General features: G+C 38.1%; 2 protein-coding genes across 11 annotated transcripts in view; both read left to right on the forward strand.

The window, feature by feature from the left end:
* The first annotated feature begins 8,264 nt into the window (after window positions 1-8,264).
* On the forward strand, window positions 8,265-221,082 carry LOC127423773 (homeobox protein cut-like 2). The gene is made up of 22 exons (XM_051668331.1): window positions 8,265-8,332; window positions 107,903-108,013; window positions 114,200-114,247; window positions 160,561-160,639; window positions 183,697-183,837; window positions 185,874-186,012; window positions 186,607-186,668; window positions 186,750-186,816; window positions 193,406-193,454; window positions 195,136-195,240; window positions 195,468-195,653; window positions 198,645-198,703; window positions 198,791-198,839; window positions 199,137-199,236; window positions 200,748-201,392; window positions 205,206-205,304; window positions 209,118-209,944; window positions 212,228-212,387; window positions 214,457-214,741; window positions 216,108-216,296; window positions 216,896-217,172; window positions 219,624-221,082. The coding sequence occupies exons 1-22, from the start codon at window positions 8,270-8,272 to the stop codon at window positions 220,336-220,338; spliced, it is 4,455 nt and encodes a 1,484-aa protein (XP_051524291.1). The 5' UTR covers window positions 8,265-8,269; the 3' UTR covers window positions 220,339-221,082.
* An 8,191-nt stretch (window positions 221,083-229,273) lies between these two features.
* The window catches only part of LOC127423720 (myotubularin-related protein 3-like), a 60,567-nt gene continuing 1,482 nt past the window's right edge, over window positions 229,274-288,358 (forward strand). The window contains exons 1-20 of one of the 10 annotated variants that reach the window (XM_051668244.1): window positions 229,274-229,436; window positions 241,556-241,637; window positions 245,289-245,367; window positions 250,612-250,701; window positions 251,201-251,317; window positions 260,428-260,510; window positions 261,957-262,123; window positions 262,279-262,375; window positions 262,558-262,671; window positions 264,018-264,220; window positions 266,739-266,870; window positions 267,273-267,384; window positions 270,999-271,194; window positions 272,811-272,996; window positions 273,112-273,282; window positions 273,612-273,757; window positions 273,964-275,428; window positions 276,178-276,288; window positions 283,131-283,219; window positions 284,195-284,221. In XM_051668244.1, the coding sequence (XP_051524204.1) occupies window positions 245,365-245,367; window positions 250,612-250,701; window positions 251,201-251,317; window positions 260,428-260,510; window positions 261,957-262,123; window positions 262,279-262,375; window positions 262,558-262,671; window positions 264,018-264,220; window positions 266,739-266,870; window positions 267,273-267,384; window positions 270,999-271,194; window positions 272,811-272,996; window positions 273,112-273,282; window positions 273,612-273,757; window positions 273,964-275,428; window positions 276,178-276,288; window positions 283,131-283,219; window positions 284,195-284,221 (3,509 nt within the window). In that variant the 5' untranslated portion in view covers window positions 229,274-229,436; window positions 241,556-241,637; window positions 245,289-245,364. The other 9 variants (XM_051668253.1, XM_051668248.1, XM_051668250.1 and 6 more) reach the window with 9 other exon arrangements.

The raw sequence follows: 288,358 nt of genomic DNA on the forward strand, positions 1-288,358 counted from the left end.
CGGTCGTTAAGACACTAACAGCTTACAGATGGTAGACAGTTAATGTCACAGTTATAAAAACTTAGGACACTAAAGAGACCTTTCTACTGACTCTGAAAAACACCAAAAGAAAGATGCCCAGGGTCCCTGCTCATCTGTGTGAACGTGTATTAGGCATGCTGCATGGAGGCATGAGAACTGCAGATGTGGCCAGGGCAATAAACTGCAATGTCTGTACTGTGAGACGCCTAAGACAGCGCTACAGGGAGACAGGAAGAACAGCTGATCGTCCTCGCAGTGGCAGACCGCATGTAACAACTGCACAGGATCGGTACATCCGAATATCACACCTGTGGGACAGGCACAGGATGGTAACATCTACTGCCCGAGTTACAACAGGAACGCACAATCCCTCCATCAGTGATCAGACTGTCTGCAATAGGCTGAGAGAGGCTGGACTGAGGGCTTGTAGGCCTGTTGTAAGGCAGATCCTTACCAGACATCACCGGCAACAGTGTCGCCTATGGGCACAAACCCACCTTCGCTGGACCAGACGGGACTGGCAAAAAGTGCCTTCACTGACGAGTCGCTGTTTTGTCTCACCAGGGGTGATGGTTGGACTCGCGCTTATCGTCGAAGGAATGAGCGTTACACCGAGGCCAGTACTCTGGAGCGGGATCGATTTGGAGGTGGAGGGTCCGTCATGGTCTGGAGCGGTGTGTCACAGCATCATCACACTGAGCTTGTTGCAGGCAATCTCATCGCTGTGCATTACAGGGAAGACATCCTCCGCCCTCATGTGGTACCCTTCCTGCAGGCTCATCCTGACATGTCCCTCCATCATGACAATGCCACCAGCCATACTGCTCGTTCTGTGCGTGATTTCCTGCAAGATAGGAATGTCAGTGTTCTGCCATGGCCAGCGAAGAGCCCGGATCTCAATCCCATTGAGCACGTCTGGGACCTGTTGGGACCTGTTGGATTCCCCAGAAATGTCTGGGAACTTGCAAGTGCCTTGGTGGAAGAGTGGGGTGACATCTCACAGCAAGAACTGGCAAATCTGGTGCAGTCCACGAGGAGGAGATGCACTGCAGTACTTAATGCAGCTGGTGGCCACACCAGATACTGACTGTTACTTTTGATTTTGACCCCCCCTTTGTTCAGGGACACATTATTCCATTTCTGTTAGTCACATGTCTGTGAAACTTGTTCAGTTTATGTCTTAGTTGTTGAATAAGTGGCTCAGCAGTTATGGCTCTGGGTTACTGATCAGAAGGTTGGGGGTTCAAGCCCCAGCACTGCCAAAATACCACTGTTGGGCCCTTGAGCAAGGCCCTTGACCCTGTCTGCTCCAGAGGTGCCATATCATGGCTGACCCTGCACTCTGACCCCAGCTTAGCTGGGATATGTGAAAAAAAAAAGAATTTCACTGTATATGTGCAAAAACATATAATGTGTGATAAATAAATAACAATTATTATCCATGTATTTTTTATGTAAATTTTGTGATAAAAAAAAAAATGCTAGATGGATATACGAAGATGTGAAGAAAATCTCCAAAATGTGCATAAAAAAAAAAAAAAACGTATACGCTCTCCTTGAGGTGGATATACTTTTTATTCAATAAGAAGAGATGCGCATAAACTATGATGAAAGCACATTTACAGAATATTCCTATACAATTTACATAGGAATAGAGATCAAAAAAGTCATGTGACTTTGCTTAAACAAGCCATGTGAATACATAATTCGCTCAGAAAATGTAATCAGTATCATCTGAAATGCAGCTCTGGTTATTCTGAAACGCCGGACACAAAGCCTGTCATAAAAATTAGTAGCTACTATTACCTCCCAGAACTGCCTGACACGCTTTCACATCCCAACATAATACATCTTAAGAAACATGAAGTTAGTCAGAGCATTTCATCTCTGCGCTTTAAACCCCAAGTAATTCATTATATTTATTAAAAGAGCCACAGTGGCTTCAACTTCCATTTTCATTTCTATTTTGTGCCTATTTCCCCAGAACCAACGGTTTTGATCTCTTAAGCACATGGGATGGAAACGCTGCTTTATTCACAAATTGTTTTAGTGATATTCCAATTTTGTGCATAAATTAAATTCAAACTTGGATGGAAACCTGATTGAACAAACTTAACTGAGAAGTCTCCTGAGCAATGAAAGAGCAACCTCTTAGCTTGAAATGTGTCTCTGGGTGAATGCATGAGAATGGAAAAATTGAAATGTTTGCGTGGCCCTGCAGGATGTTTAATTAGCTTGGAAAGAGAGAACTCTGCCAGTGGATCAGATGTGGGATTACACACTGGCAATGAGTGTTGACAGTCTCGTCTTTGAGCCTGTTGATAGGTAATCCTACAGAGACAGGGATTAATCGCCACTATTTACATTCCTGCCACAGAATTTGGAAAACATTGTGAGATGCATTTCTGCTCGATGACATCACAGGCTGTTTCCGTGGCAGTGTCGACAGCTGTGCATCTGTCCGGATTACATTTTAACATTTGTGCAGTCGACGAGCACAAAGCTGAGCGATGAAGCATGTTTTTGCGATAAAAGCAATGAGTCACCCCAGAAAATTTTTCCTCAGAGATTGCTTTTTCAAAGCTCAAGGACTTCTCAATGCAGTTTCATTTGAGTATCAACTTTGTCTCAGATGCTTCTCCTAAAATTCCTTAAGAGAAATGAAAATAGACACAAATGAGACAATTGTGGACATAGAGTAATAGTATAGAGCTATAAAATGAACGTGGATAGCACAGCTCTTGGGAGGATTTATTGAGAAAAGTTTGAGTTTATATTGAGATCTCTGACTTTTGATTGCAGACTTTAGGCAATTTGGCAAATCTGAGAACCGTTTGAAGACACTGTTGAGATCTCATCTAGAACTCAGGGGGAGACATGAGTAAGATTGCTGGGGTCTTTTTCTAAGGAGACTGAAGCAAAAGTCTCCATTTGCTCTTCTTTTAATCTCAGTGCTGTCTGAAAAACAATCGAGATATTAAAGAGATCTCATTTGATATTGTATTATGTGGAGCTATAAAACATCGTCGGTTTTTTTTCCCTGGAGGTATTTTCAATTGTTGTGAAAAGGATGAATCATCTGCCTCCTATATCTATTTTTACATATTTAATAAATAAGTACATATCTGTTTTTGAAAACAGAAACAGATTAGTTTATTTATTTGTTGAAAGTAAAATTAATAAACCTCAGAGGCAGTGGATGACTCAGTCAGATATAAGTGGCACTGATGACTCTTTAACACAATGAAAACAACAAATTTCATACTCAAAAACCAACTCAATCAAACTAACGCGCATTCTTTTTCTTTTCAATTTGAGGCTTTGATAACATGTTCATCGCAATGACTGATAAAGCATCAAGAAAATAGTGTTAAACAAATATTCCGGGTTCATTGTAAGTTTAGCTCAGTCAACAGCATTTGTGGCATAATGTTGATTTCCTCAACGAAAAACCAAAAAAAAAAAAAAATCAACTTGTCCCTCCTTTTCTTTAAAAAAAGCAAAAAATCAAAATTACAGTGAGGCGCTTACAATGGGACCAATTTTTGGAGGGTTTAAATGCAGAAATGTGAAGCTTAGAATTTTATTAAAGCACTTTGTGGATGTTTATGTTTTGGCCCCATTCACTTCTATTGTAAGTGCCTTACTGTAACCCAGATTTGTGCTTTTTTAAAGAATAGGAGGGACGAGCCGAAATACATTTTTGTGGTGATCAACATTATGACACAAATCCTGCCGATTGAGCTAAACTTGTAATGAACCCGGAATATTCCTTTAAAATTCTGCGGATAAGAAAGTCTGAATAAATGTAAATACAGATAGAAACTCACCATAACTGTGACCCTTGAATTCCAAATTTGTAGTGATATCAGACATAAGGGGTGAAATGCTGAATTATACACTGATCAGCCACGACATTAAAACCACTGACAGGCGAAGTGAATAACATATATTATCTGTTTATAATGGCACCTGTCAAAGGGTGGGATATATCAGGCAGCAAGTGAACAGTCAGTTCTTGAATTTCATGTGCTGGAAGCAGGAAAAATGGGCAAGCGTAAGGATCTGAGCGACTTTGACAAGAGCCAAATTGTGATGGCTAGACGACTGGGTCAGAGCATCTCCAAAACAGCAGGTCTTGTGGGGTGTTCCCGGTATGCAGTGGTTAGTACCTACCAAAAATGGTCCAAGGAAGGACAACCGGTGAACCGGCGACAGGGTCATGGGCACCCAAGGCTCATTGATGCACGTGGAGTGTGAAGGCTAGCCCGTCTTGTCCGATCCCACAGAAGAGCTACTGTAGCACAAATTGCTGAAAAACTTAATGCTGGCCATGATAGAAAAGTGTCAGAACACACAGTGCATTGCAGCTTGCTGCGATTGAGCATATATGGGATGTGCTGGACCTACAAGTCCGATCCATGGAGGCCCCAGCTCGCAACTTACAGGACTTAAAGGATCTGCTGCTAATGTCTTGGTGCCAGATACCACAGGACACCTTCAGAAGTTTTGTGGAGTCCATGCCTCGATGGGTCAGAGCTGTTTTGACGGCACGAGGGAGACCTACACAATATTAGGCAGGTGGTTTTAATGTTGTGGCTGATCGGTGTATATACAGTATTTATATAACCTCATTCCCCACCTCTTTCTGTCTATAAATTCATTCTCCATGGTGCTTAACCAGGTAGCCAGTTGCAGACATCATACAGTAAGTTATTATAAGAATCCTGATTAAAGGGGTTTAATAGATCAGCCAACGGGCTTTAACACAGAACAGAACTAACAGTTGTTGGAATGCAGTGAGAACTTTCCTAAAGCACAGGACGTGACTGCTAGTTTGATTGACAGCTGCATTTATTTGACTCAGTGCTCAATCATTGTCTCTGTAGGTGCATTTTATTCTATTTAAAGGGATATAAATTTGATGGAAGCTCAACATTTGCCTATTCAGAATGCCTTTCAGAGACCTCTGTGTGATATAGTGGCCAAAGCCACTTTATAAATGTCTGAATGTCATTGTATAAGATATCAAAATATCAAAGCAAATGACCTTTGACCCTTTTATGCACTAACGTCACATTTCTGACTGATATTTGCAATTACTTATAAACAACTGGTATCAAGGGGATTTTTAGTGGATGAATGAAGTCAGTTCACACAGGTTTCGGAGGCCAGAGGAGGATTGGCTCCCTTATCTGAGGCTGGTTCCTCTAAAGGCTTTTTTTCTTACTAAACAACTTTGAAATTTTCCCTCCGCTAACTGACATCATTGGAGTTTTTCCTAGTCACAGTCACCTTTGGCTTGCTCACTGGGGGCTTTAAATTGATGTGTTCAGACATGATATGATAGGTGTGGGTGAGAAACAGATCGATATTTACAGTAAGTAATTTTTTTGTTATAAGTTCTCCTCTCTGCCCAGTTTTCTTAAAAACAGAAGAAGGAAAAAGTGAAAGTGAAGGAAAAAGGACTTAAATATGTATCTGTTTTTCATCCACACCTATCATATCGCTTCAGAAGATATAGATTTAACCACCAGAGTCATCTGGAGTACTTTTATGTTGCCCTTATATGGATTTTAAAGCTTAAAAATGTTGGCACCCATTCACTTGCATTGTATGGACCTACAGAGCTGAAATATTCTTCTAAAAATCTTTGTTTGTGTTCAGCAGATGAAAGAAAGTCATACACGTCTGGGATGGCATGAGGGTGAGTAAATAATGAGATAATGGGTGAACTATCCCTTTAAGGCATTAAGGCATTGAAAGGATGTGTATTGTGAAAATCGCTATACAAATGAAATTGACTTGACTTAACCACGCAGTTAATCACATTTGAACAGATCTGTTGTTTTATTATTTCAAATCTACCTAATCTTTTTTGTGTGAAATGTTTTAATCGGAAAGAGTGCAATCTTTCTTTAAAAAATGGACACTTGGTTTGATGTATTTATATCTAATGCTAATGCAATGAATGACATTCAGACATTTTGAAATACTTTTGGGGGCCAGTGTTTGTATGACATAGAAATACTTGCAAAACATTGACCTAGAATATTCTGTTAATTTTTTTAAGTGATCAAAATATCATTTTGAAGATCTTTCCATTGGTTTCTCTATGGTGGTTGTGAATTACTTTTCATTGTGAAAACCGAAAGATATGTGCTACACCTGCTCGTAACTAAGTGATATTTTTCTGCAGTAATAAATTGAAAACTCTTGTGCTGAATGGAGCATTCCAGCCACCTGGTGGCAGACTCAACAAGCTTCTATTTCAAGGCCTTTTGCTCTCCAGAATCAATCAATATATCAGAGTTCAGCAGCTCTCACCAATATTCCTGGAATGATTTTCCAAGCATAGTCAAACATTCATGTGTATTTAGGCCATTGCATTTACACTGTCTATCCAAACGCACAACTGCAGGCCTATATCACCTCTTTATTCAAAGACAGTGCTGCCTTCAAATGCTTATTTTATTTTCACATCATTACTGTTATCAGTTTGTATCTCACAAATACATGTATTATACATTTCACAAAACCCTTACAAAATGCTCGCATTGTCCAGAGAATCATACAAATCACCCCACTGCTATGGAAAATCGACCATGTTGTGTTTTTGCACTCTTAAAATATCTACATATTTAGATTTGAACAAAAGTAATAAGTGTTGCATCGGGCTTGTATATCAGAACTGATTTAAATTTCAAATGCAACAGTATGCCACATCAAAACAAGATATATTATTCCTTCTAAGACCAAGAAGCAATAAATAAAAAGCAATAAAACAGAAACTTTTAATAAGCACCTTTTATATTGCCCGTAGGTGGTTTACAAAGTGCAAATACATTTCCACTTAAAAATAGACTTGAGTTTGGTTTTAATAGCAAAGAGAAGAATGACAGATGTGCTCGCTTGGTAATTGCTCGCAGTCCACAAGCCGCCGGAGCAGTTAACCTCTTAAACGGTCTCATTTCAAGACATTGTTATTCTGATATCTTTAATAGAGAGTATTTCAGATACATAAGTCAGACTGTTTTTTCTAAATCTAATGTGCTAGAGTATATGCTCACATGTGGTCTTCAGAATACAGTCCTCATTGTAAAGGCTTCCCTTGACTAGTTGAAACAAACTCTATGTTCCACAAGAGGGAGCATGTGTTAACTTTTGGACCATTCAGAACTTCAAATCATGGGTTGATTAGACAGTCGCACTATAACAATAACATTTTCTTTTTAGGAAAGGAAAGAATTTTGTTGCTTACAGTTGTCTCTAAAAACACAGAGAAGATTTTGCAAGACAGATGATTCTTGCATTTGCACACATTAACATCCACTGACCGTTCTACAGTAGATAAATAACTAATAAATAGTATTAATTAAATTCCACATATTGCTGTGCGGTGCATATCACAACTTGAGTTATGTGCAATGTAAATTAAACTAGCTGCATGGACTAAAGTTGCACTTTTTTAAGTGCAAGCTTGTGCAATTTTATTTCTTTACAAATCTTTACCAGGACATAACAGCTAAATTATTGATTGTTTTTATATTACAATTTAAAAAAAAAATCCAAGATAAAATAGTTGGAAAAGCACAAAAGGTTTTTAAATTGGTCATATGCTGTTCATGTGAAACCTTTCAAAAATGATTTCATCATTCTGATTTTCATGATGTATAGGCTATGGAAACATTCATCACTTCATTATTCATAAGGACTCATAGTACATAGTATCTCTTTATTTGTATTTATTACTCCAGACACAAAAGAGTCCTGCTTATATTTGTTCACTGTTTATTTTTCAAGTCAATCTTTTAATGCATTTGCCTTGCAGGTTTCAGATAATATGATATGGGACTCATTCATTATATGTAAGGTGCAAACTCTATTAATAATTTCACCATTTTACGCATTAAACATATGGCGATGCGCATTGGTTAATGATTGCGTTATTCTCCTTCCCGTTCCCAGACGTTATTGATCAACCCGTTACGTCAGTATTGATAACTTTACCAAAGCCTAAATCAAGTGCAAATGGCCAGTTAATCCCGGGAGCTCCACTTATGCATCTATATTCTTTTCATATCGCATGCACCGGCTCTCGTGCGCTGCGCATCCCATCAGTTTTCCTTAACTGTTATTTTCCTTACATTTTTTTTTCTTCCATGTGGAGTGTAATCGTCAACGCTGTTTAACGGGGGGAATCCAGCCCATATATTTATTGTAGCCGCTCTTGAATATTGTGCTCAAGATGGCCGCCGATGTGGGATCGATGTTTCAATATTGGAAGAAATTTGATCTCCGGCGGCTTCAGGTTGGTCTTATTTTCTCACCTTTTTACACGACGCGATCATGTACAAGATAACGAACCATGCATTTGGTGCATTTTCGCTTTTGGCGACTTTACAGGGACGGGATTGTGGAGTTGCATTGATAGTTATTAGTAATTGATCCTCTTCTGGCTTTTGTTCGGTTCAATCATTGATCAGGAGCGCGCGAGAGCAGTGGCGGCACCATTGCGCACACTAACGCGCTTTAACGTCACCTTTAACGTTATTTTAACACTTCTAACGCGAGGTTTGTTGAAAACGGAAACTTTTAATGCTTTGGCTTGTCTGTTGAGTTTAACTTTTTATCAGCGTAATGTGTTTTATTCTAATAGAAATACGGAACGGTGACGCGCGCGACTCGTGATTAGGTAGTGTCGGTTTGCGATTCATCTCAGACTTTAAAAAATCAAATATTTTCGTATTTATTAGACCTTTATGTTGATTTGTATTTGTATTTATCTTGTTTATTGAGTTTATTAGTGTTTACATTATGAGCGTCATGAACGGAGCACCATTTGCGTTTCTATTTGTGAAAGTTTATGAATGTATTATTCAGTGTATGAACACCAGATGTATCTGCTATGGTGTTAATAGGAAATATTCGTGATATAAAACGTAATCTTGATATATGCATATGTACTTTAAATGCATTTGCTGACAAGTCCGGTAATGAATGTCATATCTTTGCACATAGCTTGTCTTGGTGTGCATATATAGCCATTAAATATTACGTGAAAAATAATTTTATCTTAATATACATTGGCTTTAAATGGACTTTTAAGTGGGCTATTTTGTTAAAATGCTTAGGATTCATTATTGAACATCATAGCCTGTCATATCTTGTATTGAGGTGGACAGTGTTGGGTTAGTTACTCTAAAAAAGTAATTAATTACTAACTACTAATTACATCTACAGTGTAATTAGATTACTGTACTAATTACTCAGTCTAAAAAGTAATTGCATTGCTTATTACTAATTACTTTCTAAAACCCTGATCAACCTCGACCAGATGAACAATACAAGGATAGACATGAAACTGTTCTTTTAATTCTTTCAAATAAATAATATAAAATCAAATAAATGATTCATGAACTGGCCAAAGAATTTAAGGGGGCAGCGTTAAATTAGAAAACATATATTTTAACAGTAGACATTAAATTTCACTATTGTTTTATATAGAATTGTACTACAGTCTATACAGTATTTCATGCAATTACATCAGAAGTAACTGTAAATGACTGAAAAATTAAGAGTAATCCCTTACTTTTTTCCAATGAAAAAGTAATTTAATTACAGTAATTAATTACTTAATAATGCATTACACCCAACACTGGATGTGGATAATTCACTAGGTTTTGTGCACTTTGTTATGGTAAATATTGCTATTGTTTGTATTTTCATGAAAGAATATTGCTAGAGACAATCGCAATTGTCATGAGAGTGTACAGTGTAACAGTGTGTCCTTTTAAAACGAGCGTTGCGGGTTGTGTAGGCTACACTTCATCCACACTGCTTGCCACGCGTCAAAATGCTAGAACGCACGCTGACTGTCTGCGTTCTGGAGTCCGGCGGACGCTCACATTATAATCTAGTAGGCTATCACAATTAGCTGCCAATGCATTGTAAACGCGTTCCAGATCTGGCACGACGCGTCGCACGTGTTCGCACTTTTCGGACTGTGTAATTGCATTCCCTGCTAATGTTTGTAAATCAGCCTCGGCCATCGGAAGGGCACAGACTCAGCCATATGATTGATGTTCTGTAACATAAGAAATGACAAGAGCATGCCAAGCCGGAGAGGAATCAGATCTGTGTGTGTGTGTGTGTGTGTGTGGCCAATTGTTATTGAAGCCTTTCCAAAGCAGACCTCATTATGTAGGTTGCTGTTGGAAGGTCTCTCATGTTTTTAATTTATCTACAATACAGAGAGACAGCGTGTATGGGGCATGTTCATACTGAGGTTATCCAAACCCTGGACCTATTCATGGACATAGAGAGCAAACATGTTTTCACTAAGTGCTCATTGGCACCAATATCGGATGGCTATTGTCAGGACTGTTGTTTTTACAATGTTAATAGCGCAACACCGTTTGTCTAAGGGAGAAGCAAATGTAGAATTTTGAAAAACCCATTGATCGACTGGTAGTCTGAATATTTGTAGGGACGTGTCCCCCTCAGTGTCTATGGTGAGGACAAGACAAGGGGTTCTGTGAATTGGTTTAATTGTTAGCATACTAAATATTCAAGATTGGTAACTCTAATGTTAATGTTTAAGGATCGGTCATAGAGAAACCCATATTGATCGACTACTAATCTGAATGTTGGAAAACATGTCCACCTCAATGCCTAAAATGTCCATTAGAGGACAGAAAAATTGGGTTCTCTGAATTAGTTCAGTTTTTAAAACAAAAAATGTAAAAACGTTCAAGTTAGTAAGTTAGTTTAGGTCTAGAATGTTTGATATAATGGCTGAATATTAATTTAAGTGTATATGTCATGAAACTCTTTTCAGTATTCATTTGTGATCTGACTTTGTTTAATCTTTATAAACTGCATTTCCGAAATCAATCTGTCATTGTTGCTTTGTTATGAATCAGCTGGTAAAACTAAATTTAACTTTGACAACCACACTAGTGGTGAAGTCTTTGATTCATGTTATTTTCCATGAATCCAGTGGGCTCGATATATGAATTGGCCACATTTGCACATCTAAGTCTCATGGTTTTGCTTTGTTTCCAGAGTTAGTCTAGGTCACACCTGGTTCAGGTTATTGATGTGTTCACCTGCAGCTTGTGACAGTTAGAGTAATATTTAATGCAACGTGAATGCAGCCTCCGAATGCTTCCACAGCATCTTACATGTTCTCTTTTCTTGTTAAAACAGATTAGGCATATGGGTGCATGCAAAAGCATATTGTGTTGTACCTGTTGTTAACAGTTGCACATGCAATCAAAATTTTTTTCTATAGGATGACTTCTTTAGGAGTAACTTTTTAATATATGAGAAAGCAATCCGACATTTGCACAATTTTGCATCCCTGGTGGATGCTTAAATTCCATGTGTAAATGAGTGCAAATCTGTGTCACATTATTTTACATTTTGTTTGGGGCTCATTTTGCAGATTGGGCTGATTGTGTTTAATTAAAACCTTTTTAACTTTAAGCAATGCTTTGATAATGAGTTGCAAGACCACTAGTCAGACATGACATGCACAGTGGGACAATAGTTGTTACTGAGGAGCTATTTGCTCACAAAACATCCTGAATGTTGTTCTGCTTGAGATATTATGTCACAAATGAATCTGCACAGAAGCTAATCCAAAATACAAATGTGTAATTCAGGGCAAGCACAAGCATTCTTTGAAAATACAGTGATTCTGCTTGTGTTAACTTGCACATACACATTCAGTGGCCCCAAAAATATTTCGAGGCTAAAACAAATGTATGAATTTCATTGCATTTTACAACAAAACCAAATGCTGCTAGACCTTAGAACTAATTTCACTATTAGGTGTCGTTCGGCACATTAACTATGGACATGTTCCACTAAGTTTGGCAACCAGAAAGTGACTAATATAGTACAATTTTAATCCAAACAAACATCTTTTTTGTTGAATGTTTTGCTTGAAAAGTGTGTTTTTGCTATATTTGTTTAAAATAAATAGTACTTGATATTTTGTTATATAGTGAATGCAATGATATTCATACATTTTCAGGTGTGACGTAGGTGTCTAAATACTCTTTGGGGCCACTGTGCATATTTTGGACACGTTCTTTCTTTTTAAATATTTACGAAACATCGCCTGTAACTCCATTATGAGTTGAGTCTGATGCTCTTATTGCTCACTTTGATGGTCTTTGTTATTCTACCATTTGGCCCCTGTGGGACATCACGTCCACGGCATCCCCCGGGGGCCCCTCACCCATTCTTGAACTTGGACTCCAACCAGATTCAGAGATAAAGTGTGGATGGGTGAAAGGGAAAGGACAAAAAATATCCAGGATATCTAAATCTCTTTGAGTGCATCTAAAACTTCACATATATTAACATCAACAAAAGCCTCAAGTTCAAATGTTCATTCCCCGAAGATCTCAAAGCATCCCATCAGTTATTTCCCAAAACCCCAGACCCCCCCCCTGAACGGACAGCGACTGCTTGTATTGACCAGCGGACTGATAAGTTTAGGAGTGGGGGGTGAATCTGAGGCTGACAGTTGATTTATGGCGCTCTTTGTCTATGTTGGTCTGTAGCGGAGCATCTGGCCGTGTCAGATGATGTTTTCGCGGGGGTCTGTGGCTTTTGACAGTCGCCTTGGTTGCTCTCATATTACATCATTTCATACAGCAGTTTCTGTATTGCCATTAATCCTCAAAGGTGTTTTGCCGATATTCCCTCCTGAATAGACCTTGCATGTTTGGTCTCATTGGGGAATTGTTCGAAAGGGGGAGTTTGGCGTCCTTTCTTGATATATGTAGAAACGGTTGGGCTTGTCAGTGGTTTGTCATGATATTCTTCCTCTATAATGAGTTTAAATGATTTTAAGCAGCATATCTTTAGATGCAGCTTATGAGTTAAATGCTCATTTTGCAACCAGGGTTTTAATCATTTAGAAAATTTCACTAGTTTCTTTTTTTTTTGCAATGCATTTTCAAACCGACATAAATTCTGAATTGTTCATAAGGAGGAATTTGTCATCCTCTCTCGATAAAAATAATGAACGATTGGGGTTATCTGTGGTTTGTCATGATGTTCTTCCACTAAAATGAGTTAAAATGACTCGCAGAGATGTCGATATGCATTATGTTTTACAGCCTGGATTGTTAGTTTTGAAAATATTGCAAGTTTTTATATTATGTAAATATTTTGATTTTCATTTCAAGTCTAGTTTAAGTTAGTTTTAATTGTTCATAAATAAGTTTTGCTTGTTTCTTTGAAACACGGCTGTTTTTATTTTCTTGTTTATTTTGTTTCAGTTTAGTTTTCATGCCTAGTAACACATCTGCATAAATCATATCTGCTTACAACAACACAGTTTATCAGAAAATGCTGCAAGAGAACTGTGATTGTTTTTTTTTACATGTCAGTCACACTGCCTCTCTTGCCTGATTGGGTTGTTCCTTCTGACAGAATAGACTGACTATCTAAAATCGTACTTGGGAGATTAATTAAATCAGACCATGCAGTGTTGATTGAAAATATGGGAACCTGTGTTTGCTTTTGTATTTTAGTGCACATTTGCAGTTTCAGGTTAGTTTTCGTTCTTTTGCAAACTCTTGTTTTTATTTGTATCATATTTTTTCACTGCAAGTTTTTGTCTTTGGTGTAGTTTTTTTAACGATTACAACCTTGCAGCTGTGTGCTTTGTCGAAGTCCTCATGGACAAATCACACTGTGAACTAAGGACAAAACGGCAAAAAATATTCCTCATTTAATCCGTTTCCTAAGCGATAGGACATGTCCTCATAAGAATGGACGCTGGGTTCCTCTAACCTCATAAAAGAGAGGACACAGAAATAGACGGGCTACAGGTTTTGGTGACCTTGGTTTCCACCGGTCTCAGGTCACACTGCCGTTGCCGTGGTAATTATTCACACCAGCCAGATGGCATTTCCGTGGGCACCATTGGAAAGGACAGGCCAAAAGGGCTCCGCCAGACACTTTTAGGGTGGAATTTGACCAATAGGGAACAGGCCTTCGAGGTCCTTCTGCGAACAGGGTGTTCTTTTTTGTCCCAAAGTGCATAGAGCTTTGGTGACCAATTTGGAAGTTACAGAAATATGCAAAGTGTTTGTGTGGATAACAAAAAGCAGTGGTATTATTTTTTAGCAGGGCTGGGAATTGCCACAGACCTCCCGTTTCCATATTACAATGATGTTTAGTAGCCAATTCAGTATATATGGGGATTTTTAAAGTATTGCGATTCTGTGAAGATTGCGATTTGATGTTACAATATATTCAGCTGTGTTAACCCTTTTTTTTCTTTGAAATAAAATATTAACTGAAAAGTTGTCTTACATGACAGTTCTTTCACTTTGTAATACAGAATTTTCAGGCAAAAGGTAGGTCTGTACAAAATTACCAGTTTTCATAATCAACTATTTGATGTGTTGTCTGAGCTATTTGACTAGTCGCGTTAAAAAATCCCACGTATATTTAGGCTGGATTATGTCCATCTGCTTTAAGATGCGTTTCCTAAGGATATATAGAAGTTAAGCTAGGCCCTCAACAAGATGTTCAACAAATGAAAAAGGCTAAATAACTATAACCTCTTTATCGCACAAAACCACTTCTGCGCATCTGTGACGTGGAATAACACGCTTTAATGTAACTGGAGCGTTTGGTATCACAGGGGGATCCTCGCTTCACTTTCAAAATTACAGGACTGTTTATAAATATGGCGGGCACACAACATGTAGTTCACGGCATCCAACGTTTTGATGAGCCTTTTTTATTGCAACTATTTATATGGCAGTGTCAGAAAGGAATCTGCAGAATGACTCATGAAAAATACTCTTGACAACACCTCACAAATAAACTTGTGGATTATGCATAATAACAGGAACACTGATCACAGAAGAGGACTTGACATCTGATAGTGTACAAGCAGCACTTAGATTTTAGATTTTAACTAAACGTTAAAATTTAAATAGACAAAACTTCTCTGAGAGAACCTGTTCTTGTGGAACTTGGCACAGGCCATCCATCCATCCATCCATTCACTTTTTCATTTATTTACCTACATCCATCCATCCATCCATCCATCCATCCACTTTTTCATTTATTTACCTACATCCATTCTTCCATCCATCCACTTTTCATTTATTTATCTACTTGCATCCATCCACTTTCATTTATTTACCTACATCCATTCTTCCATCCATCCACTTCATTTATTTACCTACTTGCATCCATCCACTTTTTCATTTATTTACCTACATCCATTCTTCCATCCATCCACTTCATTTATTTACCTACATCCATCCACTTTTTCATTTATTTACCTACATCCATCCATCCATCCACTTTTCATTTATTTATCTACTTGCATCCATCCACTTTCATTTATTTACCTACATCCATCCATCCATCCATCCATCCACTTTTCATTTATTTATCTACTTGCATCCATCCACTTTCATTTATTTACCTACATCCATCCATCCATCTGCTTTTTCAATTATTTCCTTCCATCCATCCATCCACTTTCATTTATTTACCTACATCCATTCATCCATCCATCCATCCACTTTTTCGTTTATTTACCTACATCCATCCACTTTTTCATTTATTTACCTACATCCATCCATCCATCCACTTTTTCATTTATTTACCTACATCCATCCACTTTTTCATTTATTTACCTACTTGTATCCATCCACTTTTTCATTTATTTACTTACTTGCATCCATCCACTTTTTCATTTACTTACCTACATCATCCATCCATCTGCTTTTTCAGTTATTTCCTTCCATCCATCCATCCATCTGCTTTTTCAATTATTTCCTTCCATCCATCCATCCATCCATCCACTTTCATTTATTTAGCTACATCCATTCATTCATCCATCCATCCACTTTTTTATTTATTTACCTACTTGCATCCATCCACTTTCATTTATTTACCTACTTGCATCCATCCACTTTTTCATTTATTTACCTACATCCATCCATCCATCCACTTTTTCATTTATTTATCTACTTGCATCCATCCACTTTCATTTATTTACCTACATCCATTCATCCATCCATCCATTTTTTTGTTTATTTACCTACATCCATCCATCCATCTGCTTTTTCAATTATTTCCTTCCATCCATCCACTTTCATTTATTTACCTACATCCATTCATTCATCCATCCATCTGCTTTCGTTTATTTACCTACATCCATCCATCCATCTGCTTTTTCAGTTATTTCCTTCCATCCATCCACTTTCATTATTTACCTACATCCATTCATTCATCCATCCATCCACTTTCGTTTATTTACCTACATCCATCCATCCATCTGCTTTTTCAGTTATTTCCTTCCATCCATCCACTTTCATTTACCTACCAACTCGCATCCATCTATCTGTACACTTTCATTTACCTACATCCATTCATCCATCCATCCACTTTTTCATTTACCTACATCCATCCATCTATCTGTACACTTTCATTTACCTACATCCATTCATCCATCCATCCACTTTTTCATTTATTTACCTACATCCATTCATCCATCTGCTTTTTCAATATCCATCCATCCACTTTTTAATTTACCTACATCCATCCATCCGTACACTTTCATTTATTTACCTACATCCATCCATCCACTTTTTATTTACCTACATCCATTCATCCATCCATCCACTTTTTCATTTATTTACCTACATCCATCCATCAATCCATCTGCTTTTTCAATTATTTCCATCCATCCATCCGTCCAATTTTTTACAATTAAAAAACTTATTTTAGGGACACAATTTAATCGTTTGTCTCAAGAATCGTGATTTGTGACAGAATCTATTTTTCTCCACCCCTAGTTTATAGTATTCTAAAGTTCATTACTTTTAACAGTTATTGAAGTTTGTTTTTTTGTTTTTATCTTCCCATAATTCTATTTCATAATTTAGATGAAGATAATTTTTTTTTTAATAAATAAAAAAAAAAAAAATACTTCTATTACAGTTTAATATGCAGCTATAAACCATTCTTAGGTTGCCTTCCTGAAGAGTATAAGCACTGTGACCCTGTGGCACTTTCAAAAGTGTATGGGCAATCCAGTGCAGAAATCACACGCTTCATCTTCAAGTTTTATACTCTAGTGCATACTAATTTTGTTGTCGTTGTTTTGCTGGTGTGAGAGGGGCTTGGTTTATCCAGGGCAAGTGTGAATCAGATCAGAAACAATTGTAGGAAGGCTGCAATTGTGCCACACACTGCATGACTCAGGCGTTTGCATGTCAGCTTTATTCCACAGAATGTGTCATTGGTTTCATCAAACAGTACTGTCACTCTTCGGCCTATGTGTGTGGCCATAGCCGCTGGGCCTCTTTGTGTTTTTGTTTGCTGAGAGCTTTTCCCCAACCAACTCCAATTGGCTGTGAAAAAGACTCATTTCAAGTTTGTACTCATTCAAGGAGGAGGGAGATCTGTGTTTATTGCTGTTATTGTTGTTGTCAAATGCTCTGGATCTGGAAATGGTTTAGAGATACTCTGCAAGGCGCTCAGGATTTACAGGGATAAAAGAACTAGTGAGAGGAAACCTTAGATACCCTCAGCAATGCTAAGTAACCAGTAGCATAAAAAAAACGACCAGCTATTAATACTATGGTCACATCCACACTAATCCATTTCCGTTTGAAAACGGTTCATTTTCAGTTGAAGAGCATTTTCTAAATGCTCAGTTTTCTGTGGAAAAAATAAACGGCCTTCTAGTATGGATGAGAGTCATGAAAGCAGCTAAATTAATGGGTTTTCACAAGAAAATGTGGATGTGGCAAGATAATGCATAAAGGTGAAGTATAGTAGCTTGAAAGATACACTACATACAGTATTATTGGAAATCAATAATGAAATTCACTCAGATGACATAATCGATGACTTTGGGTGAACTGTTTCTTTAAACACTTAATTTTCTGTGATGTTTTGAACATTGTTGTTTTTACATTTTTAAAGTAACCAAGGTTAAAGTAATAGTTCACCCAAAAATTTAATTTACTTCATTTACTCATCCTCATGCCATCCCAGATGTGTATAACTTTCTTCTGCAGAACTCAAATGAAGATTTTTAGATGAATATATCAGCTCTGTAGGTTCATACAATGCAAGTGAATGGGTGCCAAAATTTTGAAGCTCCAAAATGCACTGAAGTCAGCATAACAGTTGACATATGACACCAGTGGTTAAATCAATATCTTCAGAAGCGATATGATTATGAAAAAGATCACTTTTACATTCTTCTTGTGTTTTTGGTGATTCACATTATTCATGCATATTGCCCCCTACTGGGCAGGGAGAAGAATTTCAAGCAAAAAAAATGACTTAAATATTGATCTGTTTCACACCCACACCTATCATATCACTTCTGAAAATACAGATTAAAACACTGGAGTCTTATGGATTACTTTTATGCTGCCTTTATGTGCTTTTTGGAGCTGCAGAATTTTGGCAACCATTCACTTGCATTGTATGGACCTACAGAGCTGAGATATTCTATAAAATCATAATTTGTGTTCTGCAGAAGAAAGTCACATCTGGGATGGCATGAGGGTGAGTAAATGATGAGAGAATTTTCAGTTTTGGGTGAACTGTCCCTTTAAGTTGTCTAGCTAACTGAAATGGAAGAGGTTTTGATGAAAAGGCAAGAAGCATTTGCGATTGTCTTCGAAGCATCAGTTAGGATGGGTTGAAATTATTAACAAATCACTATACGCATATTTTGCCAGTAAAAGTAGCTGTGTAATTTCAGCTATTTTTGCCAGCAGAAAAAACCTTGTTGAGCCCTGCTGACCATTATTAGATTATGTCGAATCAGAAACTCATATTTAAACTCGAGCTTCTGTCAGTGCTGAGAAATAAACATTGCAAGTATGCACCCTAATGTCTTACCCTTCGCAAAATAAGCTGCTTAGAACAATCTATCATCCATCAAACTAGCAGACTGGAAATTCCATCTCTCTCTCTGTGAACCTTCGGTGAAGGAAACAAAGAGAAGAGAAAAGCGTAGAGAAAAGGCTTTTATGGTGTGTGCAAATTGAGTTGTGAAGATCCTGGAGTCACATTCCCCCCGCTCCCCCGACAACATTAGAGGAGATGTGAAACTGACTCAAGATTTAAGCAGTTTAACCTTCCTCTGTAGAATTAGCGCTCAAGACTTCAAAGCCGATACTTCAGCGCGAGCAATGGAATGATAAACCGGTTTTCGCACGGCGCCAGACGCCTGTTCACGGAGAGAGAGAGCCAGTCTGTCATGAAACAGTGCCTTAATCGCTGTGACCCTCCTGGGGCTTGATTTTCATACCTGTCCACACTTATTTTCCCCCATTCACTGACACTGTTCTGGGATTAACCCTGCATACATGTGCTTTGGTACTGTAGTGCACTTTTTTATAACGTTGGTGGATTATATCTTCAACTACACAAAGCCAATGGTTCAACAGTGCTGTTATTCTTGGTTTCCTTGAGTGCATTGATCTTAAGTTAGTAGCATTGGAAACTCCAATTTATTTCAGTGAAATAGTTCATTCAAAGAGTTTGTGATTGCATTGTGCCACACTATTGTTAATATTTCTGCAGTACTGTATGTGTACTTTTTAGTATGCATGGAATACCTGGATGACAAAATGAGCAGTATACTGCGATGTGTAGTGCATGCCACATTGCAATGTGCTCAACTTGACCTTCCGTTTCCTGTGTGACTAATGAACTGAGTATTATCATCCACGACTGATTATTTGATCAGACTGCAAAAAGTAAAGATGTGTTTTTAATTACCGTATGTAGATTTTTAGGTTCAAGTTTTTTACACAGTTATTTACAGAAAATTTAATCAAAAATGCAAAATAACCATATTTGTATCTGTGATACTAACTCACACCACTCCACTCACTGAATTGAAAATGCAATTCAGTTTGAGGTCATGTGACAAATTTGTAGCCTACTGCTGTTTGAATTGTTTATCATTGGTTCACATGAATGTTGGAATTGGATGTGCCCAAGATGGTGAAAAGTACTTCAAATCAAACATTTAATATTCCTGCGATAATAAAAAAAAATGCAATGCAAGTTCAAGTTCAAAATGTCCTTGATAGACCTAGAAAACCTGGTGTTGAATGTTCAAATTCTTTAAATGATGGCCAAAAATACATAATCAAATGTTTCAATGCTCCAATGACAGACAAAAATATTTAACACGGAACGTTCAAACTCTGATGATGGGCAAAAATAATCAAATGTTTGAATGATCCTATGATGGACCAAATATTTGAAATTGAATGCTTAAACTCTTATTATGGCCAAAAATACTCAGTAACATATTTGAATGTTCCTGTGATGGACAAAAATACTTAAACACTTATTATGGCCAAAAATATGCAATCAAATGTTTGTATGCTCCTATGCTGGAAAAAAAATACTTAAAATTCAATGCTCAAACTCTCTTATGATGGCCGAAAATATTTAGAATCGAACATTCAAATGCTCCTGTGATGGCCCAGAATACTTCAGATTGAATGTTTGAATCTTTCTATGATATTTGAACATTCAATTTGAAACGTGCCAACAGTATGTGTTTCTAGATTGGCAGCTCTAGGTTTTGAAACACAGACAGTGTGTGTGTGTAAGAGAGGTGCAGCACCATACACACGGTAAAACCATGACAGACACACTTTCTTAAGCTGGGTTTTCCTCTAAATCCTTAACAATGTCCCAAAAGCTCCAATCCTCAATTTTTCCCCATCGATCCATGTTGGAGTCTGATAGTCCTTCATGGCAATGAATCTCTGCATTTTCATATTAATACCTGGTGCTCCGACACCCTTGGGTATGCCGATGGTCTCAGCACTTCAGTAAATAATGAGGTTTTAACAAAACTTCAGGGAGACATTAGTCTACCGCACCAGCGAGGTAAAGGCCCGGCTCTCAGTGGCAGCCTAAAACCGATAGCATCCACATTAACCACCGCATGAGAGTGAATGAGCTAATGGTTCATCTGTTGGAGTTTAAAGCTGTGTCTTCTCCCCGCTGGCAGCCAAAGACCAAGCCGGTGAAGTCATATTGAGCTGTGTACCTGTACGGCAGCCCTCTTTATTTGTTTTGACTGTCTGATGGCAGATGTATTGAGCACCGGCCTTTCTTGTTCATTTTACAGAGGGCTTATTGAATCCCTCCCATTCTTCTTTTTGCTCTCTCTCTCTCTCTCGGCTCTTTGGCTCTTTTATATCAGGCAGTTCTTCAGTCACCATAATTCAGCTTGCTATTGTCCATTCTGCCCTTCAGGGATAAAAGGAGACCCCATGATTGGGTATGTGTGTTTGTAAGTGGCTGCACGTGCAATGTGTTTGTATTTTGTTGTCCTTACCACCCGGTGTAGTAGCACTAACCCATGATTTTGTATTCCTTTATATTCGAATAAAAATAGCATTATAAAACAAACTAAATATTTTGTTTACAACTCTGCTATCAGAAGGGCTAAAGCAGAATCAAAATACCTCACTGTTTATATTTAAAGGTTATTAATGGTGTTAGCAAAGGCAAGCATCACTATTACTGTAGTTCATACTTACGGTTAGGGGTTTGTTCAGAACCTTAACCCAAAGTATTACATTTTGGGCCCACAGAGTTTGTGCTACGGACATCAGTCTTGCAGCTTGTTGAGAAGAGGTGTGCTATTACTTTTCTGATTTTAGTGACAAGTGGGGTGAAAAAAAATCCCACGGATTTGCAATACATCGACTTAACCAATGGTGTGAGATTGTCTTTGAGTCATTAAGTCATAGAGTGTGTTTACATGCACACCAATACGCAACTATCAAAAATCAGCTTATTCAAAACAATCAAACAATGCAAGAAAAACGCGTTTACATGAGACTTGAAATCAAGGGGTTATTCTTTGCTTTTGATGTCAAAACGCTGGTAAAGGTGTTTACTTGGAATGCGAAATGGGGTAGTGGGCAAAAACCTGCTTGTGCAAAGTGGTTGCTTAAACCGCTTATTACCCCAACAAAGGAAAACTGTTTACATGACCTTGCACGTTGTTGGCTCATTAAGCATATTCGGTGTAAGATTATGCATGTACATGTGCTCATTAATGCCCTCAAACTTATAATTCTTTAATTACTCAAATCAAATAATCTACAGAGAATTATAACTTTTGATTTAAAGTTTAACAAACTGAGTGGAAAAAGTCAACCATTGCTTAATTGCTCATTTTTTTGTTTCCCCCGATGGCTTTAATATGGTCAGCATGTTTCATAAAGAATATTGCACAAAACAGAAGTAAAACAGTTTGTTGATATAGATTACAAATGTGATCTTTGATGATAGCGACATTATTATGAGGTGAGCTTTCCATGTAATTTGGATTTGGGAAGAGTTTTCAATGGAATGGAGTAGTGCCTGGGAGCTCTTTGACAGATGATGGCATAATTTTTCATTTCAGGATGATTTTGATGAGTATGCCGTTGAATACATTGTGCTCGGTGACTGTGATCATCTCCGCTGGTATATAAGGAGCTCCAGGCAGTTGTTCTTCCTGTGAGTCTAGAAGTATTTCCTGAACTCTTTAATATGAATTAGCACTGGGGTAGGGCTTGGCAATATAGCTTAAAAATTACATCTGGATATTTCTCAGCCTTTTGACAATAGTTGATATCTTGATATTTATGTATTTGCTTTGAAAGTGCTTACTGTTATTTTTTTCAATCAGAGGAACCATGATTTCAACCAAACAGCCATTGTTGCGAAATAAATAAAACGATTTAGAACCAGAATACAATAAAAATCTGTATAGAAGTAATCAAGGAATGATTTACACACATTTGTTTTCTCCACAAAATGAACACAAGGAAGAACTGAATCATATTGAATCATTTGTATTTATTTGCACCAATGTTGTAATAAACAGCAATATTTTCGTACACATGATCTTTTTACTAAAACATTTTCATATATGAAAAATGTCGCGTGGAAACTTCTGTGATCAATTTTCGAGTGATGGCGCAAGCAAATTGTTGAATCAGAGTTTTGAATCAGTTCATTGAAATGATTCACAGGAATTAATCGAACTTGCCAATATTCAATGGCATTTTTGCCACTGCTAAGTTGAAATCTCAGACACTATTAAACCATCGGCCTTATCGATGTCATACGTGCGAGACAAGGATTGCGAAACTAGTCCAATGACTTGCTCTCTGAAAAACATAATAGCTGAATAAAAAGTGCACTAAAATCATAAGAAAAAAATGTATGTTGCGTAATTTTTTGGGCTGTCAGTCGATTCATTTTTTTAATACAGTTAATTACACGATATGCCGAATAATTGAATTAATTGCAATAAACCGCACATATAAATATTTGCAGAGAAAGCCCCTCAAAATAACAATATTTCAATAAATAATGATTAAATAATTATAAAGTTACATTTAAATAATTGTGTATATATATAATAATGAAATAATTATAAATAGTTATATTTACGTAGATCATTGTAAATATAATATGTATTTTAAAAGTAATAATTCAGATAAATAAAATGCATTACTTTGCCACAAGAATGTAATGCATTGATAAGAAAAAATAAAAAAGTGACTTTAGAAGGCAATATATTGTTTATTTCCATATTATTGAACAAAAGCCTATCATTGGCCTACTTACTTTGGTTGAATCATGTCATAAATACAGTGTTTTTAGGTTACTGTGTCAAGTTTAACATAGTTTGAAACTTAGATAAACATGCCTTGAGATCCCTGCATTCGGAATTGAACTCCATCCAGCGTATCAATGCAAGAATACTCATCTTGTGCTGTCGCTAGTCACTAATGTCAAGCAAGCATGAGTTTGGTTTGTTCTCTGTACAGCTGTGCATTGCCTATATAGCTGGAGTTTTGCTTACTGCCCCCTGTTGAAAACAGGTGGTACTTCAAGCTTGAATTTCTCAGATGGTAGGAATATTCCATATTACGGTACGGTAACATGATTAATTGCGTACATTGTTTAACGTGTTATTCGCACTGAATTAACGCAAAATCAATAGCCGTAGTAATTTTACATCACTAGCAAAATCATTGCAAATATATTGTGAAAATTCAGTACATCGCACAGCCCTACATTGGGGTCATATGTGCATGACAATCATGCCTGACAATAACGGTCTTAGGCATCGCCCACCCTCCAGGCGCAAAAACAAAAGACATATCAGGCTTTTTTGAATCTAGTAATAAAAAAAATAAATAAATAAAGACGCGGAGAGCAAAGCATCGAATTTAATTGTTCCTGTTCCATTCCCCTTGTTAGAAGCTTATACTGCATTTCCCCCCACTCTCTCTCTCTCTCTCCAGCTGAATTTTATGTTTTTTCTTCTCGCTTTCTCACTGCGGTTTTCCCCAGACAGGTTCCACAGTGTTTTAGAGGGGATGGATTTAATTGCTCTGTGGGGATTGGTTGGCGGTACTGGGCCCGGCTGTTTAATTAGTGTACCCTGCCGGGATTGGTTTAATGCTTCGTGATCTTGAAATTGTCTGATTGTTCAGCCCTCTGGGGACTCTCTTTCTCTCTCTCTTCCTCTGTCTCTCGCTCTTTTTCTCTCTCTTGATTCTCTGTTTCCCCTTGCCCCTACCGTGAGCAGCAGGTTTTGCTAAATGCTGCTTTAGGAATTGCTGGAGAGGACCAGGGCCGACCGTTGTCCCGAGGGCCCCACCGGCAGGGAGCAAATGTGTCATCACGATGGGGTCCCGCACTCAAGGCACTTTTGTGATGCGTGTGGCCCCTCATCCTGAAGAACATGACTAACGATGTTCTGGATTAAGGTGCGTTTACACTGAGGTCAACAAGTCGCTGTATTTGCTTGCTAGTTTGCTTTCCGACTCGACTGCAGTATTCGAATGAAGAGGTTTATTATATGTGGAGAGAGTTAGCATTTCCAGTTGCCCTGCTAGCACAATCAGCCCAAAAATGATCTAATACGTTAGGTGTGTTCAGAATGGAATAATACCTATTAGTTTTTGAAAAAGTACTCTTCAGTATGTAAGTACAATATGCAAGTTTTCTTATGCATGAAATACCTGAATGACCTACAACATTTGACAAAATGTGCTGTGTACAACCAGAACAGACTGCTATACTGCTATAATCCCACAATGCAATGCTCTTGACTTGATCTTCCATTTGGGCTGGAAATCGACTCCTAAAAAAATTCTTCGATTTCAAGGCGTTGGGAATCAAAAGTCGACTCAAGTTGGAATCGACTCTTGGAATTGACATCTTGCATCTCCAGTATGACAAATTAACCAGATGTAATCAACATTATAATTTTTTTATTGGACAGAGAAAAGTTAAGAATTGCTTGCTCTAAATTGGATTAAACATGCTATATAGTGAGGTCATGTGACAACAATGTAGTGCACTACCAGGGTTGGGCGGATTACTTTAAGAAAGTATTCTGGGCTGAATACTGAATACTCTCTCTTAAATGTATTCAGTAAAGTATTCTGAATACATCAAATAAAAAGTCATGTATTTAGAATACAAGAATACTTTTGGAATACATATTTATAAGGGGGTCTGGGTAGCTCGGCGAGTAAAGATGCTGGCAACCACCCCTGGAGTTGCAAGTTCGATTCCAGCCAGGTCTCCTAAGCAACCAAATTGGCCCGGTTGCTAGGGAGGGTAGAGCCACATGGGGTAACCTCCTCATGGTCATGATTAGCGGTCCTGTCTCAAAATGGGGCGTGTGGTAAGTTGTGTGTGGATCGCGGAGAGTAGCATGAGCCTCCACATGCTGTGAGTCTCCGCGGTGTCCTGCACAACGAGTCGCATGATAAGATGCAACCGAGACTTGTCCTCCGCCACCCGGATTGAGGTGAGTAACCGCACCACCACGAGGACCTACTAAAGAAGAATTGGGCATTCCAAATTGCGAGGAAAAAGGGGATAAAAAAATAAGAATGCATATTTATAAAGGCAAGGCACAGTTGGAGGAATTAAGTGTGATATGTAATTATTATCTTATCTGAAGTGCTACACCTCCACTTTTAACTAAGTAAATCTAAATAGCTTGTTTCTTTAAATTAGATGTGGAATTGGACACTAATGTTTTTCTTTATGAAAGGAAATGACAAACAGAAAGCAGTTTGTGGTCAACAACAATATATTAATATTTTAACAACATTTTAATCTTTCACTTAACCCATTATTTGATTGGACTGGCAAAGAATATTACATTTGGACTCAAAATTAGATAATAAATGCAAATAAACCGTATTTATTTTTTAGATGATAACTGGATGCCATAAAGTAGTGAGGTCATGCGACAACAATGTAGTATAATGATGATTTTTAACTAGGCTTGCTTGCATATTTCCTTATTTAGACCAATTTATTCATTTAGTTTTACACTTTTATTTTGGGTGCTTTTATTTTACTCATCCTTTGTTTTTTTAATTGTTGTTTTATATTTTTCATGTGAGATGTTTTTTTTAAAAGTGAGAAATAATATTTTTTTACCTATTCATAGGAGCCCATTATTGTCATTAATAACTGCTATTTCTCAAGAGTTCTGCAAGTTTCTGACATGGACGTGACTCACCAAATGCTGTATTGATACTGCTGCACAGATGACAGCGTGCTGATTTTAAGATGTGAGGTTGCCAGATATTAATTCCGGGAATCATTATACATGAATAAGACTTTGCATTTCTATTCTTTAGTGCCTACTATCAGACCTTTTGGTGACCGCGGTCCATTTTTAAAGTATCCCAAAAACACTACCCATGATTCTGTTTTCAAATTAGCCCAATTTGGCATGAAACCCTGGCAACACTGCAGTCATGCGCTGCTGATCTGGGGAAGAGAGAGCAAGAAGACGCGTTTGCAGCACGGATCTGTGCTGTTCAGAAAAACTGTTCAGAAAAACAATCAAGTTTCTCACTTGATTGACAAGAATTATTTTCTTTATGCCTTATTTTGTGGTCATTATGAGAGAAGTATTCAAGAAGTATTCTAACCAAATGTTATAAAGTAACTGTATTCTAAATACAGGTACTTGAAAATGCAACGGGGGCTGAATATGTAGCGCCGTTACACAGGGCCGTTTCTAGGCATAGGCGAACTAGGTGGTAGCCTAGGTTGCCACTTGCTTCGAGGGTGCCAAAGAGATCCCTATTGGCGCCCGATATTTGTATATACTGCACAGTATGCTAGTAGTTCATTCTGAACGTAGTCAGTGTTTATGAATGGAAGTGTAGTGTCATTTATACACACCAGAACATCACAGTAATAGTCACCTTTATCTGTGAAGGTACAGGTTTTCTAATGTGTTACTTGCACTGGTTTGGTTATTGTGCAGAGATGACTGATGTTAGAGCAACACAGGAATTTACAGCACAAATCACCTTTGTAAAATAAGAAAATCAATAGAAAGAAAATACATTTTGGTGAAAATACAATTTGCCTTCCAAAAGCATGACTGAATGAATGTTGCCAAAGCTAAAGCCTACTGCTAACTCAGTCATACTACACTGAACCCAAACATTTCACTGGTTTGTTTGGATTTTTTTCTCAAAAGGTAACATTTCTCGCTGGTGGCTCTGGCAATGCGCTGTTTATGTATTGACAGGTTATTTTCCATAAATGAGCTGTTATTTAGGTTTGACGGCATGTTCTATGTGTAGGGAAATCAGTGGCATTATAAATCAATGTCACTTCAGTTTAACCATTTGCTGTTCCTGCACCGAAAGCTCACTGTCTGTAAATACAGGAACTCTGTATGGATTCCACCAGCACAGAAGTGATCAAAGCGCCATATGAAGCATCTTTATCTGCTATAGACTTCTGATCTGTGCATTAATCCCAGAATGGGAATGAAGTAAAGGGGCGTTCATCAAAAAAAGTTTGAGAGGGGGGCCTGGGTAGCTCAGCGAGTATTGACGCTGACTACCACCCCTGGAGTCGCAAGTTCGAATCCAGGGTGTGCTGAGTGACTCCAGCCAGGTCTCCTAAGCAAACAAATTGGCCCGGTTGCTAGGGAGGGTAGAGTCACATGGGGTAACCTCCTCATGTGGTTCTCGCTCTCAATGGGGCACGTGGTAAGTTGTACGTGGATCGCGGAGAGTAGCATGAGCCTCCACGTGCTCCAACGAGCCATGTGATAAGATGCGCGGATTGACGGTCTCAGAAGCGGAGGCAACTGAGACTTGTCCTCCGCCACCCGGATTGAGGTGAGTAACTGCGCCACCATGAGGACCTACTAAGTAATGGGAATTGGGCATTCCAAATTGGGAGAAAAGGGGATAAAACAAAAAGTTTGAGAACCACTGGTTTAGATGAAAGTAGCCTTTTGCAGTTCCCTCCTTCAGGGGTTCACCCAAAAATGGATAATCTGTCATTTACTATACAAATTTCATACATTTAAGATAATGAAAATTACAAATACACACATTGAAAACATAGTGACCAGGGGCTGTCAGTCTCTAAAAAAGGGGAAAAACATAAAAGTAGCTCATAAGACTCGTGCACTAAAAAACCATACAATAGCTTTGTGTGAGGAACAGATGGAAATTTAAGCCGTTATTCACAAAAAATGGTCCCCTCCACCGCAACTCTCAGATCTCATTTGTGCATGCGTATAATCAAACTTGCTGCGTCAAAAATTCAGACTACACAAGAAAAGCGTGTTTACGTGAGAGTTTAAATCAATGGGTTATTCTCTGCTTTTGACGTCAAAATGTAAACAGGCATGTGCACAACACTTAGAGGCCCCTTAGAGGTGTTTACATGCAATGCGAAAATTTGAGGTATATGGGCAAAATCTACCTGTGTCAATAGTTTTTTGCTTTAACCATTTTTTACCTTACCTTGATGAAGGAAAACCATTTAAAGGAATATTCCGGGTTCAATACAAGTTAAGCTCAATCGACAGCATTTATGGCATAATATTGATTACCACAAAAATACATTTGGACTCATCCCTCCTTTAAAAAAAGTAAAACTTTGGGCTCTAGTGAGGCATTTGCAATGGAAGTGAATGGGGGCCAATCTGTAAACGTTTAAATACTCACTTTTTCAAAAGTATAGATACAAGACATAAAAAATATGTATGTTAACATGATTTTAGTGTTATAAAATCGCTTACTAACCTTTTCTGTTTAAGAAAGCCAAATTTACAACTTTGTTGCCATGAAGATGTCATGTCAAGAAACCCTAAAACCCTAAAACGACTGTAAAAATGACAATTTAAACAACTTTGCAGCTCAAATAATACACGAGTTTTAACAGAATAATGAATTAAATTGTTATTTATAAAATTACAAGCTTCACATTTCTGCCTTTTAAACCCTTTAAAAATTGGCCCCATTCACTTCCACAGTGCCTCACTGTAACCTCCATTTTGCTTTAAAAACAAAAAACAAAAACATGGACAAGTCGAAATAAATTTTTGTGGTAATCGACATTATGCCGCAAATGCCGTCAATTAAACTTGAGTTATATAGAACCTGGAATATTACTTTAAGTAGTTTACATGACCACAGAGGTTGTCAGCTTATTAAGCATAATCAGTGTAAGATCATGCATGTGCACAAATGTGAATGAGATTTGAGCTACATTTTATAGAATTTTTTTAATCCTTTTTAGAGCTTGACAGGCTCTGGTCACCATATTCTTCAGAATATCATATTTTGTGTTACATGGAAGAAAGTCATATGGGTTTGGAATGACTTGAGGGTCAGGTGTAATTCACAATGGCTAATTATGTTAACGTTGAAAATAATTAGTACTTGTTCTGCGATTACGGGGTTCTTTGCAGAAGTGCATGAATATTGCGGTGTGGTTCTTCCCCAGTGGTTTCTTTCAGACAACATCAGAGCTCAGATTAGACTTGTGTTTGCTCAGCTGTAACTGGTAGAAGAACCTACTGAAAGAAATCAGATTTGAGGCAAAATGTCTGATGTTATTTAAGAATATTAGGTGTCTCCTCTGGATAATACTCCTCTGTTTGTCATGTTCTTGCATTTTTTTCCCCATGTGTCATTACACACCCGTTGGGATTGCCCTCTACACTGATATGCAAGTTATGCGTGCAGTCACCTTGATGGAGAGAGCTTGGGAGAATTGTATTGAGGGTAAATGATGACTCCAGTTATATCAGCTGCCCTTGAGTTTAGCTCAGTCAATGCAGACACTGTTGACCTCAACAGATGATGCCAGACATCGGCACATTAAAAGAATATTCCTGATTCAGTTGCACTGGGGGCAGTGATTCGAATTTTGGTAAATACAGAACTATCTCAGCTGAAGAACTCTTCACAGATTCACAGTGTGATCAGTCAGCTTTCCAAGGGACCAAACCTATGGATGGCGTACTTATAGTTGCATATTAAACTGGGATAAACAGTGTTTTTTTTTTTTTTACATTCACAGTGCATTTAACATCCACAATGTGACATACTTAAGAGAGAAAATGAAAATATTCATTGGTATGTATTGTAAAATCAAGGGTGATATTATTCAGAGAGATTTTATTGAGCTTTGATATTATTGGTTAATCGGTAGGCCACTGCTGAGATGATAGGCAAAGCTTGTGCATTGCTTTCAAAGTGTTACAACTAACCGCAGTTGTACACTTGAGGTTTGGTTAAAGGCACCTGCTCGGGATTACCAAGGAGATGGGTTTCACGATGTTGCCAACCACTTCAAACCCCTCTCTCCCGCTTTTCCTGTTGATTATTAAACGGGTTGGGTTGGTGCTGATAGTGCAGTAACTGTGTCTGTAATGATAGCAGGTTGAGTATTGAGTGGCGAACGACAAGGGTCTCATCACAGGATGTTGTGTGGGAGAAGCTTTTTGACCCTTTTGGGTTTAACAGATTCGCAGCAGTCCTGCGTTGATGAATTCAGAACAGGTTTTACTATAAATTTGAAAACAGCGTTTTAGTTTTCAAAACGCTCCCCATCCACACTGCCTTTTCAAAGGTTTTCCAAAAGTTGCTCATCCACACTGAAACATATGAAAATGCTTTAGTCCCCTTGTGGTAAGGACCAAGGCAATCACAAGGAGAGACCACAACAGGAAGCAAGAATGGCATTACAAAGAAGTTTGACAGAATACAGAATTTTTCCCACCTTTACTAATTGGAACATAGCCTTTTGTTTAAATAAAATTAACCCTCACCTCCCCATTCTAACGCATTGCTGCGATAAAAGGTATCTTTTCCATGTTAATCACAGTTTTTGTCCTAACCAGCTGCAACACACGACGAGCGACAGCGACAGGGCTTTCTATTTTCCAATGGTTTCTATTTCTGCGACGTTGCGCCAGGCAGCGCAGTCAACAAATAGGTCTAAAATTATATTAAGTTTTAAAGCCGGCATCTCATTAGCCGGTTCAGAACAACTTAAATTTTGTCCGAGGGTGTCACACACCTACCGAATGATGTGCTTGAGGTCTCCCTCTCTTCAGTCGGAGCTCTGTCACACACACACCGGTTCAGAATGGCAGTGAGGAGACATACCGGCTCATTCCAACTTTCTCTCCACTTCCCTGTCACGTGGAGATGGGCGAAATAACAACAGGAGTACCGCGTGAACATAAACAATCGTAACAGACTGAAGAAGGATGCGATTCATAAAGTAACTTTTCCCTGTGTGTGTGTGTGATTGTGTATTTATCCCCTCGGGGCTTGCCGTAGAAAGCATTATGGAGCTTCAGTGAGAAAATTAGTTGCGTTCAATAAACACAATGTTCCGTCTGTGATTGCTCTGACTTCTATATTTTATTGTCAATTATCCTCATTTTAGTGTATTGATATCACGGCGTCACGTCTGGTGTGGACAGGCAGATAGCTTGTCGCTGGAATCTTGTCGCGTCTGGTTAGGACGAGGTGTTAAAATAACCCCTTACTGCACATATGAAAAATCGCTGTTTCATGCACTCTCTAAAACGCAATTATCCAGGTATTCCGCCACCGTACTCCAATTTCGAGTAACCTTCCAGTCGCCTTTGAAGGAATGCAATGATAAGGTGGCACAAAGTAACATTTGTCTTTAAAAAAAGATATCAAAGTGGATATCAGGCACAGCAACGCCACTACAACATGGACTGTCATCTTGATGTTTTGGGTTGAATGGATCACATGCTGCGTCACAACAAATGTCATCGTTTTCCAGTGTCTCTGTTTTTCCAGTCCAAACTTCAACGTGAAGACGGTGTTTCCAGATTCATCCACTTTGGAGAGCTTTTTCGAAAAGCTTCATTTTTAGCTGTCAAAACGCCATCTCAGTGTGGACAGAAGGCTAAAATGTAGAGAAAAAGATGTGTTTTCAAACGCATAGTGTGTATGTGGCCTTAATGTGAACTCAATAGAAAGATTGATAGGGGTTTTCGCACAGAATTTTGTAATGTCTTTAGATAGTTGTAGCTATACGGTTGATTATTGCGTTAGATACAGAACCATTTGGGTCCCAAACAACAACAGGATACTGATCAGACAATTGAAATATATCCAGTGACCATTTTATCTTTTTAACCCAAGCCGTAATTTCAGAGATTCATGTAATCACATTGGTTGAGCTAATAATGTTTATTCCAAATCTATGTAGAATGCCTCTTTAAAATGTGTCAAATGTGTACAATTTAAGCATTTTATAATGTATCTGAGGTTTACTGTGCAGTAATTATTTCTGAAGGGAGAAAAATCCTTTTATAGTCGTGAAATCCAATCCATGTAAAGGATCATTTAAATGGGCTGCATATTATTTGATTGGCTTAAACAAATTCAGTCTTGATACAGTGAAAATGTCATGTTTGATCTGTGTTCTGATTCACCAGGATAGAAATAACCAATCACCATAATATGCTTCATTCATTCATTTTGTATAGCATTGTACTGTTGTATATTAAAGCAATAAGCTACGAAAGGCCATGCATCAATTATTTTACCATGAAGAGTGGCTTATTGCTTTACATAATGACAGCAATAGCAATATAAGTCATCAGTGTTAAATAAATACATTTATTTTTAATAACCACAATAAGCAATTCTTCCAAACTATAGTTCATTAGCGCATGTCCACATCCACACTAATCCATTCAGTTTCTTAACGTTAATTCTTAACGTCATTGTTTTCCAAACTATGCCGTAATAGAGAGCGTTTTCGAAACCCTCCATTTTCAGTAGTGAGAAACGTCGTTCTAGTGAGGATGAGAGGCGTGGACATGGCCTGACTGTTTATGGTTGACAAGCAACAGAGTAAGTCTGGATGCATCATAGTAATGACAATATGAGGAATAATATGTTTAATTGTCTTTAAAATAATATCACAATGCAAAAAAGTCACATATTTTGCATATAGAAAATAAAGCATATTTTTATGGCCATTCAATTGTTTTTTAAATTGTGACATTATTTTCATGAAACATGCTGAAACTAATTGCTAAAAACGATAATCGAAAATGAACATCAACAACAAATGTTATTATCGTTAAGTTGGATATATGCGCGTGCACAGAGGATCTCTGACAGTGGGGTCACTTTACAGTTGTGAAAAATGCATTTGCATGATGAAACTTGTGTGGTAATGGTCGAGACAAGTTGAAGTGAAAAAAAAAAAAAAAAACAGTTGTCCAGTGCACACGTGAGCACTTTGTTAAACACTTCAAAGAAGATCATTAGCATACAGTTTAATGTGGACCGGTGTGTCCTCTCTGGTCCTTTAATATAGTAAAGACTCTGAAAGCAATAGTTTTCTGAATAAAGGCTTGAAATGCGATAAAGGACCAAAATTGTATAATTTTTGGTTTTAAAAGATACATGTACTGTGTGAACTTCTTTGTGAAAATACAAGACAAACATTGTGTCTGCATTGCTAGCAATTTGCCTGTTTTCCTCTTTTCTTTCTTTTTTGTGCTGTATCAAAGAAAAGAAGAATATAATTTGAATTTCTTTTCATCACTGATGTATCTGTTAAATGACATGACTGTGTCTGCCGGCTAGCAAAAAAGAAAATACACAAAATTATTTACGCCCTCAAGTTATCCCTCATTGTGTTTTATTTCCCCCTGTAGAATCTTAACATAATCTTTTCTTCAAGAACCCTAATGCTGCTCTTTTCCATACAAAAACAGTTCATATTGAGCACTACTGTCAAGGTCCATAGAAAAAAATCATTATTAATATACCATAAAAGTAGTCCATACAACACATAGCTGTTGTATGGCCCCAGAAAGCTTTGAATATAGTGCATACTGTTATATAGACTACTGTTATGATGTCTTTATACTGAACTTTTAATAGTGCTTTATAGTATTTGTCCTTTATGAAGCTTGACAGCTCCTGCTCACTATAACCTGTTATTCTATGGAATAAATGCTTAAAATATCTATTTTTATGTTCCAAGAAAAAGTAACAGCATTTGGGTTTTGAACAACATACGGGTGAATAAATGAGTGAACCTGAACTGCTGACACTGGGTTTCCATCCAAAATGTTTAGCATTTTTTTAAGCGCATTTCTAAAAATTTGTCTTAAGAAAATACGAATTGTTGCACGTTTCCATCCACTACATACTGTGCATTATCATGAGGGAGCCGCCTCGTCATGATGGAGCAGCTGAATGACCTCTCCCTGATTTGGGGACAGTTTTATTTGCAAGATTGGAGCAAGTATCTCATTTTTATTAAAAGCATCCACAAGACACTGCAGAATAAGTGTAATATCTGATATAATGTGGGCTGAAATAGCTGTGATGCCCACACACCGCCAGTCTCCACAAACCTTGGAGCGCCGACCTCAGAACTGTTCTGGCGGATTGTGAGCACCCACTTTATCAACCAGATGTGGGTTAAACACTTCCAAATGACAAGCGCTATGTTCAAAGAATTATGTGCCAAGGTCGGACCTTTCGGTGGGCTAGTCACATCAAGCTATCACACACTCATAACACACGCACGAATGGTCAAAACAAGTCATCGTTTTGCGAATAAACTGTTTCCATCACCTTAATGCGCATTTTTACTAATGTGAAACTCTAGAAAATCCACCTTCTCCTAGCGCATTAAATTTTAAGCGAATTTAGAAAGTTTATTCACATATCAAGAGTTTCCATTCAGGATTTCTTGTGCGCAATTTCAAAATGCGCATAAAAATAGTTGGATGGAAACCCACCGTGCGTGCTGCATGGCGCTGGAATAATCCACGAGGTTCCCGCTCAGCTTCTTTTTTTTTTTTTACTTTTTTTTTTTCTCCCCTTTTCTCCCCAATTTGGAATGCCCAATTCCCAATGCGCTCTAGGTCCTCGTGGTGGCGTAGTGACTCGCCTCAATCCGGGTGGCGGAGGACGAATCTCGGTTGCCTCCGCGCCTGAGACCGTCAATCCGCGCATCTTATCACGTGCCTTGTTGAGCGCGTTACTGCGGAGACCTAGCGCTTGTGGAGGCCCATGCTATTCTCCGCGGCATCCATGCACAACTCACCACATGCCCCACTGAGAGTGAGGTTACCCCAACGTGACTCTATCCACCCTAGCAACTGGGCCAATTGGTTGCTTAGGAAGCCTGACTGGAGTCACTCGGCACGCCCTGGATTCAAACTTGCGACTCCAGGTGTGGTAGTCAGCGTCTTTACTTGATGAGCTACCCAGGCCCCCCTCCCGCTCAGCTCCTTAAATTTGAGTCCCACCTTCATCGATTTGATTGGCTATCTCAAATGACATCAAGCGTTGTTAGACTACTGTCTAACAAGTACAAGGACAACAAGGATATCAATTATTGGGGGGCACATTCTGGCCATATCTGATTATTGGGGGGACTTGTCCCCCTCAATGTATATTGTGGTTACGGCCCTGTTCAAAACCATGGTACCATCTTGACACCATCATTGTACCATGGTTCTGCCCTATTATTGGGTTAAGGTCCTGTATATTTATAAATAATAATGACAGAATACAGAAAATAACATTTATATGAATATTAAAAGAAATGAAGAGAAAGCAATATAAGAAGGGTCAGTTATATAAAGGTGATGACGAGGTCAGAGTGGAAGCAGCAAAGATGAAAGTGAAAACAGTGATGAGACAAGAAAAACATAAGAGCCCTATAACAACAAATGACACTGTGCCGTTGTACTGAATGATTGATCATGTTCATATTTCATGATACTGTCATGGTACTCCAAGGTACTTTTAAAAAAAAATACCATGATTTTACCATGACACATGCCAAAAACATGGGGTTATCTCAGATCATGTCTGAAAATAAATAAACAAACAACTGTAATACCGTGGTGCTTTTTGTGAGAAATGTAGCAGAATAGGCTATTATTTGTGATAAAGGAAAAATGGACAAAAATTATGTACAGTGTATATACAAGAAAATGGTTAAATACTCAAAAAGAAAAAAATTTGTATTTGTAATTACTACTCAAAAAAAAAAAAAAAAACCTTTTTACCCTTCCGCCCCTGTCCCTGCTAATGTCTGTGCAGGTCACTTCATCCGTGTCAATTTAACTGATTGCAGCACGGCTGTGCATGTGAAATTTTGTGATGTCAAATCTTATTTAATGATATTCACCTCGCCTTTGGCACTTTAAATTGCTAATTATGCTTCTCATCTGAAACATGCATCGGTGCCTGCCGATTGAAGCCTGGTTTCATGTGAATGTCGCGCGATCCACCGCTGAAACCTCAGTAATGAGGAGCCATCCATGGTTTTACCTGTGTTTTTTTTTATTATATATTATTACAAATACACTATTAAAAAATTGGAAGAAGTATACAACATAAAGGACTTTGAAGTCTGGACCTTCAAGAATTATGAACAAATTATGGATAAAAGTTTCATCGTGTAATGTATGCTCTGTTTTAATTATGTTTGATATTAGGAAACTGGCCTGGTTTGACATCTGATATTCTTAAAGATCAATAATTAGAGCCTGATGAAAATGAAACAATATCTGATATGGAGTTGAGAAGTACAGCCTCGGTAAAGTAGTCTACTTATGGGTACGGTCATAATGTTATATCTCAAGTTAGTTTAGTTTGATTTACCACAGCACTGACTGTTGATTTCAAAAGGTTCCAGATGCTTAGATGATCAAAAATAACCCATATATACAATGTAAACATTGTACATACAGTATATTATATTGTTGCATTTATATTTTTTAAAACAAAGTGTATAGCACACAATCTTTTATGTTTGATACTAAATACATTTTAATGAAATACAGAAAATGAAATGTGGCTTTTTATCCGATTAATCGAAGAAATAAACGAAGATTATCAAAATAATTATAAAAAGTTAGTTGCAGCCCTACACATTTTACTTCCCAACTCTCATTATCGCAATAGGAAAAAAGATTGTCAAATTAAAATATTCTCATTACCTCAATGTAAAAAAAAAACAAAGTCTTATTTAAATTGTTAGTATTTATGAATCATAGTAGTGCTCCAGCTGGACTGCCTTTTAATTTTTCCTGATTTTTATTTTAAATATGATTGAACAACAGCATCTTTTTTTAACTGTAATATGACTGTTGTGGTAATGAGAATCATTATTGAAAACGATGTGAATAGTAAAATGTCCAGATGCGTTACGGTAATGAGAATTGGGGCTTACCTGTCCTGAAAATAAAGTCACAATGCAAAAAAGCTTCATTTTCTTTACGTACAATAATATTTTTCTTTTTTCTTTTTCTTCTCATTGATTTTTGGGGTGAAATATGACCTGCTGATGTTTTCACAAGATTGACGTGCATATTATTCAATGACAAAATTGATGCATCATGACTCGTGGTTCATACATATTAACGGTCCGTGCGGCATGGGAAGTGCTCATATTCCAAGCACTCCTGTCTTACTCGCAGCTGGCTGTCAGACAAAGGCCAAGAGCGCCGGCCGTCTAGACGCGTGACATCATTAACCTGCACTGACCCTTGCTACTTCGCTGATGAATTCGTTCTCACACCCCAAAGCTGACCCGCTTCATCTTGACACCCTCTCTCCCCCTTCACTGATCTTTTTTTGGGATCCCAGGCTCTCAGGGCCTTGATGATCCATTTAAAGCGATAGTTCATCCAAAAATTTGAATTGTCATCTACTCACCATCATGTTGTTACAAACATTTCAATGACTTTCTTTTTTTCCGTGGAGAAAGGGGTTTGTAACAACACTCATTTTTGTGTGAACTATCCCTTTAAGATAAGCAGCCCCTACCGTCTGCCAGCATAAATTGAGGTGAGGTGGCCATAGACTCTTTCCTCTTGCAGTCTCCTGAATTATTCAAGACGTCTAGGCTGCAGTCTGGCCATGGCCTTAAGGGACAGTGTTTGCAAGTGTTTGCTTGGTGGATCAAGGGTTAATAACAGGTCAACAACCTTGTGTCAGCAGCTGTGGCCTCTTCATATGAAAGAATCCAGCTCTGTTGATTAGATTTTTCAAAAGGGATCAATTTTTAATCAGCTGAGCATCTGACTGATCAATAATTACGTCTCCGGGAAGACAGTTGCTGGACAGCCGTCTTTATTTACAGGACTGTTTGTCTTTTAACTGTATGCAGATATCCTTACAGGAAATAGCCATGTCAGACCTTCACTTGTGTAGGAAGCTCTCTAGGTATGTGTTGAAGTTTATTTGCAGTACCCTTTTGCATGGATGTCATGCCATTTTGTCCCCTTGGTTTTGTTGTATGTATTATGCAGCTGTTTACTTAGATTTCATGTGTATACGTAGTTGCTGTATGTCTGCAGCAATCCTAATAACAGCATCAAATTTTCATTGGGCCACAGGGAAACTGTAATGTATTAAATAGTCATAAATATTGCTTGCAAGATACCAGAGTCTAGACTGAATTTTGGGTTTGATGTAAGTGCAGATGAATTCATTGCACAAAGTTTCCTGAACATTTACTTTTGGATGTCTGTGAATGTCAGTCTGGACGCAGATATAATGTATTGTAAGAAGAACTACATAATTGTGCAGAGATGAGGTGAAAATGTTGTGTGTACTCTTTAGACAAACAGTGCATTTTAAAAGACTTGTGTCCTGTTGAGTAGAGTCATGAAATCATGTTTCTTCAAGGAATGGTTTAGCTAAGAATGGAAATGTTGTCAATCATGCATAGACTTAAGTGCTATGTTCCAAGTCTTCTGAAGTCATATGGTAGCTTGAGGACCAGACTGAATTTTTAGTCATTATTATATGTCATACTGTATATCATTCTGCCATAGCCCTTAAATCTCATTCTCACTACTGCATATATAGACCATTTCAAGGATTTAAACAAAAAAGTAATTAGAACGCTACTGACCCTGAAGCATTTCCAGTATCATTACCAGATCCTTTAAATAAGGCTCTGAGTTAACATATTTTCCTCAAAGAACATCAAACGTTTACCTGAAGGGACTTATCTAGACATGTTGTTGATGCTGAGCGCCTATGCGAGAGAGGCGGTGAAATTATATTGTAGTTTACATGCTGGTGTATTTAAACAGTGTAGGGTTATTTCCTCAGCAGAAAGAACGGGAATATTGGATCGCTCCTATTAATAATCAATGAAGCTCTCTGAGTGACCTGCGGACAAGGTAAGGATTTCTGTTTTTGTGTTCCTAAGTTGTTTTGGATAAAAGCGTCTGCTAAATGACTAAATGTAATAGTAAATGATTTGCGCAGCTTCATTCATAATAATGGGAGCATAGTCTACCTCTCAAACTTACAATTAGTTGCCATAAATTTCCTTCACCTACCAGAGAGAAGACGTGTGCTACAATTGTTAGTACTGCATGTTTCCCGTTGTCTAGCTTCATTTCAGCGGTTAATGCGTTCATTTGTGGTTTCTCTTTTGGAGATCAAAACACTTTATTTATTTTCCATTAGTTCTAGGCATCCAGGGAGCAGCCAGCCACTGAACAATATGATCCACATATTAATAATGATATTTTATGACAAGCGTGTTAACGTTAGTCACGTTAATCGTGTCAAAGTCATTATAAATGAAGCACCTCCCACTGTTGTTTTGAATGAGTATGATAACTAGTAGGAAATGTTCAAGGAACAAAGACACGACTTCCTTAAACCGACGAACAGTCCTTGAAATGTTCAGTAGAACTGATTCCATAAAAATAAAAAAATACTGGAACCAAAGATTTTTGAGACTTTCGGTTCTGTTCGGTGCATTCTTCCGCTGATGTGGGTGGAACGTCGCACTAAAATACCCTGACAGTTTTTGCACCTCGATTGAATCTGTAGCACGAAACACACAGCGGCTAGTGTTGTCCGATTCCCGAACAAATTACTCCTATGAACCGGTTATTTTGAATCTACAGCACGAAACACAGTATGACCGATATAGTCCGATTCCCAAATTTCCGATTTCCTTACGATTCCCATCCCTAGTCATATCACATGTGAGAACCAATGGTGTCCGGCAGCATTGATCTTAAACCAAGTGCGACCGAGTCTTCAAAAAATTGAGGCTATTGAGTGACTTCAGAAGACCTGGTATATAGCGCACAAGTTATGTGGACTATATTAAGTCTGTCGTCTTTAAAAGCAAGGAACTTAGGGGGCCTGGGTAGCTCAGTGGTAAAGATGCTGGCTACCACCCCTGGGGTTCGCTAGTTCGAATCCCAGGGTGTTCTGAGTGACTCTAGCCAGGTCTCCTAAGCAACCAAATTGGCCCGGTTGCTAGGGAGGGTAGAGTCACATGGGGTAACCTCCTCGTGGTCGCAATAATATGGTTCATTCTTGGTGGGGCGTGTGGTGAGTTGGCAATGCGCTCAGCAAGCCACGTGATAAGATGCGCGGGTTGACGGTCTCAGACGCGGAGGCAACTGAGATTCATCCTCCGCCATCCGGATTGAGGCGAATCACAACGTGACCACGAGGACTTAAAAGCGCATTGGGAATTGGGCATTCCAAATTGGGGTGAAAACGGGGAAAAAAATCCCCCCCCAAAAAAAGCAAGGAACTTTTCGAAAGCATACATTGGCTACAGATGCACAACTGTCTATGGATTACATCTGTAAAATGTATGATTTGTGGAAGATTTTTCAGACTTCGTTCTTGAACCTCTGTGTTTTTAAGAACCAATCTGATCAGCACAGTTCAGCAGCTCTGCGCAAATCTCTGAACTGTGTCTCTCTCACCCACATTTTGGACTGCACATAAAAACTTGTACATGACCGTGTCGAAACGAGACAATAGCTGGCCTTGCTTTCAAGATACTTTTTATGGTGTCACATGGGAACATGTTTGTGTGTGTATATGTGTGCTTGCCGTGTAGCCGGTAGCACCGCACCCCCCATCTCATTCGCTTATTATAGAGCTCTGGAGGCCCTTCTCACGTTTGAATTCCACACTGATTGCTTGCCTATAGCAAATAAGCTCTCCGCACTCCTTTAGAACTTCCCCCTCTTGCGAAAGTGTCCTACTTTTAACATCGTACCACAATAAATCAGTCTACTCTCCTCCCCATGCACGGCGCAATAATAAATACGTCCCCTCTATAGATATTTTACTGTGTTTTGAAGTAGGGAGCAACTAGGAAATACATGGAAAAGTTTAAGGAAATACTTAGGGAGTGTGGTTTTTCTCGATGGTAGACGTAACGTGATGCCAGTGTGATGAACAGAAGATGTCAGCGTTAGGGTCATTTGAGTGTAGAACAGCCACATTGAAAAGTTTCAGAAATGTTTTGATGTTTATGGCTATAACTTTAAATAGCCAATCAGAATGAGGAAAGAAAGTGAGCTCATTATGGACAGGGTGCCCTCCTCTGGGCCTTCTGTAGGTCACCTGTCATTTGTGTCAAACACAGATGAAAATGATTCAATTGATGATAATTGTTATAATATGGCAATAGAGCACAACAGTGCATGCCCACTTTTTTTGCCATCTTAGTTCCGGAAGTATTTTTCCCATTCTCTTTTTCTTTTTTTTTTTATAGGGTTTTCATTAAATCATCCATAAGAGTTGTAAGCCGTGAACCATGCTGCCAGCTCCGAGGGGAATCACATTATTACCAAACTTTGATTTTTGCAACAAAAAGTATTTGTAGACTAGACAAAAAGGCAAACGTGCAAGTACTTAATGTCTTTAATTACTGTATGAACTACAATCCCATGAAGCATTGAGAATCAAAATAAAGATGGCAGAAAAATATAGAAGTGCTGTTGTTGATTGTAAGTATATAAACAATATGTTTTATTGCAAATATTCAGATATATCCAAATATATAAGTAGTTTGAGTGTGTAGGGAGTCTGACTCGATTGTGTCATTCACAGTTCGTCATGGGAGTGTGCGGTCGCTGCAGAGCTCTTTGGTGCTTTTTTCGACGCAATTCTCTGATTGGTGGATCGTTCCCCTTCAGGATTCAGGGGTAGTGTAGTTCTTCACCAGATATTCTGCCATGAAACCCAATTATTTATACCCAACACCATTTGTAAAGTTTTTGTTGTGCCATAGGCGACGTTGCTGTTGTTGAAGGCGTAACTTGGGTTTGACGACTTGCTCGGCACTCTACAGTATTGGCGACTACAAGCGTCTACAAGAGCGATCTCATCATTGGTGATCTCGTCGGTCTGGGGGGCGGCTTACACGTTGGCGCCCCCCAAGCTGATATCGCCCTAGGCTGCCGCCTACTTCGCCTAATGCCTGGAAACAGCCCTGCATTTACCATCAGTTAACAACCTTGGTGCTCAATGTAGGTCTGTCTTTAAAGGTTTATAAGTTATCATTAATAATCAATTAGTCTATTAAGAAAATTAATGGGATTTTTACTTCCGGAACCAGACTATTGCATTCTGTTTGAGTTATTTAGTGATCATTTACTCATCCTCACATCTATCCAAACCCATGCAACTTTCTTTCTTCCGTGGAACACAAATGGCAAAGTTTAGCAGAAAGGACGGATGCTGTTGAGCTCCAAAAAAGCACAACAAAAATGAGTTCACTATAGTGCTGTCAACAGGGCTGAGAAACTAAATTAGAATCTTTCACTGAAATATTTCCAATATTCAAATTATATTCAAATTTTAAAGACATTATTCCAGGTAGTGGTAAAAAACCTCCAAGACGTCTGATTTTTAAATTGGCGTTCTCTCTTTTGTCCACAAGAGGGCACAACAAATCAATGTAAACCACTCAGCACTGTTATAGCGATTGTTTATTGCAAAGAACATATCTGGCTGTTAACACATGTGTGTAAAATTATAAAGTCAAAAGATTTAGCTAGTTTATATTCTCAAATCAAATGTAAAAACAGGAAAAGAAATGCTTCAAAAGACAGTTCTATGCACGCAGTACCTATATCAGTGCCATAATAACCTACTACCACAGACTCAAGCTTTATAATACCTGTGGTACCAGATTGTTTTTCATTAAATACAGTTGAATGAGGGGGCCTGAGTAGCTCAGTGAGTATTGACGCTGACTACAACCCCTGGAGTCACGAGTTCGAATCCAGGGCGTGCTGAGTGACTCCAGCCAGGTCTCCTAAGCAACCAAATTGGCCTGGTTGCTAGGGAGGGTAGAGTCACATGGGGTAACCTCCTCGTGGTTGCTATTAGTGGTTCTTGCTCTCAGTGGGGCGCGTGGTAAGTTGTGCGTGGATCGCGGAGAGAAGCATGAGACTCCACATGCTGTGAGTCTCCGCGGCATCATGCACAACGAGTCACGTGATAAGATGCGTGGATTGACGGTCTCAGAAGCGGAGGCAACTGAGACTTGTCCTCCGCCACCCGGATTGAGGTGAGTAACCACGCCACCACGAGGGCCTACTAAGTAGTGGGAATTGGGCATTCCAAATTGGGAGAAAAGGGGATAAAAACATTTTAAAATGCAATTGAATGTACGTACCTAATGCTTATGCAGCGAGACGCTGATAAGAGAGCAAGACAACCGCCAAAGACCGCTATCGCTATCTCAGGAGGGTCGTTCACTCCGAATGCATGCATCATTTTCTATGTAAGCATGCGTTAAATGGATGTCTTTGACCTTTGCACCTTTTCCCATGTTTTTTTTTTTCAGAGTCTCATGAAGAAACAATGCATTTTTTCAGACACTTTAAAAGGACATTCAGCATTTAAAATGTGTCACGAGACACCCTTGTTCTGTTTAGTCATTGCACTCTGTCTGTTTTAGTCCAAGAAGTCATTGTCAGTGCTTGGCACACTTCCAATATTAGAATGCTAATTTTTGCATTCGAATGTGCATTTTTTTTTTATCTTACATTCGACGAATATTCGAATTTTAATTTGACAGCCCTAGTTCACTACATTCCAAGTCTTCTGAAGACTTACGATAGCTTTGTGTGAGGAACAGAAATATAAGTCATTATGTATTGATAATCATATTTTTTTGCATGAACCGTTCCTTTATATCATTGTGTTTGGTTAAAACGCTCATTGGGAAACAAAACGTAATTAAAAATTGGAGTCATAGCCTAGTTGTTGGCACACATTTTCCATACACATTGAAGGGGTCATGTGGGAGATGCAGGTCTGAATAAGGCTTGCAACATTCCCATCCCTCCACAATAATTTCCTGTCTTCTGTCCACCATTTTTTGTCAATAAAAAGTGGCAGAAATCCCGAAACATAAATGTAATTAATAATTTTACTTTGCATACTAAATCCTACACAGTGTGGAACAAGATATTAGTATTTCATCCTGTAATATTTCGCACAAAAACTCAAACACTTCTCTGTTTGGTTTTGTTCTGTTTGATATGCACTACACTCTTTCGGGGAGTCATTTCAGACCAGCGCAAACAAATCACCAACATTTATTATCTAGTGTCGATCCTGAGGCATGTGGCCCCTTCTGTGAGGTTTCCAGCGGCCCTTGGCCCCTGACCTTCACATAATACAGGCCTGAAGCAGCCTGCTTCTTGATTGACTTCTTGTTCCTTGGTATTACGTCTTGTAAAAAAAATTAAAAGTAAACAAAGAAAGTTTTTTTAACCATATTAAATGCATAAGTCTGCCGTGCAGCATCAAATGTTTTATGACTCAAAAATATGCAGCTCAAGTTTTTGAAATATTTGTCTTCATTTGTTCAGTGGCTGATGGGTATAATCACACCTCGTTGAAGGACTCGGCCTGTCACTGTGAAAAAAACTCTAACAGAGGATGATAATCAAGGCAGATGTTCCTTTTTAAAAGAGAGAAACATTCATGCTTATCATAGTTTGGGCAAACCTGTCATTTAAAGGGATAGTTCACCTAAAATTGATCATTTCCAAAACCCTTCACTGTTGCTTAAGATTAGGGCTGGGCCATATGGCTACAAAAAATTATGTTATATTACATATATATTGATGCATATATGTATCTTGATAATTATGCATTTGCATTTGGGCTGTCACGATTGGCTAACGATTAATGTCAAACAAATAATAGTGATTATGATGATTAATTGTCTCTAATAGGGCTTTCACGGTTAATTGTGATAAATTGTCATATTCCTTAAAATCCATCTGTTTTTCATAAACCTTTTAGTAGTCATTTTTACATATTTAACTTCAAAAATATAAATCAAATAATAAAATATGGACCTATGATTTTCTTTTAAGGCTTTTTAAACGTATGAATGACGTGAAAAATAATGTTTTTAATATCAAAATATTTCTCTTTACTCTTAATATTTCTCTTTAATACACTTTACAATAAGGTTCCATTTGTTAACATTAGTTTGCATGAACTAACAGTACTTTTACAGCATTTATTAATCTTAGTCAATGTTAATTTCAACATATACATTTTTTAAATAAAATGTTGTGTTTGTTAACATTTAGTTTATGCACTATGAACTAATAATGAACAATTGTATTTTTATTAACTAACATTAACAAAGATTTATAAATGCTGTAAACAATATATTGTTAATTGTTTGTTCATGATACTTAATGCATTAATGTTAGTGAATGGAACCTTATTGTAAAGTGATATTTCTAAATACTTAAAATGAATCTTATTGGTCAAATTTACATTTACACTTGTTTTTGGAACTCAAATATTTTATTTTATATTTTTTATAAAAAAGAAACTATTTTTTGTATATTACATTATGCAATAGTAAAATATTTATGTCGTAATTTATTCACTTTTACACATTATTTTAATGAAAATAATTTTATCTACACTCTAGTCATTTATATTTGTAAAGCACTTTTCACAATACACAGTTTCAAAGCAGCTTTATAAAAAATCATGTCTTATTGTCTGAAAGCCCCCTGAAGTGACTGTAGCAAGGAAAAAACTCCTTTCAATGTTATTTAGTGGTGAAAAAAAAGGAGCACAATATAACGATACTTGAACAAAAATGAGCTGCATTGAGTTGCCAGAAAGAAGCCAATGCCACAAAAAAGCCCGGTTACAATATGCCCGACAACACCTTGACACGCCTCAGCTTCTGGCACACTGTAATTTGGAGTGATGAGACCAAAATAAAGCTTTATGGTCACAACCGTAAGTGCTGTGTTTGGAGAGGGGTCAACAAGTATTGTGCTCCTTGAAACAACCACACCGTCTGCGGGTTTTTCTTTGTATCCCGAACAATTCTTCTGGCAGTTGTGGCTGAAATCGTTCTTGGTCTACCTGACCTTGGCTTGGTATCAAGAGATCCCTGAATTTTCCACTTCTTAATAAGTGATTGAACAGTACTGACTGGCATTTTCAAGGCTTTGGATATCTTTTTATATCCTTTTCCATCTTTATAAAGTTCCATTACCTTGTTACGCAGGTCTTTTGACAGTTCTTTTCTGCTCCCCATGGCTCAGTATCTAGCCTGCTCAGTGCATCCACGTGAGAGCTAACAAACTCATTGACTATTTATACACAGACACTAATTGCAATTTAAAAAATTAACCTTTAATTGCCATTTAAACCTGTGTGTGTCACCTTGTGTGTCTGTAACAAGGCCAAACATTCAAGGGTATGTAAACTTTTGATCAGGGCCATTTGGGTGATTTCTGTTATCATTATGATTTAAAAAGGAGCCAAACAACTATGTGATAATAAATGGCTTCATATGATCACTATCCTTAAATAAAAGATCAGTCATATTTTCAAAATCAATGCCAAAATTTCACAATTTCTGCCAGGGTATGCAAACTTTTGAGCACAACTGTGTGTGTGTGTGTGTGTGTATATGTATATATATATATATAGTGTATGTATGTATGTATGCATGTATAAAGCATTATTTACTTACATTTTTTTTTTTACTAAAAGTATTATAATACTGAATTATTATTCTGGTACCCATTTCAGTTTATTGTTGTAATTTAATTCTGAATTATTGTTATTTTTATTTTTAAGATTGCTTTGATTTATACAGTTGTAATACTGTTTTATTTGCTTCACCTAGAGCTTTTATTTTGGCAGAACACTGAAAGTGTATTGTGTGCTTTACATGCACAAATTCAATCCGATTGCAGATTCCGAATGTACTGTTTATATGCCCCCTAAACTTTGCAGTCTGATACAAATATTAATTTACATGTGCATTAAATGTATTCCGAACCAAACTTCTGTGCATGCGAAGAGCGTCATTCGTTGCGTTCTGAAGAAGCAGAGAAAGGCTGAGAAAGCGAGAGTGGCACCAAAAACTGTAACTAGCGCTTCTGCTTTGTTGAGATATCTAAAACAAAATATGCCAGAAAAGTTTTCATCTTTTGTTACTCGCTCTACTCGGCAAATGAAGAATTAGAAGCAGCGTCTAATACACCCTGTCTGACTTAACCGTGTATCTGCCTCATGCCCATTCCTCCTCTATAAATAGCCTACGTCTAAAACCTAGATATTATTATTAATGGGCTATTGATATTTGTGTTTTTTTTTTTTTTTTATTCAAAGCCTATAACCGTGTGTAATTTAAGTTTATTTGGCTCTGGTGTGCATATTTTGTAAAATAATTAGACAAGTTCAGTGTAATTTGATTTTAAACCGTTTAAACCGTAGCAGTATGACTCCACGCACATGATAATATTTGCGTTCGTTGGCTTAAAGATGTGTACAGGTAGTGACTGTTTGATTATTTTTGTTTTGCACTTTAATGCGAGATTTTATCATTTGAAGATGTATGTATTGTGCTATTTAGACTCATAGTTCAGTGTGCACTTTATTTGCTGATGTTTTAAGTAGTATTTGGGGAAACATACTTTATTCCCGCGTCCCGACTCCAGATGAAAAACCGATTAACCGAATGTTAAAAATGCTAACTGTGCACATCCCTAGTCCAAAGACCATCTATTAATTTAATTAAATTGCAGCCTTTTGCAGTTTAACATTCACATATGTCCATGTTGCGATTCTGATGTTGTTTTGATTATTTGTGAAGGATCGTGAAGCAAGTCTAATGACTGGCTTTTTAGTTAACGTAGTGAGCAAAGAAAAAGCATATTAAAATCATCGACATACTCACAATATTGCTTTCATTTCATATTGCAAAATCATTGCGATTATATCGTGAATACTTTACATATATTGGCCAGCCCCACTTTAGAGGCGCGTGATGTTATTGTTTCCAATGAAACAAAAAAAAGTGTTGGATAGCTGAATGTCTTGGCTGCTCTTTTCCATACAGTGAAAATGGGTTGTGACTATGGCTGTCCAGCTTAGAAGAACCATAAAATAGTAGTGCATGCAACTTTTGCGCGATATTCCAAGTCTTCTGAAGTCATATGATAGGTTTATATGTGGCCTATTGTTAAAGCGTAAGCTGTTGTATGACTATGCTGCCCAGTTGTTTTGGTGTTGATGTCTGGCTGTACACATACAGAGAGAGGAGTTTCACGAGAAGCAGTGTTCAGGCCTGGCGTCAGGCTACTGACAAGCTTTTATTTACTGTCCAGATGGATGACTCATTTTATGCACCTAATCGTAAAGCATTAGGATTTATGGCGGGTAATGGGATGGGGGGGATACCCCTAGGAGACGCTCTAATTGAAGCCCACTTGTTGTTCTGCTGGTGGAAGTAGGTTTGGCACTCGTACAAACTGACCTCTTTCTTAGAGGGTGAAAAGAGTAGAGTGGCTAAAGGGAAAGTTAATATTGCCTGCCTGCATCGGACAGTTGATTAGACTAATAATGTCAAAGGCTCATAACAGCTAAATGTGTTAATGGATGGAAGAGGGGTGGAGGAAAACTGCTTGTGATCTAGGCAGCCTTATTGGAATAGTTCACGTACAAATTCTCTCAAAGCTAATGCTATAAAGTATACTGGTAACCTTCTAACTTGATACATATTTTTTTTTTTTAAATAACAACAGGGCATGAACCATGCACTTAAATTGCTTCGAAACCCCCCTACCCCTCCACACACACCTTTTGGGCTGGTTTTTATTTCAAATCCAGGGCTGATTTCTCTTCCCAGTCCACCTATGCTGCTCTGTTTAATATTTTTATTGCATCTGTTAAAAGTATCATGCAGTACACAGTACTGACTCAATTCGGTACCGCGTGCTGTTTGACTTCAGCCGGCAACATTTAACGTTCACGTGCATATGTGCGCGTGCTCTCTATTTCTGCTGGTGAATGCAGTTGTGTGCGTGAACATATAAATGCACTTCAACATGCCCCTCTTGGCGCGATACGAATGTAAACAAAGCCGTTAATGTATTATGGGAGTGTAAACAGACAAGATCTGCGCTGTCTTGATGCGATATGATGCAAACACAGCCTTTAATGTATTACGTGATGCAGACAGGACAAAAATCTTATATCTTAAAATATCCAATCTGTGCAATGTGTAAATGCAGCCTAATAGACCTTAAAATTAATCAAACAACAATATTGACCAGAAAAAGAGAAAAGCACCCACTGTCCTGACTGTATCAAATCTGTAATTATGTATATCTAATAATCACACAGTAAAGATGGTCAATAATACTATAAAGGGGTGCCGTAGTTTGGAACCACTACAATAGGTTTAGGTCACAAAGCTATGCATGGTATTACTTAGAAAGATTTAGAATAAAGCGTGTGGACTACTTTTATGGTGCTTTTATGAGCATGACAGAATACATCTCCATTCACTTTTGTGTTATGGAAAAGAGCATTTTGGATGTTTTTCACAATTTCTCCCTTTGTGTTCCACTGAAGAAAAAGTCATTTGTATTTACTAGAGCCCGACCGATATGGGATTTTTGAGACCGGTACTGATTTTAGAGAGGGAAAATTCACTGATTACTGATATGGTGGCCGATATTTTAAATTTTTATTTAATTTTTGAGCTGGAATGAAAACAGACCTTTTCTATTTGGATTGTACACTGATTTTGCACTGATATGACTATGCAAAGGTACTCAGAAGGCTGATTTCTTAAATATTTTTATCAAAGAATATTTGACAATATTATTATACATTATCAACAAATTCTAGAATAAAGAATAAATAAAAATACAATAAATAGCTTATTAAACATCAGTACTGTTTAGTATCAGTCAAATGCTGACCATTAAAATAAAGAATAAATAAAAATAAAATAAATAGCTAAATAAACATCAGTACTGTTTAGTATCAGTCAAATGCTGACCATTAAAATAAAGAATAAATAAAAATAAAATAAATTAAATAGCTAAATAAACATCAGTACTGTTTAGTATCAGTCAAATGCTGACCATTAAAATAAAGAGTAAATAAAAATAAAATAAATTAAATAGCTAAATAAACATCAGTACTGTTTAGTATCAGTCAAATGTTGACCATTAAAATAAAGAATAAATAAAAATAAAATAAATAGCTAAATAAACATCAGTACTGTTTAGTATCAGTCAAATGCTGACCATTAAAATAAAGAATAAATAAAAATAAAATAAATTAAATAGCTAAATAAACATCAGTACTGTATGTTTAGTATCAGACAAATGCTGACCATTAAAATAAAGAATAAATAAAAATAAATTAAATAGCTAAATAAACATCAGTACTGTTTAGTATCAGTCAAATGCTGACCATTAAAATAAAGAATAAATAAAAATAAAATAAATTAAATAGCTAAATAAACATCAGTACTGTATGTTTAGTATCAGACAAATGCTGACCGTTAATATAAAAAATAAATAAAAATAAATTAAATAGCTAAATAAACATCAGTACTGTTTAGTACCAGGGAATTTTGCCAGCATTTTTTCAAAAGTAAGCTAAACAATAATTGTATAGAATTGGGCTGTTAGTATTCCAAAAAAGCACACTGAAGCTTTTCTTCTAGTATTGTGTATTTATTTTTCATTTAAAACCTCTTTGTGCACAGAAATTATGTTTTTTGTATTGTGGGCTAATTCCGTGACTGCTGTCTATTATTTTGAATGGTGTGTAAAAGCAACTTTAATAAATAAACGGATGTCTACCGCGATTAAATTAATCACAAACAGTGGCCATTCATTTGTTCTCCGTGCACTTGTCAATGTGCATGTCTTGATACGAGATATTTGTGTTAGCACTCCTGGAAGTGTCATGTTTGCAGTGATCGGATCTTTATGCCGTTCAGATCAATCCATAATCACGTACAATAAATTGGCTTTTATGGATGTATACCTTGTCGTCATGACAACACAGGCTAACAATTGAGGTAAATTCTGTCATGTGACACTACATTTTTGCATGGATGCCAATTTTCTTGACAAAAAGTGTTTCCAAAGCAGTTTATCATGACATTTGAAGTATCCACATAGAGTTTATGTGCTAGAGTTAAACGGAAAAATATTATGTCGACACTTTTGAAATTTTAGCGATAATTTGCGTTTCCATCAGCTTTATTTTGATGCGCTAAAAATTTTTTGGCAAAAAATCCTTGCATGGAAACGTAGTTATTGAAAGTAGCTACGTGATTAGCTAGTTAGCTATAAGCTCGTTGTCATGGAGAGTAAAAGACGGACTTTGTTTATTTTACTTTCCTGCATTGTGTCTCACCAACTAAGTAACAACATAGCGTGAAATCAACACTCATCAGACACAATCCACCACCGCACCGTTGTCTGCTGAGCTGCAAAAAGATGCTCTGATGTTTACATTTCAATCTGCTACATTACTGACTGCACTGACAAACTATAGCTGGCTAACATCAAAGAGACATGAGTGACATGTTTGTCAGGGACAGGGTTAATGTTATATTAGTTATATTGAAAAGGGAAAATGATGGGGTCATTTTTTATTAAGTTTCCAGTATGTATTTCACAAACTAGTTAACTTACCGAGACACCGGTTATCTCCGCCCTGTCTGCAGAGCCACCGTCAGCTCTATAAACAATGGAGTCGGAGTGCACTCTGCTGGACAAACTACGCTATGACACCAATTCTAAAGCATTGTTTTCTGCATTATATGTTATGAAAAAAAGTTTTCATATCGCCGCATATCGGTAAAATATACGCCGATACCGATATATCGGTGAAAGGCTAATATCGGTCGGGCACTAGTATTTACAACAACTAAATCTAGTCAATTTTACTTTTACGATAAGCCATTTCTTCATACAATAATTATACAAAAAAATCTTGTCTTTATATAAATATTCTCAATATCACTACCTCTGAGGATGATCACTGCCTGTCCTCTGTGGGTAGAAGTATGACATTTTACCTTTGTTTTCTCTGTTTCGTGCATGTTTCTACTCTTTCTGTTAGATGTGTCTATCAAGGGATAGTTTTTAGCTCCTGAGACCACTGTTTTGCTTTATCATGCTATTTTTCCTGGTATGGCTGGTCTTTTTCCTCAAATTGGGACAGAATTGGGTGTATGTTAGTGTGGCGAGCAGGGCGGGGGCCGAGTGGTGTCTGGGCGGAGAGAGGCCACACCGGTCTCGCGTTCCAGTGAGTATTTAGGGAGAGGAGACAGCGGCAGACGTGAGAGAGAGATGCAATAAGCTGTCTTGAGTGTGTGTTTGTGTGTGTGTGTGTGTGTGTGTGTGTGTGCGTGTTAATGTGTCTGCTGAAAAGCAGAGCGTCTGTCAGGGACCGCTGAAAAGCAAACCCTTTGTGTGTGACACTTAAAAGTGTTTTCAAGTTAATAAACGTCTACGTGTGTTGTCAAGCCGGTCCCAGCTTCCTCCTTTCCCATTCTTGAATTGTTAAAGTTAGTAAAAGTGTGCACTGTAAGTGGCAGCATATCAGAACAAAGTTTCAATTGAGGAGTCTGTTTAAAGTCCTTGTATCTGTGCTGATCTTCTCACTGCTTTCCTTCATGTTTATCTGTATCCAATCTGTTGTTGACCAAAAGCAACGTGATCTCATGAGAATTCATATGTATTCTTGCGTAAAGTTTGGTTCTAGCAAACGTACATTCTCTTATGTTTGCATAGACACCGAAACGTACAATATTGACATATTGACAGCACCTAAACATCATCATTTTACGTATTAACACCTATAGAAACGTATAAATATTTACATGTACTGTTTGAATTGATTAATTTGGAATAATTCATAGAATTAATACGGAAATTAAATTTAATTTATAATCAGTGAGATTAGTTAAATGTCATCACATTTAACACGGTTGACATTTTAAATGTGTCATTGAGTTCTGTGTGATATCTGCTGCCCTATACAATGTTTTAAAGCATTACATCACTTTACCCAAGACTAAACTTTAAAATGTGCAAATGAATAAAAACTCTGTAATCGTTAATCATTTATTGAGCGTTTTATTTTATTTTTATTTGCCATGGGACACAAAAGGAGTTTTCAAAATATGCAAAAATATAAATAAAAATAAACCACAAAAAGCACCATAAAACAATAATAAACACACGTTGGTTTCGTTTTCAAAATTCAAAAGTTGACGCCTCAAAGCATTACAATCTGTGGTTTTATGGCAGTGATGTCGAATGCTCATCGACTCTCAAGTGTCTCGGGACCGTTTATGACATGCTGTATTCTGCAATGTATATGTTTGAATGAGATATGACAGCGCCGTTATGGAGTGCATCAGGAGAAAATTTACAGCGATTTAATAATTTAAATTGCACTCTCTACTTCACACAGTGCTTATTGTATGCTGTCAAGGAGCACATCGGATGCAGCGCATCGCCTTTTGGAGTAATTTTGTACTGAATTTTGCAATTTTTCTGAAATTATTGTGATTAATATTTTTTTTGTCCCCAATTTGGAATGTCAAATTCCCACTACTTACTAGGTCCTCGTGGTGGTGCAGTTACTCACCTCAATCCGGGTGGTGGAGGACAAGTCTCAGTTGCCTCCACTTCTGAGACCGTCAATCCGCGTCTTATCACGTGACTCATTGTGCATGACACCGCGGAGACTCACAGCATGTGGAGGCTCATGCTACTCTCCACGATCCATGCACAACTTACCACATGCCCTATTGAGAGCGAGAACCCCTAATCGCCACCACGAGGAGGTTACCCCATGTGACTCTACCCTCCCTAGCAACCGGGCCAATTTGGTTGCTTAGGAGACCTGGCTTGAGTCACTCAGCACACCCTGGATTCGAACTCGCGACTCCAGGGGTGGTAGTCAGTGTCAATACTCGCTGAGCTACCCAGGCCCCATAAATTATTGTTATTAAATGTATCTGCCTGTAACGTGTGTTTTATATGCTTAAAGGTGCGATATGTAACATTTTTCATGTAATATATCATGCCTTTTTTTTTTGCCAATGTGTGAACGGCTTGTAATGCAACTTAAAAAATGAGCCCTTCCTAGGTTGCTTATTAAAGCCTGTAGACTGATTTTCATGCGAAGGGAGCGGGTCGCTTTTGCTGGGAAAATCCAAAGGATGTGACGTTTATGCACGCTCCCGAGAGCCTCAGTGCGTCTCTTACGCTATTCAACAGCGACAACAAACTGCAACACTAGGTAACGTCATCTTAGAGATGGAATCCAGCAAACATCCAGCTCCCAGCACAACAGCGACTCCTACACAAACTGAGTAAGCAAAAAAAAAAAAAAAAACATTTACTGAATCCCATCTGGCTAAGCGGGAACGTGATCGTGGTCGAGCAAAAACTAGAGTGAACATCGGCAGGACGTTTTTTCAAAACCGGCGCTGAATTGGAGTTCTTCTTATTGGACAGGTCAGCTTACATAACTGCAAAGCATGTGAAATATAGTGCCATAAGGATTGATCTGTGTCATTTTAGATAACTTGATCTTGCCTGCTAATGCTGACGAATTGCAAGCTACCTTGCTTCGTAACTTTCAAATAATTTCAACGAGCTTCTCCTTATACTAAAAGTCAGGTATACTGATTCACAGTACAGACATAATGTTCATCTGTAATTATTCAGCAAGGTAAACTACAATAACACATGAAATGAATGCTAGACAATGTTCAAAATAATGCAAAAAGCTCCATTCGTTAGTGTAACGTAACTTGGTTATACAGAAAATATATACAATCTATTATTATAAAACAATAGCGCATCGATATATCAAAATGACAGTTGTGATGGAGTCACATCAATACTGAATTGTGTCAACCTATTTATAATGTACTTTCTATTTTATAAACAGCTATTGTCATCATCCACCAAATTCAGCTAACAGCTATTGATAAAGCTGGCTAGCTAGCTAACGCCGACATAGGCTATTGTATAAATGCAGTCAATGTATCATGCAAAGAAAAGTGATTACTTCAAATTATGGTCTTGCATAGTCAGACCTATGTCCACACTTTGTTTTAACCCTGTTCCAGCACTGGAGAGTCAAATATAATATACAGTCTCAAAGTTTGTAGTGAAACAATCATAACTGTGTAATTTTAATTATGCTACCTCATCTGTCAGCATGATGCCGGTGAATCACGTTCAGTCTCGCTGCCCTATGGAGTCATGCTTGCTCGCGTCCCTATACAGTGTGTGCGTGATCACGAGCAACAGGCTGCAGTTCACTTAACGGCCACAGGTGTCATTAATAACAAGCGTTTCTTAATCTTACATACTGCACCTTTAATAAATGGTTATGGTAACGTTTAGGAGTAGGTGTGAGATTAGCAGCTGTAAAATATATATAAATTAATATATTGTAACAAAAAATATTTCTACTGTACATTAATCTACTTGTTACATGTTTTTATATTGTTGAAATGCGGTTATGTTGAGAGGTTGTGGTAGGGATCTAAAATATCTATAAAACAGTAAAAAAGTACAAATATATTTTACGTTTCTAAAGCTGTAAATACGAATTTTTTTTATGTTTTCGATGCTTCAAAATGTCCATGTTGTACGTTTTAATGTCTTTCCAAACCTACAAATGTACGTTTAAATGTTACAAATATTAACGTACAAATAGCTGCGTATATTTATGAGATCAGGCTGCCAAAAGAGGAACCAATGCAAGACCCGGCATCGAGGAAAACAGACTTCTCTTGAATTTGTTGCCAAGAATGGGCCGTGGTCAGTAAACGAGCTTGTTCAAATCCCAAACCACGAGCAATAGTAATGAAAAGTGATGGTTGCTTTAAATGTAGATGCAGTAGTTTGAGCCATCTTGGTACCCTAAATTGTTGTTAGCATGTCCCACATGGCGACATCTTCAGATATAGATTAATTGTCTTGCCTTCTGAAATATAGACGTTTTAATCTGTTCGTGCTGTTGTTCTCATTAGGCCTAATGATAAGCTTATAAACACAGCGGTGAAATAACTTCTCCACTGACCTACATTGATTTTTACCTGGCAACTCTTTAATCTGGGTGGAATGAAAGTAGTTTCAATAGTAGGTTGATTAAGGTCAAGGAAAGGTTTAGGGACCGGGTTTAGGTCAGGTTTAAGTTCAGAGCTAAGGCTAAAAGTGTGATCCAGGTTAAGGTTTGTATAAGCCCTGAACAAAAGCCAAATTCTCTGCATAGAAACACATTCTAGAAAGCCTGACACATTAAACTCATCGAAACTGGTATGTTTTGCTCTGAAAAGCTTTGTTACAGATCCTTTTGCGATTGCAATCAAAAGGTGCTTTTGCCAATTACCCTCAGCAGTTTTGCTGAGGGTAATTGGAGGAAATGCATTACTTATAGTTTCATTTACCTTTGTGAAAAAAAAAAGTTCACCCAAGCATGACAGTTCTGTCTTTATTCACTCACCCTTATGTAGTTTCAAACCATGCTGCTAGGGAAAACAAAAAAAATCTGCAGCTCTTCTATAAAGCTGCATTAAAACGATGCTATACAAATAAAAATGACTTGACTTTTCCAAACAATAGTTCATAATAGTGACAAATTCTGAATGAGGGGGGAAATATCACAGATTAGTTTTTTTGTCTGTTCTTCATGTAAAGCTCTAAAGTACATATTGAGAAGACAGAATATAGCACTCAAGTCATGTGGACTAAATTTGATGCTTTTTTTATGCTTTTTTTTTTTTTTTTTTTTGGAGTTTGATAGCCATCACTATGAGATGTTGTTGCCTGGAAAAGAGTTGCATATAGATTCTTAAATGGGTGCTTCTTTAACTTTGGGCACTTTAATGTCCCAGCTATTGATTTTAAAAAAAATTGGTATTAAATCTAATATTTGTTTATGATGGTGACATTAAAACAGACTTGGAATTATTATTATTTTTTACCATACTTCAATTATTTAAAAAAAAAAATTATATGCCTTTTATGTATAGATTTTAATTTTACAGGCTTTTAAATATTAAACTATGAAAATCCTTTATATATATATATATATATATATATAAATGATTACATGTTTAAACCATGAAAATCTAAACAAAGAGTGAAACAAAACAGACTATTTCAATATTTGTGTAAGACAAAGTTTTATTTTTTTCCTTTTTCTCCCAATTTGGAATGCCCAATTCCCAATGTACTTTTTTAAGTCCTCGTGGGGGCGTAGTGATTCACCTCAGTCCGGGTGGCAGAGGACGAATCTCAGTTGCCTCCGCGTCTGAGACCGTCAACCGGCGCATCTTATCACGTGGCTTGTTGAGTGCGTTACCACGGAGACATAGCGCGTGTGGAGGCTTCACGCCATCCACCGCGGCAACCACGCTCAACTCACCATGCACCCCACCGAGAACGAACCACATTATAGCTACCACAAGGAGGTTACCCCATGTGACTCTACCCTCCCTAGCAACCGGGCCAATTTGGTTGCTTAGGAGACCTGGCTGGAGTCACTCAGCACGCCCTGGGATTCAAACTAGCGAACTAGCGAACTTCAGGGGTGGTGCCAGCGTCTTTACCACTGAGCTACCCAGGCCACCCATGTGTAAGACATGTATGTAACTTTTTTTTTAAAGTTAGTGTACTTGTTAAATAAGTTGATAAGTGTCAGTGGAGAGCATGCTTGAGATTAAATATGAGACAAAACAAAGAAAAATCAAGGGAAATATCACTTGTTAGCAGAGTATTATTATTCGGCATTATTTCCAGTCAAGCTGTAATTTGCCAAATTATGCAAAAAGTATGACAATTTAATTTATTTGTGTGTATTTAGAAAACATAAAATGTTAGCTATGAAATTAGCCTTAAAGGGATAGTTCATCCAAAAACAAAAATTCTCTTATCATTTACTCGCCCTCATGTCATCCCAGATGTATATGACTTTCTTTCTTCAGTTGAACAGAAATGAAAATTTTTAGAAGAATATTTCAGCTCCGTAGGTACAAACAATACAAGTGAATGGTGACCAGACCTTTGTAGCTCCAAAAATCACATAGAAGTAATCCATAAGACTCCACAGTGTTTACATCCATATCTTCAGAAGCAATGTAATAGGTGTGGGTGAGAAACAGAACCATATTTAAGTCTTTTTTTACTCTAAATCTCCACTTTAACTTTCACTTTCAGATGTGAGATTTAGAGTATAAAAAGGACTTAAATTTTGATCTGTTTCTCACCCATTCTCACCTATTATATAGCTTCTGAAGATATGAATGTAAACACTGGAGTCTTATGGATTATTTCTATGTTTCCTTTGTGCTTTTTGGAGCTACAAAGATCTGGTCACCATTCACTTGCATTGTATGGACCTACAGAGCTGAGATATTCTTCTAAAAATCTTAATTTGTGTTCTGCTGAAGAAAGAAAGTCATACACATCTGGGATGGCATGAGGGTGAGTAAATGATGAGAGAGTTCTCATTTTTGGGTGAACTGTCCCTTTAAGACAAAAAGGTTGGCCTTTTGATTTCAAAAACATTAAAAATGTCATTTCCAGCACAGAATTCTATTATTAAACACAAAACAGAATTTGAGATGTGCTGGAAATGACACTCTGATGGGATGAAAAATGACTAAAATGACATAAACCTCCTGTGATGCATGAACATACACTGTAGGACATTGTTAGTAGACAGATTAAAAAAATTAGCGAGTATAAAAAATGTTTTAATGAGACTTTCTAGAAGTCCACAGTGCTAAAAGTGCCCGAAGTTGAAGAAACACTGAACTATCCTTTTAGGTTGGACAGAAAAATAACTGCATATATATTTGGAATGACGTGTGTGTGTGTAAATAATGACTATTTATATTCAAGTATACATTTAACCCATGTTGCAGGAACGATTGTCATCAGGTATCACTTTGGGACTTAGTTACCTTTAAAAAGCAAGAAAATAATGCAGTTATAATAATCCTCCCTTTGTTCTGACAAGTGTACTCCCCGAGCTGGCTTTGTGTACATCTTGTAAATGGAAAATGAAAATTTCATTGTTGTGTGAGTATGTGTGTGTGTGTGTGTGTGTGTGTGTGCGCGCGCCGTTTAATCCAATAATGATCTGATGTAACAAACTGCGCTAATATCTTTCAGCATAGTTAATCAGAGCAGACTTAGCCCTGTCGCTTGTTATTAACCCCCGTTGAAATGGGAGAAGGGCTTCACTAATCTGCGATTGTTGGCTTTGGCAGTCTGCAGCTTGCGCAAAACAGTTTTGGCAGTCTGCGAGAAAGTAACGGCTGCATAATGACGTGTGGGGCCGGGCTCCTATTTGAGCTTATTAAATCTAATAACGTGGTTCTAGCTTTGAATGCACTGCCATTTGAATGAGGGCGGTTCTTTGATGGCTTTGCAGTTTTTAAGAGCATGCCTGGTTTAATTCATGATGGTTGAATCCCCCCCAAAACATGTCGGTTCTGTTCCGCACTGGGAATAAGCCATGCAATTAAAACCTAATGACCTTTAAATCAAGGCTTATGCTGCTCACTGTCCGTGCGTCCGTGTCCATGCTTGTTTGGATGCACACAGAAGCACGGGAGAATGTTTAAGGTCAGGTCGGGACTGCTTTGATGATGGTTGGTGGGTCAAATCAATGATTTTTCTGCATTCATCTTGATCAATCATCAGAAACTGTTAAGCTGGAATATTAAAGGTTGCGTCGTACAAGCAATGTTTTACACGTTATACAAAAACCTACCTGTGCTCGTCACTGGAGTCTCGTCATGATATTTGTATTTCGTTTTTTATTTTATTTTGTAGATCTAATTAGTTCCATTTGCTTTTTATGTTTACTCTTTCTATATTGTAAAAGTTATGGTTATTAATGTATTGGCCGTAGCAGTCTTTTTTAAATACATTTTAAATCTGTAAATAAAATCACTTTCTCTCATTATTAGCACAACAGAACAGGGTTCCCACGGTCTTGGAAAACTAGGAAATGTCAGGGAATTTTAACCCTTTAGAGACCCACGCATAGAGATTGATGATGTATTTTCTTTTTCAAAATGACGTGTTTTTAGAAAGCCGCTGATTATAAAAATCATGATTTTTAGGCATATTTTGTTTTGGTGTGAATTTTGTGTGACTTGAGAAAACAAAGTCTTTTTCTTTGAGGTGATTTAGCAAGCTGTGAAATTCAATAAGCAATTTATTCCCCACCAAAACTGTTGTTGTGATACAGTCCAGAATGTCAGCTACAGTTATGTGTAGTTCTTAGCATTTTTAGAAAAATAAAATTATTAATAAAACAGGTATAGTTTAGTTGGTGTAAATGAACAATTCTGCTACACTTGGTCTCTGAGTTGTTTTTCTGGCTTGGAAAAGTCATGGAAATATTTGTAATTATTATTTTTTTCTAGTTATGCTCTGCTCTGTATAAATAGTTCATAGGCTAAATTAGAGCTGCACAATTAATTGTACTTAACCACGATCACGGTTTCTGCCTCTCACGGTTAATTAGGCATTGCTGTATTAGTGAGCAACAAGGAGAAATTACAGCCAGGAAAAGTTCCAAATTGTAGTTCATTTTCATTATAGGCTGTGTCACGAGCTGTTTCGAAGTCCATTTTGACCTCAACTAACCTGACCACCTCTGAGTTTGGTTCGGTTCGTGCGCGGTGCTAACGTACGACCGCGTTATTTTTAAAGGAATATTCTGGGATCAATACAACTTAAGCTCAGTCGACAGCATTTGTGGCATTATGTTAATCAGTGTTGGGTAACGTTACTTAAAGTAACTCGTTAGAATATTGCATTACTCCTTAAAGTAACTAATTAAAAATTTACTTTTTATGGAAAGTAAAGCGTTACGTTACTTTTGCATTACTTTTGGGTTATTCACCGCCAATATCACTTTTGTTGTGCATTCAATACAAATGCTAGCGATATGTAGAGACATTACAAGTCATGCTAGCTACGGTACAATACTCATGTCAGTACAACATACTAAACAAACTGATATTTAGAAAGTCTACAATCAGTAGGTCTTCACCTCATATTTATAATAAAGACTCAATAACTGGAATATGCATGATTTGTTTTTCTATTGACATGGCAGCCATCATGAATAATGAAGAATAACCACTGTCTTACCTAAAGCAGCAAAGTCCAACACTTGAACCTGCATCATATATGCCATCATGTGCGGTGCCTATCGGCAATGCCAGAGTCAACTTGAGATGTTTTTCAGAAGTCAGGATAAAATTCAGCGGGGAATGCCAACCTAACATGTTCATGGAATAAATCTGATAAATAAATGAATAATATTTTTCACTTAAGTCATCTCCGTGCACGCTTGTTTTGAGCTGATCCATGGTGCGTACAGACGCCACTGGTTGATCGCATACAACTGCAAACGTGCATGTTGAAACAACGTGAATGGAATCGTTTTTAATGCTTCCAAAATGTCTTCAAAACTTACACAAATAAACGTACTTGTTTATTATAGAACAAAAATCTTGAATATTTTAAGAAATTAAGACGTTTTGTCTGTGTACACAAACCATGTAGTACGTTGCTCGCGCTGCTGATCCAGAGTCAGCTTTTCTCATCCCTTTCTGCCAGTTAAGGGGAGCTGTATCATGGAGCAGTTTGGCTGCAGAAGTCAGTGAATTGAGCGAGTATTTCACCCTGTGTATCATGCCGTGACAAGTAGAAGACTAGTCTTATAATCCCTCTGTCTAAACGCATTTACTGCTTTTTTATTTTTATTTTAATGCAGCGTGTATTTACACATGAATCAATCGCATTTCACTTAAATGCTTTAACACAGCAGTTCGGATGCAAACTGATCCTAGAGAAGTAGTTACGGGCAGCTTTAAAACAAAAAAGTTCGGATGCACAAACAGTCAGCGATCATTCCACGTTGTATGTATCTGTATAATCATGCCGTGGCCACGGGAGGACTTCTTCGGCTTGTGCCTATGCTATATTATACCATGAAAATGTGTGTTTGCACACTTTTAAATGCAGCCTACATGAATCAATCGTGAACCCGAATGTGACGTTTTTGACGAAATGTTGCCTTATGAGAACACATTTCTTAGCTCTTGCTGTGATTGTCATTACAGTGGTAAAGTTTATGACGGCTACTCGTTTAAGCTCCAGTGCACAAAAAGATCCACCGCAGCAAATGATGAGTACAACTGGATTCCACTGAAGCGTTCAGATTTACATTCCTTTACCAGCAATATTTTGCCATTTTTAAAACAAATCTGGGCTAAAAGAAGACTTGTGCTCTGCCCATCGCTGATAAGTATGGCTCATACTCTAGAACTACAATGCCCATCATGCACACACATACTACAACTTAATTGAACATCTCTAGGAAGCCTCCCACTCTCTAGAACTACAAGGACCATCATGCCCCTCCTCAAAGTTTGCACACTTTTACTCCTGATTTATACGGGGAAAGGAGAGGTGTACAAAAGCAACGCGTTACTTATTTAAAAAAATAACTCGGATATTATGGTGTGTGTGTGTGTGTGTGTGTGTGTGTGTGTGTGTGTGTGTATATATATATATATATATATATATATATATATATATATATATATATATACTGTATATATAAATCAGATATGTTTTTTTACTAAAATAAAAAATATCGCATTACTCATTACTCGAAAAAGTAATTAAGTAACGCACGTTACTTTTATCACGTTACCCCCAACACTGATGTTGCTTACTACAAAAATTTATTTTGACTCGTCCCTCCTTTTCTTTTAAAAAAGCAAAAATCTGGTTCCAGTGAGGCACTTAAAATGGAAGTGAATTTTTGGAGGGTTTAAAGGCAAAAATGTGAAGCTTATAATTTTATAAAAGCACTTACATTAATTCTTCTGTTACAATGTGTGTATTATTTGAGCTGTAAAGTTGTTGAAATGGTCATTTTTACAGTCATTTTAGGGTTTTAGGGTTTAAATTTGGCTATTGGCTATACATTTACACACAAAAGGTTAGTAAATAATTGTATCACACTAAAATCATGTCTACATGCATATTGTTTATGTATATGGCTATACTTTTGAAAAATTGGGTATTTTAACGTTCAAAAATTGGCTCCCGTTCAGTTTTTCCCACAGGATTTTGTGAGACTGTGGTGGGTGGACCTCGGACCCTCTAGGGGGGTCTGGGGGCGTGCTCCCCCCTGGATGAAAAGTTGTACATTTTAAAGTTAAATGCATCAATCTGGTGCACTTTGAGAGCAAAATTAAGAGGCTATCTATGAAGATCTATGAAGAACTTTGTGCTCTAGTAAACAATTTTGTGCTCTAGTAGTAATTTAATCATAAACACACTTGTATAGATATGAATGGTGATGACACGGCAAAAAAGTCACACTCACAGAGAGTAAACGAGACTGAGTTTAATGCAGTTCACAAATGGTCAAAACACAAAATCGACTAGAGCATACATTTGAGCCAGGGCTCGACATTAAGCATTCTCATGTGCTTGTCCTCCGGATAAATAGTGTGCTCACACTTCTATGGAATGAGATCTACTTTTTCATCATGTTATTCCAGCAAGATCTACCATGTACAATAAAGGCTACACATTATCACAATACCAAAGTTTCAGTAGTCGGTAGTGAAATTTGAAGATTCTCAATACCAGCTTCAAAACCACAACCAATAATAACACAAACTAATATGTTAATTATGGAAGAATGGTTACATGTTCTTAATTATTCAAGACTAGTAAACAGTCAGTAATAAAATAACGATACAAATAGCAATGAATAGAAATAGATTAAACATAATAGAACAAAAAAATACAAATGAAGAAAATTCAGTGTTTTTTAAACAGCTTGAATAGTTTTTAAAAGCGGTATCAGTTATTCAAGTAAACATTCAGAATGAACTGCAACATAAAAGTACTACTGGTCTTCACTGTATGATTATAATACATTAATACTTATTAAAGCTACTAAAGTTATTCAGTCAAGAGCAGTGAGTGTTTTCTCATTTCTTGTTCTGGTTGTTTGATTATTATAATGACACACTATTAACTTACATTTACACTTACAAGTCCCACATTTTAATACAAATCTGCTTTTTTCTCCGCTGTTTACGTTCTCTTTAGACATCACTCTCTGTGTTCACATGAATACCTCACCAAGACGGGCATTTTACCGTTCAGGTGTGCATTAGCGCGCTCAAGTTCAGCACTCACACATATACCGCCTGTCAATCAAACAGGCCGCAGTTGTTACTAGATCACTTATGGATTTTAAAATTACACTCTGGATTATTTTCAACAGCAGAATAAGAATATGAACTTTCTAATAAGTGACACAGGCCCAGGCTATCACAAATATAGCTGGTTATTTTTTCGTTATTGACGTTTTAATCAGTCTGCTTGTCCGGTCGGGCAAGTAAAATTCTCTTTCACTTGCCCCTTCAAAAATCCACTTGTCCCGGACAAGTGTTAATGTCGAGCCCTGTGAGCCATCAAAGAAATAAAGCAAAAGTGGTTACCTGTGTTGAACTTGGTCCTCTGATGCTAAAAATATTTACATTGTCAGAGCCACTGGTAATAACGTTAACGTTAGATAACTGGTTCCAGTGCGTGTGTGTAAGAGACTGACTGAGATTGAGAGATGCTTTGCCGAAGCAACGGCACAAAACACAACGTTAGAGATCTTTTATGTTATTATGAGAAGTGTAAAAATATTTTTGGTTCATTATGAAACTATGGCGGGCTGCCACAGTCTAGTAATTAATGGGAAACACTGCCATTCACTTTGATTGTAAGTGTCTCTCTGTAACCTCGATTTTTGCTTCTTTTTTTAAAGAAAAGGAGGGGCAAGTCTCGCGCATCTTATCACGTGGCTTGTTGAGCACATAGCGGATGTGGAGGCTTCACACCATCCACCGCGGCAACCACGCTCAACTCACCACGCGCCCCACCGAGAACCACATTATAGCAACCATGAGGAGGTTACCCCATGTGACTCTACCCTCCCTAGCAACCGGGCCAATTTGGTTGCTTAAGAGACCTGGCTGGAGTCACTCAGCATGCTCTGGGATTCGAACTAGCGAACTAGTGAACTCCAGGGGATGGTAGCCAGCGTCTTTTACCACCGAGCTACCCAGGCCCCCAGTTGACTGGAAAGGTCAATGTTTTTCATTGGTCAAACCAGTGTCATGTTCACAAACTTCTCAGGAGTCACAATCTCAGGAGTCTAATCTCAGTCCTTACAAAAAAGTGCTGTGATTGTACCATAGTTCAGTGATGTCAGTGACTGTATATACTTAATACTGTTCATCATAGTTACATACCATGGTATGTGTATGTACAGTAAATGGCACTGTAAGGTACTTCAAAGCTAGTGTTTAAAAACCATGATATTAGCATATTTGTATAGTAATACTGTGGCATTTGTTGTAAGGGAGAGCAGCATGTGAATTGTTCAGTCTTAGTCCTCTGTTTTCATTTCACTTTTGATTCATAATGACTCAAAAATGTGATTTAAACAGTGAGGTTATGTGGAATCTAGTTTTCATAGGTTCTGTCAGAGGTATTTTTTAGACTCCGTTCTGGAGGGATGGAAATAATTTGCCTGTTTGCTGCTAGCAGACTGGAATTGTGTTGATTGAATTAGACTAAGTCGAGGGATAATTAGGGACTCAGAGTCTCTGCGAAACTGTCTGCTTTCCAACCGAGAAAAAGAGGCTCTGCCACATCAAAGTGGGCACTGCTGGCATGAGCTGGCACAGGCGGGTTATAGCTGTTGACATTTTGCATTTAAGCTCTGACCATGCTACTTAAAATTAGTTGCTCAACTTTTCATAGGTTTTCATGGTGTTTTTATGACTTTAGTAAAGCAGCATCACATTGCCCGTGCGGAGTACATGGTCGATGCAGTGTCCGATGGCCTACATAATGGCCATCAGATAGCGACACCACGGACATGGCTTCGATTCCCAGGGTACACACATAATGGTGAAATGTATATGAATGTACTGTAAATCCCTTTGGATTAAAGCTGGATGGATGATAGACTACTGTACCAGTCCAAAGTTTGGACGCACTTGACTGAGTTGATCTTGAAAACCGTTTGAACCTTGTAAATGTATTAGATTAGATTTTGTAGATGCATATAAATTGTTACCAAGTGTGAACTTATTTTTATTTATTTTTTATTTATTTTTTAAATAAAACGAAAAGCAGCTAACAAGTGTCCAGCACACATGTGAACACCTTAATACTGATTAAAAAGCATCTCAGGCTGAACCTCATGAAGTTGCATGAGAGAATAGACAGAGAGTGCAGAGCTGTAATCTACACCCAAATTTTCATCAGTTAAATACTGATAAAACTGAGGTTGTTGTAATTGGTAATGATCTTAAAAAAAGTCAGATTGAGTCAACACTGAGATTAGTGGTCCTAAAGAATCAGCAGGTGGTGAAAAATATGATTTACCAATTAAAATTATGAATATCACGTCAGAAACTTCAGTTCAGTCTTGTTTTTATCAGTTACGGAACATTTCCAAGGTGAGACATATTTTAAGTTTCAAGGATACAGAGAAGCTCATACATGCTTTTATTTAATCCTGCCTTGATTATTGTAAAGAACTGTTTTCAGCTTTAAATTAATGCACTTTAACAAGGCAACAGTCTGCAGCTAGACTTTTGACACACACAAGGTCTTTTAATCATATTACTCAAGTTGTAGCTTCTTTGCATTGGCTACCAATTCATTTAAAGGGTTTATTTTATGTTTGAGATTTTATTAATTACATATAAGGCATTACATGGGTTGGTGCCAGAATATTAGCAGAACTTTTAAGACCTTATGAAACGCCTTAGACGTCTTAGATCTTCTTGTCGTGAACTGTTGGTTGTTCCAAGATCCAGATGCAAAACTAAAGGTGATGGAGCGTTTGTAGTGAATGCCCCACAATTAAGGAACAGCCTGTCCTGGGATTTTAGATCTGCTGAATCTGTGTCTGGTTTGAACTCATTTGTGTAGACTTGCTTTTATTACTACAGAATGTGAACGTGTTGTGTTTTACTGTGTGTGTTGCCTTCATTACTATGTGAATATTTTGGGTTTTACTATGTGTGTATTTGATTTTATGTTTTGTGAAACACTTTGTGCTAAATCGCTAAAAGGTGCTGTATAAATAAGATTAATATATTAATTTAACATTTGTCTAACATTCTTTGATTACTAAATAATTCCATTTGTGTTTTTTCATAGTGTTGGTGACTTAACTATTACTTAAAATGTGTATTATTACTAAAATTGTAATAATATAGAATAAGTAGGTGTGTTCAGTCTTTTGACTTGTAGTGTATAAATAATAAAACGTAATAATGTCAGATGACGAGTATTGACGCTGACTACCACATCTGGAATCCAGGGTGTGCTGAGTGACTTCAGCCAGGTCTCCTAAGCAACCAAATTGGCCCGGTTGCTAGGGAGGGTAGAGTCACATGGGGTAACCTCCTCGTGGTCGCGATTAGTGGTTCTCGCTCTCAATGGGGCGTGTGGTAAGTTGTGCGTGGATCGCGGAGAGTAGCATGAGCCTCCACATGCTGTGAGTCTCCATGGTGTCATGCACAATGAGTCACATGATAAGATGCACGGATTGACTGTCTCAGAAGTGGAGGCAACTGAGATTCGTCCTCCACCACCCGGATTGAGGTGAGTAACTGTGCCACCACGAGGACCTAGTAAGTAAGGAATTGGGCATTCCAAATTGGGAGAAAAGGGGATAAAATAATAATAATGTCAGATGAGACATGCAAAAAATGATTTACGTACGACTTTATGAAATCGGTCAATTTTTTCCTTAATTCAGTTTTTAATTCTGTGTTTTCCATTTTATTTTCTCTGAAATCCATATTTTAAAGTTTTGTTTCATTATACTGTATAATCACAAGGGCGTTTAATCAAATGAGTTCATAAAATTCATAATAAAAGGAAAATAGCAATATTTATTTTCAAAATAGCATTCCATTATTTATTGCTGCACAAGAGCATCAAATTACAAATGAAAACATTGTTGTAAACCTTGTTTAGTACAGCACTCTTGTGAGATATTCAACCTGGCCTCATAGTGAAAATGTGACTCTAAATACATTTTGCAAAACTTTTTATAAGTGTCTCCAGGTACAATTCCCTCTCTCTCTCTCTGTCTCTGTCTCTCTCTCTCTCTCTCTCTCTCTCTCTCTCTCTCTCTCTCTCTCTCTCTCTCTCTCTCTCTCTCTCTCTCTCTATATATATATATATATATTTATTCACTTATTCCAATATGAATAGCTTTTGCGGTTGCTCACTTGATAGGGTGTAGGATTTAGAGTCGGAGAACCATGGTTCAAGTCCAGCCATGTATTCAAGCTGACACGTGACACAACAGAGTAATAAAAGCGGTACGAAATTGTCTCAATTATATTTAAAAACACTGTTGGTTAGGTTCAGGCAAATGTTTTAGTTTAGAGAGGTATATTTTGTAAACATCCATCTAACCTGGTCTGAACACAACACCATTTTACTCGCCTTTGGCGCCCCCAGCTGGACATTTCACTTCAAAACTGCAGCCAAATGTGTTATACAGTACATTTTGAATTGCAAAAATGTTGCCATGTTCACGTAAATTTCATTAGATCAGGTTGGAGATATTGCTTAAACTTAATGAAAAAAATACAAATAAAGAAGCGTGAAGCACATGCAGGCTATATATTTGTTACATTAATCTCAGTTTATTAATCACACTAGAAAATTTCAATTTTAATTTGATTAATTGTTCATTCAAACATTCATTTAATTCTACATGTCAAAATCTGTGAAATTCCATGTTTAATATATTTTATAGCATTTTTATGACTGATTTTTATGTGATTCAGTCCACATTTTCCGCGTTGTATATATGGCCTCATGATTTACTCTTTACACTATTTACTCTTAAGAACAAAAATTAATAAATAAAATGTTAAAATAAATTACAGTTATGTTCAGTTTATATTAACAGAATTGTTTGTAGATTTTCAACGAGATACGGCAGAACTAAAGCAGGTTGAAAACCACAAAATGGCCACGTATCTATCAATTAATTGGCCTAGCTGATATAACAATTTACCATTGATGTATAAAAGCCATGTATGTGCTAATAAATCTTTATTAAAGGTTGGAATTGGTATTTCTTAAATATTCCTCTGCTTTAAGTTTTGTCTTTTGCAGAGTACTGGGATTTTTAAATCTTTCTGCCAGTGAACTGATTTCCCTTATCAGTGATATATCCATTTTTGTTATCACGAGCCGCAGCTTGTGCAAAAGCCGGCATACGACACAGTGGGATGTCTGTGACCCACATTATATATTTTAGCCTGTCTTGCTAAGACTTTTTTTCAGAGCAGACAAAGTTCAACCTAGAGGTCAAATTTTGACCCTTCTCGTCTGCCACGGTCGCCTCTGTCTGCCTCACAAATATTGATCCTTCTGTTGTGTCTCCCTCGGCCTGGCAAACTCACCTCACTTGTCTTAACTTTTTTGATTGTTTGAGTCACAGAGGTGGACTAGCCATCCAGAAACTGTCTAGTTGATTAATGATGTAAACTAGCTTTTATATACAGCATATTTTTTTACTTATGTATTATGCTTTATTTTTCCATACAATGAAAGTGAAAACAGAGACTTCATTGGCTGTTATTAATTACATTTTTGATTGAACTATATTTAACTTTAAAAAAAATCTTGTGAAAACTTAAAAATGTGTCTCGAGGCCCCTTTGTTCTGTTTCATTACAATGCACTCCATCCAGCTGTTTTGTCAAATGTTTCCATTCACTTGAAATCAGTCTAATCATACAGGCCTTCCTCAAGACTGATTAGTCAACTTGTCATGTCATCCCACTGACAAGTCAGTTTTGAAAATATGTCTTTTTACACATCCCAAACCCCATATTTATCTGCAGCGTTGCATCCATTTCAACCAGAGCCTGTTTTGTTGAAGCCGTATTATCTATTCTACAGCGAGGAAAGTCCCGAGCAATTTAATTCCGTCCCAATACCCCAGTGTTCCCTCTATCAATAAGCCAAATGGTGAGGCATAATGAACAACTGCAAACCTGGCTGCAAAGCAAATACTTTCCTGTGTTTAATATAGAGCGCAAAAGGCCACTCAATGAAATGTCAGTCTTGTTTTCCGGGGCTGAAGTGTCATCCGGCGCGCAGACTGTGAGATGAGGACGATTGTATTTACATTTGCCAAGGATAATGGGATATCAGGAGTGGCGATCAGCCATCTTGCGTCCGTGTTATGCTATAGTTCAACAGATAAGCTGCACTGGAGAGATCTTCCTTGCCAGTTGTGGCATCTTGAGGTGTGTGTTTGGGTCCGACGATAATCCAGGCTGGAGTTTGATGGGGGGTGGGGCGAAGCCACCCGGGTCACGGCACCACTTTTTCTCTCTGTGTCTTCCTGCACAGGCTACGGGAGCTGGGATGTTTCAGAGACCGTGTTTTGTGGGTGGGGTGTCAAAGACTAATTTCCAGAGCCGTGCTCGGGTGCCATCTCTCATCAAGGAGTGCTGCACACGGCAAGTGGCTTGCGTGTTGTCATGGATACTGAAGCATGGTGCCCAGGAGAAGGCAAGCAGGGGACGAATGGCCGCCCTGCGTATAGGATTCCTGTCAAGCGGCCTCTGATAGATAGTGTTGATGGACCATTTGTCATACTGTAATTGTTCCAGCAAACACGGAATACCCACTAGTATAAACAGTGGTCCGCCACGCGGCTAATAAAGCAGGGAAATGGGGAAGGAAGCCGTGATGCAGTGCTGCTCTCGGTTAGAGAGACAATTCTTCTTTTGTTTGGCTGCTTGTACTGATTAGACCAAAGAGGGGAGCTTGAAGGAAGAATGGTGCGGAAAAAAAGGGAAGAGTGGGAGAAAATAAAAAAGGCAATCATATAGCAAACGGCCATCACTCTTCTGTATTGACGTGTCCAGGCGGGAGAGCGCTGTTGATAGGCTGTGGAACAACAGCAGCAGATTTGAGAGTGATTTGTTCTTTCCTCTTCATTTCGCCGGTGAAGTGGTCACAGAGAGAGACAGTTCACGAGACAGACATAGAGAAATATAGAGAAAACACTGAGCTCGAATCCAAGTTTCCTGTATAAGACACAGGGTACAAAGGCATCAATTGTTTGTGTTTGCATTAGCATTAGTCTCATGTTTGCTTGAACAGTTGGGAGTAATTTAGAAATCTCCCTCTTACACTTGTATTGTTCATGTGATCATATGTAATAGGTTGTGTGAAGTGGAAGTTCAGTGGACATTACAAAATATTGTAATCTCACAAAAAATGACACCACCACTAACAAAGAACGATTGTATAGTACAGTGTTGCTTTCAGATGGTAAAGTTTTGAGATATATCATTGTACTCTTTTATTACCATATTTATATAGTATTTTTTCCCCATTAATTTCTTCTGTAGGGATTTCATAAAATCTTTCATACAAGAGATCTAACCCATGAACCAAACCAACCCACTCTGAAGTGAATCACAACGTTACAAACTTTAATTTGAAGCAAAAAAGTATTTGATAACCAGACAAAAAGACAAAGGTACAAGACTGCGTACTTAACGTCTTTTATGAGGGTATGATCAACAATCCAACGAAGTGTCTATCTGTCTGTCTGTCTCTTTAATATTTCTGCCCCCTGGATTCGATTTTCAAGGGCTTTTTTTAACCTTCATGTTTAAATGACTCAAAATGAAATAATAAAATAAATATTTAAATCATTCAATACATAATAACATCACTAAACAAATAAAATCTCCCTTGTATTACATTTGAACATTAGTTTGCATCTATTTTCATTTTAGCATTATTTTTAGTTAGATTTTCTTTTTCTTTTTTTTTTCTTTTTTAGGGTTACGGTTATCTCAGTGACAATGGGCATGGGTGTTAAAATGAAATGCAAGGGACATTTATTGCTTTATTTAGTGATTTAATGATTGATTTAATAATTTATATACCGTATATTTGCTATATTATTGAATTATTTAATTTGATGTAATTTGGCCCTCCATATTTTTTTATTAACCATATAAAACATAAACTGTTTCTCATCCATTTATGTCAAATTCTTCAATTTAATTAATTTATTAATATAAATTCTCAAGATTGATTACCTCTTACCCTTAAAATTGAATCAACATCAACTCACATTTTATGTGTGTGTGTGTGTGTGTGTGTGTGTGTGTATGTGTGTGTGTGTATATATATATTTAAATCTATTCCCCTTTGCAAAAAAAAATGTGAATGGGATTTTTTCTTCCTGAACCAGAATGTTGCACTCTATTGTCAGTTGGTTAATCATAATGTCTTGTTTATTGTAGAGATAAACTTTTAAAGTATGTTCATCAGTACATTAACAATGTGATGTTGTAATATAAAACTCATATAGGAAACTGGTGATTAATACATGGAAACTCGTTCTCTCTCTCTCTCTCACACACACACACACACAAGTGTGCTTTTGTGTTCGGTTATTCTTGTATGAGATTTCTAGAACAGTGTGTGTTGGTTTTCCTTGTGTCTTGTGAGCCATTTCACAGCAGAAATGTGTGTGTGAGTGTGAGGTCGAATTGTTGTGGTGTTGTGTGACCTCTAGCTTTTGTCCTGACACTGCGTGACCCCTGAGCACTTTAGTGTGACCCCCTCCTTTCACCTCCTGTGTGATGGACAGATCAAAGCATTATTAAGTGTAATTACCATTTGAGAAGAGAGAAACTCACATTGTCAGAAATTATGCATAATTGCTTAAAAACTCACCCCTCCTCCGTTTTTATACACATTTTCCACTGTTTAACTACAGTGCTGTAGAGTGAATCTTGGCTGGCTTATTCAAAGTCTTTTAAAGTGTATGTGCCTCTCTAGAGAATCACAAGACCTTCATGCAGTATTCAGTCATATTATGTTTTAATTGATGTTCAATATGTGATGGAAAAGAGTTTGATAGTTTGACAATAACCCCTAAATGATCTTCTTTTTGAATGAGACTTCACCAGTCGAGAAGTTTGTGTTCTCTTATATTGTATCTGTTGCTACAATAACAAAATAGTACCAAAATAGTATCTTCTTTGAACATAGTACCACTGCAACGTCATGTTTTTTTGTTTTTTTTGTACTTGTAGCATGTTAATACCATGAATTTATGGACCTGTAGGACCATGGTATTTTTCAAAGTACCATGGAGTACCATTTAGACTATATCATAGTACATTAATATATTGTTAATATTAAAGTCAAAATGAAATCAAAATTTACTTTCTGGTTATTGTGCACGATACATTAATGCACATTGTAGAGTGCAACAGCCTGCTTCCGAATAAAATAAAAAAAAATTCCTTTAATATTCTCTATAGGGGAAGAGATTATTATTATTATTATTTTATTTTGATTTTGTTTATATTTTGTTTATTTTTATCCCCTTTTCTCCCAATTTGGAATGCCCAATTCCCACTACTTAGTAGGTCCTCGTGGTGGCACGGTTACTCGCCTCAATCCGGATGGCGGAGGACAAGTCTCAGTTGCCTCCGCTTCTGAGACCGTCAATCCGCTCATCTTATCATGTGGCTCACTGTACATGACACCGCGGAGACTCACAGCATGTGGAGGCTCATGCTACTCTCCGTGACCCACGCACAGTTTACCACGCACCCCATTGAGAGCGAGAACCACTAATCATGACCATGAGGAGGTTACCCCATGTGACTCTACCCTCCCTAGCAACCGGGCCAATTTAGTTGCTTAGGAGACCTGGCTGGAGTCACTCAGCACACCCTGGATTCGAACTCGCGACTCCAGGGGTGGTAGTCCGCGTCAATACTCGCTGAGCTACCCAGACCCCTAGGGGAATAGATTATTAATGATAACTTAAACTTTTAAATACAGATACCGTGAGCTCTGAGGATGTTAATTGATGGTATATGCAACTGTTGAAGCCGTCAGTCTGTGTAGCTGAAGAACTACACTACCCATGAACCTGAAAGCAAACGATCCACCAATTAGAGAATCTCTATGCTAGCAAAGTGCGAAAAAAGAGCTCTCCATTTTCATGACGCACTGTGAATTACGCAATCGAGTGGGTCTCCCTACACTCTCAAACTACTTACAAATTGGCATATATGTGTAAAATTTTCCAATCAAATTAAAACATATTGTTTGTATGCACGCAATCAGTAACGTTAATAATTTTCCATCGTTAAGAAGGGATTCAGTTATGTCATTCACACAGTACACAGTCTTATACGTTTGTCTTTTTGTCAGTTTTTCGAATGCTTTTTTGCTTCAAAACAAAGTTTGTAAGGTTGTTTTTCACCTCTGAGCTGGTTAGTCTGGTTTATGGATTAGAACTCTTTTACGAAGGATTTTATGAAATCAAAATGAAAATAAATAAAAGGAAAAATACTTCTGGAACCAAGACAGCTTAAAAAAGTGAACGGGCACCGTTGCGCTCTATTCTAAAGAAACATAAAATGTAATAACTTGCTTAAACCTCGCCTGACATCACCAATCCCTCTTATATTTCAATCCCTCGCATCCAACCTCCTGGCTCCATTTTGGTATGCAACTCCCACTTTTCATCATCCAGTCAATTGCTGCACTACATTTTTTTAGGAATGGCTCGCTTGGAAATTCATCAGATTACGGGAATGGGTTTTGAACATCATTTCATGTTGACTTTAATCATTCAATACTATCGTATTACCATCGGATACTCATTGGGTACCACCACAGTACTTTTGTATGTGTTTATACTTTATATTAGAAAATAAATAGGTGTTTTTGGCATAGTTTTGTGCCTGCAAACACGGCTCTGAACAGCTTGATCATTTGCTCATAGTTGAAACCTCAAGACCACCCACAATTCTGCACTTCTGTCCACTGAGAAATGGTCAATGCCATCATCCCAGCAGGTGAGCACGGCCACAGACCAACTCCCTTTACGACTTCACATCAATGGTAGTGTTTATTATAAAGAACTCTGTCTGTACCTCTCTCTCTGTCTTTCTCTCTCTCTCTCTCTCTCTCTCTCTCTCTCTCTCTCACTCCCCCCCCCCCCTTTCTCCCCCTCATTTGGGTGATTATTATACTCAGGCTAAGAACAAACAGTATCTTTTCTTAATAATTCACATCACTTTCATCTGATATTCAGTTACCATGGGCAATTTAGTAGTTGAATAATTTTGTAAAAAATTCATTTATTATAGCTGCGCGTTATGAGGCAGCGACGATGGCAGCTGTGAGTGTTGGAGGGGTTTAAATTGCATCTGCCAAGGGTTTCCAGAGGAAGGTAATGCGTTCTAATGTTCCCAGCCATATGCATTGTTTTCAGGGCTCATCAGTTTTACATTGATTCCCACTGAAGTGTTTAATTGCATCATGAATATGATCTAATTCTGTCCTTTTCGCCGAAACCGGAGCGCTCGGCGAGAATGATGTACTGCCTCGACAGCGCCATATCGGGACGTATTTTATATGGGACGTAAATTATAGTGTTAAATTAGCCCAGAAAGATAACTAGCTGGCACAGGGAATGGACTCAACAGTTTAATTTAGTGTCAAAAGGCCGTAAAGGGATAAATCTCTGCAGGCTCGCTCTACGCCATTGCATCGCCGCTTTTTACTGGAATGCTTTGATTTGCTTTTCATTACCTGTAGTTTCTAGTTGCAATTTACGGGTGGGAGTGAAGTCAGATGTGCGTTAAGTCTGAGAAAAACCAAGAGGAACACTTTATTGCCTGTGATGGAGAGAAAACTTATTCGTTAATATCACACCGTAGTGGCATTTCACATTTGGTCACCGACTAGTCTGCCAAATCTGGTGCTTTTATAGGTTTCTCAGAAATGATAGTTCACCCAAAAATGAAAATCCTGTCACCATTTACTCACCCATACGTTGTTCCAAACCTGTATGACTTTCTTTCCTCCTTGGAACACAAGAGGAGATGTTTGGAAGAATGTTAGTCTCAGTCACCATTCACTTTCATTGTATGAAAAAGAGCAGTTTATATTCTGTGTAAAATCCCCTTTTGTTTTCCAAATGGTTTTGGGACAGCGTGAAGGTGAGTAAATGAGGAAAGAATTTTCCTTTTTTGATTTAAAATCTATAGCTAATACTTACTGGTGTTTGTGTTGTTTTCCAACAAAAAGTGACATCACGTCCTGGAAAAATGTGTCTTTAAGGAACGTATTTTTTGTTTGTTAAAGGGACATTACGAAAGACTAACAGGCTGGAAAATGATATTGATGACAGAGGAAACACCTATGCATTTATCACCAATTAAATCTATATTTCCAAAAGATACATTTTGTTTGAAATACATCTGGAGTATTCCATTTTTGTTTTCTTTTGCAAGTTTTGCTTTTTAAAAGTTAGTGCCTGAAGTTGAAAAATGGCATCCACCAAAACAGTAGTGAAATTATTGCAAAGTCATCCATGTGTACACTAAATTGTGATATTTTGATAATCTAATTTTGAACTTATTTGATGTCCATCTTTTAGAAATTGTGAGTATAATATCCATGTCCTCAAAAGTGATGTGACAAGTTTAGGTGAGAAACAGATCATATTTAAGTCCTTTTTTACTATAAATTCTCCTCCCTGCCCAGTAGGTGGCGATATGCACGAAGAATGCAAATCACCAAAAACAAAAGAAGAATGTAAAAATGGATTTATAGTAAAAAAGAACATAATATTGATCTGTTTCTCACCCACACCTATCATATCACTTCTGAAGACATGGATTAAACCACTGGAGTCTTATGGATTACTTTTATGCTTCCTTTATGTGCTTTTTTGGAGCTTTGCATTGTATGGACCTACAGTGCTGAGATATTCTTCTCAAAATCTTCATTTTTGTTCAGCAGAAGAACTGGGATGGCAAGAGGGTGAGTAAATGATGAGAGAATTTTCATTTTTGGGTGAACTGTCCCTTTAAGCCAGCAAATAGGTCAGTCTGGGAGACCAGGTAAGACCAGTAAGCCATCTTAGACTGGTTTAAAAAAGATACATTTCTGCAGAGTATGACCCAAGCATCTTTTTCTGATATTCTCACGGCTAGGTCAAGTTCTCTGGTTTTCCAGAGCCAGACCAGTTTTAGTCAAATTATGCTTTTTAATTCCTGCTGTTTTCCATTCCATTCCACTCCTTTTTTCCACTTGGTTTCTAGACCCGAGGTACTTAAACACAAGAACAGGTGAATGTGTTCGCCTTTGAAACACTACAAGCAGCTTTATTCATTGAGAAGATGAAAGCCATTGTGTGCTCAGGCCTGCCTTCCCTCTCCTTCTCTCTTTCTGCCTTTAAGGCTTGAATGTTGTGTTGAGTGCTTGCCAGGAATATATACCATTGATTAACAACCTTGAAGCTGACAGTAGGCCTGTCTTTAAAGATTTACAAGTTATCGATAAAAAATCAATTTCCTTTTTTTCTTCTGGAACCAGACTGTTGCGCTTTACAAAACAATAAGCCACTCAAGGTTGTGTGTTACAATGCTTTTACCACAGGTACATGTATGAGTGGTAAACGGTGGTAAAAACATTGTAGCGCACAACCTTGAGTGGCATATTGTTTAAAATGGTAGCAATATGATTAAACTTGATAATCAAAATAAACAATTCTTCTGCCATGTAATATTGTTCATTAGCCAAGCTGTAGGCAAAGTTACCAAGCAATCAAGCAATGGTTACCAAGAAACAGCAGTTTGATGCATTATTAGAGATTGTGCGGTCATAGGTGTGTTTTTTAATGTGGCTGATCCAATCAGAAATTTATCTCAGCTCCATCTGTTTTATGAAAAATATATATAGGCTATATTATTAAAACACTAAAGATATGCTTTGAGTATTAAAACTACAAGGATCTGTGGAGGGTGCTTTTGAAGAGAGCTGTTGTTGACAGAATTCAAAGAAAAAGCCCTCCTGATAAAAAAAAATAAAAAAATAAAAATAAAAAAGCATTTCTTTGTGTTTATTTGCTCCCGGGAATGTTGCGCTGGACGTTTGATGTTAAATGAGCTATGGGAGGTCCACTGAGGTGTGTGTGTGCGGCGAGTTACGGTGTTGGTGTGTTTGAAACAGCGTTGAGATGACGTTTTACAGGTGCGTGAGCGGGAGAGGTGAGGATTAACCAGCGCCTCTGAGCCGGAACACGCCTGTCGGAGACGCAATGAATGCAACAAACCCTGGATCAAATTCCACCCCCTCCTCGTCTGTCTTTGTCCTCCATTTCTCTCTTGCTGCTCTAAGTGCAGACAGCTGAGATGCGCACACACAAAGCATGTGGATCAGGCCCATTTGCTGCCCGTGGCGGACGGTCTGAGAGGCTCTGACAGGCGTTTGTAGAGGCCGCTTTTCTCCAAGGCCTCTCCTCTTCTACGCTTTCATCTAACCTGCACAAACAGCTTTCTTTTCACTCTCGACTTGTCTTAACCGTCGTTCTTCATTACAGCCGACACACCTGCACGCAGCCGAGCTTCTGTCGGAAGTCTGTCGGAGCACAAAACAAGTTTCCTTGGTGAGAGCTGCGGAAACGTCCACCTGTTACCCCCTCTGTTGTTTGCATTCTTGAGGTTCTATCAAGACTTTGTGGATTTTTAATGTGTTTTCCACCTTTGGTCACAAGAGCTATAGTGTGCCGCCTACCTAGATGGCATTTTAAGGCATTGTAGGTGTGCTCCCTACGCAAAGGCTGTTCCAGAAGGTAGAAAGTGCCTTTTTAATGCATCTAGTGTTTTCCTACTTTGTTCACAAGGTTAGAATAGGTTAACATATGGAACTTTGTTTGTAGGATTAGTCTGGGCAGAGAGAGTCTCATTTAGCGGGTCATAAAAAGCCTGGAAATGTGAAGAGTTGTTGTTTCCAGGACTGGAAAAGTTAAGGATATTAATACAATCTCAAATTATAGAGAAGTTGTGGAAATTTCTACAATGGAAAAAATAAATCTGCAGTTTCTATCAAATGTGTTAATTTTTTAAATCCCTATCCGGTAATCGCAAATGACTGGGAAAAGCCATGGAAATGTATCAGTCAAAAATATGAACAGTGGGAGGTGCGGGGGGTGGGGGAGGGGTGGTATTGACGCTGACTACCACACCTGTAGTCATGAGTTTGAATCCAGGGCGTGCTGAGAGAGTCACATGGGGTAACCTCCTCGTGGTCGCTATAATGTGTGGTTCTCGCTCTCGGTGGGGCGCGTGGCGAGTTGTGCGCAAATGCCGTGGAGAATAGCGTGGGCCTCCACACGCGCTACGTCTGCACGGTAACGTGCTCAACAAGCCACGTGATAAGATGCGCAACTGAGATTCGTCCTCCGCCACCCAGATTGAGGCGAGTCACTACGCCACCACGAGGACTTAGAGCGCATTGGGAATTGGGCTTTCCAAATTGGTGAAAAAAAAATACATTTAAAAAAAATAGGAACATGATAATTTTTGGTTCACGTTGCCGCTTATTCTGGCAAAGAACTGCCCACTTAGACAGGAAGAAACCATCTGACATAGGGCTGCATGATTATGATGAAAAAAAATTAAATATGTGATTATTCATTTCGATTTATAGAATTTACAGCCGCGCGACTTCTAGTGAATCCAAAACGATACCAAGTGCTTTTCATTTAGAAAGCTTTTTTTGAGGACACGTTCACACTTACTCATTTTCAGTGCCAATGCATTTTGAAATGATACTGAAAGGATTTTTCAGTGTTTACGCTTCTCATCCACAGTGGAACGGTGTTTTGGAACCACTGAAAACTAAAACTTTCAAAAGTGCTCTTTAGTACCACATACTTGGATAACGCTGACGTTAGAAAATCGAAAACGGATGAGTGTGGACGTGGGCTGAGTGTCTGGTGATGTTTAGTGAGAGGCTGATAAATAAGATAAGATTTAAAGCAATTTAATGCACATCTCCTTTGCTTACATTAAATTGTATCATGTGTATAATGGCATTAGATCATCCACCCTGCTCTTGTTATCGTATCGGCCAGTGAAAACGGTGTATCAGACTGCTTAAAACGTACTCATTTGGACTGGTTAGCATTACTGATAGATGTATGTACTAATTTGAATACCTCTGATTCTTCACTACATTCATGCACACAATGAACATGTCTGTGATTGCTAACAATGCTCAAGCATGAGGGAAAAAATGTGTTGTAAATGGGAAAACTCTGATGCAACGGGAGTAGAACTAAATTGACACTTTTCGCAGTTAGTTCATTGCATCAGGCGTAATCGTAATCTTAATGTTTTTGCGATTAATTGGCCTAAGTCTGACAGATATTTAAAGTGACCATTATATGGGATGTTTAGGGGCAGGTAAAGCTAAAGTATAACTCTGAAAGCAAAGCTGATGTGTGCACAATTATATAATAATTATAAATATAGCAACCAAGTGTCTCAAATAAAACTCCCAAATATCTTTCAAAGATTCGATGGTTTGATCCACACAAAGTTTGTCAAATCCAGTTTGTTTCTCCTTGGAGAAGTGCTCAGTGTAGCAGTCTGGGAACTTGTAAATGGGCAAAAATATTACAAATAATGTTGTCCGAGATGATAAATAAAATCTTTTGAGATCTTTAAAAAAAGAAAAGAAGATCTAGTTTAAAACAAACGTGTCAAGTTCTTAGAAATGTAATCGTTATGTCCAATTTGGTTTCATAAATGTTTAAAAAATATTTAGAGCATTTTCTGCAAGAAAAAATAAAAATATTTAATGACTTCACGTGGTGTAACCATCAAGCAAAATGTATTAAAGTACTTTTCTTGCACCTTGAATACCTGAGTGTACACGACTTAAACATAATTAAAAAAAAATAAAAATAAATCAAACATATTTTTTTCAAGGTTAAAAAAAATCTTTTTTATTGTTTATTTATTTATTTTTACAAATATACAATTTTGAGTCAAGTTTTCTTAGGTTTACAACAACACATGACTTGAACAAAATGTGCTTTTTTATAAAACTTCACGCTCGGTCTAAAGTACTCAAACTTAAATCATTAAATATTTATATAAATATTTAAATAAATTATTCAATTCATAATGAAATTGGTAAAAATATATATATAATTTAATTAATCATTCAATAAAAAAAAAAAAAAAAAAAAAAATCAATACATTTCCCTGGTTTTTTATTTTAGCATTAGTTTATGTCCATTTTTATGTTACCTTAATCTTTGAGTTGATTTTTCATTTAAGGATGAGCTTTGTGTCTTTTCATTTTCAGTGTTATGGCTATCAGCACTTCATCACTCCATGACAGTGGGCGTCTCCTTTCAAAGCAGGACGTCCTCTTCTATAATGACCTTCTCTCACAGAATCAACACCTAAGCCAGTGTTACGGTCATTTACAGCATTTATTTCGTCCAACATTTTCCTTACATTCTCTATATGGGTCAAAATTAAGTGAGCTTCATTTGCAAATTTCTCATTGTACCAAGTGCAGCCATAGTTGCAGTGTGGGAAAAAAAACTGAGAGTCCAAATAAATCGATTGTAAAAGGTGTCGCCTCTTGTTGAGTGACGTGGTGATGACCCTGAAAATTAAAAGACTCATGCTTAAATAAAAAACCAGTCCAAAGATAATGCTGAAATGTAAAGGGATGCTAACTAATGCTGAAATGAAGTACAAGGGACATTTATGGATTTATTTATTTTGATCGTTTTAACGATTTCATTATGTATTTATTTAATGACATCATTTTGAGTTATTTGTCCCTCCATACAAAACGGGTCGTCTCTGTTTTGTTTTTTGTTGGTAACACCACTTTGACTGGAATGGTGGTGGTGTAGTGGGCTAAAGCACATAACTGGTAATCAGAAGGTTGCTGGTTCATTCCCCACAGCCACCACCATTGTGTCCTTGAGCAAGGCACTTAACTCCAGGTTGCTCCAGGGGGATTGTCCCTGTAATAAGGGCACTGTAAGTCGCTTTGGTTAAAAGCGTCTGCCAAATGCATAAATGTAAATGTAAATGATTTGGTGGACAAAGTTTTTCAAATATTAATCATATATTAAAATACAGTTGTCTCACTGCTTATTTTTTTAAATTTTATTAAAATATTATTTTGCACTTCTGATGCCAAAATGTATTTTTCCAAGAATTTTTGCTTTTAATTAGACTTCTTTTTTTTTTTTTTTTACTGTCTCTGGATGGATACACCACATGACATTCTTGGCTTTAAGCCTCAGAAAAAATATCAAAATGACTTTTGAATCAGAAACTGAAAGCATGTTCATCATAGAAGTGCACTGAAGTAATTGTTTTGTGTGAATCGCATTTTTTTAAGCATTTAACGAAAGTGATCTGAATAAAAAAAGGCCGTTACATTTGACTAAAATTGCACATAGTCAAGACGAAGCGTGTGATTTTTGAGAATGCTCTTCCCATTTTTGTGTGCAATATGCATCAGACGATCTATCGCTGGTCTTGTACTAGGTAAGAGAGCATTTCAGTTCTCTCCATACTGAAATTCCCGACATCTTGAGCTGTAGGAGTTGAAATCAATGCTGCTGACCCAAATAGACTTTGTCACCTCCCTGTTCCCACCTCCTCCTCACGGGCACTGAGCTCAGCTGTCAGGGACACTGGGCTAATGGGTCAGCACCTAACACGGGAAACACGCAGATCACTTTTCCCAACAGGTGAAGGCAAGACCTTCCAAAAAACCTCATGATAGCTTCACCTCTATCAGGATACCCATGAACACAATGACGACACCAGGAATGATGACATGAATACTTCTCACGTATAGGCCATTTCTGCCGTTGAAAATGATTTGAGTCTGTATTTACTGAAGATGAATTATGTAGATGTTTCCTGGAAATGCAAAGCCTCAGCAGTCTGCTGTTGAATGTTTTGTGGTTCATTCCTGTGTGCGCACTCAAGAATGTTCAGTGTTTGTGACTCTTTACGAAAAGACTTTTGAAAAGACTCTCCAGCTGACATATCAATTAAAATCTGCTCTCTAGGTTATGGACGTCGTCTCATTCATCTGATGATGGAGAAACGCAATGTTTTGTCCTGGAATGCCTTTTCCTCATTGTGTTTGATTACTTGGTCTCTCCAAGTAGCACTAAGTGATTTTTAGAATGCATCGCCATGGGCTTTTTCTTCCCGAATGACTGTGTTTTTTTCCCCGTCCTTAAAAGGCAGTGAACTACATCCACGCTTAAATCTTGCGTTATTTTACATACAAATTGCATCCTGGGCAATGCATTCATCATTGCGTATACCCCCTCTCAAGTGCTAAATAAAAAATGTATCATAAATGTATAATGGATTGCACCATAGGATAATTTCTTTGTGGCCTGTTTACAGTATTTTCTTTCAGCTGTGAAAACGCAGCTAATATCCTTGTGTCCTTGCTTCGTTGAGGAATGTTCGAGAGAATAACGAGGGATCAAAGTGTATTGATTGATGTCACTGAAATATGACGCTTTGAAGAACACTCCTCGACCGTCTTTGATTACATAGGGGCTTAATAGATTTGCATGAAGGCAAAAGTGTGCAGCCGAAGGAGAGGTTTTAAACTCCTGAGACGTTTCAGATCAATTAACTTGTGGTATCTGAGGAAAGACTCGGATAGCGCAGCCTCCAGATTTAGTTTGAACTTTAGTTCTTTTTTTAGCAGCTGTCCCCTCAATATCGCTCGCTGTGGTGCTGTCATTCCTGATGTATTATAAGAGGGACAAATCCCTCATGGAGATCCGGGTGGCCTGGATCAGCGTGAGACTTATGGGAAGGCTGTGTACTTCAACAGTAACATTTTAATAAATTACCCTGAAATCTCACTTTTTCAACACAAATCAGAATTAGAATGATATTATCTAGAAATCCATTGGTGCAAAAATTACAGAATAGAATATCAAAATAATTGCACACATAATAGGTTTCATTCACTAAACTTGTATACACGTGTGGGTGTTTCTTCTTTAGGGGTTGATTTTAATCCAAACAAACTTTTGTTTTGTAAAGGTTGCATGAAAACTGACTTAGAAACTTCTTTTTACCAGGCCTTCACCATTTCATTTTGGTACTTTTCAAATGCCTTTTATGTATAGATTTTGTTTAAGCTTTGAGCCAGAGCCAGACTTTCAATATTAATCTATGCAAATCCATTATATAAATTCAAATGATTACATGTTTAAAACTATGATTATCTAAACAAAGAGTGAAATGGTAACACTTTACAATTAGGTGGTATTTTTTAACATGAGTAAATGCATTGGGTATCATAAAATAACAGTAATCAATAGTTTTTAACAGCATTTATTAATCTTGGTTAGTATTGATTTATAAAAATACAATTGTTTCTGTTAGTTATTGTTAGTTCAAATTGCATTAACTAAAAGTATTTAAAAGTTTAAGTATATAAAAGTTAAGGTTTCAACTTTAAATTTTCAAAATGTATTAGGAAATGCTAAAATTAACATTAGATTTATTCATGCTGTAATTTTGTCCCTAATAAAGTTAGTGTACTTGTTTACCAAGTCGACTAAAGTGTCAGTGACGAGCATTATTGAGATGAAATATGAGACCAATGATGTTTGAAGTAAACAAAGAAAAGTATTTAAAAAAAGGTAAATATCACATGTGAGCATAGTTTTTTTTTTTTATAGGGCGATAGCTGTAATTTTGCCCAAATTTGGAAAAAGTGTGAAAATATTATTTAATTGTGTGCATGTAGGATACAAAAAAAAAAGTTAGCACTAAAATTAAACTTTGCAAGACAGAAGAGTTGACCATTTTTATTTCAAAAACGTTTAAAATGTCATTTCCATCACTGTCATGTGCTGAAATGACACTGTGGTGGGAATTTTCATGACTTTCAGAAAAAAATGATCAAAAATGACGTAAATCTCCAGTGATGTACATACAGTGTTGGACATTGTTAGACGTAAGATGCATTCAAATTCTCGAAACTAAATATTCGTATAAATCATCGTAAATAACATCTTAAAGTTAGGATAACCTCACTGTTGTCTTAAAAAGGTAAGATGTTTAATGAATTAACTTGGTTTTTCACATTGAGTCTGAAGTCACAATGGGCGGTATATGTAGAAATATGATTTTAGACCAAAAAAAACAGTTTTTGACGTTTTGTGTTTAATTATATTTTTGTTTTCAGCTTTCAAACCATGTAAATTTCATCACCAAATTCACACAATAAATGTTGTTTTGAAGCTTCTTAATGTGGTGACCAATCATGCTAATTCAAACGGATGTGCACTGCATTTAGCGTGCTCTTTCCGCAATCTTTAGAGTTCATAGAAACATAATAATTATAACATTGGCACAATGGAGAAAGCCTCCGCCACCCTTTCCCATTTACCCGCCTCTTTCTGACGTGATATAATTATCAAGCTTCCCAAGAAGAACTTTATCCTTGCAGTAAATTCCTCAACATGAACATCCAGCTCTTGTCTACTGAAGTTTTTGTTTCTTTTCTTTTCCAAGTCAGTCCACTGCTGGCCATCTTCGGACGCTCCCGGGAGACTATTTCCAGTCATGCCAGTGCAGCTCTTATCTACTTGAATGGGGGAACACTGAAATCTCAAGATTACGATCAAAGAACATATTTAAAATCAGTAGTAAAATCTGACAACACTGTTATCATAAATTGTGCTTCTTTACATCAGATTACGCCAAAAAAAACGAAATTTTCCCGGCTTGTATAGCTAATGTGCATGCGTTATCGAAATGATTGACAGGCGATGTCTGTATCTAAATGGTGATTGGCTCTTTTACCTGTAAGGCGGGACTTCCTTTCTACATCCGTTTACCGTTGGGCGCTAGAGCTTCTTGGTTGGACGTTCCAATTTCTCCCATTCATTTAAATAGAAGTGTCCCGTCTCTGCTAAATAGTCTCTGGCATACAGTAAGTATGCAGTTTGTATGCAGATATTGGTGAATGATCTCCACTGTTGTTATTGCATTAACTGTGTATATAGAGACCAGAAAATTGATGAGCAGGCATTAGCATACCAGTCAGCAGTTATTTAGATATATAACTAACTAATTTATACCGGGGGAAAAAAAAAAATGTGTTTATGTATTTGTAAATGCAATCATTTTAAGACAGACAGGGAAAATAAAGTGACTCTTTCAGTGTAGACAGCCACATTGATTATAATGGGAGCGATTTACTTTTGATGCATTGCAACAGGCCGATTGTGCCCAGTGTAGACACTGTGATACACTTACTGTTAAATAGTATGTGTAGAATTGGAGGTTTTGGTTTCCCACAAAGACATTACCCACGTTCTGTGTTTTCCCACCTGCATTCCCGCAATCCCTCCGTTCGGACCCAGCGCAGGACGTCCATCTGTGTGTGTAAGTGTTCTAATGATCGACTCAGTTATCTGGAGGATTGACAATGAGAGGGTGCGTTCACACTTCACGGATCTCCTCTTCTGGGTTTTTCTCCAAGCGTGCCATAATGCAAACGAACGCCACCCTACCCCCAAACACAAGGGAAGTCTGGCAATTGTTTCCGTCTCTATGCTCCGCCATCCAGAATATTCCCGTAAGCCCAGGAGGGAATCGCATGGCTGGACTGCACGGAGGTGGCTCTGCCATCGTCATGACGTTTGCCGTGTGTTTGGAGGCCCAAATTGTGTTGCGTTTCCTCTGAGATGGCGCAGTACAGATGGGAACTGTTGGACCACAGCAGCTCATGTCATGATACACAGCTGAATTCACAGCTGAACGAAACATGCAGAAAAACATGAGTCTACAGAGATAAAACAAGCCGAACACAGACTTTGGCAAACTGAAATTATTTCATATATATTTCTTGATAACCTGATAAATCATTAGCTCTAGTATTCGGGATAAGGGTAGTTAGTGCCAATCAATGCATATATCCATGAGCTTTTCTCTTTATCAACTATGAATGCACAAGTAAATCTGCATATCTTATGTCCTGTAACTGGTCAAAATTAGTTTTTAAAATTAGTTTGAATCATTTTTGCATTCACTTTTAAAAGCGTTTACATTTTAAAGCATTGGTTCAGGAGTTAGCAAATTGCTGTTTAGATCATGTCAAACCAAAGGACATGTCAAATTTCCCCAAAGTGTTTCATGACAACTAGCCATAAATTACTTAGTAAAACTAGTGATTCTGTAATAATTGTATAATAATATCAGCAGACAAGGACAATCAGTAGTCATCATACTCATTTTAAAGGTCACATGCTGTGTTAAATCAGCTGGACTTTGATGATAATTTGACCAGTGTGGATACTGTGCTGATCTTGCAGAAGTGAATTTGGATGTCCGGAATAAAATACAAGCATACTTCCTATTGCATACTGCACAGGATATACTGTATACTATGCACTATTTATAAAAAAATACGTGAAACCGTATGCAATATGCAATGATAAACATGTCAAACACAAGTGTGCTAAATTGTCTCATGACCTCGTTATGTTACATTACAGTATATTTGGCGAGGCATCTAAAAATCTGCATTTTTAATACAATTTTGAGAAAAATGCCACTTTTGGCAGTCTTTTCTGGTTGTATACAAAATATAGTTGGTCATCCGGGTAGTACATGTACTGTATATGGAAAATGTGCATACTGTGCACTGTAAACACTGCTAGAATTGTACTATTGTACTACTATAAAAGTATTATGCTGGTGGGTCATTCAGTGTCAACCAGAGGTTCCCAGCTTTATTTTTTGTGGTGAAAGATAAACATAAATAATGCTAAAAGCTAAAATATTAAATCAATATTTACTGAGTAATCCATTCTTTTGTAGAGGGGGTCCAAATGACAATTTTCGCCTGTGATTTTGTAGCAAAACTAGAGGTTAAAAAAACAATAACCAAAAATCCAGAGTCCAAAAATGGGAAAAAGTAATTATTATTTTTTTATTGTTTTTTTTTCCCCAAAAGTTGGAGTGCCTATAACGGCACAAGTGTTAAAGCTAGCTTAATATCCTTCTAGATAGTCGTTAAGAACAAACTTTCCGTTTTGTATCTTCATTTTTAAAACACTGTATGGTTAAATCCCAGAGATATGAGGCTTGCAATGTGGCTTCATGTGTAAATTCTTAAATTTTACCCATTTTCAGTGGTCAAAATCTGAATGCGGGTCACATGGGGTGAAGTTAGTTTATCTGGTCCAGGACTGAACTACAAATAATGTTGAAACTAGAAATGTACCTTTATTTAGTCACATAAAAACAATCATGTCTAAAATCGTTATTAAGTATAAGCGACACGTGGCTCTTCAGTGCAATACATCTTGTTTTTAGATTTAAGTAGTGTACATCTGATAAAACTCGGGAATGCATCATTAGGGGTCCATAATCCATGATATTTAATATTTTGTCTTAAATCATTTATTTTTTATCTTTCTTTAGGAAAAGTAGCTACAAAAATTTCAGCTGGGGAAGTTTCTGAAATTTGGTTGATTTGACATTGAATAACTCTAGTACACCCTTCTGACCATAGTCTTTGTGTTTTCCTTTTTCAGTTGTTTTAAGGCACTGCAACACATTTGAATCTGTATCTACAGAAAGATTTTCCACATATCTACTCAACTCTGATTCATCTGTAATTGACCAATCAAAGGCCTTCACACAGGGCCGTATCAAGGTAATCTGGGCCCCCTGACTGTATATTCCTCTGGGCCCCTTTCCTATCAAAACATACAGTTTAGAATTTGTTGTGAGGCCTCTTGGGCCTTTGGGCCCCTAGAATCATTACCACCTTTCACCCCACTAGCTACGGCCCTGCCTTCAGATTCACGTTCAGTATGTTGATATTTGTCGAATTGAAAAGTGTGGCATATAGTGATGGAGAGGGATTCTCTTTTATCACCGAACGATCTCTCGCGGGGTCACTCATCTATCATGGAACAGTTCGCTATGTTTGTGTAGTAATGAGTGAAGTGACATTTACCTTGAGATCACTGACCAGACGCCTCAACGACCAATCCACTGTCACATTCATCCTCTTGTCTTACTGCCGCAGACCAACGTCACATCCAACAGAAGGGAAGAATAATTGACCTACAGATATATGAAGTGTGACTGCACCTCGGCTTGGCTGATATGTGCATGCATATATTACAGGAACCCCTCAAATATGGACATTCAAGAGTAAATATAAACAAATGTGAGTTACTGCTCCTATTTACTGTCCACTTTCACTTTAAACAGTGATTTTCAAGTATATGGAGTGTGTTTTACTGCGTACCTGTTCGGAAAATGAGATGAGTGTCAAAAGTGTGAAGCGCTGGTGTTTGAAGGAAAGGCTTTAGACATGTGGGCAGTGTAGCATCAAATAGATTGTGTTTCCTCCCATGTAAACGGCTAATGTGTGTCGCCTGCTCTGACACAGAGGAATGCACCGAATTTGCTGCAAAGGCTTTACTGCTGTTCTGAGAGACACGGTTTGAAATGGGTTGTGTTGAACACCCCCACACACACCTAGTGCTCATCATACAAGCATACACATACAGACACAAATCTCTCTCTCTCTCTCACTCTCTCCAAACTCCCTCAGCAGCTGCCATGTGTGACTGTTGAATAGTGCTCTTCAGATTGGTGTGGACTCCTGAGGAGGAGTTTTTATTGGCTGTGGGAAAAGAGAGGACCGTTCAAGCGTTGAAATGCTTTTACACACACACACACACACACACACACACACAGGCTTATCTTGCATTAGATCCAGGGTAGGACATTTGGCAGCTCTTTGTGTGCTCTGTTCGAAAATCTAGTTAACTGCCTTGCTGTGTACTGTCTACATAGGCAGCTACATTCTAGGGGCCGTTCACAGAGGATGCGTACCTATGTCCTGCCGTCTGCACTATTTTTAATTGTTGTTCTATGTGCACATGTGGTAGACGGATGTGTTTTGTTGTTACGCCACATCTCGGCGTAGTTCGCAACAGTCTGGTTGCGGAAGTGAAAATCCAATGAATTTTTTTCTATTGGGGAATAGGTTTTTAACAATAACTTTTAAGACTTTAAAGACAGACTTACCGTGAACTCTGGGGTTGTAAATCGATGGTATATGCTTCTACTAAAGCCATCATTCCATGTTATTTCATCATCATTTAAAAACTAAAATTGTTTATTTGTGGAACTCATGGTGAAGAACTACACTACCCATGAATCCTGCGGCGGAAGATCCACCTATCAGAGTATCGTGGCGAACAAAGCGCGACAAAAGAGCTCTCCAGCGAACGCCCACTCCCATGACGGACTGTGAATGACAAAATCGAGTCGGTCTCCCTGCACTCTCAAACTACTTACAGTATCTATTTCCAAAATTCAAAATGTTATTTTACAAAAGTTTTATATATTCCCACAGTTTTTTATTCAATCACATCATTTGCAGTGCTTCATGGGATTGTAGTTCTTTGCCTCATAAAAAATGTCAAGCACACAGTCTTGTGCCTTTGTCTTTTTGTCTGATTTTCAAATACTTTTTTGCTTTGGAGCTTGTTGGATTGGTTCTTGACTTAGAACTCTTTTATGAAGGGTTTTGTGAAATCCCTACAAATGGGAAAAATACTTTCAGAATGAAGGCTGAAAATGTGGGCTGACATTATTGCGCTGTATTTTTTCAGGGCTTCGATTTTGATCTGAAACGCGCTACATAGTCAGCAACTTGCATGCAAGTCGGGTATAATACTTGTGATGCGCACAAGAGACGTGAATCATAGAGTTTTAAAAATAGATAGCACATTCACATTTGGCTAAAACAGTCAATTTTAATCCGATTTTTATCATTTTATTAGTACTTCTCAGGAGTTGTTTGCTCAAAGTAATTTCTCGTGACTCTATTTTAATTGTACTTTGATTTGAATTCCTTTTCTTTTTTTTCAAAAATTGTTTTTTTCTCACTACGTTGCAGTGTAATTAGGGATTGCCTTCTCTGTGTAGGATACATGTGCTGCTGTTTCAGAATTTGGCCAAAGTTATTTTAGAAGGCAGCAATATTATGCCATAAAAAAATAAAAATAAATTTGGAATGCACAATTCCCAATGCGCTCTAAGTCCTCGTGGTGGCGCAGTGACTCGCCTCAATCCGGGTGGTGGAGGACGAATCTCAGTTGCCTCTGCGTCTGAGACCGTCAGTCCGCGCATCTTATAAAGTGGCTTGTTGAGCACGTTACCGCGGAGACATAGTGCGTGTGGAGGCTTCACGCTATTCTCATTGGCATCCACACACAACTCGCCACGCGCCCCACCGAGAGCGAGAACCACATTTTAGCGACCACGAGGAGGTTACTCCATGTGACTGTACCCACCCTAGCAACCGGGCCAATTTGGTTGCTTAGGAGACCTGGCTGGAGTCACTCAGCACGCCCTGGGATTCGAACTAGCGACTCCAGGGGTGGTAGTCAGCGTCAATACTCGCTGTGCTACCCATGCCCCTTTTGTGGAGTTTTTGATAAACATGTTCCCAATGCACAACTGTATTACGAATATGGTAACAGTTTACAGTAAGGTTCTATTTGTTAACATTTGTAATTAATTATAATTTTTAATTTTCTTTTTTTTTTTTTGTAAATGCATTGTAAATGCATAAGGCATCATAAACAAACTAAACTAACAACTAACAATGAACAAATTATTTTTTTACAGCATTTATTTATCTTGGTTAAAGTTAATTTATGAAAACACAGTTGTTCATCGTTAGTTTGTATTTGTTTATAATGCATTAACTAATGTTAATATATAAATCTTTTATAAAAGAAAATACTATTATATGTTAAAATTAACATTAACCAAGATTAATAAGTGCTGTAAAAGTATTGTTAGTTCATATTAAAGGGATAGTTCACCCAAAAATTAAAATTCTCTCATCATTTACTCACCCTCTTGCCATCCCAGATGTGTATGATTTTCTTTCTTCTGCAGAACACAAATGAAGATTTTTAGAAGAATATTTCAGGTCCGTACATTGATTGGCTGTTTTGTTTTTTTGTTTTTTGTATTTTGTATTTCATTAATGAGCAAGTACATTAAACAGTACGTCTTCCAAATCATGTATTTGCCATACCCAGATTCACTATGGTAAGCCTATAATAATAATAATAATAATAATAATAATAATAATTCATTTTAGAGCTGTCGGGACGGATTTGGCGGGAAATTGCATACTTCCGTCATGTCCGTAAATAAAGAAAAGAAGGTGTATGTGTACGGTGATTGGTGTGGTAGTAGTTTCAAGCTGATAGGTTGTAGTCACAACACATGAGCGACACTGACCATGGATCATTCAAAAAGGCAACCCTCTGGGGAATCACCCGTTTTCAAAATAAAGAAACCTCGAACTGAATCTGCAAGCAAAAGAGCCCTTTATAATAAAACACGGCTTTTTCAGAGGTGGCGACAACTCCAAGATCTGAAATGGTTTAAAACCGACCCAGAGATGGAGTTTTTCTTGCTCGACAGGTAAGATATTTTACTGGACCGATAGTGAGCCAGGAACCTCTCTTAGCATGGTCATTCGTTAGATAGTATTAGCCACTCTAATGGGGTATTTTATTATGGATTGTGGTATTGCAGTGCTTGATTTCATTTTCAAGGAGGGACAATGAAAAAACAACAACTTTATGCTTGTAACAACGTTAAACTATCTTAGTCTATTTGCCTGCTAGCTAAGTCAAAATAGTTTCCACCATTTGACTTTATCTGACATGACTATCAATCGTTGTCTAATGTCATCATTGCCCAACTTTTGTAACGCTATTTATTTTGATATTTTTTTTTTTTAATAAGTCAAAACAACAGTGGAAGATGTGCTACTTACCTGCTCATTTTTCAGATATCTGTCTTTTTCTTCCTTTTGTTATTTATTTTTTTGAGGGGAGGGGGCGAGTTTTGTTGTTGTTAGTGACATTCGCTCTAAGTTGATCACCTGTAACCATGGTTACACCGGTAGTCCCCAAACACAGTTCAGCAGATACATCTGCGCAGAAGAGCAGAGCCGAAGCCCAGCTTACATAATTACCAAAACAATGTTCCTCCGCAAGTAACTTGCAGTTCTGTTTCAACCGCTAGATGGCCAAAAGTTCGTGTAGCTTTAACAACTAAAGACTTATGGATTACTTTTATGCAGACTTATGTGCTTTTTGGCGCTTTAAAGTTCTGGTCACCATTTACTTGCATTGTATGGACCTACAGAGCTGAGATATTCTTCTAAAAATCTTCATTTGTGTTCTGCAGATGAAAGAAAGTCACATCTGGGATGGCATGAGGGTGAGTAAATGATGAGAGAACAAAAAACTTTGGATTTTTGGTGAGATCATGGCCTTATTAATCTGTTTTTGGCGCAAAGTAAGTTTTAAATTGTTCCTCAAAAGATTCTCGTGTTCTTTGGATGTTCCCAAAGTTCTGCAACCTCACTTTGTATCTACGTTTTGACTGTACCTTGCTGACGTGGGCCATATTCCCAATTACGGTGCTCCAGATACATTTATTTTTGTCTCCAATGAGAAATATCTGTTTCTGTCACACGTGGGTAGCAATAAAGAGTTTTTCACTTTGACAGGTGGCCCTGGCTGGTGTCGCCAGGCTCTCAGGGCCCTCCTGAGATGGGCGGCACGCAGGTGGTGTGAAACGCAGCCGCTCGGCTCACCTGAAATATTCACGTTCTCGCAGCAGCTCGGCTTTGATCTCCCAGTGCAATCAACAGGGGAGCGGTGGGAGGTACGCGAGAGGAAGAGAAATAGCGCAAACAACAGGAAAAGAAAGCTCACCTGAGATATGAACAGATTGACGTCTCTTAAGAGAGAATAAACAATGGCAGATTATCTGTGTTATCCACCGCTTGCCATTTTTCACCCCCACCGCCGTCGATTTCTTATAGAAAGTGGGCCAGTGTATCCTCTCTTCGTGGCAGTAAACTCATGCTCCGACTGATTTAGAGCTGTTTGTTATGGATTGTCAAGTCACTGGCCCCCATTTATATCGCTCTTCTTAACACAGTTATATTTACACTACAATAAATTTTACCAAGACACTTGCGTTTTTTTTATCCACAAAGCGTTAAAACTCAGAGGCAAATTTTTCAACAGTTTTTGTGCTCTTGACTGTTGCTTAAAAAAACACACTGTGCCAAAAACAAACAAACAGAGCATCATTTACTCTGTGAAAGCTGCAAGGGTTCATCCAGTCCAGTTATTTTTTAATTTTTAAACATCATGCCAGTAAATGCACGACCACAAAGTCATGGCGGTGAGAGATAATGGGTGGTCTGATTGTAACCACAGAATGGAGTGTGAAAAGAACAATGAGCCATTATGAAGATGATAAATAATGTGCACTCATTTGGACGTTCATTTAGACATGCGTTTGAGCAAAGCGGTTTTGGGAGACTAATTGGAAACTACTTTAAATCATGCATGTTAAAGAGCTTTAGTTTGACGAGTGATACAAGGACAAAGATTTTAAGAAGTGCGAAGCGGAAAGGAAAAATACCTGTTTGATTTGAGGAACTGACTTAAATAAATATTCTGGGGTCAATTCAAGTTTAGCTCAATCAACAGCATGTGTGGCACAATGTTGATTACCACTTAAATTAATTTTGACTCGTCCCTCCATGTTCTTTAAAAAAAAAAAAAAAAGCAAGAATCTGGGTTAAGTGAGGCACTTACAATGGAAGTCAATGGGGCCAGTCTGTAAATGTTAAAATACTCACTGGCTGTGTCTCGTTTGGAAGGATGCGTCCTCCGGAGGTCGTGTCCTTTGAAGGCTGCAGTATACCGAGCGTCCTCCTTTAAACAAGCCTCATTTAAATGAGATGGCCTTCGTAGGACGAACGGAAACGGAACGGAACCTGGTTGCTATGACAGCACGCCACTCTTTAACAAGTGCGAGCACTTCGAGTGAGAAGGGAACAAAGTCCCTTTAGAAGGGAATGTATGAGGTAGGAGAGTTATGATGTAAGAAAATAGATTTTACAGGTATACTTTTAGTCTAATACTTTATTTTAATTAGATATTAATATAATTATACATATTATATACTCTGCACCCATCTACTGAGGTACTTCAACTTGGGAATTAACATTCCTTGCGTTTGAACATCATATTTACGGGCAAATTGGCGTTATTTTTTTTTTAGACATTTCCGTTGAAGCAAAGAATTGTGGGTTGTGAGTGCCCACGAAGGATACACCTCATGCATCCTCCGAATTCCCATGAAAGAAGGTAGCATTCGAAGGCTGCATTCGAAGTGTCCTACTCGCTTTTATGAAACGAGACAGCCTCGATGACGTATGCGGCCGACAAATGCGACCTCCGGAGGATGCAGCCTTCCAAACGAGACACAGCCACTGTTGAAAAGTATAGCCACAAGACGTAAAAATATGTGTGTTAACATGATTTCAGTGTAATAAAATTGCTTGCTAACCTTTTCTGTGTAAATGTATAGCCAGTTTGATGACTTAACGGCATAAACACTAAAACGACTAAAATGACAATTTAAACAACTTTACAGCTCAAATGATTCATGACTATTAACAGAAGAATTAAGTTATTTTATAATATTATAAGCTTCACATATCTGCTTTTAAACCCTCGAGAAATTGGTCCCATTGACTTCCATTGTAAGTTCCTCAGTGTAACCTCGATTTTTGCTTTTTTTTTTTAAGAAAGGGAGGGACGAGTCTAAATACATTTTTGTGGTAATCAACATTATGCCACAAATGCTGTCCATTGAGCATAATTTGTACCTGGAATATTCCTTTAAGAATACAGCAAAATGGCAAAACTAAACATTGAAACTAGTAAAACCAATGATTGTATTATACAGAAAGGTGCAAAAATATACAGTATATTGGTTTAAAATATATATTTATGTGCATCTTAAAGGAATAGTTCACCCAAAAATGAAAATTCTCTCATTATTCTCATTATACCCTTATGCCATCCCAGATGTGTATGACTGTCTTTCTTCAGCAGAACACAAATTAAGACTTTTAGAAAAATATTGAAGCTCTGTAGGTCCTTATAATGTAAGTAAATGGGTGCCAACAGACTGTTAGCTGTTTGATGGTCCAAAAGTCACATTTAGGCAGCATAAAATTAATCCACACGACTTCAGTTGATCAATGAATGTCTTCTGAAGCAAATTGATAGGATGCTTTAAGAAACAAATCGATAATTAAAACTTTATTAACTTTTAAATAATTGCTTCCTGCCAGCATCAGTGATGTAAGCGTTAAGGCACATTCACGTGAGAAGTCTGAAGCGTATGCTTTGTGCACAACAGAGTTCATTTTAGTTCATTTCAAACAGAAATACAGCGCTAGCCTGAAGCAGTGATTTAAAGTAAAAAACATTTTCATTATCGATTTGTTTCTTGCACCAGCCTATCAATTTGCTTCAGAAGACATTCATTGATCAACTGGAGTCGTGTGGATTAATTTGATGCTGCCTAAATGTGATTTTTGGACCATCAAACAGCCAACAGCCTGTTGGCACCTGTTTACTTACATTATAAGGACCTACAGAGCTTCAACATTTTTCTAAAAGTCTTAATTTGTGTTCTGCTGAAGAAAGACAGTCATACACATCTGGGATGGCATAAGGGTATAATGAGAATAATGAGAGAATTTTCATTTTTGGGTGAACTATTCCTTTAAATCTTAAAAGGATCGTTTGAACATGAATGAAGATGGTCTTTTTTTAAAATCACTCTCATGTTAAGGGAAAGTGTATATTTTGGGTGCTGTAACTGGTCACCATTTTAAAAAAATAAAATATTTTTTTATATTTTATGCCTTCACTCATTCATTTTAAAGGGTTATGTTCACCCAAAAATTAAAACTGTCATCATTTACTCATTCACATATAGTTCCAAATCCATACTACTATCTGAAACACAAAAGGAGGTGTTAGGCAAATGTTAGACTCAGTCACCACTCACTTTCACTATATATATATATAAAGATGCAGTGAAAGTGAGTGGTGACATTTTGCCTAACGAATCTTTCTTTCTAATGAAAGAAAGTAAGTCATATGGAATTGGAACAACATGAGGGTGAGTATATAATGTGTACTCTCTAGTTCTTCTAATTTCATTTCATAACAAAATAGGACATCAAATGATATCATAAAATGTTGTTGGCCTGACGTAAAAGTCGTGTGAAGGATCTCAATTTGAGCCGAAAATTGTAATTGTGCTCTTCGGCATGCAGTGTAAAGGTACAATAGTTAAAGACTCAGCAATGACTCTATAACCAAGTCCAAAATGTTCATCTCCAGCTCCAGGTTTAAAACCTTCTCATTGAGGTCCAAGGAGGTTTAGTCCAAAACAGCAGCACTTCCTACATTACTGAGAGCAAAAGTGACGTCAACGTGTGTTTACGCACAACTGCGTTTTGTCAGCTTCAACTAACTTTCCCGATGAAGCCTTTCAGAACAGAATGCATGCACTTCAGACAAGGTGTTGACGGGTTGCAGTGCGCAAGGTGCTAAAACTCTTAAATGAAGTGCAGCGTGACAGTTAATTCCTGACGACGTGAGTCACACTTTCCTGATTATTGTAACGCTCACGTGTCTCCGACCCTCAGTTTAAGAGCTGCCGTGTTGTCTGCGGAGAGACCGGCAAACTGACTGGCTGGGGATTAATTATTCGGGATCATTTCGTAGACTCAGCAGACAGGTTTAGAAGGGTGTTAAAATTTTAGATTCAGAGATGGTGACCGCTAAACTCACACACCGTAACATAGTCTTTTAATTCTGTGGTGTACGTTATTCATATTTTGCACTGTTCTATATTTTTGAATAACATAGCGTGTCATCATCACCATAGTTAAATTGACAGATTTGTGCTGTGCACTTTCTAATAGCACCAGTAATAATAAATGATTTCTCAGACATTGCTCTGTCATAGCTCATTAGACTTGGAGTTCTCAGTTATGTTTTTAAGGATCAGCTTTGTTGCAGATGTTTCTCCTAAAAGTCCTAAGTGGAAAAGAAAACATTACACTTAGACAAATGTTGAAATACAGGAGGAGTATAGAGCCATAACATTAATGTGGAAGAGAAATTTGGTGAGTTCAAATATGGAGGTGAAAATTATGTTAGATACTAATTAGAGATCTCGGCTGTGTTTAACACATTACCATGTTTAAATCCAGAATTCTGCGGTTTTCTCCCCAAATTCTGTGCAGAATTCCATTTGGGTCTGCTCGTCGCTGTCTAGATGGAACATTTGAGATATTAAAGAGATCTCCTTCCTGATTTTTCTTTCCTAGGGGTAAACAAACAACCCGCCCCAATCCAAGCAACCTCACGTGCACGGCAGCTCCGTGCACGTCCAGCGGGCCACTTTCCTCTCTTCTCTCCAAGTCAGAGCAGATAATGGGTCATCTTCAATCTCTGCCATGGACACTGGCCAGAAACGGCTCTCTCCTGGATCTCTCCCAAAAGAAAAAAAAAAAGAGCGTGCTGTTGTTTTTGTCGGTGTCGGGGGGTTTGAGGGGGTGGGTTTGGTGCCAGTATTAATGCGAGAGCCAGACTAGACTCCAGCGATGGGCTGCATTGATTGTGTTGATTTGATTCATTGATCGATCTCTCCTCTCAAATGTGGCGTCTGAGAAGCGGCACTAATCTGAAACAGCTAAGGACAAATCTTCTGCCTTACACACAAACAGCAGAGATAAGGAAATGTATAAAAAGAAACTGCACTTATCTAAATCATAGACTAGCCCTTCTGCTGTGCCTCACTACGACCATTGTGTGTGTGCGTGTTGGATGCGTGATTGCAAGGTGCATGGCTGGACCATTCTGTTACTACAGTTATTATGTTTCTAGTTGTGTTTTTATGTGTAGATGTCATTATTTTGTATAATGTACATGCAGGGTTGCATATCTGCATGCATAGGTAGGCCTAATGCTCCTGTTGTGACCTTTTCAGGTTGCATATACAGTATGCATATGCATACATAGGAGGTGATGATCTCACCTGTGTAAACTTTTTGTGCTGTTGCATTGTGACTGGGACATTCTCTTTCAACACTGATGTTTATATCTGTGTAAGTGCTCTGTAGATATCAGCTTTTGTATAGCGTGCATGCAAGGTTGCATATCTACATATATAGGTAATGACCCTTCTCTGTGTGAACCTTGTGTTTGTGTGTGTGCGCGCATGTGTGTGTGCGCAGCAGGGGTTTAGAGGCAGCGCAATCACCAGGCAGAACAGAGTGGATCTATAAATTGATGGAATTCAAAGCCTGCAGCATCGATTACCATTATAACAAACAGCCAAGCCCAGAACGTCTGATTATTTTTAGACAAAGATTCTGTGCTCTCAGCAGCAATTTTGCTGATGCTGTCACACGCAGACATCTGCCTATGATTGCAATTAGATGGGGTACAAAAAGAAAAATAACACCTCCATATGCATTACCCCCCCCCCATCCCCCCATCCCCCCACACACACCTTTTTTTTTTTTTTTTTTTTTTTTTCATTTCTGCTGGTCCAAACACTCCGCTTCACTGGATGAGAAACTGTCTGCTTTTCCCACATGTCACCTTCCTCTTTCTCCGCTGTAATCAGCGAGGGGTGCCATACTGTAGATTCTGCGGTAATCGATGGTAAAGATTTTTTTCGAGCTCTATAGTGAATCTGAAGGTTATTTCTTTGTATTCCAACAGTATATTTACAGTATACAATGTCATGTTTGAGTTAATGACTAGTTATCTGTTTTCTTTTTGGTGTTTTTTATATATCTCATTCCCACATAGACCTGTTATGTTCAATTGTAGTCTCATTTGCATATCCAAAGGGGCGGCTCAACGGAATTAGTCCGCCACACATGCACATTAACGCCTCAGCCAATCAATTTTCTTCGCCATGTCAACCTGGTCGACAGATGCTGCCCTCAGCAGGGTTAGTTTACCACAGCTCCACCCCAAGCAGTTGGTCCCACCCCTCGTGATTCGCCAGTGTTCTCCAGAGGGAGACTCCTCAATTACAGACTGATGTTTGACTGGCATGGGCATAATGATGTCGGCATGATGTTTCCGATAGTTTCGGTACCCTAGGATCGGCGACTATATTTCGACACGCTGACATGCAGCATTCTTATCAGACATGTTTTCAGTGGTTTCAATGTATTTACCTTTCCACCTGGCGCGATTGGCAGCGTGTTGCATCAGCTGCGTGTGAGACTGGGGTTCAAGATTTCACTTTTCCCTCTAACATTACTTTTTTTGCTCCACTAATGGTTAAGGTAAGGTTTGGGTTTGGGTTGGGGGATAGAATCTATAAATATATGCTTTTCTCTTCATTGTATAACGTCCTGTAAAGCTGAAAACAACTTGCATCACTACTAGCTTTTGGCGACCTCTCCTGGACATAAATGGAGCTCACACGTGCCCTTATGCCATACAACACTTACCGCTTTGTCCACTGGGGGCAGTGTTTCGAAATTTCGGTCAACGTATACCGATTTTGACGAAAGAAAAGTCGGTCTACTCTTTCCGATTTCACTGTGAGATCAGGCTTTAATGACAGTGGCTAAATATTGACCTGGCTGCCCACCACATCCTCAAAATGCAGGCCCTGATTGCCTTTTCCAAACCCATAAAACGTAGAACATTTGACTCGAGATGTCTTCTTTTTACTCACAAGTGTGGCTTCTTTTCAATACTGTTCAATAGAGGCGTTTCTTTATGGCTTTTCTGGAACTTGGGTCTGATTTAAAGGGATAGTTCACCCAAAAATGAAAATTCTGGCATAGGTTATTCGCCCTCACGTCGTCCCAAACTTGTATCAGGTCTCTACGCTAACATTTTTATTTAGGAGCAGGCATTAAGAATTTCCGCAGAATTCAGAAACAATTGACTTGAAACATGACAAAGGACATTAGACACATTTATAAACATTGACTACAAATTAAAAACCCTTTCCTTCATTTAATAACAGATAAAAAAACAAGGAACATTTTGCAATCCATAAGTGATGTTTACCATGATGGTTTTCCAAAGCTAGTTCAAATTGCTTGTGTCAGACTGCAGTTCATGCTTCTTCTTATGTGTAGTGTAATTGTCCTGGTTGAAAAGATGTTGACTAACATGGATCATCACCCGCTGAGCACGCTTGCACAAACGGGTGGCTCAGAGCCTCTGTGCATAATGGGTAACCGAGAAGCGGCGAATAAAGGGGGTTTTGGCAAATGCTGCTGTTGCATCAGGAGTGTCTCATGCCTCTCTGAGCACAAATGAACAAATCCGAAAACAACAACAATAAAACAATGAAAAGTGTGCTGGGATTCTAGAAAGGTGAGAGAAGGCAGGTTTATTTTGATCTCCTGCTGTTAGCTTGCCTCTGTAGAAGATACAGGGAGCAAAGATGCTGTTTGCGATGTGTTGAATGTCAAAACTATTAATAAAAATAAAGCTAGTGTTTCTTAATATACCCATGAATGTTAAGGCCGAAACATACTTCTCGCAAGTACGCAAACGCAGACGCGAGCACTTGGCCAACGCATGGCATATATTACATGCGCTCTTTTGCGTTGGCCTGGCGGTTACAAACCTTAGACAACAAGAGGGCAACAGATTTTTTTAGGCGTGACCACGAAACCGGTGCTGCATCCAAAACCAGGAAAATGCTACCTTCTGAGGCTGTATATGGAGGCAGGATGAAAATAAGGTGCTTTTCAAACTGTTCGGAGATCAGTACTTAAGAGTTCCATTCATTCAAAACAGCTGTCTGTTAAGCCATTAAGAAATCAGCTGCCTAGGTTTTCGGATGCAGCTCAGATGTGTTAGATGAGTCGATAGTTGAGGAGTGGGGAGAGACACAGAGAAAAAACAAGATCATTTGAATGGACTGGGGACAAATTCATATATATATTTTTGAAAAGATTCAACTCAAATTGCTGCCCGTGTCCGCCATGACAGTTGTTGATTGAAAGAAGAAAATCCGCTCTAGTGCCCCTCATGGCAATGCTGAGAATGCAGCGCGTACTTGCATCATGTTTCACAACCTACGTCGTGTAAAATCGAGCTTGCGTAGCAAGGTTTGTCTGCGTTCACATACTTGCGTAGAGTATCTTTGGGCCTTTAATGCTGCTACAACTTGAGCACAATTTTCTACAAGTGCTGTCTTGACAGTGACGTTTTTTAGTGGCGCTTGCAAAGGCAATTAGTGTTGTTTTCTAAGTTAAGCATCACTACAGAGTGCAACAGTCTGTAAAAAAATCCCATTTAATTTTCCATAGGGGAATTGATTATTTATGAGGTTCTTAATCAATAGTATTTGCTTCTAATGACATCATAAGTTAGGGCCGGAGTGGGATTCATATTCAGCCTGGGAATTTCATGTCCAAGTCAGACCCCCTTACCACCCCCACCCCTTTTTTTGGGTATGGGGGAGGGGGGTAGGTGTTAAAATGATAGCAAAAGTACATTATTTGTTTATTTTTACATTTTCACCGTAATTCATTGACTTCATTGCATCTGTTGTAAAAAAAAAAGTGAATAGTAGTGTCAAGTTTTAAAGCCTACCTAGGCAAATAATAACACCATAGAATTGTAACCATACATAAATATTTCAAAATGTACAGACTCACAATTTAAAATTGTAGTGGTTTGTATTTTAGACATTTTAATTATCATAGCAACAGATCCAATGAAAGCATGTGCAGCCATGAAATGCTCAGGAAACTATGAAGGTTGAGTGAGTGTCTATGGAGCCATATATCTGCCAAAAGTAAGCAAACAAATAGAACGTTTTGCAAACAAACATAATCCGCTTTGCAAAGGAAAACTGGACTCTCAAACAAACAGAAAGTGATTTGCAAATACAAAGGGCCATTTGAGAGAAAATGAAGAGTGGTTGTCCTGTACCACTGGCTTAATAAACATGTGTTTTACAAATATAAAAAATGTGTTTCATACGAGCCTACATCATATTTCACAAATAAATACAATCTATTCTACAAATTCTACAGGACTGTCAATCAAGTACAAAATCCAATGTGAACAAATACATACCACTTGTGAGTCATGTGACTTTTGGCAATTTTCTCAACCACAGTCCTGATTTTCTCACAAATGTGCTGAGCAACGTCCTCTTTTAAAACAGTAGATGGCACAGTGCTGCTACATACTTTCACTCACTTATGTCATTACTACATATTACATGGTAAAAACACCTTATTTTCTAGGAAAATTTGATCCTTTCTGGTAAAAACAAAATATGTAATGAATAACAATATTTTCTAGGAAAAAATTTATATTTTATTCTTATATTTTAATATTTTTCCCGACTAATAACGAGATAAAAACGACCTACAGGAACAGCGTTTGTAGTCATCATAGCATAGTTAATTTAACTGATGTATTTATACTTTATCCTCACTTTTAACTGTAAAGAAATTTTAATAGCTTTATTCCTAAGGTTGTTTCCCAATAACGTAGCAAGTTATGCTTTAAAGATCATCTTACATTGAAGGTACATTATTTTACGATACACAGTGCTTAGACCTGAAACCAGAAGATCAATGAATGAATGAATGAAGTGTCTTAATATGAAGATATGTACTTCAATACGATGCTGAGGCCCGTCATTGCATCTGTGTGCATCTGTGGTTACTGCAGAGTCAAGTCATTTTTATTTGTAAAGCTCTTTTCACAACACACATCGTTTCAAAGCAGCTTTACAGAAAATTGTGCTGTAACAAAAAATGAAGCTGTAATGTCTGTAATGTCTTAAAGTCTTCATTCTGCATTCTTCAGACTGTGTCACACTAAATGCATTTATCTCGGGCCAGTTTTATAAATCCCAAAGAAGCTGAGCATCAATACTTCTGAAACCTTTTCTTCACAAGGTCATAATTGTTTCCCTTATTAAATAAATGTTCAATAACTTTAATACATGTTTAGACAAGATGACATGCACTTTCTATGTTTGCCAGCATTTTTGCATTATTTTCGTGTTGATGAGACATACTACTGGACATGCAAAAAAGTTTCGTCTGTATTTCAGCACCTTTGTATTAGACAGCTCCCGTCAGGGCCGTCCTTAGGGTGGTGCAACCAGTGCGGTCACACTAGGCCCACCCTTCGGTGAGGCCCCATGGCGATCGGTTCTACTGCTCTTCATTTTCTCTCAAATGGCCAGAAGAATTGTTCAGGATACAAAGAAAAACCCACAGACGGTGTGGATGTTTCAAGGAGCAAAATACTTGTTGATCCCTCTCCAAACATAGCACTTATGGTTGTGACCATAAAGCTCTATTTTGGTCTCGTCACTCCAAATTACAGTGTGTCAGAAGCTGTGAGGCGTGTCAAGGAGGTTACCTGTGGGTTTTTCTTTGTATCCTGAACAATTCTTCTGGCAGTTGTGGCTGAAATCTTTCTTGGTCTACCTGACCTTGGCTTGGTATCAAGAGATCCCCGAATTTTCCACTTCTTAATAAGTGATTGAACAGTACTGACTGGCATTTTCAAGGCTTTGGATATCTTTTTATATCCTTTTCCATCTTTATAAAGTTCAATTACCTTGTTACGCGGGTCTTTTGACAGTTCTTTTCTGCTCCCCATGGCTCAGTATCTAGCCTGCTCAGTGCATCCACGTGAGAGCTAACAAACTCATTGACCATTTATACACAGAAACTAATTGCAATTTAAAAAGCCACAGGTGTGGGAAATTAACCTTCAATTGCCATTTAAACCTGTGTGTGTCACCTTGTGTGTCTGTAACAAGGCCAAACATTCAAGGGAATGTAAACTTTTGATCAGGGCCATTTGGGTGATTTCTGTTATCGTTATGATTTAAAAAGGAGCCAAACAACTATGTGATAATAATGGCGTCATATGATCAATATCCTTAAATAGAAGACATAAAAGATTTTTGCATGATCAGTCATATTTTCAAAATCAGTGCCAAAATTTCACAATTTCTGACAGGGTATGCAAACTTTTGAGCACAACTGTGTATATATATATATATATATATATATATATATATATATATATATATATATATATATATATATATATTTATGAAGTAATGTTTAGTGACTTGAGGCTTGAATCGGGCTCATGACGAAAGACTCGAGACTTGACTCAGACTCCAGTGTTAAAGACTTCAGACATGACTTCAGATGACTCGTGAACATCTCTAGATTGTAGTTCATTCCCTCATTAAGGATGTTAAGTACGCAGTCTTGTACTTTTGTCTGTTTGTCCAAATTTTAAATGCTTTTCTGTTTCAAATCAAAGTTTGTAATGTTGTGATTCACCTCAGTGCTGGTTGATTAGGTTCATGGCTTAGAAATCTTTTATTTGTATAGACAAGCTCCACTCATGTTTATTTCAAAAAGTGTACAAATCATGTTATTATACACATTAAGCTTTTGTAATTGCACTAAAGCCACTGAAAAATGTTGCACATGTACAACATACTTAAAAATTCCAGTGACTAAAGTACAGAATGATTAAAAATGGATACAAATAGGAGCAATAGCATGATGAAAAAATAGATGACACCCTTAATTTCAAAAACAGTCCTACTTTTTTATTTAGAATTAGGGTCAGTCAGTTTATCACACCTGCTCTTGTAGATATATGGCCCTTTTTACAAACTTCAGAAGTCATCTAATTGCATAAAAGTTGTTTAACATGTTATTTGGGTTGATAACACCAGGGGTTGACTGATTGTTCTGGGTCTGTTAAACAGGACACAATCATTGCTCCATTTAGACATTGTCATCCATGTGTCAGTCAGATTTAAAGCTAATTGAGGTTAAATCCAACAGTCACAGATCAAGAAACTCTACACGTCTGTGACGAGGAGGAGGGTGTGGCCATGATGGAGCATGGCCGGCGCTGAATCAGCGGGAGAGCGAGATAAGGGGCAGCCGGAGACGCCGGTTCGAGAGAGAGAGATAGCCGCACGCGGCCACGTTGCATGTGTGTCTGTTCGTTTGTTTTGTGTTGTGTTTTATCACGTCCTTTCCTGTTACAGTGGTTCAGAAATCCAGGAGGGAGGAGTGATGCACTGTCGCCCGGTCCTCAACTGCTCCTCCGCCCTCTGGCTGACGCCAGCTCACCCCTCTCCCGGCGGACGGAACTGCTCCTCCCCTTCTCAGCAGACAGCCGCGGTTCCTCCGGCTCTCGGCAGCCGGCAGCGAACCCTCCATACCCAGACCGACGGCCTCGGCTGCTCCCCTGGCGGATGGCAGCGGTGAGGACTCCATGACAGTGCATCCCTCCTCCCTCCTGGGTTTCGGGACCACTGTAACAGAGTAAAGGTTGAGCAAGGAGGTGGTGGGAACTGGCTGAACAATCAACATCAACTTTTAGTGCATAAATGAACTTAAACAATGAACTTAAGCAAACATAAACAGACACACATGCAACGCGGCCATGTGCATCTCTCTCTCTCTCGAACCGGCATCTCCGGCTTCCCTTTATGTCGCTCTCCCGCTGACCAGCTGCTTCAGCGCCAGCCGTGCTCCATCATGGCCCGGCCACGCCCTCTTCCTCGTCACAACGTCCCTTTACTATTATGGCTAAAATTGAAACGCTCCTCCCCCTCCTTTTTTTAATTTGTAATAGTGAGAGAATTGGACATGTACCATGCCAATACAATGAGTTTTGTAAATAGCCTATACCATGGTTATACCAATTTTAATTTGGGGCATGGTACCACTGCAATAACATGTTTTTCTGGACATACACCATGGTAAAACCATGTTTGTTGACAATATATATATATATATATGGTATTATCGCTGTACTTTTTTGCTACTTTTTTCTTCCTGCCAATTTCTCCTTAATGTTTGTCTGTCAATATTGCAGTTTTCTGTAAGCAACTGAATATTGGTGAATATTAAGAGTTCCTGTGTTTGTTTATCTCTGCATGCACCATTTACTCTCTCTCTCTCTCTCTCTCTCTCTCTCTCTCTCTCTCTCTCTCTCTCCCCTCTCCCTCTCCTCCTGTTCTCCCATGACTGTTGCAGAGGTATTGTTTATTTTGGATTCTGATTATCTAAAAGGCCTTCTGCTACTGTAGGCATTGGATTTATTTTGGTTTAATTATTAATGGGGCTGAGCTTACAGTAAGCAGTCGCCTTCTATCACATCATGACGGATTACACAGTTAATATTCAGCAGTGCATATTTATTTATATATGTACTAAGCTGTGGATGTGAGTGTTGGCAGGCCTCTCTAAAGCTCTCTTTCTCTTTGTCTCTCTGTCTCGTCCTCTGTAGAGGGAGCTAAATTCAGTGGCGGCACAACTTGCAGGCCGACAGGAAGTGAGTGAGGACTGCCATAAGCACCTGGTGGAGCTGAGCCGTGAATTCAAGAAAAATGTCCCAGAGGTAAGTAGGGGTAAGAGAGGGGACCGCTACAAATTGGTCCCACCAATTCTCAGTTCGTTTGTTTATTTATTCATCTTACTAGTTTCAAGCTAGTAAACTCTGTCAAGGTATTCTTTGCCATTCTTGACCTTACCTGAGCGGGAAACAGAGTTTTGTTTCTACCATTTGTTTTGTCTCTGGCCTCATTTTAACACTTCCGCCCCTTGTTTCTGCTCCTCCCATTCTTATTTATACTCCTCCCACTATCCCGCCCCTCACCTAACCCCTCCCTTGTCTCCACCCCTTCCCTTTCAGTCCCACCCACTTATAAACCCCGCCCCTTTCACTAGCATTTGCCCCTCCACTGGCCCTCTCATTTGTCTCCGCCCACTTCCTTTCTCAGCTCCTCCCCATTGTCTCGTCCCCTCTTTTGTCTCCGCCCTACACTCTTTGCCCCTCTCTATCACCTCCTCCACTCCTCATTAAATATGATGGACAACTTGATAAATATTTAACCTTGTCTCATAGAATCATGTTACAATACAGTTTTGCAAAATTATATTTACGTGGCTCATTGTAAGTATCGTGGCAGTTTCCTGGTGTAATGAACAATAGAGGCGCTACATCAATAATGACTTTTATTCACTTTCACAAAAATCACGGGTAAAATGGTAGATTATCAGTTCATAAACACTTACGTTTCTCCCTGTTCCTCACACAATGCTATCTTATGGCATCTAAACACTTCTACTAAAGTGCATGACTTGTAAGGTGAAACATTTTACATAACCGACTACATTCGTCATTAAAAAAATACAATTTTCATGATCAGGCTGTAAATATTCTTCTGAATACATTTCTGTTATTAAACAAAAAATTTGTCCACAAAGAATCCTGCTACAAACTTTTCAACTGTACAAAAGAGAAACTGCCTTTCTAAATCTAGTGATCTTTCTGTCAGTCTGCCACTCGGTGCATCTATTTCATTGGAGACATAAAAACGATTCGCCCCTCCAGTATCAGCACTAATAGTTTAACACAGAGTATCTGCCATTTATTGACTTTACTTGTCACATACATCCCTGTATCCAGCAGAATGAAACAACATCAGCATTTGAGCTTCCAAACCTCACTCACGAAACCTGAACAAAACATCTAAGAAAATGAGCTAGCCGTTCTCAGAGAAGAAAATCCTCTTTTAAAAGTCTTTAAGTTCAAGCCCCTCTGCGTTTTAATTCCCATCACTCTAATCCGAGCAATGCTTCTGATTCCTCTTCAGGTAAAGGTGATGTCGTGAGAGATGCCTGTCACGTGTCCCTCATTATACACACTTTGACATTTTGCATTTTTTCTCGTTAGCGGCCGTCCTTTTTCTCAGGCTGTGTTTGAAGATTCAACACGAGCCAGCATCAGATCTCTTGACTCAAACGCCGAGCTCCTCGTTTGCACAGCACTTGACACAAATGTCATCAGAGTCTGTGAGAATTTACACAATTAGCAAACAACGTCTGAAATGGGTGGGAGTTCATTTAAGTTGTACTTTGCAGTAAGCATTGTCGCATAATTGAAGACAAATAAAGCAGTGAATGAATTTGGAAACATCAGTAATGGATTGACAGGTGTATCAGTACTTTATGTAAATGGAGAAGTTATGATTGTCTTTAACATAATGTTGAGGGTTCAAAACAAGGTAAGCTTTATGGACAAAGCAGAAATATGCTTACATTTTTGTGAGAGCACTTCTATTAAAGGGATAGTTCACCCAAAAATTAAAATTCTCTCATCCCTCATTCCATCCCAGAGGTGTATGACTTTTTTTTTTTATCTGCAAAACACAAACGAAGATTTTGAGATGAATAGTTTAGCTCTGTAGGTCCATATTATGCAACTGAATTATATAATGAATGGTGACCAGAACTTTGAAGGCTCAAAAGGGACATAATGGCAGTATAAAAGTAATCCAGTGGTTTAATCCATGTCTTAAGAAGTGATATAATAGGTTTAGGTGAGAAACAGATTATTCTTTAAATCCTTTTGTTACTGAAAATCTACACTTTCACTTTCACTTCCACATTCAGCCACCTACTGGTTGGGGCTGGTCAAAGGTGGAGATTGATAGTAAAAAAGGGCTTAAATGTTGATCTGTTTCTCACCCATACCTATCGTATAGCTTCAGAAGACATGGATTTAACCACTGGAGTCTTTTGGATTTCTTTTATGCTGCCTTTATGTGCTTTTTGGACCTTCTGATTTCTGGTCACCATTCACTTGCATTGTATGGACCTACAGAGCTGAAATATTCTTCTAAAAATCTTAATTTGTGCTCAGCAGAAGAAAAAAGTCATACACATCTAGGATAGCATGAGGGTGAGTAAATGATGAGAGAATTTTTATTTTTGGGTGAACTATCCCTTTAATACTTTCATAACAAATGTGCGTTGTTAGTGTTTTAAAGATGTCTTAATAGTTCTTTTAGCAGTTGGACTAATTTTCTTGGTGGATGAAATTCTGGAATTCTGCATGTAGTTCCTTAAGATGGATTTTTCTCTGTGTAAACGGTCTCTTTCTGGTATTCTTGCCTTTCATAGTCAAGAGAGAATTTGAAAAAATGGATATAATTTTGCACAAATTAGTTTGGCAAGTTTTCTTTTTTAAACAAGTCTCATATTAACAATATACGGGCCCCTATTTTAAGAGCACTATTCCTTAGGCACAGTGCAATTCACCTACATGCAAAGACAGTGGGTATGGCCACAAAGTTTTGATATTTTTGGTTTGATGAAATCGCTCATACAAAGCGCTAATAGGCTGGGTCAAGTGCAATTTAATTGTGAGGACACAGATGGTGCAATAACCGGAGAAGAACTTATTATACTGTATATTCCATTCCCTGTCAAGCAACGTCAATATGAATAAAGACAGCCTATACATGAAAATTTGGTAGTGCATATAGGCTGTATGTAATGCATTAGAAGAATGGATTATAGGTACTGGCGTCTTACGTTCATTTGCGCAATAACTACGTCCTTGCTCTGAACTCAGTACCGTTTTGTCTGCCATGATTCCAGTACTGTGGAGTTTAGCTGTGAAATACTGTAGATGTTGTTTGTGTTTACTTCTGCCTCTGGTCTGTGAGGTTCTATATTGGCCTGTCTCACCTGTGGTTTTGACGGTGTTACGGGACGCATGAAACATGTTCCGGTTTACGTTCTGCTAAAAATTGTGTTTGTTTTTCGTTTTTGTTCCCTGAACTGTTTTTAGTCCCTTAGTAAAACAAACAAACATGTGTTTACAGTAATGCACTTACAATAGAAGTCTATGGGGCAAGTGTACTAGAGGGTTTAAAATCAGAAATATGAAGTTCTTATTTTTGTTAGACCGCTTATATTAATACTTCCAAAAGGGGCTGTTTCTAGCTACAGTATAAGCTGTATAAGTGGCCGCTTAGGGCCCCCGAGCCACCAAAATGTGTATTTTGTTTAAAATTAAATGTAATAAAATCTGCAAGGAAGACTCAGGCAGATGTTATGGCTCAGTAAGACAGTTATAGGGGGCCCCCTTGTGGCCCGGGAGGGAAGGGAGAATGTAACTGCAAGGAGTGTTGTAGCTAAATGTGACTCTACAAAATCAGGGTGGTGGTCTGGGGGACCTCCAAGTAGGACTTCGCTTAGGACCCCCATATGCTCAGAAACAGCCCTGCTTCCATACAAAAACGTGTGTGTAAGGGGGTTTAGTGGAAAGAAGGAGGCGAGAACCGGCTTGACAACTTAAATAACAATTTATTAACCAAAAAAACACAACTGAAAACACACAGTACAGCTGCCTGCAATTCTCTCTCTCTCGAACTGTCGTCCCCGGCCGCCTTTATCCCTCGCGCGCCCCATCAGGCTGATTGGGGACCGGGTGTGTCTCATTCCAGCCCGGCCCCGCCCTCCTTGGCTCTACACTCCTCCCGGCGTTGCCTCAGGCCGGGGAGCCCCCGGCATGGCGTACATCCCCCCCACCCTTCCTCTCCGGGGGGGGGGCGTGCCTTATGCCCTGACTGCCGGCGGGTCCTCCCCGCCTTCCTCGACCTGGGAGGAGACAGGAGGGGAAAAAACAACACAAAATGGCGAGGGAAAGGCCAACACGGAGCGACAGAGAGAGAGAGAGGAGAGAGAGAAAAAGAAACTCACCGGTTCTCTGATGCGCCGTCGCGTGGTCCTCGATCACTACTCCACCCTCTCAGGCGGACTGCAGCCGCTCCTCCCCGGGAGGACCGGAGTCAGACCTCTGACCCCCAGCGGACAGAACGCCCCTCCGCGTTCCCGGCGTCCCGTGGGGACTCTCCTCCGCCCCTGGCAGCGGCCCTACCACTCCAGGCGGTCGGGGAGTCGCTTCCCTCCTCCCCCCGCGGACGGCGGTCTTCTCTCGACCCCTCCGCGTTCCCGGGGGACGGCAGGGCACTCCTCCACCCCCGGCAGTGGCTCCCTTGCTCCAGGCGGTCGGGGAGTCCCGTCCCCACTCGCCTCGCGGACGGCGGCCGTTCCCCGCGTCCGGGTGGTCGGGCTACTCCGTCCCCCGTCGGACGGCAGCGGCGCTCCCCTGGGTGGACAGCAGTGTCGAAGACCCTGCGACGGGAATCCCTCCTCCTTCCCGGGTTTCGGTACCAGTGTAAGGGGGTTTAGTGGAAAGGAGGAGGCGAGAACCGGCTTGACAACTTAAATAACAATTTATTAACCAAAAAACACAACCAAAACACACAGTACAGCTGCCTGCAATTCTCTCTCTCTCGAACTGTCGTCCCCGGCCGCCTTTATCCCTCGCGCGCCCCATCAGGCTGATTGGGGACCGGGTGTGTCTCATTCCAGCCCGGCCCCGCCCTCCTCGGCTCTACAGTGTGTTATTTGTGCTGTAAATTGCCTAAATTGTCTGAATTGTTTTAGCGGTGTGACTACTTTTTTTGGCGGATGAACTTTTTGTTTCTTTATGTGGATTTTTCTCTATGTAAAGTAAACAGTTCCTTTCTGGTATCCTTGCCCGTATTCCATGTTTCCTGATTTTACGTGGCCATGACAGAATTAAAAAAAAAAAAAAAAAAAAAAAAATTGCACACACAAGTAATTTTTTAATGCGTAATGTTGAAGTCTTTTAGCTATACTTTTGAAACTTTTGAAGTGTGCTTTAATGCTTATCCCAGTGCATTGCCTTGCGTCATAGACTTCCAAGGTAAATGCATTACTGTAAACATGATTTTTGCTTTTTTAAATTAAGGGATGACATTTTATTATTATTTGTTTGCTTTTAATTCCTCTGTTTTATAAAATGTTCTTCTCTTAGAAAAAACAAAACATTGGTGTACGATGTTGCAGTGATAGTACCATGGTATATATCATCTGATACTGAACGATTACCATATTAACACAACAGTATATTTACATGGTACTCTACGGTGCTTCAAAGAATACAAGATATTGTTTGTTACATGTCCAGAAAAACATGGTAATACCATAATACATTTTTGTAAGAATAGACTGCATTTATAAAAACAAAAATATGCTACAAAAGATTAATGCAAAAAAAAAAAATATATATATATATACGCTACCGGTCAAAAGTTTTGAAACATTTGACTTAAATGTTTCACATGATCTTAAAAATCTTTTGATCTGGAGGCGTATCATTAAATGTTTGAAATTAGTTTTGTAGACAAAAATATAATTGTGCCACCATATTAACTTATGTCATTGCAAAACTAAAATTTAATTAAAAAAATAAAAGTTTTTGAAATGGATGACTTGGACCAAATAATAAAGAAAAGCAGCCAATAAGTGCCCAACATAGATGAGAACTCCTTCAATACTGTTTAAAAAGCATCCCAGGGTGATACCTCAAGAAGTTGGTTGAGAAAATGTCAAGAGTACATGTCTGCAAATTCTAGGCAAAGGGAAACTACTTTGAAGATGCTCAAATATAACACAGTTTTGATTTATTTTGGATTTATGTGTGTGTGTGTGTGTGTGTGTATATATATATATATATATATATATATATATATATATATATATATATATATATATATATATTATTATAAAAAATTTTTATAATTATAAAAAACTTTTGCAGCATATTTTTGTTTTTATGAGATAGAGTATTCAGAGTAGAAGTTTTCTCATTTAAAAAAAAAAAAAAAAGTTTGATTCCAGATCTGTTGTGTCTCTTTTTCAGGAAGTGTTGGAGATGGTTTCTCCCATCCTCAAGAGTTTTCAAGCTCAGGTCAGTCAAAACTCACTGTTTTGCAATGATAACAAAGCTTCCAACATCAAAAGCAACATGGATCTTATTTCTGTCCATGATTTAAAGATAAATCTGAGATAACGTCAGAGTTGATTCAATTGATCACATAATTTGGGGATCCGTGATTGTTTCTATATATAAATGATCTCAACAGGATAAGTCATTTACTGCCCATCAGAAATCTCTCTGCATCACGTCATCCCCTCCCTCCTGCTGTATTGACTGGTATCATTTTCCCGTCAGACTTAAGTAGCATCTCTCCTCCATTAAGATACAGGAGTACTGGAGGTCTCTCTCTCTCACTCTGTCATCTCGTTGTAATAGTGCACTTCTCGTTCCTTCCCTGACATGCTCGCTGTCAAGACAGTCATCCGATCTCCTCTCAAACCCTGTGCTAGAGCCATTAAACCGAAGATCATAAATCATATTTGTGATTCTCGTCCGTGGTCCACAAAGCACATTGAAATGTTACCGCAGGTTGCCCAGCTCATCCGGAGACATCCAGATGGGCTGTGTTCTGGAATGTTGTGTTGTGTGGGAATGTTGTGACGTATATACAGTGGTCACAAAAATAATCTGAGCAATTAAAATGTCTGAATGTCATTGCAATAGATTGCAATTTTAAGCAAAACAGTTGAGTTAGGTTTTGAAATGATAAAACATTATATATAGTGTTGAAAATGAAGACAAAAACTATTGCAACACTTTGTGGTTGTTAAACGTTAGTGGAACATGTTGATGGTTAATGTGCTGAACTGCACCTGTGGTGACTCTGCTAGAAATCCTGTGTGAACTTGAGGGGAACTGACTTCATACATCCACTAAAGATCACCAAGAAACCAGTTGATTAAAAGTAACTGAGCAAAAATGGATTTAGAAAAGGAAGTAAGCTCTGAGAAAACCTCCAGCAGCTTTTGAGAGCAGATGACATTTGCTTTCATTTTTATTATCTAATGCAAAGACAGTAAGTATAGCACAAGTGTCCATATACTTTGTTGTAACACTATATCTGTTGTTTTATCAATTTAAACTGAAACTTCTTTTCATTAAATGTTTAGTCTTTAAAACAAATGCCACTTGCTTTGATATTTTGTTTCTAATTCAGTGACATTTACACATTTGTGTCTTAAAGAAATGTTGGGGGTGCAATATATTTAGGCTCAATTGACAGCATTTGCAGCATAATATTGATTACCACAAAAATAACTTCGACAAGCCCTTTGTTTATTTAAAAAAAAAAGTAGCAAAAGAATCAAAAGTCACAGTGAGGCACTTTCAATGGAAGTGAATGGGCCCAATCTGTAAACATTAAAAGACACAGTTTTAAAAGAATAGCCACACGATGTAAACAATATACATGTTAACAGGATTTCAGTGTGATAAAGTCAGGGAACTGGCATTAGGTTTACTGTTGTTACGTTGTCATGACAATAAAGTTATGAAATATTGGATATAACTTTACACAGGTAAGGTTAGTAAGCGATTATATCACACTAAAATAATGTCAACATGCATATCGGTTATGTCTTGTTTACGGATTAGCCCCATTGACTTCCATTGTAAGTGCCTCATTGGAACACAGATTTGTGCTTTTTTTAAAGAAAAGGAGGGACAAGTCGAAATACAAATGCGGTAGATTGAGCTTAACTTGTATTGAACCCGGAGTATTCCTTATACTTACTGGGCGAATATGCTTCTTTTAGTTCGCCCAAAATATAGATTAAATGCAGTGATGTTTTTTTCTGCCAATGTGTTCGTTTCGCGCACATTTCTGAACTTCGTGAACTAGGAGAACTCGGCTAGATAAAGAGCGTTGATGATTGGTTAAAACTAATCATGAGTGTGGTTTGGACGCAACTTTTTTTTAAAAATTATTAGTATTATTTACAATCGTGCATGCCAGCTGAGACGTAGTTTCTTAGGTTACTATCCATAAAATTGGATAACTTTGAAGCCCGTCTCTTAGAGATTGTGCAGAAGTATGATTCACAACACAAACTCCACGAGGACAGTGTGGCCATGACAAATGCATGGAGAGAGATTGCGGTTTTTATGAAGTCAGATCAGATAACTTGTCGCCAAAAGTGGAAGGGGTTCCTTTGACAAGTTTAATAAGGCAAAGAAGCGATGCAGCTCCACGAAAGACATGCATTATTGGCATTACTTCCGTGGCTGGAACAGTATATTAAACACCGTGACATCACCCTCAACGAACTAAATGCTGTCTTAGTTCGCCTAGATTGCTTTAGCTCATGCAGGAGAAAAAAAAAATGTGGCTTCTTCCATAGTATAACTCAGGCTTTGCACAGATAAGCAGATTTATCACACTAAAATCATGTTAACATGTTAAACGTTTATGTCTCGTGCAGTGTAAGAAATGAACTTTTCCATTAAAGGGTTAATTCACCCCAAAATGAAAATTCTCTCATCATTTACTCACCCTCATGATATCCCAGGTGTGCATGACTTTCTGTCTTCAGCAGAACACATTTGAAGAAAACAGAAAAATATCTCCGCTCAGTAGGTCCTTAAAATGCAAGTGGATGATGATACGATTTTTGAAGCTCCATAAATCACAGACAGTCAGCAGAAACGTCATTCATACGACTCTTGTCTTCTAAAGCGACACGATCGCTTTTGGTACGAAAAAGATCAATATTTAAGTACTTCTTAATTATAATCCAACGCTTCCGTTAGGTTACACGAGAGGGTGGAGTTCAAGCGGTCTCTCGTGTGATGTATTCGCGGTGCCATGGATACAGATGTAATCTCACGTTCTCTTCTCGGTTGAGACATCCAGGATAAGCACACAGTCGCACCATTGTGAGTAAAGAAACAGATCAATACAGATCTAAACCAAAACCAACCAAGCTACTGTACAGCGTTTCTCCTTCTCACTTGTAAACAGCGCTACTCTTCTGGCTGTGACACACGTGCGTCAGTTCTCGCTTCTCACGTGCCAATGCGATTACGACACGCACATGCCGCGGCTGACCAGAAGCAATGATTTAGAGTTAAAAAGGTACTTAAATATTGATCTTTTTCGCACCAAAAGCGATCATGTCGCTTTAGAAGACATTAATTTAACCGCTGCAGTTGTATGGATGACATTTATGCTGACTGTCTGTGATTTTTGGAGCTTCAAAGGTCTGATCACCATCCACTTGCATTTTAAGGACCTACTGAGCTGAGATATTTTTCAGTTTTTCTTCAAATGTGTTCTGCTGAAGAAAGAAAGTCATGAACACCTGGGATATCATGAGGGTGAGTAAATAATGAGAGAATTTTCATTTGTGGGTGAACTATCCCTTTAAGGGGCAATATCTGCCCCCTGAAATTGATTTCTAGGGGTGTTTTTCTTTGACCTTTTATAAGGGCAATTTTATTTTTTAATCCTTATACATTTTATAAATTAGTTCAACCTGAATGATGAGATTCTGTAGGCTGTTATTAGCCCTTATAATTTAAATTTTGGTGGCATTTTTGGCATTTTGTTGCCCCAAGCCCCAATTATTTTCTGGCAGTGGTCTTGTGGCTGTACTTCTGAAAATGTGTATTTTAATGTTTATGAATTGGCCCTATTAATTTACATTGTAACATTTCAGAGCACATTTCAACAGCCCTGACTTGTGCTAGAGAAGTTTAACTAGTTTAAACTATGCGAGCTCACAGCATTGTGTAAGAGGCATGTATGTTTGTTAGTTTTGGGTCCCTGTGATGCTTGCGTGTGTGTGTTTTAGGTCTCTTCGGCCCGTGTTCTCCTCCTCTCTCCAGCGCTGTGCTTTCACGATCTCCCTGGTGGGTTTTGGACCCCATTCGTGGCACTTTTAAAAGGAAAGTCGTTTCCTTTGAAGTGTTTGTGACATGACAGGTTTCTCTTTTCTTTTTCTGTTTCATTTCGGCGAGTCCCTCCCTCTCGTCCCTTCCCGCCTTGCCTGCTAATTATTGTTAACCAGGCGGCTGATTAATAACGCGCATCGACCTAGATTCCCGAAGCCTTTCAGTCGCACGAAAGGGTTAATCTCCCAGCTGTTGGCTGTCATTGGTCGTTTTCCTACTTTCGCCCCTTCTTCTTCGCTGTCTTCTTTTCGTTCTTTTCTCTTTCAGAGTGGAAGTTAGTTAATGAGGTCCCGTCAGATCGGGGGAGAGGTGTTAATTTGGCCTGTGAAGAGGAAAGGAGATTAAGGACAGTAAGAAGTCGAGTTTACGGCTTAAAATACATCGCTGTCCTTATTAATCCAAAGGCCCTGGGAGACCAGCAGCACTTTTTGGTTTTATAATGAAGAGTGTCTTATAATGAAGGTAATTTGAATAAAATTTACTGCAAGGAGGCTCACGTACGACACCGTGTGTGTCTTAATAGTGTCAGCCACACCTTTGAGCCCTGAAATCGAAGTGGTGTCACCGATTGCTCGCATATGCTTCGTAACGGCCCCTTTTTCTCCCTTTGAAAAGTGTCATGCAAAATGCTAATTCACTCGCCTTTTAGATGAGAAAATAGCAACTTTTGTCCAGCACTTGTTGTCTAAGGGGGGCCTATTATCTTGATTTAAATTCTCTTGATTAACTTTTAAATGAAAATTGTCATTATTTACTCACCCTCATGTTGTTCCAAATCCATATGACTTTCTTTCCAGAACGCAAATGGAGAAATCTGGCAATATGTCAGAGCTGCTCTTTGCCATACAATGAATGTGAATGAAGACTGATGCTGTTGAATGGCAAAAAAAAGGCCTCTGAACCTGAAAACCAGTGAGATTGACATTAAGGCTGGCGTCACAAGTGCCAGATTTTAATTGAATACAAACGTGAATGAGATTTAAGAGCTGAATGACTTACATTTTGGTCTATTTCTTCCACAAAGTTTTTGCATGGCTTTAGAATACTTAAAATATAGTGAATGGGTCATATGGACTACTTTAATGGTACTTTCATGTCAATTCTGGAGCTTGACAGCCTCAGTGTCCATTCACCTTCAATGTTTGGGAAAGAGACGTTTGGACATTCTGCTAAATCCTCTTTTGTGTTCCACAGTAAATATAAGGGTGAATAAATAATAATCACAAAAGTTTCATTTTTGGCTGATATGTTCCTTTAAAGATGAAAAAAATCAAATGGTTCCCCGTGTGATTTCATTTAATTCTCCATTAGCAAGAGATTATAGGTAGAAATACCTGTAGGAATTCCAGTGTATCCAGTACGATCTTACAATGATCCTCACGAAACCTGTCAAGAAAATGTCCTGTTCATATTTTACTTCAAAATCTAAAGAAAAAAATATAAAATTGTTATATAGAAAATAAAGCTTTTTTTTTAGGACCATTAAGATTTTTTACATTGAGACATTATTTTCGTGACTGCTACGCATGTTTTACACCCCAATAGTCATTGGCGCGAACAACGTTGGTCATTATATTCTCATTGCCGCAACGTGAAAAATTATATATTATTTAAATTGTGATCATACACTCTAAAAAAAAAAAATATGTACGTATTTTTAAGCATTTCAATTTCATAACAAAATTCCATCAAATTGAATTGTGCAATGTCGAACAAAATTGAATTAATGACTTAAAATATTCAGTTTTCAAAATTGTATTTTATTAAAGATTACTCGATTCAAATATTTGCAATTTTGTTATGAAATTGAAACATGTAATTCTTAAAATATTTCTTTTTTGAGTGTAGTAGTACGCACTTTTATACTGCCTTCAATTTTCGTAGATTTTATTTTTGTAATTGAAAAAACAGCACTTTTTTTATTGTAATAGAGTAAAAAAAAAATACTATTGTGGCAATGAGAGTCATCATTGAAAACAATGGTAATAGTAAAAATAAAATGTCTGGATGCGTTACAGTAATGAGAATTAGGGGGTAAAATGTGCTTAAGTGTCTTGAAAATAATGTCACAATGGCAAAAATCTAAATGATCCTAAATCATTTTATAAATTATAAATTATACATTTTATCCCCTTTTCTCCCAATTTGGAATGCCCAATTCCCACTACTTAGTAGGTCCTCGTGGTGGTGCGGTTACTCACCTCAATCCGGGTGGCGGAGGACAAGTCTCAATTGCATCTTATCACGTGGCTCGTCGTGCATGACACCGCGGAGACTCGCAGCATGTGGAGGCTCATGCTGCTCTCCGTGACCCACGCACAGTTTACCACGTGCCCCATTGAGAGCGAGAACCACTAATCATGACCATGAGGAGGTTACCCCATGTGACTCTACCCTTCCTAGCAACCGGGCCAATTTGGTTGCTTAGGAGACCTGACTGGAGTCACTCAGCACGCCCTGGGATTCGAACTCATGACTCCAGGGGTGGTAGTCAGTGTCAATACTCGCTGAGCTACACAGGCCCCAGGCTTCATTTTCTTTAAGCAAAATATAAGTTTGTGTATATATATATATATATATATATATATATATATATATATATATATATATATGTATATATAAATTAAATTATTATTATTGATTTGGGGTTAAATACGACTGAATATCACCCATTAGGATCCTTTAGGATGGGTTACAAATTATGATCAAAATTCCAAATAGAATCCTTTACACATTCCTTTAGGATTTGTTGATGTGGGGCAGATGCTTTTGAGAGCCTATTGTGTCACTGGTTTAAGATGTCAAGTCCAAATTAACCATTCAGCTAATTTCTCCCTCTCACTCTCTACGCACAGAGAGAAAACATCCACACAGCGCTCTAATTATGAAAACTTGCTTTACAAAGACAATCCAAGGAGTAATTTAGTGTGCACAATGAGCGTTGTGGCACTGTACTGATGAAGAAACGGATAAATAGTTTGTAACATGTAATTAGCAACTTCGTTCTGTTTCGTGCTATTAACCCCTGCGGCCTGGAAATCTCCACCAGCCGTTGTCAGACGGTGAGGTAAATTCAGCTGACTACACAACCAAACGCAGTCCGAATATTTATCTCGCTCAGCTTGTGGGGATTCGAAGTCAGACACCTGTTTTCTGGGGCAAGAGTGTCTCGGTTTGTTCCAAAGTATATTTGAAACACTCAGCGTTAAATTATTAATCTGTGGAGTGGATGGGTTTCTGCATACGTGTGCACATTAGGGAAATGTATGCACTTTTCACCAAATGGGTTTTCAAAACTCACCAATGGTGTGGTAAGCAAAATGGTAAGAGTGTCATGTTGCAATGATTGCAAATAGGTAATTGGTGTGTCTTATGTGTGTAATTGTTTTCAATGTTAAAATTCCTTCTTTTATAATGTGCCTAATGTACTGTGAACTTAACGACAATTATGCCACTGTGGCTCTGTGACGCTATCAAAACATTCCTCCAGCCTGACACAACAACATTAACTCAACCAATGGTGTTAGTTTGGGGCAGGACTACCTGTTTGTCCAACCAATGTACAGGCAGGAGAGTTTTCTGGAATCTGTTTGAAAACAGTGATTATTTTTTCAGTTCCATTTGGTGATGCTAGTGGCTCTGAAATTATATAGTTCAGTTTTAAAGAGCCATAGCGGAAACTGGACTTAGTCATGATAAGTTGTAATTGTGAATGTTGACTGTACAATGTAGTTTGAGTGCTTTTAGTGTACCGTCAATAAGGAATAATGCTGCGTTCCATTTATATCAAAGTATACGTTTCCAAGGGGCCTGGGTAGCTCAGTGGTAAAAGACGCTGGCTACCACCCCTAGCTAGTTCGCTAGTTCGAATCCCAGGGTGTGCTGAGTGACTCCAGCCAGGTCTCCTAAGCAACCAAATTGGCCTGGTTGCTAGGGAGGGTAGAGTCACATGGGCTAACCTCCTTGTGGTCGCTATAATGTGGTTCGTTCTCGATGGGGCGCGTGGTGAGTTGAGCGTGGATGGCGTGAAGCCTCCACACGCACTATGTCTCCTTGGCAACGTGCTCAACAAGCCACGTGATAAGATGCGCGGGTTGATGGTCCCAGATGCGGAGGCAACTGGGATTCATCCTCCGCCACCCAGATTGAGGCAAATCACTACGCCACCACAAGGACTTAAAAAAGCGCACTGGGAATTGGGCATTCCAAATTGGGAGAAAAAGGGGAAAAAATCTAAGTTTCCTTCTTGAAAAAGTGCAAAGGAACAAGGAATTTGTGCAGAAATCCTCAACTCTGATTTTGCCGAGATGCAGGTTCATGACGTTAGGGACAGATGGATCAAGCTTTAAGTATCAGTACTTCTGATACTGATGTTGTATCGAGAATATCAATCCTTACATAAAAATATACTAGTGATTTTATTATTTAGGTACCATAAAAATGTATGAGTATTATAAGTTTCGAAATGAGAAAAAAAAGGATTAAATTAGCAAATTACACAGGAACTATTTCTCCTTGAAACTCCAAGAGGGAGCAGTGCAAACAGACAAAATCTGGACATAACACTAAATAACAACAAATCTAAACGTAACATTTATTATGAGTTTGTGTGACATTTATTGCAAGTGTTTTTAAATTAAAATTTGTTACCGTGTTCTGTAATTGTTAATAAATGATTAATAAACAAAAATAGAAGTCTAATAATTTTCTGTTTAGGCCTATACATTTTAAAATTAGCGCTTACATATAGAATATTTCAAATGAACCTTTGTATCCTCAGAAATCTAAAAAACAAAACAAAAAAGCAATTAAGAGGTACACTTCAAAAATGTAATAAAAAAACAAATTCTTAATGACTATTTCTGTCTTGTTTTCCAGTAAAAATATCTAAACATCCTTAAAACAAGATAAATTTACTTGAAAAGTAATATGATATTTTGTCTTGTTTTTAAAGAAATACATACATGTACATTTAGTGAGGTTTATGCTTAAAACAACACAAAACTATTTGCCAATGGGGTAAGAAAAATAAACTTATTTCAGAAGGAAAATAAGTGGGGGGTTGTTACTGGAAAACAAGTCAAAAATACTTAAGAATTTATTTATTTATTTATTTATTTTTTTGCAGCGTATCGGTGTTGTTATCGGCGATATTGGCCTTGATAGGTTAGGTTAGTACTTGGTATCGTTTTGAAAAGACAATAAGATAAGTGGTATCGTCCATCCCTACATGACATCATGCAAACATGTCCGTGTCCAGGGAGATTTACACACAATAGCATAAATGAGTCAAAGTTCCTACATTACATAATGATTAAACCAGTGGGGAATTCTCAGGGCCAGCAAAGCCTTCTCTGCTGACCTAACATGACAAATAAATAAATATTTTTCATCCTTTCATTCTCAATCACCTTTTTGCCTATGTATTTTTAATCGCTTTCCACTCTTAATTAATCTACAAACAAACAGAGAAAAACGAAAAGTTTATCCAGTCAGAATTTATTAATTGATGCTTACAAGCAAAGTGTGACAACTGTTTCACAAATTGCATGCCCGAAGCAGCGTGTGAGTTTGAGCTCCACCCCGTCAGGCCTTCAGAATTTCCACAGAATCCCTCAACAGTGCAAATGAATGGGCAACTGAAGTCAGATTGTCAGATTCATCAGCCAATCAGATTGATTTATTTATTCTTGGTGGGTGTGAACTTTATAATATGTCCTGGTTGAGGCCTTCTAGCTCATAGACATATAAATACATGTATTTATATGTCTATGTTCTAGTTGGCCTTGAGTGACGCAATCACGCTTTAAGTGAAATAATTTGAAAGTGAAAAGCGCGAGATGCTGACGAGTTGGCTGTCATCTCTGCTGGTATTGCCGTCGAGAAAGAGATCCTTATGGATTTAAAATCACGAAATGTTCTGCATGACCGTGTGATTGCTTAATTTTAAGAAACCGGAAAGGAGGACTGATTTTCACTTCAAGCAAATTGGTAAGTGCTTTTTGCATTGTTATAGCAACATCAGGAGTTTTCTAAGTGTAAATTAGGCTGCTTGAGCATTCAGTGTCGGATCAAGTTTTGAAAAGTAGTGCTGCGTTCCATTCAACTTGGAAAGTCGGATTTTTACAACTTCCTTCTAGGAAAAGTGCAATGGAATGCATCTTAAAGTCAGAATTATAGCTTGTAGGCTCGTGTAGAAATTCTCAACTCCGATTTCACCGAGATGCAGGGGCATGATGTCACACAAACATGTCGACGCTAAGGGAGATATACAAAGTAAGTGATAAACATTCTCTTTATTAATTAATATCGATAAATGAGTTCGTTTCCACATTACATGATATTAAAGCTTGTTTAACAAACACCTGCAGAAACAGGTGTATAAAACATTATAATCTCTTTTGATAATCGTACACTTGAAGCACAAATGCTAGCGCTGCAGCGTTGTTTATCAGTTGGGTTGCTAGGAGACATCTCTAATGAGAGTCAAACCCCTGCCAAGCTAACGGGAGCATTGCAGTTCCGAATATCGGGGAATGGGATGCATTTATGGTCGGAGATATCAAGTAGGAATATCTCACATCCAACTTGAATGGAAAGCAGAACGTGTACCCTGACTAAACGAAAATGATTGCAAGCAACATTTAAATAGCTAATATTATTAGATAGATTTTTCCAGGTATTATAGACCTCCTTGGTAGATTCATATGAAAAATTATGATTTTTGACGTTCATTTCACAAACAGTCATGCAGCAGTTAAAATTAGTCTTGCTTGAGGAATAAGTGTCATTTCAAGTTCTGGCTTTCGTGCGTGGACGTATTTTTAAAATGTCAGTTGGTATTACTAGTTAGCTGTGACATAATGTATGATGCCCAAAGGCATAGGGTGTCTTATTCTTTGTGAAACTGTGTTTTCTTAATGGCATGAATCACACTGAAGGCCTAGACTTTAAATGCACGGCCCGCCACTGGATTAAACCTGTTTAGCAAACATTTGCCAAGACAGGTGTGTTAAATATGGTCAAATTTAAATAATACACCAGTAGAACAAATGCGAGCACTTTGTACCATTGTTTATCCTCCATTTGGTTGCCATGTCATGGACATTCAAACAGATGCTAATCTAATGGGAGTTTTGAGCATCGGACAGTGGAATGATTTTATGGTCTGAGATCAGAGAAATCCGATCAAAACTTGTCTGAAAATACTACTCCTTTAGCCGGTTTATGAAGTAAAAGGCTTATGCAGCCTAACTACATTTAGCATAATTCTGTGTAAATTATCTGTGCCGTTCATGCTAATATTTAATTTTATGTTTGATTTTAAAGAGCCCATCTTATGCTCATTTACAGGTTCATAATTTTATTTTGGGGGCCTACTAGAACAGGTTTACATGCTTTAATGTTCAAAAAATAATCATTTCTCATACTGTACAATGCTGCAGCACCTCTTTTCACCCTCTGTTGTAGCTCCTGTCTCTTTAAAGCCCCCCTTTCCGAAAAGACCAGTCTGCTCTGATTGGTCAACCGCTTAGAGCGTGTGTAGGAAATGTAACGGCCCTTACCATAACCGCGTTTCAGCTCCCGAGACTTCCTGAGCAGCGCATTCCTGAGGCAGACATTATGCAAATGTGTTACATAGTGACGTAGCTAAGTCAGTTCAGGAGCAGTGTTGTCTATGGGAGAGAGTAACTGCCTTTGCAGACCTTTTACATGCACAAACAGCTATATTACACACTAAAGGAAAGGTAAAATCCCAAAAAGCATAATAGGGCCTCTTTAAGGACATTCTTTATATTTTTTGTATGCTAAACAATTTTGGTACTGTGCTGGATCATGACCTTGATGTGCAATGTAAAATCTGGGTCCTGATGCAAAAACAGCGATTGATATAACATCATAAATCACGCCAAACCAGTCTGTTGTTTGTGTTTGTTGCTTCATTCGCTCCTCAACTCAGCTGACCTTGCGGTGTGGCCTGAATGCCCACCGCAAGCAAAGTTGCTCCATCTTTGATCCTGCGACAACACACAAGACCGGTCCTTCCTCTATTTTATGATTAATTCCTGAAGGAAATAATTCATCTTGAATGTATAAATATGTTATGAATCGTGGAATAAATCAAAGCGTTAAGGCACGATAATTAATTATAGCAGTATGTAAGAGAAGAGAGAAGGAAGAAAAAAGTGCGAGTGTGTTATGTTCCTCTCAGCGTTATGATGTGGAGAGCTGTAATTACCTTTCTGTTCGCAAGGCTGCCTCCGGCTGCGCCGATTTGTACGCTCCTGTGGGCCTGCCGGTCGTAAACCTTTTCCCAAGCTAATTGTCATGAGGGTCTAATGCACTGCCATAGCTATAGTGAGTGTGTGGATGGGGTACTGTCTCACACACACGCTTTCACAAAGACTCAATGGGCACAAAACTCCGGCACAGGCTGTGGTGTACACACAAGCTCTGTTCCAAAATCTAGTGAGCCTACACAGGCAGCTGCCTTCTAAGGCAGATTTTTCATTGTTTTTCTTTATTGTCAGTTGGGTTGGAATGTCCGTTTTGCTTGCAAATGAAAGATTCTCTCTCAGCTGATGTTGTTAATTATACATGGAACCATCAAACTTGCTACAATATAAAAAATTTATTTTGGAATGCACTGAATATTTTAATATATTTTAATTTAGATTTAAAATTAGTTTTTGGTCACATTTTAGCTTTTAAAAAATGTCAAAATTCCATGTATTCCACATTGCATATACTGTATATACACTGATGAGCCAAAACATTATGACCACTCACAGGTGAAGCGAATAACGTTGATCATCTCCAAACAAGGCCACATGTCAAGGTCTGGTAGATTAGATGGTAAGTGAATAATCAAAGGCCAAATTGTTATAGTCAGGCAACTGGGTCAGAGCATCTCTGAAGCGGCAAGGCTTGTGGGGTGCTCCTGGTCAGCAGTGGTGAGTACCTACCGACAGTGGTCCAAAAAGTCTCTCTAGAAACTCATCAGTCAATCATTGTTTTGAGGAATGAAGGCTATACAATGCTTGAAATTGCCACTGAAGATTTCATACAAAGGTGTACACTACAGTCTTCAAAGACAAAGGACAACTGGCTCTAACAAGGACAGAAAGAGATGTGGAAGACCAGATGTACAACTAAACAAGAGGATAAGTACATCAGAGTCTCTAGTTTGAGAAATAGACGCCTCACATGTCCTCAGCTGACAGCTTCATTGAATTCTACCCGCTCAACAGCAGTTTCATGTACAACAGTAAAGAGAAGACTGAGGGGTGCAGGCCTTATGGGAAGAATTGCAAAGAAAAAGCCACTTTTGAAACAGAAAAACAAAAAGAAAAGGTTCGAGTGGGCAAAGAAACACAGACATTGGACAACAGATAATTGGAAAAGAGTGTTATGGATCTGAACCCCATTGAGCTTTTGTGGGATCAGCTAGACTGTAAGGTGTGTGAGAAGTGCACGACAAGACAGACACATCTATTTTGTTTTATTCACAAACATTACCAATAATGATTTCAAAGAAAGCTAACTTTAATAAACTATGCTTTTTGTTTAGGAAAATAAATAAATTAACAATATGCAGTAATAATGTTTTTTTTTTTTTTTTTTTTAAATAACAGTAAAAAAACATTTGTACTCACCCAGAGCTTACATAAAAACGAAAACTGATGGCATTAGGGTAATGCACATATATAAACTCTAATTCTACACAAAGGCTATCACATTTTTATCATGTCACATGTTATTATACAGAAAAACAAGTGGTGAAAGTTTGCTTCTTATAAAATGCGCTCTCTGTGATTTCACAAACATACATGCATACTGGTCTGGTAAGCTTCTGAGTTTCTCGTACCTTCGCATTTCTTTCCACCAAAAAGAAGATCCTTGTCCATTGGTATGTGTGACTCTTACAAGAACCGAATATAGTGCAATATATAGCAATATAGTGTAATCCAATAAGAATTAAAATATTACAAGTATTGCCACTTGGCTTTGCTTGAAAGCTCTCACAAAGGTGCCATGATATCTCCTCATTTCAAGCAAAGCCTCTGAAAAATATCCACAGCACCCTCCCATGGACTTAATTGTAACTGTAAGATTTGGTAAGAGATTCAGAGGGAAGTTCAGTATTCAGTTTTTTAGCGCAAGATAAGTTGTACGGCCCCGAAGGTGTTTAGTTGGTCTCCCAACTGTATATACTATATAATAATTTGTCAACTTTTTTTTTTTTTTTTTACGTATTACCTGGTCAGAATGCATTAAGAAATTGCCTTCTATGGTACATATACTGTATGTAGAAGTTGTGGGTGAGTTTTGGCAGGTTTCTATCGTGAGTCCGGTTGAATTTCGGCAAGTGACTTTTGAGACAATTTTGGACCATAGTTCCACAAGGTGTGTGGGCCGAGCTCGCTGCCGAAATGTTGCCGGATTCGGCCCAAAGCTATGTTGTTACCTGGGATGCTAAAACATGCTAGTAACATGCTAACAACTCCCAGCTACATACTAAAATATGCAAGTCAAATCAAATCACATTTATTGTCACACAGCCATATACACAAGTGCAATGGTGTGTGAAATTCTTGGGTGCAGTTCCGATAAATATAGCAGTCGTGACAGTGATGAGACATATACCAATTTACAATAACATCAAATTAACACAACACAATTTAAAGTCTAATATACACATAATTACACACAACACAATATACAATAATAACATACACTGTACAGTATACAATACACACAATATAGATACACATTATTCAAGTAACATGCTAACAGCGCCTAGCTACATACTAAAACATGATAGTAATATGCTAGCAACACCTAGTACATGCTAAAACATAGTAGCAACACCTAACAACATGCTAGCAATGCCTAGCGACATGCTAAAATATCATAGCAATGCTTAGCTACATGTTAAAACATGCTAACAATATGCTAAAACATGCTAACAACATGCCAGTAGCGTCAAACGACATGCAAAAACATAGTAGCATTGCCTAGTGACATGCTAAAATATCGTAGCAGTGCCTAGTTACATGCTAAAACATGCTAACAATATGTTAAAACATGCTAGCAGCGTCAAACAACATTCTAAAACATAGTAGCAACACTAACAACATGTTAGCAATGCCTAGTGACATGTTAAAATATCATAGCAATGCCTAGCTACATGCTAAAACATGCTAGCAACATGCTAACAGCATCAAGCTACATGCTAGCAACACCTAGCTTCATGTTAAAATTTTTTTTGCAAATCCTAGCAACACTTGGGAACTGTAATGTCTGTATAAATTTGTAAATATTTTTTTAGATATCATAAGATAGCATTGTGTGAGGAACAGTGTGAAAGGTAAATGTTTGTGAACTGGCAATCTGCTGATAATCTAGTGTTCGTTTCACCATGAAACAGCCACGATACGTACAATGAGCAAATGTAGGTATAGCAACATGATTCTATGAGACCAGATTGTAAGCACCACTGGCTATTTATTTCATCTACTACCTCAATATTCCTATTTAGTCACAGAATACAATCTAATGTGCTAATGACTACTGCTGTCACACGTTGAACCACACTAGCAGGTTTGCACGCTGCAGGTCATTAGGCATTACTGTCATGCCCGTGGCCACTGCCTACAGTGCTGATATAAATAGGTTTGAGCGGACCTGAAGCCAGGAATCTCCTCTCCTCCATGACTTTATCACCTGTGTCCAGCACGTGTGAGCGGGGTGTGATATCTGCCTCTTTTGTCATTCTCACACTCTCATTCTCACACTTTCTCATGCTCATGTGGGAAAAAGTTCACACATCCGATTTATGTGTGTGTGGTTTAGCCCTACATAATCTGTTGTTATAGTGCCTTATTGCATCACTACATAGTAAATGAAAGGAATAGTTCAGCCAAAAATGGCATGAATTCCAGGATTTTGTTTATATACATAGTTAATTTAGTCCTCATTAATAATTACTTTTAAGTTACTTTCTAAAACACTTAAAACAGAAAATTGAGTTTTTCCTCTCAACAAACTAATTGACTCATTAGGAGGCACATGCCCTTCAACTGTCTCAGAAGTTTCTATTATTTTAATCTATTATATATATGCTATACAATAATATATAATATATGCTATACAAGTAACTAATTTAAAAGGATAGTTCACCCAAAAAATGAAAATTCTCTCATCATTTACTCACCCTCATGATATCCCAGGTGTGCATGACTTTCTTTCTTCAGCAGAACACCTTTGAAGAAAAACAGAAAAATATCTCCGCTCAGTAGGTCCTTAAAACGCAAGTGAATGGAGATTTCTCTTTGAAGCTCCATAAATCACAGACAGTCAGCAGAAATGTCATCCATACAACTGCAGCGGTTAAATTAATGTCTTCTAAAGCGACACGATCACTTTTGGTGCAAAAAAGGTAAATATTTAAGTACTTGTTTTTTACTTTAAATCATGTTTCCGGTGAGCAGCGGTACATGCGTGTGACGTAATCGCATTGGCATTTGAAACACATGAGAACTGACGCACGTGTGTCACAGCCAGAAGAGTAGCGCTGTTTACAAGTGAGAAGGAGAAATGCTGTACAGTAGCTTGGTTGGTTTTGGTTTAGATCTGTATTGATCTGTTTCTTTACTCACAATGGTGCGACTGTGTGCTTATCCTGGATGTCTCAACCGAGAGGAGAATGTGAGATTACATCTGTATCCAAGGCACCGCGAATACATCACACGAGAGACCGCTTGGATGCCACCCTCTCGTGAAGCTTACCCTCACGTTGGATTATACTTAAAAATGTTAAAATTTAAATATTGATCTTTTTTGCACCAAAAGTGATCATGTCGCTTTAGAAGACATTAATTTAACCGCTGGAGTCGTATGGATGATGTTTCTGCTGACTGTCTGTGATTTATGGAGCTTCAAAGAGAAATCTCCATTCACTTGCATTTTAAGGATCTACTGAGCTGAGATATTTTTCTATTTGTCTTCAAATGTGTTCTAGTGAAGAAAGAAAGTCATGCACATCTGGGATATCATGAAGGTGAGTAAATGATGGGAGAATTTTCATTTTTGGGTGAACTATTCCTTTTAATTGAATGTCAGTAGCTGTTATCTTATTTCAAGAATTTGAAATGTAATGAGCTACACTACTTTTTTACTAAAAAGTAATTATATTACTGTTAATTTAATTAGATTACACCCAACACTGGTGGTACCATGGTACAGTGATGCTATCATACGTTTATACCATGGTAATTTGATATGTGGGCAGTCTACGTGACATCATCCGTATCACTGCTTGCACTGTTCTGTGGCTCTTGTCATGCATGAATTTCCTCCCAGTGTGAGCTTGTTTTTAGATTTGTTTCTGATATCCTTTAGCACTACAACTGTTTTGCTCGAGTCGTCCTTCGTCACTGAGCACTGGTTTGTTATGCTGCTAAAACTAATGTCTTGCCTGCATGTGTACGTACAAGACATTTGTCATTTAGAGTGGCGTTTCTACAGGCCGTGCATTCATGTATAAGTGTGTGTGTGTGTGTTTTATAAATAGGTCTCTGTCCCTGTAGCCAGGTGCAGTTGATGCGCTTCAGCACATTTTGCCGGGTGTCATCATCAGAGGATTTAATTTTTACTGTCTTGAATGCACAAGCTCTCAGAACTCAAGAGATGCTAAGGCAGTGACACCACCGCTGTGCAAATGTTAGACGTGTTTGCGGACACAGCATTTGTGTGACACACACACACACACACACACAACACTCATCATTCTGAAAAAAAATGACACCATCCCTTTAAATAGCTTGTGGCTTCGCCCCTCTCTTTGTCTTCACATTTCACACACCTGACCACAGACACTCCCATTTTCCTCCAAATATGGCAGCACAGACCTAGATGATATCTTTGGAATAGCATACTATCATACTACTCATACTATTTCTTAAGTATGCAGTATGTATACTGTGCACAGTATGCATATCCTTCTTAAAGACACAGATGTAATGTTCAGAATGGCATACTACCACACTAATACTTATTTTATTTACTTATATTTTAACATCCTTTTGACTTATTATTGGATTTGAATGGCAAACATTTTTTATTAAAATTAAAAATACAAAATACCTGTAACTGTATGTCAGAGATGACATAATCAGAACAAGCAAGTACAACACCCCCAATATTTATACCTTGATCAATGGAAACATGGGTAAATGCATCACGTTGTAACCCCCCAATTTTTAAGCTGAATCTACACCCTTGATTGTGTTAATGGGATCATCCATTAGAAATAACTTAACAAACACTTCAAGAATATAAGCTTCCGTAATGTTCTCGACAGCAGGACATTTGCATAATCCTTCACAGCATACAGTGAATGACAGTGGGAGGTAAACCAACCCATTGACATTCTAAAGCAAACCACAGATATTGAGTTTATTCCTCTAAACAGATGCTCAATACATGTAGAGTGGATTAAAAACATGGCTGTACATGAACGGTCAAAGATGGCACAGACAACGCCAGCACAGAACCCCATCCACTCTCCAGCTTGCCGTTTTGTTTGCTTACGATCAGCAAAATGCATGATGTATAGAAACAAGGTCAGATTCTCTCAGTCTGAGATACGCGCACGGCTGTCATGGAGCGATCTGTGGCACGCTGGCGCAAACACAGTCAAATTAGCCAGTAAAAATGTGTGAAATGGGTGGCGGAGCGGTGGCCGAGGACATGCCAGAAGAAATAAACATCAGCTCCCTTTCACACAAACTGTGAGCTATGGAGATGTGAAGGAGGGGGAAGGAAAGGAACACACTATCTGCTCTGCCAGAACGCAAGAGCTGAGTCAGATAGTGGCATTAGTGTTTGTAATGAAAGCGGTGACATGTGTTCGCAGAGTGCCATCAGCTCGGTACACGGTCTTAAACTGCATGTCGAAACATACAAAAAACCAACAACAGCTGACGGAGACGTGAAGCACTCAGAAGTGTGAAATGTTAATGAATGTGTGAGTGTGTGATAACAAACCATCACATTTGTTGATAATTCAGACTGGTGCTGCTGGTAGGTGGTATTTGCGAGCATATGATTGCTGAGTTGTAACACAATAATGTGGCTGGTTATAAATGCCATCTTTGATCAGCTGTACGCGTTTAAAGCGATGTATAACAGTTAGACACTCACACATCATCTATAATAATTTATGTGTGACGTGATGTGCATTCATGTGATTTTGGGTGGGGGTGGGGGGGGAATTGCATTGGGCATAGCACATCATATTTGGGTGTATTTTACAAAAACATGTCCAGGTCCAGCCTATTTTTAGGAACGTTTTGCATTGTGAAATTATTTTCATGATAATTAAGCACACAATTCTCCCCACAATTCTTGCTTTTTTTTTTTTTTTTAGCACTTATGCAACAAAAGGTGTGCATCAGGTGTGTAATTTATCCATAATTTAATCGTTCTTTTGTTGCCACAGAGAATTATGAGAAATGTAGTTTCACGTAACCCTGTCACCTCAGTCAGGCTAGATGAATAGGGTCATTGCGTGTCAACTCAACCAGCAGTCCCCGGCTCAACATTTAGCTGCTTCTTTTTTTTTTTTTTTTTTTTTTTTTATGTTTAAAGAAATACATAAATAATGATGAAATCCAAAGTATTAAATACCATGTATCAATATTTACTGAATAATCTATTATTTTGTAGAGGGCGGTCAAAATGACAATTTTCGCATATGAGCAGAACTGAAAAACAAATTGCCTTAGAATGGTGGCGGCGTCATTATTTTTAAACAGAGATAAGCAGATCTATTACTTAAATCAGTTGACTTTAGCACCCCCCTTTTTTTTCAAAGTTGGAGTACATATTACACCGGGGTAGGGTTGCACCAGCTCTCACTTAGGTTGGGACATAAAGTTAACACTAAGGTCTTAGTAACTACTAGTTAGTTTGTAACTAAGTCAGTGCTTAATTTGGTTGCACCACTTGTTCTTAATGCAAGACTTAACTAGCAGGTCATAAGCTCTCCGTAAAGTAATGCATAGTCGCATAATATGACGTTCACCTTAACTGAAGTGTTAAAAAGCCTTGAACTTCAATTTGATCTTGTTATGGCCGATGTTCAAACCTTGTTTGCTCACATAACTGTCAGCTGTAATAAATTATACGTTTATTATAACGTTTATACGTAATAAAACAAGATTTAATTTATGGTATATTTAGCCCATGTTAATAGCAATATTCAATAGCTGCATCTAAAATGATAAAGGGGCAATAACTAAATAAATACTAATACAACAGGCTGGAAAAATAGACATTTATTCATTTTAATATTTTATATATTTCGTATATGTTGAAACTTGACACTGGGCGGCGTACATAGGAAAGTGCACCGTTAGATCAGTTTCATGCTGAAGAGGTACGCTTTTTACATAATGTCTTCTCCCGTAAATGTAAATGAGTGTAAATGCCAACATCGTCATATATGTCGAAAGTACCGAAGCCTGTCAACCAAAACATGAGCTCAATGATGTCATTACGTGAGTCTGTTTTTTATTCTAGCCGTTACTCCTGGTCGGAGGCTTCCGTAAATAGTTAGTTCATACGTAGGGTTACGTCCTACCTAAGTTTAAAGGTGCAATGCTCACATATTTAGTAGTGCGTAAATTGTTACTTAGTGCCCATTTACACCACAACTAGGCTAAGTTGTAACGTACGTATAGCTGGTGCAACCGGCTCCGGAAGTATTAAAGATATCTTATACGTTTCTGGTTAAGAACAGGTCCAGATCTTATTGTAGACCGTTGAAAATGTGTCAAATTTATGATGGAGCCACACTGAGAGCCCCATATCTCTGGGATTTGTCCATATAGGGCCTTAGAAATTAAGATACAAAAATTACCAGAATATAAAAGGATATAAAGATAGCGTTAATACTTCTGGAGCTATAGACACTCCAACTTTGGAAAAACGACACATAAAATGTTCACATTTTTTGAATCACACCACTGGCATATGCCTTAATGCAACGAGAAGTGCTGAATTGAACTGATATTAGTCATTGACCTACCAATCTCTGTGTTGAAATAAAATAATGCTGCCACCTTTTTTAGTTTTTTTACCAGTTGTTTTGCTCCAAAATCATTGGTGAAAATTGTCATTTTGACCCCACTCTACAAAATGATGGATTGCTCTGTATATTTTTATCCATGGCAATTAATATTTTGGCTTTAATCATCATTTATGTTTATCTTTCTTTGGAAAAAGTATTAACAAAGTAAACATTTCAGCCGGGGAAATTTCTGAAATAAGACTTGATTGCTAAAATGTGTTAAAACATTCTGAATTATATTTTAATGACATGCCTCTAATTTAAATTCTGGGCTTAAAGAAAAGACTTTGTGGTGGCGTTCATCTCGTACATATCATTCCAACATTTCAAGAATTTCAGTGGGCTAAAGGATCCATTATTTTCCTCTCCGAGGCGTTCAGCGGCTCCTCTGTTGGTTTGAACTCCCACTGTCTGTTTAGGGCAAGAGAAATGTGAAATCTCCAGAGTTTTCATTTAACATGGTGTCAAGCTGTGAAGTATAATTTCAGTGGAATCTAAACACACTAATTGAATATCATAACTTTCTGAAGCTGCTTCTCCTAAAGGTACCTGAAATTTTAATTTAGACTTCAAAAGATCTCCCACTTTAAAGTAAATCTATTGTTTTTCATTTAGACTCGCAATTTTCTCCCCTTCTCTCGCAAGCGCCGCACCGTACGCGGTTATGATTGATCTGGTAATTAAAATATGCAGAGAAGGAAAAAATATTAACCGCTTCTTTTTGTTTTAGAAAACAGCCAACCATTTTTTTTTTTCCTCACCGTAGCAGATAATTAAATTTTGCACATTGATGTTCTTTACACGGCATTCATCTTCCTCATTATTTTTCCATTTTCATCTTTCTGCCGAGAGATCGATAGATTGATAGGGTGATGTTGCTAATCTTAAATAATTTAAAGAGGAGGAAAGTTACTCACTTAACTGCTGGCAAGGTGTTTGAACTTTAATTCTCTTCTCAAATTACACACAATCCTTCATTTTAGTAAACCTGACCGCACACTCTTAATCTCGCCTACAGAATTGCAGTCGCGGTTTCACACGAGTAAGAGCTAAAGGAGTTCATTCATTTCATTTCCTACCTTCTTTTGTCTTGGAAAATATAGAATGCTTCACATAACAGATTGATGGTTGTCAAGACTAATACCCCAAACTAAGAAAGAAATGGCAATTCAGAGATAGAGAGCATAAAGTAGGCCAATTAGTACCTTGGGAGCGTTTTGCAGGGGGAGATAGCGCCGCAACCTGTCATTTGCGTTAACGTTGAGGCCGGTTGTTTATAATATGACCTGACAGTTTGAGGCTCTTCAGTACGGGATTAAGCACTATACTAATTAACATTTGGCTGTACTGCGAAAAACTGGTGTGGCGTTGAACAGGAGAGAGTTTATAGAAACAAAAAGAAGCAGAAAAGAGAATCTCTGTCCGAGTTGTCTACTGGAGAAAAAGTGCTTTATCTTTTAAATGTTAGCTTGGATAGTTTAGTTTGTGCCCTCTTTGAATTTAAACTCTGAGATACAGGTGCAGAATTCATTTAGAGGTGTTTGCATGGACAAATCTTAAGAAAACCACTATTATAGTTGGTTAGTGTGTGTGTTCTTAAATATTTGCGTACCTGTTAATAATCTTGCGTTCAGGTGTGCGGTAAAGAAAATGCTTAAAGTCCCATCTATTCATCCGCATGGTTTCCGTGGTAATGGTGATTGTCACCTTTTTAACTGGGTCTCGAGGGATTACTGTCAAAGGGGTCTCTTGCTTTTTGAGATGTTATTGACCACAAGCGAGTGTGAAAAGACCAGCCGGAGAACGGATTTAACAGTGTTTTGGCTGTAGAGGGTCACTGATAGTCCTGTACTGAGCGCACAACTCTGATACGATTTGGTTTCTTTTATTCTCTGTTATCAAGATCATAGAGCTAAGATCAAAGTTATTAATGTGTATTTGATTGAATGAGGGTTTGCAGCAGTGTTCGGGAGTAACTAACTAAAAAGCGACGGCACTAACTTAACAACATTTTTCAGTAGCGTGACAGTAGCTCAGTCATTTTTAAAAACAGTGTAGCTTTTACAGAAACAAGCTTATAACATGTAGCAGTGTATTGTGACAAAACGCTACAGTTCTGTTTTTTTGTTGCGTAATTTTACAGCCGAGCGATCTGAGGCAATAATTGAATAATAAATGTCCACTTTAATATTTAGCATCGGAAGGTCTTATTCATTTTAGTGAATCAGTTCATTTGGTCAGTTCAAGTTCATTTACTGCCATCAAAAAACATCTTGTTCTTGTACCAGATAAATTGTTAAATTGTTAACCCTAACCAGAAAAAAAATAAATAAATAAATAAATAAATATATATAAAATATTGTAAAATTATATCTGATGTGTAAAACTGTGTTTCTTCAAATGCAGGCAAATTTTAAGTCCTAGGGGTTGATTTTTTTTTTTCTATTTTATTTTTATTCAAACTAACATTTTGCTATTTATTATATGAAGGTCACAATAAAACTAACTTTTTACCAAGCTTTCATCATTTATTTTTAGTTCTTTTCAAATGCCTTTACCAATAGATTTGACTGTTTTAGCCTTGTCCCAGACTTTCAATATTAAACTATTAAAATCCATTATAAAAATACAAATTATTACATGTTAAAAACGATGATCATCTAAGCAAAGAGTGACATAAAGATTTCTATATTAACTTTTTTGAAAATGATTTCTTTAAATTTGTCAAAAATTTCGACTGTCCCACAGTTATGGCGTAATGACCACCACACCTAATAATTTAGTTAGTTAAAGGTTAGTGTACTTGTTAACCAAGTGGACTAAAGTGTCAGTGAAGAGTATGCTTGAGATGAAGTATTAGACGAGAGTGATGTTTGAAGAAAACTAAGATGAATCAAGGTAAATCCAATATTGTGAGCAGAATATTTTTTGGGGCATCATTTCCAATCAAACTGTAATTTTGCCAAATTATGTCTGAAAATATTATTTAATTATGTGTATTTAGGATACATCAAATGTTAGTTATGAAAGTAGCCTTAGCAAATCAAAGGAGCGACATTTTTATTTCGTATTGCAGCAGTGCAATGCATAAAATAATGCAGATACGGGTCAGGAGCTTCAGTTAATGTTCACATCAACCATCAGAATGGGGAAAAAATGTGATCTCAGTGATTTGGACCGTGGCATGATTGTTGGTGCCACATGGGCTGGTTTGAGTATTTCTGTAACTGCTGATCTTCTGGGATTTTCACACTTTACAGTCTCTAGAATTTACTCCGAATGGTGCCAAAAACAAAAAAACATCCAGTAAGTGGCAGTTCTGTGGATGGAAACTCCTTGTTGATGAGAGAGGTCAGCAGTGAATGGCCAGACTGGTTTGAACTGACAAAGTCTACGGTAACTCAGATAACCACTCTGTACAATTGTGGTGAGAAGAATATCATCTCTGAATGCTGTTCTGAGACTGCGAGGTTGGCACTGTTTTGGTGGCACGAGGGGGACCTACACAATATTAGGCAGGTGGTTTTAATGTTGTGGCTGATCGGTGTATATATTGCCCCCTTAAATAGCTTCTACGTCATTAGCTACTTTTTGTTATTAGCTTGTTGTGTAGCAAACTACTCTTTTTAATGGACAGCTTGACTCTTGTTATTAAACTACTTAAAATTGTGAGCAGCTTGAGACACTACAGTTTCACAGTAGTTTCTCTAACACTGGTGTATATACAGTAATGTTTGTATATGACAGTGCCTTTCCACAGGCAGAGAGATTTGAAGAATGACCGGAGGTGCACAGAGAGACGGCGATATAGCGCTTTTATTACATTTCATATTGAGACCAGTCTTAGGGAATAGATGTCTCTCCTTCAGACTGCTGGCTGACTAAATCATCTCAGTGCCAGGCAGTGTTGACTGTAATGCATTAATTAATTGCTGTAATTAAATTACTTTTTCATTTAATAAAGTAAGGGATTACTCTTAATTTTTCAGTAATTTAATTAGTTCTGATGTAACTGCGTTACAGTTCTCTATAAATGTTACGTCTAATGTTAACATATATGTTTTCTAATTTAACGCTGCCCCCTTAAATTCTTTGGCCAGTTCGTGAATCATTTATTTGATTTTATATGATTTATTAGAAAGAATTAAAAGAACAGTTTCATGTCTATCCTTGTATTTTTCATCTGGTCGAGGTTGATCAGGGTTTTAGAAAGTAATTAGTAATAAGTAATGCAATTACTTTTCAGACTGAGTAATTAGTACATTAGTACACTGTAGAAGATGTAATTAGTAGTTAGAAATTAATTACTTATTATTTTTTTTTTTAGAGTAACTTACCCAACACTGGTGCCAGGAGTCTCACAGTTCAAACATGCTTACACACATGATGTCAAACCCGTTCTGAGTCTATTGTCATGACTTACACACTCAGCAGCATTCTTCTTTGTTTCATATGCACTTTTTCTACTAATCTGCAGACTTTTGAATATGTCCTTTGAAATATGCAAATGAGTCACAAGATCTTAATATACATTTAATTACTTTAATCATCGTTTTGCAAGCCATGCAGATATTTATCCCTGTTGAAAGCTATTTATACCATCAGATCCATCCTGTGTCTTCATAACTGCATTTTCTTTTTTTATTTTGGTAACAGACTTAGCAGAATGTGTTACCGCAGTTTACCATTGTTTATCCAGTTTACCTGCACATGATCCATGACCTAGAAGTCTCTGTTTTTGTAATATTGTTTTTCCAGGACTGTTTTGTCAAAGATTAGAGTTGTTTAAAGCGATGGCAAGTGTCATTTACATTGCCAACTGTAACTTTTCGGCCTAAAAATAGAAACACTGCTTGTTTGTGACTGTCATCTTTCACTTAAGTGTTTGCTTCCTTTAAGCTGCGCAAAGGTTTTAAAATAACATTCTGTAATTGAGGTGAATGTCAAGATGGTAGTGATGGTACTAACAGATGCCTTCAAACAAAATACTGCTATAGCGATTCCACCCATTTGAAACGTATTTGTTAGCATCCAATAATAGGGTGTTGCAGTCACATTTTTGTGTTCAGAACGGCCTTTAGTAAAAATCTGCTTTTATCAAATGGTATGTGGATTTGTTTGAATCTTATATCTTCTCTGTTTTGTTAGCATTGTATGTAATGATAGGAGATCACTGATATCCCATGTGTTATGTCACCTACATTACTTCTATACAGTTCATACATTTCTTGAGAAACTGGGCTAATAAAGCACAGAAACACTGCGTTTCATTGCTGTTTATTGGAAGAATTATGCCGTCTGATTTTGGTTATTAGGAAAGATAATTCTTTTTTTTTTAGTGGTACTGGAAGTGCAGAAAATGCTCTTTGTCACCAAGAAAAAGATGAATGTGTGCAAAGGGTCAGCCAGTGTCCATTCATTATTTGGTCTTTCATTTGCCCGTAAGCTCATGCCAGCACAATTCCACAAAAACATCCAATAGTTAAAGCTGAAGTGGGTAGTTTTATGGATGTTAAAATACTTTCAATGAAAGTGAATGGGACCAAATCATAGAGGATTTAAAGGCAGAAATGTTACGCTTATAATTTTATAAAAGCACTTACATTAATCCTTCTGTTTAAACTTGTGTATTATTTGAGCTGTCAAGTTGTTTAAAGGGATAGTTCATCCGAAAATGAAAATTCTCTCATCATTTTCTCACCCTCATGTCATCCCAGATGTGAATGACTTTCTTTCTTCAGCAGAACACAAATGAAGATTTTAGAAGAATATCTCAGCTCCGTAGGTCCATACAATGCAAGTGAATGGTGACCAGAACTTTGCAGCTACAAAAAACACTTAAAGGAAACAGAAGTAATCCATACGACTCCAGTGTTTTAATCCATATGTTCAAAAGCAATATAATAGGTGTGGGTGAGAAACATAATATTTAAGTCCTGTTTAAGCTAAATCTCCACTTTAACTTTCACTTTCAGATGTAAAAATGAAATTTGGCTTAAATTTTGATCTGTTTCTAGCCGACACCTATTATATTGTTTCTGAATATATGAATTAAAACACTGGAGTCATATGGATTACTTCTATGTTTCCTTTATGTGATTTGTTGAGCTACAAAGTTCTGGACACCATTCACTTGCATTGTATGGACCAACAGAGCTGAGATATACTTCTAAAATCTTCATTTGTGTTCTGCTGAAGAAAGTAAGTCATGCACATCTGGGATGACATGAGGGTGAGTAAATGATGAGAGAATTTTCATTTTTGGGTGAACTATCCCTTTAAATCGCCTTTTTTTTTTTTTACTGTAGTTTTAGGGTTTATGGTGTTAAAACAAAGTGGTAAAATTGGATATAACTTTACAAAAAAAAAAACAAAAAGGTCCAGTAAGCATTTTATTTTACACTAAAATCATGTTAACACACATTGTTTACATCTAACATCTACTTTTGAAACAGTACTTTAACGTTTATGGATTGGCCCCATTCACTTCCATTGTAAGTGCCTCACTGGAACCCAGAATTGAGCATTTTTGTAAAGGTGCATTCAGTAGTTTGGAGCCAATTTAAAAAGTTGTACACATTAACGAATGAATTGTGTTTTTGTTAAGTTTGATCCGAATGGTGTTCACTCACATGAGATGAAGACTGAACTCATAATAGTTTTCTATAAATAGTGTTTTATTCTACATTGTGCAGGTCAATTCCTTCAATGTGTTTCGCCATGTTGAAATCACGACCCGCGGTGTTTCACTAAATGTCGAAGAAGAGAATCCTTGCGCTCACTGGCTACCGCCTATGTACATACGCTTGGCTATGCTAATTTAGCACACAGTTTTGTTGTTTGGTGATGCGAAGAGCAAAAAGAACACAATGGAACATACTTATTATCGTGCTTTAGCAGCGGAGACAACAGGAGATTCAGTAGCTGTACTACTGAAGAAGCGATAAAAGGTCCGAAGAAACTTGCTTCAAGCAAGAAGACAGAAAGACCAGCAAAGGCAATAAAGCTAGCGGGGGCAGCAGAGATGATCATGCTGATCCACATCGATAGATGGCAGTACAGCGCCTACCACCACTGTCACATCGGTACTTAACCCTTGTGCATCAATAAAAAAAAGTTACTCACGGGTCCTTGGAGGACCAAAATGTCCATGTCAAAAAACTGCCATAATACTATTATATATTAATATTATTTTCCACTTTCACTGGCTTATTTTAGCCGCATTATTTATTCATTTGGCCTGCAGTGCTCTATAATACAGCAAACAGAAAATAGGGAGAAAGCTTGTATTTGCTAAACATGAGAAAAATGGCGCCATCTGGTGGAAAATATTCAAAATGTACAATTTTGAAGCCATGACTCCAGAATGAAAGCATGATATCATAGAATTCATGATTTTATGCTTTAATGGCACTGGATCAAATATTGCCGTTTTAATGGGGTTCAGTGGGGACATTTTTGTCCTGAAGGTCCTGAGTGTAACTATTTTGTGTACACAGTGTATTATCGATGTATTATAGGAACTGAGGTTGAAATATCAAAATTCCCCCCAAAATACACACCTTTGCCAAAATGTATGCCGTTGGCATTAACACAGCCAAAATGATTGAAAAAACAAAAATGAAAAAAGACAAAAATGTCCCAAAGGTCGCACAAGGGTTAAAGTGCACGAAGAAGAGCAATGCTAACGCTAGCTAGAACTACTGAATGCCCCTTTAAAGAAAATTAAGGAAAATTAAAAATGACATTTTTGTTGTAATCAACGTGGTCACAAATGCTGTCGATTGGGATTAACTTGTATTGAATCCGGAATATTCCTTTAAGGCCGCTGTATGAACTACATGCTACTATCTAGAAAGAGCTAGCCTATAGGCCAGAGAGCAGGTGGTACAAGTGTCCCATTGAGAGGAACAATCCAGCATCCGAGTCACAAGAGGGACAGCCATCACAGTGGAGCTGCCCAGCCAAGAAATTGGCATTAAACAAACAGACTGAATTTACGTTACGGCTCTTAAGAATTTGGCACAAAGACGCGGCGCTCTGCGGAAGCTTTGGCCGTTGTCCAGATAGTGATGCAGGAAGTCCCGGTCTGGAGAGTTATGGGACTCATCGGGGCTCTCTGTGGTTCCTCGGGGTCTCATTCTGCTCACGCTGATTTACACAGCCTAGGGGGTCTCTGAGGTCATATTCATACACGCCTAAGTGGCTTGAAATTATTAGCTTCTTATCACCAACCGATTCATGTCATTTTTCAAGTGTCGGGACTCTAAAATAACTTGCAAATGCTCGCAGCTATAAAAACAGACATCATTCACACATGCGGCGTCAGTTGTGCTGTATCTAATTTATTTTGCCTTCCGTTATAATGTTTTCACACAAACTAAAAGACTTCCTCAGATGCACAGGTCTAGGTTAATACCTCTCTTTGTTCAAACCATCTGCTAATTATAGAAGATGACACACCTTCATGCTGCACCGGTGATCCGTCTTTTGACAGCCCAATGTTGAAGCTTGTGAAAAAGGAAGGATATCTCTCTGTGAAATATTTATGACATCAAAAAGCCTTAAAGGTTATTACAAATTTATAATGAGAGGGTGAAGTTGTAAAAAATAGCCTGGACAGGGCGGCTGGGGTGTTTTAAATGTTTAATTCCACATACGGCGGCAGTACATGACACGGACTCCTCTCCTCGTTTCTTATGCCATCGTTTGCACTGCAAAAATCATTTTCTTAATCAGTAGCATATTTTTGTCTTGTTGTCTAGTGAAAATTCCTAAACATCCATAAAACAAGATTCACTTGAAGCTAAATTGCGTAAGATATAAAGACTTGTTTTATGTAGTTTATTTCTCTTAGCATTTTGTTGTTGTTTTAATAAATGTAAATAAGTATTACATTTATTAAATATGAAATTAATTAAAAATCTAACATTTTGTGAGGTTTATGTTTCCCAGCAGACAATGAAAACAGCTTAAACCAGTCTTGAGGTTTTTTCTGGTCTTAAGCTGGTTTAGCTGGTCAGCCAGATGGTCTTCCAGCCTGTACTTGCTGAAAAGTGCCCCAAACCCCTCTAAAACCAGCGAAAGAGACCAGTTTCCCTGCTGGGGGGAAAAATGGTGGTTAACTGGTCTCCCAGTCTGGCCTAGTTGGTCAGGCTGGTCTGTTTTGATGATTCTAGAAGGGTTTTGGGCACTTGTTCAGCTGGGCGACCTTTAAAGCCAGCGTGATGAGGCTGGGAGACCAGCCTGAACCAGCTAAAACCAGCAAGCCACCTGTGGCTGGTTTTAGTTGTTTTAATTGTTCAATTCCACATGCGGTGGCTGTAGATAACCGAACTTCACTTGTGGCATCTTGCGCCATCGTTTGCACTGCAAATGTTTTTTTTTTTTTTTTTTTTTTTTTTTTTTACAGTAATTTTTTACTTGTTTTCCAGTAAATATATCTACACATCCATAAAACAAGATTTACTTGAAGCAAAATTGCTTAAGACTTGTTTGAGAATATATTCCGAATGGAGTTGTTCTTGACAAATTGTTTTTTCTTGTCTGCTTAGACCAGCCTTGGGACAGTTTGCTTGTCTTAGCTGGTATAAGCTGGTTTAGTTAGCTGACCAAATGGTCTTCAAGCCTGACTTGAAGACAAGTGTCCAAAACCCCTTTAAAACCAGCAAATCAGACCAGTTAAATCTTCATAAGGTATAAAGCTGGTCTCCTAGCCTGGCTAACCTGTTCTGGTTTGATGATACTGGTTCAGGCTGGTCTGGTTTGATGATTTTAAAGGGGGTTTCGGCACTTGCCAAATGGCCAACCAGCTAAACACCAGCTTGCTCAGGCGGGGAGACCAGCTTAACCAACTTAAACTAGCTAAGACCAGCAAACCACCTTGGAATGGTTTTGGCTACTTTTTTAGCAGGGGTTCCTTGAGGAACTGGACCATCACTTGGCTTTTTAACACTCAAAAACACTGTTTGTCATTGCTGTTTACTGTAAGGATTATGCTACCTGATTGTAGTCATTTTGTGGTGTTGGAAATGATAATGCTTGTGTGGATTATCAGCGGGTGTTCGTTCATAAATACACTATTTTTGTGGGTCTCGCGACTGTTTCAGAGTCTGTTCTTATTCCTTTGACAGCACAAAAGAGATGGTGGATCTCCGCTGACATCTTTAAGTTCACTGATGCATCACTAAACAACGAACTGAAGCCTCCATAGGTTTGCAGACAGCGAAAAGCTCTCTGCTGCGGCTTTATTTTTTCATCATTTTTCCTCGTGCTCTCATCTCTGAAGTGACTCGAACTGTCGCCCCTGAACACTTCACGATAATGACGGGAGACACTGTACAAAATTGCCTTGCTTATGGTGGTAATGTTAGCTGTCTGTTCCGGTGTTGCTCTCGCTGGAGACGGCGATCGTGGCAGCCGGTCTGAAGTGAATTTGCTGGGCGACTACCTGGAAACATCAACAGTCATTAATTATGCAAAACTCCCCTCGCTGTGGGAGCTGAGGAGCTGCGCGCTACGGCGGAGACGACTCCTATTAGAGTCAAGGTGCTCCACAATGAGCCCCCCGCTGCCTCGGGCCCTGCGTGGATTACACTGCTACACTGACACACACACACACCGATAAACACAGATGTGTCGTTCAATGAAACGGTTGCCTGTACGTTTTGGAAAGACGATTAGTAGATTTTAAACATTCTATAGTGCTAATTGCATTGTACCATCTCAAGCCAAATTAATACAGCTAATATGTTGGCATATTTTGATCTTGTGACGAGGTGCAACATTTCAAACCAAAAATGGCTGTTGCTCTCCTTGTTATTATTGCCTTATCATTATAACTAGTAGAAAAGATAAATGTAGTTTGATCTGTCTGTTGTATGTGATGGGGTGAATCTGCTATGCTTAATCCTGTCAAGCATGGAAAACAACAAATTATGAATGTTAAATGAGAGTAGAACTGGCCAACTCTTGAACTTGGGTCCTCTGAAAACTTAAAGAATGTCTTCCTTTCTTTTGATGAACTTCCTCTTTATTGTGTCATTTAAAAGGACAGTTTACCATTATTTGTGGGTAAATGAGTGGCATGACAGGGGGTGAACCAAAGTTAAAGTACAGATAAAATGTCCCGTTTTAATTCAAATTCATGTTTTTTGGACATAAGTGATCTAGTGTAACTGGGGAAAGTTTTAACCAAAATATGTTACCACGTTTCAGGCTTTATGGGATGTAATTTTGATGCCTGTGCATTTTACGGTGCATTACCGTTTATATTATTTAATGATAAACTTGATATGTTAACCTTCTGAAGCTGTAAAAATCTGCTTTTTACTTTATAATGTATTGTTAATCACCGTAGGAATTACCGAATGGTATGATGACATGAAGTTCATCAATAGTGGCTTTTCCACAAGAGCAATGACCAATAAACATGTAGAGACAGCACACAGTGTCACTCACACAAACACTAAACACCATCAGAGTAACACATGTGAAATTTAAACAATGCAATAAACATTAAATAAACTACATCAAATATAACACAGAACACCCTAATGTACGTAACTGATATTAAAAATAAGAAAAAACAAAACTATTCCCATAAAATATCATGAAATGTAATGGGTCACGCAGGGAATTCTGGGAATGCCTGATTATTGTTTTTTTAACGACATTTTAACAAAAATTTACCGTAAAAAGTACATGTACTGTCTTGTTAAGCGTAATATATATTTTTACCATTAATTTGACAGGAAAATCATACTTTTTACATCTATAAAATTTTATTTTTACAACATTTTACTGTAAAATTACATGTATTCTCTTTTATATTATAATGTTTTAGGGTACATTTTATGGTAACTACCCGTTAACCAATTAACTTTTTTTTACTGTGGCATTTTTACAGTCTTTTACGGTTAAAATTACAGTGTTTGTTTATTTATAAATATATTAATAAAATGTAATACTATTTATTACTGGCTGTACAACTCCTTTAAAATGTAACTTAAAAAATAAATAAAACTATATATATATATATATATATATATATACACACACACACACACACACACACACACACACACACACACACACACACACACACACACTGGTGGCCAAAAGTTTGGAATAATGTACATATTTTGCTATTATTGTTAGAAATTGGTACTTTTATTCACCAAAGTGGCATTCAGCTGATCACAATGTATAGTCAGGACATTAATTACATGAAAAATTACATTACAATTTAAAAAAATGTTCACTTAAACTACTTCAAAGAGTTCTCATCAAAAAATCCTCCACGTGCAGCAATGACAGCTTTGAAGATCCTTGTTATTCTAGCTGTCAGTTTGCCCAGATACTCAGGTGACATTTCACCCCACACTTCCTGTAGCACTTGCCATAGATGTCACTGTCTTGTTGGGCACTTCTCACACACCTTACAGTCTAGCTGATCCCACAAAAGCTCAATGGAGTTAAGATCCATAACACTCTTTTCCAATTATCTGTTGTCCAATGTCTGTGTTTCTTTGCCCACTCTAACCTTTTCTTTTTGTTTTTCTGTTTCAAAAGTGGCTTTTTCTTTGCAATTTTTCCCATAAGGCCTGCACCCCTGAGTCTTCTCTTTACTGTTGTACATGAAACTGGTGTTGAGCGGGTAGAATTCAATGACGCTGTCAGCTGAGGACATGTGAGGCGTCTATTTCTCAAACTAGAGACTCTGATGTACTTATCCTCTTGTTTAGTTGTACATCTGGTCTTCCACATCTCTTTCTGTCCTTGTTAGAGCCAGTTGTTCTTTGTCTTTGAAGACTGTAGTGTACACCTTTGTATTGAATCTTCAGTTTTTTGGCAATTTCAAGCATTGTATAGCCTTCATTCCTCAAAACAATGATTGACTGATGAGTTTCTAGAGAAAGCTGTTTCTTTTTTGCCATTTTTGACCTAATATTGACCTTAAGACATGCCAGTCTATTGCATACTGTTGCAACTCAAAAACAAACACAAAGACAATGTTAAGCTTCATTTAATGAACCAAATATCTTTCAGCTGTGTTTGATATAATGGCAAGTGATTTTCTAGTACCAAATGATCAATTTAGCATGATTACTCAAGGATAAGGTGTTGGAGTGATGGCTGCTGTCTAGATTTGATCTAAAATGACTTTTTTCAAATAGTGATGGTGCTGTTTTTTACATCAGTAATGTCCTGACTATACTTTGTGATCAGTTGAATGCCACTTTGGTGAATTAAAGTACCAATTTCCTTCAGAAACAGCAAAATCTGTACATTATTTCAAACTTTTGGCCACCAGTGTATATATGATTATGTATGCATATATGATATAAAACTCTCACAAACACACACACAAACTCACCCACCCTAATAACACTCTCTCAGACTGTCACATCCACAAACATACTCCCCCTTGTTAGTTCCTCTCGTAGATTCATTTTTATTAAGTTTGCATTGAATGGCATGCAGCATTTAACTAAGGATAACACGTGTCGCGTTTGCTGTCCTAGACGTACCGCCTTCATCAGTCCCATCTCCCTGGCTGCTGCCACGCTGTATTTCTGTTCTGTTTTGCTGTCTGATTGCCTGTGTACTGCTCTTTCGACTCCGAGGTAGAAATGGAGAGAATGTGACAGATCTGACACGTAATATTTCACTCTCTGATGGCTTGCTGAGGACAGGCTGCGACATTTTTACGTTACTATAAAGTACTTTGGGCTCGGCTCCAGTGATCTGTGTGAACTAGATGTGGCGTTCTACTTGAAGTGTCCCGTTGGGAGTTTTTAAGATGCTTGTTAGCTTCCAATTAGTATGTGAAGTGTGGTGTAGAGGTTCAGAAACAAGGATGGGAACCAGAAGGTTGCTAGTTCGAACCCTGCAAAGAACTAGTGAGCAAAGCACCCCTTACAAATAATAGTAATACCATTGTACTTTGTTGTATACCATGGGACTGAGTGATACCAATATCATATGTACCATATTTATAATATGGTATTTTTATGTATTTCATGTGGATTGGGTATTTCAAAATCCCATAATTTTTTCCATCGGGGAATTGATTTTTAACATAACTTATAAACCATTAAAGACAGTCCTACTGTGAGCTACGAGGTTCCAGAAGAGAAACGGCCCACCAATCAGAGAATCACGGAAAACAATGTGCACCAAAAGAGCTCTGCAGTGACCGCCCCCTCACATGACGCACTTTGAATAACTCAATGGAGTCACTTTCAATGCACACTAAAAGTACTTATATATTTGTATATTTTGCAATAAAATTAAAATATATTGTTTCAATACTTGTAATCAATAGCTTTATTTTTTCCCTTTGCTTTTAATTCGATTGTCATTGGGATTGTAGTTCATTCCCTTATTAAAGACGTCAAGTACACAATCTTGTATCTTTGTGTTTTTGTATAATTTTCAAATACCTTTTTGTGTGTGCTTCAAATCAAAGTTTGTAAGGTTGTGATTCACCCCGAATCTATTTGGTGGCTGACAGCAAAAGAGATTAAATGCAGACTTTTTCTTAAAGGAAAAGTTCACCCAAAAGTGAAATTTTGTTGTGTACCATAAAAGTTGTCCATTTGATTGTACACTTTATTTGAAGTCTTCTGAAGCCATACAATAGCTTTGTTTGAGGACAGACCAAAATTTATGGCATTATGTGATACTTTTAAAGTATGTTTGGCCCTTTTTGGAGCTTAGAGATGTTGTTGTACGGAAAAGCTGTGAAGATTCTTCAAAACTTCTCTTTTAGGTTTCACAGAATAAAGTCATATGGGTTTGGGCTGACACAAGGGTGAGCAAATAATGATGGTTATGGTTTTAGCTTGACGCTGACCATCAGCGTGTCATGCGTAGTGAGTGAGCCCCTTGTTCATCAGCATTTTTTTTGCTATGAGTGGATGTTCTTTTGGCATGATGTCCTGTTACACTGAAACAAAGGCAGCGTTGACACTGGTAATTAATTAGGCTATTACGCCTTCTGCAATGATAATTGCCTGGTTGGAAAGTCACCAGCTCTTTGCGGAAGAAGAGAGGAGCCACAACGGCTGAGATACATCCATCACGGACCAGACCCTCTCTCTCTTTTTCCACGGCGCTGGCTCACCTTGACTGGCACCCGAGTGCTCATAATGGATGAGTTTAGTTAGGTGATACATGGTGAGATAGATCCATACCAGCTCTGGGCATGAACGTTAGGTTTCATATTTAAATGCACAAGAACGAGTGAGGTTTCTGAGGGTTGCTCCTCTGCCCTCAGGTCACTTACAGGGCAAGATCAGGGCACTCCATACAGTCATCATGTTTTCTCTTTCAAAATCTCTGTAAACCAGTGGCGGTCAGTGCGTTTCAAAAGTGGGGAAACACAGACTGTTGTTTTTGGTGTCTGCAGTGCTGCTCACAAAAGTTACTCGGAGTAATTTCTTAACAAAAATAATTAACTAGCTCAAAACTGTTTTTGCAACAAGAAAAAAATGGTAAAACACCGAAATAAACGTTACATTAGTTTGCAAACAACTATGGATTTATTTCTGTGACGCCAAACACTGCCCCTCGGCATGAACACATTGCAAATGGCACATGTTGTCAGCCACTGACTGTGTCCTATGAAACACAAAGTTTTCTTCCTGCAGGGGGCGCTTGATGGGTCAGAAAACCATCTGCATTTAAATCTCAGAATATTTTATATCTCATTTAGAGACATTTTTATAATGACTGTGGATTGGCCCACCCTGAGAAAAGGAACAGGTACCACGTGACTGCTTCGGTAGCGCTCCGGACCACTGGATAATAATTTACACCTTATTAATGATACTGAAAAACTTTAATAATTACTGAAATATGCTGACTACCACCCCTGGAGTCACGAGTTCGTATACAGGGTGTGCTGAGTGACTCAACCTGGTCTCCTAAGCAACCAGTTGGCCCAGTTGCTAGGGAGGGTAGAGTCACATGGGGTAACCTCCTCGTGGTCGCTATAATGTGGTTCTCGCTCTCGGTGGGGCACGTGGTGAGTTGTGCGTGGATGCCGCGGAGAATAGCGTGAAGCCTCCACGTGCTATGTCTCCGCTGTAACACGCTCAACAAGCCACGTGATAAGATGTGCGGATTGACGGTCTCAGACGCGGAGGCAACTGAGATTCGTCCTCCGCCACCCGGATTGAGTCACCATGCCACCACGAGGACTTAGAGCGCATTGGGAATTGGGCATTCCAAATTGGGGAGAAAAGTTACTCAAATAAAATGGACCAAAGACTATTTAAAAAAATCCCATCACATTTGATTACGTTTATAATTATCATGATTAAAGATCATATTTCAAATCAGCAGTGAAATCTGACAACAATCGTATAATAAATTGTGCTTCTTAAGCTCAGTTCACGCTAAAAAAATAATTTTTCAGGCTGGTTCAGCTAATGTGCATGCGTGTTCCCGAGTTGCCTTTATCTAAAAGGTGATTGGCTCTTTTACCTGTAAGGCGGGACCTCCCTTTCTGCATCTGTTGGTCGTTCCAGTTTCTCCCATTTATTTTAATAGCAGTGGTCTTTCTCTGCTAAACAAAGTCTGACGAGAATTTTCATTTTTGGGTAAACTATCCCTTTAAATAAAAATAAGACCATGAATATAGAAATTAAGTAATATATAATATATATAATGTGTGTGTGTGAATATGTATGTGTGTGTGTATATATATTAATTATACTGTTGATCATGATTATCTTATGTTTGTTCAGAATGTAATAATACATTATGAACATTCATAATCTTAACCTTATAGAGCCTTTAAGGCTGAGTAGCCTTTCAGGAACAACTCGGGGCACCCTTCCCCCATCGCAATCTTGCGAGCTCTGCGGGAGCTGGGTGGCTCGATTTGGGGCACCTTTTCCCCATCGTAATCTTGAGAGCTCTGTGGGGGGGTGGGGCATCAGGTACCCTGTCGTGCCGCCCCAGAGAGCATTGCCGCCCTAGGCGGCTGCCTATATCGTCTATGCCAGGATCCGCTACTGCTAAGGCAAATAACAAAGCACCATGGTACCACCACAGTACTTCAGTCCACCCACAGATCTTCGTGCTCCAGTTTTATTCATTTTTTTCCCATGCTCTGTTTTCTGTAGCTGTTTAAGTTTCGTCCAGTGCTGAGGTCACTTTCTACTTCAAACGTCTGTAAGTTCTGTTCTCCTGAAAGAGGCTCTTGTCTTCTCAGCAACAAAGACTTGTCATAAAGTCCTCAGATTTGTTGTCTTCTACTCTGTTTTCACCTCAGAACTCTCGCCCTAGTGTTGATTTCTCCCGTGCTCATGGGTTGGTCAGGTTAGCACTCTCTTCTGTGGTTTAGGGGTTGAGGGTGGATTGGGGAGCTCTGTAGAGGTTAGAGGGTTTGAGTCTTGAAGACTTTGATCTTGGTTTAATGTCTCTTTCTGTGAATCTCCTCTGGAGTTAGAGCTGAGCTAAGATCTGTACAAGGCTCACGGATATGAATCTCCGCTATCATTAGATGGATCTCTCTCTGCGATATGTGCGGAATTCAACTGAACCCAGATCAGTACTTTGACTTCATTCTGTGAGTCAGAGCTTTACCTGAACTGTTCAGTCGGTTTTGTTGTCATTGCATTGCAAAAATAAGTCCTTTTTTACTTATAAAAAATATCTATAAATCCTCAAAGCAATATTTATATTTACTTGACTAATGGAGGATCAAGAATGACTATTTTAATAAATATGTCTTTCATTAAAAGCATCTATTTATGTCAGTTTATCTTTCAAGAAATAAATCCTGAAATGTCTAATGGACTATGCATTTTAAATGTTATTTAATTTACATTTATATATTTATATATATATTATACAGTGTGTGTGTGTGTGTGTGTGTATTTATATCTATTTTTTGAAAGATATATTGACGTAAATAGATACTTTTTAATGAAATATTTATTTATTTAAAATATCACTCTTGAATCTCCATTGTATAGCAAAATAACATGTCTTGTTTTAGAAATCTAACAAAATTTAGTGAGGTTTATACTTACAAGAAGACACTTATTTGCCAAGAAAAATAAGCTTATTATATAAGTGTATTTTTCAATTGACAAGTAGTTTTTTACTCCATACATATACTCCAAAATGCAAAATAATAACTGAATTTACACAAATTATTCCCTTCCAAAGTTTACATATTTTTGAAAAAAGATGCATGAAAGTGAATGGTGACTGAAACATTCTGCCTAACATCTCCTTTGGTGTTCCATGGAAGAAAAAAGGTCATACAGGTTTGGAACAGCATGAGGGTGAGTAAATGATGACAGTATTTATTTGGGGTGAACTATCTCCTCGACAAGGGCGTAGCCAGGAAATTACTTTTCGGTGGGCCTCAATAAAAATGTATTGGACAAGTTTTTTTTTTTTTTTTTTTTTACCACATTTTCCTTAGAGAATTGGCACATTCAAAACGTTCAGAAATCAAAATTTATGCATTTTTAAACTATTCTATAAATATATATTTGAAGTCAAAGAATAATCTCTAATATTCTGGGTGGGCCCATGCCCACCCCGGCTCACCCTTGTTTGTTGCCTTTTGTGACAGGGCAGTGCTAAAAAAAACAATTTTTCTAAACGTCTAACAAATTCTGCAGTGGGTATGTAAACTTACCAGAAAACGGATATGTAGACTTAAAAGCAACTGTATGTTTCAAGCCGATTTCTTTGCCTGTCTGACTCAAAACCATTTAGTTTTCTGTATTCTGAACCGGAGTACCAGGGGGCAGAGCGTTTCGATGGCACCAGTACTGAATATTTGGCTGGTTCTGTTCTGTCACTGCCCTACTGTGGAAGCAGTCATCGGGCAGAGGACAAGCAGTGAGTGTGTGAGTGACACGGGCTGCTGATTGGAATTGACGTGGGGACTGGATGTGTGTCAGAACGGCAGTTGCTCATTTCTTTGTGTGCCTGAGAGACAGCAGCCATTATAACATGTGGAATAAAGTCTACAGCCAGATTTACTGATCAGAAGCCATGATGGAGAACTCTAGGATAGCCTCAAGCAGGTGCTTTAGTGTGCTATTATCCTCAGAATGTGTATGATCTTGTATTGCTTTTGGTTGTGGTCATATTTCCTGTGCAGTATGCATGCATTTCCTACTCCATTAGATCTTTTCAAACCCCAGGAAATCAGTCATATCATACATAGGCTTTCGTATATAGTGGAAGTAAATCATATGGACTCCTCTTATGATACTTTTGCACTGATGGTAGTTTTGAATGAACTCTCTCTAAACTCACTCTTTGTCCTCATGAACCCAAAGTCTCTCTCCTGTCATCATCGCAGCACCTAAAATGCTCAGCCATCACGGCAAAACCGATGATTCACTCTGCTAATTACATAAACACCAGTTGTGATAATTGTAATTGATGAGTATATAATTGCTAATTGCTAGTCTTTATTGGAGCCTCTCTCTCTCACTCTGTCACTTTCTCGTTCTTTTATAGTTTTCGCCAATCAAGATGCTGTAAAAGATTTCTCTGTATTTCTCTTGACCTGCACGAATGGGTCACACATGTTCTGTAATACAGTTTGTTAAATACATCACATTCAATCAGTATTTCTGTGTTTCCAAATAAATGATGGAAATTCAGGCACAGATGCTTTCGGCTGTCAAGCATTTGATTTCTTTCTTCATTTGTGCAATTGATGAATTCCTTGATGACTACTTAAATTATGCCTCTGAAATGCGGCAGATCACTGCTTAAAGTTTGGCGACTGAGAAGTTTCCTAAAGTTCTTGAAAACCAATATGTAGTACTGCAAAAACGTGCAGTGCTGAGCTCAGGAAATGACTCTAAATTCACACTTTTAAAGAAATAGACTCCAGTCAGTTCTCCTAAGCAACCAAATTGGCCCAGTTGCTAGGGAGGGTAGAGTCGCATGGGGTAACCTCCTCGTGGTCGTGATTAGTGGTTCTCGCACTCAGTGAGGCGTGTGGTAAGCTGTGCGTGGATTGCGGAGAGTAGCATGAGCCTCCACATGCTGTGAGTCTCTGCGGTGTCATGCACAACGAGTCACGTGATAAGATGCGCGGATTGACGGTCTCAGAAGTGGAGGCAACTGGGACTTGTCCTCCGCCACCCGGATTGAGGTGAGTAACCACGAGGACCTACTAAGTAGTGGGAATTGGGCATTCCAAATTGGGAGAAAAGGAGATTAAAAAAAAAAAAATATATATATATATATATATATATATATATATATATATATATATATATATATATATTTAAAGAAATGGTTCACATTTACTCTCCCTCATGTTGTTTGAAACTTGTATGACTTTATTTCTTTAGTGGAGCACAAAAGGAAATGTTCAAGCATGTTCATGCTGCTCTTTTCCATACAACAAAAACATACTGTTACCAGGAGCTGTCAAGCTCTAAAAAGGACAATAAAGCACCATAAAGTAGTCGATATGACTCATGCACTATATTCCAAGTCTTCTGAAGACATTTGATAGCTTTTTGTAAGGAAGAGACTGAAATTTAACTCGTTATCTACTAAACATTTTCTCCTCCGTGCAACTCTCAAATTTCATGTGCACATACTCGCCTTCAAACTTGGCACGTAAAGACACGTCTCAACAGGTTTGAAGTCAGTGATGTCTATCAAACACTATTGGTTTTTACATTTCATAACTGAATGCGACATACTGAGTTTGAATATGCGCATTAGTGAAAATGAGATTTGAAAGGAATATTTTCCGTGAATTACAGCTTAAATGTCAGTCTCTACATCACACTAACACATTGTGGTCGGCACAAACCATGGTTATCCTTGTTACAAGTGAAACCTTTATTTAATGTAGTCTGGATCACATTTTCTTTTACCTTGTGTAGTATTTAAATGGATCTTTTAAAACATTTACAAATAGGCCTATCGCGATTATTAAATAATAATCTGATCGCGGTTATTTGAGAATTTGTGTGCACTTAAATTTCACATTTTAATGCCCAAATAAGACAATTTTAAGCGAATTTATATATGCCACGAACGTTTGTGTGTCACTTAGCCACACCACAGATCGCAACCAGAGCAGCTCCTGTTAGGAAGAGCACGTGACGTGCTTTTCAAGCACTCAGATGCGCGCGCCATCAGCAAAGGTTTGCACCAAACATATAAACTTTGATAGTGAACGCAAAGCACTCCGGCTTCACTTTAAATGATCATTTAATGGCAAATGTTCCTTTTCATAGCGGGTTCATACATGCAGTGTTAATGACATGCAGTGACACAGACGAGGAGATATACTCTTACTCTATTTCTGTGGAGTGATAAAATGATGAAACAAAATCTCAAAGGTTTTGCTTCATGAGAAATAAGGGCTTGTTAGTTTAATCAAAGAGCATTAAAATGAATGTGTAAAAGTGAAGAAATTAGGACAGAAATATTTTAACATTGCATAGTATAATATATATAAATATAATAAATATATTTATATTATATTTTTTATTAAAAAAATAACAAAAAAGTTTGTGTTCCAAAAACAACAGTGTAAATGTAAAATTTACAAAACTAAAGTTGACCAAAATGAGAGACATTTTTTAAGTATTTAGAAATATTTTGATATTTTAAACAATATTTTGCATGTCGTTAATACATTTTTAAACCCCTATTTTATTTATATATTTGAAGTTAAATATGTATTTCTATACATATTATATACATTACCGGTCAAAAGTTTTTGTAAAATATTTGTAAAACATAATCTAGTCAGAAACGCTCGGTTTTGGTGCTGCTTCTCCTTTAAGACTTGACAGTAAATGTTCTGATTGGCTCTCTGCTCTTGACTGACCTACCATTTCACTGCTCACCAACTGGGCGGGGCTACGGAAGTAATAAGGGAAATTAGGCGTTGATGTGTTGTTTTGGAGGCGGTCAGATGCAAATGTCTACCACAGTGTGACATCACAATGTGAGGAAGTAGAGAACAAGCCTTTTGCCAGCTTGGTTTCAACAAATCCTCTTTTTGCAGTGAAGAGGAAGTTTTGACTTACAGTATGTTTTTATAGTACAATGAACTCTTATATGTTAAAAGATCAAGGAAAATTTGATTGCTGATGAGCAATCATTTAACCTAGATTTCACCAGTGAAGGTAGCCAAAGAAGCTGCCATGACGATAAAACCATCAAACCAACTTTGCATAATTTTGTTCATGGTTTTCAAGGATGACGGCCTGCCATGCAACCTGTCCAAGTTGACTAGTGTGTAATTTTACTCCCTTCTACAAATTCACAAATTTATTTAAATAGTGTTTCATGATGCTGGCTCTGGGACGTGAAGGTGTACCATGATTCCAGCACAGCAGGCGTGATGCTCACAACATCTTTGCGCTTTGATGAAGGAATGCATGGGGGAGGATCTGCATATCAATCACCAGTGCATGCACGTGTGTGTGTGTGTGTGTGTGTGTGTGTGTGTGTGTGTGTGTGTGTGTGTGTGTAATTGATGTCTATAGGCAGTTGAGTTGAGACAGGTTAATGGTGTGATTGCACCGGTAATCTTGGTGTTCTCTTGTTAGGAGATGACGGAGGTGCTGAAAGAATGTTACAATCTTGCCACAGTTCATACACACATCACACGCTATGATCATCTGTCTGGTAATTCTTGAAAAATGGAGAGGAAAATATCTCTTCTTGTGTGGATTCATAAGGAAATCTTTGTTGTCTTTTGCAGACTTGCAGAGATTTATCTTTGCGTAATTATCCGGCCATATGTGAGACAGTCTGTGTGCAATTCATTCATGTTTTCTGTCCTGATTGCATGTGTGCATTGAAAAAAAAACATACTGTGATTTAATGCTTAAACATGCTGATTTTTAGTCTCTAATAAGATTGCAATTCTCAACAATTACTGTAAGTTACAATACAGTTTGTTAGAAAAATAACAGCACACCTCTCTTGAACAAATCGCATGATTTGAGATCATTCATGTCTGTAGCACAAATGGTGCGTGGTGAGTTGTGAAGTTTAATACTTCGAGTTAGGTGGTTGTTTAAATCATAACTATGCATGAGCAAGAGTTTTAGAGGTGCTTGCCCTATGAAATACCACTAATTAAACTAATCAGATAGGCAGATGCTTTGACTTTGCTTCACTGTGAGCATCACACACACACAACGCTCACTTTTATTGGCTTGTGTTTTTATGAGTGCTGATTGAGCAACTGAATCTCACATCTTGGAAAAAAGAGAGAAACACAATTGCTTTTAGACAGCGAGCGCAGGAGACTATTGTATCTGTATTGATTGCTGTAGCGGTTCTCGATTCTGCATGCCACAGTGATTCTGAAAGCATGACACAATCATTGGGCATGTGCAGAATAGCATACTACCTACTATTGGTAAAGTAGTATGCAGTATACAGTAACTCATTTGTAAGTCGCTTTAGATAAAGCTGCACAGTATGCAGAAGTTATTATGCTTGTATTCCATTCCAAACCATTGTGTTGTACTTGCTTGTTTTGATTATTGGGGGGTTACCTCCCCCCCATCCCCCCTGGAATCTATGCCTTTGCGCACAGGCCTGTCTGCTCACATGTCACATGGACACAGAGTGTCACGTCAGGGGCCTGGCCGGCCGATTTAAGCAATAACCTCCCCTCCAGTGTGCACTAGAAAGTCAAAGACAGCCGCCAGTGCTGCAGGCCCAAGTCTGCTCCGACTGGACTGTAACGGTCTTTGTTTGGAGGTGTTCTGTGTGGTCTGTGGAACTGTAACCCACATATCCACAGGCACAGGTGCCCTCTCTATGGGGCCAGGTGGCGGCCCCTCTGCTCTCCTGCTCTGTCTTAATGAATCCATAATTGGTTTGAGTCACCTGTGGAGAGGAGGATAGCGGGGGCGACGGGTCGGGGTTAGATGAGGTGCTGCTAGAATCTGACCTGGCGTCATTGTGCACAGACTCTCAGTAGCAATTTACTTTTCATTTCTGCCGCACACACAGCGGGACACGCAGCTTTCATGTGTGTTGTCCTGTGCTATGTTGGGAATGGCATCCTACAGATTTTCGTAATCAGTATTTGTGTCTTGTTTTCCTGTAAATAAAATATGTAAACCTCCATATAGCGGCCTAATTGCACTTGAAAAGCAAAATTGTTGAGTTGTTTTCAGAGAATATATTTTGAATTAATTTTATTTTATTCACCATGTTGGCAAACTGGTATGGAGTATCAAAAGTGACATTTTATAAATCTTTCATTAAAAGCCATCCGTCCATCCATCTGACAATGTGACAAATAAATACATAAATCATTCAGTATATGCCAATAAATACATCGAAGTCCAATGGAAAATGTATTTAATTGTTATTTATTGACACTTGATGATTTATTTGACACATTTGATGAATAATTTATTTATTGACATCACTACACAATTTATTTCTTAATGCAACTTGATGGATTTCAGTGTCCCAAAATGCAAATTACACGTATATTTATTTATCTGACACATTTCATCCTACATATCATGCTACATTTTGTACATAATGTCTCTACAGTTGTATTTTTACGAGGGTTTGTTCACAATGGAATACCAGCGTACAGCTTACTTCATATTGTACATAATACACTGCATGCTATTTAAAAAATAGTATGTGAAACTGGATGTAGTATGCACTGATTAATATTTTAAATAGTAGTATGTTATATTGTTGTCACATGACTTGACTGCATTCATCTTAATGACGTGTAATGATAATCACAGAAACAAATATGGTCATTTTGCATTTTGAAACCAGTTTTGTGTTGATGTCTTCACTTTTTGCAGTCAGATCATAAAATGAGTCAAGAACGAGATATTCATCACACTTGAAATGGAAGGCCCAGTCGAGCACTTTGCATTCTGGAATACAGTATTCCTCACATTGTACTGTATACTGCACATATTGGAAAATACAGATGATCATCCAGATATTCCATGCATACAGAAAATTCACATCCAGTGTGCACAGTATATGTACTAGTACGAGTAGTATCATGTGATGAGTGTGTATGTTTCTGTGTAGAGTCAGTCGTATATTTAGGAGTACATTGGATGCTTTATTGCATTGCTGAGTTTATTAGCATTCTCTGTATTACTCAAGAGTGATCATGCTAATGTTTTTCTCTGCTTAAGTAGCAGAATAAACTTTTCTCTGTGTTTGTAGCGCTGTGGTTTCAACATCTGGAGCAGAATTATTGATCTGAATGTTGCATTGTGTTGCGTGGCCCTTAAGTGCGTCCTAGATTGATGACCTCATCTCTCTGCCACAGGTGGTTGCGTTGAGCCAGCGCAGTAAGGAGGCGGAGTCTGCATTCCTGGGAATTTACAAACAGCTTATCGAGGCCCCAGGTGAGCAGCACACCTGCCTGTGCATTCTCTCTCTTTCTCTCTCTCTCATATAACTATGTGCATAAACAGAACCGTATGTGCATTTGTCCGTTTAATATAACTCACTGAAACATTATAAAAAACAACTGTAAGAAAGAAAAACTTACTTTAATTGGTTTTGTTTGTTTTTTTAGTTCAAGGGAACTAATAAACAACTAAGAAAAAAACTTAGGTTTTGTTTTGTGTTTTGGTTTGGTTTTTATTTTTGCTTTTGTTTTATTCTGTTTTGTTTTTTGAGATGTTTTGGGAAAATTGTTTCTTTTTTTGCATTTATTGCTTTTGTGTCATTGTACACTAATTAAGAAAAAAACTTACATTAATTGCTTTTGTTTTGTTTCTTTAGTGGTTTTTGTTTTGTTTTGCTTCGTTTTATCCTTTGTTGCTTTTTGCTTTATTTCATTTTGCTTTTTTGTTTTTGTGGTGATTTTTGAAGGGGAACTATTAAGTAACTTAAAAAAAGTTTAAATGTCTTTGAAGGCATTAAAAATGGACTTATAAAGATAAAATGCTACAGAAGTTTGCAATACTTTATGGCTTTTAAATGTGCTTAATGATCTTGACAATTATGCTTGTTTTTTTTTATTTTATTTTTTAACTACAGCATTTAGATGTGAATGCTTTGAGGAATAGATATATAGATATATACTGTATATAAATGATGTACAAAAACACAAACAGCCTCAGGGTAAATCAGTTGAGAGCACGTTTATTCTTGCGTTTCAGTTTTATAGCATAACTGCCCTAAATAATTTTTATTTTGTTTTGTATTACTTTATTGTATTATTTTATCTTATTTGCTTTCTTCTTTCATACTTTAACTGCCCTAAATAATTGTTTTTAATTTTATTTCTTGTTCTTGTTTCATAGCATTACTGCTCTGAATTGTTTTGTTTCATTTTATATTACTTTATTGTATATTATTTAATTTTATTTGCATTCCTGTTTCACAGCCTGACTGCCCTAAATAATTGTTTTATTTTTTTATCATTATATTATTTGGGTTCTGGTTTCATTAAATAACTGCCCTATACCTTTATTTTATTTTATATTACAATATAGTATTATTTTATTTCATTTCCATTCCTGTTTTATAGTGTAAGTGCTCTAAATATTAATTTTGTTTTATTTAACTATTTTATTTTATTTTGTTCCTGTTTTACAGTTTAACCGCCCTACATTTTATTTTGTTTTGTTTTATTCTATTTTGCTTCAGTTTACATTTTTCTACTATCACTACCAATAAAAGGGAATGGTAAAAATATCTGGCTAAAAACTCATGTGAGCATGTGAAATGCAATTAGTTTTGGCTGAACCAGTTTGCACAAGGACGCGTTCAGATTAGCATGCTGCAATGGGCAAGAGCGACTAAACACAGCCCAAGGTTCCTCTTCAAAACTCCCCACCAATGCCCCAAAGCCACGGCCTTGTGTGATGCATGCGTGACCCAGAGCTTGACCTCTCTACGCGGCATCCTGACAGTGAGAGCAACGTTTTCAGCTGAGTCGGCCCCTGATGGATCCCACCATCTGTGAGGGTGAGCCCGTTGTCTACGGCAACCTATTAATCTGTTTCTTCCCCTGGCTTTGAGCAAGGTCACTCCCTCCACTCCGCTCGGGAGAATGATCCGGTCCAGGTGCGATAAAGGATAGTAAACTGGCTCAGGTTTCTGTAGTGATATACATCCTAAAAAACATGAACATACAGTACACGTGGATTTTTAATCCAACATGCTGTTGGACTATTGTGTCCATAGTCAGAGCAATTTCACACAGTGAGTGTGTTCACTTGTGCAATTAAGCATTGAGTGCACTTAAATGCACACCAATACCAGAAAATCAGCTTATTAAAAAAAATAAATCTGACAATGCAAGAAAACAGCATTTACACGAGATTTGAAATAATTTGGTTATTTTCTGCTTTTGTCGTCAAAATGCAAACAGTCATGCACAGGGTCATTTCAGACCATTCTGGCGCCCTAGGCGAGATCCCTTTTGCTGCCCCTGTTGGGGGTGGCATTGGGGGGTTGTTTGCGGCAGCCTCCTCTTTGGCGCCCCCCCCAGCAGGCGGCACCCTAGGCGACCGCCTAGTTCACCTATGCCTAGAAACAGCCCTGGTTACACATTGGATAAGCCGATAAGAACGGCGGTAAATGTAAGCGCAGCATAGTTCTAGCGGGAAGACTAGCAGCTGTACATCATCGCACCATTGGCTAGGTAACTCCAAGCCAATCACATGTAAGCCAATGTTTTATAAGTCTGCTCACAATCTATCACATTGCTGTTTCAGTGTGCTAACACGGCAACCTCCACCACCCCACCACCACCAGTTGAGTCCCGTCCTGCACGGGGGTAGGCTCCTCGCCCCTGCCTCCTATCTCCGGCAGGATGTGACGGTTCCGAGTACAACTTCTTCGGACTGCCAGATGGGGCTAACACCAAAGAGAGACATAACATTTCTGTTTTATATTCATCAAATAAATGTCATCTTAAATTTCACTCAAGTCTGCGATAGAAACATGTTTACATGCAACGTGAAATCGAGGTAATTGGCAAAAATCTGCCGATCAGTTTATTCTTCAAGCGTTGATGACTTTACCTTGATAAAGGAAAACCGTTTTTAAACATTTACATGACCACACATAAGTTGTCGGCTTATTAAACATAATCAGTGTAAAATCACACATGTAAACACTCTAATTAGCTATGGTTGCAATCAAGATACGTATTTAATATATGAAAGAAATCGGTATATTGCAAAAACAATTTGCGAACAAAACAGCGTTTCCATCCCATGTGTTTAAGAGAGCAAAATACTCACTTTCAGGGAAATTGGCACAACATTTTAATGAAAATGGAAGTTGTAGCCACTGTGGCTCTTATGTTCAATGTAATAAATTACTTGTGGGCAAGTAAAACACTCTCATGAACCTCTTAGTGTTTGCTTAGGGTTGCCAAATTGGCACAGCGTGAATACGGCACGCTTGAGCATTTTGATGCTGTCTAAGCAAATTTAGCAAATTATGTATTCACATAGATGTTGAGGCAATGTCACATTATTATTTTTTTTTACAGTATATTCTTATATAAATTCTATGGGAATCAATTCGGTAAATGTGTTTCCATCGTAGTTTATGCACGTCTTATTATTGAATAAAAACTTTATCCACCTTTAGCATAAGTATACGTTTTTTTTATGCGCGTTTTGGAGATTTTATTTGCATCTTGGTGTTTCCATCCAGCGTTTTTATTTTATTTATTTTTTTATGCAATATCCCAGAAATTGCATTAAAATACGTTGCTAGAAGTCCGGCTAGTGATAGATCAGCTTGTTATGAAAAAAATGGTTTTAAAGGTATAGTTCACCCATAAATGAAAATGGTCATCTACTCTCATTCATGGAACACAGCAGGTGCATTTCCGAACACCTATTCTGGTTTTTCCCTATAATAAAAGTGAATGGGGACTGGGTCTATCAAGCTAAATGACTTCAGATATACATAACAGTCCTAAACGCTACTCTGTCTGCGTTTAGCATTGGTAGGCTTCCTTTAAGCGTTAGAGTCCTGATAAAGTTAATAAAGTTATTGATAAAGTTAACTAAAACACGCTGCTCATCTGTTTATCTACAAAGACTAGAGTCTGTTTGTTCACTGCAGGAGGAGGCGAACAGAAAATGCTGATGCTTCCGTTACGTTGACATGCTAATCTCTCTGTGTGTGTCTCTCTCTGTGTCTGTGTGGCTGATGTCGACAGAAATCCACCTGCGTGATGGCTCCCCATTTCCACTCACTTATGTTTTGCTCTTTTTTTTCCTGTTTTGTCAGCAATTCTTTTATCCCTGATTGTTCAGCTGAGTATAATTACGAAAAACAACTGTAACAGATGTACAAGACATTAAAGTAAGTGTGTGTGTTTGAGTGAATAGGGGGAACAGAGACAGTATAGAGAGACTGTGTGGTCACCACACTTTGGGACAAATTCGCTCCCGGTTCAATCAAAGTTACTCAGTCGAAAGCATTTATAGTGTAATGTTGATCACCACAGAAAATCATTTACACTAGTCCCTGGTTTATTTAAAAATCATGGTTTCAGTAAGGCACTTACTATGCAAGTGAATTGGGCCAGTGCATAAACATTAAAATACACACTGTTTCAAAAGTATTGTCACAAGACGTAAACAATATACATGTTAACATAATTTTAGTGTGTTCAAATCAAGGTTTACCAGTGTCGTCATGGCAACAAAGTTACAATATTTGATATAACTTTAAACATTTAAGTTTACTGAGCTATTTTATCACACTAAAATCATGTTAAAATGCATTTTGTTTGTGTCTTGTGGCTATTCTTTTAAAACAGTGAGTATTTTAAGGTTTACAAATTGGCCCCCATTCACTTCCATTGTACGTGCCTTACTTTTCAACCCGATGAGTCGAAATGATTTTTTGTGTTAATCAATATGTCACAAATTCTGTCAATTGAGTTTAGCTTGTACTGAACCCAGAATATTACTTTAAAGGAATAGTTCACCCCAAAATTAAAATTCTCTCATTATTTACTCACCCTCATGCCATCCCAGATGTGTATGGCTTTCTTTCTTCTGCTGAACACAAATGAAGATTTTTAGAAGAATATCTCAGCTCTGTTGGTCCATACAATGCAAGTGAATGGTGGCCAGAACTTTGAAGCTCCAAAAAGCACATAATGGCAGCATGAAAGTAATTCCAGTAGGTGGGGATATGCACGTTGAATATGAATCACCAAAAACAAAAGAAGAAGAAAGTGAAAGTGAAAGTAGAGATTTATAGTAAAAAAGGACTTAAAAATTGATCTGTTTCTCACCCACACCTATTGTATCACTTCAGATGACATGGATTAAACCACTGGAGTCTTATGGATTATTTTTATGCTGCCTTTATGTGCTTTTTAGAGCTTCAAAATGTTGGTACCCATTCACTTGCATTGTATGGACCTAAAGAGCTGAGATATTCTGAGAAAGTCATACACATCTGGAATAGCATGAGGGTGAGTAAATGATGAGAGAGTTCTCATTTTTGGGTGAACTGTCCCTTTAAGAGGGATGTTTATAAAAATTAAAAAAAATTATCATTTCAGGTGTAATATATCAAATGATGATTAAATGATGGAGAAGAGTGTGCATAACTGTACAGATATCTATTTCTCATGCATAGTTGACATTTCATTTTTGGGTGAAGTATCCTTTTAACATACACAGACAGCTCAATATACCAAAATCACACTGCATTTTTTTGTTAGTAACACATTTAAACACGTTTTGTGTGTGCGCGTGCGTTTCCACAAAAGGCAACTTTCTGTGATCTCGCAGTTCTTGCATTTTGCACCGTGCGGCTCTTAAGGGAAAGCCAGTTTTCTAAAATGGTATGACTCTAAATGCTTCGCAGGTAGCTCTTCCGGGACGGCCCCGGCGCACCTGATGTTGTTAATAGACCATCTGCTTCTCGCTCTCAATACTTATCCCTTCCCGTTTCTACCTGCCCTGCAATCACTGCAAAAAAATCCATCCGAGCCTTTCCTGTAAATAACATACCTCACGGTTATGTATTTTTAGCACCGTCATATTCATGCCCTGGGTCGTATGGATGCTTACTAGAGAAAACCTGGTAGAAGACAAAGTTAGACCCTCCAGAGGAGCGTATTGCCTGTACTATGAGAGAGAGAGACACCCTGTCACTCAAAGGTGTTTTCTGTAGCTCTCTCACCTGGAGAGGGCTCTTGCCAGGGGCGTAGCTGTAAGACAGGCACTGCAGGGGCTCGGTCTAACTCTGCCGGTGTTTTTGTACTCTTAATCCCCCTGTGCCCTGCTCTTCTCCTCTCGTTCGCCAGCTCTCCCTCCGTCAAGACCCCTGAGGCTGTGTCTCACTCTTTTCATGTCAGTCGAGAGCTTTGGATCCTCAGGAAATGGGTGAGTGTAGGCCGAGACAAGATGTAGAGCTCAGTTTGAAAGGATGGAATTTTAGCCGGTGCTTTTGTCATGAAAGTGACAGTGTAGATGTGCTCACTAGTGTTACAGTGCGGGCTAGTGGTGACCACTGGTACTACTACAGAGGGACAGACCCAAAAATGAAAGTTCAGTTGTCATTTACTCACCCTAATGATTTAGAAACCTGTATGCTTTCATTGTGTGAAAAAGTGCAGCTTGGGCGTTCTGCGAAACATCTCCTTTTGCCTTTCTTGGAAGAAAGTCATGGGTTCAGAATGACATGAGGTTGACATGAATTGTCGTTTGTAGATGAGCTATTACTTAAACCACCAAAAAGAATGTAATTTGGAGATATGTGTAGAAAGGGTTGTAGCTTTTCGAATGCTGTTTTCACTCTTGTAATTCCCTCAGCTGCTTTGTCACTGTTTGCTTGAAGAGAAACACTCTAGTTAATTGTTTTCCTCCAGTTTGATGTAGAAACTCACCTTCCAGCCCGCCGTAGTTTACAACATACTTGGATATGTCTTTTCATCTGCACAAAAACATCTTCTGTATTCTCGTTGTTTAGGGTTGCGAGTTCCTCTGGGAACATACATGTTCAATGTCACATGTTTCATTAGTAGTTCAGACTGTGGGCGTCTTATAGTTTTCCGGGGTGCATGTGTGTGTTTGTGTGTGTGTTAGAGGAAGATCTCTTGTGGGCCAGTGGATATTATGTACTGATGATTTGTAAGAGCAGTAATAAACAGAAGGCCCAGGAGATGTTGAGATGTTTAATAATGCATTATGTTCATAAAAGTGCTGCCCACTCAATGAGTCCCAGTAGAGATGAAGCCCACAGGGAGAATAAAGAGTGTGTGTGTGAATATGAGGTTCATGTTTCTCAGAGCACCTTAGAGAGTGTAAGTCTGTTGAAATGTTCTTCAAAAAAACTGAAAAACGTTAGTTCATGTCGGTAGTAAAAGATTCATGATATTGATGCTTGCCTGAGCAAACCCTACTATGACGAGATACAGCGGCTCCTAGTAAGTATTTGGATGTATTTGAAAGCAAAATAAAAAAGCAAATAGGGCTGGGTATCGATACAGATTACACAATTCGACTCGGTTACAATTCACAAGCTCTCGATTTGATTTGATGTCAATTATTAAGTGTGTATTTCAGTTATAATGTCTATTTTGCTTACACGTTAAAGCAATCTGACGATTCTCAGTACAGATTTCGATACCACAACAAAACACTAACCACTGTTGCATGTAATCCGATTACATGGCAATTAGTTACTGTAATTTAATTACTTTATTATACAAAAAGTAGTGTAATGCATTACATTTTAAATTATTGAAATCAGTTAACAGTTTCTGGCTTTCAGTTCAAAGCTAATTACTTTGAATTAAGTAAATTACTAGGTATATGCGTAAGTATATGCGGATTTTTCCCCTTTTTTCTCCCAATTTGGAATGCCCAATTCCCAGTGTGCTTTTAAGTCCTTGTGGTCGCGTAGTGATTCGCATCCGGGTGGCGGAGGATGAATCCCAGTTGCCTCCACGTCTGAGACCATCAAGCCGTGCATCTTATCACGTGGCTTGTTGAGCACGTTGCCACGGAGACATAGCGCGTGTGGAGGCTTCATGCCATCCACCGCGGCAACCACATCCATCTCACCACACACCCCACCGAGAACGAACCACATTATAGTGACCACGAGGAGGTTACCCCATGTGACTCTACCCTCCCTAGCAACCGGGCCAATTTGGTTGCTTAGGAGACCTGGCTGGAGTCAGTCAGCACGCCCTGGGATTCGAAGTGGCGAGCTAGCGAACTCCAGGGGTGGTAGCCAGCGTATTTTACCACTGAGCTACCCAAGGTATATGCGTAATTAAATAATAATTAAAAAAAACATATTATTTGTGTGTAATGCATTCAAACAGTGGCGGATTTAGGCATGGGCGACATGGGCAGTTGCCCAGGGTGGCATCTTGCAGGGGGGCACGAGGCACCCACACAGATCCTTTTATGCATTTTTGAGTAAGGAGATTTGTTCATGTTTAATGTTGTGTTAAATTGGCATTTAAAAATATGTTTTGTTAGGCTGGAGTTTTTGGAGTTACCATTGTGGTGAAGATTGGCGCTTGTTCTTAGGTTGAGGATGGACTCTCACTTTGGTGATGTTTGATGCGAGTGCTGCTTATGCCTCCTACACACTCCACGACTTTCAAAGACGTCAGATTGTGGTACCGTTCATATTACACAACTGTCTGTCTTGTCATGGAAGTCGTAGGGTTTTCAAATTACACGAGCAATCGGCGACAGGGGTGAACACATTACAAAACATTTCACTATTGACGAATCCCCGACGACTCTGCCTGGACTCCAAATTACATTTTACAACAGAGTACGCACGAGAAGTGATACGTGATATGAAAACAAATGCATGTTCATATGTTATGCATTTCAGAATATGATGTGTATGTTTTTAATCGCCTTTACATAATGTGTAAAGGCATCATATATTTTATTGGTTACAATATGAAAAAGTACCTCCTACTGAAAAATCTACCTATTTGTTTACCTGACTGTCCAAGAGAATTGGCAATTTCTCTCCAACTCTTCTCTTTGTCCACCCGGTTGTGGTACAGTTCAGAGGAAACATCAAATAGGCACTGGTGCTCCTGCCAATGTTCCACTAATTTTTCCTCCATTTCTTCGGTCCAATGAGACTTTCTTGATACCGCAGCCATGCTAGTTGATGTTCTGTTGCAGGTACATCAGGACTCCTCCCACTGAAACTTCCCGTGCCCCGTTTCTTGCTCTCTCATTGGCTGTAGGTCAACGCTGCAGTTGTATTCAGTCAAAACGCATTTCACATTGTGCGATTTGGAATCGCAGACTGGTCCAGATATTTAACATGCTAGATATCCCGCTGACATCGGCGACGCGTCGGCACTTCTCTCAGATCGCGTCTTTGATAATTCATACTTTGCGTTCGTCGCTCACGAGAGCGAGTTCCGATTTGCCTATGATTTCTGGCTTTTGTCGACGATCTCCACAAAACTGTCGGCGAGTGAAAATTGGGTCTAAAATCGTGTAAACTCGGCATTAGCTCTGTAAGCAGTTGCTATCATACTGACAGTGCAGCAGTTTCACTGTCATTACACTTGCTCACCTGGCATATACTAATCTCAAAAGTCAGTTCAAACCAATTATTTTTAGTTGGAAAAATGTAATTCAATTGCATGGAAAAGTTTTCCTCAATTTAATTAAGTTCAGTGAACTGTAGGTCCCTGCACGCTAGCACACGACTGCTTTCAAATGCTCACATGCTTATTTGAGCACGTGCTGTTAAACATCACATTTTATGAGCATCGTTTACATTCACTGTGAAGTGCGCAGCGCCTGCAGATACACTATATTGCCAAAAGTATTCCCTCATCTGCCTTTAGACACATATGAACTTAAGTGACATCCCATTCTTAATACATAGGGTTTACTATGACGTCGGCACACCCTTTGCAGCTATAACAGCTTCAACTGTTCTGGGAAGATTTTCCACAAGGTTTAGGAGTGTGTTTATGGGAATTTTTGACCATTCTTCCAGAAGCGCATTTGTGAGGTCAGACACTGATGTTGGACGAGAAGGCCTGGCTCGCAGTCTTCGCTCTAATTCATCCCAAAGGTGCTCTATCGGGTTGAGGTCAGGACTCTGTGCAGGCCAGTCAAGTTCTTCCACACCAAACTCGCTCATCCATGTCTTTATGGACCTTGCTTTGTGCACTGGTGTGCAGTCATGTTGGAACAGGAAGGGGCCATCCCCAAACTGTTCCCACAAAGTTGGGAGCATGGAATTGTCCAAAATCTCTTGGTATGCTGAAGCATTCAGAGTTCCTTTCACTGGAACTATGGGGCCAAGCCCTGCTCCTGAAAAACAACCCCTACACCATAATCCCCCCTCCACCAAACTTCACAGTTGGCACAATGCAGTCAGACAAGTACCGTTCTCCTGGTAACCGCCAAACTCTGACTCGTCCATCAGATTGCCAGATGGAGAAGCGTGATTCGTCACTCCAGAGAACGCGTCTCCACTGCTCTAGAGTCCAGTGGCGGCGTGCTTTACACCACTGCATCCGACGCTTTGCATTGCACTTGGTGATGTATGGCTTGGATGCAGCTGCTCGGCCATGGAAACCCATTCCATGAAGCTCTCTACACACTGTTCTTGAGCTAATCTGAAGGCCATATGAACTTTGGAGGTCTGTAGCGATTGACTCTGCAGAAAGTTGGCGACCTCTGCGCACTATGCGCCTCAGCATCCGCTGACCCCGCTCTGTCATTTTACGTGGCCTACCACAACGTGGCTGAGTTGCTGTCATTCCCAATCGCTTCCACTTTGTTATAATACCACTGACAGTTGACTGTGGAATATTTAGTAGCGAGGAAATTTCACGACTGGACTTGTTGTACAGGTGGCATCCTATCACAGTACCACGCTGGAATTCACTGAGCTCCTGAGAGCGGCCCATTCTTTCACAAATGTTTGTAGAAGCAGTCTGCATGCCTAGGTGCTTCATTTTATACACCTGTGGCCATGGAAGTGATTGGAACACCTGAATTCAATTATTTGGATGGGTGAGCGAATACTTTTGGCAGTATAGTGTATATTTATATAGTTCTTTAATAATCGCACTGGGACATATCTTCAGCGTCTTTCCCAGAAAGGGTGAAACTATCGTCCAAAACACAGAAAATGGAAAAGCCTCCACGTCAAAATAAAAGCTCGAGGGGTGAAATTGAAGAAATTGCGACAGAAATATATTACTAGTGTGTAGTATAATGTAATATTTACTGTAATAATACAGGCTGAATTTTGATTTTTTTTTTTTTACGGATTTTATAGGGTCCGACTGAAAACTTGAATTGCAATGTTTAATTTAATTGAGAAACACTTGAAGGAAACATGCTATTGTTTTAATGTATTATTTACATTAATAAATGTAACTTTATTAAATAGGCTAAAGGAGTATGTTCAATAGCATAATAACTATTAATAAATGATTTAGTTTTTCAGATCTCAGCAGCTTTTTCCAAACAAATATTGTCCTGGGTAGTAAGTGTTATTTCCTAATTGCTTATGCCTCAGAAGTATAGAAAATGGCTATTATTCCCCACAAACTTTGCTTTTGTGATCAGGACAGTGATATTTTGAAATTTACCTATTTCCAATGAGAAAATGGGCAAATTTGTGTCTTTTCGTTCACATAAAGTCAGAAAAAACAACATTTATACTAAAGTAACACACAAATGACTACAAAAGATTTAGAAGTGAGTAGTTTTTTGAGATTTACGATTATACTGTAAGTCACTTTCATGAATCAGCCCCCAAATGTAGTCTCCCATCATGTTCTCGTTATACTGTCCTTGGTAGCGGCGTTCAAAGTCCAGTATATCCTGATGGAAGTGCTCGCCTTGCAAAGATAGCAGGGAAACTTGGTAAAACCACCTTGGAGACCCAGCAGGAATGCCACCATTTTGAAGTCTCCTATGACCTCCCAGCCGTACTCGTCATACTTCAAGGCATCCAGCAAGGTCTTGATGCTGTTGTAATCCTCTTTGAGGTGCACCGAGTGAGCCAGGGGAAGAGAAGGGTACTTGTTACCATTATGGAGCAGCATGGCGTTGAGGCTCCTGGATGAAGAGGCGCCACTCATTCTGGTTACAGACGATTCCGATTGCCTCGAACAGACTGGTCACATTGTGGCAGAAGCAGAGCCCATCTTGACGGGTGAAGAAGCTGGAAAAAGGTTGGTGATGCTTCCTCTGATCTGTGACTTGCACACTTTCATCCAACAAGTTCCACTGCTTGAGCCTAGACGTCAAAAGCTCGGCATTGGACTTGGTGAGACCAAGATCTCTAATCAAGTCGTTGAGGTATTTTTGGTTGGGGTAGAATGGGTTTCTCTCCTCAGCTCCATCTCTGAAATCCCTCAAGGTCCATATCCTTGATGCTCATCTTGATAAATTCAAGGAGAACATGGGAGCGTACTCGAAGGAGCAAGGCGAGCGCTTCCATCAGGATATACTGGACTTTGAACGCCGCTACCAAGGACAGAATAACGAGAACATGATGGGAGACTAAATTTGGGGGCTGATTTATGAAAGTGATTTACAGTATAATCGTAAATCTCAAAAAACTACTCACTTCTAAATCTTTTGTAGTCATTTGTGTGTTACTTTAGTATAAATACATGTTCATTTGGATATGTTGTTTTTTTCTGACTTTGTGAACGAAAAGACACAAATTCGCCTGTTTTCTCATTGGAAATAGGTACATTTCAAAATATCACTGTCCTGATCACAAAAGCAAAAAAAAATGTTCTTTTAAGTCTTTAAAATAATTGCCACTTGCTTTGATCATTTGTTATCTAATGCACTGACATTCAGATTATAAGTGTGTCTTAAGTGTTAAAACACTTCGGGGGTCTTAAGCAGCATTTTGCACTATGTGTCATAACTCCAAACCTTGACTTTTGTTATACATACAATATACCAAAGCGATTGCTCAGGTGAGCTGCGACAGTCACACATCACATTACCAGCATGTCGTGAAATCTTCCTGGTGGCCTTCACGTAATCTTCCACAGTTCAACAGAAACGTTTGTCCTCTCTCACCACACCGTCGGCTTCCCTCTTGTTTGTATCCTTCATCTTTTATTGAGATGACTCATTTCCAGTGAAGCTTCACGCCGCTGCACCTCTGCGCTGCTTTCAAGCGCACTTCACATCTGATTCTTATTGATGTTTGTCCGACTGTGTCCTTCACAACGCCACTGAAACAAAACCGCTTTGAGAGGAAAGTTTGTCTTTCAGCTCACGCATTAGTGGAAAAAGACGCAGCTCTCTCTACCTCGTTCTCTGTGTTCCCTTCTTCATCGAGGCTTTTAAGAAAACATTTATTATAAGTACCGAGTGTCGAGGGCACAGGCAGAGAAATGTTGAAAGATGAATTGATGAAATTAAATTTCTGTTTTAATTATATATTTTTATACATTTATTGTAAGAACAGGTCACATTTTTTTGTGCTTTTGCAAAAAAAGTTCTGTGGTGATATCAAGGTACAGTGATGGTATCAGATGATATTTTTATATAGTAATAAATGATGACCATATTCACATACCATGATACAAGTTACGTCAAGGAATACCATAGATGGTACCTTTATACATGCCTTAAAAGTCTATGTTGCCGTAAGTAACTTAGAATAATCTTTAATGATTATTTCTTTAAAAACATACAGTAAGCAGTGAAACTTTGTTTTAAAATATTAATAATATTTTTAAAAATTTTGTCATGTGGTGAAACTAACATGCAGGTAGTCATTCTGTTTGTCATGTAAAATAATAATGATAAAAAGTAATAAAAAAGAAATAAAAAAAACAGAGGACACCTTGAATGTGTTTTTTTTTTTATATCAGAAATATTGAAATTTTTATAAATATAAAAAGGGCATATTTTGTTCAGGTCAAATGGAGTAACTCTAAGAAAACTTATCTAACAAAAGTTATGATATTTGTCAAAAACAAAAAAAAAATAAAAATCTTGAAAAATATGTTTTAAAACATTTTCAAGTCAGTGATGTATGTTCACATGTATTCAAGGTACAAACCATTTTAATAACTTATACTATATGGTTGCACCACATGACATTTATTAAAGTCATTAAATAATATTTTAAAAATATGCTATAAGTGTTTTTTTTCCAACATTTATAGCATATTCTTAAACCAGAAATATTTAATGACAACATTTAAGCCAAGTGGTGCAACTCTTAAAGGTTTTTTTATTTTCAATTATTGATTGAAAACATATTTTTAAAGATGTTTTGCTTGGTAAAAAATATTTAAATGTTTTTTTTTTGTGTTTTTTTTAATCTTTTAATTTTGTAATCTTTTTTAAAATATATGGTATTTCTTTTTTATTTCTTTTTTTTTCTTTTTTATTTTTTTTAATCATTGATTGAAAACACATTTTTAAAGATGTTTTGCTAGGTAGAAAATATTGTAATTTTTTTTAATCTTAATTTTGTAATCTTTTTTAAAATATACAGTATTTCTTTTTTATTTTTCTTTTTTTTCTTTTTTAATCATTGATTGAAAACATATTTTTAAAGATGTTTTGCTAGGTAGAAAATATTGTAATTTTTTTTAATCTTTTAATTTTTTAATCTTTTTTAAAATATACAGTATTTATTTTTTATTTTTATTTTTTTTAATTTTTTAATCATTGATTGAAAACATATTTTTAAAGATGTTTTGCTAGGTAGAAAATATTGTAATTTTTAATCTTTTAATTTTGTAATCTTTTTTTAAAATATATGGTATTTCTTTTTTATTTCTTTTTTTTTCTTTTTTCTTTTTTTTAATCATTGATTGAAAACACATTTTTAAAGATGTTTTGCTAGGTAGAAAATATTGTAATTTTTTTTTATCTTAATTTTGTAATCTTTTTTAAAATATACAGTATTTCTTTTTTATTTTTCTTTTTTTTCATTTTTAATCATTGATTGAAAACATATTTTTAAAGATGTTTTGCTAGGTAGAAAATATTGTAATTTTTTTTAATCTTTTAATTTTTTAATCTTTTTTAAAATATACAGTATTTATTTTTTATTTTTATTTTTTTAAATTTTTTAATCATTGATTGAAAACATATTTTTAAAGATGTTTTGCTAGGTAGAAAATATTGTAATTTTTAATCTTTTAATTTTGTAATCTTTTTAAAATATACAGTATTTCTTTTCTTTTTTCTTCTTTTTTTTGACACAAATATAAAATCCCTACGAACTTGACCTATGTTTTAAAGTTGATTTCTCAAAGATGTCTCTTTTTGTATCACTTCGGACAACCTTATTTGTAAAAATGTTAATACCTTTACAACTTTTGTTCCTTTTTTTGTGTTTTAAAAAAAGATGTCTTTCTACATTTATTATTGATTTGTGAGAAATCGCTACAGTTTATCCACAGGAGTTGAGAAGTCTGCTCACAAAAGATGTGTTTGGACTCTGAACACCCGCTTGATGCAGTGGAAGTAGCTGTGGTAGTTTTTGAGTGTGTATTTGAGTGGTACGAGGGGAAAAAAGACCCTTGAAGCGCAGCCTTGTAAATTAATTTGTTCATGTTGTATGATGGGCGCACAGCTGGTCTCATTAGCATGCACACAACAAATAATTATAGCGAAGCTTTTTTGTAGTCGGCGCTAGGTTAATGGGCTTGCTGGGTTAATTATGTCAGAGCATAATTACAGAGGGCCCGGAGAGACGCGTGCCGCTCCCCGCTGCGCCCGCGCCGGCTAATGACGGTGTAGCGCTGACAGGGCCAAGACAGACCACCCTGACACACCTGCTCGTGTTGGCATGCCGTGCCACCCTGAGCACTCAGCGATGGTACTGTAGCTCAGACGCAGTTCAACTTAAAGGGATAGTTCAACCACAAATGAAAATTCTGTCATTATTTACCCACCCTCATGTTGTCACAAACCTGTATGGCTTACTTGTTCTGTAGAACACAAAAGGGGAAATTTTGAGGAATTGTAATGATAGCTGTTTTCCACGCAGTTAAGCCCCGTTCACATTGTCAGCGATTTTGACGCTAGATATCACTAGTCTTTGTATTTCTTGTCGCTATTGGGCGTTCCTACTGCTGTCGCTCTTACGTTTTTGGTTGGCTGCACAACTGGCCATGGCTTCAGAAAATATGATCACAGATGAGCTAGATTTCCAGTAAAACAAATATATCATTCTTATTTGACAAGGAATCATTTGTTTTGCCTCTAATAATGAACATTCTGCTTTTATTTAAACTACAGCTGTGCTCAATCTATTAATGTATGCATTTAACTCACTCTGAATGCTTACAATTTCTGACATGGTTTTCCACGCATCACTGTTTTATTATATCCATAAGTGGTTACAAAAACATAATATAGAACAGTGAAATCAATGACAACAACAACTCCTCCGTCTTTCCTACACTCGTCTCCATTATCTCACAGATGGTGTGAGTTTCACTGTCTTTTCTCTCTGGCTGCGCGATATCGCTCTGCATTTGCATCAAGTTGAACTTTTCTGAACTTTGTCGCGTCTCTTGACACGCCAACATCCTGTCGCCAAAGGTCGCTGTTGCTCGTGTTGCCGGAATTCGCCAGCTCTCATTGAAAATGAATGGTCCCTTATCGCATCCAGTGACAAAATCGCTGACAATGTGAATGGGGCTTTAGTCCTTGAATGCTTTCAGGACACAAAAGCATCGTAAAAGTATCATTAAAATAGTCCATTTGACTTGTGCACTATATTTCAAGTCTCCTGAAGTCATACAATAGCTTTGTTTGAACAGACCAAAATTAAGGTCGTTATTCACTAATAATCTTTAACTCACTGAGTTGAATTTCAGCACCAAATCACTCCAAGTTGTGAATTCATCATTCAATGGTTTTGTAAACTGGAACTCAAAAGAATGAAGCTAAGGTGAATTTCAAGCTTGCATTTTGGTTTGTTCCTCACACAAAGCTATTGTATGGCTTCAGAAGACTTGGAATATAGCACACAAATCAAGAGTTCAACAGCTGATTATGACTTTATGAACACATATTTTTCACACTATTACTCACATACTGCTGTGTCATGATATTGAAACACTTGATACATGATATTGAAAAACGATACTTTTTAATGCTTGTATTATAGACCCGCCTACTGTACATTTACACACTTATACCAATGTGATTAGCTTCTGTGGTAGCTCACCTGAAAGAATGTTGGACTTTGGACTCGGAAGTCCACGGTTCGAGCCCAGCCAAGCACACGAGTTGACATGAGACGAGAGTGTCATAGAAGTGACACGAAATGACGTGGTTGTTTCGGAAAATGTGCTTTTCATTTTGCATTTTGTTTTTGGACACTATTGGTTATGTTTCAGTAGTGGAGTGGTGGTGGTGTAGTGGACTAAAGCACTGAACTGGTAAGCAAAATGTTGTTGGTTCAATCCCCACAGCCGCCACCATTGTGTCCTTGAGCAAGACACTTAACTCCAGGTTGCTCCAGGGGGAATGTCCCTGTAATAAGGGCACTGTAAGTCGCTTTGGATAAAAGTGTCTGCCAAATGCATAAATGTAAATGTTTCGGTGTTAGGATGTCTGCTTTGTTTACCACTCATTTGCTTTTAGAACACTGTTGGTTGGGATTAGGTTAAAGTTTTAGGATAGGGAGGTGCATTTTTTCTCACCATAACCGTCATCTAATATTTACCTTCAAAATCACGTCTGATTACGACAACATTGCACTCGCTTTTAGCGCCCCCCGCTGGACAGTTCACTAGGAAACTGCAGCGAAACGTTTAATAAGGCATGTATTTTCATTTTGCAAAAATCTTGCCACAGTCATGTAATGTTCATGAGAACGGGCTGCTTTTATGATACTTTTATGATGCTTATGTCCTTTTTTTTTTAAACTTGAAAGCCTTAGTCTCCTTTCATTTTAATTGTGTGGAAAAGAGCGACCAGTCCAATTCTTTAAAATTTCTTCTTTGTGTTCCACGGTAGAAAGTAAGTTATACATTTTCATTTTTTTGGTGAACTATCCCTCCTTTTCTGCCTCTTTAGCCAAGAGGAGAGAAATCGATTGTGTTATTGTTGGATAGAGTTGGGTTAGGAAAGTTGGGATATGTTGCATCATACGCGGGGAGTTTTGGGCGTAATTCTATTACGTACAGGGAGACAAACCCTCGTGAAATGTGTCTTAATTAGAGTGGAAGGCAGAAAAGATGAATAGCAGTTATTCTGTGGAACACAGCTTCATATACTGTAGGTTCAAAACAAGGTTGTTTCAACTGTTAAGGAGGTGTTTAACATCGACACCACCCAAAGTCCATTGCACCAATGAGACACAAACTTCACATCAGCACTTTGCTAATTCTTAACTTTTTTATCCTTTTATTGAGAATCTGAACATATGAAATGACACAATTACATCATAGTAACTCACAGCATACTTAAAACAAAGGCAAAAAGGTAAAACTGAATATAAAGGCTATATACAGAATGTAACTGTATATTGCCTACAACCTTTTAAGAATGTATGTGCAACAGAATGCTATGTCCAAAACACTCTGGATAAAGCATACTGTATGCATTTAATTCAGTGAGCAGCTTCCTGTTTTCATTTCTGAATGATACAGTTAGTTATTTTGCTTTTTAAATGGAATTTTGTGTAAAAATTCCTTAACCTGGTTTGGCAAATAATTACTCACGGAAATGTTAAAAACTGTGGTTGATTATCGCTGTAGGTTTCTTTCATGCACATTTGTATTGTGGGATGCATTAGAAATTTGCATAATGTGCACAGTATACATACTGCAGAAAAATAGTATGGCTAGTATGGCATGTCTGTATTCTGAACATCAAAAGCTAAAACGGCTATAGTGAAACATTTTCCAACCATTTTATTCTCGTCTTAATGTTTTAGTTATGTTTACATTGATCTTTTTTCATACTTGATTGTTTATTTATTCTTGGTTAAGATTTATAACTGCCTATAAGGGCAATTTTTGTTATTAGTTAACATGACCTTAAGACATATGTCCAATCATGCATAAGGAAGTTCGGGGACAAATTTAAAAATGTCAGAGTATGTACACGGACTGTGAAAGGACAGATTCATTAAAGATAATCACTGGTCTATGATGTTCAAACCCAGCGTAGAACTGCAGGCGTGGAAAGACTTTCTCCTTTACTTACCATTAGTGCTTAATTTAATCAGGGGATGATTTGATTTTGATTTGATAGAATACGCTTGACACTCTCTAATAGCCTCTGTTATCAACATGAATAAACATTACAGAACAAAGCAAACACAACAGTTTCGTAGTAACGCACCAACGGCATTTAAACTAATTCACACGAACCGCTAACAGATTATCCAGATTTTTCCCTTTTTCAAACTCCTTCAGATCTTTTGATCAAGTTGATTCTTTTGAATTAGTCAAATTGGTTTGAAGAGCTGTCTGAATGATTCGTTCTGCAAATCTGAATTCAAATCACAGAGGGAACCACGGACAATGTGTGTTGTGTCTTTACTTGGGTGTCTGGAATAGAAGAGACTGTTCTAGACTATTTTAGGCAAGTCAGTGAAGATACCTTAGTTAGTTAGATCCTAAATGTCCTAACATAGACACCAGCATCGCCCCGCCACTGTTGCCATTGGCTATAATCAGCTGTGCCATTATTTTTGCCATTTACTTTTGATACTTAATACTTTGGCTTAACTACTTCTCATGAGCTACTTTAACTTTTTAACTTGAGTCAATTTCCATAGATGTATCTTTACTTTAAGTATGACGATTGGGTGCTTCTTACAACAATGGTTGTCACTTGTCGTGTGACCGATCGTGTTGTGCCCAGTTTGACCGAGTTTTCATTTTTGGGTAAACAATACCTATATATGGGGATCACATCAGCAACAATCAACTCAGGTCTTCAATCACTCCATCCCAAGATATGTGATCCATATGCATGACTCCACTCAGTTTCAATTTGTGCGTGAGTGTGTGTCTGTGTCTGTGTATATAACTGGCCTTGGGGATAATCTGTTGCCGTGGAGTACTAATATTACCTACATGTGCAGCCAGATTAGAAAAAGAGACAAGAGTTTCTTGTTAAGAAACAAGTCCCTTACAAAAAGTACTGTGGTGGTACCATGGTACAGTGATGGAATCAGATGGCAATACTATGGTACTGAATGATTACCCTATTCAATTACCATGGTATTTACTTGGAACTTCAACATATCTCAAAGCATACCATGGTTACACCATAGTACATATCCAAAGAAAAATATTGTATTGCCAGTGTACCATGTACAAAAAACAGAGTATTTCCATGGTACCATGTCTAAAAAAGCATTATTACCATGATGCCATGTCTGGAACATGGTATTACCATTGTACTTGTCCAAAGAAAAGCTTTGTATTACCAAGGTATCATGTGCAAAACATGGTGTTACCATGATACCATGCCTAAAAGGATTAAAATGGTACCAAATCTAAAAGAACATGGTATCACCATGATCACCTTGTCTAAAATATGGTATTACCATATTACCAAATCAAAATAAAATTGGTATTATCATGGTAACCATGTCTACAACATGTTATTACCATAGTACTTGTTCAAAGAAAACATTGTATTACCATGGTGTTATTTGCAAGAAAACATGGTATCACCTAGGTAAAAAAGTTTTACCATGTCTAAAAGGTATTACCATGATACCAATTCTAAAAGAACATGTTTATACCATGGTAAATATGTCTAAAACATGTTATTACCATGGTACTTTAACAAAGAAAAGCATTGTATACCCATGGTACCAAGTGTAAAACCTGGTATTACCATGATAGCATGTCCATCAGAACATGGTATTACCATGACACCATGTTTAAAATGTGTTACCAGGGTTCACTGTAAAACAAATGTCTAAAACATAGTATTACCATGGTAACAAATCAAAATGTAATTGGTATTACCATTGTAACCATGTCTATATCATGCTATTACCGTAGTACTTGTCCAAAGAAAAGCATTGCATTACCATGGTACCATATCCGAAAATCCAAGGTATTATATGGTTTGTACACAAATGATACGTTTTGGTACCTCACTATTATTGGTTTCTTACCCAGGGAATTAACCAAAAGCTTTATGCAATATGTCTGCAGTTTGATCAATTCTCTATTTTAGTTTTACTCAAATGCATCCAGACAGATGATTCAGATGCACAAATACACACTTTAATATCCCTGCGCTCCCAACAGCGATGTGCATCTATATCATGGCTTCCCTAATGTGATTTCTGCCGTCTCATAAACGTGCATCTAGTTTGTAGAGCTTGACTCTGAGCGTCTGATGGAGAAGAATCGCTGGTTGCGTTTGAGAATAAAGCCTGAAGGGTTTGATCATTACAACTTAAAAGGTGGCGATAAAGGAGTTTATGTGCAGAAGCACTCTGATTTAACCTGTCGTCTTTGTGTTAAAGGAGTTATACTACTCTTAAAAAGCGATATCCCAAGTGACTGACGCAATATCCACTGCGCTTCTGTAACAAAGCAACACACGTGCATGCATGCTCAGAATGTATACTGCTGTTTTAAAGTCTCTCAGAAGGTTTTAAACAATTTATTTTTTTAAATATTCTTTTATCTCTCTGTTCTCACATTCTCGGCCACCTAAAATTAAAATCAAACCGGATATATGCCACGTCCAAGCATTTCCAGGGATGTTTGTGGCTGTTAGTGTGTGTTAGGAGGCTGTGAATTAGAGCAGAATTGTCTCTGGTTTAGCGTCGGTGAGTAGTGAGAGTTCAGAGAACGATTCAGGACCCCCATTGCGCCCAGAGAGCGCCGGTTGAAAGCCGTCAGGGGTCGGAGTTGGAAAGGAAGCAATTTCCCTCTTCTTTTGGAGTTTTGAAGACTTCAGTGCACGTTTGCTCACGTGTATCACCCCATCCCATGTCCCATGAGCTTCCCTTCGCTCTGTGCCACCAGTCGGGGAGTCACCTCCTTTTCCAGGTACACAACGGGAGCACTGCTCTCTCTGAGAGGCGCAGAGCTGAACTTTTTCGGTGGAAGAAAGCAAAGACGAGAAGATTAAAAACAGCCCTGTGATGTGGAGAGCCGAGATGCCTCCTGAGGATTCCTGGCATAATAATTTAAATGATCAAATGATTCAGCGGAGACTTGTTAGCGGAGAAACAGCCTCCTAGTTGGCCCCATGGGCCTCTCGCTGAGACACATGCATTGCAAAACAGCTCCTCTGTTGTGGTAAAGAATCTCACCTTTGTATATATATATATATATATATATATATATATATATGTACTATTCCTTTTTTAGGTGACTTTTTATCCTTTTCTGCTTTGTTGGATTTGTCTAGAGAAGTATTTGGGAGCAAGTTAAGCAGCTGAGTTCGGTGGTTTTTAACGATACAGGCCTGATATGGAAGAGAATATCTAGATTCAACAGGATGTCTGACGCGGGAAATTATCTGTTTTAACAGGAATCATAGTTAACCAGTAGTCACTTTTTTATTATTATTATAAGGTGAGCCATTTGTAGGTTGACTTCCTAAAGAGTGTCAACATTGTGGTTCTGTTGCATTTTCAAAGCATTGCTCAATTTATTTGAGTGTCCAACATGTTAACTTCTGACTCGACCAATGATGTGAGTTTAAGGTGGGACTATCTGTTTGTCTGACGAATGATAGATGGCCAGAATGATTGAGAAACCTGTTTGACTTTGACTTTCCACAACTTTACAAAGGAAGAAAAAAGTCAGAAGAGAGAAAGAAGTCAAATTTACTGTAATTATTTCCATATATTTATATATATTTATATAATTGCAGTGTGCAGCATCCACCTGGATGTTGCGACGGCAGCCATAGTGCGTTCCCCTCGGCAGCTGTATTTGAGACACTTTCTATGTTTTTTCTAGGTGTTGAATAGGTTGTTATTATCAATTATAGGGTAATATAATATATTATTACACGGCTCTCTGGAATAACCTATTCTGATTGGTCAATGGCGCCATCTAGTGGTCTGATATTTCTGAGTAACAACTGCACATCCACATATCACAACGCTCATTCGGGTATTGCGAGCCATCTTTACTACTTCTCGGATCAATGTGCGGTCTCTACAAGTAAGCTTATAAAATAGTTTCAACTCAAATCAATGTATTATGTGCATTTGTTTATTTATTTGGTTAGTAGCCCTGTAATTTGTGGAATAATGTATAGTCAGCAGGTTGTTATCGCAAAATAAATTCCTTCAGCCTGATACAAGATCCTGATAATATAATAGAATAGAATATATAATATAATTTAATATAATATAATATAATATACACTAAGTCAGCTGGAAACTTGTCACAACAGACTGTGAATCATCTGTAAACAAGGACTGAAAAGTGTATAGTATTTGAGCTTTGTCACAAAAACACGTCTCTTTTGTGTGTGTACAGATCCAACTCCGCTGCTAGAGGCCACACACTCTCTGGGTGAGAGACTGGCAGAACTTCAGCATTTGGCTCCAGATGGTGAAGCTCTGATCACAGAAATCTCGACCCATTGGAGGAGACACCTAGAGTGCCTTGACAAAGCAGGTCAGAGCTTGTCACATGCTCAATATACATACTTACATATACAGTATACACCGATCAGCCACAACATTAAAACCACCTGCCTAATATTGTGTAGGTCCCCCTCGTGCCACCAAAACAGCGCCAACCCACATCTCAGAACAGCATTCTGAGATGATATTCTTCTCACCACAATTGTACAGAGTGGTTATCTGAGTTACTGTAGACTTTATCAGTTTGAACCAGTCTGGCCATTCTCTGTTGACCGCTCTCATCAACAAGACATTTCCATCCACAGAACTGCCACTCACTGGATGTTTTTTGTTTTTGGCACCATTCTGAGTAAATTCTAGAGACTGTTGTGCGTGAAAATCCCAGGAGATCAGCAGTTACAGAAATACTCAAACCAGCCCGTCTGGCAGTATATACCAACCTCGACCTAAATTCTCACCCTAAAGGAAAACTGTAATTTAAAATACAATCATTATTTACTTATTAAAGAACTACTTTTCCCTTTAAGTAAAGGGAAAGGTTTTTATTTAGGATGTCCTGATACCTGATACTCATGCTTGTAAAACTCATGGTCATACAACAAACCGATACCATCTGTCATACAGATGTCATTCTGTAAACATTTAGCACACAAATGTAAATCACTTTATGTCCTAGTGTGATTATTAAACAGCAAAGGCTGTGATTTAATGAGATAGAAACAGCTTGTAGTTTGCATGCGCTGCGTGCTTCGATTGTGAGCGCTTGTGAATGTGTTGTGCTGATGCTGGAGCTCAGAGCTCTTTGTCTCATACACAAAAAAACACCATCATGAGCATTGCATGCTCTGTTTGTAGCAGATGACAGTGAGCAGAGTGCTAATTCACTTTGTAGCACGATGCACAACAATAGTAATTGTATATTTAATATTTTCTTAATATTTAAGAAATATCTCAGATCTGTGATGCTCTTTTATGCAGCACTTTGAGAAAAATAGCTCCAATGTTGTATTTTGGAGTGTGCTGTCAGGTTCTGTATAAAAGCACTTCATTTCATAAAAATAATATGATGAAGAATAATTGTTCTATTTTTATTTGATTAAAGTAAAATATATATATATATATATATATATATATATATATATATATATATTTAGACACCATTTTGATGATAAACTTAATATAAAGGTTTGCTATGGATTTCAGAAATAAAAGAATATTGCCGATTACCAGAAAGGAAGTATCGGTACTCGTACTCGTTCTTGAAAAAGTTGTTATCAGGACATCCCTAGTTTTTATGCATGTACTGCATGTATCAGAGGCAGACCGATATATCAGTTTTACAGATTAATCGGTGTCTATAGTTGTTTTTTGGAACTATCGGTTATCGGTTAAAATATATGCCGATAGTTGCAGATTGTTTTCTTTATGATTATTATGCCTCATCAATAAACCTCATGTGGTAAAATAAATAAACAAAACTGATCATCTGGTGAATATATAGGCTATAAAATGCTTAATTTGTTAAATATTTGCATATAGAGCATTGAAATGGAGCCAAGTTTATCGCTCATTTCTGGTTAAAAGTCTTGCGTTATGCACCAAATCTTCATTTTTCTGGTTATTATTCGGATTTTGGTTGCATAGTATTCATTTTGGACTCTTGCATCCTCTATTTCTGTGCCCGTCTTAGTAAGGAAAGACTTAGACATTTTTTATCTTCTATAAATCGATTTTTACAAAATATCTGCCGATTCATCAGTTATTGACCTTAGTTATCGGTATCTGCAAAATTCACTATCGGTCGACATCTAGTAAGTATTCACTTTAGAAATGTTTTGGGGCTATTTTTCGTGCATACAATAATTTCATGTATGTACAGTTTAAGGTAAAGTGTATATCTTAGGTCCAGTAACTGGTCACCATTTCTCAAGTTTTTCACCTTTTGTAATCACCTTTCAACATTTTCAACACAAACACTTTGATTACGTTTTCCAACTGTTGATATAAAATTACAGTTAATTGGGCTATTAAAAATGTATCTATAATATAATTCCATTTCATGCACAGAACACGCAGAGGAGGGGTCTGTAACCGTAGAGACAGGGGAGGCGTCGGCACAGCAGCCCCATATGATGACACCAAACAGCACACAGGACGTCCAGGATGGAGATTCTCCACTCCAAAACCATCAGAACCAGGAGGAACAGTATGTGACCCACAGAATGATGAAAACCTACTGAGTTTACTGTATAAAAACAAAAATCATCCATTTACACTTCAGCTACACTCAAAATGGAATGCTAGAATAATGCTTACTGCATACTACACAGTATACACTATAATGCCTAAATAGTGTGTGAAACAGTACGGGATGAGATGGTAATTGTTTCAGTCTGCTACATTGTAACATCACCTCATTACATTGCATGAATGAACGTTGCAAATAATAATTCAAGAAATTATTGTTTCCGGGTTCATTTGTGTGCTGTGGTTGCATTCTGCATATGTATACAACAAATGTTGAAGGTCATATGGGTATTCCATGCATGCAAACATTTGTATGCTGTGCAAAGTTAAATGTATATACTGCATACTCCAAAAATAGTATGAGTAGCATGGAAGTGTGCTATTCCGAACATATGCAAACAACATTTTTTAGGGACTGCAACCTATTCATGAAGTATGAATAAAACCAGCACTAAATAAGACAATTAAATTAGTTTCACTGAAATCTTAATTTCTCAGCGGTGTCTCGTTCACTTCCTGGTCTGATCTCGACACTGTCTCTGTGTTTCCGCAGGGAGGAACATGAATCAGTCAAACTCGGCCAAACTGAAGATCGGATTAAAGCACTTCAGTCATGTAAGACTCATATCAGACAGAGAATTCATCTGAGGCTTCTGTGAGGTCGAAGGTCAATAATGTTTTTTTCTGTCTACACAGCGCTGAACTTGGCCCGATCAGAGCTGCAGGAAATGAGGTGTAAATACGACAAGGAAATGGCTGAAAAGTAAGAAACTTTATTCACTCAAGACGTGTGAAGCTACTTCAATGTCTAGTCTGCCGTGCTATAAGCTACTCAACTTAATGTAGTAAAACTACACGCAATCTACACTTTTTAAGTAGTAGTTAGTTACACTACAAGCTACTGTCTACAATATTAACAAAAGTATTTAGTGATATTAAAAGGGGGAGATATCTTTTAAACAAATATAACTTTAAGATTATATTTATTTTTGCAATCAAATCAGAGTTTAAATGACACAAAAACATTTAAGATCTCAAATTATGTGACATCTTTAAACTTGAGGATCAATTTACATTTACTACAACTACTAAACCTATAAAACACTTACATTTAAATAGTGGAGTCAAAAATAAAGTGATTAACATCAGCGATAAGAAGACATAAGGACTTCCGATCAGTGAATGGTTTATTTGATCAGTGAATCATTTATTTGATCAGTGAATTATGTAAGCAGTGAATGGTTTATTTGATCAGTGAATCATTTATTTGATTCAGTGAATCATTTATTTGATCAATGAATCATTTATTTGATCATTGAATTGTTTATGTAATCAGTGAATCCTTTATTTGATCAGTGAATCATTTATTTGATCAATGAATCATTTATTTGATCATTGAATTGTTTATGTAATCAGTGAATCCTTTATTTGATCAGTGAATCATTTATTTGATCAGGTTATCAGTTAATTTATCAGTAAATCATTTAATCATTGAATAGCTTATTTGATCATTGAATCATTTGTTGAGTTACTCATTTATTTAATCAGCGAATCATTTATTTGATTAGTGAATCGTGTATTTGATCAATTAATCATTTAATTATTTAATTAATGCACTGTTTATTTAATCAGTGAATAATTATTTGATCAGTGAATTTCTTATTTGATAATTGAATCATTTGATCAGTGAATCGTTAATTTGATAAGTGAATCATTTATTTGATCAGTGAATTTCATTTTTGATAATTGAATCATTTGATCAGTGAATTGTTAATTTGACAAGTGAATCATTTATTTGGTCAGTGAATTGTTTTATTTGATCAGTAAATATTTATTTGATCAGTGAATTGCTTATTTTGATCATGAAACATTTGATCAAATCAATGAATCTTTTATTTGATTAGTGAATTGTGTATTTGATCAATGATTCATTTATTTGATTCTTGAATCGTTTATTTTATTAGTGAATCATTTATTTGATCAGTGAATCATTTATTTGATCAGTGAATTGTTTATATAAGCAGTGAATGGTTTATTTGATCAGTGAATGGTTTATTTGATCAGTGAATCATTTATTTGATCAGTGAATCATTTATTTGATCAATGAATTGTTTATGTAATCAGTGAATGGTTTATTTGATCAGTGAATCATTTATTTGATCAGTGAATCATTTATTTGATCATTGAATTGTTTATGTAAGCAGTGAATGGTTTATTTGATCAGTGAATCGTTTATTTGATCAGTGAATCGTTTATTTGATCAATGAATCATTTATTTGATCATTGAATTGTTTATGTAATCAGTGAATCATTTATTTGATCATTTAATTGTTTATGTAATCAGTGAATCCTTTATTTGATCAGGTTATCAGTTAATTTATCAGTAAATCATTTAATCAGTGAATAGCTTATTTGATCATTGAATCATTTGTTGAGTTACTCATTTATTTAATCAGCGAATCATTTATTTGATTAGTGAATCGTGTATTTGATCAATTAATCATTTAATTATTTAATTAATGCACTGTTTATTTAATCAGTGAATAACTTATTTGATCAGTGAAATTCTTATTTGATAATTGAATCATTTGATCAGTGAATCGTTAATTTGATAAGTGAATCATTTATTTGATCAGTGAATTTCATTTTTGATAATTGAATCATTTGATCAGTGAATTGTTAATTTGACAAGTGAATCATATATTTGGTCAGTGAATATTTATTTGATCAGTGAATTGCTTATTTTGATCATGAAACATTTGATCAAATCAATAAATCGTTTATTTGATTAGTGAATTGTGTTTTTGATCAATGATTCATTTATTTGATTCTTGAATCGTTTATTTTATTAGTGAATTGTTTATTTGATCAGTGAATCGTTTATTTGACTTGTGAATCATTTATTTGATCAGTGAATCAATTATTTTATCAGTAAATTGTTTATTAAATCAGTGAAACATTTGATTAGTGAATCGTTTATTGATCAGTGAATCATTTGATTAGTGAATCGTTTATTGATCAGTGAATCATTTATTTGATTAGTGAATTGTGTATCTGATCAATTAATCATTTATTTGAATAATGAATTGTTTATTTGATCAGTGAATAACTTATTTAAACAATGAATCGTTTGTCTAATCAGTGTATATTTATTTGATCAGTGCATTGCTCATTTGATCAGTTAATTGTTTATTTGATCAGTAAATCGCTTTTTTGAACATTGAATAATTTTATCAGTGAATCGTTTATTTGCTCAGTGAATTGCTTATTTTGATCATTAAATCATTTGATCAGAGAATCATTTGTTTGATCAGCGAATCATTTATATGATTAGTGAATAATGTATTTGATCAATTATTCATTTTATTGATTAATGAATCATTTATTTGATCAGAGAATAATTTATTTGATCAGTGAATTTTTTATTTGATCAGTGAATTGTTTATTTGATTAGTGAATCTTTTATTTGATCAGTGAATCGTTTATATGATTAATGAATCATTTATTTGATCAGTGTATAATTTTTTGATCAGTGAATTTTTTATTTGATCAGTGAATTGTTTATTTGATTAGTGAATCTTTTATTTGATCAGTGAATCGTTTATTTGATTAGTGAATGATTTGATCTGTGGATCACCTCTAAACGAACCGATTCACTAGAATGATTCAGACCTCTCAATGCTACAGTTAAGGAGATTAATTTCTGTTCGGTTAAATTTGATGAATTTCCATTTTGATTTCCAGTCTGCAATGTAGAGTAGCTGCAATCTCATTTGCTGCTGTCCTGATGAGGCAATTGCATTAGTGATGTTAACTTACACATATGCCACACTGAGAAACTAAAGCACTGTACGGTTAATGAGCGTGCTGAATGGTCCTCTCCTCTGAAAACTCGAGCTTTCTCTGATTGTGCTTTTAAAGCAAATCTTGTGTAATTGAGAAGCCATCTTTGTTTAGCGCAGCCTCAGAGACGTGCATGTTTAATCAGTCTTTCACTTCTCTTTATTATGCACCTCTCCACCTTTTGAAAATCAACTCCCTGATGTCTGAGAGGAAACTGTTGAACTTCAAACAAACCTTATGAATAATCTCCCTGAGATGCTATTCGAATGAGAGCACTCTGATTGTGCGCGAGTGTGTGTGGGCATGTTGGGATACGATGATGCCGAGGAGAGCGCTAATGACAGTAAACCTTGCTTTATACTGACTTCAGAACTTTTGAACATGTTAATTTATTTATTTCTTTGATTGGTGGTTTATGGCGTTCCTCTAGAGTCTGTGTTGTACAGAAATGTGACTACAGTATAGAGATCCTTTTTAGGCAGATGCTATTTGCACCCCAATGTAGATAGGAACATAATTTTTCTGCATTCGGGTGTTTTCAGTTTTCTTATTTATCACTGTGGTGTAAATAGCAATGACTGCACCCTGTAAACAGTTTTTGCCCCCCACATTTAGCAGTATTAGTTAGCTAGCTAGCTTTGTAGCTGACTTTGCTAACAACAATGTTAGCTAACTTATGGTTAGCTAGATAATTAACGTCACCAAAAAACTCCTTGAAACGTTACTAATCCAATATTAGTTATAGACCGATATATCGGCCAGGCCAAAAAATCTGCCGATATTTGATCAATTGTTGAGATTATAGGCATCTGCTGATAACTGTGCCTACTTGGCTAATTTACTCTCACTAAGTTTTCATGGACACCAGAATGCTGTTTGTTGCGAGAAAGCTGCTTAATGCTTGAAATCGGAGTATGCGTTTACATGAGCTGTGTTAGCAGCTTTCTCTTTATTCCCTTACACATGCCGCTCGTTTAGTAAGCAGCTTTCTCCCTGCGACGCTTGTGTATATAATAAGCATGACATTTGAGGAAGACTTCACTATTTTATTTCCAGATATTCCAGAGTTGTTGCTGTGTTTGTTTCTTTAAGTTTCTATCACGACCTGCAGCAGAATTGCGCTGCAATAGTGGGGTTTCCCTCTTACGTAAAACCCGGGGATTCCCCCAATGTACAACCGCATATACGCAAATATGAGGAACAGTTGATATTTTACATTGGTGTGTATAAATGGGTGTAGTTTAAAGTGTATTTGCTTTTCCCACAGTACTCCCAGAAATGTTGAATTCTTTCTGCTCTGTTGACTTGTTGTTGGGCTCCATCCTATGATATTTGTTAAGTTTAACTTGTATTGAACCCAGAATATTCCTTTAAACCGCATTCTATTCATCCCTTAAATGGCGTAAGGAAACCAGCGTTCTTGTTTACATGACGTTTCAGAACGCCACTTTTTGCAAAACCCCTGGAATAAACCGTTTTCTAAAGTGCATGTAAACGTAGTCAGTGTTACCTACACCTTGTGTCTGTTCCAAACTCAGCCATTTTCTTCTTTCAAAGAATTTGTTCATTTTGTGTGAATATTTTGTAAAATATTTGTTTATTTCAGCAAGTGTTGATTTTTGTCTTATTTGCTATCATTACATTTTGATATTGCTATTTTATGTATATTATACTAAATATTTTATTTATATATATTTATATAAATATAATTTTTTTAAACTAATTTTGTAAATTAATCATGGTACATGATATATTAAAACATTAAAATATAATTCTAAATATATGTGTAACAGTTCAAATGGGCAAGGAGGCGGTGGGAACCGGCTGAACAGTCGAAGTAGTATTTAATGAAACAAAAAGGCACAAAACACACACACTGCAGCTGCATGTGGCTCTCTCGAACTGCCGCATCCGGCTCAGCCTTATCCCTCTACTCGGCTGATTAGCCCAATTGCCCACCCTCCTCCTCGTCACACTCCTCCCTCCTTTGCCTCAGGCCGGGGAACCTCCGGCATGACGTACATCCCCTCCCTTCCGGCCGTGCCTGCCAGCAGGCTTTCCTCACCTTTCGAGACCTGGGAGGGAGACAAGGGGAGGGAAAAGAGGAGAGGGAAAGGGCAAGGCGGAGCGACAGTGAAAGAGACCACTCCTCCACCCTCTGGCGGACGACAGCCGCTCCTCCCTGGGCAGACTGGAGCGAGTCCTCGGACCCCTGGTGGATGGAATGCCCCTCCGTGTTCTGGCAGTCAGTAGAGAGCCCCTCCGCCCCTGGCAGCGGCTCCACCTCTCCAGGTGGCCGGCAGCGAGCTCCTCCTCCCCCTCACGTACGGTGGCCGTTCCTCCGCGTTCAGGCAGCCGGCAGCGGTGACTCCATCCCCCGGTGGATGGCCGCGGCTGCTCCTTTGGGCAGACGGCAGTGGCGAGGACTCCACGACAGCGCATCCCTCCTCCTTCCCGGGTTTTCGGCACCAATGTAACACGGTTAAAATGGGCAAGGAGGTGGCGGGAACCGCCTGAACAGTCAAAATAATGTTTAATGAAAACTTAAAAAGACATAAAAAAACACATATACGGCTCTCTCTCCCAAACTGCCATATCTGGCTGCATTTATCCCTCTCCTTGGCTGATTAGTCCGATTGGGGGCCGGGCATGCATATTCACAGCCCTGCCCTCCTCCTCGTCACAATATGTGATTTATACTAACAAGAACTAGCAAGAGATTGGTTAGTCATCATTTATTTTCATTATTTAAATTTGTACATGTTAAAACGTTCAGGTTTTAATTAGACACTTTTACAGGTATAAATCTTTGATACAAGTTTATGTATACATGCCATAAAATCAGTGGACATGTTGTAATTCAAATGGGCAAATAGATCAAATGGGCAGATTCAATTCATATCAAGCTTTATTGGCAAGAAAAACTTAAGTGTACATTGCCAATGCATTATAAGACATTGCACATACAGATACTGTAAAACATTGAATGCTGAAGTTTAAGTTTTAAATCTCAAAACTGTTATTCTCTCAGGCTGTCATTCAGTCTCGATTGCGCTCACGCTGGGTCTCCCTTGCATGGTTTCGCTTTTGACTGTGGTTCAGATGACAGTGAGTGAGCGTTTCTGGGCGATGCAAAGAGATATGGCAGCTTGCTCATATCTCTCCCACACCTGGCTCACCACTTGCATACAGTAAATCCGCTCTTGTGTTTATAATGTCCGGGACATGCGTTGTGTGTAATAAATAAGCATGCACTGCTCCACACAATCAGTTTCTGTGTGAGGATATGCAGTTGAGTCAAGCGAATACCTCCTTAAAATGTATATATGCTGATGTTAGCCACAGAAAGTGGGGGAAAACATTAGGGAAATTTCAGGTTTAACAGTCAACTATTCATCACAGAAATTACATTTCCCGTCTCTATTATATACAGTATATAAATCTCTGTGCAGTTATGTTTGAGCTTGAAATGTTTTTCTGATGTTTACCACGTCATTTGTGTATTCCAGAGTGGAGGAGTTGGGCGTGTTAATGGTGAATCTGGAGAAGGCCAACCAGGTGAGTTGGGTGCCCTCCTCTCATCCTCTGATTGAGATGCTGCGACGTCAACATAATCACCTTCATAATCAAGCGTTGAGTTTAATTAGACACCCCTGCAGCCCCTCTTCCTCCTCGCCCTCGCTTGCATGGGTCCGTGATTACCCGCCACTCTTTCCCACGGCGGTGCGCGCGTAGCGAGGCGCGGCTGCTGAGAGCCACGTGCGATGCGGAGTGAACGAGGAGGGCTGTTAGTTCCCTCATTGCACTGATTGCCTCCTTTTTTCTACCGTGATTTGCGTTTTCTCCCTTAGCCGGCGGCTCTTAGATAAATGATTTGAAAATGAGTCATTAATTAGCAGGCAGAGTGTGACAGAGCAGGTAAACAGTTTGGGAAGAAAGTGGCTGGAAGTAAACATTCACCTCAGCAGAACGGAGAGAGAGAGAGATGCTCACCTTGTTTTACCTGCGGATGTTTTGATGCACCTGTAAAACTCACCTGATTGCGGTTTTGAGGGTGCTCTGGCTCTGATCGACCTGAATGCTCATTGATTCGGAATTTACATGAATGCTGGTGCCTGATTTTTATTGATGTTCCAGTTGTCAGTGTGATATTTTACTAAACGCTCTGCATGTACAGTGGCCCCAAAATAGTATTTGGACACTTAAGACACACTTTTACACAAATACAGGTCTGAATGTCATTGCATTGGATAACAAAATATCAAAGCAAGTGGCATTTATTTTAAATGAAGATATCATAAGAACACTTTTCAAGCAAAGTATTTCACAAAAACGTTTGAAATAGGTTTGAAATGCTATTTTTTTATGATTGCTCAGACTGTACTTCGAGTTAGGGATTTAAACAAATCCATAACCCACCCAAAATATTAGACTTCAATGATTTGTACACACCATCATTTTTGCTACGGACACGAAGGATTGTATACATTATATTTGGCAACCGCAATGTGTTTTGTGTGGTCGTTTTTAGGCTGCCGAGAGCACGAAACCATCAACATTCAAGAACCATTTAGAAACCAAACACTTAAACTACAAAAGTATGCTTTTTGGGGGGTTTTTTGGTGCAAAAACCTGTTTTTGCACTGTGTTTGGTCACACTGGATGTCCAATGTAAAAAGTGTGAGAGCATTTTTAAATGCACAAATATGTTATAGCTTCATTTTTAACACTTTATTATTTATCATTTTCAAACATGTTCTGTCTTTCAAAAAGTGTGCTTGTACTATCTTTCTTCTTAAAATAAATTCCACTTGGTTTGATATTTGATCTAATTCAATGATACTCATTTGTTGGTGTGACTTCTGAGTGTCCGAATACTTCATATTCTCCTTTTTACCACTATATTGTTTTAATTTAAACCTTACAAACCTTTTTGTGCTTGTGCTATTTTTATTTAAAATAAATGCCACTTGCCACATTTCTAAGTGTGACTTCAGTCTTCAAATAATTGTATCTTCATTTTGAACTCATTTCAAACCTTTCAAACATCTTTATTTTATTTTTTGCTTCAAAAGTGCTGTCTTTCTTAAAAATGAATGCCACTTGCTTTGATATTTTATTTAATCTATACAGACGCAAGTGTCAGAATACTTTTTGGGTTCATTGTACACACAAGCAGTGATGATCACCAACTCTAAAGTGGGAACAGAGTTTTTAAAACTTTTCTGTTTGATGACAGCGAGCAGATTTAGCCCAGAGGGAAGTGGACAGGCTTCGGGAACAGCTCGCTGATACTCATAGCACTTCTAAAGGGCTCGGCCCGTCAAAGGAGGGACACAAAGAGGTAAGAACGAGCCTCAAACTTTTAGATGAAAGATGTGCGACTCGCTTCACAGCAAATTGCCACCTTAACCACCAAATCTGCCGTCCGCAACCTCATTAAGGGCTCTTTGAGGCAATATGATTATAGGAAGGCAGAGGAGGTGGATATTTGGAAGTTGAAAGAAGATTTTCATGTTGGCCTCTGCCACTCCCCCGTCCCTCTGCTCCTCCTTTCATTTCCTGTCTCAGGAGAGTAAGCGTGATGAGAGGGACGCGCGGCTAGAGGCGGTGCTGTTCTCTAAGGACAGAGAGATCCTCCGACTGCTCGAGAACATCCAGAGACTGCAGTTCACTGTACAGGAAGTCCAGGACTCATCGGCCAATCAGATTGCAGAGCTGGAACACCAGTTGGCCTATAAGTCAGAAGCTATAGAGGTTAAAGTATCTATCAAATTGTTTAAAAGTTTATACCTTTGTAGTTTGTTTTATACTGTGTTTAATGTGTAAACTGCAACTTACCAATTGTATATTGTGTATATAGTGTGTTTTCAGTGGAGCAGTTTGTATTTGTTGTATTGAGGGGAGAATTCATGTAAATAGGACAAGTATCATTCATTTTATCTATTGTTCTGTCTATCGTTCTAGCTACTTATCTATCGTTCGTTCCATTGTTTGTTCTATTATTTGTTTTATCGTTTGTCTATTGCTTGTTCTACCACTTGTTCTATCGATCATTCTATCGTTCGTTCTTTCATTTGTTAAATTATTCTATCTAACTGTCTTTATATCCATCCATTGTTTGTTTGTTCTGTCGATAGTTTGTTTGTTCGTTTGTTTACCTGTCCATTTGTTCGTCCGGTCGTTCGTTCAGTTCATCTATCGCTCATTCTATCATAGGGCTGCACCATTAATCCAGTAAACAATCAAGATTACAATAACAGCTTCCACAATTAACTGTTTAAAACAGCAATAAATTAATTCAGGAATAGAGTTCATTCTATCGTTCATTCTCTCCTTTGTTCGCTTGTCCGTTCGTTCTATCAGTCCTTCTGTTGTTCGTTCTATCGTTCGTTTGTTCTACTGCTCTTTCTATCAATTGTTCGTTGGTTTGTCCGTTCGTTCTATCAATCGTTCTGTTGTTCGTTCTGTCGATCGTTTGTTCTACTGCTCTTTCTATCAGTTGTTTGTTGGTTTGTCCATTCGTTTGTCTGTTCGTTCTGTTTATCTGTCGCTCGTTCAGTTGTTCACTTTGTTCTATCATTTGTTCTATCTATAGTTCGATCTGTCGTTCATCCTATCGTTCATTCCATTGTTTGTTTTATCACTTGTCCTATTGCTTGCTCTACCTCTCAGTCTATTGTTCGTTCTATCGTTTGTTCAATTATTATATCTGTCTTTATATCCATCTATCCATCCATCCACTGTTCGATCTATCATTTGTTCGTTTGTTTGTTCATTCATTTGTTCGTTCGTTCATCAGGCCATTCGTTCTATTTATCTGTCGCTCATTCTATCGTTTGTTTATTCTATTGTTTGTTTTAATGTTTGTTCTATTGTTTGTTCCATCATTCGTTCTCTCGTTCTGTCTATTGTTATATCTACCTATCGTTTGTTCTGTCATTCATTCGTTCTATTGATTGTTCGTTTAACTCTTTCTATCGTTTATTTGTTTGTCCATTCATTTGTCTCTTCGTTCTGTTTATCTGTTGCTCATTCCATTGTTCGTTCTATTGTCCATTTAATTGTTCTATCGTTCATTCCATTATTCTATCATTTGTTTTATTGTTTGTTCTGTTGCTTGTTCTGCCACTCGTTCTATCGTATGTTCTATTGTTTTTTTCTTTCTATCGTTTGTTCAAAAGTCCTGTCTATCTGTCTTTATATCCATCCATCTATCATTCGTTCTATCATTTGTTTGTTTGTTCATTCTTTCGTCTGTCTGTTAGTTTGTCCGGTCATTTGTTCTATTTATGTATCGCTCAGTCTATTGTTAGTTCATTGTATCGCTCAGTCTATTGTTTGTTCTGTCATTCCTTCGTTCTATCATGGCATATCTATTGTTCTACCTATCTATCGTTTGTTCTATCGTTTGTTTCTTCAACCTTTCCTTCTACTGTTTGTTCATTCTTTTGTCTGTTCGTTTGTTCTACCGCATGTTCTATTGTTTGTTATATCATTCATTCTATCATTGGTTTGTTCATGCTATCATTTGTTTTTGTTCTATCACTTGTTCTACTGCTCTTTCTATCATTCGTTACTTCTATCATTTGTTATATCATTCACTGTGTTCTTTCTAACGTCTATCTGTTCCTTCTGTCTGTTGCTAGTTATATTGTTCTTTCTATCGTTCATTCTCTCGTTCTATCTATTGTTCAGTCTACCTATCATTTGTTCTATCATTCGTTCGTTTATCTGTTCGTTCTATCATTTCTCACTCATTTGTTCTACCGCTCTTTCTATCATTTATTTGTTGTTTGTCCATTCGTTTGTCTCTTCTTTCTGTTTATCTGTTGCTCGTTCCATTGTTCGTTTTATTGTCCATTTAATTGTTCTATCGTTTCTTTGCTCTATCGTTCATTCCATTATTCTATCATTTGTTTTAATGTTTGTTCTATTGCTTGTTCTGCCAATCGTTCTATCGTTCATTCTATTGTTTGTTCCATCGTTCATTCTCTCGTTCTATCTATTGTTCTATCTACCTATCATTTGTTCTATCATTCGTTTGTTCTATTGCTTGTTCGTTTATCCGTTCGTTCTATCATCTATTGTTCTACCTATCTATCGTTTGTTCTATCGTTTGTTTCTTCCACCTTTCCTTCTACTGTTTGTTCATTCTTTTGTCTGTTCATTTGTTCTACCGCATGTTATATCGTTTGTTATATCATTCATTCTGTCATTGGTTCGTTCATGCTATCGTTTGTTTGTTTGTTCTATCACTTGTTCTACCGCTCTTTCTATCATTCGTTACTTCTATCGTTTGTTATATCATTCACTGTGTTCTTTCTAACGTCTTATCTGTTCTTTCTGTCTGTTGCTAGTTATATTGTTCTTTCTATCGTTCATTCTATTGTTTGTCTGTCTGTCTGTCTCTATGTATCTATCTGTCACTCTTTTTTTCTGTCTGTCTGTGTTGTTGTAGTAATGTTATGAAGACAACATTTACAAGGATACTTTTACTGTCAGCAAACCTGTCGATGCTCATAATTTATTTAACTGACACATGGCCTTTTTTAGGACAAATGAAAAAAGCTTGTAGTTTTACAATTATGTTGTCAGGGGCCTTGCCCTTGTTATAGACATGTTTAAAGCTAATGTTGGGCAGATGCATCAAACCACGACTCCATTTTTGGTGTTGTGCATTTGGTGTGTTTCAGGTATCTGTCAATAATCCTGACATAACTAACTTCTTGTTTGGTGTCTTTACAGACTCTTGAGGCCAAACGTCAGTCCCAGATGGACTATGAAGAGATTAAAACAGAACTTAGGTAAAGATTTGCACAATTCTGATTTTGATAACTGGCTTTGTTTTTAGTAAGGAGAATCTTAGCATGACATATCTGTGCCTCCTGCAGTCTCCTGAAAGCCATGAAGCTGGCATCAGCAAACGGAAGTTCCTCACAGGTAAGAAAGCTAAACTAATAAGTGTTCATTCTGCAGAGTGCTTGAGGTTTATTTAACAGTTCTGAATTATATTGACACACTGTAACCCCCCTCAAATAAACTTCTCCACAAAATCAGATGTGTTTTATTTCACTTGTCTGCACCTGTCAATGAGGAAACGCCACAGCGATGCGAGTGAACGCCTCACTAGTGGCATCTATAATGTAGATTCAATCAGCAACTAACATTGATTCATCTGACTTTAACTGCCTGTGTGTGTGTGTGTGTGTGTGTGTGTGTGTGTGTGTGTTTGAGCAGGATTCAGCAAAAACCGCAGAGGCCCTGCTGTTGGACAAAGATGCCTTTTTGCCCTCTCACAAATTTTTAGTGGACAAAGTCAGAGTGTTACACAACAGTGGTAAGGAAATATCTGTTTAGATGTACCAGTATTCATTCAAGTCAACATGAAATCAAAACTGACTATACTTAATGTCTTAATAAATGTTCTTATTTTTGTGAATTATTAATTGGTGCATGATATTTTAAAGACAAAGAAAATGTTTGTGTGATCTTTCATCAAAATGTAATAACTTGCTTTTCGGCTGCCATATATAGACCACTTTTCACGATCCAATCAATTTCCAATGGATAAAATCAAGACCCGCCCTATTTTCTGTCTCGATGATCCTGTTAAATTATAACTCAGAAAGGGGGTCTGGGTAGCTCAGTGAGTAAAGACACTGACTACCACCCCTGGAGTTCGCTAGTTCGAATCCCAGGGTGTGCCGAGTGACTCCATCCAGGTCTCCTAAGCAACCAAATTGGCCTGGTTGCTAGGGAGGGTAGAGTCACATGGGGTAACCTCCTCGTGGTCGCAATAATGTGGTTCTCGCTCTCAGTGGGGTGCGTGGTGTGTTGTGCGTGGATGCCGCGATCAGCAAGCCACGTGATAAGATGCGCAGATTGACGTCTCAGACGCGGAGGCAACTGAGATTCGTCCTCCACCACCTGGATTGAGGCGAGTCACTATGCCACCATGAGGATTTAGAGCGCATTGGGAATTGGGAATTCCATATTGGGGAGAAAAATGGAAAAAAATAATGATAACATGTCATATTACAAAATTAAAATGGGTTGCAAACAGCATTTCATGTTGATTTTAGGGGAGCTACTACATGTGAATAGGCTTAAAATGTTTCCTTTTATCGAAATGAAACTTTGCCTAATGAAAATATACTTGAAGTATTTTTCTTCACGCTTGTTTATATATAATATATAATATAAAAATTATATTAAAAAAATATTACGAAGTATTTTTCTTCACGATTGTTTATATATATATATATATAAACATACATTTTATATTTTAGGTGTGTATTTATTATGAAACATAAGAAATTGCGTTTGCTATATGAGCAAAATGATTGCTAACTGATGCTTATTTACTTGATAAAGGAAAAATGAAATTATAACAATGAAATTTGCATACATTGTGCTGGCTAAAATTGTCAATGTTTAAAATCTGTATAATTTTAAATGTTACATTTTAAACTCTGCCTATTTATGCCTTCCCATCAAGGGATTGTTCACCCAAAAATGAAATTTCTATCATCATTTACTCACCCTTATGCTGTTCCAAACCTGTATGACTTCCTTTCTTTAGTGGAACACATGTTGATGAGATAGAATGTTAGCTTCAGTCACCATTCACTTTAATGTTATCTTCTTTCCATATAATGAGAGTGAACGGTGACTGAGACTGACATTCTGCATAAAATCTCCTTTTGTGTTCCATGGAAGAAAGTCATACAGGTTTAGAACAACATGAGGGTGAGTAAATGATGACAGAAGTTTTATTTTTGTGCAAACTATCCCTTTAAATACAATTGTACATTCATGTAACATTATCGTTTATCTGTGTCTGTTAAGATGAGGGTCGCACAGAGGACTCCAGTAAGGACATGGGTCGCCCCGCAGGGTCGTATTCCTCCCCTCCAGGAACGTTACCCATAGATGGCTGCACTTCCTCCAGTCCAGGCCCGCCCAACACCGACACACCTTCCTCTGCCCTCGAACTGCCCCGCCCCTTCTCAGTGTCACCCTTCTCGGGCGAGAAACTTCCAGCAGATCAACTCCTGCAGAAGCAACTCCTGTCGCCCCTCTTTAAGAAAGACGGTGCCTCCATCATGGCATTCCCCACTGCCCTCTATGCCGCCAAAGCTGCTCTCATGTCAGCCAATCAGAACTCCACTTTGCCTGTCGCCATGGAGACAGGCATGCCAAGTGACCAATCAGAGAGTGGTAGCTCAGGTGGAGCAGACGACGACCAGCTGGACACAGCAGAAATTGCCTTTCAGGTCAAAGAGCAGCTGCTGAAACACAACATCGGTCAGCGTGTGTTCGGTCACTATGTGCTGGGCCTCTCACAGGGGTCGGTCAGCGAGATCCTCGCTCGACCCAAGCCCTGGAGGAAGCTCACCGTCAAGGGCAAAGAGCCGTTCATCAAAATGAAACAGTTCCTGTCAGATGAACAGAACATTCTGGCTTTACGCACCATACAGGTTCGCCAGCGAGGTGAGTGGACTGAACAAAACCAGAAACAGTATAAAGGCCAACGTGTACTTCGTTTATGTGATGTCTTGTGCACATGTCACAAATTTCGTTACCAGCACAGTACGTGCAGAATGTCCACATGCAGCCCAGTTTTTCTAGACATGCAAACAATCCGCATCTGTGCACATCGTCTGTTGCACAAAAGAGTCATATGCGTCGAATGCATTCGTATGGGCTCGTAGTCAAAAGAATATACTTTGAAAGGCTAGAGCGCCCCACCACACATAAAACAGAATGGCTCGCAGAAAAACTAAATATTCCCTAACCTTAATGGGCCGTTCACACTACACTTCACACTCTGTTCACTCCCATTCAAATGCATCCGGAGACACAAGGTCATGCTAAGAAATGTAGTACTACGCTGTGGATCCGTATGACAAGAGGAACGCGTGACCTATAGAAGTTCGAAACGTCACACACTGACCTCTTGGCTCAACACAAAGAAAGCGCATTATATTTTATTGCTGCTGAAAAGTGAGAATGTAAAAAGGTAAACTTAATTTCAAAATATGAAATGCCATGGATCATTCTTTACTGCAGTGGTTCTCAAAGTGTGGGGCGTGCACCATGGGGGGTGGAGACATTGCAAGGGGGTGTGGAAGATTGACCCTTCCTAAAATCTCGTTCACTTTCACACATTCAACAAAAATAGTGAAAATACACATAAGAACCGATGTGCGCAATTTCTTTTCTCCTGCCTTGTTTAAACTTTCATCTGGCATTGCATAGCATCCTGCACGTGCATCTCTTGACAGCCCAAAGCGTTGATGTCAGGTGCGCTCATGTAAACAAGGTGAAATGAGTGACGAGGTGAATTAACACTTAAATATTAGTCTGTTCCTCACACAACACTACGATATAGCTTCAGAAGAATTTAAATCTGAGGCACGAGTGTTATGGACGACTTTAATGGCGCTTTTATTTGTGCTTTCGGAGCTTGGACAGCCACAAACACGATTATGGAGCCATATTTCTGCCAAAAGTAAACAAACAAAAAGAACGTTTTGCAAACAAACAAATTCCGCTTCGCAAAGGAAAACTCGACTCAAAGGGCCATTTGAGAGAAAATGAAGAGCAGTAGAACCGATCGCCATGGGGCCTCACCGAAGGGCGGGCCTGGTGTGACCGCACCGGTCGCACCGCCCTAAGGATGGCCCTGACGGGAGCTGTCTAATACAAAGGTGCTGAAATACAGACGAAACTTTTTTGCATGTCTAGTAGTATGTCTCATCAACACGAAAATAATGCAAAAATGCTGGCAAACATAGAAAGTGCATGTCATCTTGTCTAAACATGTATTAAAGTTATTGAACATTTATTTAATAAGGGAAACAATTATGACCTTGTGAAGAAAAGGTTTCAGAAGTATTGATGCTCAGCTTCTTTGGGATTTATAAAACTGGCCCGAGATAAATGCATTTAGTGTGACACAGTCTGAAGAATGCAGAATGAAGACTTTAAGACATTACAGACATTACAGCTTCATTTTTTGTTACAGCACAATTTTCTGTAAAGCTGCTTTGAAACGATGTGTGTTGTGAAAAGAGCTTTACAAATAAAAATGACTTGACTCTGCAGTAACCACAGATGCACACAGATGCAACGACGGGCCTCAGCATCGTATTGAAGTACATATCTTCATATTAAGACACTTCATTCATTCATTCATTGATCTTCTGGTTTCAGGTCTAAGCACTGTGTATCGTAAAATAATGTACCTTCAATGTAAGATGATCTTTAAAGTATAACTTGCTACGTTATTGGGAAACAACCTTAGGAATAAAGCTATTAAAATTTCTTTACAGTTAAAAGTGAGGATAAAGTATAAATACATCAGTTAAATTAACTATGCTATGATGACTACAAACGCTGTTCCTGTAGGTCGTTTTTATCTCGTTATTAGTCGGGAAAAATATTAAAATATAAGAATAAAATATATTTTGTTTACTAGAAAATAAGGTGTTTTTACCATGTAATATGTAGTAATGACATAACTGAGTGAAAGTATGTAGCAGCACTGTGCCATCTACTGTTTTAAAAGAGGACGTTGCTCAGCACATCTGTGAGAAAATCAGGACTGTGGTTGAGAAAATTGCCAAAAGTCACATGACTCACAAGTGGTATGTATTTGTTCACATCGCTAAAGTTTTTCTTGTTTCAAAGGGGGGTGTGACCCGAAAAAATTGAGAACCACTGCTTTACTGAGTAATCCATAATTTTGTAGAGGGGTGTCAAAATGACTGTTTTCATGTACGATTTTGAAACAAAACTACAGGTCATAAATAAGGTCAAAATAATCTTAGAAAGGTGGCAGTGGCCTTAATTCATTTTTGCACAGAGATTGGCAGGTTTAGTTTGGTTTTTTTTTTTTGGGGGGGGGATTTTTCTCCCCCTTTTTCTCCCAATTTGGAATGCCCAATTCCCAATGCGCTCTAAGTCCTTGTGGTCGCATAGTGATTTCGCCTCAGTCCGGGTGGCGGAGGACGAATCCCAGTTGCCTCCGCGTCTGAGACAGTCAACCCGCGCATCTCATCACGTGGCTTGTTGAGCGTGTTGCCACGGAGACATAGCGCGTGTGGAGGCTTCACGCCATCCACCGCGGCAACCACACTCAATTCACCTTGCGCCCCACTGAGAACAAACCACATTATAGCGACCACGAGGAGGTTACCCCATGTGACTCTACCCTCCCTAGCAACCGGGCCAATTTGGTTGCTTAGGAGACCTGGCTGGAGTCACTCAGCACGCCCTCGATTCAAACTCGCGACTCCAGGGGTGATAGTCAGCGTCTTTACTTGCTGAGCTACCCAGACCCCTCGACACTATTTTCTTGACAACATAAGCACATTTCCCCTCTTAATTCTCAATCGCTTACATATAAGCTAAACAGTACATTTATTTTATGTACTTCATTTAGATGAACAGTCTGAATGAACCAGTGGACTTCCCAACACTACATACGAGAGAAAGAGAGGCGGTTTCGGTCTCAGCTCGCTCAGCAATGTGACCAAAAAGCATTGCAGCATAGCGTCACTAATGCTCGTTGGATAAAATAGCTATGTCGCTAGCTTTTTACAATTAATGTCAATATCATATCAAAATTTACTGTATTTACTCTCCTGATACACATTGCTGGTCTGATTGTGAACAACTCATTTGCACATGTTTATTCAAAACTTGTGGTGCCTCTTAGAAATGACTTTACTTTATGGATGACATCACCACGCCCTCTTATTATTCAACCTTTTCCCTCCAGTCAAACCACCTGTCATATACAGACCACGTTTAATTCCTGATTGATAAAATCAAGTCCCGCCCTACATTCCATTTCCTATTGAATGTCCTGTTTCACTCGGATTTGCATCACATAACGAAAGTAAAATGGGTTGCGAAAGCCGTTTCATGTTGACTTTGACTAATCCCAAAGGCCCAAAGAACTTCCTGAAGATTCATCTCTATAAACGGCTCAGAACCGTTTCAGATCCTCAAATGAGTCGATCGAGGTTTCCTGTTCAGACGTTTCTATCAGTCCCAGAACGCCGGTGTGTTTATGCGCTACTTCCTCACTCCCTCCCAATCCTGTATTTGTTGTGATACTCTGTTTTCTCTCTGAGCTTTGAAAGTAAAGCTTTCACGTGTTACTGCACTCTCACTTGATGCCAGTTCTCAAAGGCCACCATTGATCAAGTAATCAAACGCAAAGCTGTGGAGCGGCGCTCTGATCAACGGCCCACTCACCTCACCTCTGTCTCTCTCTTTCTCTCTCTTCGGCAGGAAGCATCACTCCTCGCATCCGAACTCCTGAAACTGGGTCAGACGATGCCATCAAGAACATTCTAGAACAGGCCAAGAAGGAGATCCAGTCGCAGAGAGGTGTGGCACAAAGAAACATGCAGAATATTGTATGAAAAGAAAGATTTAAAAAATGAAAAGGCAGTTTATGAACCACACACTGATTGGGTGCTGTCTTTTATACCAACAAAATAACAGACAACATACTTAAATTGAATTTAATATGTATATCTATGCACATGTGAGGTTTGCATGATTGTACTTCAAATTCATCATACAAAAAAAAATCACATAAAAAATAAGACATACATAAGTGTATGTATCGTGGAAGTCTGTTGAACTTTTTAGGTTGTTATAATTTTTTTTTTTTTTTTTTTTTTGCAGATCACCTAACATGGGTCAACACCATCAGATACAAAAAATAAACTATTTGTATTACATCTGAAATTTGACAAATATATTTAACCCTTGTGCGACCTTCGGGACATTTTTGTCTTTTTAATTTTAATTTTTTCGATCATTTTGGTGTTAATGCCAACGGCATAATTTTTGCCAAAGGTGTGTATTTTTGAGGGAATTTTGATATTTCAACCTCAGTTCCTATAATACATCTATAATACACTGTGTACACAAAATAGTTACACTCAGGACCTTCAGGACAAAAATATTTGATCCAGTGCCATTAAAGCATAAAATCATGAATTCTATGATATTATGCTTTCATTCTGGAGTCCTGGCTTCAAAATTGACATTTTTAATATTTTCCACAAGATGGCGCCATTTTTTCTCATGTTTAGCCTATGGAGCAAATACATGCTTTTTTCCTATTTTCTGTTTGCTGTATTATAGAGCACTACAGGCCAACTGAATAAATAATGCAGATAAAATTGTGTGTGTGTGTGTTGGTATGGATGTCAGAGTGTGTTTTGTGTGTGTGTGTTGAGAAATTTGTGTGTGTGCGTAAAAAAAAGCAATGGCATTATGGAAACAAACTGGCATTTAAAGGGTTAAAATCCTGAAAATGAATGAATATTTGGTAGTTATGATCAGGACTGATGTTGGTTAAAAAAAATGAACTCATTGTAAGTGGAAAATAATATTAATATATAATATGTTTATGTCAGTTTTTTGATGCAGACATTTTTGTCCTCTAAGGACCTATGAGTAACATTTTTAAATCGACGCACAAGGGTTAATAATATAAAAGTAACTTTGATTAATAATAAAATGAGACTTCAGGATGGTTTCAAACTGACTGTCAGCTCTGTCTATTGAAGACAGCATCTGTTGTGTTGCTAGCTACCAAGAGGACCTACTTAAAATTAGGGAAGTTTACAATTTGTGTGTTGGAGTTGACCAAGCATAGCTGTAACACTGACAATAAAATAAAAGCACAATTACTTACTCAATATATATATATATATATATATAAACTATTAGTCTTACCAGAAACTGTGGCCTTGTTCTTATAGCAGGTAAAATATAGAAAGAGGGCCTTAAGTTATGGTCTGAGGACAGGTGGTTTTTAAGTGTAGTGAGTGATAATGTACTAATATTAATGAGAGAGTGTAAATGTTGCTGTCTTTAAACCTAATGGCAGGTAAAGTTGTGGGACATGTTTTGTCTCATATCTCAAGAATCAATGGCTGGGTTTCCATCCACATACACTCACAAAAAAAAAAAAAAATAAAAAAAATAGGCCAAGCCCAAAATTGTAAAACATTACGTTTTTAATGGTCTTAACCACAAATCATTGGTCATGAAATAAGCAAGAATTGAGCAAATAGATAAAGTAACTTAGTATGGGATCGTTTTTCCCAGTTTAGTTTCTTTAAATATTTAGGCCTTGTGGGTAAACTTGCAGACAGCTTTTTACAGAAAGAAGAGTCAATATTTTTCCACTTAATGTTGATTGCTTCAGACAAATATTCTCTATAGGGTTCAAATCTTGTCTCTGACCAGGCCAAAACATGAGCCTGATGGACTTGTTCTCAAGCCACTTCTCGGTGGTCTTTGCAGTGTGGGCAGGAGCAAAATAACATCTGATCGTTCCTCTTTAGAAAACAACTTTTCAATTGTGGGAAGCAAGCCTTTCTGCAATATTCTCCTGTACTCCAAAGCATTAAATGACTTTTCACAGTGAAGCAGCTCACCAGCACCAGCAGCTGAAAAGGTTCCCAACACCATAACACCTCTTCCTCCATGCTTCACTGTGGTAGAGATGCATTCACTATTGTATTTCTCACTAGATCTTCAAAGACACCTCTCTGGAGCATCACCATGCAACTCAAATCATGATTCATCACTGCACACAACTCTGTATCAAACTTTCCATATTCTGCCAGAAACTTCATTCTGTCTTTGATGTTTTTCTGAGACAGCAATGGCTTTTTAACACATCTTCTAGACACAAAACCTGCATTAGATGAAATTCTGGTTATTGTTCTTCTGGCTTTGAGAACTGTACATTTTAGCTTACAGATTATTTCTTTCTGGCAGCTGTTGTTTCCAAGCGTTGACCTATTGTCTTCATAGCTGATGGCGAAATAGGGATATTCTCTGTCTTTAGGGTCTTGTAGACTTCAGAATAGCAACAGTTGGTCTGACGCAAACCAGCTATGCGGTTTCTGACAGAAACCCCTGCATGATATTTAGCTTTTTTTGGAGCAGATATTCTCACTCCTTTACCTTGGGACTCACAGCATTGCATATCTCTCCTTGCTCTATCACTCCTGGTGCCATTTATGAGCTTGTTATCAGTACTTTGATGGGCTGCATCAGGTATGACTAATCTTTTAAGAAAAAAAAAAACATCCTAGAAGATATTTTTGGGAAATTTTGTACACCCAGACATGTGTTAGTTTGAAATTTATATCAAACATTTTATTTATTCTCATGATTATACATTTGCCTGCAAGAAGACTATATATAAGTGAATTTCCCTGTTCACTGCAGCAAAAGTTAATGAGCCAATGGTGGCACAGAAGTGCACCAGGAGTGCATTTATTTAATTCTTGCTAATTTCCTGACCAGTGATTTGTTGTGGAGACCATTTAAAGCTTAATGTTTTGCCATTTTGGGGTTGGCCCATTTGAATTTTTTGCCCAGGAGTGTATTTGAATGCACATTTTGGGGTATCGCATAAAAACTGTTGGATGAAAACACCAAGATGCAAATAAAATCACATAAATGTGCATAAAAAATGTATACGCTTGACTGAATAATTCGTTTATAACTGGACTAACTATCTGAAATGCTGCTCTGGCCATCCTGAAATAACGCCAAAACATTAGATTTGAATGCTGGTAACCAGTTAATAGTGTCATTGTGTTTTGATCATTTTTCATAAAACCAAAGGGTTTATCAATGTACCTGTTTCCCGAATGAATGAGGCTTCTCTCATTTTATCTAAACGTAAGCATGTGCTTTGATTCTGAGGGAAACTGCTGCATCACGCATTTCTTTGCCTAATTGCACGTTGTGGATGTGGCATTCAGTGACATGCTGAAGACTTTTTTGACAACAATTACTAAATAAAAATGGACGGTTAATCCAGATGTTATTTACCCGCTTATAAAATGTATTTGTGGAGGACACAGCTTTTTCTAACAAGCTTCCTCGTTTCCTTCTTTGTGGGAATTCAACTGGTATATCACCCACGCTTAGAACAGAGCACTGTATTTTTACTATACTTATTTCATTTTAACCGGTTATCATTGGGAAATTAGGCTGCAGAACGGCATAAAAAAAACATTTAGTTTCTAGTTGCAGGTGTTGAAAGCAGTAGACATGTTCTTACATCAGTGTAAATGTTTTAAAAACTTATTCCGCAGATCTACATGGCATATTTGTAGAATTGTGCTCTGATCTGATCTGTGTTTGTGTGTTGTACAGGTGATTGTAAGTCGACTATGAGCTGTTCATCAGGCCGTAACAGCTCTGGAGGAAGCAGTAGTTCAGATGAAACCATAAAGAGCATTCTGGAACAGGCCCGTCGAGAGATGCAGGTGCAGCAGCAGGCCCTGCTGGAGATGGAGGCTTGCGGCCGGGCGTCCACCAGCGAGCGTCTCGCTCTGCAAGATCCCGCCAAGGGTCAGCCACCCCCAACACCGCCCTTTATCAAACAGGAAGAGGGCATGCCTGTGCCAGCGTGTGTGTCCAGTCCAACAAGCAGCCCTCAGACCCCTCTGAGCGTCCTCTCGCCCGCCGCCTTCGTCCAGAACATCATCCGTAAAGTGAAGTCGGAGATCGGCGAGGCTGGCGCGTATTTCGACCAGCACTGGTCTGCCGACCGTGGTGCGGTCATGATGGGAGCAGGCGTCACTTCTCGTCCTTTCACTTCTGTGTCTCCCTCGCTCTCCTCTTCTTCTTCTACGGGTCACTCGTCGATGCCCCGACCCTGGCCGCGGATGGAGAATGGAGACTGCCCTGCCAACGGCGAGGAAGCGTCAGCCCCGGAGGAGGAACCGGTGTTGGCACTACCGGTGGAGATTAAGGTGGAACCGGATGCCTCTGTGAGCGGAGAGGTTCCTTGTGGAGGCGGGCGAGTGTCGTATTACCCCACCTACATCCCTCGAACACTAAAACCCACGGTACCCCCGCTGACCCCAGAGCAGTATGAGATGTACATGTACCGCGAAGTGGACACCATCGAGTTGACACGGCAGGTGAAAGAGAAACTGGCCAAGAACGGGATCTGTCAGAGGATCTTCGGAGAGAAGGTGGGATATGTGGGATTAAAAACGACACAGCTGGAGAGAAATGCATGTAAACAGTCAACATCAAAGGAAACAGTGCATTGTTTCTTCACCAATATCCAGTACAGCTTGGATCTTGTTGCGTGTGTGTAAACAGCAGAGATTGGATTTTTTTCACAGTTCAAACTTTCAAATAGGGATGGGAATCGTTCCTTAACGGTTCCATTTACAATTTTTTTTAGTACTTATTTGAGGAAGAATTACTTGGAAATAAGAAATGCAATTCTAACTAATGTTGCCAACTAACAACATTACATAACATAGTAATAGTTGTTATTTCATTTAGAGTTAGACATGACGAAAGTCATAACTCGTGTGTCAGTAAGATTCATTTAGTAAATGCTCGACTGATTTACTTGTGTTTTTCATTCACTAAAAAAACGTACTCGGAGTCATTCGTTTGGGAAACACATTAAACTCATCACACTCAATGACTCGCGCCATCATTCGTTAGGGAGTCAGATTACACTGGAAGTGCTTTAGATTCTAAAGAACTGTTTTATATGAGTCATTCGTGTGGGCATCGGACTAGTCATGCTATGAGTTTCATGCTGTAGATTCAAAAGAACAGGCTCATAAGAGTAATTTGTTTGGGAATCAAACTACACAAGTCACGCTGAATGTTTTTGATTTACTTAAAAGAACCAGTTCATAAGAGTCATATGTCCGGAATCGCACTACTCTGGTAGCGCTGTATAGTGCACATTGTAGATTCAAAAGAACCGGCTCAGAGTAATTCGTTCAGGAATTGGACTACACTAGTCGTGCATTGAGTTTCATGCTGTAGATTCAATTGAATCGGCTGATATGAGTCATTTGTTCAGGAATCGGACTACACTAGTCGTGCTGTGAGTTTCATGCTGTAGATTCAAAAGAATCAGCTCATATGAGTCATTTGTTCAGGAATCGGACTACACTAGTCGTGCTGTGAGTTTCATGCTGTAGATTCAAAAGAATCAGCTCATATGAGTCATTTGTTCAGGAATCGGACTACACTAGTTGTGCTGTGAGTTTCATGCTGTAGATTCAAAAGAATCAGCTCATATGAGTCATTTGTTCAGGAATCGGACTACACTAGTCGTGCTGTGAGTTTCATGCTGTAGATTCAAAAGAATCAGCTCATATGAGTCATTTGTTCAGGAATCGGACTACACTAGTCGTGCTGTGAGTTTCATGCTGTAGATTCAAAAGAATCAGCTCATATGAGTCATTTGTCCGGAATCGCACTACTCTGGTAGCGCTGTATAGTGCACATTGTAGATTCAAAAGAACCGGCTCAGAGTAATTCGTTCAGGAATCGGACTACACTAGTCGTGTTGTGAGTTTCATGTTGTAGATTCAAAGGAATCAGCTCATATGAGTCATTCGTTCAGGAATCGGACTACACTAGTCGTGCTGTGAGTTTCATGCTGTAGATTCAAAAGAATCAGCTCATATGAGTCATTGATTCGGGAATCGGCTACACTAGTCGTGCTGTAAGTAACATGTATTTAACCAGTATAAAAACTTACTGAGATAAAATTTATTTTACAAGAGTGACCTGGCTAAAAAGGCAGCAAAAACACCATGTTAAATAAAATGTAACACAGAATCGACAAACAATCAATAATAATAATTTAAAAAATAAATAAAACGTCTCTCACACTGTAAATTAAAAAGAACCGGCTCATAACAGTGATTTGTTCAGGAATCGGACTTCACTGTTCGCGCTGTGCGTTTCACCCTGTAGCAGGAAACACTGTCAGATTATTTTATACAATTGCACGCATTTCCCCCTTTGTTTTCTTCAAACTTCCACTAAAAATCACCTCAACACCATTTGTTTATGTCACTGAGCAAAAAATGGCTTAGAAAAGTGAAGTTAGAGAAAATTAAGTTCTGAGAAAAGCTAAAGCAGCATTTGAGCGCAGATGCCACTTGCTTTGATAAATAGTTGTCTGATGCAGTGACAATTCAGACATGTTTAAGTGTGACCCAAGTGTCCACACACTTTTTGGCCCACTTTATTTAAATTATAGCATGCAATTTCCTGAAATACAGCACAATCTGAAGTTTATACAGGCAGAAGTTGCCCTTGGATAGTATGTTGTTCTTTGCTGCCACCTTGTGGTAGCTGGAATGACTCGCAGTGAAAAGGTGATTTCTGAAGAGAAATCTGTGTATTTAATAACTTGAAACTTATTTTTAGGTCAAGCAACCTTTTTATGTCTCATTACTTTGGTCTCTTTGTTACATTCTCTCCTGTAGGTGTTGGGTTTGTCTCAGGGCAGTGTGAGTGACATGTTGTCCAGGCCGAAACCCTGGAGTAAACTTACTCAGAAGGGAAGAGAGCCGTTTATACGAATGCAGCTGTGGCTACTGGACCAGCTCGGTCAGGGACTCAACCAGCTGCCCAACCACAACCAGGGTTAGTCATGATTACTCATCCAAAAAAAAAAAAAAAAAAAAAACATGTAACCATGCACAACCACAAAAACAAACAAACACTCAAACCCACTCACAGCCAGTTTCTTATTGTTGTGATTCAGAGTAATTTTGCTGTAAGCTTCAGCGTTCTGTAGTTGCAAAGCCAGTGATTAAGTTTGCCTAGATTCTGGACACTTTTTCTTAACCAAGTTGGGGCAGGTTTATATATATATATATATATATATATATATATATATATATATATATATATATATATATATATATATATATATATATATATATATATATATATATATATATATATATATATATATATATATAGAGAGAGAGAGAGAGAGAGAGAGAGAGAGAGAGAGAGAGAGAGAGAGAGTTTTGAATTTTTTGTATAGGGTTTATTACTATTTTATTTTAAAATTTGAGTCCTCTTTAGTTTAGTTTCCATTAGTTTTCACTGTATGACTGTTATCTATTTTTAGTTTAGTTACCTTTTATTTTAGTTTTAGTATTTTTTGGTGAGCAAAGCTAATACACTAACTGATATCATTAAAATATGTTTAACAGCATTACATTTCTCAGGGCGTCTAGTAGAGGTCGACCGATAGTGGATTTTGCAGATACTGATAACTAAGGTGCTGGAAAATATGGATAACCGATTAATCGGCCGATAGTTTTTTTTTAAACCGATTTGTAGAATGTTAAAAGAGTTCATAGTCTTTCCTTACTACGATGGGCACAGACGTTGAGGCTACAAGAGTCCAAATTAATAAAATAAAGCAGTTTATTGTGCAACCGAAATCCCAATAATAACCAGAAACATAAGGATAATGTGGGACTTTTAACTAAAAACAAGGCCTAAATATACAGAGGACTCTTATTTTGAAATGACAGAGACTTGGCTTCGTTACAATGCTCTATATGAAAATATTTACCAGATGAAGCTGTTTAAAGCCTGTATATTCATTAAATGAAGAGTTTTGTATGTGTATATTTCACCAGATGAGGTTTATTGATAAGAATTTAAAGTAAGGGGGAAAAAAATATCGGCAACTATCGGCATAGACTTTTGCCGATAACCGATAGTGCCAAAAAGCAACTATCAACACAGGTTAATTGGTAAATTGGTACCTCTACCCTCTAGTGTTATTGCTATCTAGTGTCATTTTCATGCTTAATGAAGACAGGTTGTAAACATTTCAAATTTCATAATATACTATGTATCAATAACTTAAACTAAAATTAGTTTGTGGTCTTTTTTTTTTTTTTTTTTTTTTTTTTTTAACTCACATGGGGGCGCTATGTCGCATAACATAAGTCAGGCATATGTGGTATAATTTGAAGCTTTTGAATCATCATTTTTGCATTTATGTTACATAAAATATCAAAATAAGGCCTGAAAATATCCACGTTGCAAATAAGCGCCACCTAGAGGTAATATGGTAGAAGTATATATATAATATATGAATATATGTAAATTTTTCCACATAGCACTTAAAGGGATAGTTCACCCACAAATTAAAATTCTTTCATCATTTACTCACCCTCATGATATCCCAGGTGTGCATGACTTTCTTTCTTCAGCAGAACACATTTGAAGAAAAACTGAAAAATATCTCAGCTCAGTAGGTCCTTAAAATGCAAGTGGATGGTGATCAGACCTTTTGAAGCTCTGAAAATCACAGACGGTCAGCATAAACGTCATCCATACAACTGCAGCGGTTAAATTAATGTCTTCTAAAGTGACACGATTACTTTGGTGTGAAAAAGATCAATATTTAAGTACTTTCGTAGTTGGGTGAATTTCATAAAACACCACCTCAAAATCATAAGAAAATGGAGATGTTGTAAAACGCAGCTTGTTTTTTGGACAGTTAGGCCTTTTTACACTGTGACATTAATTTCATGACAATATCCCCGTAATGCATGCAAAGATAACAATTTTTTTTAAATTTATTACCCAGTTGACGGTGCTGTCCTCAAACTGCTCAGGTATGCTCAGGACAACCTTTAGTTCTTTGCCTCTAAATATCATCATTGCCGTTTGTTTCTCAGATAAGAGTCCTGTGACGACGCGCTCGTCACCCTCTCCTCCTCCGAGTCCTGAAGACGGTCCCAACATGAGCCTGGAGCCTGTCAGTCTGGCTCTGGAGAGCAGTAAAGAAAACCAGCAGCCACAGCATGTGGAACCTCACGGAGGGAAGACCAGCGCAGGCATGATCATCCCGCAACAGCCCCACACACCGCTGGGGATACAGGAACTGGTGGCCATGTCACCCGAACTGGACACATATGCCATCACCAAGAGAGTGAAGGAAGTTCTGACAGACAATAACTTAGGTGAGATACAGTCATTTACAGAACAATATAACTTCATCAATCCTCAATAAAGCTGTTCAGTTTGTAGTCCTAAAACCCAGAAGACAATTAGCATTTTTGAGCCAGGGGTTTTCTCAGGAATTTCCAATGGGTTTTTACACTCAAAAAACATTATTTTGAGCTATTTTTTTTCCTCCCCAATTTGGAATGCCCAATTCCCAATGTGCTTTAAGTCCTCATGGTGGCGTAGTGACTCACCTCAATCCGGGTGGCGGAGGACGAATCTCAGTTGCCTCCGCGTCTGAGACCGTCAATCCGCGCATCTTATCACGTGGCTTGTTGAGCGCGTTACCACGGAGACCTAGCGTGTGTGGAGTCTTCACGCTATTCTCCACGGCATCCACGCACAACTCACCATGCGCCCCACCGAGAGCGAGAACCACATTATAGTGACCACGAGGAGGTTACCCCATGTGACTCTACCCTCCCTAGCAACCGGGCCAATTTGGCTGTATGTTGTAGAACAAAACTTGAGTCTCTTAAAGTAATTTAAACCACCCATTTACCGTTTTTATTATTTTATATTTCTTTTATTTTTGACCTTATTTTATTCATAAATCGAAAATTATCATTCTAAAAATCTATTGGAAATGTTAGTTAGTTTTGGCCATACGAAATGGAGCAGCAACCCAGACAAGTCGTTTTTTATTTAATTTCTTTGTCACTCGCTTGGTTTCTATTTTTGGCGTTCGGTACTGGAAAGTCCCACAAGAAAAAAAAAAAATGTCATTGGTCCAAAATCATGCTGCTTATAAGCAGGGTCAGAGTGGGGTTTGGAGGGAAAATGGCAAAAATGTCCTGAAATTCAAAATGTGGTGGCAAAAAATGCCCTCGTAATAAATTCAGTTTTTTATTTGTAATATCTTATATACAGTTATTAACTAAAATTTTTTTTATTTTTTCTTAGGGTAAGAGGTAATAAACTCAATATTGAGAATTTGTATAATTGAATTGATTAAAAATGATGTATTTAAAATAAATGGATAAGAGAGTTTGTTTTTGTATGATTAGCAAAAAATATGCCCTCATAAGGTAAAAATAAATGCCCCTGAAAATCATATCCAGGGGGCAAATATTGCCCCTTTGTTTAAAGGTTGATTTCTAACTCTGCTAGCAGCTGTATTTTAACATTACATATACTCCTATTGGCTATGATTTGAATGATGTTATTGGATATGGGTTTGATTCCCAGGAAACATGCTTACTGATGAAATGCATACTTCGAATGCACTCTAAGTCTCTCTGGATAAAAATGTCGTGAAATGCATAAATGCAATATGACATATACATACAGATAGTTCATCAAATATCATATGTATGTGTGCAGGTCAGCGTCTGTTTGGAGAGAGCATTCTGGGATTGACCCAGGGTTCAGTGTCTGACCTGTTGTCCAGACCGAAGCCCTGGCACAAACTCAGTCTGAAGGGCAGAGAGCCGTTCATCCGTATGCAGCTGTGGCTCAACGATCCGCACAACGTGGACAAACTGAGAGACATCAAGAAAATGGAGAAGAAAGGTCAGAAAAATTTGTTATAATGTGTATTATTATTTATGTCTCATCTTATACTGCAAAGATGCAATAGAAACACATTTTGGCAATAGAGCACATCAGTAGGGTTCTGAAAGAAAAAATGCCACCCAAAAGGGACAATATTTGCCCCCTGGATTTGATTTTAAGGGGCATATTTTACCTTTTATGAGTGAATATGTTTTAATCATATAAAAATGTCAAATACTTCAATTTATTCAATTTATTTACATAAATTCTGCGAGTAATTATATCTTGTTTTTTTGTAATAATATGCATATTTAGGCCTAGAATACAATATGATGAAATCTCAACACATTTTGAAAAAAAAAAACTCATTTTGATTTTAAGGGGTATTTTTGTGACTTTCAGTGGCTATTTTGCCCCGAGCCCCCATTAATTTATGACTCTAGTGGTGATGATCTCGGAGCTGATTGGTTGATGTATTTTGTAAAATGCCTTTAGAAGAAAATGAATGGGAAAAATACTTCCGGAACCCAAGCTGCTAAAAATAGTGTGCACTCTATTGATGGTAGTAACACACACCATTTTATCAAAATCTCTGTTGTTCTTCCATTCTTTCCCAGCCTATCTGAAGAGGCGTTATGGTCTTTTGAGTCCCGGATCAGACAGCGATTCTCCTGGTGCTCATTCAGACTGCATCAGTCCAGGTTTGACGACGCTGGAGCTCTGCCCGTTCAGTCAAGCAAAGAAACCCAGAGTGGTGCTGGCCACGGAGGAGAAGGAGGCGCTGAGGAAGGCATATCTCCAGGAGCCCTACCCTTCACAACACACCATAGAGATGCTGGCTGCACAGCTCAACCTCAAAACCAACACTGTCATCAACTGGTTTCACAACTACAGGTCACAATCTGCTATTTTCTGTTTTTTATGATTAACTAACTTTCACTACTTTTACCCAGTCAAAGTCCTGATTAAAAAAGGGTAAATGTGTTGCTAAATGTTAGACGGAGTTGTGTCGAAACACTCAAGCATTCAAAGCATTAAATGGAAGTTTGGTTCCACCTGGTGGATATTTGAGGAATTGAAATAATTAAAGGGTAACAACATCAGTCGCATGTTCAGAATTACAAGCGTCCTACAATTCTTGAAAGATAGTAGTATGGAGAACTTATGCTGTGCACAGTATGCACATTTTCCATATGCATTGATTTTTAATTTTTTAAAGGCACAACCACCCAAGATAAACACAAAAAGTGATATATAGAACCAAAAATACCAAATTAACAGGAGTAAGAACAAGGATCAAGATTTATATGGGATAGGGTAATGTATGAGGACACTAAACAAGACTACATTAAAATCATAGATATTTTATCACAGAAGAACATAAAGCTTAAGTCTTTAAAATTTGTTTCTTACTTGAAACTCTGAAATGTCTAAATGTTTTCCTGTATGCATGAAATATCTGGATGGCCTACCACATTTGCCAAAATGTTCACTATACTTCCAAAGCACACTAGAAATTTTAACATCCCCTTCTTGACTTATCGTATAAATAGACTGCCAAAATTGACAAGATTTTCACCCAAAAATGTGATTAAAATATACTGAAATATCCGGATCCCACTAACTAATGTAAACATGCAATGCAGTGAGGTCATGCGACAACAATGCAGCATTCTACGGTTTGAAACGTTTACACACTGCGTAAAGTTTCACATGCTGTATGTTAAAAATTGGATTAAAATATTATTTCTGAGATAATAACTGGATGCCACTCACTGATGTAAACATGCAACCTAGTGAGATGTTGGAATGTTAAACATTGCATACTGCGTATCACAGAACATAGAAGTGCCATTAGAAGAGGAGATTTGACGAACCCCGTAGCGAGGCATTTTAGGGAATTTAACCACCCAATATCTTCCTTTTTGTTTTTCGGCATTGAAGTGATTAAACCTCCTGCCAAAGGTGGTAATATGGATCAGACTAGAAAAAAGACGGGAGGCATTTTGGATTTTTAATTGAAAAACTTTATCTCCTCTAGGAATGAATGAAGAGTTGGTGATAAATGAATTTTTATCATTTTCAACATTTAATGTTTTTTCTTTTGTATTTTGTTTTGAGATGTTTTGAGGTGTGTTGGTTTTGTATTTGCAGGTATTAAGTTGTTTCTTGTGAATTGTCTCCATGATGTGTAATTAGATGGGTGTGGTTTTCTTATTGACCTGCTCTTTTGCCTAATTAGTGCAATTGAAACTGCCGTTCCCTGATTGATCGATGAGATTGTCCTGTCCATCTCACTGACCAGATGATACTCTTGTATGTATTTAAATAACTGCATTGTAGCTGCTCTGTTCTAACTTTGTAAACCCTGTTGAAGGCTTGTGTGCCGAAACATGTCAGTTTTTTATCTAATGTACTACATATTGTTCACATACTGGATTAAAAATGCAAAATACCCAAAACAGCTCCCTAATGTAAACATGCAATGTAGTCCGGTCTTGTGACAACAATGCAGCATACTATGGTTTAAAATGTTTACATACTGCATAACGTTTCACATACTGGACGTTTTTATTAAAATTTGGATTAAAAATGCAAAATAACCATGTTTTTGAGATGATAACTTGGTGCCACTCACTGATGTAAACATGCCACATAGTGAGGTCATGTGACAACAATGCATCATACTATGGTTAAAACTGTTTACATACTGCATGAAGTTTCACATACTGGACATTTTTCTTAAAATTTGTTTTTAAAATGCAAAATAATTTATTTCTGAGATATTAAACTCACTGAATTAAACATGCAATAAGATCACATGACAATAATGCAGCATACTACTTGAATACATTTGAAACTTTTATCATTGTATATTACATAATGTTTTTGCATACTAGACATTTTTATAAAAAAATGCATTAAAAATGCAAAATAACCTTATTTCTGAGATAATAACTGGACAGCACTCGCTGAATTAAACATGCAATGCAATGAGATCGCATGACAATTATGTGTCTCAAATTGAATACATGCATTTGAAACTTTCATTGTTGCATACTGTTTCGCATACTGTTTAAAAATAAGTATGCATACTGAGCAGTACTCTTGTGTTCAATTCTAAAAATAGCCATTTATAAATTTACATTTACACAGCTTGTCTTATTGTCCTGTACACAGGTTAAAACGTTTAGCATTGCATACTGTATACTTATTTACCTACTGTTAAAATAGTATGCTATATATTATATAGCACATACTGTGCAGTAAGCATTAAGCTAGTATTCCATTCCAAGCACACAGGCCATTTACACGGTTTGTTCTTTATTGTCATCCTGTAAACAGGTCACGTATGCGACGAGAGGTCCTGATGGAGGGTCTCCAAGACAATGACACTGATGCTGAGCACAACAACTACTCCCCCCTCGAATCTCAAAGCCCCGTCTCCGACCGTGATGACAGGAAGCAGCCCTCGGCTGTCCGCGGCCACTATCTCAGCGCCGGCCCCCGACGGTTCAAACAGGAAGTGATCGAGCCGGATGAAGACGAAGAGTTCCGCCTGAGGCAGGCAAAGTGCTTCTCTGTTGGCTTGCAGTTATCGCAGCTTAAAAGTGACCCGGATTTGAACCCACACTGCCACCAGGGCGTCCGGGACGAGGAGCCGGGCCGTAGTCAGGGTCTTGGCTCCGGATCGCTCTCCGCCGAGGGCCCACAGAGAAACGAAGAGCTGGAAAAGTCACCCGAAGATCCCGTCAGCTTCAAAGCATCGTCCGAACCATCTCGCAGCAGCCTGGAGGTGTCGCTCAACTCGCCGTCCGCCGCGTCATCGCCGGGCCTCATGATGTCCGTGTCCCCCGTCCCGTCCTCTTCCGCCCCCATTTCTCCGTCACCACCCAACGCACCGGCCAACCATCAACCCAACTACAACCTCGACTCGCTCAACTCCAAACTCAACAAAAGCACTCAGAGGCGCAATGAAAAAATGGCGAACCTTAACAACATCATCCATCGATTGGAACGAGCCGCGAACCGAGAGGAAACACTTGAGTGGGAGTTCTAGACATGCACGAACATGTGTCGCAGACGCACACTTTTCACTCTGTAAGAGAAAAGACCCGGAAAAGGTCTCAAAGATTGTTTTAACTTCATTGTACACGTCATTCCATTAGTATCCTAACGGGGAACTCAAAAATAATATCGTCACACTCTGATGAAGAAAAATCTCCCCGTCTGACTTTTACGGAAGCAAACAACAAATATTTATAAATGTGTTTTAGGTATTTTGATAAACTGAACTTTGCAATCTATGTTACAGCACTAGCTGGGATTTGTTTTAAACCGCAAAGGAGAGAAGAAAAAACTTTGCCGCTACGGTGTCATGAAATGCACACTGACGTCTTGTAGATTGCCGCTGGGTGAGATTATTCAAAATAAAAGACCTCTGTCTTAAGCCATCAAAAAGCACTACTTATTTAAAAAATTAAATAATGAAAGACAATGACCAAATTTGCTAATTTTTGAATAGCAATTTTTCAACTTTTGTCTGTAAGACGGGACAGCAAAGTCAAGTGATGTGTGACAGCTTCATATTGACTGAGGGATAGTCCTAAAAGACTCTAAATAGTGAACAGTATGTATTTAGTTTCTTGGTGACATATTTGGAAACTTTTGTTATACAAGCGTACAACGTGTGATGATGTGTGTGTTGTAGAACTCGTCTGCAATAGCCTTCTCTTAACAAGATGTAGCATGGAACATAATTTACCCTTGATTTTTTTCTCTAGCTAGTAACCTGTGATATACTTGAGCGATACTATAAAAAGAGAAAAATGGCAAAAAAACACAAAAAAAGAAATGTTTTAAAAAAAAAAAGTCCAATTGTAGATTATTTTTTATTCATTTAGTGAACTCATCATTTTGGGGGCGGGTGGGGGGGGGTTGGATACTTGGAAGGGAGTGAGGACAGTGTATATGTCACCAATAATTGATCACACATTTACCTCACTGTCTCTACGAGCTGGTCTCTCTCTCAAACGCATGTGCATAAGTTTCTGCCCAAAGGTTTTGATGTAAAACATGTTTAAAACAAGCCTCAAAGACTGTCAACAAAGAGACTAGTGGGGTAGGGTAGAGTGGGTTTTTCACTGGGAATTGTTAGCATACGTTTTAAACTGATCAGTGATACAGCTTTGGTCACGGGCGGTGAGAATTGAAGGGAAACTTGCTGTATGCCGCTCATGTTTTATCACACTCATGTTCATCGATCAATCCGTTTCCTTCTGCATGGCAGTGAGTGTCTCAACAAATGTTCCTTTGTTGATGTAGCTTCCTCTAAACGATTGCTGATATATTTGACACATTGTATAACCATCTAATGGAATGACTAAGTCTATTTGAGGTCACTAACGGCGATGAATAGTAGCGGTATGTTTGAAGAGAGTCATGTGAACTTCCTCAGCATTAAAGGGTTAGCCATCATTTACTCACCCTCATGATATCCCAGATGTGTATGACTTTCTTCAGCAGAACACATTTGAAGAAAAATATCTCCGCACAGTAGGTCCTTAAAATGCAAGTGGATGGTGATCAGACTTTTGAAGCTCCAAAAATCACAGACAGTCAGCATAAACGTCATCCTTCTGTTATATGAATGTCTTCTTAAGCGATACGATCGCTTTTGGTGCGAAAAAGATCAATATTTAAGTACTTTTTAACTATAAAGCATTGCTTTCGGTCAGTAGTGGTATGTGCGTGTGACGTAATCTCGTTGGCAGGTTCACGCGAGAACTGACACACCCAGAAGAGCAGCGCTGTTTGCAAGTGAGTAGGAGGAACACTGTACAGAAGCTTCTTTACTCACAATGGTGCATTTATGTGCTTATCCTGGATGTCTCAACTGAGAGAAGAACGTGAGATTACGTCTGTAGCATGCCAACACGAATACGTCACACGAGAGACCGCGTGAAGTCAGCGCTCTCGTGAATGCTCTTACGGCTGCTGACCGGAAGCGGTGATTTCTAGTTAAAAAGTACTTAAATATTGACCTACTGAGCGGAGATATTTTTCTATTTTTCTTCAAATGTGTTCTGCTGAAGAAAGTAAGTCATGCACACCTGGGATATCATGAGGGTGAGTAAATGATGAGAGAATTTTCATTTTTGGGAGAACTGTCCCTTTAAGGCTAGGTATACCTCATTTTTCTTGCGTACAGTTGAGCACTCAGCCTTTCAAAGTATACTCTTCTGACCATGAACCCGTATGGATGTGTTTCACGCATGTGCGTTAGGACTGTTTTGTGATACTGTTTTAGCACAATCAACGACAGGCGCATGCACCAACGACACGCAAAGGCGTGGACTGTCTGTGTCTATAAAAACTAGACTGCTCGCAGACAGTCTGCACCTATTGTGTGGATGAAATTTGCGTAATGGCACGCTGAAAACTGAAGTATCGCTAGTCTTTTAGTCTTTGGCAATGTTCGGAACGATATATTAGCATACCTTACTATACTTTGTAATATATACTGTAAACTGCCTACTATAAAAGTAGCATGCAAAATACTTAAAACAGTTGTATGCTGAATTGTTGATGTTCTGATGCATTCACACTAGAAATGGGAGGTCAAGTTAAGCACTTTGCAATGTGGAAAACGGTATTCCACGCAGTGTTTGTATACTGCACATTTTTGCCAATTTAGATTATTCCATACATACTTATACATACAATAAATTTGCATAATTTGCACAGTATACATACTGCATATTGCAGAGTAGTATGGTACTATGCTATTCCGAACATAGCCTTTATGTTGCGGTCAATTTTTTTTATTAAGACACATTTTAGCAGGGAGTTAAAAATAAATGCACTTAAAATCAATTTACGACATACCAGATATCAGACAATTTAATAATTTGTATTTATTATCCCATGAGCACTTGTTCTCATTTGCTATATTCTTGTGATTTTGATACTTGTTTTCAGGGGCTCTTTCTACTGAAGGAGCTTCACTGAAATTTAATTTTAAAATAATATTAATAATAAAAAATGATGATGATGATGATGATACTGAATAACAATAATAAATCAAAAGTACATAGATGTAATAAAATATTTGTACACAAAACACTGAATGCATTGGGGGATTAAAATCAACACAATGACCAAAGCAAAACGAACACTCTTTCCCAAAAAAGGATGGGCCAGTTTGTTTTGTATTTGTTTGTAAACATTGAACCACACGGCTTTAAAAACCCCACAAACTGTTTAGCATCTAAAATCACATGACTCAGATCTCACGTGAAAAGATGAGATATACAGTGTTTGATCAGTCTAGTTGTACAACATTTGTGTGTTTTGCTGCTGTTAATTAAAATAATGTTTTTTATTTATATTTTAAAACACTGACATTTTTTCCTACTGTATAATGTTTTATACTCCCTATTGACAGCACCTCGGTACCTCTTGGGAAAAATACGTGCAGCACTTAGAATTTTAAAGTTGTGAAAAATTGATCAAGGTACGGCAATTAGTGTTCTACAAGTCACTACATTTATGTCTTGTTGAGGTCGATTTCAAACGCTTGCACATGTCTTAATAGTACTGAGGATTGGATTTGAAAACACATGTATAGATATACAGTATAAATAATACACATTTACGGAAAAGGTTATATCTTAGGTCCTGGACACTAGCGTGCTCATAAATAAGAGTGTACAGATATATTAACCAAACACTTAAAGCCAGGGTGGTCTGGCAAGCTTGCCCATGCTCTAGAAACTTCTCTCAGGGTAGACTTGCTTTTCTAAGCTTTACAAAACCTGTCAGGTCGCACCACTGGCCAACGTTTACTGTTCATAACCGCAATTTGCTTTGCTTTTTAACAATGTTCTCAACAAAGTGCAAATGTATTGGATCATTTCAGTTTGCTGATATTGTGTTTTGTATATCTAATAAATCAGAAACAAGAGCACTATGTACTATGGCCTTAATATATATATATATATACACACACACACACACACACAACCGGTCAAAAGTTTTGAAACACTTGACTGAAATGTTTCTCATGATCTTAAAAATCTTTTGATCTGAAGGCGTATGCTTAAATGTTTGAAATTAGTTTTGTAGACAAAAATATAATTGTGCCACCATATTAAATTATGTCATTATAAAACTAAAATTTAATTAAAAGAAATGTTTTTTTGAAATTGATGACTTGGACCAAATAATAAAGAAAAGCAGCCAATAAGTGCCCAACATAGATGGGAACTCCTTCAATACTGTTTAAAAAGCATCCCAGGGTGATACCTCAAGAAGTTGGTTGAGAAAATGTCAAGAGTACATGTCTGCAAATTCTAGGCAAAGGGTGACTACTTTGAAGATGCTCAAATATAACACAGTTTTGATTTATTTTGGATTTTGTTTAGTCACAACATAATTCCCATAGTTCCATTTATGTTATTCCATAGTTTTAATGACTTTACTATTATTCAAAAATGTGAAAAACAAATTATAATAAAGAATGAGTAAGTGTTTCAAAACCTTTGACCGGTAGAGTATATTGTGCATACTCTTATTATGGTGTGGGACACAACTTATCTACAGCCCAAAAGTTTGAGACCACTTTGAAAACTTTTTATTATTTATTTATTTATTTTACCTAGAGATAAACACGTTGTTAAGGCTTTGAAAAAATTACAACAAAGAAAGTTTGCGACATAAAATGACAGAAATATTTAAGGCTACGTCTAGATGTCTACATTAATCCGGATACATTTGAAAACGCTCTCTGTCCACACTGCCGTTTTTTTTTTTTTTTTCTCCCCTTTTTCTTCCCAATTTGGAATGCCCAATTCCCAATGCGCTCTAAGTTCTCATGGTGGCGCGGTTACTCACCTCAATCCGGGTGGCGGAGGACGAATCTCAGTTGCCTCCACATCTGAGACCGTCAATCCACGCATCTTATCACATGGCTTGTTGAGCGCGTTACCGTGGAGAAATAGCGTGTGTGGAGGCTTCACGCTATTGTCTGCAGCATCCACGCACAACTCACCACACGCCCCACCGAGAGCGAGAACCACGAGGAGGTTACCCCATGTGACTCTACCCTCCCTAGCAACTGGACCAATTTGGTTGCTTAGGAGACCTAGCTGGAGTCACTCAACACACCCTGGATTCAAACTCGCGACTCCAGGTGTGGTAGTCGGCGTCAATACTCGCTGAGCTACCCTGGCCCCCACACTGCCGATTTTAAGCATTTTCCAAAAGTTGCTCTTCCACACTGAAACATGTGAAAATGCTTAAATCCCCTTACTGCGCATGGGAAATCGCCGTTGCATATACAGTCTGAAAGGCAATTGACCTCGTGTTCCATCGCCGGACACCAATTCCGAGTGAACTTCCCGTCACCTTTGAAGGAATGCAGTGTGATGGTTGTACAAAGGAACATTTATTTTTTAACAATGCTATCAAAGTGAATATCAGGCACAACAGCACCGCTATAACACAGGCCGCCATCTTGATTGCTTCGGTTGAATGGATCACATGACTGTGTCACATGACAACAAATACGTCATAGTTTTCAGATATATCCGTTTTCACAATCCACACAACAACGCAAAGACAGCGTTTTCAAATTGATCCACTTGGGAGAGCGTTTTCAAAAAGCTCAGTTTTCGCTGACAAAAAAACGCTGTCTCAGTGTGGACGTAAGGCAAAAACGTAGAAAAAAAAGATGAGTTTTCAAATTAAACGTATTAGTGTGAACGTGGCATAAGATTGTAGTACTTCTAGGTCACTAATTTAATGTAAGCTAATTTGTGACATTGACCAAGTGTAGTTAATTCCTGAAGGAATGACTCTTGTGAAACTGTTCTTATGAATCTTTTGTGCAACCAGTGTAATGCTGTTCCACAACGAATGGCTCTTAAGAACCAGTTCTTTTGAAACAACAGCATGACCAATGTAATGTTGTTCCTCAGCGAATGGCTCTTATGAACCGGTTCTTTTGGAACTACAGTGCGACCAATGTAATGCTGTTCCCAAATGAATGACTCTTATGAACCGGTGCTTTTGAAACTACAGCACGACCAGTGAAGTGCGGTTCCTAAACAAATGACTCTTATGAAACGGTTCTTTTGAGACTACAGCACGACCAATGTAATGCTGTTCCCAAACAAATAACTCTTATGAATCAGTTCTTCTGAAGCTACAGTGTGACCAGTGTAGTGCAGTTCCCCAGCAAATGACTCTTATGCATCAGTTCTTTTGAAACTACAGCACGACCAAGGTAATGCTGTTCCATATTAATGACTCTTATGAACCGGTTCATTTGAAACTACAGCACAACCAGTGTGGTGCAGCTCCCAAACAAATTACTCTTTTGAAATGGTTCTTTTGAATCTACAGTGCAGCCAGTGTAATGCTGTTCCCAAATGAATGGCTCTTATGAACCGGTTCTTTTGAATCTGCAGCACGACCAATGTAATGTGGTTCCCAAACGAATGACTCTTATGAACCGGTTCTTTTGAAACTACAGTATGACCAATGTAATGCTGTTCCCAAACGAATGGCTCTTATGAACCGGTTCTTTTGAAACTACAGTGCGACCAGTGTAGTGTGGCACCCAAATGAATGGCTCTTGTGAACCAGTTCTTTTGAATCTACAGTGTGACTAATGTAATGCTGTTCCCCAACGAATGACTCTTATGAACCAGTTCTTTTGAATCTGCAGCACGACCAATGTAATGCTGTTCCCAAACGAATGGCTCTTATGAACCGGTTCTTTTGAAACTACAGCGCGACCAATGTAGTGCGGCTCCCAAAAATGAATGACTCTTATGAAACAGTTCGATAAACAAGGGACTAGTTGAAATTATATTCTGTGATAATCAACATCATGCTGCAAATGCTGTCAATTGAGGAGGACATACAAAATACTGTGATTCATGAAATTCATGTCAATTTTTTGCTTGAAAGTTATGCTGGTAATATAATTGGTACAGTAAAACATTTTTTATTTAAATAGAAAATCCCAAAATAGAAGCATTTTCAATAGTGGTTTCAAACTTTTGGACCCCACTGCATACTGTAGGTAGCGTATTGTATATAAGTTGCGTAATAAAACCAACAACATTTTGAAAGAACAAAAGTTTCGAATTAAATGAGGCAGCAGTGAGGCATTAAATACAAGTTACCTGAACACATCTCCATCATTTGAACACCAACAATTAGTCCTGACTAAAAAGTTCTTGTAATAACAAAAATGCTGTCTCTTAACTGACAATAGACTTTAATGACCATTCTAATTATTATTATTATTATTATTATTATTGCTTTAGTCCTGGTTAGATTTTTAGAAGAAATTTTGCATGTTTTTTACTTTGCAAGCAAAGGTCGGTTGTTTGTTATCATTTCTTCATTCAAGAAATCAGCACTTAATACCTAGAAGCTTCCATTGCCTGCAGGTTGTAAGTGGAGAATACCTTATTTACTGAGTGTTGGGTCACAGAATGTTTCACAATTTAATTAAATTAAAGGTTCCTAGTAATTGGGCCAACACAAAATTACTTTAATACTTCTGGTGCTGGTCTGGAGTGTGTTTAAATTTAAACTATCTTGGAGCCCTCGAAAACACTGGCTTTTAGTTAAATATTAAGGATACAAAAAGCTGTCAGACTTGCAAACTTGACTGCAATATCTGCCTATTATAATTTTAGTGTAAGTGTGTGTGTTTGGAGTTTATGTGAATGAGGTTCTTTGTTGAGTATGAGACTGAAACACAAGCGAGTAGCTTTTTTAGTTCTCTTTAATGCACTCTGTTGAAGGATTTTTTCCTTCCTTCCAATTTCCTGTAACATTCTGGTATGTTTGCACACATTTCCCATGACTTTAATGTGGCAGAACACTTAAAGCTTTGGTTGTTAAAGAGAGGACAAATAAATGTCAAATGTCATGTGTCTTTTAATCACATATGTACCAAGTCATTATTGAATACAGTACATTGTATAAACTACCGCCTTTTGTGTTTTGTTTTTTACACCTTTTCTTGAACACTTAGTTCAAATCTCTCTTATATTAGAACTTTTGTGTGTGTGTGTGAACTCTATCCTCTACACTAAAATTCCAATATCAGCATATTTATGTAATAGCTCTTAGATAAACAAGTGAACACAATAAACCACACTGGCATACATTAAGACAAAAGTCAGTTAGCCTAGATGAAGAAGATAGATTGTAACTGAAAAGTTAAGCTGTGTTGTCAGGATAAGAGTATTTTTGTATGTTGGGGCAAGTTGTCACTTGATCAATATTAGGGTTAATTGTGTATTGATGTGCTGTATTGATATATAATGCATTAGTTATAATTTCCTTTGGCTGACTTTTTTAGTACTTCATATATATATATATATATATATAAAAGGTATTTATTGTAATTTAACAGCAGGTTCCTATAGTGACATCTTACCCCACATGCACGTTGACCCCTATAGCAGGGCATTTCCTGGGCAATAATGGTGAAAATATTCTAGATGGGTTTTTTTGTAGTCAAGACTTTAAGGTAGGCTCTATGTGTCAACACAGAAATTGACTGTCTGAAATAAACCTAACCTGAGAAATATTAACTGGTGTCAATTGGCCCCTGTCTCCCCACTCAGAACTCAAATCAACTTAATACTGTTTTATTTCACTTTCAAGTCCATTTGATATGACCACGGTTTAAGCATTTCTTTTATTTTTTACATACATAAACATTGCCTTTAAATATAATTCCACTTTCAGTCTGTATAAAATCATATATATATATATATATATATATATATATATATATATATATATATATATATATATATATATATATATATATATATGCATTTTTATATATTAACCCCAAAACCGATTACATCATCCCTGTCATGTTTACACACCCGACCCCTCACCCACTACGATCGGCCTCTCCGCCGAACGTGCTGACGCAATCTGCGCCGTGACGCCATGACGCCGGAGAGGCTGTGATGACGACGACGAGACTCCTCAGTGGGACGGGCCGACTCTGCAAATGGCTACGAGGCGTAATTTGTCGATTTGTTCGTCGTTAATCTCCTTTCGTGCTGCTCGGAAGAAAGCATACGCCCGCTCTGCCTCGGTGGCTGCCCTCAGGTGAGTGAAGCGGCCGTTTTTGACCCTGATTTTCGGGGTCTTTTGAGGCGTTATCTGAGGGGTCCGCCCTCCGCCTCGCGACAACAACAACAGACAGATCGGGCCTCGGCTGAGAAGAAACGTCAAAGTTGGCTCATCTAAGGGGTAAAGTGGCGCCGCAGCCGGATGGATGGCGTTATTTACAGGTTTTAATGTGAACCTTACCGGTGGCAGATGTGTAAACGCGGCCTTTGAGCTCGATTTTGTCGGTTAGCTCGCTCGCGCTCCAGTCATTCAGTCAGTAAGTGAATCAGCCGCCGCACTACTGGATGACAGACCGAGCGCGAGCCCCTTACAACAATTCACCATGGTAACCAGTTTTATGCTAATTGCAAAATAATACAACTGTTTTAGTGACCATTGCCATCAAAAAGACAAACAAAAAAAGTATTGTGGTAATTATGTAATTTTGACCAGATCGTGGGTTACCATGGTACCATGCCAGTGATTGTTACTGTAAAACAATAATAAAAACGTACTTTTACAGAATAGTCCTGTCAGGGTACTAGTGGTACAGTGATGGTGTCAGATGGCAATACCATGATTCTTTTGATATACCCTATAGTATTTACATGGTACTTGTCCTAAAAACATGTTAGTACTCCAAGGTGCGTCCAAAAGTATTATTGCACTACCATGATACATGTAAACATATATGGTAGAACCATCCCTTTCAAACATTAACCATGGTTTTACTGCAGTAACCATAGTTTTAACCATGCTATTTGAAGTAAAACCATACTAACCACAAGATTAACTATGGTTACTAAAGTCATGGTTACTACAATATTACTATTGTAAACCATGATTCATTTGCATATGGGATGGTACTTTTTTGTCAGTGTTATTTGAGTTTAATATTTTTATATAAGCGGTGGCTAACACAAAATGACAGCTCACAGCCACTATACTAAGTTTCCGCCAAGAGATACCGTAGTTACTACAGTTATTGTAACTACAATGAGAGATTCTGGACGCTTCTTGCACCGTTTTAAGGAGTTTCTGCATTAATTTATTAAGACTTTGCAGTAGGAACAGTCACTGTTGTAGCTGTGGTATTTTAATGGAAACTATCTTTACCATTATATACCAAGGTAGGGGCTGTTATTGTAGAATCATTTACCATTATTTTAAAAACAATTTCATACATTAATTCTCCTTCAAACAGTGTAAGGAGCCAGAAGTTTTATTGTAGTAACATATTCACTGCAATGGTACCATGGTGATCATAATTTCCACCACAACTTGTAGTTACCATAGTGACTTTTCTAAAATTATGGGATTTCCTTCAAACAGAAGCTTTCAGAAATGTTTTGTCACTTTTTCCCCTTTATTTTTGATTTGGGATTTTTGCATGGGGTGCAGAAGAGATACACGTGTTGGGTTTGTATACACCGATCAGCCACAACATTAAAACCACCTGTCTAATATTGCGTAGGTCCCCCTCGTGCCACCAAAACAGCACTAACCCACATCTCAGAATAGCATTTAGAGATGATATTCTTCTCACCACAATTGTACAGAGCTGTTATCTGAGTTACAGTAGACTTTGTCAGTTCAGAAATACTCAAACCAGCCCATCTGGCGCCAACAATCATCCATGCAATTATCTAATCAGCCAATCATGTGGCTGCAGTACATAAAATCATGCAGATACGGGTCATGAGCTTCAGTGAATGTTCACATCAACCATCAGAATGGGGCAAAAAAATGTGATCTCAGTGATATGGACTGTGGCATGGTTATTGGAGCCAGATGGTTCTGGTTTGAGTATTTCTGTAACTGCTGATCTCCTGGGATTTTCACACACAACAGTCTCTAGAATTTACTCAGAATGGTGCCAAAAACACAAAAACATCCAGTGAACGGCAGTTCTGTGGACGGAAGAGATGTCAGCAGTGAATGGCCAGACTGGTTCAAACGGACAAAGTCTACGGTAACTCAGATAACCGCTCTGTACAATTGTGTTGAGAAGAATATCATCTCTGAATGCTGTTCTGAGATGCGGGTTGGCACTGTTTTGGTGGCATGAGGGGGACCTACACAATATTAGGCAGGTGGTTTTAATGTTGTGGCTGTTCGTGTATGTGTGTTATGTGAGATCAGTGTACTGGTGGGTGATTTTTGTTTTCAGTACTCTTCTGCTCTTGTTTTGTTGTCAGATTTCTCACGTGTGGTGAGAGTTTGACTGGGATGAAATTAATCTAGTTAAAAGTCAACTAGCCCACTGAATGAGCCCACATGTATGACATCACAAACCAGAAGATAAAAACTGAATGATTGTGTTTAAACTCTGTGACCGTGTCGGGGTCTGGCTGAGTGATCGATAATAAACCAGGGTTACAGAAGGTCAAGTTGTTGAGTTTATGAATGAAGCAAAAACTTTATTTCCTTAAAGTTTTTGCTTCATTCGACTATACATTTGCCTGTCAGTGTTGTAAGTTTTGTTTTTGTTTTGATGCAAGTACTGTAGATGCTCCAATGTAAAGGCATTGTGCATGCAGTTAGTGAGCAGTTCATCACTTCCAGTCCTGTCTGATTATGATCTGTGCTCCAACCTTTCGTTTTTAAATTGTCAGGTCAATCTTGAAAAAAGCTTTTACTTTCGTTATAATGAATTCCCAGAGTGGTGTCATGTGAATTGCTGCAAATGAAAATAATGACAGTGGTTTATGCCTGTTTGTATTGATCATCAGGGGGCAAAATATAAACTTGCTCCATCCAAAAATGCACGCTGTTTCACAAAGCTATAGACCAGGGGTATTTAATTAAAGTTCCAAGAGGTCCAATTTCTACATTTCAAGGTCCAGATAATATATAACTCTCACAGTGTCAGTGGTCAATGTGGCTTTGAAATGATATCATTTAAAAATAATAAATAAATCATACAAATATTTTATCAAATATCAAACTTTTTTTGAATAGTTATGATAACTTTTCACATTGGCAGCAATAGTACTTTGTAAAAGAAAAACTAATTCTAAACAGTCAAAGTAGTCTTTTCAAAACTGGGAAGGGATGAGGACATTGGGGCCCAGAGACACCCAAAGTAGTGGGGTCTGAGGGATCTTCTACCAAAAGATTAAACTATTACATCAAGAGTTCGTAAGTCGAGGGCATATGAATATTAATAGATAAGATCAACAGTTCATTTTGAAGCTGAATGACAGCAGTCCTGTTTTTTTAATTTTTTTATATATGTTTACATTCAGAATATACAGTATACCTATATATGTGCTATAGGTGGCCTTTTAACTGTGCAGTATAAAAATACTGCTTGTGAACTATGACTATGAAACATTCCCATTAGCTGAGAACTGTACTAGGATAAATAGTAAATTCAAAGTTTTGGTTGTCTTTCCTTGCCACTCATGCTGATGATGACATCTCTGATTAATTTTCACTAAATAAGAATAAAAATAATTTTGTTTATTATGAATGGCTTGCAATATGCTGATTTTTTTTTTTTTTTTTTTTTCATTTTCTCCCCAATTTGGAATGCCCAATTCCCAATGCGCTCTAAGTCCTCGTGATGGCGTATTGACTGTCATTCCGCGCATCTTATCAAGTGGCTTGTTGAGTGCGTTACGGCGGAGACATAGCGCATGTGGAGACTCATGCTATTCTCCACGGCATCCATGCACAACTCACCACGTGCCCCACCGAGAGCGAGAACCACATTATAGCGACCACGAGGAGGTTACCCCATGTGACTCTACCCTCCCTAGCAACCGGGCCAAATTGGTTGCTTAGGAGACATGGCTGGAGTCACTCAGCACCCCCTGTAGTCAGCATCTTTGCTTGCTGAAGTACCCAGGCCCCCTGTAACATACTGATTAATAAAGCTAAATTTAAATAATAAAAGTTATTTTAAAATAACCGTGCCTGCAACTTACAGTAAGTCTAGCTTTACGCGTTGCCTCTGTTATGTCTATGGGGGGGGTGGAGTAACGGGTGCGGTACGGGAATGAAGTGCGTTCGGCACTAAAGAAAAATATTAGAGGATATAGCACAGAAAGATCAGCGCTATCTATGCCCCTGAGTGCTAATGGTGTGTACAGCTCCGTTGTTTTGACGCGCTGCTCACTTAAACTGTAGAAATAGTAAGATGGGGCAACTGTTGTCATTATGCCTCACAGTCCAGATGAAACCATGCTGGGGTCCAGACCCGGACCACAGTTCGCTAACTGGTTACCACTTCTCTAGGCGATAAGGGGTGTATATAAGGGCCGATAAGTAGGGCTGAGGATTGATACAGATTTCCAGATTCGATTCCGATTTCATTACAGTTTCATTTCAGTTCCCATTAATTTGGGTATATTTCCATTTTAATGTCCCTTTTGCTTTCATGTAAAAGAAATTATCTCTCAGCTAAGGCTGTTAATTAAACAGGGAACCTTCTAACTACATTACAAAAATAATTAGTTTTTCATTATTTTGGTCACACTTTAGATTTAAAAAAAATTTACAAATCCGTATGTTCCAACAATAAGTATGATGTCTGAAAATGACATATATTGCATATGTATTTTGTTACGTGTTTGCTTACATGAATAATTTGCACTTTTTACAAGTATTTACACTGATATAATGTACACTGATTTTTTTTAAAAATTTTTTTAATTTACTTAAATTATATACGTAGTATATTTCCATCATGCTTTTTAAGTAAATTTAACTTATGGTAATTTTATGTCAGCACAACTAGAAAAGCTTTTTTAGATACTCTATGCACAAATATATCTGTTCATTCAACTTTATTTACCTAAAAATGTGTCATATGAATAACATTTATCAACTAATAGCTAGAGCTGAAACGATTAGTCGACATTATCGACAACGTCGACAATAAAAATTTCCAGTTTCCAATAGACAAAAATTTCCAATGTCAAATAGTCGTTTGATCTCATTTAATGCAACATGAGATCATTTGAAACGCTAATGATGGAGCGCGAGAGCAGCACTTCAGCTCGCACTTGATTGAGAAGAGGATGAAAATGCAGCTCACAGTCCAGACGCACTCCAAACTTTCCAAACAGATTGAGGTGATGTAGATCGCAAAGTATGAGGGAATTAAAATACAAAAATACAAAATAATAAATACAGAAGCAGTGTTGTCATGAAATATAGTTTGAGCAAAACTTGCCTGTCAGAGCGTCTGGAAAGGAAACACCCCACCGTTATATCTTTAATGCATCCTTTATTAAAGTTCAAATAATTAGAAAGTGGGTTGTATAAATAAGCACAAACTCCAAAACTGGCATTTTCTCTGTGTGGTCAGAGCCGCTTATATGATTCGCGTGAGAAACAGCGCGAGAGAGTTTCAAACTTCTCTCGGCAGATACACGTCTCGCTCGGAGACGCTCATCCCTCGCGCGCTTGCTGCAGCCAGTTTATAATGTGATGGCATGATGTGATTGTTTCTAAAAATAATCAATCGTTTGGAAATTCTTCAGAAGAACTTTACTTGTCGACTGGAGTCGTGTGGATTATTTTGATGCATCCTAAAAATGCATTTTGGACCGTCAAAAAATGGAGTACATTCACTTGCATTGTTTAGAGGAGGAGGCTTGAAATGAAATTCTGTTTTGATGAAGAAAGAAACTCAGATACATCTTGGATGGCCTGAGGGTGAGTAAATATATCTGCAAATTTTCATTTTTGGGTGAAATATTCCTTTAAGAGTAGTGGCAGTTCAGTGAGTGTTTCAGAGGTGTTTTGGTTAAGCACATATTAAAGAGAGTGGAGTCAAATAGCTTCTTTACAGCATCCGTTCTTTGTGTGATTACAACGAAATGTTTTGAAAAATCTGAAATTATTATTATTATTATTAATTTATCAATAACTGACTGTAAAGAACAGAAATGATGTAGAAAAAGACATTATTCAATGACAAATGGATTGTGTGGATCTCTTTTTTTGGACACACATTACACAGAACAAGTCGAACTAAACTTTTACTCTCAACACACAGTGAAAATATCTCGCTGCTGAATTTCTTTACCACTAAACTAGCAAGTCAGTCCACTGCCAGCAATCTTCGGATGCTCCCAGGAGACTGTTTCCTGTCATGCCAGTGCAGCTCCTATCTACTTGATTGGAGGAACACTGAAATCTCAAAAACGGTTGGTCAAGATTACGATCAAAGGACATATTTCAAATCAGCAGTAAAATCTGACAACGCTGGTATCATAAATTGTGATTTATTTATTTATTTATTTATTTTCTCCCAATTTGGAATGCCCAATTCCCAATGTGCTTTTTAAGTCCTCGTGGTGGCGTAGTGATTCACCTCAGTCCGGGTGGCGGAGGACGAATCTCAGTTGCCTCCGCGTCTGAGACTATCAACCCACGCATCTTATCATGTGGCTTGTTGATTGCGTTGCCACGGAGACATAGCGCATGTGGAGGCTTCACACCATCCACCGCGGCAACCACGCTCAACTCACCACGACGCCCCACCGAGAACGAACCACATTATAGCAATCACGAGGAGGTTACCCCATGTGACTCTACCCTCCCTAGCATCTGGGCCAATTTAGTTGCTTAGGAGACCTGGCTGGAGTCACTCAGCACGCCCTGGGATTCGAACTAGCGAACTCCAGGGGTGGTAGCCAGCGTCTTTTAACACTGAGGTACACAGGCCCCATAAATTGTGATTCTTTATCTCATATCACGTTAAGAAATGCAATTTTCCCAGCTTGTATAGCTAATGCGCATTCACTAGTTGATTGACAGGTGATGTCTGTATCTAAAAGGTGATTGGCTCTTTTGCCTGTAAGGCTGGACTTACTACATCCGTTGACCGTTGGGCACTAGAGCTTCTTAGTTGTGCGTTCCAATCTCTCCCATTCATTTAAATAGATGTGGCCCGTTTCTGCTAAATAGTTTCAGATACTACTCAATCACTGGTGAGTGAAATCGGAATATTTGACCATCCAGTGACTTAATCGCAGATATTTTTAGTCACATAGTGTGAAATTCACCTATGTGAGTGATTTACTCGCTTTGTAAAGGGGTGCCACATAAATCGATCTTTGGACTTAAGAATCTCCTTAAAGATCGCAATGCTTTGGAAAATCAATGTTTTTACCCAGCCCTAATGAACAGTGTGGAAAGTAGTTGGTCTTTTAGTAAAATGAAACCAAAGCAGTGCCAGAAGTGGTTCATGAATGTGAACGCACAATACAAACTGACCCGCAGGACGGTAAGGCTGACATCTGAGATGGACAGAAAGACATTGACTGATTCTTCCTCCCACCTGCAGTCAGTTGACTTGAATGTAAGTGGAGAAATCTCCAGAAAGCCTGCGTTTCTCACAGTGAGCTTTGTGAATGCCCAGCACTGATATGGGGATACACGTGGAGGACTAAGAACCTTCTACCTGGAACAATGCTTTTGGATACGGGCCAGTATGGGAACGGTTTTAATTGGACTCAAAACAAGATTCTAATGGTTCTCAACTAGTCTGTTGTGACCCAAAAATGGGTCGCAGGTCTTTTCTGACAAGGTCACGGACAGCAGGGAAAGAAAATGCAAAATAATACTAACCATTTAATTGTGCATAATTAGAGTAACAAAATAAATAAACTCATCAGTTTTAAAAGGGAAAAGAAAAAGCTTCCGATAACTATTTTTGTTAAATTCAGTCAAAGGCTGTGCATCAATCATGGTATTTTCATGCAAATTCAATTGTCACTTGGAAATATGGCTAATACTAATACATTATTTAGCACAGAAGTTTGTTTCGTGTGTTAGGCTGGTAAATCAGGCTTCTGTTGTAGTTTATGCATTTACAAATTTACAGTTTTTTTCACCTCCGTTTATGCCATGTTAATACTTTAACATATTGTTGGGCCTATTCAATTCATGGTAGTTTTAATACATTTGAGGGTGTTTCTACAACTTCTGGCAATTACAACAGATCAACTTCTTTTTCTGTTTTTATATAAAGGTCTAGGGCTGAGCGATAAAACAATATCACGATAAAAAAAGTTCTCTATCGATGATAAGCTTTTGAGTAATTTTCGATATTTAGCCTGTGTTCTACATCTAGACGATCAGGTGCGTGTTGCTAAAAACACAAGCAGTTTGGCTTTCTCAGACTGTATTAAGTTGCTAACCTTATCTGCCTTGCTAGATCCGGGGTCCGGAGCCGGACCGCAGGACTTGATAACCATGATTGCTCCCTCTCATCGTCTGTAGTGAGCAGCGCGACAAAACAACAGTTCTGTGTATACCAGCTCTGATCTTTCTGAGCTGTATTCTTGAATATTTTTCTCTAGCACCGAACACGCTTAATTTATGCCCTGTCCCCCTCCCCATGCGTTGCCTCTTCCCAGCGTGCAAGTAGACATGAGGCGCCCCTTAAGTTAACGTGGTTCCAGAGCGCCTTTAGACCAAAATTTTTCTTTATTCATCAGCATGTTATGAGCTTTTAATAATAAAGATCGATTTATTTTCAAATTTTGTGACAATTAATCAGATGTCATCATCTGTTGCATGGATGACAAGGAAAGACAATAAAAATTACTAGTTGGTAACCTAGACTTTCTCACTTTAATGAAAATATTAAAATGGTCCATTCAGACTTTTACATTTTCTAAATTTTATTTTAGGGGATACCCCTTTCTTCTGCCAGCTAAGGCTGGGCGATATGGCAAAAAAAAAAAAAAGAAGAAAAAAGATCTAGATTTTATCAAACTTATGGATGATTCACAATTCCATTTTTTCAACTTTAAATGTACTCCAACATGATTCAAATTTTATGTTTTTGAATAGAATGCAAGGCAACCTGGTTAGAGAAATCCAAGTTCTTTTCATTATAGGAAACATAGGTGTGCAAGAAAAATTTACAGATTCACCACAGGGGGAAGTTGTCAACAGAGTGTAAATGTAAATTAAATTAAAATCTAATAAACCCAGATGTTCAGAAATAATAGAATAAGAAAGCTGCAGTGTAGGTATTCATTTTATCTAAACCAAGTCTATCTAGAAAGTTATCTAGAAATCAATATCTATAAATTGTCAAGATTATCTAGAAAGTACTCATTGTATATCAAACAATTTGTATGTATATTCATAAACCCCTGCAGATAGTGACGTGCCCTCTAGCGGTTCATGCTGAGCAGCGCAGCAATATGAAATAATTTATCATTACAATTCAACTCGCAAAGTTTGTCAAAATGATTGCTAGCCAGATGTTGGCTATAGATGCAGTACACGTGAAACACCTCACAGAACATAGCAATAATTAGCGATCTGTCTGAATCATTATGGTATAAGGAGTGGTGGATGTGTGATTCTCCCATATATAGCCTCTCCATGATTTGAAATGAAGCGCCTATAACTGTCACGTAACTAACATTTTTTATGGGTGAAAAAAAGGAGTCCGTTCATCAACATGCGCACACCGACGCCAGTTATGGTCTTAAGCCGGTGTATGCCTGCATGATGGATGAATTTGAGCAACAATCACACTGTGTACAATCATACTGGGAATATTACCGCTGTCTTTTATATCAGTCTCCGTGTTGTTAACCCGTCACGTTCATTTGGAGCACGCCATACATGCGGCTGATCAGATCGGGAGTGGCATTAAGACAAGCGCTGTGAATTATTTTTCTCTAATTTTATTCAGCTGTTGGTGGATTTACAACGTATCTAACTATAGTTTTTGCAATATTTTTTTGCAAAATCTCGATTTCTCAATTAAAAAAAATAAATAAAATTGTCAAAACGCAAATTCGAATTAATCTGAAAAACCGCCCTGCCCTACTGCCAACTTGGAAATTCAAAAAAATATGCAAAAGTGAATGTATATCGTGATAAATATTGATATCGAACGATATGAAAAAATTATATTGTGATGATATTTTTGGCCATATCGCCCGGCCCAATGAATTTATCAACAAAACAATATTGGAAACTTTGCTCCAGGTCTTCATTATTTATTTTTGGTACTTTACAAATGCCTATTATGGACAAATTTACCTGTTTTAGCCTTGTCCCAGACCGAGAATTTTGATGTTAAACCACAAAAATCCATTATAAAAATTATTTATTTTTATATAACAATTAATTATTAATTATCTAACAAGCAGTGAAATGAACATGAATCATTTCAATATATTTTGTGTGAAAATTATGCAAAAAAAAAAAAAAAAATTACAACTGTCACACAGTTGTGGTGTCATTTTCACTACACCAAACAATTTAGCTCTTTATAAAGTTTTTCAAAAATTAGTGTACTTGTCAACCAAGTGGACAAAAATGTCAGTGAAGAGCATACTTGAGATGAAATATAATGTTTGTGATGTTTGAAAAGCACAAAGACAAATCAAGGGAAATTTAACTTGTGAGTAGAATATCTTTATTAGGCATCATTTCCAATCGAGCTGTAATTTGGTCAAAATATGCAAAAAGTGTAAAAATATTGTTTAATTGTGTGTATTTAGGATGCAAAAAATGTGAAGTATGAAGTTAGCCTTAGCGAGAAAAAGGAGTTCTGTTTAACAATACAGAATTGGAGAAGTGCTGGAAATGACACTGTGTTGGGAATATTCATGATTTTCAGAAAAAAGAAAGACATAAATCTCCTGTGATGCATGTACATACACTGTTGGACATTGTTTGCAGACAAATAAAAAAGTGCCTTAAGTTGGTACACCATTTAATATTTTAAGGACATATTTACATAATATTGGTTCTCTGTTGGGTTGCCACTGTAAAATCTGTGTCCTGAAACAAAATCATTTGAGATCTACTCCTGTAATGGACTTTAATACTCTTAAGATGTTTACAAGGTAAAGAATTTACATGTGCACTAATATAATCCCTCATTACTAAGACATTTGTTCAGACCTATAGCTGTCATGAGACTACAGTACTGTTCTATGGCCAGTCGGAGTGGAGACACACATCTGTGTCACGTCTCAGCTGTAGTAAACATGAGAGTTTGCCTGTTAGAGATATGTGTTATCTGTAGTGTCCAGACTGCTTGAATGTGGCCTTCACTGGAAGGGTGCATTTGGCAGTTTTTTTGGTGGGGGACACTATTGCCTTCTGACCATGTGCTGAACTCACCCCATATGACTCTCAGGAGACATGCAGGGTCACTCAGCTGGTGCTCTGTTTAGTCTACTTGGGTTGTGTAATCCTCAGCTGAATGATATAACATCAGACTTTATGCATGTTTAGTTGGCAGAGCTTCACTGATAACTTCGTTGGAGGGATGTAAAAACAAGTTGGTGTTGAGGGTTGATACACTTCCCATGAAGAGAAGTAATGGATGATGTAATGGTGATTCATCATTGTCTCTGATATATGGGGCGTTCGCTTACAACACAGGTTTGTTTATGGCTTTACATATTGCAAACAAATAGAAGGTGTGTGCCAAATTGCACACTTATGCACTATTCTACGCCATTGTTTATGTAGTGCGAGTAATATGTTTACACTGGAAATGCAACAAAAGTAAGTGTACTACCAGTTCCCTGATGATGTACTAAAATAAAAACAGAGTATGGAATGTTGGACACTTTGTGCACTCAGCGGTCACAGCTTGTCCTACGTAGTGCAAGCAGCGGAGTTTTGGGGTGCAGTGCTGGCCTGACAAAACAGTTGTAATTAATGGGGAATGTAGCAACTAGCAAAACATCAGTGAAGACAGCACCTCAAAAATGTGAGTTAAATGCTTTACTATCACTTAACGCTGTGTGAATATGAACATTATTTGAGATATACGTATTGAACTGAGTTTGGCTAACATGCTCAAGTGGCAACGCCAGGGTCAGGGACCGTTATGAGTGTGATGACACTTTAGTTGAAAGACTGTGTACATTGTGGTTCATTCCTGCCTGTTTTCAGAAAGCTCTACCAAACCACATGCTTCACTGACTCTGTTTCACCTCACCAAGCATGCATGAAAGGGCTTACCCACTATTGCCCACAGAGTACTACCAGTACAGCTATATTTACTATAGCTTGAAAAGCGGTATTGTCCGTGGTGTTATGTAATATTTGGATTAGAGCATGATGTTTGAACAATTCTCATTAATTTTGTTGCTCTCTCTCCTCAGGTTTCAATGTCATAACACTGAGTGACGCTGACAACGCAGAATTATCCAAAACAAACCTCACTTCATCACGTTTAGGAGTTTGGTAAGTTTGACAGTGAGAGGTGCTTCATTTATAGTGACTTTAACACGATTAACATTGCCAACGTTAACTTGATTGTCATAAAATATCATTATTAAAATGTGGACCATATTGTTCAGTGGCTGGCTGCTCCCTGGATGCCTGGAACTAATGGAAAATAAAGTGTTTAGATTGCCGAAAAGCAACCACAAATGAACGCGTTAACCGGTGCAATGAAGCTAGACAACTGGAAACGTGCAGTACTAACAATTGTAGCACACATCTTCTCTCTGGTAGGTGAAGGAAATTTATGGCAACTAATTGTAAGTTTGAGAGGTAGACTATGCTCCCATTATTATGAATGAAGCTGCGCAAGTCATTTACTATTACATTTAGTCATTTAGCAGATGCTTTTTTCCAGAATGATTTACAAATGAGGAACATAACATGCAATTTGTCATACAAAAGTCCACAATATCTGCAGTATCGAACTGCTAAGTTCTCAGAGTAGCTGGAGTAGCAGAAAGAGACTTTCTGCTATAGTATTTTTATTATTAAAAAAGAAACCCTTACCTTATGCGCTGGTCACGCAAACAGCTTCATTGATTTTAATAGGAGCAATCCAATATTCCCGATCTTTCTGCTGAGGAAATAATTGTGAGCATCTAAACTACAATACAATTTCACCGCCTCTCTCATGTAGGCGCTCAGTATCAACAACATGTCTAGATAAGTCCCTTCAGGTAAACGTTTGATGTTCTTTGAGGAAAATATGTTAACTCAGAGCCTTATTTAAAGGATCTGGTAATGATACTGGAAATGCTTCAGGGTCAGTAGCGTTCTAATTACTTTATTGTTTAAATCCTGTATATCTCAATATTCATGTATTTGCTCTTAGAAGGCTTAAAAGTATGTTTTTTCCCCCATCATAATTTCAACCAAGCATCCATTGTTTACAAGTAGATTCAGTAAAAACCTTTAAGCATGACAAAAATAATCAGAGCATGTTTTCCACTCTGTTTTGCACTTAATGAACATGAAGAAGAATGCTATTTAAGCATTTTCAATGGTATGTACCAGGAACAACAGTAAATAATGTTAAAAAGCAATATTTAACTACATTGCATTCAGAAAGGATTGATACCCCTTCATTTTTTCATATTCTGTTATGTTGCAGCCTAATGCTAAAATGCTTATTTATTTTTTCACATCAATCTACACTATATACCCCATAATGACAAAGCAAAAAACAGATTTTTGAAAACTGAAATATCATATTGACAAGTATTCAGACCCTTTGCTATGACACTTGAAATTTAGCTCATGTGCATCCCATTTCTTTGGATCATGTTTGAGATGTTTCTACACTTTTATTGGATTCCACCTGTGGCAAATTCAATTGACTGCACATAATTTGGAAAGGCGCACACCTGTCTATATAAGGTCTCACAGCTGAAAATGCATATCAGAGCAAAAAACAAAGCCATGAGGTCAAAGGAACTGCCTGCAGAGCTCAGAGACTGGATTGTGTCAAGGCACAAATCTGGGGAAGGCTACAAAAAATATTGGCTGCATTGAAGGTTCCCAAGAGCACAGTGGCCTCCATAATTCTTAAATGGAAGAAGTTTGGAACAACCAGGACTCTTCCTAGAGCTCCACCCAGCCAAACTGAGCAATCGGGGGAGAAGGGCCTTGGTAAGAGAGGTGACAAAGAACCCAATGGTCACTCTGGTTGAGCTCCAGAGATCATGTGTGGAGATGGGAGAAACTTGCAGAAGGACAACTATCACTGCAACACTCCACCGATCTGGGCTTTATGGCAGAGTGGCCAGACGGAAGGCTCTCCTCAGTGCAAGACACATAAAAATGCACCTAAAAGACTCTCAGACTGTGAGAAACAAGATTCTCTGCTCTGATAAACGAGGATTGAATTGCTTGGCCTCAATTCCAAGCATCATGTCTGGAGAAAACCAGGCACCACTCATCACCTGCGCAATACCATCCCAACGGTGAAGCATCATCCTGTGGGGGTGTTTGGCAGCAGCAGGGACTGGGGGACTGGTCAGGGTTGAAGGAAAGCTGAATGCTGCAAAATACAGAGATATCCTTAATGAAAACCTGGTCCAGAGCGCTCAGGACCTCAGACTGGGCCAAAGGTTCACTTTCCAACAGGACAATGACCCTAAACACACAGCCAAGACAATGCAAGAATGGCTTAGGGACAACTCTGTGAATGTCCTTGAGTGGCCCAGCCAGAGCCTGGACTTGAACCCAATCGAACATCTGAAAATGACTGTCCACCGACGGTCCCCATCCAACCTGACAGAGCTTGAGAGGATCTGCAGAGAAGAATAACAGAAAATCCCCAAATCCAGGTCTGCAAAGCTTGTCACATCATACCCAAAATGACTTGAGGCTGTAATCACTGCCAAAGGTGCTTCAACTAAGTACTGAGTTAAGGGTCTGAATACTTATATCAGTGTGATATTTCAGTTTTTAATTTTTAATACATTTGCTAAGTTATCAAAAATCTGTTTTTTGCTTTGTCATTACGGGGTATGGAGTGTAGATAAATGTGAAAAAATAAAGCATTTTAGCATAAGGCTGCAACATAACAAAATGTGAAAAAAATGAAGGGGTCTGAATGCGCTGTATGTATTTTTACTACAACATTTTAATACATGAAAAATACCACATAAGGATCTTCCGTGAACATTTTTGAGTGAAGTATTATAAAAATAATTGTTTTAACAAGGTTTTGAATTGATTCATTGAAATGGGCAGTTTGAACTGAAATGAGTCAAACATAACAACTCTAATGGCATTTTTGCTATTGAAATTAAATCAGAGATGCTATTGAAATATCATAATCATAAGTCATAATACTCGCATATGTACAAAACAAGCCCAGATGGGTCTTGTGATGAAATTAAGTACTTTTCAGCATTTGTAAAGCGAAATATAATTACCACAGAAGCATCTCAAGTCTTAACTATCACCTAAAAGCCAAAAACATGATACAGTGCACTGATAAGGGACCGCTTGGATTGGACAGCTTGTTGGAGTTGAGAAGTGTGCCATTTCGACCATGGCAGTTCTGTGCAGCATTTTTAATGTGGAGTTCAAAGTGCCAATTAACGATGACGTTGATTGGTGTGTTGACGTTCTCAAGAATCGTGTGACTGCAGCTTCACGATTGCTGTTGCAAAGTTAAAAGCCACAGCCTGCCGGCTGATTAATATTGTGGAGGATGAGAGTTTAAGAAATGTAATGTTCATTACAATGAATACGCAACCTACGGGCACTAGTTCTTTAAATTAGTTAACCTCCCACTTAAAAATGTTGAATGTTATTGAATTGGTGCTATTTTAGTGCATTTGTGTGGAACATGTTAATAAAACATTATTGTTACATATTTTTTTGTTGTCTTTCCTAAAAATGAACTAGACGCATTTTGAGAGAAAAAGAAGTATATAAAGTGTCAAATTTCAACACTTGCAAAATATGTAGTAAGCACGATTAACTATGAAAAATCATGTGATTAATCACAATTAAATATTTTAATCACTGACAGCACTGTATACATTCTTTAAATGAAAGGGGAAGTGTTGGCAATTCCTAAGCGATTCTTCTCTAAACACTGTCCTCTTCTGTTTTTTGTTTTGTTTCATACAGACTGAAGTCATTGAAAAGGAGTGAACTAATCGTAGAAGACACGCCAGTATTGCACCCACACCCCTTCATCGGGGCTATGGTAAACAAACACCACCAAAATATCTCCTTGTGCTTTATTACCAGACTGTGGTTCAAACGCTGAATTGAAAACTGCCCATTGATTTGTCAGGCTTTTAATCAACTGAAATTAATGCCGCTCAGACAGTGTCAAGTTCCGTCTGGATTGCTGTCTCAGCAGGAATCAATTCTCTCTTTAAATAACAGACAGAGTGAATAGATGCTTGTGTTTGAATGTCACCAGTGTGTGTGTGTGCGTGTGTGTGTGGCTCATTGTGAAACGGATAGTTCCAGCTGTAAAATCTGATTGAATGAGCAACGTTTGACAATACACGTAAAATAGACAATACATGTGCACCTGTGGCCAAACATTAAATTATTTCTATATTAATAGGGTGTTCAGGGTTCAGTACAAGTTAAGCTCAATCGACAGCATTTGTGGCATCATGTTGAACATCACCAAAACAAATTTTGACTCATCCCTCTTTTGTAAAAAAAAAAAGCAAACATCTGGGTTACAGCGAGGCATTTACAATGGAAGTGAATTGGGCCAATCTGTAAACATTTCAAAAGTCACAAGACATAAACAATATGTGTGTGAACATGATATTAGTGTGATGAAATCGATTACAAACCTTATTGCGTAAAGTTATATCCGGTTTTACAACTTGGTTGCCATGATGATGTAACGCCATTATCCTGGTAACTGATGATTTAAACAAATTTACAGCTCAAATAATGCACCAGTTTTAGCAGAAGAATGAATATAAGTGCTTTGTATATATCTATATATTTTTGCCTTTAAACTCTCCAGAAATTGTCTCCATTCACTTCCATTGTAAGTGCCTCACTGTAACTTCGAGTAACTTGAGAAAAGAATTGTTTGTGGTAATCAACATTATGCCACAAATGCTGTCGATTGAGGTGAACTTATATTGAACCAGGAATATTCCTTTAATGCATCTTTAATATATTAATGCATTATTGAAGTTGCTTGGTAACCTTACACTGCAGAAGAATTGTTTATTATGATTATTGTTATAAACTAATTGTATTATTTTTCAGATGATGATGATGTTTAATCACATTTTTGTGAATATTATGAAACCCATCAAAAACAAGTCCAGGTCATATTTCATCCCAGAATCAAAAGAAAAATATTGGAAATTATATTTAGCTAAAAAAAACAAAAAAAAACTATTTTTTAGAACAATTTAGCACGTTCCCCCCACATTATTTTAATGGCATTAATTAAATGCAGTGGTTGCACTGGTTTAAATTCATGCATATTTAATTAAAAAAACATTGTGTTATTAGAATCTCATTTCTGTAATACAGCCTTTTTTTACAAACTATTTTTTTTTTAAAAAAGCTTAATTTTCTTTATGCATAGTATAATTTGTTTATCTACATTTTCTTGCCTCATTTTCTTACTTGTTAAAGGATGTTAGTCTATGCTGACAGTTTATAGAATGCCTCCAGTCATTATGTGTGAATGCTGATGGATGGGTTTGTTTACACATTCCTAATGAGTTATGTGTATTATTGTTTGTTATTCTGTTGGTCTGTCCCCTGTAATTCTCTGTCTGGTTCAATGCCCATGCCCACAATAGACTGCCCTTTGCCCAGCCCCTCTAGTGTGTTCACTGAGCTGTACTGATGCCCATTGTCAGCGCTACACACAGACAGGCATGCTGCTGAAACAGCAAACACACACACACACACCCACATACACACACGTCTGTTATCTGTTACCTCACAGTTTTATAGACCGTCTCTATCTTTTCACATACTGGGTCTTGCGCAAACAGCCTGGTCATGTGGTGTGGGCGTTGTCGTTATAAACATAAGCACACTGTTTGTATGATATTTTTATGCATGCAATTTGCCTTATATTTTGGTGCCCAAATTACTGATATATCAGCTGGATCAATTATTAAAGAGGTCATGAAATTGAAAATCTAATTTTCCTTGATATTTAGACATATAAGTGGTAACTACACACTATAAACACATACTGTACATTTCAGAACTTAAAACTTACTCCCCAGTCTAAAAAAAAGCATTTATAGTTATAGTTGAATCATCTCGTTTTGAAAACTGTTTGTTCGTGACGTCACGAGACATTGCTCAGTTATATTTACATGCCCCAGAACATGCGTCATTGCACGCTTGGCCCTGCCCACTGGCATTCAGTTCGTATCAAAAATGGAGAGGGAGAGACACAGACCTAGTGTGACTAACTACTCCTGAACACCAAAAGGGGACCCATCTGGACTATTTTGAAGTTTTTTTTTTTTTTTTTTTTTTTTTCTCGCATATAACATGCATTACATAGACGTCTTTGACCATTGTTCTTTTTATTGTGCCGCTTTTGAAAAACACAGTGGCAAGTTTCAACTCAGAAATGGAGATGCCATTCAGTTTCATTCAGCTGCTCTGCGTCTTCCTGTTCTTGCGCCCATCTGCGCTAATTTTAATTGCTTGTGGATGTAAACAAGCACTAGCTGGACGTCTTTGACCATTTGGAAATGTTTCTGGCGATCTGCGCCTCAGTGCATCTATGTGTGAGCGTCATGTTTCACCTTGCTATGGACTGTGTATGTGCGAATACCAGCGTGGACTGCGTGTGAACCAGTCATAATACGATTCATGCATTGCAAAGGAATTTTATTGAAGAATGGGGCAGTTAAAAACACTTGGACTTGACTGCAAAATCTGTTTGACTGTTATGGTGCTGATGTGCTTGAGTGAATGGTTTAATATTCGGATGCAATATGTTGGATGCGTAAACCCTGAAATTTAGTTTTATAATGTTGTGGAGCACTTGTTTATTCTCTTCCGATTGGGTTTCAAATATGGCTGAATTTGAGGGGCTGCACAATGTTAGCCAATCAGGACAATGGGCGTGTACATTTAAGGAGATGCTGAGGCCAAAACCAAGCGTTTCAGACAGAGGGCGAGAGACGGTGGAAAATGATTATTGATTATTAAGCTATGACAGTTTTGGTGCAAAAAACTTTACTGACATTATCAATGGACCTCAGAGAAGATAATAAAATTATATATATATATATATATATATATATATATATATATATATATATATATAAAAAGAGGCATTTCATGACCCCTTTAAGGGAACTAATCCTAGAGATTCACTCTCTTGCAGAAATGCTGGGTCTCTCAAAAAAGTTTGGCACAGTGTCTGTCGTGATGCAATAGGTAGTTGCCGATACTCAACCCTGTTAAACTGTATTTTATCCTATATATAGGCATTATACCAGCCATTATATCTTGAGACTGATTGCAGTGACATTAAATTGTTCACCATTCAACATGGATTGCAGATTTCTTTGCTGGGGCACCTGGTTTGTGTATATAACCACAACTCATCTATGCAGATCTCATCCTATACACACCTGTCTTAGACGGACTTACCACTGTTTTATAACACAACCAGATCGCTTCATCCTGAAGACTCCTCTATGTGAGCTAGACAACATGGCGTCACCTCTGCCCTCTCTCACAGAGTCTTTGCTGTTTGTGGAACCGGAGTCCAAACATTCTTTGCCAATGTGAATGTTCAAGGATACCGCCGGGCCATAGCCTCTCATTCCTGCATACAGAAATGAATGGAATGACTTATGTCGAGCACACCGGAGCTCTGAGACTGTGGGCAGGTCCAAAATCTTTTCACACAGAACATGTTAACAGCAGAACTCTAATAGGATCTTGCCATACCGAAAAATTTAGACACTGCATTCAGTGTAGTCAAGCTGCTTGGAAGTAAACAATTTTTTTTTTTTATAATGGTAAATTCCATCACAAGTGTGGCATCTAAAGGGCAAGTTCACAAAATTTCTGAATAAAAACGTGCATATTATTCACCAGGCACCCACAATATTATACAGAAATAATGCACAGAAATAGCACTGCGCTATGAGTATTTAAATTAAATCATTGCCATTCTATTCAGCACAAGCGTGCTGAAATGTAGACTGTAAACAGAATTTTATTAAATAATAGATGTTTGTATACACAGTCTGTAGGTAAGAGAATCAAATGAGGGAGAAGAACTTTATAACAAAGCATATATCCAGACACATGGTGTAGTCGGGCACCCTTTTCCCCTTTAAAGAGTTGATTTAGCCATACTCCGTTGATTAACCAAGTGCCCTAAGATGCTTATATGTAAAGTCAGAATACTGTATCCAGTTACAAGAATAGTGACATCCGAGCAGGAAGTCATGGAAAAATCTTCCTTTGCCATTACAATTGTTTTGCCTCCTTGAACCCGAGCCAAAAATTGCATTGCTTTGGGAAATGCTGTGACCGTTCTGTATTCAGTTAAGCATAGATTTAATCACTGGTTTAGACATGAACAAAGTTATATTGCAATAACAGTTTAGCTTTTGTCCCCTGGGAGTGATAAAAGCTGGCAAATGACTTAGTACACACAACTAATGATGTCATATGTTTAGTTTTTGATAAACAGGCTGTCAAAAACTTCTGTTGTAGCAGCAGACTGTAAATTCTGTGTAGCTCATGGAAACCTGTCCAGGTCACACTTCACCTTGAAGTGAAAAGGAAATAAACATTATATTAAAGAAAATAAAGCCTCTTTTATGCTCATTAAGATTGTAGTGTTGTTACATTATTTTCATGACTGTTAAGCAAACAAATGAATACTACAATTATGTATAAATGCTTATATAAGTATATCAAACTTGAAATACAATTTAAAAAGTATATTTTTTGTAAAAATGTGAGGGGAAATGTGCTAGCACATCATGAAAATGTAGCGGGAGCCGGCTGGTAAGTGATAGGTGTGCGGAATGTGTAAACCTCACTCCCTCGCCTCAAGAGACGCACTAGTGACTGACGCTACAGGTTGTAGCCTTTAGCCTCCTTGTTAGCGCCTGCCTCCCATGCCTGCTGAGGCCGGTTCGAATCTCGCTTGGAGCAGGTCGAGCAAGACCGGGTACTGTTCAGTTGCGAATGTGCCTCTTGAGGCCAGGGGAGTGAGGTTTACACTCACCCCCCTAAACCTCACTTCCATCCGGGTCACAGCACCACTGTAACCAGAAATATAATTGATTATTTCTTTCTGTAGATTTTGGGGTGAAATATGATGTTCTTGACTGGTTTTGTGAGCTGGTTGTGGTTGTTGGTGTAGAGTTTGCTGTGAGGAGATTTGCATCAGGTATTAGTAGATCATGCGTGTGTATCAGTGATCATGTGTAATGCGTGTTGTGTTTGGCAGGAGGAGGAGGGGCAGCAGAGTCTGGAATGCATCCAGGCCAATCAGATCTTCCCTCGGAAACCCCCCGTCCTGGAGGGAGAGGATCTGCAGGTAAGAAAGGATCAAGACCTCCATTCTCAGTATGCCCTGCTTGAGCTGAAGTTTAATAAAAATATTATTTGTTTCTGTCCATTGTGGGGAATGCTGGGCTCTGTTCCGAAACCTAGTGAGGTGCCTTTCTAGGGAATATCTGTAGACATCAAAGGTAATTCATTGTAGGTGGGGCTTCCCTGCAAAATGATCAAAATATAGAAACCATATGAATGACAGAAGTTGTTGCGCTCCTGCCAGATTAGGTCCTGCATAGGTAGATTCCTACATAGACAGTGTAGGACCTTACAAAGTTTTGAAACAGAGCCTTAGTTCTCAGCACCCCTTATAGGATGACATATGAAGAGTATTTTTCTGTTTGTCTCCAGTTTCTGATAATATAAATGTCTCATTTTTTAAAAGCATCTCGTAGTATCAGCAAATAATTTAATGGTTTAAGGTGTAAATGTTTTGTGTATGTGCATGGGTGTATCTGTCTGATAAGATAATGCTGTTATAGGTGCCCTTCCCAGAGCTGCATGGAGAATTTACTGAGTACGTGGGCCGGGCGGAGGATGCCGTCATTGCAATGTCCAGTTACCGCCTGCACATCAAGTTCAAAGAGTCGGTTGTTAATGTGAGTCTGTGATCAATGATTTTTGAGATCAATGCATTTGATTATATTTACTGTTTTTGCACACACATTTATTACTAGATCTACTGATACTTGAACAAGAAATTGTGTTTTTGAATTGAGTTCAGTTAGTAGCTAAGGATACGAGTCAGGAAAACAAACTTTTTCAGAGCTGTTGTTGCCAAAGTTTGCTGTACACATATGTGTGAGCTCTTTGTGCTTTGTAAAATATGCTGAAAGCAACTTGGCAGAGATAATGACAGAATGTAATGCACAATTTACTTTTCAAAGTAGTTGAAGTGCTCTTCTGCATCTAAACAAAATCAAACTAAACTAAACAGGCTTTTCTCCCCTTGTTCTGTTTCTAATTCAGCTGGTTTTCAAAAGTCCGTCTGACTTCACGCATTCAAGCTACATTCATACCACACATCGCACACAGAATGTGGTCCAAATTTGTCATTGGCATGTGACAGATCTGTTTTCTTTTCTTTTTTTTTTTTTTTTCTTTTTTTTTGTGAGGATGTTTTGAAAATCAATTTAAACTAACATTTTCACTTCTGATCTAAGCCATTTTTATATGTGGTAATAAATCACATACTAGGCTTGGGATCAATGCCTTGTTCAAGCATCGGTAATCAGAAAAATTCCCAGATGATCATCAATCTTTATTCCCATTTTTTCAGATATATAAATACAGTAGGGCTGCTCATTGCACAATACTGTTAGTCTCTGCATTCATATTTCTCATCACAACTTTGTTAAAGTGTGAACTTAAGCGTAATCTAAACGGGGTCATTACAGGGTCATGTCGTCTAAGTTACAGACGTGACCTGTTCTAAAATTAAAAACAATTACTTTCTATAAATGTATGTGCACTGCTGCTCGCCGCGTGTCGCTTCACTCAGCTATTTCTCTGTATGTAGCCTTGAATAGGTTTAATTCAAGCTGTCATACCACAAAAACATACTTGTAACTGAAAATAAATTTTGTAAGCCATATGAAAGACACAAAGAAAATATATCATCCAAATTCCATGTTTTCAATACTGGAGATACTTTTGTCAAAGTGTTGAACAACAGAGCATCCCAGATGTGAGATTTTGCTTATAAAATTAAATTTTTATTGATTTATTATTAACATTACTGCAAATATTACATAATACAGTAGTGATATAGATATGTTACTACTGACATAAGTATTCAGACCCTTAACTCAGTTCTTAGTTGAAGCACCTTAGGCAGCGATTACAGCCTCAAGTCATTTTGGGTATGATGCGACAAGCTTTGCACATCTGGATTTGGGGATTTTCTGCCATTCTTCTCTGCAGATCCTCTCAAGCTCTGTCAGGTTGGATGAGGAGTGTCGGTGGACAACCATTTTCAGATCTCTCCAGAGATGTTCGATTGGGTTCAAGTCCGGGCTCTGGCTGGGCCACTCAAGGACATTCACAGAGTTGTCTCTAATAGTGATCGACCGATATGGGTTTTTTAATGGCCGGTGCCGATATATCACACAATTTAACATAGTAAATAACATGAACATAAAATTGCTAAATAGTGAATAAACTCTTTAGCACTATATTTACTAAATTCACACTAAACTTTAACTTATAATATAAAATATACAAATATAAAATAATATTGGATATTAAATGATAGATAGCAGTTTCTTCTGATTTCTGTTTAGTCATAAAATTTTAGTAATTTATTTGCAGATGAAGAAATTGTTAATATATTAGGAAGAAGAAAATAACAGTACACACAGTAGTCCAGCAACCATGGATGGCATGTGCGCAATAACAATTGCATTTTCTCAAAAAATACAGAATCAAACCAATTGCACATACAGTGCATAGTGAATAAGACATTTACTTATAGCACACGTGAAGTGCTTTTACTTTGAAGTTGCTCTCACGCGCTCGTGCGGATCCAGCGTGAGCAGCAATCTACTGACAGTTTAAACGGCCTGGATTGCCTGCTTGGATTGTCACGGGCTGAGCATCATGATTTGTGAATCAGAGGAACTTTTCATACTGATCCTGAAGTTTTGATTCTGGCTGATAGAATACACGCTTCAGAGGAAGATATTAGATGAGTGCTCGATGGGAAGAAAACGCTGGATTTTCGTAAATTTGGGAATTACATCTGTTTAAACGAGATATCTGCATATTTGTAGATGGTATACAATAGTTTGATTGATATTTGCCTTTTATCATTAGAAAAGAAAGTTAAAAGTGGCAGGGAACTGTTGAGGAGAAAGTTAGAATATGTGCTTTTATGAGTTCCCACAGGATGCTGGATCTGTTGAAGTTGTGTGAGGTTGGTTTATTACATCTGTTTAAATGAGATATGCGCATATTTGCAGACAGTATATGATATTTGTTTTACTGATATTTGCCTTTTTATCATTAGACAAGACAGTTAAAAGTTACAAGTTCAACTGTTGAGGAGAGAGAGGGAGAATGAAACAGGCGAGCACTTTAACATTATGAGCTCAAACTGATAAGCGGACCATTTAAATGAGACTGTTGCACACCGATCTATTGTAGTAAACAACAAAACAAACTGTGACTGGCCGTTTACATGTCTCAGTCGCTTCACATGCAAGCAGGCAATTCTCAGCATCCTCAAGAAACAAATCGGGCAAACGGGAAAATATATCGGCCGATGCAGATTAATTAAAAAAATTCAGAATATAGGCTGATTTATCTGCCTCTGCGATATATCGGTCGACCCTTAGTCCCTAAGCCACTTTTGCGTTGTTTTGGCTGTGTGTTTAGGGTCATTGTCCTGTTGGAAGCTGAACCTTCGGCCCAGTCTGAGGTCCTGAGTGCTCTGGACCAGGTTTTCATTAAGGATATCTCTGTATTTTGCTGCGTTCAGCTTTCCTTCAACCTTGACCAGTCCCCCAGTCCCTGTGGCTGATAAACTCCCTCACAGCATGATGCTACCACCACCATGCTTCACTGTTGGGTGGTATTGCGCAGGTGATGAGCGGTGCCTGGTTTCCTTCAGACATGATGCTTGGAATTGAGGCAAAACAGTTCAATCTTAATTTCATCAGACCAGAGAATCTTGTTTCTCACAGTCTGAGAGTCCTTTAGGTGCTTTTTTATGTGTCTTGCACTGAGGAGAGGCTTCTGTCTGGCCACTCTGCCATAAAGCCCAGATTGGTGGAGTGTTGCATTGATGGTTGTCCTTCTGCAAGTTTCTCCCATCTCCACACATGGTCTCTGGAGCTCAACCAGAGTGACCATCGGGTTCTTGGTCACCTCTCTTACCAAGGCCCTTCTCCCCCGATTGCTCAGTTTGGACTCTAGGAAGAGTCCTGGTTGTTCCAAACTCCTTCCATTTAAGAATTATGGATGCCACTGTGCTCTTGGGAACCTTCAATGTAACTGAAATTTTTTTGTAGCCTTCCCCAGATCCGTGTCTTGACACAATCCTGTCTCTGAGCTCTGCATGCAGTTCCTTTGACCTCATGGCTTGGTTTTTTGCTCTGATATGCATTTTCAGCTGTGAGACCTTATATAGACACGTGTGTGCCTTTCCAAATCATGTGCAGTCAATTGAATTTGCCACAGGTGTACTCCAATCAAAGTGTAGAAACATCTCAAACATGATCCAGAGAAACGGGATGCACATGAGCTAAATTTCAAGTGTCATAGCAAAGGGTCTGAATACTTATGTCAATGTGATATTTCAGTTTTTCTTTTTATTTATCAAAATAAATAAATATTTTTATATTTTAGAATAAGGCTGCAACAACAGAATGTGAAAAAATGAAGGGGTCTGAGTTGCTTTCAGTCGATTAAAATACTATATCAGGATAAATCGCATAATTTTTCATAGTTAATCGCGATTAATCGCATATTTAGATAGGGCTTAAAATTTACTTTATATGAACTTATTTTCCTGTCAAAATGCATTTTAGTTCCTTCTTAGAAAAGAAAAGAAAGCAATATGTAACCGTACTGTTTTGTTAACATTTTCCAAATAAAGATTTCCACAATAAAAAACATTATCGCACTAAAATAGCACCAGTTCAAGTAACATTATATGTGGGAGGTTTAATAACTGAAAGAACTCCTATAGGTTAAGTATTCATTGCAATGGGTAATTTCAACAGCTCTTATAAATACAGTATATGTGTTTTTTGACAGTAGTTTCTCACCTACAGAAAAGGAGTTCACTACATGGCCGAGTGTGATTATTAAACTACAAAAAGCTGTAATTTAATTAAATAAATATTTAGTCTGCATGTGCTGCACTCTTTACATACATGTAGTGTCCTGCTCTGTCAACTACTATGCACAGAGCATGTGTGATGCTCATTATGTGCTGTTTTCAGTGTATGAGCAGCCAGCTTCACACATTAATTTAAAGTGTGCAGCACATGGAATGTACTTGAAATATATATATGTATACAGTATATTTATTGAATTAAATTGCAGCCTTTTGCAGTTTAACATTCACACAAGGACGTATCATGATTTTAATTTGATTATTGTGCATGCAAACATAATTCCGTGACATTACACATTTTATAGTTAATTCCATTTTTGTGACTGGATTCCATGATTCCGTTCATGTTTTCTGTACCACAGAAACCACAGGGTTCAGCTTTCAGCTTTGAGTAGAACTGGATAGTAGTCTCTTTTGCCTTAGTGGGTGTATGCTGTACTGTATGATGGATGCTAAATTTAGAGGTCACAGATTATGTGGAGGGTATTTGGGGACAGCAAGCTACAGTTACAACAGGCACTCTAACAGTGACCAGTGGCTGCCGTCACCCTGTACGTGTGTTTGTGTGTATCGAACAGGTCTATCTTTATTAGCTCTTTGCTTTCACTGTTTCTTCCCGAAGCCTGTTGCCATGGTTGCAGTGGCTTTTTGATTGGGATCGCCACCCCCTAGCTTTCAACATTGCACTATATTAAGGTTCTGGTTACGTTCTAATAAGCAGCTCTACTGTACTCCTCTACTCCTTAAAGACCATCGGGCACAGTCCAGAAAGCTCCTGCACTTGCCAGTGGAGCACACAGAACTGCCTGTTCCCTGAACTTCTGCTGGAACAGTCCTCAATAGCCCCTTGGAGGAATATTACGTGTTAAATTCAACTTAAGATCTATTGACAACATCTGTGGCGTACCAGAAAATAATTTCAGTTCAAGTCTATGGGGCAAGAGGGATTATTACTCTTTGCCATTTGAGCTTTATAGTAGTCTTTTTGAGGTGTGACTACTTTTATAGGCAGATAAACACTTGGTTATGCATTTCTGCTATTCTAACTTAGGATACCAATCAAAAGTAACCAGGACTGTTTTTATTATTTTTTTAGCTGGTAATGACATGAGTTGAAAGATTGGAAATAACTTTGCACATTCAGGGCTGGTGATTCTGTCACACTGTGTTTCAAAGTTTGATCGCTGCATATTTTAAATGTTTATTTGTGGTGTTGCACACTTGCCCCATAGACTTTCATTGTAAGTGCATTATTGTTAGGGTTGCACCGATACCACTTTTTCTCTTTCGATATCGGAAATCTCAGTGTCGGCCGATCCCGATCTGAAACCAGTGTTGTTGTTTTTTTGCATAATCAGTTTAGAATATCTTTACATTGTTGTGTGGAACTAATTAGGTGTGCTCTTTAATATGTAAAGAAACACAAACCTCTAACTGCACATTGTTTCAGTATAAATGTACAGCCTATTAAGAAAAACTTTAACTAGTATACTGGATAATGTTGCAGCAAAATTAACAGTAATTCCAGTATAGGGGGGCCTGGGTAGCTAGTGGTAAAGACGCTGGCTACCACCCCTGGAGTTCGCTAGTTCGAATCCCAGGGCGTGCTGAGTGACTCCAGCCAGGTCTCCTAAGCAACCAAATTGGCCCGGTTGCTAGGGAGGGTAGAGTCACATGGGGTAACCTCCTTGTGGTCGCTATAATGTGGTTCGTTCTCGGTGGGGCATGTGGTGAGTTGTGCGTGGATGCCACGGTGGATGGCGTGAAGCCTCCACACGTGCTATGTCTCCGTAGCAACACCCTCAACAAGCCACGTGATAAGATGTGCGAGTTGACGGTCTCAGACGCGAAGGGAACCGAGTCCTCTGCCACCCGGACTGAGGTGAATCACTATGCCACCATGAGGACTTAAAAGCACATTGGGAATTGGGCATGCCAAACTGGGAGAAAAAAACAATAATTCATCAGTAGAAAAGAAGCTGTTTTTTTGCTGTTTCAACTTGTATCTGGATATTAAAGGATTCAAATTTATTTTTTGTTCAATTTCGTTGTAAGATATCAGCTTACTTTTCATTCACAGTTGTATTTTGGAACCCAATAAACTTAAATATTATTATCATTTGTAAACAAATGATAATAATAATAATATATTATAATAGGAATATATAGTAATATATCTCAATCGTGCACCTTTAACTTTATAACCCTCAGGCTTTTATTTTGACATTCTGAACTCTCCAGGAAGTCCTGTATGTGTCTGTTTGTAAGCAAGTTCACAGTAGTTTAATTCGCTTCTTATTCAAATTCTGGTAAAATGCACCTCCGTTGCCATTCTAAATGCATATTATAAGTGAACCGAACTATTGAGCATCTACATCTGAGGTGCTGTTCGTGAGTAGCACTCAAATATTGCGCACCGCGTGAAGGCTAAAAATAGCCACGAGTGTGTGCGTGTGTGTGTGTGAACAGAGCAGCGCCATTCACTGAGGCACTGGAGCTGCGCGTGCATTTTATATATTTACTTATTAAACACAGCCTTTTGTGATTCACAGAGCTATTGCACATCTTCAAGTGGCTTTGAATAAAATGCTACTTCAGTGGTGTTTTTATGGTTCTTTTATGTCATTTTTGTAGCTTGACAGTGAAAATGACTAACACACAGTATCGGATTTGGATCGGGCTCATTGGACCGATACCCGATCTGTCTAAAAGCTTCAGTATTTGGAGCTGATATCGATCCAGGTATCGGATCGGTGCATCCCTAATTACTGTAACCACGTTTTTCGTTAAACTTTTTACACACTGAAAGATGAGTTAAAATAATTTTCTGTAGGAATTGACAGGATGCCACAGATGCAGTTTTATAGAGCTTAACTTGAGTTGCCCCCAGTATGTAATTTATTAAACTGTCCACTTCTGTTCATGAATATGCAAATCAGGCAGATGGGTTTGTTTGTAACTCGTGGGTGATTGGTTCACTGCTCGCACAAGCTGATTCATCACATGAGATCTGTGACAGTCACTTATTCACCAGAGTAAATAAGTGTGAATTTCTGTGTGCCTGTAAAAGAGGGAGTGTGGTGTGTGTGTGTGTGTGAAGGAGCGAGTGATGTGTGTGTGTAACAGTGAGTGTGGTACCACAGGCCTGCAAGTGACAAATTAAAGGTGTCGTAAGGCAAACTGTACTGTTTTCTCCTTTAAGAGAGAGGGACCTGAAAGAGGAAGGAGTTTAAGATAATGTACATCCTTACGGTTAAAATGTCGTTAAACGGTCACGTTTCATCATGGGTCAGTTTTCACCACAATTTTGAAAAATGCAAAACAAGTAGTGGCCTCAACAACTGTATGTGTTTCAGCCGCTACTACTGTACTAATTATTGGTGTGTTCTAAGGCAAGCATCCCGATTGCATTGGCTCATACTTGGGGTTTTTACTGTTAAACTTTAGCACTCAAAGCACCAGTTTATTTGGGAATAATTAAGAATTATTTGGAAATAAATTCAATTCTTATTGCATTACGCTGCAATCAGAAACCTGTTGCCAAATAATTCGATTGTTTCAGATTTTGACAGAGCAAATATAAATTAAATACAGATCTTGCAAAAGCAATGTTTACACAGACTTTTAAATTACTTTTTTAAAGACTTTTTAGAAGCATAAATGCAATCCAATAATTGGTCCTAACTATACAGTATATTAAATTACATTTGAAAACATATTTCAGTCATTCATTTATTCTTTTATGATTACAACAAAACTCGTAATGCAATGTAACTAGGACTGAACAATTAATTGAAATAAAATCGAAATCGCAAAATGACGTAGTGCAATTATGAAACCGCAAGGGTTGCGATTGAATTAAATAAACAGGAAACACTGTCAGAGTATTTTAGTATGTTACAAAAGTATTTTAATGTAAATTATATTAATGTAAATTAATAATCACAATTACAGTATCGAAGGAAATAAAGGGCAATTATGATTTTTGTCTTAATCGTGCAGCCCTAGTTCCATGATATAAAATAAATAAAAATGGAACAGCTCTTAGTTCCCAACCCGTTTCAGAAGAGGTGTTTTGTTGCTTTACTAAGAGATCAGACTTAGATTTTCACAGGCAAAAACAGTTTTTTTTTTACTAGGGCAAGTAAATAACAACCCAGAACACCCTAGCAACCATATAGGATCATAATTGTTTTACAAGTTCTCATGGGATGCTTGTGTGGTCTGATTAGTGTGATGAAATTAAACCGCAGCCCAGGAATGTGTGTATCACGGAAGAGCCAAAAACTGCACTGTACACTACACGTCCACCTTGTGATTCAGACAAATCTTTTCCTTCTCTTTGTCTTTGCAAACAGAGTTGTTCATGTGAGGTGTCAGTAAGTAGCCACAGACCAGTGTGTGCATGCTGTTGCAAGCTGCAGTTTGCACGATTTGTGAGATCGTTTGTTGTGCCTTGCCTAAGCTTGGTCAACGTGTGATCACGCAATATCCGGAGCTTAAAGAGGAACGGTGTTTTCAACCGCACAGTTGCAAAGCTGTCCACACACACATGATTGACACTCATTGGCATGTCCTAGTTCAAGCTTACTTTTCATTTACTTGAGCTGCAGAACAAAGAATTTGTTTGTTTAAAAATAAGCCCCAGACATTAATCACTAACAAATTGTTTGTAAACTGTAATCCCAGGTCTAAAATTGTCAGTGTGATGGTTTGAAGCAGGTGGATTTAATAATTAGCATTGTTTGGGTTCATGCAGTTGTCTGGTTTTAGAGACACTGTGTGGTTTGGTAACACTACTCAACACAACAACACAGCAAAGTGTCTGTCCGCTCTTTCTCACTCACTGTCTTTCTGTCTCTCTCTCAGGTTCCCCTGCAGCTAATTGAAAGTGTAGAATGTCGGGACATGTTCCAACTGTACATCACCTGCAAAGACTGCAAAGTCGTCAGGTGAGAGATTATCTGTCTGTCTGTTTGGCCAGCTATCTGTCTGTCTGGCTGTCTGTCCATCCAAATGTCTGTCTGTCCATCTGACTGTCTCTAGCTACGTATTTGTCTGCCTGTCTCCCTGGCCGCCTGTCCATCCATCTGAGCTGTCTGTATGTTTGTCTGTCTGGCCATCTACCTGTCTGTCTGAATGTCCTACCAGCTGTATGTCTGTCCATCTGACTGTCTCATCTGTCTTTCTGTCTGCCTGGCCGTCTGTCTATCCATCAATTTGTCTATCTAGCTGTCTGTCTGTTTGTCTGTCTGGCCATTTCCCTGTCTGTCTGTATGTCCTTCCGGCTGTCTCTCATCTATCTATCTGTCTGCCTGGCCGTCTGTCTATCCATCAATTTGTCTATCTAGCTGTCTGTCTGTTTGTCTGTCTGGCCATTTACCTGTCTGTCTGTATGTCCTTCCGGCTGTCTCTCATCTATCTATCTGTCTGCCTGGCCGTCTGTCTATCCATCAATTTGTCTATCTAGCTGTCTGTCTGTTTGTCTGTCTGGCCATTTACCTGTCTGTCTGTATGTCCTTCTGGCTGTCTCTCATCTATCTATCTGTCTGCCTGGCCGTCTGTCTGTCCATCTATTTGTCTATCTAGCTGTCTGTCTGGCCATCTACCTGTCTATCTGTATGCCCTGTAGGCTGTCTATCTGTCCGTCTACGTTTCTGTCTGTCCTGTCTAGCCATCTACCTGTCTGTCTGTATGTCCGTCCATCTCTGACTGTCCGTCTATCTGTCTGTCTTCCTTTCTGTCTGGCCATCTACCTGTCTGTATGTCCATCCGGCTGTTTGTCTGTCCATCCTACTGTCCGTCTGACTGTTTGGCCATCTGTCTTTCTGTCTGTCTGCCTGGCCATCTTTCTGTCTGTCTGGCCGTCCGTCTGTCTGTCTGTGTCTGTCTGTCTGGCCTCAGTTAGTATCTACCTGTCTGTACATCTGTCTGTCTGACTGTATATCCATCTGTCTGACTGTCTGGCCATCTTTCTGTCTCTGTCTGTCTGCCTGGCCATCTGTCTATCTGTCTGTCTGTCTGACCATCTACCTTTCTGTCTGTTTGGACATGTATCTTTCTGTCTGTCCGTCCATCTGCCTACCTCTCTGTCTGTTTGTCTGTCTGTATCCGTCTGTAGGGTTTTTCATGCTTTGAAAATTTCAAACAATCTTGTTTGTGGGGAAAAAATCATATAAAATATTATTAAATTAGCTTCAAATCCTAGCAAGAATTTTCTATTTTAACGTGCTTTGGAAGTTAAACATCTCAAATGGCTAGGCAAGCCCAACATTCTAAACTGATTAGATTCAGTCTATAAAGCTATCTGTCTGTCCATCTGTATGTGATCTTCTCTGTCAGTCTTTCTCAGTTAGTATTTCTCTGATGCAGAAGATGTGATGTGTGTATTTTGACAGGTGTCAGTTTTCCTCGTTTGAGCAGTGTCAGGAGTGGTTGAAAAGACTGAGTGCTGTGGTCCGTCCTCCATCTCAGATAGAGGAGCTCTTCTCCTTTGCCTTTCATGCATGGTGTGTGGACCTTTATATGGGAGAGAAGGAACAGCATGGAGATTTGTGCAGGCCAGGTACTGACTGTCCTCAAAACCATCAAGTCTGGTCCACATTACAACTTATTCTGGCCCACTTAGACATGATGAGACTATCTGACCGTTATGTAAAAGACATTGTAGTCTCACATCTTCCTTTTCTCTCCTCTTTCACTACCGCTTCCATCTTTTAGGTGATCACGTGGTCTCACGTTTCCATAACGAGGTGGAGCGGATGGGCTTTGACACTCAGAACGCCTGGAGAGTCACTGAAATCAACAACAAGTACAAGTGAGTCTTTTTCTGACAAACACACACCTGACACACAAGATCTATGTTGTTTGAATGCCACTAAACTCATCACGTCCTGGACACAACCCTGTCCTGCTCTGTGGGTCTGATGAGAGCAGTGCCCAGGATTGGATGCCCTGCTCTGATCAAGGTGTCCTCTGCTTGACCCCTGGCTCTGCCAGGCTGTGTTCTAGCTACCCTCAGCTGCTGCTGGTGCCAGCATGGATTACTGATAAGGAGCTGGAGAACGTTGCGGCCTTCCGTTCCTGGAAGAGGATTCCGGCAGTGGTTTACAGGTCAGTCAGACACATCAGTTCAGAAAACACATGGAGATTTTGCACGCTTTATCAGATGGACAAATCAGTCAAATTCATTATGCTCTATTAGTTGCGAATGTAAGGAATATTTTTAGATATCATGGGCGTGCTGCCGATACAAAAGCTGTTTCAAATAGTAGGCAGCCAATTTATGCTACTTTATATGGTACTTTGTTTTGGCCAGAATCGAACACAGTTTTACATGAATACTTCACAGATTAAGCAATCCAGAATGCATTGCATTGAGCATAGTGGAAAATTTCATCCAATAGAGGATGACATGAAAATGTTGATTATAAACATTTTATTCAGTGCTGAAATGTATTTATAGAAATAGTTCCATCTAACTAAAACGGCACTGTTCTGTATGATTTGTGCATATTAGAGTATCAAGCCATTAGCTTAGCATATGCTAACATCAAACTGGAACTTGGCAGATGCTAACATCAAACTGGACTGTGAGCGTTAGCAGAGATTATTTAGCAGAGATGGGCCACTTCTATTTAAATGAATGGGAGAAATTGGAACACCCAACCAAGAAGCTCTAGCGCCCAAAGGTCAATGGATATAGAAAGTAAGTCCCGCCTTACAGGTAAAAGAGCCAATCACCTTTTAGATACAGACATGACCTGTCAGTCAACTCGCTAACACGCATTAGCAACACAAGCTGTGAAAATTGTGTTTTAGCATAATATGACAAATATATATTAAAAAAATGATTACAATATTATCAGATTTTATTGCTGATTTGAAATATGTTCTTCGATCATAATCTTGACTGACTGTTTTTTAGTTTTCGGTGTTCCTCCATTCAAGTAGATAGGAGTTGCACTAGCATGACTGGAAATAGCCTCCAGAGAGCGTTCAAAAGATGTCCGACAGTGGACTGACTTGCTAGAAAGACTTTGGAGTTAGTCTATTATACTCAAGTGGCTTTAAAAGGAGTTGCTGCCAGAGCAGAGTGGTTCAAATCAGGCACATATCAGTGACGTACCATTTCAGTTTGGATGCTGCCTTAGAAGGTAGCTGCCTATGTAGACAGTGAGGGTTTGGAACAGAGATTCCTCAAATTTCCTTGTGTGCCTTGGATACTGTATTTGTAAAGCCCCTCTGTTTTGGCTATTTGTTTATTAATGTTGGATGTGTTAATTCAGAGCCATTTCTAATATTATTCACGGTTGCGATGGAGCAGTCTGGAGTAATGATGTCAGGGGAAACTTTGCAACTCTCAAGTTTATAAATCTTCCCTCCTGGAGTTTGATCCTAGGACCTTTAAGGTTGCTAGTCTAGACCTTTAACCTCTACATCACTAACTCTTCTGACAGGCACCAGAGCACAGGGGCCGTGATCGCTCGCTGTGGTCAGCCTGAGGTCAGCTGGTGGGGCTGGAGGAATGCTGACGATGAGCACCTGGTGCAGTCCATTGCCAGAGCCTGTGCTGTGGACAGCAGCTCCTGTAAAGGCGTCTCCAACGGCTCCCTCTCCCATGAGTACACCAACGGAGCTGACCTCTCTGATGTCGACTTTGGTCAGTAAGAGAGAATGTGAGAGAGAGAGAGAGAGAGAGAGTAATTTTCACCATTTTTATTGAACATTCTCGATTCTGCTTGACAGTCTTTGTCCATTAAAACCATGGCAAATACTGTTATTATTGATGGTATAGATACTTTTATAGGAACATACCCAAATGCAAATTCTAAAACATAGTTCCGGCTTTAAAGTCTGATCGGATGAGCTGTGTTCAAAGCTGATACAATCTGAAACACGCACACCTAGGACCACACTGTAGTTGATAACACATCAGTCATATATAATCTTTAGCCACTTTTCCACCATCGGGCCGAACGGTTCTGAGCACGAAACGGTTACAGTAGCATTTCCACTTGAGTGCGGTTCTGCACGGCACGATTATAAACCGCCCTCAGTCTGGAATTCTCTGCACGATTAGCTAACCGTACTCAACCGTTCTCAACCATGCTGGTTGAATGGCTTTAGTATGTGGCGAATCATTTAGTGTATATTCATGATTTTATTATGATGGTTTAACTAGTGTTGTAGACTACAATTATTTTTCTACATACCTTTTTTGTCAGGGAAGTAGATTATTAGCTCATTTAAACTCAAAATACATCAATATATTCTCATATACCATTTTCATGTAATACTTATATAATATTTTGTCAATAAATATCCTTTTTAGCTAGTCTGGGAACTTTTACCTTTCTGCATGTTTGTGTCTGGTGGCTAGCACAAGACCTCAGCAAATTATGGAAAACTTTGCACCTTTTTCTCTTTTTCTCTCTGTACTTTTTGCGTCATGGTCTGTGTCTTTGCTGATTTTTAGTGGAGTAAAATCAGGGAAAAAAGCAGTCCTAAAAACTGGAATATGCAATCATCATCCACAGTGCGCTGCACTTGCTCCAATGTTTACCTCTCATGCCGTCACTAAAATACGGACCTGTTACGTGCATTCTCCTGATTTCACCGCACCACAGTGGAAAAAGAACGCGTAATTGAGCCAGCCTACCCGAATTGGAACGGTACTGTTTTGCGATGAGAACTGTTCGGCAAGATGGTGGAAACGTGGCTTTTGATGATTGCTTGGCAACGATAAACAGACTACAGTTGGACTAATGAACTATATTTCTTTGCAAAAGAAACGTTTATTATTAAATTATATATCGAACAGTTGAGTCTTTCATCATATTGCGGCTGTTGTTGCAATTTAATTAAAGCAATAAGCCACACAAGGCTGTGCGTTATAGTCATTTTATCATGGTGAAAGAGGTTTTAGGCACTCTGCTTACATTGTGACTAAAAACACCCTTCATAAATGATAAAATATATAAACTGTAATGCACGACTTCTTATGGCCTGTTGCTTTAATACACTGCAGCCATATGGAACAACACCTTAAATGAATTTCCTAGTCCTGTGCTTGATAGACTTGGATATTGGAGTAGTGTGTGACTTTAAAAGCACTTGTAATTTTGTTTCAAGGAATGTTCTGGGTTCAATACTAGTCAAGCTCGATCGACAGCATTTGTGGCATAATATTGATTACCACAAAAATTTATTTTCACTTGCCCCCTCCTTTTCTTTAAAAAAAGCATAAATCTGGGTTACAGTGAGGAAGTGAATGGGGGCCAATTTTTGAATGTTAAAATACTCACTGTTTCAAAATTATAGCCACAAGACGTAAACAATATGTGTGTTAATGTGATTTTAGTGTGATAAAATCATTTACTAACCTTTTCTGTGTAAAGTTACAGCTAATTTTACAACTTTGTTGCCGTGACAATGTAATGTCAACAAACCCTATAACGACTGTAAAAATGACGACAACTTTGCAGCTCAAATAATACATGAGTTTTAACAGAAGAATTAATTATTAGCTTCACATTTGTGCCTTTAAACACTCCAAAAATTGACAACATTCACTTCCATTGTACGTGCTTCTCTGTAACCTCCATTTTTGCTTTTTTAAAGAAATCAAAATTGATCAAAATTAATTTTTTTGGGAATCAGCATTATGCCACAAATGCTGTTGATTAAGCTTAACTTTTATTGAACCTGGAACATTCCTTTAACACCCCTGTTTGTCGGGGGCCTGGGTAGCTCAGCGAGTATTGACGCTGACTACCACACCTGGAGTTGCGAGTTTGAATCCAGGGTGTGCTGAGTGACTCCAGCCAGGTCTCCTAAGCAACCAAATTGGCCCGGTTGTTAGGGAGGGTAGAGTCACATGGGGTAACCTCCTCGTGGTCACTATAATGTAGTTCTCGCTCTCGGTGGGGCGCGTGGTGAGTTGTGCGTGGATGCCGCAGTGAATAGCATGGGGCTCCACACGCGCTATGTCTCCGCGGTAACGCGCTCAACAAGCCACTTGATAAGATGCGTGGATTGACGGTCTCAGACGCGGAGGCAACTGAGATTCATCGTCCGCCACCCGGATTGAGTCGAGTCACTACGCCACCACGAGGACTTAGAGTGCATTGGGAATTGGGGAGAAGGAAAAAAACACCCCTGTTTGTCTCTGTCTATAGACTCATCCATGACTAACAGCTCAGAGGTTGAGTCACTGGCCATCCAACCTCGTAAACTTCTGATTTTGGACGCCAGATCTTACGCTGCTGCCGTGGCCAACAGAGCCAAAGGAGGAGGCTGCGAATGCCCAGGTATCCTATCGTAACAAACACAGTAATAGTGATAACCATCTGTGTGTGTCCATGTTTGCATCAAGCTCTTTTCTGTGACAATTCTCTGGCTTTGTTTGTTATGTGTTTGTGTACACAAATGATTTGACTATTTCACATCCTGAAGATACATAATGGTGCTGCATAGACCCATATTTAATTTGACATGAACCAAAATGAACTTGTGAAAGATAGAAGTACAGTTTATTTCATATTGTGTACTGTGTTGATGATCGTTCAGTTTAAGAAACACTGAGACTATACCGCAGTACGACAAAATGTTCATCCATGAATTTCATGACATATTTCACAGCCTCATTTTCATACGTTATATCAAATATGGATCTACTCTAAGGTCTATTATCCTGTTGTTTGCCTCTGTAGAGTACTACCCAAACTGTGAGGTAGTGTTCATGGGCATGGCCAACATCCATTCCATCCGCAAGAGTTTCCAGTCTCTACGCTTCCTCTGCACGCAGATGCCTGATCCAGCCAAGTAAGTCTGCCAATGAACAGCTAACTCAGATGGAGCAATGGAAAACATTTATTTATTTACTCTTTCAGATGGTGATGCAACATCAGCGAGAACCTTTTGGTGACACAACATGCGTCCTTTGATCCTTTCGTTTTATCAACCCGTTGAGCTGAATAACACAGTTAATGATCAGTCTTAGTCATAAATTATTTTAGGCTAACAATAAGTGAATTTCAAATGTCCAAATGAAAATGAGCAATGAAAGTCCCTTCCACAAGGCCATTAGCAAAGTATTGAAACGATGGTCTCTTTGAGGTAGTAATTTCACCGTTTGTGATCACCCTGCACCCCAAATTCCTCGACAAAACCTGAAGTAATTTAATTGCGCTCTTACCTGTGCTCAAAGCCACAATTACTCCCAAAGTCTGTGTACCCAAGGTTTATCAGTGGCTATTATATATTGTCATTGTTATTATTCTTTTAATAAAGCCTTGATAATACTTTAGTCTGGCACTAGAATGTGGTGTAAACAGGCATTTTTGCATGCACACCTGATTCGAAGGGATGAAGTGGTAAATTCATTTAAAGTAAATAGTTTTATTATATTAACAACGTAATAGACAGCAGCAGATCTATTAGGCTGCATTAATACATTTACACTGCAAAGTCTTATGCAAAGATCTGATATTTTGACACGTACCTGATTTGTTGCACCTGTTCGCATTCACGTAAGACATAAGCCACTCTTTATTTTAATCACTCGCGGGACGAGCACTTTGAAGGGAGAACAGTCATGATAGTCATGCTGTAAGATTGCTTCGAACAGAATTTCCGATAAACATGACTTAAGGGTCATTCGAACTCACTTTTTTTTTTGAGCCCAACACCTTTTAGCCATCCAAAGCTCTCAAAGTGGATGAAAAAGGGAATAGGACATAGGGAGGATCACTTCTGAATGGAACGCACCGCATGAAGCATATTTAACCGTTTGGGAATGCAGCCACATTTCTGCATTCACCAGTAGCGCTCTCGCCTCAAATTAAATGCGGTATGTGTGTGTTGTTTCATGACTTTTCAGTAATGTGTGTTTCTACCTTGTTTACACACAAGATTGCACTCAAAGCTTTAGCTTCATACTGTAAAAAATGAATATTCATATGGACTCCAGTTGAAACACTGAGCATGCATTTAGTTCTGATTCAAGAAAATCTCTAGGTTTTCCCACACACTTGAGTCCGCCATCTGCGCGGATGCTACATCAGAAGTGCACAGCCAGGAACAACTTATAGGGAACCGTGCTCGAAATATTTTGTTTGCTTGTTTTAAAGGGGAGATGGCCAAAAAACTTTGAGAACCACTGAAATAAACACAATAAAGAGGTTGTTTTTGACCCAGGTTTCATTTTCCACTACAGTCTTGGTGGCTGTAAACAAGAATTTAGCTGATAGGTAATGTTCTTAATTCAAGTGCTAGTGACATTTCTTTGGCAACTGGCTTTGCGTAGTATTTGTACCAAGCAAGCACATATAGGACAATAATGCCCTGCACCCTTCTGAGTGCACGCTTCAATTGATTTTCAATCAAAAACCTTGTGCTTGTCCCAAACTCTCAACAGCTCTCTGCTACTTTAGTCATTTAGTTCTCTGTATAGTATTTTTTGGTCTCTTTCCTTCTGCTGTTCTCTTTCTGGCTTGAATTTGCCTGTGATTTCTAACGCTGGCTTGAATTTGCTTCCTTTTCCATCTGCACTTTTTCCACTCCACCATTTGTTTGAAAGTCAACAGCGAGTCTTTCAAGTGACTCCTCTCTCTCTCTTACTTTCACTCTCTCTCTTTCTTTGTTCAGTCAGCATAACTCCGTCCAAGTGCTGTATTTCTAGGCAACACACATGATTTGTTGAATTAAAGTAATCTGATTCTCTTTATTCAGTCTGATTGTAAATGTCTTGCTGCAGGATGTTGTAATGTTTGTGGAAAGGTATTTCTTTTTCTTTTAAACTGGCTTCAAAGTGTTTTTGTTCCTCAAAACTTCCCAAAACTTGTTCCTCTCTGGAATTAAATGTCTCCTTTGTTTCCTTTGCATCAGCTGCGTTTGACCGTGTTGAAAAACTGCTTTACAGTGATCATGCATAGGGACCCAACCACGGTCTTTAAAGCACTTGTGGCAAGAACTGTAGCCCTTTTCACAGTTTTTCTGCTTAAAGCACTTTCATTGACATTAAAGGAATGCACTGGCTTCAATACAAGTTAAGCTCAATTGACAGAATTAACACAAAAATATTTTCAACTCGTCCCTGGTTTATTTAAAAAAACAAAAAAAACCGTTATATCTAACATCACAACTTTGTTGCCATGACGATGCTGGTAAACCCTAAAATTTATTTTATCATACTAAAATCATGTTAACATGGTGGCTATACTTTTAAAACAATGTGTAATTTTTTTTTTTTTCTCCCTTTTTCCCAAATTTGGAATGGCCAATTCCCAGTGCGCTCTAAGTCCTCGTGGTGGCGTAGTGACTCGCCTCAATCCGGGTGGCGGAGGACGACTCTCAGTTGCCTCCGCGTCTGAGACAATCAATCCGTGCATCTTAACACGTGTGGAGGCTTCACGCTATTCTCCCACCGAGAGCGAGAACCACATTATAGCGACCACGAGGAGGTTACCCCTTGTGACTCTACCCTCCCTAGCAACCGGGCCAATTTAGTTGCTTAGGAGGCCTGGCTGGAGTCACTCAGCACACCCTGGATTCGAACTCGCGACTCCAGGGGTGGTAGTCAGCGTCAATAATCGCTGAGCTACCCGGGCCCCCAAACAATGTGTATTTTAATGTTTACTGATTGGCCCCATTCACTTCCACTGTAAGTGCCTTGCGTTAACTGTGATTTTTGCTTATTTTTATTTTATTTATTTTTTTATAAATGAGGTATTAATTATTTTCTGTGGTAATCAACATAATGCTACAAATGTCGATTGAGCTTAACTTGTATTGAACATGGAGCATTCTTTTAATGTGATCAAATTATAGACAACCAGCATTTGCTTGATCTTTTTTTAAATTAAAAAGTTCAGTGTGCTCTGTAGACATACACTTAGTCTAAGGCCTCTTCCACACATTTGAAAGCATGTTAATTTTGCTATGTTTATGCCTCTCATCCTCACTAGAACAGCGTTTTCCTCCAACAAAAACAGAGCGTTTTCAATTAGTATGGCCTAACATTCACAACTCAAAACTCCCCCCCCCTAGTTCCACCCAGACTATTTATTTAAACTACACTTTGTAAATGGCTTGTAAAGAATCATGATGGTTATGACATAAAACATGTGAATGTAAAGTCCAGAAACACAGTTGCAGACAAGAATGCACAGCCAATGCATTTTAAAGCAATGCAATAAAGTTCTACAAAAGTGTAGAATATGATGCGTAGCCATATCTTGTTAAACTTAAAAATCCAATTATTTAAAAACTAAGTTCAATGTTTAAAGGTATTGCTGCACAACACAAATGTTGAGCAGATTTTGTACCTATAGATCTTTTCCACATGATACTTTAGTACATGCATACTTCAGTACACTAATCGTAAAAGGTGTCCAGTGGACTGTGTGTGTAACGTCTGGGTTTTGTTGTGTCTGTAGCTGGCTGTCTGCTCTGGAGAGCACCAAGTGGCTGCAGCATCTGTCCCTGCTGCTGAAGGCATCTCTTCTCGTGGTGAACGCAGTGGATCGTGACCACAGGCCCGTCCTGGTACACTGCTCGGATGGCTGGGACCGCACCCCTCAGATAGTGGCACTGGCCAAAGTCATGCTTGACCCATACTATCGCACCATTGAGGTGAGCACAACCATTCTCATGAGAAGGGGGGGAAACCATTAAAATGTTCTCTGAATTATTACGAGAAGAATTTGTAAGCTATAGCACATGCTGGGAAAATCCACAAGGGCTTATCTTAAATCCTGTCGTTTGAAATGCTTACAAGGCCATGTTTACATAGATAATGGCTTGCAGGAAATGTTAAAATATTTGTAATGTTTACTGACCTTGGAGTACATCAACACGTTTCATATCCATTCACTGACTAAACACTGAAGAGATGCGACACAACAATAGAGGGGTGTGCTTTAGCTATAACTCTCTCTCTCTCTATGCATTTTAGGGGTGTAACGGTTAAAAATTCATGGTACGTTGTACAGATTCTCTACCTTTCAGTGGGGTGTTGGTGCACTTTATCAAGTCATGTGTTCTCTTAAAGAAAACATATTAAACCATATGTGTTTTATTCCGATAGCTAGGTATAAATATGTCAGCAGTTTAACTAACTTAATCAGGAAGATTCTCTTTAAACTGTTGCTCTGTCTTTACAGTAGATTGACCTGTAAGAAAAAACACACAAAAAAAAGACTAAAAAAGTCTAGTTGTGCACTGATCAGGAAATTTGTGGCCTATTCCAAACATAGATTTTGTTTTTTTTAAGTGTGCCCCCCTGCCACACTTTTACATGTTATATGCTGCAGTTACATGTTTGTGCCCCACACTGTAAAATTACATTCAATATACTATATTATCAACAATGAAATCATTAGTATCTATAATTTGTTTACCATCTTTGGCATTTTGTTGCAACACAAATCACTAATTAAGCAACTGCGTGAAGAAGCGGTGCTGCTATAAACTGTTAGTAGTGGTACTGTGACAAACATATATCTATGATTTAAATCTGGGTTCTCACAAAATAGTGCTGGGATGAGTGACTGATGAGAGATTGAGAGCACCTGGAGTTGAAAGCATGCATGTTGAAAAGTGAAACTAAAAAGCTTGCATAATCTCTCCCTATCACTCCACACACCATCTGTTGCAACTCACATTGTGTATACATCAACATCAAGTATACTCAGATTTTTATTCGCATCTATTTGTTGTTTTCATTTGTTTTTACATCCTTCTGTAGATGTGTCAAACTGTAGAGCGTGTCAGAATGACTCTTGAAAATGGGCACCTTAATATTTATAAACATGTCATTCATGCACATTTTTAAAACAAACTGGTATACTCATCTGAATTACAGCATGTCTTAAAGTGTAAATTTAAGAATGCTTAGTTATTTGCCAGTAACTCACCCTCCAGTGGCCGAAATGTCATGGGCCTTCAAGGGCAAAGCAAGTGCTTATTCATTAGAGTAACAGTGTATGTGTGAATCTAGGCACGATCACTAATCACAGATTTAAGACGAAGATTCGCTGATTTAAATCAGCGGCCGATCGATCTGTGCATCCCTAGTTAACGCTAATTCCAGCTATAAATGATGAGCCCTACAAAAGTTCACATGAATTGTACCTCAGATTGCATCTCCCTGCTAACGTTTTTTTCAAGATGAAGCCTTCAAGGAGAACAGTCTGACGATCATGCTGATGTCATATAATATTAAACTCTCCTCTCCTGTCTACTCTCAGGGTTTTCAGGTGCTGGTTGAGACCGAATGGTTGGACTTCGGTCACAAGTTTGCAGACCGTTGTGGTCATGGAGAGAATGCGGAGGACTTGAATGAGCGCTGTCCTGTCTTCCTGCAGTGGTTAGACTGTGTGCACCAACTCCAAAGGCAGTTCCCATGCTCCTTTGAGTTCAACGAAGCCTTTCTGGTGGGTAAAACTTGACGAAGACCTTTATCTTAAAATGAAACCTGATTGATGGTTGTACTTTGACTTTGCAAATAATTAACTCATGTAATTTTGTTTATTTGTTTTGTGTGTTCAGGTGAAGTTGGTACAGCACACTTATTCATGTCTGTTTGGAACGTTCCTGTGTAACAGTGGAAAGGAGAGAGAGGACAGACACATCCAAGAACGGACCTGTTCCGTTTGGTCTCTCCTCAGAGCTGCCAACCGCTCCTTCAGAAACATGCTCTACTCCTCACATTCAGAGATCGTATGTCGTATTATGCTTTCAGTCTGACTCATCTGTCATTTCGTGCTTTTGTTATTTACTCAGCCCATAACAAATGGTAGATCAGTATTGGTTTGTTTGTACAGCAGCCCCAAAATGTAACTGGACCCTCAAGGCACACTATCTAAACTCTTTCTGGTTGTCAAATGTTAGTGGAACATACTAATGTGTCATATTAATGTGCAGAACTGCACCTTTGGTTACTCTGCTAGGACACCTGTGTGAAGTTAAGAGGAATGGACTTCATGGATTCACTGAAATCATTGCCACACTAGTTGCTTAACATTCATTATAAATATGTTTCTGCCCAGGTGCTTCATCCTGTGTGTCATGTACGCAATCTGATGCTATGGACGGCAGTTTACCTGCCAAGCTCTTCCCCCACAACCCCTTCAGATGACTCGTGTGCCCCCTACCCTGCACCCGGTGCCAACTCTGAGGACCAGCCCCTGGACAGGTAATTCTCCTGTACTCAGCCTTAATAATGGAACACCATGACCTATCTTCACAACATTAAAAGGAGTTTGGTTATCTTTTTTGCACTCACTTTCTTTAAATGGAATCTGTCCATGTTTATCTAGCATCACAGTTTTCATAAATAAAAAAATTTTCCCCATTAGCAACCTATCTTGAGCTTGTTTCCGTTTTGTATTGTCTAAACAGGCGTCCTAAGACCCGCTCGTTCGATAACCTACCCAGCGCTTGTGAAGTCGGAAACCCCTTGACTTCGAATCGGCGTTCCAGCGACCCCAGTTTAAATGAGAAATGGCAGGACCACCGCAGGTCTCTGGAACTCAAAATTGGGAATGGGCCTGATGGTGCTATATCTCCAGATCCAGAGGAGAGGGCCAATGTGCAAACAGGGGTGGGACTTATGGGAACATTGTCCAATGGTTGCACAGAGGAAGGGGAGGAGCTTGGAGATGTCAGGTTGCCAAAGATAGAGGGGGTTGACGAGGCGGAGCTGTCCTTGACAGTGGGTGTGGCTATGGGCCAGATGGAAAACATTCTCCAGGAAGCAACAAAGGAAGAGTCCTCACCAGATAACCGCAGAGACGCTAAAACAGACCTTACTAATGATACCTCTGCTCCAAATGACGAGAGTAGCAAAATTGCACATTCAGTAGAAGTCGAAAGCAACATCGTTAGCGGTAATATTGAGATGCGGCTAACTGTAAGTGCCCATGAGAGCAAAGCTGAAAACCTCAGAGACAGAAAGGTCAATGGACATTGTTCAGAAGATGGTAGTTCCGAAGAGTCCTCTGCTCTCAGCCAGGATACCTCTGGAAGCCAAGACTCTGAGGAACTAGCCATGGAAGCACTTGAGAAGAAGACCATACAAGAACTTAACCCCTCTCATAACATGCTTAATTTAACTTCCAATGGCCTCAGGACTCTCAGTAATGGCTATGGTGTTCAGAAACCACCAGGGCAGGGTCAGGAGTCTACCCCTTTCCCAGAGACAAGGTCTGAGTCTCTTGAGCAAGCCGAGAAACGCCTTTCTCTCTTGGAGAGCTCTACAGAGACGCTAACAGAGGACTTGGGTGTCCGACCCAAGAGTTCGGGACACTTGATTATTCCGCCACCTCTTAAAACCCTTGCCGAATCATCGTGCCTCAAACAGGGTCTAAAAGCTGACCCTCAAGGCACTCCCAGAACTTTAAACAACACCCCAAAACGGCCATCTCTCAGTGCCTTTCCACCCTCTACTGACCTCCTCCACCCAATATTTAATGGAGAGCCCGCAGAACCAGAGCCCACTACTCCGCAGTGGGCCCGCACAAATGGGGAACAGGCCACGCTTAGCCGACAGGTGTCACTGGCTAGTTGTGGCTCGCTGACTCTCCATGCACGGGGCAGCTGCTCCCACCATCGCTGCCTGCACTTGGGTTTTCTTGGCCGGCCGAGCTTCAGCCCTCCGGAGCCCCCCTCATCCCGTAGCCACCTGGATGACGACGGGTTGACCCTACACACTGACGCCGTGCAGCAGCGCCTGAGGCAGATCGAGGCAGGTCATCAGCTGGAGGTGGAAGCTTTGAAGAGGCAGGTACAGGAGCTCTGGAGTCGTCTGGAGAGCCACCAGACCACTGGGATGTTGCGACTCAATGGAGACATCAGAGATGAAGTGGTGAGCAGGAGCACGGAACTGTACTAACTTCACAGAACAAGGGGTGCACAATTCTGGTTCTAAAGATCTACCTTCCTGTAGAGTTCAGTCCAAACCTGCTTAAGCATACTTACCCTTACTTAAGCATCCTTATTTCCCAAACCCCCTTGTACAATGAATGTAGATCTCAAGTTTTTGATGAGTTGTAAGTAACTAAACTTTGCAGTTAGGTAGATCTCTAGGACCATAATTGAGCACCTCAGATTAAAACAATACAGCACACAAACACGCAAATGGTTGCTCCATTTTTTGGTTTGTATTTCCTGTGAGTGAACTCCTTGATCTTAATGGCATTGGAGTATTTTGGGGGATATTTTATTCAATGCCTGATCTGAAATCCTGAAATATAGCTTTTTGCTCTGTTTAGTCATGTAGTATGCAACCAGCTAATATTTCAGTTGATGTCTTTAAAATGAAATATTACATATACAGGTTAGAAACCTATTCCATACCCTTCTCTTAGCATGTTAGCATACCTAATTCAACATAATTTCTGAATTTCATGCTCTCAGTGTTAGATACTGTAAAACTATATTTCTTTAATTTTAAAAGCCTTTTCATCATCTAATGATTTTCGATTGTCAAAATATATACTGTATGTTTAGTGTGTCTAATTTAGCCATCACAAAATAATTGTATTATACACAATTATTTTACAAGCATAAAAAAACTCTGAGAGTTTTAACACTTCTTCTTGGTCTCCCTGTCAGACCTCAATCACAGACTCTGACTTCAACCTGGAGCCCAACAGTCTGTCGCGCTGCAGTACTGAACTGTTCTCGGAGGCCAGCTGGGAGCAGGTGGACAAACAGGACACTGAGGTACACATGAACACACCTGAAGAAATGGAATCATTTAATTCCTAAAACTAAACATTTCAAAACTAGGTTGTCTCTAAACAAGTCGTTTACTTGTTTATTTATATGACAGTGGACCCTTTTCCCACTAACTGATATGACGCATTTCTGCCTCAATTTTGCAGCATAAATCTTGCAAACCTTTTTCTATTTTTAGTTTGTCAGTTATTTATACAGTAAATTTGGAAGTATATTTGGCATATTTTTCTCCTGTGACTGCTGGGACCAATCTCTCTGTTTTTTGTAATGTTATTTCCTCTTTTGGAAAGTTTTTTTCTTTTGCTATTTGAGCCAGTGGGAAAGCAAAAAAATGACTTGCTGTGGTCTCCCATTCAACACAACGGAAGTTTACTTCTGCATTCCAAACTAGTGCTGGGTAAAAATATAGATTTTCAAATGCATCACAATCTTCATTTAAACTATTTCTATGTCTATTCTTAAATTTCAAGATCGATCTTTCACTTTTTGCGCAACACTCTACGATGCAAGTTAGTCACTCGCATATGCGACCAAATTTTGCGCTATGCGACTAAAAATGTTTGTGATGAGCCACTGGATGGTACGTTTTCAGATTTCCTTTACAATGTTTGAGTAGTATCCGCAATGATTTCTGCAAAACCACTGTATTTGAATAGTTGGGCAGAATTTCCGTTTTGTGGCGGAAGTGTAATAAATCACTCGCAAAATAACAGTGCTTCTGTCCCAGATGCTTCTCCGCCATTCAGCTGCCTGCAGAAGGATTGGCTTCGGAACATCTGTTCGAAAAAGCCTCGGAATAATTTGTTTGTGTGCTCTTTTCACTTTTTTGACAAGAATTCAACAGCGGAGAATACTTATCCTATCCACCGTTATGACCCGTCTACGATAGACGTGCAGAAAAGGAGCACCATTAACTACAAAGAAACGATAGCATGATTATGCAAACAGGTGTGTGTACTTGTGCTAAAAATGCATTAGAAACTTTTAGAGTATGTTGATTTCTATTCAGCGTTGGCCTTAGTGTATCTTTAACATGTTTTGAAGTGACATTATTACTCAGCATAAAACAAACTGTGTTATTCCTTCCAGATGAGAGCGGTGAAATGAGTAGTGATGATGTTTAAGCTGTTCCATGCTGTTTCTCAAGCCTAATGAAGGAATTCTGTGCTGGAAGACATTATAATGAGAAGTGACGTACAGTAGTGAGATGCTTTATGATGCATTGCACATGTCTCGACATGCATTCTTTTCAAAAGTGAATTTGAAAATAATGTGGACATTTAAATTAAATGTATTTTAGTGCTTTTGTAATACATATTGTTTCAAAGTTGCGTTACAGAGAATACTGAACTTTTGTGTACAATATTTATAATGTGTGTCCAAATAAATGTATTTATTTGTATTACATGTGGTTCTTTCTGTTCTGCACAGTTTATTGTGTGGCTGCTAATGCATCCCGATTACCTACACATAAACCAAAAATACAATCTGTCTGTCAACAGCATCAGTCAACTTGACGATAATAAAGCAAGAATTAGCCTACTATTGGGGGAGGGGGTTAATCGCAGCTTGATTTTCTCACATTTTTTGCACTTTTCCATAGCTCTGCTTGATTTTAAATTGGAATCTGTGCCACCCCTAAAATGGGTCATACCATTGACCTTGCCTGAGCGGTTCCAGTGAATGCACTGAAAAAAAAACTTCATTTAAGGACGTGCATGGACAGAGCACCGTGAATGTGTCTAAAATGCTTGTACACAGATAAGCTGAGTGATAAAATTTACCCTCTTTAACTTAATGCTGATTATCCGAATGTATGAAGCAAGCTGTCTGCTGAAATAACAAACAACAACCACAAATCTAACAACAAAGCTGAAATAAGGGGCCTGGGTAGCTCAGTGAGTATTGACACTGACTACCACCCCTGGAGTCGCGAGTTTGAATCCAGGGCGTGCTGAGTGACTCCGGTTGCTATGGAGGGTAGAGTCACGTGGGGTAACATCCTCGTGGTCACTATAATGTGGTTCGCTCTCTGTGGGGCGCGTGATGAGTTGTGTGTGGATGCTGTGGAGAATAGCGTGAAGCCTCCACATGCGCTATATCTCCGCGGTAATGTGATCAACAAGCCACGTGATAAGATGTGCAGATTGACGGTCTCAGACGCAGAGGCAACTGAGATTCGTCCTCCGCCACCCGGATTGAGGCGGGTCACTACGCCACCACGAGGACTTAGAGCGCATTGGGAATTGGGCATTCCAAATTGGGGAGAAAAGAGGAGAAAAAAAACAAAGCTGAAAAAAAAAGCGCACGTCCTGTTAATCAGACACGCTTGGAAGTTGTGTTCATTACTATAGCAACAATAGGCTGTGGGCGCATTTTTTCCAGAATCATCATTGGCCAGTAGAAAAAAAAAAAAAAAACAATATGGGATCAAATACCCATCAAATGTATTGTGGTCACGGATCCAAAAATAATAAGCGAGAATCAAAAAATAATAAGCGCAGATCAAATTAAATAAAAAGCGCAGATCAAAATAATAACAAGCATGAATCAAAAATATATAAACACATTTAAAATATGCTGCAAAAAAACAACAGAAAAATTAAAGCAAAGTCATCAGAATTGCAAACAAAATCATGTTTTCCTTGGTTATATTACTGTTTGTTGTGCTCTCTGACAATTTTGCTCATATTTTCATTTTTTGTATATTTACGCTGTATTTTTCTTTGCTTTTGTTTCCAAGTTATGCGCTTGGTTTTCCAAAACTTGTGGGTAGAGTTTCATGTAAATCAGGGGGTGTTTTGTGTCCCCGTTGGTCCACTAGTTCTTGATCGATAGCTCCTCCTCTAGCCAATCATTTGAAGAGGGGAGGTGACGTCAATCCAATACTACTCCGACGGCTGCTGCTCAATATTATATTTTTTGTGGTTGATAGATACGCTGCTTGTGTCTGTTTTGAGTATTTTCTGCAGCAATAGGAAACAATGTGTTGTCCGAGCAGGCCATTATCATAGTCCATTAACACATGTATGGAGACAGCTTAGTTAGCAGAGTCTTTAGTTTAGGCATTATTTAAGACTTCCTTGTTTGTAGGTTATTGGCTGCATATCTAAAAAAACAAAAAAAACAAGGCTGGGTTGGTGTGGATGTTTAATACATGTTTTTACTAGCTGTACCAGTGAAGTCGCAAGTTCAGAACCCAACTTGATCTGCTTTTCCATGTTGCTGAATGTGCTGTTATATCCTACGTTGGCATCGTTGGCACGGCTACATGTACTTTCTTTTTCCACGATACTGCAGCGAAATCAGAAGTGACCAAGCATCCCCACGTCAATAAATAATGCAATAAAGTTGGCTTGACGTTGGACGTTCTTTTTTCACAAATAGTAGCAAATTTAGGGACCGTCTCTAAAGAGACAGGCAACATTGGAGCGTACATATCCAAAACATTTACAAACATTTCCATAACATAGAGTATACAACTTCAGTAACATTTGAAGCAAATGACGTAGAGGCATAAAACCAACTCCAAAGTGTGCATGTAGGTGTCAGCAATAATGCACACCTTTTAAAAATGCCCAATTATATGTAAGCATTTCTATATTCATCAGTATTATAATAGGCCTTGGTGTCGGGATCTGGATTTTGTTTCATGGAAAAGCGGATCAAGTTGGGTTCTGAACTCGTGACTACATTGGTACAGCTAGTAAAAACATGCAACAAACATCCACACCAACCCAGAATTGTTTTTTTGTTGTTGTTTTTTTTAAAGATATGCAGCCAATAACCTACAAACAAGGAAGACTTAAATAATGCCTGAACTAAAGACACTTTTTATTTATTTTTGTGCTTACTATTTTTCTATCTGCACTTATTATTTTTTGATTCATGCTTATTATTTGTGGATCCGTGACCACAACACATTTGACGGGATTTTGATCCCATAAGATAATTGCTCTCAAGTCATACAGAATAATATTTTTAAGAATAATAAGTAAATCAACTCATTTATCTTTTTTAAAAAACATACTCACAAATGCACTGTTTGAACTGAGAAAAAGTTCAATTAAGCCCTATAATGAAAGTGAGTTATAGGAGTGATATTTGTAAATAAATAAATCCTTCCTTTTGTACTGAGATTTCAATCACCAGTGAAGACAACAAGAGCCAGAGAAAGAGGAAAAAGCAGACAGATTTTTACTATTTAGTGAAGAAAAGTTTGTTTAGGATTAGTTGAAAAAGTCCATGATAATATTTACATTTACGTAATCTAGCCATGGAAGTATTGTTTGATTCGTTTGTATTAAATGTATCGGTAAGTCGTTACAGTAAGGTTGTCGTGTGTATACATTACACAGTTAATTACCATGATCAGGCATCGTTTTTAATCATGGTATATGTCAGTTTCTACATACACTAATACAGTTTAATATAAAAAAATAGTAATGTAACATCATTAAGAACTCACATGAACTAACAATGAACAATATTGTATGAACAAATTCACACACCAAGATGAAAAAATGCATAGAAAATATGGATTGAACCTAATTAGAAATGTAATACATGTTACACGTGCATGCGTTAACGTATATAACATTAATGTAAAGTGTATCATTAAATCATTCATTATCCCTAACATCAACACCTGCCCCCATTCACCCCCTGACCCCCCTGAAGGTCGTCGTGTAATTCACACCCTGCTAAAGGTATTTTTGAAAAGGTCCCCAGTACATTTAACAGCATTAGTTGAGAGGGAATATCTTTCATGTGTAAGTGAAATAGACATTTTAACTCAAATATACCCATATGAATCAGAATCAAATCGAGAGATTGTGAATACGAATTGAATCAGGACGCTGTATCAATACACAGCCCTATTCCAAACCTGGAAATCTGAAAAGGGTCCATTGTGATAAAAAGACTTGGATTTGATGGTCATATGTTGTGAATACTGTATATGATATTGTAAGAGAACATGTATATTTATTTATATATATATATATATATATATATATATATATATATATATATATATACACTACCTGTCAAAAGTTTTGAAACACTTACTCATTCTTTATTATAATTGTTTTCACATTTTAGAATAATAGTAAAGTCATCAAAACTATGGAATAACATAAATGGAACAATGGGAATTATGTTGTGACTAAACAAAATCCAAAATAAATCAAAACTGTGTTATATTTTAGCATCTTCAAAGTAGTTTCCCTTTGTCTAGAATTTGCAGACATGTTCTCTTGACATTTTCTCAACCAACTTCTTGAGGTATCACCCTGGGATGCTTTTTAAACAGTATTGAAGGAGTTCCCATCTATGTTGGGCACTTATTGGCTGCTTTTCTTTATTATTTGGTCCAAATCATTTAATACAATTTTAGTTTCATAATGAAATAAATTAATATGGTGGCACAATTATATTTTTGTCTACAAAACTAATTTCAAATATTTAAGCAAACGCCTTCAGATCAAAAGATTTTTAAGATCATGAGAAACATTTCAGTCGTTTCAAAACTTTTGACCGGTAGTGTGTGTGTGTGTGTGTGTGTGTGTGTGTGTGTGTGTATATATGTATATAATATATATTTTTTTTTTTGTATTTGTTTTATTGTTTGTGTTTTGGACCTTGTGTGTCCTTAATAAAGCTTTGATTTGATTTTAATTTGTGTATATGTACACACATTTTTTATGTGTGTACATATATATATATATATATATATATATGTACATATACACAGAGTCACCTTATTCAGCCCCACCCCTTTTCCATGCTCCGCTGTTTCAAATGTTGTCATCTAACTTCCTGTTTGTATTAGAGTGTACTAAGAAGAGTCAGTCAAAATGAATTGAATGTGGGAGCACAGGAAGTATTACGCACCTCTTTACTGCATGAAAATGCTTATGAAGTTTTTTTTCTAAGTGTTCGTTTTTCCGACACAGACGGAGGTAAATTGGACCTGGCAACTCACATTCAGACAGTTATGACACACTGCACTTTTTCATAATACAAGCGTTTAATTGATATACGTGTAATTCGGCTTAAATGAGATTAAAATAGTTGTAAATGCAATATATAAAATAAAACATACTCTGTGAGTGAGTGTGTGTGTGTGTGTGTGTGTGTGTGTGTGTGTGTGTGTAAAAATATCATATCACCGCATCCCGGATTAACACTCAAAACATCTGCTCACCTGAACTATAACGTGAGGGGTGGATGACATGAGAAGATGGCCACAGGTGTCGTACAGAGATATTTTTAATGACTTTATGTTGTCTCGTGGAGTTTCATGAGCACAAAGGCACATCAGTACATCCACAGTGTGAAGGTAGGATCTTGTGTAGTTATGAAGTACTCTTGTTTTAAATTCTCTCCACTCTGCTTTCCGTTTCTATGACATCCCCTGAATACTTTAAAATACTCGTGATAACTTTTGGCAACTCTATAACCTGTAAATCCACATCGCTAGCTAATTACACTTAGACATCAACACCATAGAAATCTATATAGAATACACTAGACCGGAAGATCAAAGACAAAATTTTCAAGATGGCTGCGTGCTAGTTACTCTGGCACATAAGGTAAAAATACAGTGACTTTCTCCACCTCTGAAATTAATTGTCTTTATAATATTTACCAATAAAAACATTATTGATGATGTAGTGGTGAATAGATATCCCAAAATTCCCCCCAAAATTAATTCCCACTGAGATTCACTCAAAAATACGATGTATTGCAAAGAACATTCAGTGTTGTCTTTATTTTCTATTAGGCATTTGGATTTTTTATTGAGCATGTACATTTTTTTGCAGGTGACCCGTTGGTACCCGGACCATCTGGCTGCCCAGTGCTACGGCTGTGAGAGAGGGTTCTGGCTGGCCACTAGAAAGCACCACTGCAGGTAAAACTTCATCACAGACTACACCATAAAACACTCTTGTCTTTCTGTCACTCCTGTTCTGTCCCCCAACTTGTACCTCCTTGAGGGTTGGATGCATTAGTGTTGACTCATTTTCTTGAAGTTTTTTGCAAAACCTTATGTTTGTGCCTGAAATTCCTCCGCCTCTGGTCAGTCAGTAAATAAAATAAATGTTTGGCGAGTTTTCGCTGGTTTCATTTACTCATTGCTCATTGCTGCAGCATTTGTAAACACAGCAGTTTAAACAAACTACCCAACTGGCAAATGGCTAAACCGCTAAACGCTCTAGAATCAACATGGCGTACACATGCCACTGATGTGGCAACAGCAGGACGTATTTCATACGCTTATGTTACATGAAATATGTTTTCTTTTTAAATTGCGCAAATATCAAGCACAATTTCAATATTACAGTGATGTGGTTCTTTTAGCAGCAGAAAAGCTCTTTTCCAAAACCTAGTGAACTGCCTTGCTATGTACTGTCTACATAGGCAGCTACCTTCTAAGCATGCTAATTAAAATGGAACCTCACAAGTCATTGATTTGGAACGGTCCATACCCACAGTAAGGGGCCATTCACACAATGCATTTTTACATCCATTCAGTGCTGTGTTTTCTCTTTATGTAATCATGCGCTAGACAGACGTGTTTGACCATTGCGCCACATATCGTTTCGAGCATGAGTGCAGTATTTTTAAGACGCCATGTCAAGTTATTCGAAAGAACTTCTACTTTTAAAAACATCTCTCAAGACATGCATTCTGTTCCATTCGTTGCGCTGCAACGCGTTCGGTCCGATTAGGCTGAAACAAGGTGTCTTAGAAAGCAGATATCATCACTGTAATAATCCTTCATATTGGGAGCATGCCTGCGATACTTAAAATGCTGTCTAGATAGGCAGCTCACTAGGTTTTGTTAGCACAGAGCTAAAGTCTTCCTTTTTTTTCCTCACCACAGAGGCAAGGAGCATATGGAAGAGATTTGGTGAGAACTGCCCTCTCTTTCTCTATCATGGGGTTTTTCTCAGCCTGTTAACCATCACTTCAGAGTGCTCCTAATCCTCCTGTCTCTCTACATGTCTTTATGGGGTTGAAACGGACTCTGTTATTGTTGGGGAGGAACTGTACCATAAAATAGGGCTGCACGGTTATGACAAAAATCTGAGTTGTCGATTACTTCCCTGATATTGTAATTACAGTTATCAGTTTTAATTAATAGAATTTACATAAAAACATTGTTTAGAGAAACTGCATGCCATTTTTTTAATTTAGGCTGCATATCCAAAACAAACCGAGGACTGTGTTCATGTGAGAATAAACATGCATCAGACTGCCCTAAATTTATACTTTAGGACTGTTCCTCAAAGCCACACTGCAAAATGTTGTAGATTTTCCAACAAAATCAGCACAGAAAATGCAAAAAAAAACAAAAAAAACAATTATCAGATTCCTTCTGGGCCTAGACTTATCTAAACACTGATTCATCATTGCACTGACACATTGGGAAAAGTACATTTAGATGCGACTGGAGTATGCAATAAGGACTTTTGTAATTGACACTTTTCACGATTAGTTAATTGTGGCAGTTGTAATTGTAATCTCAGATATTTTTCGATTAATTGTGCAGCCCAGCCATAACATTTTCACAGGTTCCAGAGAGCCGTGTAGTTGGGGGAACTGAGGTGTTGGCTTCTTGCGTTTTCATTTTCTCTGGCATTAACATCCCTCACAATTTCAACAAAAAAGTTTAACAAAACATTTTAGATAATATGTGACTTTTCATCATATGGTTAACCAATAGAGTCTGTCAATTATTAGGATTTCAGGGGGGTATATTTTATACTTATACAGCATTTTATTGTTTTTTTCCCTGTAAGGCTAAAGAGCTTTCTTAGTAATTTGGTAGTAATACAAAAAATATTTTTTTTAAATCCTGTTTTTCAATAAAATGACCCCTTCAAATGGCATTTCGTGAGAAATTGATTTTGCAAGACGTTGAAAGGCAGTTTACTTGTTATCCTCGCATTTGTGCATCTTCATGATTGCGGTCATTTATAAAGGGCTGCATGTTTTGTGTGTGTGTGTGTGTGTATGTATTTAAAACGCACAGTGTGTGAAGCATTGGCCAGTGATTTGACACACCTCCTGTTACTGATTTGTGATTTATTAGAGGTTAATCTGCATGTGTCTGGGTTTAGTTCAGTCCAGACTTGAAGAAGCCCCTCCCTCCCTTAACACTTTTTTTTTTTTTTCTGTTCAGGACATGATGTCTTTTTTAAATATGTATTTTGTTTGTTTCTGGTAAATGTGTTTAACCCTCAGAGACCAAATGTAGCAGAAGTGCAATGCTTTTTAAAGCAATTAAATAATATCTCATTTTCATTAAATATATAAAAACAACACATAACAGTAGCTGACACTCTGAACTGTAAAACAGCAACAGTTTTGGCAGGAAGAAAAACTTCACTTTTTGAACAAATTTAGCAATTTTTTTTAAGTATTTCACCTGTAATGTACTATATACTGTATATACACTCACCGGCCACTTTATTAGGTACACCTGTACATCTACTTATTCATGTGATTAACTAATCAGCCAATCATGTGGCAGCAGTGTAATGCATAAAATCATGCAGATATGGGTCAGGAGCTTCAGTTAATGTTCACATCAACCAGTTCGAACCAGTTTGGCCATTCTCTGTTGACCTCTCTCATCAACAAGACATTTCCGTCCACAGAACTGCCGCTCACTGGATGTTTTTTTGTTTTTTGGCACCATTCGGAGTAAATTCTAGAGACTGATGTGTGTGAAAATCCCAGAAGATCAGCAGTTACAGAAATACTCAAATCAGCCCGTCTGGCACCAACAATCATGCCACGGTCCAAATCACTGAGATTACATTTTTTCCCCATTCTGATGGTTCATGTGAATATTAACCTTTTCACACGTGAGTTTCTCCTGTACTAACGGATCTCTCAGCGTGAGTTCTTTAATGCACACTGTAATTAATATAAATCTTACCTCACACTTCACAGCAGATGCACTGAAGGTCAGATTATATCACAGCGGGTGCACTGAAGGTCAGATTGTATATTATCAAACATATGTGGTTTTTAGATGTTTATAATGATTGATTATGATAGATAAGATGCGCCATATTTTCGTTGCAAAGCAAGATGGGATTCTGAGTTTGAATTGTCATTGAAGCATACAAAAGGAGGAGCATAGAAGTTTCTAAAAACCAAGCCCTTCCACTCTCCCATCCCCGGATGTGGTTTTGTCAGATGGAATGGGAAAAGGCTCAAGTGGACTGACTAGTTTGTATATTCTTTGATGTCAGAAAACATGGCTGCAGCGCTGCATCAAAACAGTGCATTCCGACGGTAATGGCTTTTTACGTTTATTGAGTGATTGTTTTAAAGTTTGTAACATATAAAAATAAAGATATTGTGATGTTGAAAAGATTATTTGAGCAACTGGTTCATAATGACAACTGATTTTGCTGGTAAACAACAGCATGAATGCAGATCACACCGGTTTGATCGTACACATCTGGGCCTAGCCTAGTGTAATCACACCGGTTTGATCGTACGTGCGACTGACTCATATCTGCATGATTTTATACATTACACTGCTGCCACACGATTGGCTGGTTAGATAATCGCATGAATAAGTAAATGTACAGGTGCACCTAATAAAGTGGCCAAAGAGTGTATACACAGTGTATATATATTGTATATATTTGTTTTCAATTCTCAACATGTTTACTGAGTGATAAAAACGTACACCCCCAAAAACACATTTTTTTTTTAGTACTGTTCTGCCATTTAAAACATTTGTTTAATGGTGTTCATGGTATTTATTGTATTTTAAATCTACATTACTTATAGATAGGTATTTTTTTTATTATCCAGAAAATGTATCATAAATTTTAATAGTCCTTATTAGTTTTAAATAGTCAAATAACATGGCTGTTCATGAATTTGCCCTTATGAATTTACTGTTTGCAATAAGTTATTTTTAATATACTTTTGTGTGTTGTTAATTCAAAACCCACACTTGCTGTTGTAAAAACAAAACAAGCTCATTGTTACACATTTGCAGCATTTTCCAAAAATTAACATTAAAACTTGAAATTTTTATAACCAGTGGCTTTTTAAAAAAAACACATTCATGTATTGACGCTGACTATCACACCTGGAGTCGTGAGTTCGTATCCAGGGCGTGCTGAGTGACTCCAGCCAGGTCTCCTAAGCAACCAAATTGTCCTGGTTGCTAGGGAGGGTAGAGTCACATGGAGTAACTTCCTCGTTGTCGCGATTAGTGGTTCTCGCTCTCAATGGGGCGTGTGGTAAGTTGCGCGTTGAACGCGGAGAGTAGCATGAGCCTCCACATGCTGTGAGTCTCCGCGGTGTCATGCACAACGAGTCACGTGATAAGATGCGCGGATTGACTGTCTCAGAAGTGGAGACAACTGAGACTTGTCCTCCGCCACCCGGATTGAGGTGAGGAACCGTGCCACCACGAGGATCTACTAAGTAGTGGGAATTGGGCATTCCAAATTGGGAGAAAAGGGGATAACAAAAAAAAGGGGGACACATTCATGGTGGATAATTATATATCAATAATTAATGGTTAAATTAGGGCTGTCTTCAAATAACATAATTATAAAGTAATATAAGGATATAAATATGTATTAATGATAATAAACAAAATATATCATATTAGTATATAATGTTTCATATAATACTAGTGATAATGTAATATAAAATAATAGTGGTTAAAATTTCACATTGGTTGAGATTTGATTGAAATATTTTTTCATTTAAAAATATAGTACATTCAGATTCAATACATCCAGGTCCTCTTTTATGGAAAGAAATCAAAAGAGTGTCACAAAGATATTTTATTGGACATTTATTGAACTCAAATGGGGATATTTTGAAGAATGTTCACGGTGATGGTAATCATAGTGATTAGGGACTATCAAACTTGAAAAAGGACACACACACACACACACACACACACAAAAAAAACACCATAAAAGCTACTACTTTTAGGGTGAACTATTCCTTTAAATAAATTTTAGAAGATAGCTCAATAACTTTAGCAGCACTATTT

Source organism: Myxocyprinus asiaticus, chromosome 33, assembly GCF_019703515.2.
Source record: "Myxocyprinus asiaticus isolate MX2 ecotype Aquarium Trade chromosome 33, UBuf_Myxa_2, whole genome shotgun sequence".
NCBI lineage: Eukaryota > Metazoa > Chordata > Actinopteri > Cypriniformes > Catostomidae > Myxocyprinus > Myxocyprinus asiaticus.

Bases quoted from the DNA above. Each gene is read 5' to 3' on its own strand.
- LOC127423773 (XM_051668331.1), top strand. From the start codon at position 8,270: ATGGCCGCCGATGTGGGATCGATGTTTCAATATTGGAAGAAATTTGAT. The intron at 193,455-195,135 runs GTGAGTTGGGTG...GTTTGATGACAG, and splicing joins ATCTGGAGAAGGCCAACCAG to CGAGCAGATTTAGCCCAGAG. The intron at 195,241-195,467 runs GTAAGAACGAGC...TTCCTGTCTCAG, and splicing joins CAAAGGAGGGACACAAAGAG to GAGAGTAAGCGTGATGAGAG.